Here is a 219,113-nt window from a genome sequence, read left to right as displayed (position 1 = left end):
CTCCATAGTTAAAGTTGAGACTTGATTCCCATTTATGTCTGATTTTTATCCTCAAAATAAGTCACTTGTACTTCAAATGTATGTGTTGTCTGTGACAAGAGGACAGACGTTTGCCCAAATTTGAGGTGTTTCAACCAAACAGTTTCTGAGAGGGCTTTAGATGTTTAGGTGTTGATTATGTTCTGAAAATTCTCCTAATTCTTTGTTCACTACAACTGCCACAAAAAAGGAATGTTATAGCAACATCATGTGAGGCTTATTTGAAAGGTCTTGGTGATGTCTGCAAGACCAATTCTGAGAATGGGAAAAGCAAATTTGAGAACTTATTCACTGATGAAGTAAGAACATCAGAAAGGCTCCTTAGGCTCAGTGAAATTCAGAAAGGCTCCAGTCCTACTGATGACTCTTGTAAAGGTAGAGTTTCATTTTTTGTAAAGTAAGCCTTTTCTTTGCAGCGATAGTAGGTGTTTTATATTTCAAAGGGAGATCTATCAAAAGAATTTTTAAAAAAGGATGGGGAGGGTTGAGGGGAGATCACAGCCTAATGTATAACAAGATTCAGGCTCATCAAGGGATTCTGTACAAAGCTGACAGTGCTACTTGTTTTCTATCTCCATGCTTGTTTGAGTTGCTGCATGACCCTAGTAGCAAAGTGCTCACATCATGGCCTTCGTGAAGGGAGATATTTGTGTTAAAATGTTAAACCTATTGAACGGTAATCTACATTCTGAGGAATTTGATGATCTAAGTGAAACAACTGGACAAGACCCTACTCCAGGTCACATGATGACCAGACCTTAACAAGTGGTGAACCCAGTGACCCATCTGGATATGTAATTTGCTGTTTAATTTGTTTAAAACATCTTGTAAAGAAAAATAAGAGGTCAAAAATGTGAGATTATGTATTTTCTTTAACCTACAGCAGGAAGCTAGACATGAAGGGAGGGCTGGGGAAGTCCCAGAATAGCTTTAGCAGTATTACTGTTTTCTTTTTTTCTCCCTAGTTCCTTGTTCAGAGTTGGAAGACAGCAATTCTCTCAGTGATTGATTTTGGGGGTGGGGGGCATTATCACATGATGCGCTCAGCCTAGTTTCACCTTTTTTTCTGGTTCTCAGAGCTCAGGTAGAACTGAGCTCTATAGAGAATCATAGAATCATAGAATATCAGGGTTGGAAGGGACCCCAGGAGGTCATCTAGTCCAACCCCCTGCTCAAAAGCAGGACCAATCCCCAATTAAATCATCCCAGCCAGGGCTTTGTCAAGCCTGACCTTAAAAACTTCTAAGGAAGGAGATTCCACCACCTTCCTAGGCAACGCATTCCAGTGTTTCACCACCCTCCTAGTGAAAAAGTTTTTCCTAATATCCAACCTAAACCTCCCCCACTGCAACTTGAGACCATTACTCCTTGTCCTGTCCTCTTCTACCACTGAGAATAGTCTAGAACCATCTTCTCTGGAACCACCTCTCAGGTAGTTGAAAGCAGCTATCAAATCCCCCCTCATTCTTCTCTTCTGCAGACTAAACAATCCCAGTTCCCTCAGCCTCTCCTCATAAGTCATGTGTTCCAGACCCCTAATCATTTTTGTTGCCCTTCGCTGGACTCTTTCCAATTTATCCACATCCTTCTTGTAGTGTGGGGCCCAAAACTGGACACAGTACTCCAGATGAGGCCTCACCAATGTCGAATAGAGGGGGACGATCATGTCTCTCGATCTGCTTGCTATGCCCCTACTTATACATCCCAAAATGCCATTGGCCTTCTTGGCAACAAGGGCACACTGCTGCCTCATATCCAGCTTCTCATCCACTGTCACCCCTAGGTCCTTTTCCGCAGAACTGCTGCCTAGCCATTCGGTCCCTAGTCTGTAGCTGTGCATTGGGTTCTTCCGTCCTAAGTGCAGGACCCTGCACTTATCCTTATTGAACCTCATCAGATTTCTTTTGGCCCAATCCTCCAATTTGTCTAGGTCCCTCTGTATCCTATCCCTGCCCTCCAGCGTATCTACCACTCCTCCCAGTTTAGTATCATCCGCAAATTTGCTGAGAGTGCAATCCACACCATCCTCCAGATCATTTATGAAGATATTGAACAAAACCGGCCCCAGGACCGACCCCTGGGGCACTCCACTTGACACCGGCTGCCAACTAGACATGGAGCCATTGATCACTACCCGTTGAGCCAGACAATCTAGCCAACTTTCTACCCACCTTATAGTGCATTCATCCAGCCTGTACTTCTTTAACTTGCTGACAAGAATACTGTGGGAGACCGTGTCAAAAGCTTTGCTAAAGTCAAGAAACAATACATCCACTGCTTTCCCTTTATCCACAGAACCAGTAATCTCATCATAGAAGGCGATTAGATTAGTCAGGCATGACCTTCCCTTGGTGAATCCATGCTGACTGTTCCTGATCACTTTCCTCTCATGTAAGTGCTTCAGGATTGATTCTTTGAGGACCTGCTCCATGATTTTTCCAGGGACTGAAGTGAGGCTGACTGGCCTGTAGTTCCCAGGATCCTCCTTCTTCCCTTTTTTAAAGATTGGCACTACATTAGCCTTTTTCCAGTCATCCGGGACTTCCCCCGTTCGCCACGAGTTTTCAAAGATAATGGCCAATGGCTCTGCAATCACAGCCGCCAGTTCCTTTAGCACTCTCGGATGCAACTCGTCCGGTCCCATGGACTTGTGCACGTCCAGCTTTTCTAAATAGTCCCTAACCACCTCTTTCTCCACAGAGGGCTGGCCATCTATTCCCTATGTTGCGATGCCCAGCGCAGCAGCCTGGGAGCTGACCTTGTTAGTGAAGACAGAGGCAAAAAAAGCATTGAGTACATTAGCTTTTTCCACATCCTCTGTCACTAGGTTGCCTCCCTCATTCATTAAGGGGCTCACACTTTCCTTGGCTTTCTTCTTGTTGCCAACATACCTGAAGAAACCCTTCTTGTTACTCTTAACATCTCTCGCTAGCTGCAGCTCCAGGTGCGATTTGGCCCTCCTGATTTCATTCCTACATGCCCGAGCAATATTTTTATACTCTTCCCTGTTCATATGTCCAACCTTCCACTTCTTGTAAGCTTCTTTTTTATGTTTAAGATCCGCTAGGATTTCACCGTTAAGCCAATATGATCGCCTGCCATATTTACTATTAGAATGAGTATCCCCCTCCACATACAGCCCTGGCCATGCCCAGTGAAAAGCAGTTCTGTTAGCCAGGACCCTTTTGTGGCCTTGCGGGGGAGAAGGCTACCTTGAGTTAAATGAGATTTTTTTCAAAGATGCATAAGGGATTTAGATATTCAATTCCTATTAATTTTAATAGGACCAGTGAGTCCAAATCCCCTGTCTTTGAAGATCTCAACCAAATGCATAAATTATGCAACTTTTAAAATACATGAATTACTTAACCCACCCTATCATGTGGCTAAAATATGGAACACTTAAATCCATATACAGCCACCTGTGGGTTGAAACTAGGCAGCTGTTTCTCACCCTACAGTGACTATGCATGATATTTGAGAAGAAGAGGTGCAGAATATCCTATTCAGTTGCTGGAATGTAGATAGTTAAAATGCACTTATCAGAATAAGGATTTGGCCTGGATCCCATAGTTAACATCCTGTCTCTTGTTAAAAGTGCCATTGGGTATTCAGTGATCTCCAAATAGACTGACATCTTCCATAACAGAGGTTGTCCTTCATCAACTGTAGCTTCTGCTCACGGGAAGCAAGCTAAAGCTTTAAAACAGAAATCCATAAAGTACTTTAATCTCGCAGTGCCTGGCACAATGATGCCCATTTTGATTAGCCCCTCTAGGGACTACTGGAATACAAATAGTGGTCATACTTCAGAGTAAGGTTCCATTTATAAATTGTTAGTAAATGATTAATATTTTAGTAAAGGGTTAATCATTATTAGTCTGACAGCCCCCACTGTTCTTAGCTCCTGGAGGAGCTATGATCCCGCTATAATGGTAAGTCCTAGCTACTTCCCCAGTGTAATATAGAGGATGGATAGATAAGTCCATCAATGGCTATTAGCCAAGATGGACAGGGATACAACCCCATGCTCTGGGCTTCCCTAGCCTCTAACTGCCAGAAGCTTGGAGAGAATGACAGGATGGATTACTCTCTAATTTCCCTTTTCTTTTAATTCCCTATGAAGCAGCTTGTTGAAAGACAAGATACTAGGCTAGATGGACCATTGGTCTGACCAGTATGGCTGCTTTTAATAGAGAATTCCCAATAAAAATTGAACCAAAAAAAGAAAATATTCCATTCATTTATGCTTTTGGTATTTTCATCACCTTAGGAAATTTCTGTGTATAAAAATCAAGCAGACAAGAATGGAATAAAGCTTTTTTGAAACATGGGGCCTGTATCCTAAAGAAGTGAAAATGATCATATGAGTCTACAATCCATTTCAGTTGCAAAGACAAGTCCAACAAATATAGGGATAGTGCTGGGGTGAAAAAAACTCATCTAAGCTATAAATGTTGCAAACTGGGCTCATTCCACAATTTACAGGCCAGGAGAAAGCTATGGTACTTGGAAATCTTCCAAATGTCACTGCTTAGTAGCTATAATTCAAAACACAATGTTCATTGAGCCATCCAGCTTCCATATTTTGCTATAGCACACTTCAGCTCTGAAGTTGTCACCTGTTTAATTAACATTAGATATTTATGTGATGTCACAATGCAGATATCTAAAGTGGTTTTGTTTTGCAACAAATATTAAGCAATAAGTGTTTTCAAAATTAAAAGATGCACACAGATAACTGGGACAAAATTGGAATTGATTTTCCACTGATAATTGAGCTCTTCAGTCGTAATACAGGAGCTGTAAAGAAAAGAGACAGCATCTTAAAGAAGATATCTACAAGTTAATAAAAGTAACAAGTTTATAACAAAACTGTAATGAATACGACTTAATACAGAAAGAAGTACACAATTTGCTCCAAAATTTAAAAATGAAATCAATAGCAAACCTCCCATTTACTTAAATAGGGCTAGGATTTCACCCAAAGTGGGGCTGATTCAGGCCCACTTTGGAGGGCTAATCCTGAGATGTGCTGAGCACCTTGAATTTCAATTTTCAACCGAACAGGAGGCATTTAGCAACTCTCAGAGGGTGCAGAGCACCTGAAATAATTGGGTTCTAAATTATACCCTGATAATGGCATATAAAAGTGCCTAAATCAGTAGATTGCTTTGTGAACAAAGTGTTTTATTAGTATAGTACATGATCAAAGTTTAAATCTTTTTAAACAAGAAACAGACATGTCCTGGGTAGATTGTTTGCTCTGGTGGGTTGTGGGGTTTTTTTGTTTTTTTTTTTTTAAAAGCCGTATCAGAAACTTGGTGAAAGTCTCTGTTGATCTTAGCAATCTGGGAGTTTTCCCCATTGATTTCAATAGGACCAGGATTTCACCCTAAGAGTTTTCAGCTGTGTTATTAGGCCCAAACTTTGTTGTTCATCAACAACCTAGATAACAGCACAGTTCTCCTTGTGTGCTCAAAAACAATGAGAGAGTCTGTCCATCCATCCCCCCCTCACATCACCCCCTAAGATAGGACATAGAAGGCAGTTCTATTATGGTCTTGACCCAGCAGCAACATTTCTCTGCCTCCTCTTGTCCCCAGCTTTCTCTTCCTGACATCCAGCAGCATGAGTTTCCCTGACACCCCGCACCCGCTGCTCCAGGACCCTCTCACTGCACTAGGGCCATAGATGAAGTCAGGGCTCAGTGGCAGGGCAAGTCTATGTGCTCAGTCCCACCCTCTAGGCTCTCACAAACAGCTTCCCCAAGTGCCTAGCCCTGGGGGGAAAAACACACACACACATACTTCGGTATTTAGCGTATTGGTGCTGATGGACCACCACTAACATTTAATTATTAGAAACAAGAACTATTCCCAAAGGGTAAACTAGAGGGGGGAGCACCAGGACAGCATGTGTCTATGGGTAGGACACTAGACTGGGGCTCAAACCTAAGTTCTCTTCCTGGTTCTGCTTCTGACCTTTTGTATGATTATGGGCAAATCACTTCACCTCTGAGTGCCTCTGTTTTCCCCTCCCACCTTCGTCTGTCTCATCTAGTTAGACTGTAAGCTCTCAGAGCAGGGAATGGCTCTTCCTATGTATTTGTATAGCACTTAGCAGAAACATTATTTGTAGGACTCTCATGCAATTAATCGCACTGTTAAACAACGACAGAATACCATTTATTTAAATATTTTTGGATGTTTTCTACATTTTCAAATATATTGATTTCAATTATAACAATACAAAGAGTACAGTGCTCACTATTTTTATTACAAATATGTGAACTGTAAAAAACAATTGTATTTTTCAATTCACTTAGTACAAGCACTGTAGTGCAATCTCTATCATATGAAAGTTGAACTTACAAATGTAGAATTTACGTACAAAAAAATAACTGCAATCAAAAATAAAACAATGTAAAACTTACAAGTCCACTCAGTCCTATTTCTTGTTCAGCCAATCACTCAGACAAATAAGTTGTTTACATTTGCGGGAGATAATGCTGCCTGCTTCTTGTTCACAATGTCACCTGAAAGTGAGAACAGGTGTTCTCATGGCACTGTTGTAGCTGGCATTGCAAGATATTTACATGCCAGATGCACGAAAGATTCATATATTCCTTCATGCTTCTATCACCATTCCAGAGGACATGCATCCATGCTGATGACGGGTTCTGCTCTATAGCAATCCAAAGCTGTGCGGACCAACGCATGTTCATTTTCATCATCGGAGTCAGATGCCACCAGCAGAAGGTTGATTTTTCTTTTTTAGTGGCTCAGGTTCTGTAGTTTCCGCATCGGAGTGTTGCTCTTTTAAGATTTCTGGAAGCAAGCTCCACACCTCATCCCTGTCAGATTTTGGAAGGCACTTCAGGTTCTTAAACCTTGGGTCAAGTGCTGTAGCTATCTTTAGAAATCTCAAATTGGTACCTTCTTTGCGTTTTGTCAAATCTGCAGCGAAAGTGTTCTTAAAATGAACATGTGCTGAGTAATAGCCGAGACTGCTAGAACATGAAATACATGGCAGAATGCACGTAAAATAGAGCTGGAGACCTGCAATTCTCCCCCAAAGAGTTCAATCACAAATTAACGGATTTTTTTTTAACGAGCATCATCAGCATGGAAACATGTCCTCTAGAATGGTGGTGGATGCATGAAGGGGCATATGAATGTTTAGCATATCTGGCACATAAATACCTTGCAATGCCGGCTACAAAAGTCCCACACAAACACCTATTCTCACTTTCTGGTGACATAAATAAAAAGTGGGCAGCATTATCTCCCGTAAATGTAAATAAACTTGTCTTAGCGAATGGCTGAACAAGAAGTAGGACTGAGTGGACTTCTAGGCTCTGAAGTTTTGCATTGTTTTGTTTTTGAGTGCAGTTATGTAACCCCCTCCCAAAAAAAAAATCTATATTTGGAAGTTGCACTTTCTCGATAAAGAGACTGAACTACAGTACATGTATGAGGTGAATTGAAAAATACTATTTCTTTTGTTACAAATATTTGCACTGTAAAAATGAAAAATACTATAAAGTGAGCAGTGTACACAGTATTCTGTGTTGTAATTGAAATCAATATATTTGAAAATGTAGAAAAGCTATAAAAATATTTAATAAATTTCAATTGGTATTCTATTGTTTAATAATGTGATTAAAACTGATTAATTGCAATTCTTTTAATCACAATTAATTTTGAGTTAATCATGTGAGTTAACTGATTAATTGACAGCCCTAATTATTTGTATTAAAGTAGCACTTATAGGACTCAATTGAAATTGGGCCTGTTTTGCTAACAGCAGCAGCAGTGCTGCTCCTCTCCCTGGCATGGATGAGCAGTGCTCTCCATCGCTTTTTGGCAGTTGGAGGAACACCACCTCATCTTATTCCACTCTTTCTATCCACTGGATATTGTAGCAATTTTTAGATTGGTTACAATCTAACCTTAGTGACCTTGTAACATTAGTATCTATATAATAAGATTTCAGGATTGCCACTCAGAAGCCTAGAATATCTGTTGTCAGTGTGCAGCAAGGGAAACCTCGGCAAGCCTGGCTGACAGCTCTTTTTGTTTAGACTATCACCAGGGTCAATCATCAGCCATTTTTAAACCTGTAAATTTTCCCATAAACAAAATGGCCACCATTTCCTATTACTGTCAGTGGGCCTGAAGTCTGCAAGATGGCCACCATTTCCCTACAGTTAGTGTGCAGGTGAAAGCTAGGCTGCCCTTAGTAAAATTGGCTACCACCTCCCACTGTTTAATTGAATGGAAGGAAGCCATGTCCACAGGCAAACTAGCCATGACTCTATGGTTCAAGGGGCTAGATGGGACACAGGGACCGAGAGGACTAGCACAGCCACTGTGAATGGGGTGAGTGAGGTGGAACAGGGCCGTGGGTGGAGCAAGAGGCAGATTTACAGTTGCAAGGGGATGTGAGAGCCAGAGGAAGCCTGAGGGGGTGCAAAACACAGTGATGGGGGGGACTGGATGGCAGCTCCCCCTGCTAAACTCTCATGAATTGATTGCAAGTCCTCCTGCAGGATTTTGGCACGTGCAGGAGAAGCTGTCATGATAATAAGAGCAACTCCTCCAATACTCTGATTTTCAGGGCTGTGCACGTAGGGAAGCTGTGCGTGAGAGCCTGGGGGCTGACTTCACAGACGGTCCCAGAGCAGTGGAAAGAAGGAGTCAGAGAAATGGTGTTGCTAGGTCCCAGACCAAGAAAGCTCAAGGGAGCAGAAGGCAGAGAAGTGTTGCTGCTAGGTTGAGACAATACATGGGGAACTGCCTTCCATTTCCTCTCTTAGGGGTAATTGGAATCTCCCTCTGAGCAGCTAAGGAGATGTGTGCATTTCTGTGTGTATTAAAGGTTGACTTTTCAACCTGAAATTCTCTCTCTCACATTCACAGATGAATAAAGGGAGTTTAAAAGTCCAAAAAAGAAAAGGAGTACTTGTGGCACCTTAGAGACTAACAAATTTATTAGAGCATAAGCTTTTGTGAGCTACAGCTCACTCCATCGGATTCATACAGTGGAAAATATAGTGGGGAGATTTTATATACACAGAGAACATGAAACAATGGATGTTACCATACAGACTGTAACAAGAGTGATCAGGAAAGGTGAGCTATTACCAGCGGGAGAGTAGGGGTTTGGTGGGGGGGAACCTTTTGTAGTGATAATCAAGGTAAGCCATTTCCAGCACCTGACAAGAACAGTAGGGAGGGAAATAAACAAGGGGAAATAGTTTTACTTTGTGTAATGACACATCCAGTCCCAGTCTTTATTCAAGCCTAAGTTAATTGTATCCAGTTTGCAAATTAATTCCAATTCTGCAGTCTCTCCTTGGAGTCTGTTTCTGAAGATTTTTTGTTGAAGAATTGCCACTCTTAGGTCTGTAATCAAGTGACCAAAGAGATTGAAGTGTTCTCCGACTGGTTTTTGAATATTATAATTCTTGACGTCAGATTTGTGCGCATTTATTCTTTTACGTAGAGACTGTCCAGTTTGGCCAATGTACATGGCAGAGGGGCATTGCTGGCATATATCACATTGGTAGATGTGCTGATGAACGAGCCTCTGATAGTGTGGCTGATGTGATTAGGCCCTATGATGGTGTCCCCTGAATAGATATGTGAACACAGTTGGCAACGGGCTTTGTTGCAAGGATAGGTTCCTGGGTTAGTGGTTTTGTTGTGTGGTGTGTGGTTGCTGGTATTTGCTTCAGGTTGGGGGGCTGTCCGTAAGCAAGGACTGGCCTAACTCCTAAGATTTGTGTGAGTGATGGGTCGTCCTTCAGGATAGGTTGTAGATCCTTGATGATGCGTTGGAGAGGTTTTAGTTGGGGGCTGAAGGTGATGGCTAGTGGCGTTCTGTTATTTTCTTTGTTGGGCCTGTCCTATAGTAGGTAACTATGATTTCAACAATTTCCATCCCACCATCAACCTCAGCCTGGACCAGTCCACACGAGATCCACTTCCTGGACACTACAGTGCTAATAAGCGATGGTCACATAAACCCTATACCAGAAACCTACTGACCGCTATGCCTGCCTCCAGCTTTCATCCAGACCACACCACATGATCCATTGTCTACAGCCACGCTCTACGATACAACTGCCTTTGCTCCAACCCCTCAGACAGAGACAAACATCTACAAGATCTCTATCAAGCATTCTTACAACTACAATACCCACCTGCTGAAGTGAAGAAACAGATTGACAGAGCCAGAAGAGTACCCAGAAGTTACCTACTACAGGACAGGTCCAACATTTCAGTTTGACAATGTGCATGTTTTGGATTTGTATTCCTTCTCTGTTTAATATTTTCTTGCAGCAGTCAGTCACATATAACTTCACAAATTACATACGTGCAAATAGCATGGCCTTTCTGCTTGTTAAGCAAACATTGTACTGTTCAATGCATTGCCATGAAATTGAATTTCACATTAGACACACCTATTGATATATATCAAGTTTTCACTGTTTTAAAAGAGCTAAACAGGAGCCTATTTAGAACAGAGATAAGTTCCCGCCATGGGCAAACCACAACTGGGTCATAAGCCTCAAAGCTGCAAAAAACAGGATGAACTGTCTGAATTTGCTGGGTCTTTTCTATGCTTTTTCTGAAAGGTGTGAAAATATATGAGCCAAGCTACAGAAGATGGTAAAGTGAAATGTTCAGCTGATAAATTGTGCTTTGCAACTAAACAAAGGAGTTAATTGCAGACTTCAGGCAGTTACATTTTACCCACAAAAGACATGACATTAGATATAGAAGCCATCCTGAAGTACTCTAGTTATGAATAACATACATTTATCCTCTCAGTAGACTAAAATATGCAAAATATAATGCAGTGAAGCCATTGCATGCTTTGTGATTAAACTGACAGGATAGTCTATTTGGGGGGAAGGGTACACTGAGGCAGGGAGCTCCATTAACATGAAATTAATGCTCTGAAGTTTCCACTCAAAATATTCAAAACAACCTTTGCCTGGCTTCCATTTAATTTTGGGCCCAATTCCAAGTGCAATGAGTGTTTCCCATTCCCCCTACCCAGCTCTTGGATGAAGGGAGCATGGAGTGAGGCTGTCACAAGCATTCATACTCCATCTCCTGTGGAGCCTGCTTTGTCCACGTGCAGCAACTCTGTCCACTCTCCGTGTACTCTTCCCCACCTGCCCATACTCTGCTCCCATGTCTTCCTATTTTCCCCAGTTCCAACTCCTGTGTATTGTACCTATGTCTCACTCCCCCAGACCTAGAATACCATATTTCATTTCTTCCATCTCTGTTCTGTTCCCAGGCCTCCTGTACCCAACTCTTCTCTTCTTCAGCCAACTCCCATATATAGCTCTTGTGACCCATACCCCTTATGTGCTCTGTGCTTAGACTTACCCATTGTAATACTGATGCACCCTCACATGTTGCCTGTTTGTTATACCAATAAAATAAAAACCAGCAGGATCTTATTAAAGAGGAAAAGGCAAAATACCACATTTATTGTGAATACAGAAAGAATCATAGTAAGCAGTTAGTTACAGCTATAACATTCCATTCAATCTCATATTTATTCACACATTCATTCATACACACACACAGGTTCTGCAAGGTTGTTATCATAGTAAGCAGTTAGTTATAGCTATAATATTCCATTCAATCTCATATTTATTCACACATTCATTCTCTCACACACACACACACACACAGGTTCTGCAAGGTTGTTATCATAGTTACCAGCCTTAGAGTTGCTCATGCCAAGCCACTGGCCAGGTGGCCTGGACATCAGGAGGGAGCCGGGCCTTGTCACATGCTCATCTGATGCTCCTGGAAGTTGGTTTGCAGAATCAGACCCCAAAGTTCTCACTTTTTAGAGTCTTATTTTTATAGGAATTTCTTCCTATGCCAGTCTATGGGAATTGCTTCATCATGCTGTTGCTGAATCAATCAGCAGATAGCACATTCCTGACGGCTCCCTGCTGCTAGATGTTATCTTGTTCTTTGGTTCTCCCATTCTTGAGGCTGTTGGGTGGATTCCAGTCTGCCCTCCGGGGGTCCTCTGGTTATTTCCACTTGACGCCTTCTTCAGCCGATGGACACTGGATTCTTAGGCTGGCACCTCCCTGATCATTCAGTTATTATCCACACCAAGCATCCATCCACATACATCCTCTATCTCTATTTTAATCACAATTGTTAATACAACAAAAGGGCGGGGAGTCTCTGGGTGCTGTTTCTGTTGTTAGAGTATTGCTTTGAGTCTCTCTCTCTGTGAATTGCTTTGAGAACAGACTCTGTCTTAGAATGTACTAACACAATTAGCAGCTTGCAAGTTTCACACATAGAGGGAGAGAAACAGTACCAAAAACCAAGAGACCTCTTAATTAGTAATACCCTGGAATTTAAACTATGGGGAATCAAACTCATTTGTGATTTTAATACAGAACTTCTTTAATATGTTCAGAACTTCAGGGCCGCTTGTATTGCCTGGCAGGCTGCTCTCTTAACCTCTAGAGCCCGCTGAGGCCAGCCTGACTGGTAGACAGCCACCTGAACCTGCATCTCTTGCTCTGTCCCCTCATGGCCTGGCAACAACTCACAACAGAAGACTCCATCCAGCAGGGACTTCAGCCACCGCAGTGCCTTCACCTCCTGCTCTAGATCCAGCTCTGGGTCTGCTTGCACAATCACCCCAACCAGGGCCACTGGGATTAGATACATCTCTTCAGCTGCTGTAGCATCTCCAGCAATCGGTCTAGCCCAACCCAGCGTGTCAAGGAGGAGACTCTGCACAGGAAGAAGATAAGCTGTGAGTAGATTCTGTCCTGGTGCCTGGAGCAGCCGAATTCATGGAGTGAGAGGCCTCTCTCAGCCCTGCGGCTGGTCACTTGATTACAGGCCACTGTGCTAGTCGCACGGAATGCTGGTATGGGGAACTTAGCAAACACTTCCTGTTGAAACTCTTCCACTGTGTGTTGGCTCTGCAATTCCCTGACCAGGTGTACATTATCCCCCATCATAAACTGTAGGGTCACAAACTCCAATTCTGTCTTCTCATCTTGGGGAAGAGCAGAAGTGGCAACCACTGCCAACAGGTCCTTCACCAGCTTCATGCCAACTTCCTGGCCTTCCCAAGCCCGCTCCGTGACCTCTGCCTGGGCTCCTCCATCCAGCTCTGTGACTTCCACCTGGGCTCCTCCAGCCAGCTCCATCCTCTTCCCTTTGTCTCCTCCAGCCTGCTCCATGACCTCTACCCAGGCTCTTCCATCCAACTCCATGATCTTCCCTTGGGCTCCCACAGTCTGCTCTGTGACCACTTCTTGGGCTCTTCCATCCAGCTCCATGATCTTCTCTTGGGCTCCCCCAGCCTGCTCTGTGACCTCTGCCTGGGCTCTTCCACTCAACTCCATGATCTTCCCTCGGGCTGCCGCAGCTTGCTCTGTGCCTTCCTTCCAGGCTCTTCCATCCAGCTCCATGATCTTCCCTTGGGCTCCCATAGCCTGTCTGTGATTTCCTCCTGGAGTCTTCCATCCAGCTCCATGATCTGCCCTCGGGTTCCCCCAGCCTGCTGCATGACCTCCTCCCAAGCTCCCCCTTCTCGTTCCATACGCCTCTCCTGAGTTCCTCCATTCATCTCCATAATGTCCACTCAGGCTTTTCCCTCCTGTTCGGCTTTTTTCTGGCTCCCTCTTTCCTCTCTCCATTTCCTCCCACCTCTGACTGTTGATAACTTGTTGCTAGCGATGTGGACCCTTTGGTGTCACAATACATACCCACCTGACTCACTCCTTCCTACAGTAGAGGCTGAAGGTACACATCCTCATTCTCCTTCATAGCCTTACACTGACTTTTTCCCAAAAGCCTTTTTCAGGTCAATAAACAGGCAAAGGTAGATAATGTGAAACCTTTCCCTGACCAAAAAATCAGTTATATCAGTGGTTCTCAAACTTTTGTACTGGTGACCCCTTTCAAATAGCAAGCCTCTGAGTGTGACCCCCCCTTATAAATTAAAAACACTTTTTTATATATTTAACACCATTATAAATGCTGGATGCAAAGTGGCGTTTGGGGTGGAGGGTGACAGCTCGTCCCCATGTAATAACCTCATGACCCCAGGGGGTCCTAACCCCCAGTTTGAGAACCTCTGAGTTTTACCCTTTGGATTAAAAAAAAGAAATAGGCCCACTCTACAAAAAGGAACTGAAGGATCCACCTTGATACACAGTCCTGCCCATCTGATATCTGAGAGAACAGGAAAAAGAAAACAAGGAAAATACCTTTGGAGAAAGGAAAGAGACTCCAGTACAGCCTCACAATATCTGGCCTCCATCTTGCTACCAAATCAGAAATGGACAGCATTAAAAAATGGGCACGTGTAGTCAAAGATCCATCTTGATTAATTTTGGCTACACTTCGATACCATTACATCAAACAATGCCATTGATGTTAATTAGCATTTCATGATAGGCAGCTGCTGTCTGTGTTCAAAGGGATATGCTGGGAATGTGAGTGATATGGGGATACGCTGGGTGTGTGAACAGGAACCTGTATCTCATCACCAGGAGAGAATGTAGAAATAACACAATGTGAATATCCAACAGATTGTCATGGAACAAACCCTCAGCTAATCCAATGGTTTGACTGGGACAAACATTTTCTCCTCAATTTCCTGCCACTGAGAAATATTTCTTGGCTAGTCCCAACTGTTGTTTCTCTATCTCCTGGTCTCATTTCATGTGCTCTTGAATGACTGATTTTCTCTACAGTCAGTAGCCAACATGGATACTATGAAGAAAGGAGCATCAGAAATATCCCAAATAGATCAATTAGATTATGAATGTATAAACACACATTCTGGTTTCAGAGTAACAGCCGTGTTAGTCTGTATTTGCAAAAAGAAAAGGAGTACTTGTGGCACCTTAGAGACTAACCAATTTATTTGAGCATAAGCTTTCGTGAGCTACAGCTCACTTCATCGGATGCATACTGTGGAAAGTGTAGAAGATCTTTCTATACACACAATTGCTACTATTACCAACAGGAGAGTGGCTTTGTGTGTGTGTGTGGGGGGAGAGAACCTGGATTTGTGCTGGAAATGGCCCAACTTGATTATCATACACATTGTAAGGAGAGTGATCACTTTAGATAAGCTATTACCAGCAGGAGAGTGGGGTGGGAGGAGGTATTTTTTCATGCTTTGTGTGTATAAAAAGATCTTCTGCACTTTCCACAGTATGCATCCAATGAAGTGAGCTGTAGCTCACGAAAGCTTATGCTCAAATAAATTGGTTAGTCTCTAAGGTGCCACAAGTACTCCTGTTCTTTTTACATTCTGGTTTATTTATCAAAAGTGAATGTGAGAATCCCATCCAGATCTCTGAATGAACATAGTATACACTTAAATTAGTACTTAAAAACAAACAGCAAACACACACAATATACACTCTACTTGCACTATTGAAGTAAATGAGATTTTTGACACTTACTGCACTGGACACAGGAATAGGCCTAAAGAATAGACAACACTTGCAGATTTACAGAAGGAAAGAGAAGACATGACATAGGTATAAAATCAATGCGAAATGAGAATTAGGACAAGACATAAATATTCTCTCATAGCACTGTTAACATCTTTAATATCTACATGTTGGCTTCTTGACAGTGACTCTCTCAAGATCATTATTACATAGCCATTTTTTTCAAGGCATCCCTCAGACTGCACAAACCTTGCTAGCATGGAATCCCACCCCAACAAACCCTGGTTTGGTCCTAGGTAAGCTCCCATAGCAACGTTCTAGGGGTAGTAACATTCCAGTGGGGACACTGCTACTTAAAGTGACAATTCTTCCCTTAACCCTGGCATATAAAAATATCAGACACATCCATACAAATGAACACACACAAATACGCTATTCTGTGAAGTGAAAGGTGGCACCTCTAGCAGTTTAGTGCCCCCCATGGCGTGCTGGGGCCTTGGCTCGGCATTGACCCAGAGGGAAGAGTAGCACCAACTGTGTTACAACAGCACCTTTAAGAAGCAGCAATCAGTTCCATAGAATCCTAGAATATCAGGGTTGGAAGGGACCTCAGGAGGTCATCTAGTCCAACCCCCTGCTCAAAGCAGGACCGATCCCCAACTAAATCATCCCAGCCAGGGCTTTGTCAAGCCTGACCTTTAAAACCTCTAAGGAAGGTAACCCATTCCAGTGTTTCACCACCCTCCTAGTGAAAAAGTTTTTCCTAATATCCAACCTAAACCTCCCCCACTGCAACTTGAGACCATTACTCCTCGTTCTGTCATCTGCTACCATTGAGAACAGTCTAGAGCCATCCTCTGGACACAGTACTACAGATGAGGCCTCACCAATGCCGAAGAGGGGAATGATCATGTCCCTCCATCTGCTGGCAATGCTCCTACTTATACAGCCTAAATTGCCGTTAGCCTTCTTGGTAACAAAGGCACACTGTTGACTCATGTCCTGAGGTTCCTTCCAACCCTGATTCTATGGGGTCCTAAGGGACATATAGCGTCCACTGTAACCCCTAGGTCCTTTTCTGCAGAACTGCTGCCTAGCCACTTGGTCCCGAGTCTGTAACAGTGCATGGGATTCTTCCATCTTAAGTGCAGGACTCTGCACTTGTCCTTGTTGAACCTCATCAGATTTCTTCAGGCCCAATCCTCTAATTTGTCTAGGTCCCTCTGTATCCTATCCCTACCCTCCAGTGTATCTACCACTCCTCCCAGTTTAGGGTCATCTGCAAACTTGCTGAGGGTGCAGTCCATGCCATCCTCCAGATCATTAATGAAGATATTGAACAAAACCAGCCCCAGGACCGACCCATGGGGCACTCCACTTGATACTGGCTGCCAACTAGACATGGAGCCATTGATTGCTACCCTTTGACCCCAATGATCTAGCCAGCTTTCTATCCACCTTATAGTCCATTCATCCAGCCCATACTTCTTTAACTTGCTGGAAAGAATACTGTGGGAGACCGTATCAAAAGTGCTCCTTGGGGGGAAGGTTTTTTTTTTTTTTTTTAAGATAAAAAATTAATAGGATGATCATTTAAAAAGAAGAGAAAATAAAATACAGCGTCAGTGGGAAAAGTAACTCCATGGGCTATCAGGCTGGGGATGGGAGTTTGCTTGGGTTTCTCAACCACAGGGTCCATCTATAAGGGCTATGTGGGGGAACAGCTCCCTTGGGTGGTGTCCAGATGAGGGTGGGATCCCTTAGTTCTCCTGAGGATTCCATATGTAAGAGTGCTATGGGGAAAGGGCTCCCTTAATTTCCTTCTGGGGTTGTTCCCCCCCAAGGAGATTTCTATGCATATGGGGTTGGGTTCCTTTGTTCCCCTGGGGGAATGATGGCATGGCTATGGGCATGGGTTCCTTCAGTTTACTTGGAGAAGGTGGTTCTCGGGGCTGGGGGGGGTAGTTACCTGTGGTTAGCGGCATGGCTTTTGGGGTGGTTCTCCTGAGGGGTGGGTCCTCTGTGAGGGGTGGCATGGCTATGTGTCTGCACTGGGTCCCCAGTGAGGGTATACTATGGAACTGCTCCTCTGGGGGTATAGATATAGGGCACCATGGTAATTGGGCTGGGCCCCCAGGGGGTATGGCAATGGGGCAGTATGGCTATAGGGCTGGGACCCCAGGAGGTATGGCAATGGGACTAGGGCCCCGAGGGGGGAGGGAAATGGCTGGGGGGAGTATGGCCATAGGACTGGGCCCCTGGGATATATTGCTATGTGGTTAGGGCTCTGGGGCGAGGGGAATGGCTGGGGAGCTATGGCTATAGGGCTGGGGACCCTGGAGGCATATGGCAATAGGGTTAGGGGCCCGGGGGGGAGGGGAGCAGCTGGGGTCCCAGGGGACATATGGCTATAGGGCAGCATGGCTTTAGGCCTGGGGCCCCAGGAGGCATATGGCAATAGGGTTAGGGCCCCAGGGCGAGGGGAGCGGCTGGGGGGGGGTATGGCTATAGGGCTGGGGTCCCAGGGGACATATGGCTATGGGGCAGCATGGCTTTAGGGCTGGGGCCCCAGGAGGCATATGGCAATAGGGTTAGGGCCCCAGGGCGAGGGGAGCGGCTGGGGGGGGGTATGGCTATAGGGCTGGGGTCCCAGGGGACATATGGCTATGGGGCGGCATGGCTATAGGGCTGGGACCCCAGGAGGCATATGGCAATAGGGTTAGGGCCCCGGGGGGAGGGGAGTGGCTGGGGGGGGGTATGGCTATAGGGCTGAGGTCCTAGGAGACATATGGCTATAGGGCTGTGCCCCAGGGCGGGTATAGCTATAGGGCTGTAGCCCCAGCCGGGATGGCGAAGGGCCTGGCGGTTACCTGGGAGGGGGAGGGCGGGTTTCACTCCACAGCAGCCTGCGCGGCTTTCCTCCCGCTGGCTGCGATAAGGCGGCGGTGCCGGCAGGGGGCGCAAGGGGCTCGCCTACAGAGTGGCTGCGCCTGGGCCCAGCCCCGTCCCGCCCCTTCCCCTGCGGCCACGGTCGGTTCCGGCGGCGGCTGGGGCCTGCAGTAGGGCGCGGAGCGGAAGGTGAGCGCGGGGTGCGGGCTGGGCTGGGGTGCCGGCCCGCCCGCCCGGAGTAACCGCGGACTCCTCCGTCCCCATGGCCCCGCCTGGGCTCCCCCCCCTTCCAGCCCCTCTTCTCAGCTTCTGGCCCCAACGCCGCCCCCCGCTGCCCCATCGCCCTCCCCACGGGCCCCCGTTCCCGGCCCGCCAGGCCGCGTTTGCTCTAAAAGTCCCGCTGAACCGCGCAGGGCAGCGCGCCTTCCCTCCCCGGCGGCCCCGGCTTCCCTGGGGACTTTCAGGTCCCGCTGGCAGCCTCCCGGCCCCGCGGGTTGCCGTGTGGCAGCCCCCGGCAAGCTTGTCCCCCCCCCCCCCCCTTTCATTGTCCCCCACACCCTGGGGGGCTGTGTCTCATGGGGTGGCGGGGGGCAGCTTCTGGCTTAGGTCTGCGGCAAGGCTCCTAGCAAAGCTCTCTGCGTGTCGGTACAATCATGTCTAAGAAAACCCCGCATTAGGTAACCGCTTCATGAGGCCAATTAAGGCGTAGACTCCAAACACCCCCCCCCCCAAAAAAAAGCCTTGACTTCCCCTTCTCCAGCCACCTTCCCCCCAAAACCTGCGGAAATAGGCCCCGGGAGGCCCACAAACGCTGGTTGTTTCAGACCAGCAGAATAGAGTTCGAGACAAAGTGGGTTTTCATTAAAAATGTCCTACCTGTCCCCTCCCATTTACATCTGGAGCTGTTAGCTCTAGTGATCCCAACTTTTTGAGGTAGAATATGGAGCTGTTTGTTTCTTTCCTCCTTAATCTGTTCTCAGAATCCACTTCTGTGTGAGCTCCTCTTCCTCCTGACTAGTCAGGCCACAGTTGGTGTCACTGCCTAGAAGGGAAAACATTGTGTTTTGGGTCAGGCCCTGTATATGTATGTTGACGCTGAGGAAGACCCAGAATATGATGTGTTCTGAGATTTCACCTCAAAGGAGGCTGTGTTCTATTGATGGCCAATATGTCACAGCTATTTCAAGAATCATCTCCATCTGTTTGTCTGTTGTAGGCTAATAAGGGGCAGCAAAAGGCAACAAGTTTCTGCAGAAGTTGAAATAAGCCCCTTTGATATATATATCTTGTATGACTCCCAACTTTTTATATTACTTTCTGATTGATCTCTGATTTCCCTGTATTTGTCGGTATTTGGGATACTTCTTACTCTGATATTTTGCACTCCATGCTTTCAGGATTTTAAAATATTACTGCTGCATAACTTACGTTTTTCTCTTGCAGATACTTTCTCCACATTTGGATGTTGTATAGCAATTTCTTAGATATTAGTCCTCTTGCTGATATTGAAGATTACCTCTAGTAAGTTGGGTGGGCCAGGGCTCTTTTTAGTCTTTTCAACATGTAAACATTTTATGCATTTTGGGGAGAAGTCCTCCAGAGTCTCCCCCAAAAAGCCCACTTCAGGGGTAATCTCCAACAAAAGATGGCAGGAGTTGGCTCTAAAAATGCCACTTCCTGTGTCATGTCGACCACTTGACAGTGACTCAAAGTGCTGATCGTCCCTCCTTATGGGGTGAACTCCATTACTCTTCTATCCCAAGGAATGAGGTATGAAACCAGAGTGTAGTGTGTGTGTGCTTAGCACTTGTTTCTGTCACAGTATTACAAAACTATTCGGGATGGTGGGAGGCAAAAAATGGTAACTTGAGAGACATTGGGGCTTTCAAAAAAGCCTATGTCGTTAAGAAGCACAAGTCAATGGGACTAGTGCTTCGGGCTTGTCTACACTACTACTCTTGTCGGTATAACTTATGTTGCTCAGGGGCATGAAAAAAAAACCTCTGAGTGACATAAATTACACCAACAGAAGTGCCAGTGTGGACAGCACTATGTCAGCAGGAGAGCTTCTTCCACCAACATACCTATCGCTGTTCGTGGAGGTGGTTTTATTATGTTGACCAGAGAACTCTCTCCCATTGGCGTAGAGCGGCTACATGAGCGATTTTGCAGTGGCGCAGCTGCATTGGTACAGCTGCGACACTGTAAGCTCACTAGTGTAGATGTGGCCTTAGGCACTTTTGAAACCCATTAAGTATAATGTAGTCACCCAGCACCAGTGAATATATCTAAAAAGAAAACTATGGCCCTGACTCTTTTGGTAGCTCCATATGAGCAGATGTCAGTACCCATATGGCAGCCTCACTGAAGCCAAGCCCTCTGGTCATACCTGGGTGTCTGAGGCCACAAAGTGGTAAACCCTGCTCTGACCTCAAAACCAGGTATAGCTTGGGAAGCTGCAGTACAGCGTTCTTCATTCTGCTGTAGTGGTGTGTCTGTGCCTTGATTGGATGCATCCACCTCTACAGATGAGAGGGTAGTTCAGTCTCCATGCTCATTCAACTTAAACCAAAAAAAAAAAAAAAAATAGGGACAGAACATGAATTTTTATCTTGCAGATTAGTGTCATTTCACACAGAATTGAACATTAGTTTAATTTTTGTGATAAGGAATTTAGCTTTTGGGGAGTCTGTTTCTGTGCTTTGCTGGTGTACTGAGATTAATAATTAATCTTTAAGCACTGATTCATGATTGCAAACCAGCAAAAATTGGTGTAACCAGTTCTTGGATATTGTCATTTTTAATTGATTTAGGCTGAAGCAAAATGAATGAACATCCTAAAAAGAGGAAAAGGAAGACTTTACATCCTTCACGTTACTCAGGTGAGTCTATAGCTTGAACTGTTGACACTTCAGTGTGTAAGTTACTGTAACTTTCCTCAAAATAAACCTCTCTTGTTTCCTGGAAAACTAAAATGCAAGAATTTGTGAAGGACTCATAAACTAAGAGGCGAATTCAAATACATTCATGTGAACATACACTGTTCCTTTGAAAAAAGAACAGGAGTACTTGTGGCACCTTAGAGACTAACCGATTTATTTGAGCATAAGCTTTCGTGAGCTACAGCTCACTTCATCGGATGTAGCTCACGAAAGCTTATTCTCAAATAAATTTGTTAGTCTCTAAGGTGCCACAAGTACTCCTTTTCTTTTTACGGATACAGACTAACATGGCTGCTACTCTGTTCCCTATGAGTACACCACTGTTAAACAATTTTAAAACTGTTCCATTTAAGCCAGCCATTGTTAATGTTTCTCTAGTCATTTGCTGTTCCCCATTTCCTCAGTGGCTTTGGGAAAGCTACTTAACTTCTGCGTCCCTATCTGTAAAATGGGGGCAAAGCTACTAACACAGATGTTTAGGGGAGATTATCAAAAGTGTTGGTCTAACTCTGCTCCCATTGAAGTCAGGGAGTATTACTGTTGATTTCAGTTGGATCAGAGTTAGACTAATGTTGAGTGCTCTTAAAAAACATTAATGTCTGTACAGTGCATTGAAGATGTAAATCATTATATAAATGCTAAATATTTTTAGTATTAGGCCATCCGTGGTCTTTTAAATTTGGATGCTGTCTAAGAAACATCGATGTTACCACTGAGGTAAATGTGTGTGTATTTTAAAGGTATGTGTTGCTATATCAACTTGTGGTTTAAACACTTTTTTCTTTTTCTGCCTAGATTCTTCAGGTGTAAGCAAATATATAGACAACAATGGAATCTTTTCTGATCACTGCTATAGTGTCTGTTCTATGAAACAGCCAGACATTAAACTTTCGGAAAACAGAGGTAAGATTACCTTCCTAGTATATTATTAATCTCCTCTGACAAACACTTATCTAGGTGTATCAAAGTTCTGTCCAGAAAAGCAGCAACATAATGCAAAAAAATGCAACAACTTTCCTATGTAAGTACATTTAATTTTCCACTCTCCAAGACTGGCAGAAGGCTATTAAATAATTTTATTTGAAATTCTATTTCTCAATAAGGTATAACATTTTAATAAAAATATAGAAATATTGGAGGCCTGGCAGTTCCCGGTATTTATGACGACAATTGGACTTCACAAGTTAAAACATTTGTTGAATGGTGTCAAAATAATGTAAAGAAAGATTGGAGTCAGATGGAACAGGGTGCTTTATCAGAAATTTCTTTTAACTATTTGATTTGGGCATCTAAAGACCAACTTCATTATACAAGTGCCCACTACTTAGTGTTACCCTTGAAGTATAGGATGGAGTGAATGTAAGGATACACTTCCTTTCTCTCTCCAATAAAATTAACACTGAATCTCCAGCATTATAATTGAAGTATTGGAATAGGAAGGACTGTGCAGTTGGAAGCATTGGAATAACTTTTGCTCTGCCTCTTTAGAAATTTAAAATTAAAAAGGATTGTAAAAGATTTTTCCGCATAATCAGCTATAGCTATTTACTGCTAAAACTTGTTTGCGGAGAGAGAAATTTATTAGCTTTTGAATCTGTTGGTCAATGTTAATCTGGGCATAAATAATTTCTAGAGCTCTCACATAGGTCTTTGTACATATTTCATATATAAAGAGAAAACAATGGAACTCTGGAATAAATAATTAGAAACTCCATTATCAGACATTTAGTGAAAAGCTGCGTAGTGTAGAGCAAACAATTCAGTTTATACCACAATACAGGAAAACCTCAGTAAAATTATGTATTAATGGTATTTAACTCAATCAGATTATACATAATACAGTATATGGCAGTGGTTCTCAAAGCCAGTCCGCCACTTGGTCAGGGAAGGCTCCTGGTGGGCCGGACCGGTTTGTTTACCTGCCGTGCTCGCATGTTCGGCCGATCGCGGCTCTCACTGACCACGATTCGCCGCTCCAGGCCAATGGGGGCTGCGGGAAGCAGTTGGCCTGGAACGGCGAACCATGGCCAGTGGGAGCCGCGATTGGCCAAACCTGCGAGCATGGCAGGTAAACAAACTGGTCCGTCCCGCCAGGGGCTTTCCCTGAACAAGCGGCGGACCGGCTTTGAGAACCACTGGTATATGGCACAGTCTCGAATGTTAAGATAACTATTTTTAATGTGGCATAGACTCGCTTTTTAAAATATATAAAAAGTTCAACTTCCTTGGTACCCAGCTGTGTTAGAATGTTTTTTATCAGCTGACAAAAGTTACCCTATTACATGGAGGACAATTAATTTTGCACTTTTATTGGAAGTCAGGTGTGCTGTTTTTACCTACTGGGGAGAAAAGTGAGCATCCCCTCTATTAAGTTTAATAAACATGAAAGGTTAAACATTAGGAATCTTAAAAATGTCTGGTTTTCTTTTTTGAATTATGCTGGCCAATCAAGATTCAATTTTCAAACCTAGAGGACTCTATGCTATTTTCATTATTAGATAGTATTAACCCTGGGTGCACTTGTATTATTTTTGGACACTAAGGACTGATCTTCTGCATGACATAAAACAAAAATAATGTGAGTATAGTTTGATCAGGATTGACATAGAGTTGATTGTAGCTGCCCTTCTCCTAAATGTGAGGAAGCAGCCTACAGAGACTACCAGGTCCCAATACAACGTGCTTTATCTTGATTTCAGCAGCCTTACATCAGAATCAGGATAAAGCATTGCATGTCTGGCTACCAGTGCACAGAGAAGATGAAGGCCATAATGTTGTAGGGGTGGGTATTTTGATCGTAGAATTTAGTGGGTTACATTGTGTCCACAGTGTCATCATATTACAAAGAAATTTTTAGAGAACATTGGGATATAGAGAAGAAAACCAGACTTCCCTTATCCTCATAGGTAGATTCCATGCTCCTGCACAGACCCTAGATACTGATGATGATGGCAGCCCAGTGCATGCCGGGACATCTCATTGGAGTGGGGCACAGTCGAATGTCATGGGGTTGCACTTTACAGACCCAAAAAAGAAAGGTAATTGTAAAGGTATATTTGCAGAAATTCATGGGTATTGAAAAACTTTCTTTGAATTTGGGGGAAGTGTGTGTGTGTTGTCTTTCAATGTAACTGTAATAGAAAATGTTGATCATGAAGAAAATTTATAGATAGATCTAAATGTGTAAGGGTGTTTCATTTAGCTGGTCTCCTTATTGAAAAGAAATTTGATTTCGGTGGCTTGAGGAAAATATTAGCGTTTTTCTTTTGTAAACTGCTACAGGCGATGAAAAGCAATATTTCGACCCTTCTGCAACTTTTAGTTTGTTATTTTTAAACTATGGCTCGTATCTTCTATTTTCTCTTGTAGAGAAAAGTGCTAATAATGGAATTTATAAAGACATGTGTGAGTCTCCTATATTTGGTGACAGTCCAACTGAAGAGGAGAAACCCATAGATATTCAAACCATAGAAATTTCGACTACAGAAGTTAATGCTGTAGAAGTTCATGATATAGAGACGCAAACTGTTTCACCTGAAAAGCTAGAAGTTGAAGACATTGAAGAAATACCTGTTGAAAGCTGTAAACTTTTTGAGAAGAACCAGGCCTTGAATATCACTGCTCAGCAGAAGTGGCCTTTGCTGAGAGCAAACAGTAGTGGCCTATACAAGTGTGAGCTGTGTGAGTTTAATAGCAAGTACTTCTCTGATTTAAAGCAGCATATGATCCTGAAGCATAAGACATGTACAGATACCAATGTCTGCAGAGTATGTAAAGAGAGTTTCTCCAGCAAAGTTCTGCTGATTGAACATGTAAAAATACATGAGGAGGATCCCTACATCTGTAAATACTGTGACTACAAAACAGTGATATTTGAGAACCTCAGTCAGCACATAGCAGATACTCATTTCAATGACCATCTTTATTGGTGTGAGCAGTGTGATGTGCAGTTCTCCTCAAGCAGTGAGTTGTACCTGCACTTCCAGGAACACAGCTGTGATGAACAGTATCTGTGTCAGTTTTGTGAGCATGAAACCAATGATCCAGAAGACTTGCATAGCCATGTGGTGAATGAGCATGCATGTAGATTAATAGAGTTAAGTGATAGCTATAGCAACAAGGAGCGTGGACAATACAGCCTCATAAACAAAATTAGCTTTGACAAATGCAAAAACTTCTTTGTATGCCAAGTGTGTGGCTTTAGGAGTAGGCTACATACGAATGTCAACAGACATGTAGCGATTGAACACACCAAAATATTCCCCCATGTTTGTGATGACTGTGGGAAAGGCTTTTCAGGTATGTTGGAATATTGCAAGCATTTAAATTCTCATTTATCTGAAGGGATTTATTTGTGTCAATATTGTGAATATTCAACAGGACAGATTGAAGACCTTAAAACTCATTTGGATTTCAGGCATTCAGCAGACTTGCCTCATAAGTGTACCAATTGCTTAATGAGGTTTGGAAATGAAAAAGATCTTATAAGTCACCTTCAGATACATGAGACAGCTTGATGTTTTTTTCTTCTGTAGTCAATTTATTAGAATTAAAATGTATTTTCCATTGTGTTGTATGGTAATATTAAATACAGTTGTAATAGAGATTCTACAGTGGATAATTGTAATGCCGGTTGACTTTTTTTTTTTTCCCCCAACAAAACATGTTTAATGACTGGTATGTTTGTTTTTGGGAATTTCCTGGTGTTAGAGCTTGGGCGGGCAGGGAACAACTATATTTAAAAGATGATTGTCCAGTCACGTGGAGGGAGTTGCATGTTATAGTAGCCATTTTAAAGGTCATTCCATCTGCTAACATGTAGTGGTATGTGTGTTTGACATGAAGAACAGGAAGGCAGCTCTTTCTGGATAAGAAAAATGGAAAAGAAAACACATTTCTATTTTCACTCTTTTAAATCTGTACTTAATTTACTGGTTTCAGAGTAACAGCCGTGTTAGTCTGTATTCGCAAAAAGAAAAGGAGTACTTGTGGCACCTTAGAGACTAACCAATTTATTTGAGCATGAGCTTTCGTGAGCTACAGCTCACTTCATCAGATGCATACCGTGGAAACTGCAGCAGACTTTATATATACACAGAGGATATGAAACAATACCTCCTCCCACCCCACTGTCCTGCTGGTAATAGCTTATCTAAAGTAATCGTCAGGTTAGGCCATTTCCAGCACAAATCCAGGTTTTCTCACCCTCCACCCCCCGACACAAATTCACTCTCCTGCTGGTGATAGCCCATCCAAAGTGACAACTCTTTACACAATGTGCATGATAATGAAGTTAGGCCATTTCCTGCACAAATCCAGGTTCTCTCACTCCCTCACCCCCCTCCAAAAACCACCCCCATACACACACAGACTCACTCTCCTGCTGGTAATAGCTCGTCCAAACTGACCACTCTCCAAGTTTAAATCCAAGTTAAACCAGAACATCTGGGGGGGGGGGGTAGGAAAAAACAAGAGGAAATAGGCTACCTTGCATAATGACTTAGCCACTCCCAGTCTCTATTAATTTAAGAGACTGGGAGTGGCTAAGTCATTATGCAAGGTAGCCTATTTCCTCTTGTTTTTTCCTACCCCCCCCCCCCAGATGTTCTGGTTTAACTTGGATTTAAACTTGGAGAGTGGTCAGTTTGGACGAGCTATTACCAGCAGGAGAGTGAGTCTGTGTGTGTATGGGGGTGGTTTTTGGAGGGGGGTGAGGGAGTGAGAGAACCTGGATTTGTGCAGGAAATGGCCTAACTTCATTATCATGCACATTGTGTAAAGAGTTGTCACTTTGGATGGGCTATCACCAGCAGGAGAGTGAATTTGTGTCGGGGGGGTGGAGGGTGAGAAAACCTGGATTTGTGCTGGAAATGGCCTAACCTGACGATTACTTTAGATAAGCTATTACCAGCAGGACAGTGGGGTGGGAGGAGGTATTGTTTCATATTCTCTGTGTATATATAAAGTCTGCTGCAGTTTCCACGGTATGCATCTGATGAAGTGAGCTGTAGCTCACGAAAGCTCATGCTCAAATAAATTGGTTAGTCTCTAAGGTGCCACAAGTACTCCTTTTCTTTTTACTTAATTTACTGTTACACTTTAGCAAACAGGGGTGTTTGTTCTCAATGGGATTCCCCAACACACATTAACCTCCTCAGCAGCTAAGTGAGTATACTCATCCTCAGTAAAGTTCACTGGGCTACTGAAGACATGTATGCTCTAAAAAGTGGCCTCTCTGCAAGCATCCATCTAGCACTTCCCTTAACAAGCCTCCAACCCTATATTCCTCCTGCTACACTGACAAGCCCTCCTACTTCCTCCACCATAACAAATTCCTAAATTTGACCTCTCTTAGCCAGTGTTCTTGCCCTAGCCCCACATTCACACTGTGCTGTCCTTTCTCGGTCAACTGTTTGATCCCAGCTTTGCTTTTAGCTGTGGAACTGTCCCACCGCTATCCCTTCCCCTGACAAGTGTCGCATTTTTCCCCATAACTGCCGCAGATCTCCCCCTTTTTTTCTATCTCTTTTCCATCTATCTGCCACTCCGCCGTCCCATGTTTCTATTCCTTATGATGCACCCAGCTGACAAATGTTGCCTATAGAGATTATATTACATTCTAAGGGATAGTGAGAAAGGAAGCTGCTTAGGGATCCACCTAAGAACGTACCCAAAGGAGTGATTTGTTTGGCAGTACTGTGGCGCTAATTAAACTCTTATTAAAATGGGGTATGCCATTGATTTCAGTTATAGCAAGACTGAACCATAGATTTATAGTTAGCTTTACATTGTTGAAAGGGTTGAGGGAATGTGCTCTAATTCCAGAAATTCTAAAATTCCTCTCTTCTGTATCTAAATCTTTATTATGGTACATTATAAATAGTCATTTTGAAAACTTCTCACAAACCGTTTCAGATTGCACACTGCCATCCTCATGTTATCTTCCTTATAAATTCATTCCGATTCCATATTTCTGACCTGAACAATATTTAGACGTAGCATGAGAGGAGAGAGAGAGCTTAGACTGTGAAAGCTATAAGGGTAAAATAGCCAGCAACTAAGTGGTTGACTTTACGTTTCTGTCTGTATTGATTGTAAATTTGTAATGTAAGAAATTGTCCATGTAAGTTTGTATAAATACAGTCCATGTGTAAAATATTTCTCTGCAGTGGTAAGAATGAGATCCTTGTTACTAGTTCTGCACAAAGTTGTGCCAGATTTACATGCTGAATTTATACAGTTAAAAGATAAAAATTGGCCCTCTTCAACCTACAGAACTTACTTGTCTCAAATACATGTCATTCTAGAAATATTTCTAGAAGTTTTTCTTTAAGTACCATTCCTAAAAAACAAACACCAACTAGCTATTCAGAAGGTATATTTGCATGTATTTAGACACTGAATTCCTTAAATTCACCTTCAAAGTTTGTTAAAATGATATTGATTTCTATTACACATTTATGATTGGATGCCCTGTAAAAAAAACAAGTACTCCATAATAAATTTCCCCTTATATACTATTGTTTCAACTATAAATTACAAAATATGCTTGAGAATGCAACTTCTTTTCAAATATCTTGGTAGTGGCAGGGAGTTGGCATACCTAGAAGGAACGTGCTTGGTAACTTGAGTAAAGATAGACATTAATAAATAGTCAGGGTGTCTATGTAGTTTATAACACTGGCTTTGTCTGTGATCACAGATCTTTATTTTTCTTAAAGAATATGATACAGGTTTTAAATCAGGATGCACTGAGATTTTGGGGTGACTCTTTTAATTTACTTTAAAGTCAGATGCCTAACTTGCTTCTGCAGTCTCTGTTAAGAATAAATTGGACCTGTCCTGACTTTATTGTATTAACATGGTTTTATTAGAGTGTATGACAGAAATCCCATTTCGTGTTTTAATGGGCTTGCTTAAATCAGTTTCAATACTACAGTGATATTTTTATGGGCTATTGAGGTATTTTGGATACCACTCACCTTGCTGGTAGCGTAAAATGGAGATAAGAATTTGTGCCCGGTTCAGATTTGGGAAATCAGTTTCATCCTTGGAGGTGGTGCTTGGAGGAGAGAATGCCTGTCACTCTCTTTGATTTCATCTTAGTGACTCAAAGAATGGCATTGATAAACTCTTGAGGAGAAGCCACTGTGATGTGGGACCTTTCAGGGAATGGGGGAAGGGGTATGTGCGTGTGGTATGTGAAGAGGTGCATAGGATTGCTGGGATGGGGAAGAAATGGGTGCATTTGTACAGAGCAACATTGTATCACCCAGGAAAGATAGTCTAGTGGATGGAGCACTGTAGTGGGACATGGGAGACCTGGGTTCGATAATTCCTGACTCCTGGATGTCCTTTGGCAAGTTACACAGGGCATATCAGGTATCAATTTCTCATTTGTAAAATAGAGATAAAATTTACCTGCCTCACGGAAGTGTTAATGGCCATGAAGCTCTTGGATACTACTGATGAGGATCATATGCATACTAGATAGGCAGATCCAAGCTCCTGTTAGGTGGAAATTTTATAAGCAAGGGAATAAAATAGAGGTAAAAGATTTGACTCTGATCTCAATATTTTTCAGAAGATGAAAGGAAGTTAACACGAACCGGTGATGTGCTATTATAGGTCAACAGGAGCAGAAACTAGGAGAGTTAGTGAGTGGATTTACAGGCTGCAGGAAGAATACGGTGATTGAAGATAGTAAGATAAATAGACTAGTATCTGCAGGGAAGTCAAAAGGCTAAGTAGTATGTTTGCAGCTGTTGGGGAAAGTATTCAAGTTTCCAACTGAAGGGGAATAATATATCTGTAGCTGTTTTATTATGACAAGATAGTTACAGATTGAAAAGGAGCTGTTTGATATATCAAATGCGAAGTGCATTATAAAATGGAAGTCCAGAGTTTTGAAGAAGAGAATAAATTTAGTGTTTGAAGTGACTTTAGTGCTCATGAAAGCTAGCTTAGAGGTCCTGGAGACTGATAGTCCTCGCTACCCCCATGGTCCCACAGTTTACCTCAACCCTGGTCGAGAGAAACCATCTCTAAGAGTGAGACGAGAATTAAGTTCCCATTAGTCTTTGGTGTTTTTGAGGCTGCAAACAAAAGTGCCAAATCCTGTTGTGATTTTTTTTTTTTTATGTGGTCACCTGTCTACTAGAGTGACACCTCTGGGACGTGTTTGTGTCTGTGAGTAATGGTATTGCCAAATCAAAACATTCAAAAACCCTCAGTTGAGCTCCCCAAAATTGAGATTGACTTAAAAATAATACATATCTGGTTCTTATCCCCTTCCTTCTGGTTACACACAAGTCGTGTATTCCAACGCCTCAACCAGGAGGGCTAAAAATATTTTTTAAATGAAAGCTCATAACTCCAAGATTGGGGCTTTAAGAAAAGCACTAATTATTACAAGACTTTCAATAAAATACATCCCTATTGGCAATATTGCAGTAAACAGTGTATGTTCTCCATGAACACCCTCAGTGCTGGTTGTTTGCATTACAGTCTGTGAGTTGATGTATAGAATGTAAAGACCTGTCAGTGCTCTTTAGTCTTTGAGAAGATTGTTTTTGGGATTTGTCATTCATATGTATGGCTGACTTTGATTAAGTTATGGCTGGTGCTGATAGTATGTAGAATTCCAAAGGGGTGGCTTGTTTTACATGTTTTATTATAGTTCCATTTTAGCTTTCTCTCTAAGATTGCAAGGACTGGGAGTTTGGAAGAGTAAGAGTAGGTGAAATGAAATCTAAACAGCACAAAATTCAGTGATATCTGGATGAAGACTTCTAGTTAGGATATTCAGTTTGTCATTGATACAAGTCCGTTTGAAAGGTGGAAAATAGCAACTTTAAAGGGATTATCGTATTGTCAGCAGGACAGATACGGAACAAATGAAACCAGTATGCTAAGAAAGATGCACAGTGATGTAATTTTTTGAAAATTTGTTTACATTAGTTGTATGGTAATACTAGAGTATAAAACCTGAGGCCTAGTGTACATTAGAAAAGGATTGCTGATATAACTATAACATTCTAGCTATACTGGCAAACCTTCATAGTGTAGATGCAGCGTATACCGGTAAGAGTACTTTTGCTGGTATTGCTTATACTATTTTTCCTGAGGAAAAATAAGGTATACTGGGAAAAGCATTTTTATCCCAGTATAACTGTGACTGCACTAGAGCTTTTGCTGATATAGAAATGTCACAGGATTTCCCCTACACACACACACACGTACATTCCTAACCAACATCACTGTAGTGAATACAGGTTTCAATCATCTCAGAATTGTAGGAAATAACAAAGCTAAATGTTAGTTATTGAAAATACATGAAGTAAACAATCTTGTGCCACATGAAGTAAATAATTAATGAAGTCATTTTGCTTTTTACTTATTATGATGAAAAAAATTATTTGTATTACCATGGCACCTAGGAGCTCCAGTTATGGACCAGTAACCCATTGTGCTAGGCACTATACCAACAGAACAAAAAGATTGTCCTTGCCCCAAAGAGTTTACAATCCTTAAGTATTACTCAAGAGACAAGAAGTGGATACAGACAGGCAGACTGGGGAGTACAAGGAATCGATGAGACAATATTGGTCGATAGGATAGGCAATGGTCTCAATGCACCAGTAGGCTTTTGAGTACTGTCTTGCATTTTGCATTATAAATAACACCCCACCATCCCAGACAACATTGTTACAAACACAGTTGCTTGGATTGCGTAGTAATTTGGGCTCATTCAAACAAAATGCATTTTAATGCAGCTAAATACAAATGTATACAAGGAACAAGGAATGCAGACTATACCTACAGAATGGGGGACTGTATTTTGGTAGGCAGTGACTGAAAAGGGTTTAGGGATCATAGTGGACAAGCACCTCATCATGAGCTAGTGTGATGCTGTGGCAAAAAGGGCTAATGTGATCACTGGATGTAAAATCAGGGGAGTAATGAGCAGGAAGGAGATTTTACCTCTGCATATGGCATTGGTATGGTCGATAATGGACTACTGCATCCAGTTTTGGTGTCCATATTTTAAAAAGGATGTTGAAAAATTGGAGAGGCTCAAAATAGAAAAGAGCCACAAAAATTATTTGACGGCTGGAAAAAATAACAGTGGGAGATTTAAAGAGCTCAATCAGTTTAATTGATCAAAAAGAAGATTGAGGTGACTTGATTAGTGTATAAGTATCATCCGGGGGAGAAAATACCACGTATGAACAGGACCTTGAATCTAGCAGAGAGAGGCTGCACAAGAACCAATGGCTGGAAGCTGAAGCCAGACATTTATATTAGAAATTAGACATTTTCTTAATAGTGAGGAGGTGATGAATGATTGAAACAAATTACAGAGAGAAATGGTGGATTTGTCGTCTTGATATCTTCAGATGCATTTGTGGAAGATGTGCTTTATTCAGACAAGTTATTGGTCTCAGTACAGGGTTAACTGGGTGAAATGTAATGGCCTGTGATATATAGGTGATCATATTAGATCATCTAATTAATGATCTCTTTTTGCCTTAAACTCTATGAATAGCGTTACCAGCTCCCATAATTTCTTCAAGTAAAACGATTTCTTCTGGGGCTGGAGCCAATCTCCTGACAACACCAGAAGGTCCAGCCCTCTCCTAGAGTTCAGTTCTTCCCCAGTCCCCACTTGTCAGGCTCCTGGGGCAGTCAAGAAGATATTTGCGAAGGGCAGCAGGGAGAGGGTGCAACTGACAACATTCTTAAAGGAATGGAGGTGGAAGGGAGCAGAAGAAATCCAATATCTCCAGGACAGGGCAGCTATGTTCTCTCTTTCCACTGCCTCCCCCCTCCCACCCCCCCTTGGCTCCATGTGCAATGGGTCACTCTGCTCTCTCCTTTACTGCCCTCTCCATCTCTGCAGTGTCTGTCCTGGGAAGTGGGGAGGGGATGAAGAACTCCCTGGAGTTATGCACGCACTCCAAAGGCCTACGAATGGAGAGAGGAGGATGCTTCTGCAGGCCTTGGGGGGGAGAGGGCAAGGAGAAAGAACCCAAGGTGCTGCATGAGGTGAGGATGAGGTAGAATTTACGTGGGGGATTGCATAATTAGTTGCTTGGCAGAGGGACTTAGAGGTGGGGAAGAGAGGCAGATTAATTAATCGGAATGTTTCAGAAGAAGCTGGAAGCTTTGCACTGTCAAGCAGGCAGCGAGCGCCAGAATTGCCTGGCTTGATACGTTTGCAAAGGTTGGCAATGCTGTCACATAAACTCAGGGTGGGCTGAGAGGGTTCAAAAAATCAAGACAAACCTAAAACGACAATTTTTTAAAAACCACATCATTTTTTTTTTTTTTGGAGTCTGACTGATGAGTGTTGAACTTCTGGGGCTGGCACTACTGCAGTGATGCAGACAACTTATGATCTACAACAGAGGTTCTGAACTGTGGTCCGCAGACCACCATTCAGGTGGTCCGCAGATAGTTCCCTCTAAGGTGTGCGCCTGGGCAGCTGCACATGAGAGAATGAAGGGCCACCTGCCTAATTAGTGGAGCCGCACAGGCGTGGCTCCACTAATTAGGGGCCTGGACCCTGGAGAAGATGCACATGTATGGTGAAGTGGTGGCCTTGGGGGGAATAAGGGTTGGGGGGAGGGGGCAGTGAGGTGAGAAGAGGGGGTGCGGGGAATTTGGGATGTGCAGGGCCAGAGAAAGAGCCGACTTTCCCCAGCCCTAGGGCTGTGGCTGCTGGGGAAAGACAGCCCTCCTTCCCAGCCCCAGGTCCGGGGCTGTCGCAGCAGGGGAGAGAGGGCACATCCATTGTATTAGAAAGGTAAGACTACTGATATTAAAATATGAGATGTGTGCTTTTATTTGTAGAGCAAAAAAAGTTATTAGGTTTTTTTTATATAGTGCTCTTATCCAAACCCCTTTATAAGAGTTAGCTAACGGTACAAACAACATTTGGAAAGATCATTAAGTGGTGCGCCGAGACCCTCAGCGATTTGCAAGTGGTCCGCGGGGCAAAAAAAAAAAAAAAAGTTTGAGAACCCCGGGTCTAGAATCAAACACCGAGTCTTATGGCAGCATGCAGTGATCACCCTGGATGTGGTGGTCAGCGGGGAGCTTGGTGTGCAGAGCCACGGCGGGGGGAGGGATCGAGGTCACTGGAGCTGAGGTAGGGCTGCGGGCTGGGCAACAGTCTGTTACAGCCCCAGGGGCCAGCTCGGGTGGCCTGGGCCAGACTCTGCTGTGAGAAGGAGGGAGTGATGCAGCCCAGGGGGTGGGAGGGTGAAAGGAGTGTTATGGTGCTAAAACCTCCTCCCCTGGCGGGAGCTAGGTGGAGGGTGGGTAACTAGCCTCCATTTTAAATGAAGAAAGGAGCCTCCATCTCCTGTGACCCTCAGTACAGACGGTGCTGAGGCTTTCTCGTAGGGAGTTTGCCTTCAACAAAGACAGCGACTCCCTTAGGCGTCACTTCCGGTCGTCCTCAGGCCCCTGCCCTCGTTAAAGATGGCGACCCCGGCCTACCGCGGGGGGCACGCTCAGGGCAGAGGAAGCGGAAGTGATGTCCGCCACCGCCCCCGCGCACGGGGTGAGGAGCAAGGAGGTGCGGCGGGCCGCCGCAGCGCGCAGCGGTTGCTGGGTAACGGGGGAGCGAGCGAACCCGGGGCGCTGTAAGTGGGCTGGAGGGAGCAGGTGGTGGTAGGGACACGGGGCACCGCGACCTCCCCTCGTGGCCCCCCCCCCCCCCCCCGCGCGGCAGTGAGCGGCTCTGGCCAGGCGCCGGGCCCCGTGCGCCTCAGGACACCCGCTCCCGCCAGTCGGTCACTTTCCTGTCCGGGGCGGTGGGAACCCCGCCTTTTTCCGCTCTCCCGGTCCTGGGGTCGGCTGCGTCCGTGGCTCCCTGCCCCGGGCTCGTAGCCTGGTGTAACTCGCTCCTAGCCGAGCGACCCTCTTTCGGGGCTAGCAGCGAGCGGATTATTCGTGTCCCGGCTTGTCCCGCTGTGCATTCCCCCTCCACGGGCAGAGGGGAGAAGCTAGTCACTTACCCTGCTGTTTCTAGTCGTTTTCATCAAGTGGCTGTCCTGCCCTTTGCACAGAGCAGCAAACCCTGCAGGGGGAAGTTTAAGTCTACATAGCTGATGACAAAGCAGGAGAAACGTGAGTTTTAAGATCTGCAAAACCTTTCTTTTTTGTTTTTAAGGTCCTAAAACGTCACTGTTGGTTTTTAAACTTTCTGACAGTGGCCCATAAAGAGACAAGGTGAGCGAGGTATTATCAGTTATTGGCCCATGAATTTATTTATATTTTTGAGCATAAGGAAAGAAAGGAGCTGGGGAAACGTCTTGAAGATGTGGCCTGATTTTTTTCAGCTCTTTGCTCGTGCAGCCACGTTGCGGGGGGGCAAAGGGGTACAAGATGTTCTGGCATATATGCATCTAGGAGGCTAGGATTGGTGATGAACTAGTGAATCTTTCACTTGTAGGGTTCTAGCTACAAGGCGTCAGAACAAAGTTAAGGTACCGTATTTAAATGCAGTTCCAGCTAAACCTGTTTCTCGATAATCTGGTCGCTGTGGATGGAACCAAACCAGGTGTTTAAAAAAGTGTGTTCTAGCCAGCAACCTGAAATAATTATTTGTTGAGCTGACTAACTATGCTGTACCAAACCAAATCTAATAACTTCTTTCTGGTATGTATGTAAATAAGCTTTTATGTAAACAAAGTAGATTAATGTATGTATTTCTAGGACAGGAGAGAAGATATTTTAGAAATCACAATTTTCTCTTTCTCTTCGTAATCTGCTATTTCTATTGCTGCTAGATTAGAAAGCCTAAAGAACAGTAAAACCGATTTCAACTAACTTTGAAGTTGGTGTATTTGTTTTTAAAACTTACGTTTCAATTACTTTAATTGAGAGGGAACTAGATGTGTTGTTTCCTACTTGTAATTTCTAGAGAGTGTTTCAGTCATTTGTACATAATTTCTCTTACAGTTGCATAATGGCAGAAACTACTGCCTCTCCCCTGAAGCACTTTGTGCTGGCTAAAAAGACAATTACTGCTATCTTTAACCAACTGCTGGAGTATGTCACTGAAGGAGCAAGTTTTGTTGAAGGTTAGTTTTCATCTTCGGGGCAGGGACCTTGTGTCTTTGTACGTGTATAGAAATAGCACAATGGGTCCCTGATCCTTATTGGTCTTTGGGTACTATGGTAACACATACATTAATTGTAGTTATACATTCTTCAGTGTCAGAGTCTTAGGATATATACAAGTATTGCAAGGGAAGATGGTGTGGTGCATCAAGTTGGGAAACCTAGAGTTTATTCTCTGCTCAGCTTCATTTGTTGTATAATCTTGGAAATGTCACTTAAACCTACACTTTCAAACTTGGATGCCTAAAGACAGGCACCTAAATAAAAGCTGATTTTCAGAACTGTTAAGCACCTGTGGCTTCCATTGACTTTAATTAAACTACTTGTGCTAGCCAACACTGAGGGTATGTCATCACTGTAGAGTTAATCTGGGTTTTTACTCAAGTATTTCCCCTAACCTTCTGCCTGTTCCCACATACAAACTTCTGAGCAGAGTTTGGTGATGTTTGCAGTCTGGGATAGCTGGTTCTTCTAGGGCTGTAGGCAAAAGCCAGAGTAAGGCTTTCACTCGGGCTGGTATCCAGTCAGTTGGCAGTGAGGATGCATGCTAAACCACTTAAAGTGCTGATAATACAGCACTGGAAGACTGGTTTCCCCCCTTATGCCCAGAAAGAGAAGCAAGTTCTTCCACAATTCACTGGGAAAGAATCCTTGCACAGATCAACCTGCTGCAGCACAAAGAACTATGGGATATGCCCCCCGAAAGTCCTAGCAACACATAGGAGTGCGTGTAGCACCAGTATGGACCCAGTAACTCAAGGGTGGCTACTGATAACTGGGCTAGGCTATCCTCGGTGCCAAACACCCAAGTTAACTCTGCAGTGAAGACCTGCTCCAAAATAAATAGTGTTTATGGGATGGGGTTGATTCCTCCTCTTTTTCTGCCCTGCCCACCCCCCGAAGGAGAGGGGATCACAAGGAATGGTCAAAAAAGCAGGAGACAAGTGATACCAATGACTTAGCAAATTTAGTCCAGTGTGTTGCTGTGACTTATTCCAGTTCCTAAATTCTTATGTTTTAGAAAAGAGAGATGCTGCAGGTGTATGACATGCAATTAGCAACTTTGTGTTTCACTAGTGTGACTCAATGTTAAATAAAAAGGAGTACTTGTGGCACCTTAGAGACTAACCAATTTATTTGAGCATGTTAAATGTTAGTGTTAAATGACAATGACTAATATCAGAGATTGTAGATAGCTCTTTGGTGGCATATATTAAATAACATAGTGTTGATCCATAGCTAATGCCTTAGAACATAAATTGGTCTCATGATTCCTTTTGTAATAATCTTTTCTTATGTATAGCAACATACAGGAACCCAGAACTTGAATATGTAGCAACTAAAGAAGAACTGGTGAAAATACAGGCATATAAAAACAAATTGGCAGACATCGGTGAGGTGCTTTCACGGAGACACATGAAAGTTGCATTTTTTGGCAGGTAATGAACTTAATTACCAAAATAAATTGGATTTTCTATTTCAAGATTTAGTGTTTATGTCTTCAAGTTATATGCGCTTGGATTTTGCATAACACCTTGTAATGATTTGTTCCCAATATAATCACAGAAATGTAAGACTGGAAGGAACCTTGATAGGTCGTCTAGTGAGTCCCTGCACTGAGGCAGGACAAAGTAATATCTAGATCATCCCTGACAGCTGTTTGTCGAACTTACTCTTAAAAACCTCAAGTGACACAGATTCCACAACCTCCCTAGGTAATTTTGTTCCACTGCTTAACTACCTTTACAGTTAGGAATTTTTTCTCCTGATGTCTAACCTAAATCTCTTTATTGCAAGTTAAGTCCATTACTTCTTGTCCTGTCCTTATTGGTTAAGGAGAACAATTTATCACTCTCTCTTTTTATAACCATCTTTTACATACTGGAAGACTGTTGTCATGTCCCCTGCTCCTCCTTCTCTTCTCCAGGTTAAACTGGTTTTGTTTTTTCTATCCTTCCTTGTAGATCATGTTTTCTAGACTTTAATAATTTTTATTGCTGTTCTCTGGACTTCCTCCTGTTTGTTCATGTCTTTCCTGAAGTGTGGAGCCCAGAACTGGATACAGTGTTCCAGTTGAGGCCTTCTAAGTGCTAAGTAGAATGAAAGAATTACTTCTCATGCCTTGCTCATAACAATCCTGCTGACACATTCCAAAATGATGTTTGCTTTTTTGGTCATATTGTAATATTATTGACTCATTTAGTTTGTGATCCAGTATAACCCTAGATCCTTTTCTTCAGTACTACTTCCTAGGCATTCATTTTTCATTTTGTATTTGTGCAATTGATTGTTCCTTCCTAAGTGTAGCACTTTGCATTTGTCCTTATTTAATTACATCCCATTTCTCCAGTTTGTTACGAATTCTGATCCTGTCCTCCACAGCACTTGTAACCTCTCTAAGCTTGATATTGTCTGCAGATTTTATAAATGTACTCCTATGCTGTTATCCAAATAATTTTATGACGATGTTGAATAGAACCGGACTCAGGACAGATCCTTTTGAGATCTCACTTGATATGCCTTTCCAGCTTGACTGTGAACCATTGATAACTACTCTGAGTATAGTTTTCCAGCCAGTTGTGCACCCACCTTAGAGTAGTTCCTCTAGGCCAGGGAGGTCTCTCAACAAATTTTTTGGTGGCCTCATAGTGCGGCCACCAACTCTTGCTGGTGGCCGCGCTGACAATTTTTCCTAAAATACTTAATAAACTTTAGGAAAAACAAATAAATATGCACATATATATATACATGTCCAAATCCTTGTAATTTATTTATGTAGGGTTTTTTTCAGACTCAGTAATTTATAGTTGTCTTTATTCTTTACAGGAGCTAAACAGACTAGAAACACAAAAAGGCACTTTGCATGTTCTTGTATTTTTTTGTTTCTTTTTCTTTTTTTCAGTTGCGCTTCCCCACCCCACCCCCGCAAGACTTGCCAGCTAGTAAGTCTTCTGCTGTGAAAAGTGATATTTGTATGTTTGTTAATATCACTTCTCACAGCAGACTTACTCAGCCTCAGCAAGCCCTGGGACAAATTAAGCCCTGGATGGGGAGGTGGGCAGGGAGGCAGTGGGGCCCAGGTACGATGGCAGGGGTAGCAAGTCTGGGTCCGGATCCTGGAACCAGAGCCTGCCAGCCCAAAGCCCTGTGGCCGAAGCCTGCCTCCCCTACCCCTGGGAAAGTGGGGAATTCACTAGTTGCCTGCACCTCAAGTGTGTGTGTGTGTCTGGAGGGAGGCAGGGCCCAGCCACTGCTGGCAGCCCAGCGAGAGGGGCCGCCGCTTTGCGTCCTGGCTCCCCTCCCCCGCAATCACAGCCCTGTGGCTGCGGCTACAAGAAAAGGCCATGGTGGCCACATTTGAGAAACACTGTTCTGGGCTATATTGTTTGATACTGTTTCACTTGACCATTCCATAAACAAAGGACTTACTAAGGTTGAGATACATCACATCTACTGCTTTCCCCCAACCACAAGGCTTGTTACCCTGTTAAGGCAGGATATTCAGTTGGTTTGATATTTGTTCTTGACAAATCCTTGTTGACTGTTACTTAACATCTTCTAGGTGCTTACAAATTAATTATTTAATTAGTTGCTCCATTATCTTTCTGGGTTCCAAAGTTAAGTTGACTGTCTATAATTCTCTGGGCAGTCCTTAGTCCCCTTTTTATAGATAGGTACTATGTTTGCCCTGCCCTGTCCTGTCCTCCAGGTTCTCTCCTGTCCTCCATGAGTTCTCAAAGATAATTGCTAATGGCTCAGAGATCTTAGCCAGTTCCTTAAGTGTTCTACAATGTATTTCGTCAGGTCCTGCCAATTTGAAGATCTCTAACTTGTCTAAGGCCATGTCTACACTAGACACCTTACAGAGGCATAGCTCCTGTTGACATAATTAAACCACCCCCATCGAGCGGCGTAGCAATATTGTCGGGAATGAGTCTGCTGCCGCATAGAGCTATCTATACCGACACTTCTGGTAGTGTCACGTATGTTGCTTGGGGGGGGGTTTCACACCCCTGAGTGACATAAGTTATACCAACAAAAGTGCTAGTGTATACATAGCCTAAGTAATTCTTAACTTGTTGTTTCGCTATTATAGCCTCAGATCCTATTCCATTTCCATTGATAGTCACTATGTGAATAGTCCGATCAGTTCTAACCTTCTTGGTGAAGACTAAAACAAAAAAGGCATTTAACATAGGCATTAATGTAATATAATTACACACTTGTCTATTCACTGTTGCATCTTCCTTTGATTCCATCCTACTCTATAACTGCAGCTTAATTATGTACATAATGTCACATGCTTTCCACTGGCAAAATTCAATGGAATGATTAATTATTTCCATGAAACTTTTCATAGTGTGATTCTTCTGTGTAGCGCCATTGTTTAACTGAAGAGTATCTTTGAGATTGCCACCATCCTCTTCCCACAGTTCTGCTTTAACTTCGTGGTGTTCTTGTTTGTTTAATTTCCTCACACTTTTAAGGATTCTAGTTTGTGTTGAAAGTTGATGACCCTGAAAAACAAAGAAAAGTTTGATTGCCTGTGTTTCCATACATAAGCAACTGAGAGAAATCAGCAGAAAATGGGGGGATATCTTGAAAATAAAGTTTCAAGATAGTGGAAAGACTAACTAGTGTGAAGTTAGTCATGATTATTTGTTATAACACTATATGCTATGTGATTTACAAACAAGTATGAATATTTGGGATCATGTGAAATTCATAGTTAACTCTCACTTAATTTGGAAGAATGCTGGTTACAAATCTTGGTTGCAGAACGTCTTCCCCATTTAGGTAACATTCCCAAAATATTGGAAGAAAATGCTCTTTTAGTACTCTTCTTCTGTTCTAAAAATAACATTTTCAAGTGTTGGGAAATAATAATAATGAGCAGTTAGTGATCATCTGAGTTTTACTTTTTTAATACATACTGCAGTAGGCAGGTAACTGCAACAACAGGCTCTGTACGTATTGATTTGAAATAGTTCAACTCCTCAACTTAACATACTGAGGAAAATATTAAACATTTTAAGGGATACTTTCAGGTATTTAAGTACAAATGTTGGTTAGATGTTGGTAGGGATTGGGGGTGGGTTTGAAAAACTTAATATTATTAGAAAACTTGTAATGACTTTAAAAAAAAAAAACTTTCACTGAAAATTTTATTTGGATTGAAGCATTCCCATTCAATGTTAGTAAGCCAAATTTTGCAGCTTCATGTCAGTGCATGACTACTAGAAACTGGATTTGAGCAGATATGAAGATGAAGTTCATAAGACTTATTTTCACTGTATGCTGTGAGTGAAATGTAGAACAGTAAGTCACTATAAATGGTGAAGAGCAAGCTTAAGGTCCTGATCCCTGCAGATGCTTAGCTTTCTTTATATGAGTAGTTCTTATGAAGCACATGGGATTTACTCGTGGGTAAAGTGAAGTATATGTGTAAGACTTTCTGAAATTCAGTCTTATCTGCATTTGGAATACTTAATTGACTAGGTAGAAAAAAATAGCTTTTTCAAGGTATTGAAATTTCACAGAATTACAACTTGAAGAAACATATAGGTATGGTGCCTGACAGAAAGTTGCCATTGCAAAGGGCTGAAGGGGTTACGGCATGGGGAGCGACAAGCTGGTGAAAATTCGACTTTAGTGCTGTATTTTGAATGAATTATGTTGGCAAATAGGCGTGTTCTAATAAATTTTCAGACTACTGTCTATTGAGTGTTAAACCACTCTTTAAGGTATGATAGCTAAAAGAAACTGATTATCATGAGTGTCTACACAGGATTCCTTCTGTTGCTTAATAGTTAAGCCCCAATTCCTTATGAGTGATGAGTGGAAGGCTAGCGTAAAGTAGGACATAGCTGAGAATGCGTTTTGAATCCCTTTAGTATACTGAGTTAATAAACAGACCTGTTAGCCAAGTTTACTAAGGGCTTGGCTACACTCTACGTTTTATAGTGCTCTAATTTGGTGGCTCAGGGGGGTGAAAAATCACCCCAAGCGCAGCAAATCAGAGCGCTTTAAAGCGCTAGTGTAAACAGGCTCCGAGCGCTCGAAGCTAATCCCCTCGTGGAGGTGGATTACCAGGAGCGCTGGGAGCGAGCTCTCCCAGCGCTCGCGCGCAACCATACTCACACTTCAAAGCGCTGCCATGGGAGCCTCCTGCGACAGCGCTTTGAAGTTTCTAGTGTAACCATGCCCTAAATGTCTGTGTTACGTCTTTCATCCAAAATAGGATTAGAGCTAAATTCCGTCATCTAACAAAGAGGAATTTTGTCTTAAAATAAACTGAGATTACTGTTAGAGAAATGCATTTTACAATTTAAAAAAGAAAAGACAAGTTAGATCTTCCACATTTTATTGTGGAAGCCATCCTCCAGTTGAGAAGGTTATCTGAATGCATCCAATGAAGTGAGCTGTAGCTCATGAAAGCTTATGCTCAAATAAACTTGTTAATCTCTAAGGTGCCACAAGTCCTCCTTTTCTTTTTGCGAATACAGACTAACACGGCTGTTACTCTGAAACCTTACCTTAAAGAGATCTGAGTGGTCATATTTGACTGTGAGACTTTACCTTGGAATGAAAATTTTTGAAAAGTAGCTGAATTTATTATTATGGTCATGTTATTTTTATTAGGGTAGTGCCTAGACGTCTCAGTCAGGATTAGGGTGCCATTGTGATAGGCACACAACAAACACAGAGTAAAAGGCGGTCTCTGTCTTGAAGTCTAGGGCCAGGATTACACTAAAACTTTTGCTGGTATAGTAATGTTGGTTAAGGTTGTGACTTTTTGTGTGTGAGAGGGGTGGGTGTCTTTTTTTTCCTGACAAAAATCCTATTGTAGATTCAGTTATACCAAAATATAAGTACTTTTGCCAATGTAGTTTATTTTGCGGGCCACACCAGTATATGCAGTATACTGTCACACACCAGTATACTGTCAAAAGGGCTTTTTTGTTGGTATAAGCTATATCTACACTAGGATGGTTTGCCAGTTGTTACGAACTATTCCAGTTAGGACACGTACGGTTCGTTTCTAGGCTGAGGCAACCAAATGAAGACAGACTGCAGAGTGTCTCAAAGTTTGTAGGTTTATTACGCTCGAGCATGGTACTGCTCCGTTAAACAGAACGGGACCCCGATTACAGGTTACACAAAGATTATATACTGTTGGCAAAACATCCTGCCTGTGTGCCTTGGGGGGCCTGAACCAATAAACGGGGCTTCTCCTTACCTATCACCAATCCCCTGCAGCCACGTTCCCCCTGCAAAAATGCTGAAGCGGCAACTATTTCATGCATGTCGGCTGGTTCCTGTCTCCTTTGTTTCCCTTATCTTGAAACTGTCCGGCTGTCCACCTTGGTACGTGATGTGCTCGCTTCTAGTTAGTGGCCAACAGGAAACCCAAAATGGAGTCACATGTGCTAACTAAGTTGATTTCCCCTAACAGTCCCTTCTTTTCTTATGTACGTCAGTAAACTATACCGGGGCAGAATAACCTCGATGCAAGATTAAAGTTTGCCGGCAGCACATACTACAGCATTGTAGGCATACAAAGAATAATACAAAAACAGAAACAGCCGTAAGAATGAGGTACAAAATACGCCTTCCCCAAGTCTGGAAGCCAGGAGGTGAGCCGGCTCCAGGCTCATGGAATCCGGTTCTGGTGTCGGCAAGGGTGACACAATGAAGCGAGGTGACCTGCTGCATAAGGGTGTGGATATCGGTTTCCACCCTGCGGTGTTGATTCACAAAGACACAAAAGCTTGAGTTAACAAGAGCACAAACTGTCCTCCCCCCCTCCCCATTTGCAAGGAGATAATCCAAGGCTAAGCGGTTCTGCCGTGTGGTCTGAGATAACTGAGTCACCTCTATTTGAAGGGTAGATGAAGCGTTTGCTGTGGCATTTGCCATTAATTCTAAGGCTACAGAAATATTAACTATAGCCTTTTCTAATTCACTCACCCCCACCCAGGGCAAAAACCAACGAACAAAGGAGTGAAAGCCTGTAGGCCGTTCAGAGAGAGGGTTTAATGGGACATTTCGTCGGTTCCTCCATACCAGGTTCCGAATTTCCCCGTAGGCCAGGGTCTGGTGTACTGCAACAGCGGGTACTATGGCTCCTAAGGTGCATGTACCACACCAACCTGCTGGGAGGACCTTATAAGCCGTGTGGTTGCACAACTAGAACCAGCCTGATCGCTCAGGGACTGGCCACGGCGCCCTGGAATACTTGGGTGAACTTGCCACGCTAGAGCTAATGTGGGTGGTATCATTGCACCCTACACAGTTACCCACAAAAACGGTATTTTCGAAATTTTTACGTCGTGACACACACAAAGCATAACTACCCTGGGCCACCATATCAATAGACCAAGTTTGGATTGTAACATTCCAGTTAAATGGAGCGTTTGTCCATAATCCGGCCTGGAGGGTTCGGTTGAGCGGGATAGGCACCCCTACCAACGGGATTCCCTGACCTATGTAGGTGGGGGTATGACTACAGACCCAACACTGCGTTCGGTTAACCCCCGGTGCTATAGCATGGGTTAAATCCAGGAAGCTGTTGCCTTTCCATCCGTGTACCAAACTCGGGAATAGAGAGGGGATTCCACAGGCCACCCATACCAGTATTTGCATCTTCCCGTATACCACGCAAAAAACAGGACAACAAATATAAGTCCAGGTAACAAGAAAACAAGGAGTCCTGATGGAGTCTCGAGATCCCAATAGTTGGGGAGTTCAGCCCAGGGACTGCCAGTGGTGTTCATTCCCAGGGCAGCTCGTCGGGCCCAGGCGGGGGTCCCTGCTCCAACTTAGCGTAGCTCTGATGGATCCAGGAACTTCTACCTGCAACTTTTAAAGCAGAATAAGTACATAACAGAACCTGGTACGGCCCCCTCCCATCGGGGTTCCAAGGGGTCTGTACGGGGGAATTTTTTTACCACCACCTAATCCCCTGGTTTGAAGGGATGAACCTGTAACCCCAATGGCGCGGTTTGAAACAATTGAGCCGCAGACTGGTTGTTACTGAGCTCTGTTTGTAATCTGGCTACATACCTGGACAAGGTCTCATCTCCATCCAAGAGGCTAGTGTGAGCGGGAACATAGGTTCCCGGAATCAAAGCCGGCCTCCCAAACAATACCTCGAATGGGGACAAGCCCAGGGGCATGCGTGGGGCCCGCCTTATGTGCCACAGGACTATGGGCAAAACCTCTGGCCACTTCAGTCCAGTCTCTTTGCAAAACTTTACTACCATCGTCTTCATGCTCTCCACCAGCCCTGCCAACTGGGGGTGGTAAGGGGTGTGGAGTTGTTGCGCAATCCCCAGGCACCGGTACAGCTCCTCTAAAATCTTTGCAGTGAAGTGTGATCCTTGGTCCGAGTCGATGACTTCAGGGACTCCAAATCTGGGCACAATGTCTTTCAGCAGAAATTTTAGCACAGATCTGGCATCTGCTTTTCTGGTTGGTATTGCTTCGGGCTATCCGGAAAGTTGATCTCCTATTACAAGGAGGTGGCGAAACCCCGAGCTTTTAGGCATTTCTGCATAGTCTATCTGTAATCGCTGAAATGGGAAGTTAGCCCAAGGTCTCCCCTGCCCTAGTGTTGGCATTGAGCTGAGACCGAGCAGAGAAGGCCAGGCAAGTAGAGCAGGAGCCAAGATCTTGCTTCACCACCGGATAGACATGAGGAGCTGCCCAACCTTTAAGAATAGCAGCTGCAGTGGCCTGAATGCCGGCATGACCCAAAGAATGAAAATAGTGGGTGGCCGAGAGCAGATAGCAACGGGGGAGAATATGTTTGTTCCCGATTCGCCAAACCTTATCGACGCTTTCAGAGCCTTCCCAACGTTTCCAGTCCTGGAGCTCGTCAGGCGGCACATCAGCATACAAGTGTGTCCAGACCGTCGGCGGGAAGGACGTATCCAGAAGAAGAGTTGCTGACACCGGGAGGGGCTGAAGGGCAGCAGTCTTTGCGGCCGCATCAGCCAAGGCATTACCTTGAGAGACAGGATTCTCAGACTGCTGGTGAGCATAACAGTGGACAACAGCCAGTTCGAGAGGACCTTGAATGGCTCCCAAAAGTGCAGAGATTAAAGGGCCATTTGCAATCTTAGTGCCTGAGGAGGTTAGAAACCCTCGCTGTTTCCAGAGCTGGCCCGTAGCATGGCAAATCCCGAAGACATATCTAGAGTCTGTATAAACAGTAACAGATTTCCCAACAGACAACAAGCAAGCCCTAGTAAGAGCGTGCAGTTCCGCACCCTGAGCACTAAAGGAAGGTGGAAGGGGGGCTGCTTCTACAACAGTTGTCTGAGTAGTGACGGAATAGCCGGATACCCGCTTGGCCTCCAAATAGGAGGAGCCATCGGTAAAAAGGGACAGGTCCAGGTTTTTCAGAGGGAGGTCGCGTAAATCCGGGCGAGGCTTACCACTGTCAGCAATGACGTCCATACATACATGGTGAGGCGTGCCATCCTCCAGGAGGGGTGTCAGTGTAGCAGGGTTGAGGACATTGCAGCGGCAAAGGGTGATGATGTCAGCGGCCAGCAGAATCAGCTTATATTTGTGTGCCCACTGCAGAGTCATCGCCTGCGTTGTATGCTGTTTTAAGAGAACCTCAACCTTGTGGGAGACCCAGTCAAAGGATGCCGGAGAACAATAGGGCGTGACCGTTCCACCATAAGGGTGCAGCGGCAATGGACCACACACAGGAGACTGATCCCTGAATGACAGGGTCTAACTGTACCGAATAGTAAGCTATGGGGCGTGGGCGATCCCCTAGGTACTGCAATAGGACACCGCTGGCCACTCCCCGCTGCTCGTGACTGAAGAGAAAAAATGGTTTACTGTAATCCTGGAGTCCCAAGGCGGGTGCAGAGATCAGGGCTTTCTTTGTGGACGCGAAAGCGGCTTCCATCTCCAGGGTCCAGAGAACAGGATCAGGGTTAGAAGTTGTGGTGGCCTGGACTAACTGTTTCACCAATTCCCCGAAGGCCACTATCCAGGGTTGGCAGAACCCCGCAGCCCCCAGGAAAGCCCGCAACTGCTTTTTTGTAGTCGGGCACGGGTAATCCTGGATTGCCTGCACCCTATCAGGGGAGAGTAAACGCTCTCCAGGCCGAATCACAAAACCTAAATAGATCACCTGGGTTCGGCACAGCTGCAGCTTGGATGGACATGCACGGTGGCCCTTATTAACTAATGCAGTAAGCAGAGTAACAGAATCAGCTAAACATGCATTATAGTTAGAGCTAGGAATCAACAAATCATCCACATATATTGGACTAGAACAGAGGAGCTGGGCAAAACAGTGGGGGAGCCTGAGAACCCTTGGGGAAGGTGCGTCCAGGTTAGCTGCTGACCCCCCCCAAGTGAACGCAAACAGATATTGTGAGTTGGGGTGCAAAGGAATACTGAAAAATGCAACACACAAGTCTACAACCGTGAAACAAGTAGCCGACTGGGGAATCAGTGTCAGGATAGTACTCAGATCAGGGACCACTGGGTAGGGGGTTATGACATAACTATTTATCGCACGCAGATCTTGAATGAAGCGATAAACTGGGCGCCCATCCGGGCCCGGTTTTGGCTTTTTCACGGGAAGGATAGGAGTATTACAAGGAGAACTGCACGGAACCAAGACCTCCTGGGTTAAGTAGCTAGAGATAAGAAAGGAAATACCTTCCTCCGCCTCCTTCGGCAAGGGAGGATATTGTTTTACAGAGGGAGGCGGCCCATCCCTCACCTGCAGACTGACTGGAGTGGCTGATTTAAGGAGGCCCACATCGGTGGAACTCATGCTCCACAAATTGGATGAAACGCTGGACAATTCTGTGGGGAGATGGGGAATTGGGGTAACCGACGCCATAAGAGAAGCAACCGCCGAGTCCGGGACGGACATGCGAACCCCCTCGGGGGCACAATATATGTGGGCTCCCAGCTTGCTAAGCACGTTCTGCCCAAGAAAATTTAGCGGGGCCTTCTGGCATAACAACAAATCTATATGACAACTTTAAAGAACCCAGCTCCACAGGGACGGGGCAGAATCGGGGAGCCGGGCATGGCTTGCCCTCAATACCCTGCACCCAGACCTTGATATTAGAAAGAGAGCCCGGAACAAAAGTTAAAGTGGAAAGGGTGGCTCCGGTATCCACCAAAAAGGGCACAAACCGTTCCCCGATTTTCAAGCAAATTTGCGACTGCAATCCAAGATCCCATTCCAACTCTCCCACGGCTCCCAAAATCTCCGCCTCTAGTCACTGGGGATTGGCAAAGTCCTGGGGAGCATTAGGGGGAAAGGAGGAACCGGTCTCCAGCTGATCCTGCCAAGGAGCCCCTCGTGGAAGCAGGGGGCATTCCCTCTTCCAGTGGCCCGGTAGCTTACAATAATTACAGTTCCCGTTCCTTGTTCCACCCCAGCCTCCTCCCCATCCTGTCCCGCATCCCCATCCCCTCCCCCTTGTATTCCCGTGTCCCTGCCAGTGCTGATTCCCCAAGGGAACCTGCAATGCGGCTGCCAACATACTTCCTCCTTCTTTTGCTTACGTTTTTCCTTCGCTTTCTCCTCGTCCCTACCATAAAACACAAAAGTGGCCAGGCGAACTACTTCGCTTAGGGGTTTCCCTGGCCAGTCGGGAACATGTTTAGTTAAATACTTCTTTATGTCCGGTGCCGCTTGATCGACAAAGTAAGAGACCATCATCGTGCGGCTAACCTGAGCTTCTGGCTCCACTCCTCCCCCATACATTCTAACCCGCTTAAACAAGTGGGCCAAAAATGCAGACGGATGCTTGTTTAGGTCTTGCTGGCACTCTCTAATTTTTGACCAATTTGCCGTCTTACTACCTGCCCTACGGATGCTATCCAGGAGCCCTTCCCGGGCAGCTGAGAGGCTGGCCTGACCACTGAGGTCATTAGGATTCCAACCTGGATCGGCTTCGGGCCAAGAGGTGCAATTCTCAGCGTCCCCCGCCCAACGCCGATTAGCGTCTAGAATAGAATACCTCTCGTCGGGGTAAATAGGGTTTGAAAAATAGCCTGGACGTCTGCCCAGTTAGGGTTAAATGCCATAAAGACTGAACGGATAGTCTGTAGGACTCTTTCCGGATCGTCACGCAACCTCAGCATCTGTGACTGCCAGGTTACCAGGTCCCCAGGGCCAAAAGGGTGATGGACCGTGACCATAGTGACACGGTCATTGCTTGTCGCAACGGCCTGTTGTATCAGGGGCGCTTGAAGCGCTACAGGGGGTAGGGTTAGAGACGGGTATAGAGGGGCAACAGGAGGAGGAGTAGGGGGAAGAGACTGAGGAGGGAAAGCAGCATAGGGCGGAGCGGAACCCGCAAGCGGCATGCAAACCTTAGATCTGGTACCAGAGCCCAAAGTCGAGGGGCGCCCCTTATCTCGGGCGTATGCCCAATTATCCCATACATACCAATAATCCATTTGAGCTGAATGCTTGTCTTCCAGCTGTTGTCTAAGGCAGGTTAATTCATCCTGTCCAAAAGTTTCGTCGGGTGGCCATCCAAAGGGCGTCTGAATAGTCAGCGCTGGCCACTCGACTTTACACAAAATTATAGCTCTCCTTTTACCTACCCATGGGTGCCAGAAATATTTTTCCAATTCTCGAGACTCTCAGCCAAAGGGGTTCCCCTGCTCACACGCTGCCCAGAGCCCATTCTAGGGCTACCAAAAGAATTCCTAATGTGCCACCTTATCGCCTAAACGACGGCCCACGCTGCCGTTCCTCGGAGTTCTCGAAGGTGAACTCACCCAGTGCCAGCTGGAGTTGTCCGACGGAAGGAGTGCGGTTTCGCTTACAAGGGTGAGCCTAGAGTCCCTTCGTGGTCGCCAAAACTGTTACGAATTATTCCAGTTAGGACACGTACGGTTCGTTTCTAGGCTGAGGCAACCAAATGGAGACAGACTGTAGAGCGTCTCAAAGTTTGTAGGTTTATTACGCTCGAGCGTGGTACCGCTCTGTTAAGCAGAACGGGACCCCGATTACCGGTTACACAAAGATTATATACTGTTGGCAAAACATCCTGCCTGTGTGCCTCGGGGAGCCTAAACCAATAAACAGGCCTTCTCCGTACCTATCACCAATCCCCTGCAGCCACGTTCCCCCTGCAAAAACGCTGAAGCGGCAACTATTTCATGCATGTCGTCTGGTTCCTGTCTCCTTTGTTTCCCTTATCTTGAAACTGTCCAGCTGTCCACCTTGAAGGATCCTTCCTTGGTATGTGATGTGCTCGCTTCTAGTTAATGGCCGACAGGAAACTCAAAATGGAGTCACATGCGCTAAGTTGATTTCCCCTAACAGTATAGCTATTCTGAGAACCTTATTTTTTTTTTTTTTTAAGTGTAGATCTGGCCTTAGGCCCTGTTCCTGCAAGCTGCTCTGTATGGACACAAGGGTATGCCATGAGGAACAACTTGAAGAATCTGGGCCTAATTAAGTAGGGAGAATACAATCTAAAGCAAAGGTGTGTTTGTTTTTCTTTATGCCTTGCTTTAAATACTTTTATATTCTCTCTTCCTCTAGAACAAGCAGTGGAAAGAGTTCTGTCATTAATGCAATGTTGTGGGATAAGGTCCTTCCTAGTGGGATTGGCCACACAACGAATTGCTTTCTCAGTGTAGAAGGAACAGATGGTGATAAGGCTTATCTCATGACTGAAGGATCAGATGAAAAGAAGAGTGTCAAGGTATAGTTTTTCAATGGTTAAGAAGCAGGTGCTTGGAAACCTAGTATTAAAAGGACCATTTTGTTAGGTGCAATATTTAACACTTACCATTTTTAAGTATGGGGAACATAAACCGAAATGTATTTATTATTTCAAAGTCATTCTTCCAGCACTGAAATAACTAAATAAAACTAAAACAAAGTCTATAGCTCGCTCTTAGGCCTTGCATGTAAATGGCTCATTTGTACGTTACTCTATCGAATGGTTTGTGTATGTAGGACCACCAGTAAGTTCTATAACTTTTCAAAGTTCTGGAAGGCTCACATTTGAAAAATACACATGGACCATTTTCTTCCAAAAACTTACAATGTAAATTCAGAAAAATATGCCTCTTGTTTACTTTTTAAACGTTTTGCATTCTTAAACATTTATTTTGATTTGTTAAACCCCTGTTAAAGGAGAGCTAATTATAATCTTGCATTGGGTTCCCATGCTTCAGTTATTACCAACTGTTTGTTTTTTGTTTTGTTTCTTAAACCAGTCTGGCTTGTTCGGCATGAGTTCAGAAATGACCATTTTAATCCATAAAGTGTATTTAAAAAATTATCCTTTAAATACTGTGAGAGGTAGTGTGCCGGCCTCCTAGCATTTGAAGAAGTACATTAACACTCAGTGGTAACCCTCCAGCCATATAAGGAATACCACCACTCCAAAGAGAGTCCTGTCTTTTTTTCAAAGTGTAGAAAAATGACTATTTAGACACTAAGGGATGTGAAGGGCCCTGGATGGAAAGAAGGCATTTGAAAAAATGATTCACAATATTTAAGATGTAAGTTGAAACCTTGTATCAGTGATCTATTCAAAAAGTCTTGGTTCTAGTTTTATTTTTTTTAAGGCTGTTATTGCAGGCCTAAGTATCTTTTTTTCTGATGCTTTACATTCTTCACAGACTGTTAATCAACTTGCCCATGCGCTTCATATGGATAAAGACCTGGAAGCTGGCTGTCTTGTCCATGTCTTTTGGCCGAAGGCAAAGTGTGCTCTCTTGAGAGATGACTTGGTTTTGGTGGACAGGTATAAGTATTATTTTATTAAACCAGTTATCTAAAGAGTTATCTTCTGCATTATCTGATCCACACTAATTGTGTTACTAAAACCTAAGTGAAATGTATAGTTGATTTAATCTTGTGGTTTTTAGATATGTCGTAAATAAGTTAACGTGAAAAATTTTAAGTGCTTGAAGTTTGTTCCTTTGTGTAGACGCTCTGGTCTTCCTCATCAAACCACTGTACATATTTTGGCTGAGTCACAGTTGGAACGAGAGTGTGTCCCATCATTGAGCTCAGAAGGTCTCTAGCTTTTGGCTGAGTTAAGCTTATACTTTAAAAAACAAACTAATACGTTAAGGTCCTCCTACCAACTGTAACTCTTTCCCTGTCCCCCTGGAGCCTAGTCATCCTGTGAACCTCTCATACTTATCTAAAATATAGACAATCTGGGCTTTTGATGGAAAAGATTTTTTGATAAGGACTTTAGTGCTGAGATAATACAGTGATGGCATTCTAGAAATGCCTAAAAGAGAGACTTTTTGAAGGTCCCAGCCTATGGCTGTGGATCTGTTAAATTCACATTATGTGGTTTATTTGTGGAATAAAAGAATTCTAGACTGTATTGTCTGATTTTCTACAAACACATCAAATACATAAGGATTCCTCTGCCATCCTGGATATAAGCTACCTATTTTTTTTTTCACCTCTTAAGTGGTATATAGAAACTACAATGTGGTTTTGCTCTTATGAGTGATTTTGTAACAAAGGCACTTTATTACTGAGCAGCTGACAAATTGTCTCCACTTGAAATGCTACAGCAACATAGCTGCAGTGGGAATAGGTTCTTCCATTGGCGTAAGTAATCCACCTCCCTGAGAGGTGGTATGTAGGTAGGTCAGTGCAAAAATTCTTCTGTCAACCTAGCACTGTCTACACTGGGGATTAGGTCAGTTTAACTACATTGCTTAGGGGTGTGGATTTTTCACACCCTCCCCTTCCCACCGAGTGACGTAGCGGGGCTGACCTACCTTTTTAGTGCAGGCCAGGCTTGAGTATATTCAGAGTACACATTGCTCACTACCCATGGGGAAAAAGGTACTACTACTAATTATTGTGCCTCTGAACTTATGTCTTTGAAATCAGTGGGAGCATTGTTGTTTTCTTCCTCGAATGCCGGATCTGTCCACGTGTAAGCAATACAGAGCCAACCCAGTTGGCAGAGTGAGCTGGCTTCTGTTTTTCTTGCACATCATCAACGGAATTGTAATTAAGTGGCAGCTCTGTATTATAGCTTCAGCGATGCCTGTGCAACCCCACTGAACACAGTGGGAATACACAGTTGTCTTTGAGGACACAATTTGAGGACAATAGGGTTGCACAAGGTTAATTTAGGCTATGATTGCCTATCAGAATCCTTGTTGCTAGTGAGGAAGTGTGAGAAGGAGAAGTTAGTTTGTTTCTCAGATTCCAGATTGAATTTGTAAAGCTTCTTGGAGGAGGGGAGGGAATCTTTTTATGAATAAATTGAGCAAATTTGAATGGGAAATGATTGAGAGATAACAAACAAGGGATTTCACAATGCTATTTCCAGTTACTTTGTACAGCTGAATTGCGCTTTAAATATTCTTCCTTTTTAAGAAACTGCTAGAAATTGACTATCTTAACTTGTGTTTAATGAAGGTTTTTGCCTGGGAACTTCTCAGGGTTTTTTTTTTTCTCGAGAGTAGAAGGAATGCTTACAGATAAGTCGTTATGGCATTTGCAAGCTACAAAGAGATTCCAGAACTTGGAAGTGTAGCTGGTTGAAAAAGCGGAAAAATATTTAGCAAAAAAGGCCCTATTTTTTGGTTGAAATCTGAAATATCAACATTTTTTGTTGTTGAAACTTTGGAATTTTCCACCAGTTCTATAACTGTTTGAAAAGTGGGAGAAATTTTATGTGGGGGAGAAATTTTGGAGGGAAAAAAATATCTTTTTTTTTTTTTTCAATTTTAAAGAAATTTTTCAAAAAAATTTAATGAAATATGGGAAATTTCGACCAGCTTCACTTGCAAGCCATGCTGGTGGAGTTTACAGATTGCTCAGCCCTGAATCTTACACGTACATACAATTCTTCATCCTTCCCTGGACCACTTGCATCAGATCAAGTTAAGACCTCTTCAGAGCCCTTTTTGTGAGCAAAAGCTACTTCTAATTAAGGCCCTAGTTTAATCGCAGGATGATTGTCTAAAAATTGCAGCTGAGTTGCGGACAAGCCATGGAAAATCATGTAAAAGTAATAATGGATCTTATTATTTGTGGTAACATGGTCCCTCATTACTTTCTTGCAATTTTCCACAGGTCTGGGAGCAGGGGCTCCCACTGTGAAAATAGAGGTAGAAGCCTAATATTGCAGGATCTGCAATACTGTGAATTGAGTAGGGCTTTATAAATATTTAATTACTTGACAGGATTCAGAAACTTTCCCTTTCTCTTGGCCAATACGTATAATAGTTCTGATAAATCAAAAAATAATGTTCAAAAAATGTTTAAGAAATAAGATTGACCTACTCTTTGAACTTTCATCCATCAAATACAAAGTCTTGTTTAATTTCACACTTACCAGATAAATTCCACCCTACCCTTGAGATTATACCTGTGAAATTTCAGGCAGATGGGTTTAATTTTGGCTGGAATGTGGGAGTAAAAATCAGATTTACAATGGCTACTTTCAATTTTAACTATGGAGAGAGACTATCTCCCAAATCCTACACATGCATCTGAAGAATTGGTTTTTTACCCATGAAAGCTTATGCCCAAATAAATCTGTTAGTCTTTAAGGTGTCACTGGACTCCTTGTTGTTTTTGTGGATACAGACTAATACGCCTACCTCCTGATACTTATCTCCCAAATGTCTCTCCAGAATCATGGGAAAGTACATTTTGTTAGAAACTTGGAACACTCGTGACAGGATGTTTTTTGTTCTGCAATTTATAGAGATGACTTTTTAAAATTTGTAAGTGAGGTTAATGCTAATTTATTTTTTTAAGCTATTTTGGCAACTCTGAAGATGTGTTCACAAAACTTTCTCAATATTCTCTTAGCAGCGCACTTCAGCGTGACCTTGGAGGGACTGTTCATGGGGATGAAAGAATAATTGATGCTTTTAGCCAATTCGGCACTTGGCTTCTCTGCTGAGATTGGCAACCGTCTTTCATTTGTATTGGTGGCTTTTATGATGCGGCTATCTGTCCATTAGAAACTGAATGGAGACAACCAAATGGTTTTACATAACTGACAGAACAGCTGCCAGATGATAGTTACTTTCTGTCATGACCAACTTGTGCTGCATTTCATCAGGGTTTCACATCCCAATACGAAGCCCCAGAGACATCCAGTCCTCTTGTTCAGTTTCTAAAAATGAAGAACTTTATTTTTCTTGATACTGATAAATATGTCTTTCTCCAACAGCCCTGGTACAGATGTCACTACAGAGCTAGACACCTGGATTGACAAATTTTGTTTAGATGCTGATGTCTTTGTCTTGGTTGCTAATTCAGAATCAACTCTCATGAATACGGTAGGACATTCTCTTGTTAATTAAAATTGTTCGGTCTTCGCTTAAATGCACAAGGATCCAGTAAGATGACTTCCCAAGGTCCATTGATATGTGGGAGCTTCTGCTTTCCTCCTAGAATTTATACAGTGAATTTTCCATGATTATTGGGGGCTAACAGCACAGTGTGATATAATGGTTAAAGCATCAGCATCCTGTTCTCCCTTTTATTGCTGATTTGCTCTGACTCTAGGCAAAGTCATTTATGCTTTCTGCCTCCATTTCCCCCATCTATAAAATGGCAGTAATACTTGCCCAACTTTATAGGAGGCTCAAGATTTTCTGATGAAAAAGATTAACAGTAAGTGTGTTATCATCAAGGAAACAGACTGCACTAAAATACTTTATACACAGAATTGAAAGAAGATATAAAAGATCATGGCATTTAAGGACAGAAGGGACAACCAGATCATGTAGTCTGACCTTCTGTATGTCACAAGCCACCAACAATGCAGCACCCATACACTAAACCTGACCGAAAGAGGTGTGGAGTAAACCTGCATCTGTGTGAAATTCTGTATGTTCCCAGCACCGAAGAGGGGGTAAATTTCCCTCATAAGAATACATGTCATCAATTTATCTAACCTGTCTTTCTGAAGGACAGAGCTAGGAAAGCAAGATTTCTCTTCTCCTTACTACTACCCTGGTGGCTATTAATGAAATAAAGAAATGAATTCAAAAAGAAAATCTTCCCCAGCATTCCAGTAGGTTGGAATAACTGAATGGGAATCTGAAGAGAGCAAAAGCTGATCTTAAAAACACTGCATACTATTTTCTGAGTTCAAGCCATGGAGACTCCTTTGCAAATGAGGTTTTCTGACAAAAGAGGTATCTTCTGACATCATCTAACGGAGAGAGAGGATTTGGTAGAATTGTGGCTTCACTATCTCATCCTCTTGCAGGACATGTTGGCTTTTCGTATGGAGGGAGACTAGAAATCATTAATCTCAATGTTCTCTGGGTTTAAAAAATTTGTTGGATTTTTGTCAAGAATCCATTACCACTTAGAAATATGGAAACAGTGAGGACCTGTGTGCTTGGTAATGAAGTAACAAAGGCCAAAGTTGATTTGGTTCTCTCATTAATTCAGGAAAATAGCTTATTTTTTAATGGTCAGACTGGGATTGTAAACATGTAGGAACTGTGTATGGGCTGTAAATCTGCAGGAAAATTCTTGTTAATTTTGTGTTTGATTTTTAGCATCCTGGGCTAATAGGCAATTTTGTGCTTATTTAATATGATTTTACTGAATAATGTTTTTCAACCAGGCACAGAAGAAAAATATTAAACTTAAAATTGGGTCATTGTCCTACAGCTTGTCTGTGTGTAAAACTCACGTGATCTTTGAGTTACCATACACATAATTCCTCATTATTAATGAGCGTAGCACATATGTAATGGGATCTGAAGATAATTTGCAGTGGAAGCTTATTTCAGTTGGAAGAGGCGATTTTTTTTTTTTTTTTAAACAAAATATTTTTAGTAGTGATCTAGATATTTTTATCCCAATACAGAGTTTTCATAAAATCTTGTTTTATATCCCATTTTCTTTAGGAATAAAACTTCCTATCCTGTTTACATTTTTGTTAGCGTGGCAGGTGCAATGAGATGAAAGACTTTGTTAAATGAATTTTAATTGTTCTAATGCGTGCAAATATCTTGCCTCACCAAGTGTGGCAATTGCTGACTTTTTTTGCCCCCCACTTGCACACCCCTCCTGTTCAAATGGAGAATGCAGTTACATAATATTCCTGTCCTTGTGTGTGCATTATCTTCACTTGATACAATTATAGTACGTGGAGGAATAGTTTTGTTTAGTGGCCTGCTGAAAAACCAATGGAGGGACCACAAAACCTTTTTTGGTATAGCTCCCTCCTAAGGGAGGAGCCTTACTGAATGGGGGAGGCAACCTAGTGACATCATGTGGAAAAAGCTGAAGTACTAAATGCTTTTTTTGCCTTGGTCTTCACAGACAAAGTCAGCTCCCAGACTGCTGCGCTGGGCAGCACAGCACCTGGGGAGCAGGTGAGCAGCCCTCAGTGGTGAGTGAACAGGTTAAGGACTATTTAGAAAAGCTAGACATGCATAAGTCCATGGGGCTGGAGCTAATGCATCCAAGAGTGCTGAGGGAGTTAGCTGATGTGATTGCAGAGCCATTGGCCTTTATCTTTGAAAACTCATGAGGATCGGGGGAGGTTCCGGACAATTGGAAAAAGGCAAACGTAGTGTTCATCTTTAAAAAAGTGAAGGAGGAGGATCTGGGGAACTACAGACCGGTCAGCCTCATCTCAGTCCCTGGGAAAATCATGGAGCCAGGTCTTCAAGGAATCCATTTTGAAGCACTTGGAGAAGAAGGTGATCAGGAACAATCAACATGGATTCACCAAGGGCCAGTCATGCCTGACCAACCTGATTGCTTTCTGTGTTGAGATAACTGGCTCTGTGGATGTGGGGAAAGTGGTGGACATGATATATCTTGACTTTAGCAAAGCTTTTTATACGGTCTCCCACAGTATTCTTGACAGCAAGTTAAAGAAGTATGGATTGGATGAATGGACTATAAGGTGGATAGAAAGCTGGCTAGATCATCGGGCTCAATGGGTAGTGATCAACAGCTCAATGTCTAGTTGGCAACCGGTATCAAGCGGAGTGCTCCCGGCGTCGGTCCTGGGGCCAGTTTTGTTCAGCATCTTCATTAATGATCTGGATGATGGGATGGCATGCACCCTCAACAAGTTCACGGATGACACTAAACTGTGGGGAGAGGTAGATACACTGGAGGGTAGGGTGATTTAAATAAATTGGAGGATTGGGCCAAAAGAAATCTGATGAGGTTCAACAAGGACAAGTGCAGAGTCCTGCAGTTCGGATGGAAGAATCCCATGCACTGCTACTGGCTGGGGACTGACAGGCTAAGCGGCAGTTCTGCAGAAAATGACCTGGGGATTACAGTGGACGAGAAGCTCGATATAAGTTAACAGTGTGCCCTTGTTGCCAAGAAGGCTAACAAGCATAATGGGCTGCGTTAGTAGGAGCATTGCCAGCAGATCGAGGGAAGTGATTATTCGCCTCTATTTGGCACTGTTGAGGAGGCCACATCTGGATTATTGCATCCAGTTTTGGGCCCCCCACTACAGAAAGGATGTGGACAAATTGGAGAGAGTCTAGCGGTGGATAGTGAAAATGATTAGGGGGCTGGGGCACATGACTTATGAGGAGAGGCTGAGGGACCTGGGGTTATTTAGTCTGCAGAAGAGAACAGTGGGGGGATTTGATAGCAGCCTTCAACTACCTGAAGTGGGGTTCCAAAGAAGTTGGGAGCTAGGCTGTTCAGTGGTGGCAGATGACAGTACAAGAAGCAATGGTCTCAAGTTGCAATGAGGGAGGTCAAGGTTGGATATTAGGAAACACTATTTCACTAAGAGGGTGGTGAAGCACTGGAATGGGTTACCTAGGGAGGTTGTGGAATCTCCAACCTTATAGGTTTTTAAGGCCTGGCTTGACAAAGCCCTGGCTGGGATGATTTAGTTGGGGTTAGTCCTGCTTTGAGCAGGGGGTTGGACTAGATGACCTCCTGAGGTCTCTTCCAACCCATATCTTCTTCGATTCTATGAAATCGAAGGCCACTGGGTTCTGTTGGAAGGAGTTCTTATTGTTGGAATAGTGCCTTATTTGCAGATTTACAATTTCTTATTGGATCATAGCAATTTAAGTATTTCAAATGTTTTATCTAAGGCCTGGTCTACACTGGGGCTAGGTTGGCATAGCTACGGTGCTTAGAAGCACTGTAGCTACGTCAGCCTAACACCCAGTGTAGATGCAGCGAGGACAACAGAGGAATGCTTCTGTCAAACAAGCTACCATCGCTCAAGAGGGTGGAGTTCATATAGAGATGGAGAATTCTTTCTATCACTGTAGGAAGCATTTACACTATGGCACTACATACTCACATAACTACGGGGCCATAGATGTGCTGCTGTAGCACCCATAGTGTAGACATGGCTTAATAGTGTAGTCGGTGTTCTGTTTAAGACACTGAAGAGACACTGAAGATGGCCAGGTGATCTTTCACTCTTCAGCTGTGCTAACTGATGGTCACTCTGTTCTGATTATTTCATTATGACTATTGAAAAGTAGCAGGGGCTTGCAAGATAACTTGAAGATGTTTGCAAGCATGTGCACATATTATTCAGTTTCCCATAGAAAATTCAGCAGTTATTCAGGAGGTTCAAGTCAAGTTTTCAGTGGTTCATCATGCCCCCTGAACAGAATGTTGCTTACTTGTATTCCACTGGATAATATAGTTTGATATGAACAGTGGTTCTGGATGTAGCATCGGAATTCTGCTGGATGTGCAAGAGTAAAAGGACATTCAAATAAGGAAGACATTACCTTTTTAAATTATGAAGTAGTTTTACCTTATGTCTGTTTTTCAGAGAAGAATTAGTGCCCCTCTTTATAGCTTGTGAAACTCTTGGATTAGATTTTATTGTTGGTATAATATGAATATAATTCATAATTTTTGGACAAATATAAAATGCTAAATTTTAAGGAAGCAGAAAGCTTCAAAGTATTTTTTTAACAGCTGTAATTTAAATCAAGAAAGTAACAAATTGATAATCCAGAATCTATCATCTTCAAAAGATGGCATTATTCTTTGTTTTTGTTTTTTCTTTCCTCAATTCTTAGGAAAAGCACTTTTTTCACAAAGTAAATGAACGACTTTCCAAGCCAAACATCTTCATCCTGAATAATCGCTGGGATGCATCTGCATCAGAGCCTGAATATATGGAAGATGTGAGTTACTTTTTCATCCTTTGGTAATAACAAATGTCAGATAACTATAGCAGAAACAATGACTTGTTTAAACTATAGGCGAAAATATTGCCAAACATGTAAATGTGTGCTTATGTGTCTAGATACTATGGGAATAGGCACATTATAATGCATAAAACAAATCAGGGGATGGAGCGTGTTCAGTGTTGTAAAGAAAAATTGAGGGAGGATATGTGATCAGAATGCAAAAGCATTTTACCACCTGCTTCAAACGTAATTACCAAACTAAAACCTTCATTCTGTGGTGGCTTTTTAAAATAACTTTCGAGATTTTTATTTTATTTTATTTTATTTTAAATCCTCATTTTCACACGTAACTGACATGCAATATATCATACTCTGTGTTTGGGTAATAAAGCAATTGTTATTTCAGTACCTCTGAGAGCATCAGCTTTTGGTTGAGTACTCAAAAAATTCTTCTTGGCAGGTGCGGAAATTCAAAATGGCTAATTAGGAGCAGTTGCTGCCTTTTTAGAACTAGAGGGAATCTTATTACATGAGGGTTTTTCAGGGCTTCTGGGATCAGTGGGATTATTTATTGCTCTAAGGTTTTGATTTCTCTTTCTCAGAAATGTTTGTTTGCAATTTGACTGGCTTTTTTAATCCCCTTTTCTGCCTCGTCTTACAGGTACGCAGGCAGCACATGGAGCGCTGTCTGACCTTCCTAGTCGATGAGCTCAAAGTCGTTGATCTCTCAGAAGCACAGAACCGCATCTTTTTTGTTTCAGCCAAGGAAGTTCTTAGTGCTAGAAAGCAGAAGGCCCAAGGGATGCCAGAGAGTGGTACGTATTGAACCCTACATCCCCTTCATGTGTATATAAAATGTCTGAGTTTAGTTTAGGAGTTAAAATACAGTAACTTACTATGAGATTTTATGATCTACCTTAAATCTATATTATGCTTTGCAGGTGGTGCACTTGCTGAAGGATTTCAGACAAGATTTCAGGAATTCCAGAATTTTGAGCAAATATTTGAGGTAGATGTCGTGGGCTTTTTAAGACCGTACGTTTTCAGAACGTTGTGATGCCAAGGTGACTTTGTTCCCTTCTTGGCTTCATTTCATTGCATATCATAAATACGTGCACACAGTGCCAGTCTTGACCTAACTTGGGGTCCCAGTCATCCTTGCTCACATTGAGTAGTATGTACTTGCTTGAATAGGTATTACTCTGTGAGGAAGGGTGGCAGAATCGGGCTCTTCATTTTTATAGAAGAACTTAACACCAGTACAACTTATAATCTATGAAGATACCAATAGGTATTACTCATCAGTTACTGTACCAAAATCTTACATGATGTGAAAACATGCAAACAGTATAGTTAAGCTTTCAATATTTTAGATATTTTCAATATGCCCTGCTTTCTATATTTTGTACTCTCAACCTTGACATTCCAGACTTACTCTCTTGTGACTGCAGACCTTTTTTCATTTACAGTGCGGGGGGAGGGAAGGAAGTTGTTCTGACTTCTAAGCAGTTTTGAGCCCTTGATTGCACATAGCTATTTTAGAACCTTTTGCTGTTTGTATCAGAAACTATTTCATGGCTGCAGCATTGAACACTTAATCACATCCTAAAAGCTGGGGCATTGGAATTGCAGCACCTACTTACAACCCAGCACTGAAACATTTAGCAGTAGCAGTATTTTTGTGTACTCGCTGCTCCCACAGAAATAAACATTATCCGTTCAGCTCTATCCATTCTTGAGGTTGATGCTCTCTTCAGAAACAGGATTCTAAACTAGATGGACCATTGGCTGGTTCCAGTATGATATCATCTATCTAGTCTACTGAACTTGGACGATTCTTATGTTAAAATGCCATTCCTAGAGATTTCAATCTGTTGAATCACCAGGATCACTCCTTATTTTAAATGGCACATGTTAGCGCCTCATTGTGTTCAGTTAATGTCATAAGCCTAGAATGATATGGATGTAGTCAGATTCAGCAAATACTATGAATCTACCTATGCACTCCACAACATAGCTTGTGTTCTCAATATATAAGAGAAATCAAAATGCATTTAGAAAGTCTCTCACTCTCATATTACAAACAAACGCTTGATCTGAGCTGAATCAAACCGTCTAATAATATGAATACAACAAAACTGTGCCTAAAAGAAGAGCTTGATTTAATCCCACCAATCAAGGAAATGCCAGGCAAAGTCTTAAACATGATCATTAACTTCCTTGCTGTGTTAGATGACTGAGTTCTTGGAACAGTGACGGATTGTACTGTGTATGCCAGAGTGCCTAGGGTCATTGGGGCAGTTTAAGAATAAAGTATGAAGTGTGAAATTTCTTATCATTTTACTACAGGTTCTAACAAAATGTGGATTATGTTTTGTTTGTAATTATTTTCATTGTTTTAATACAATAGCAGTTAAGATTGAGTAAAGTTTTCAGAAGTGACTAAGTCCTATTGGCTCATAACGGGACTTAGGCCCCTAAACCATTTAAGGGCTTTTGAAAATTTTAATATATAACACACACTATGTTAAAAGAACATTAAGGTTGCAAAGGCAGGCAGAATTTAGGGAACTCAGAAGTTAGGAAATGCTAGAATTAAAGGTTGCACATCATCAAGCATACATGTCTTCTGAGGACTGTTGAGCCAGCCAGAGTGACCAGGGATGGTAGCATTGCACCGGGCAGCATATAGTGAAGTTCCCAGGTCTGACTCAATCTTGCAAATCTCTGGGACAATTGCACTGATGGCGTCAGGTCAGGGTGTGAACTCCTTTGCCCATCAGTGGAGAGTTTGATAGCATGGTATGCTGGGGTGTTTTTGTCCATCCTGATGACATGGACAAAGAGTGTGCAACACTGCTTTTTAATATGAGTGATTGAAGGAAGGCTATATCATTCTGCGATTGACAGCCCAAATTCAAACCACTTTATGCTCAGGATTTGGTGCTGAGAGCACAGATGGAGTCCCCCAACCACTCCTAGTCTGCCCTTAAGAGCGTCCAGATTTCTGACCCATAGAGTAATACAGATATTACATCGGTTTGATAGAGTCTGAGCTTTGTCTCAGCACAGACATTTTTGCATCCATAAGCAAAACATGGACTTCATGGTAGAGGTGGCAAGACTTATTTGTCAACGAATGCCCAGTTTGAACTTTGCAGCCTATGTAGATGAGTTTGTCAATGCTCTTCATGATACTAGACTCCATCTGCACCATGGATTTTGGTGATTCAGCTCCAAGTTTCTTCTGCCATGAGACATTTAACCCCCATATTGCAGGTGGTGTCTTGGAGACCCTGAAGGGCAGGGCTGAAAATTCTCTGACATGTATACAAGTAAGGCAGTGTCTTCAACATATTCTTGGTCAATGAACACTTTTTGACCAACCTTGATTCTGAATTGTGGAGCAGCAAATCCTAATATCCAGTGGATAGCTCAACAGAATAGTGCTGGGGAGAGAGTATATCTGTGCTGTACACCTAAGGTTGTGTAGAAACGTGATAAAAGCAGTGAATCAATGCACACACTATCAATGTGAGGATCGCTTCCAAATTTAGCAGAACAGAATCATAGGTACGGCCCTACCAATTTCACAGCAATGAAAAATGTGTCACAGATCATGAAATAAGCCCTCCTCTTGAAATCTGATCTTCCCCATGCTGCTGGAAGCACCTCAGCCAGGGACTCCTAACTGCTAGTACTGGCTGGGCTGGGGAGGGACAGGACTTATTCTTGCCTGCACGTCCACTCTTGGGAGGAGATCAGACCCACCTCCAGGAACCTGCTGTGTCTGCAGGAAGCTCAGTGGCTGCCACCTTCAGAGCCAAGCTCTGAAGGCAGCACAGAAGTGAAGGTGGTAATCCCACAACCCCCCCCACGCAACAGGTTTGTGACCCACCCACAGTTAGAATACCCTGAAATTTCAGCTGTAAACATCTGAAAATGTGAAATTAACTAATTTTCAAATTTTATAGCCATGAAATTGACCAGAATGGACTGTGAATTTTGTGGGACTCTAATCATAGGACTGGAAGGGACCTCAAGAGGTCATCTAGTCCAGTCCCCTATGCTCATGACAGGACTAAATATCTAGACCATTCCTGACAGATGTTTGTCTAACCTGTTCTTAAAAATTTCCGATGATGGAGATTCCACAACCTCCCTAGGCAATTTATTCCAGTGCTTACCCTCTCTGACAGTTAGGAAGTTTTTCCTAATGTCCAACCTAAACCGCCTTTTTTTCAGTTTAAGCCCATTGCTTATTATACTATCCTCAGAAGTTAAGGAGAACAATTTTTCTGCCTCTTCCTTGTAAAAACCTTTTATGTACTTAAAAACTGTTATCATGTCCCCTCTCAGTCTTCTCTTCTCCAAACTAAAAATCCCAGTTTTTTCAATCTTCCCTAAAAGGTCATGTTTTTCTAGTCCTTTAATCATTTCTGTTGCTGTTCTCTGGACTTTCTCCAGTTTTTCCATATCTTTCCTGAAATATGGTGCCCAGAACTGGACACAGTACTCCAATTGAGGCCTAATCAGTGTAAAGTAGAGCAGAAGAATTACTTCGTGTCTTGCTTACAACAAACCTGCTAATATATCCCAGAATGTTTGCTTTTTTTGCAGCAGTGTTACACTATTAACTCATATTTAGCTTTTGAGCCACTCTGACCCGCAGATCCCTTTCTGCAGTACTCCTTCACAGGCAACTGTTTCCCATTTTGTATGTGTGCAACTGATTGTTCCTTCCTAAGTGGAGTACTTTGCATTTGTTCTTATTGAATGTCATCCTATTTACTTCAGACCGTTTCTCCAGTTTGTCCAGATCATTTTGAATTTTAATCCTGTCCCCCAAAGCACTTGCAATCCCTCCCATCTTGATATCATCCGCAAACATCTGAAATGCCAATTCTTTTCAATGTGAGCCAAAGTGCTGACCTATTGACCAAATCAGAAGTTGCTTTGATATCGATTATATGCCACATGAAACAGACAGTTAAATTTTCAGTGCAGCTCAGCCAGAGGGTAAGGACCATATCTATTGTTGACTGCCCAACAGTGAAACCTGATTGCTGTGGATGACGATGTCTGTTAAGGAGCAGCTGCATCCTACTAAACGGAACAAGTGAAAACCTTTCCCGGGACCGATAACCATGAGATCGGCCTGTAGTTGCTGCGCTCTGCCTGATCTTTTTCCCTTGCACAGGGACAATATGATGCTCTCTTTCCGTTCTGTTGGTACTTTGCCTGATGCACATGCTTTTAATAACAATTTATGCAGGTTGATGCTCACTGGTTCCAAGGCACCTTTGAGCAGCCCAGATGGAATACCATCAGGTCCAGCAGCATATCCATTCTGTAATTTTGGGATGGCCTTTCTTTCTTCCTGATTAACAGAAGATCAGTGTTTGTCTCCAGGTCTGCAGCTATGTGGTTTGCCAGGTTGTGTAGCTCTTGGCAGTCATCAGCAGATCAAGGGTTCAAAGGATGGCTCAGAAGGAGAGCCATCTGACTTTGTGATGGGGATTTTAGAAGGCTGTTTATGGCCGCCAGCCAAGTGTGTGATGGCTATGTAGGCAGGATGCAGGTTGTTGTACTTTAGGCCATCATCTGATTCCTCAGCCAGGGAATTGTAGATGTCATGGTCATGTTTTTCAGTAGCCCAGAAAATGCCTTTCAGTCATTTTACATTCTTGGACATTTCCCTGCTTGCCTCTTCTTCTGCCTTTTTTGATAATATATCAAAGGCCTCTTCAGAAATCCAAGGTTTTTTGTGAACCGTCTGAAGCTGATTGTGTCTGTGGACGGATGCGATACTCCAGGCGATCTCCACATCTTCTGAGAGGGTATCGAGGTTACATATGTGATCAGTGACAGCCTGTGTGGATTTCACAGCTTCAACAGGATCTTCAGATAGACACTAGACATTGTACTGTTGGACATCTGGCTTGCAAGGAGTTGGAAATTGCAGTGAGAGCACAGCAACAACTAGTCTATGATTTGAGGTTTATGGTGTTCTAGCACCACTGGACTCAGTGAAATTTCATTATGGAGCAATTTCTGATGAGGGTGTGGTCAGTTTCTCTCATGGTATGCCTAGTGATGGTTTTTAAGATGCCTGCACTAGGAGTCCATAACTGCAAAGCTCTCAGTGGCATAAAACGCCAAAAAGCTGGGTGATGATACCATTTGGGAAATCCAAACTGAAGGATCCTCTCACAGTTTCATACCCAGTTAGATTGCCCCCAGTCCCAGCATCAAAATTTCTGAGTGCTAGTCATGTGACACAGCTGACTGGATTTTTGCTGCTAGCTGTTGGTAGAATGCGTCATTTTTCATAGGTGATGCATCTTCTGTTGGTGTGTAGGGCACAACAACAGATAAGTGTCCATAATGATGTCAGAGCCAAGCATTGAGATATGATGTGCCATGTGGTTAAAGTCTGTGCTAGAATTTGTTTAATAACAAGTGCCACACCTTGAGTTCAATGTGGACCACCGGAGGGGAGGCAGGTTGCTCCTTCCACAGTAGCTTGATGATTTTGTGACAGGTGATGCTTTTGATGCTGGTGATTACAATCTTGTAGCAGATGAGTTCTTTGACAAGAGCTGTCCTGTATCCAGTGCCATTCACTGTTAACGCATTCCATGTGCTTCTAAGGTCTGATTTGGACTTCCAGGAAGTTGGGGAACCTTTAAATCTGGCATTTCTTAACTTAGTAACCTTTATGTTCTTTTAACATAGTTTTGTGTGTTTGTGTGCGTGTGCATGCAATTTCTTTGCTTTTGGAGAACGCATACTGGAAAAAATAAATTCCATCATGTGGAATCATACTGATGCCCCCATATTGAAGCTTTACACCCACTGCAAAACCTCTGCTACATGACCTAAGGGAGTGAGTAACTCATAGTAGTAGTAGGTTGTCATCCTCTCTGTGGACCAGCATCTAGATGGGAATGTGACAGTTTGCCAGTGTGTTTCATAGATATGTGCTGATGAGGAATAACAAAAACTTGAGAATCTTGTATTCCGTTACAGGCTTTGAAGGGTTGTGTACTCTAGTGTGCACAGACTCTTCTGTATGTTCCCCTCAAACTTGATCCCTTCTACCCTGTCCCGTCTCTTCCCTATCCCTGATTCCTTGTTTCAGTCCTATTCTCCTCACCTAGTCACTCCCAGTCTCCACGCCTCAGTCTTTTCATCCAATCTCCTTGCCCAGTCAGTCCTAGTCTCCTGTTCTGGTATCTCAATTCCAGTCTCCCCCATTAGCTCCCAGGCATTTCTTCTTTTCCCCCCGATTCCCATGGCTTGTCATTTGATTTGAATCTCTTCCCCTGGCCTCCAGTCACTCACCCACATACCCTGTCCCCTGGACTACCAGGTTCTTTGTCCCAGTTTCTTTACCCAGCCAGTTCAGTTCTCCCATCTCCCAGGCTCCTTGTCTCACTCTACTCCCTTCCCCCTAGATCCAGTTCTTATCTGTTCTGCATTCAGATCAGGTAGCTTTCTTCTCCACACTGCCTTTCTTCTCCACACTCCACACTTGGTTCAGCAGGGGAGGCATTGAGAGCACATGCAAGACAGTTACCCTGCTTTCAGGGCTGATGCCTAGCCCCAGCACACAAGAACACAGAGCTCCAATTGCAGGGAAAGCAGTTCCATGCAGACAAAATCCATGCAGCTGTCTTTGGGAAATTCAGAAATGAAGCTCTAGCTAGTGTCTAATGAGCATGTGCGAACTGCAGATTTTTTTCAAAGGGTTATCACTTGCCTGATTTGGGGAGATTTTCACAAGGATGGTGAAAGGCACGTCTCAGATGCAAAGTGCACCCCACTGACAAATATCTAGTACCTACTCCAAAGCATGGGGACACTAGAAGTCTCAAAAAAGGTTGGCACAATTTTTTAGCATGGGCAGAACAATATATTTTCCTCAGACCTTATTCCTGGAAACAAGTGAACTGTTTTGGTTGAATTTTTCCCAGAAAATTCAGCCTGAGGCAGACACCCAGCATGAGAAAATTCAACCTGAACAATTAGTTTTGTATAGTTTTAAGTAGTTGAAAATATAGCCCAACGTTCCCATTATAAGACCATTTTAGTAATAGGCGGCATTTGTTGCCTGATCTGTTCACTTTGTATTTTTATTTAAGAATTCCCAGTTTAGCAAATTAACATTCTGAGGTTTGACCAGGTTCCAGTTCCAAGAGGAGGCCAACAATTGTTAGAATTATGGTTAAATTGGAAGCACCCATGTGCATGTTTGCAACAGTCGCACTGAAGAAAAAAGTTCTGAGCTTTCAATAGTTTTATTAACAAGGTTATTAAACACAAATGTTGTGATCCAAACAAGAATGCAACAGTAATGCAATATTAACTTTACATCCCATGTCATTTCATATGCATACTCACACAATCCTTGCAAAGACCTAAGGGAAGGGAGACAGGTGGTCATCGAAGAGGATCCCATTCTATCTCGGCCATGCTAGACGATTGGTCAGGGTCTCAATGGTTTAGGCTATGGTTAGCTTTACTATGGCTGCCATGAATATTCATAAATGTTTGGCCTCCTTTGCCTGTAACTAACTTCCTCACCCTAATAATGTTGGTGTCTCCTTATTCTATATTCTTATACTAATTATCTATCTGAAGTGTAATGGGATGTGCGTAAATCCCTACGTTTTCAATTTAAACCGATTTCTACTGAAAAAATCCTGGATTTTACAAAAAGTATTTTTTCTGATTTTCACCCTATTTTTTATCATTCAAATATATAAAAAATAACTTGTTTTATTAAGAAAATTTAATACATTGCATGACATACATGTATTACAATAATACATTAGTATGTGTATATATGCAAACTGCCTGTTGAAGTAAGGCTATATATTAGTCTAGAAGATACAATAAACAGGCACACATGCAAGCTCTGAAGTGTGTACACATTTGAACGTACTGATGAATTTCACGCCTACCATGTACACATTTCAAGTTGTTAGCAGATAACGGTTTAAAGATCTGATACACTAAAATGGGAAGAAAACAAAAATATGTATCAGAATACATTTCAGAACGCAAGGAAGTATTCAAAAGTTTAAAAAAACAAAAACAGGAGAAAAGGATGAAGTTGAGGGTATGCGCTGCAAATGGTGTGGCCTAATTATTAAATGTAAATATTTATAGGCTAATAGTTCTAAGTCTACAACAGTAAACTGTTGATTCAAATGAAAAAAATTTGGGGGGGATTAGAGAGGTATTGTTTTCTTAAACTCAGAAATGTCATGTTTTGAGTTCTGTTTTAGTTCTGCAGCAAACCATATTGAATTTCATTCATCAAAGCATTAATCTACTGATTACTTCTTCCCCCATCCTTCTGTCCACCAAAATAAACCTCGATATTTACCCAGAAAAATTGTGGTTTTTTTCACTGACTTTCACCTGTTTTGGTGGTTGTAGTAATAAACACCAATATAAATTCCTGGGAAAAATTAAATAAAATAAAAAACAAAAATGAAGGTAGATAGATAGATAGAGAGATATATACACACACACGTCAGTCAGTTACCAGAGCAATCCTGTGGTTAAGCGTCAGTGTTCCTATCCTAAAATACCCAAATGAGCATCCACTGATGTTTTGAAGTTATCTGTCAGCAATTTGTGCAGAATTTCAGCAGAATTGTTTATTGCAAAAATTATATCTTATACCATCTTATGATTTAGGGACACTGTTGATCAACTTACCAATGCTAGCACTTAATAAGCCTATCTTATGCTAAATGTTTAAGCTCATTTCTTACAGGTTTGGGCCTGTAGGCTTCTTGCACTGCTGTCTTATACCTACATTTTATCCTTATACTTAAAAACTGCCTTTATACCTCTAGTTTAACCTAGAGGTTACACACTACCCGCCTCACTTATAATATGTGCACACCCAAAATATATACACATACCGTGACAAGAGAAAAGCTAGTTGATGTGATCTTTAATCCATGGAGCCTTCAGTGGGCTAACTATGGGGGTTAGGGGTGTGTGCGTGTGTTTTCAGTCTCATGGAATGTGGAAGAGAGTTTAATTGTTTCCTCTGAGATTTTTATAATAGATTCTATTGAAATTATATTTTTGACACAGAGCATCAGCACTTAATGTGCTATGTCAAAAAGACACCCCTCATTCTTGGGTCACTGTTTGCCACACTGCTTCATGAAGTGGGTGGGGACGGGGGAGTTTATAACTCAAACATCCTTAATTAATACTCCATTGCAGAGTGCCCCTCTGATGCGATGCACAGTAAATGTATTGAGCTGTGCACTTAGAGGCAAATTAACTGGCTATACCTGAAGTGCAGTTTGAGGTAACTGAGTTATATTAGGGAAGCACCGCAGCTTTTACCTTCCTTTTGATAAATGCATTTGTTTATAAACTTTAAAAGCAGACTTATTCCTCTCTCTCTCTCTCTCTCGTCTTTCCAGACATATAACTAATGCTTGTGTTTTTCCTAGTGCTTTAACTGGATTTTCTGATTGTGTAGTGAACGACTATAATCCCTTTATCTACTACCTACTAATATTTGAAAGATTCTCATCTTTCCTACATGTCTAGTCTAGCTCTAACAGTGTGCTGATAACTATGAACCTCTGGCTTTTCGTTGCTGATTTCTAGATCTGCTTCATCGAGGAACAAAGAGAACCTTTTACCCATTCTGTTTTTTTCCGTTTAGTGTTTTGTTTACATCTAGTCACAAACTATTATTCAGGGGTAGGTGAGAGCAAAATTTTCAAAGGCACACATGGCAATTTGGCACCCAACTCAATGGGAAAGTCAGTGGGAGTTAGGCACTTCCTGCCAGTTGTACCTTTTAAAAATCTCCTTTATCATTAGCTATATCCAATAAAAGGAAACTAAATGCTTTAACTCTTACTCGTATTTCTAAAACACATGTACGATACTGATAGTGTTTGCTCAGTCTGTAAATTAAACATTAGCACAGCGTGACACCAGTTAGTTAAGTGGATAGTCTGCACTGTATGAAATGGCTTAATTTCAAAGTCTTTCTTATGGCCATAAATTCAGTTTGCCAAAACTGGTCATCTGTGTCTTTTTAGTTTGAGTTTCAGTAACGTCTGTTTTAATACAGCCAAATGTAAAGTCAGACCTCTAGAAACAAGCTCGTAGGCCTTGCGTACAGAATGGGAGACTATATCCTGGGAAGCAGTGACTCTGAAAAGGACTGGGAGGTCATAATGGATAGTCAGCTGAACATGAGCTCCCTGATGTGAGGCCACATCTGGAGTATTGCATCCAGTTTTGGGCCCCCCACTACAGAAAGGATGTGGACAAATTGGAGAGAGTCTAGCGGAGGGCAATGAAAATGATTAGGGGGCTGGGGCACATGACTTATGAGGAGAGGCTGAGGGAACTGGGCTTATTTATTCTGCAGAAGAGAAGAGTGAGGGGGGATTTGATAGCAGCCTTCAACTACCTGAAGGGGGGTTCCAAAAAAGGTGGGAGCTCAGCTGTTCTCAATGGTGGCCGATGACAGAACAAGGAGCAATGGTCTCAAGTTGCAGTAGGGGAGGTTTAGGTTAAATATTAGGAAAAACTATTTCACTAGGAGGGTGGTGAAGCACTAGAATGGGTTACCTAGGGAGGTGGTGGAATCTCCAGCCTTATTGGTTTTTAAGGCCCAGCTTGACAAAGCCCTGGCTGGGATGATTTAGTTGGGGTTAGTTTAGTTGCTTTGAGCAGGGGGTTGGACTAAATGACCTCCTGAGGTCTCTTCCAACCCTAATCTTCTATGATTCTAATGTGATGCTGTGGCCAAAAAAGTTAGTGTGGTCCTTGGATATATAAACAGGGTAATAACGAGTAAGAGCAGGGAAATTATGTTAAGTCTGTGTTTGACACTGGTGTGACCACCACTGGAATACTGTTTCCAGTTCTGGTGTCCACAATTCAAGGAGAATGTTGCTAAATTGGAGAGGGTTCAGAGAGGAGACACAAAAATGCTAAAGGATTGGAAAAGAGGCCTTCTTGTGAGGACCTTCAGTCTGTCAACCTGATAAGTTTAACAAAGAGATGGCTATGGAATGACTTGTTCACAGTTTATAAGAAACTACATAGAGAACAAATATTTGATAATGAATTTGTCAGTGTAACTGACAAAGGTATAACAAGATGAAGTGGCTGGAAGTCGAAGCTAGATGAATTCAGACTGGAAACCAAGACATAATTTTTTTAACAATGAGGGCAGTTATCCACTGGAACACTTACCCAGGGTTGTGATGGATTCTCCATCACTGCCAATTTTTAAAACAAGATTCAGTGTTTTTCTAAAAGATGTGCACTAGTTCGAACAGGAATTTAATTCCAGGAAGATCAGTGGCCTGTGCAGAGCAGGAGGTTAGATTACATAATAACAGTGGTCCTTTCTGGCCTTATACTCTATTATTTCTAACCATTCAGTGCCATTAGATTTAACACATGAATATTCAGCAAGAGGGGAAAATATTTTAAAGAATGCTTGCCAGCTGTTGCACCTTTCAAGTTAATACTTGTTTTGGAGTGCCCCATGTGGTTGGCCAAATTGCATATTTGGCTGGTAGGCATGTCAATATCAACGTAAGTTTGCAATTGTGCAAAATCTTTTTGGGGTAAAAACTGTTAAACCCTGAAACTTTCAGAAAAGTTAATGTGACAGTTAAAGCCACCACCAATTAGTTAGTGCTGTAAGAATCAGTGCTAAATATTCAGCACTACCAAAATGTGGAAAATTTTTGAGATGCTTAATACCATTGAGAAAGGAACAGATTTATCTTCATGCTTGTACATCAGATTTTCCTTTTATGATGTTTTTTTATTTACAAAAACAATTCACATTACTGTGGACACTGTGGACTGAAGATACAGTCTTGCTGCTATAGAGCCATTTGAATTTTCAGTTCTGTGTCTTTGATTTCTGTACACTTCCTCCTTTCTTTTTTATTTTCCTTTGGGTTTAAGTTTGATGATAGCAGCAAGTGCTTTCTGACATTGAAATTCCTGAGAGCGTTGGTATGGAATTACAGTAATGTGTTGTGGCTTGGGCCCCTCGCAGGAGTGTATCTCGCAGTCAGCCGTGAAAACCAAGTTTGAACAGCACACTATCAGAGCTAAACAGATAATAGATACTGTGAAAAACATTATGGACGCCATAAATGTGGCAGCAGCAGAAAAAAGGTAGGAGTCTTTTGTTTTTGGTATATCCAGATCATAGAGAGAGAACCATTTCCATTGCATTAATTTTCCTGCACTAGTCTAGACTTTAAAGTTCACTTATCCCTACTGACAAGAGGTGGATAGGGAATTTCTCTCACTGTTCAGTTTTGATACTGCTCACTGGCACCATTTCCTCATGTTTACTTGTTCTGTGTGAGAAGAAGCAAAACAGCTTTGAGGTGTCCAAGGATCACTGCGTTCATGTTGTTGCTTTCTTCATTGTTAACGGATTACAAAGGTGGCTAGTTGATCGTATGAGCTTGGTTTTTGAGTCTTTATTTTAGAACTGTAAGGAATCTTCCTTGTTGTAACCACCATTTTAGAAGCGATACTGAGGCCTATCTCCTCTATAACGTACTGTAAAGGGAAGAGGGTGAATGAGCAGGAGAATGTGAGGAAAAGTGACAGTCAGGCAGCTTGCAGGTGGTAAAAATATCGCTTTGGATGGACAGAGCTCATGTGAGCAATCTAGTCTATGTCACCTTTGCCCCTAGTAATATTTCTTTCCTCCTTTTGCTTATCTAATACTTTCACAATTGTTTTGATTTTTTTTTTTTTTTTTTTTTGCTTCTGAAACTGTCACATACTCTTCCCACTTTGAGTAAAGAAATTTCTCCTAACTGCCCTTGATGCCTGGTCTTTTCTCACCTATAGTTAATGTGCTGTTGTATATTAACCTCTCCAGTTTACTTCCTTTCCATCTGTGCTCCTCAATAATGTACCCTCCAGTGGACTACACAATCCCCCACTAAATCTCATACCCTTCCTGAATGCACCAGCTTCTGTTAGTTGTGCATTTACATTCTTAATCTGATGCATTTTTGTCAGATCTTAGATTAATTCTAAGAATGCCACTCTTGAAGTCCTTCTCTTGAATCTGTTGCTTTGTTTTCTAAATCTGTCCATCAAAACCTATGCTCTGCCACTCCCTAGACCATTTGAATCAACATGTGGCATGGCCACTGGCTGTTCAGCTTATATAACTTCAGCCTTTAAACCATCCTCATTTGAGCTATGTGCCCAGCACTGCTTGGGAGAGTAATATGTGGCATGGTTTTAGTGTTTTTTATTTTTCCTGGTCTTCAAGATGAGAAATACAGTTTCATTGTAAAGTAGCAATCAAATGGTGCTAGTGAGCAGTAATAGCACAGTCTGGTCAGAGGAATTGTCTCCACTAATTTGTAGAGATAAGTTAAGACTTAGAGGGCCAGTTTCCCAAACAAGATTCTTTCCTTACCCTCCTTTCTTTTTCTTTACTAAATTATAGATACCACAATTGGTACCCGAATTCCAAACGCACTCTTTGCAACAGAGATAGTGTATGAAAAGCTAACTGTAAGCAGTTACGTTAAGAAATAGCTGTAAACTTAATGTGTATTCTACTTGCATTCGACAAGTAGGACATTTGCTTATGTCACTTGATAGCTTTTGTCAGCCCCGTATGACTTCTGATTCATTTGACTGCTTAATAAACCTTCTTGTATTAATTGTTCATCCATGCTGGATTTATTAAGTTTCTTTGTACTATTATGTTTCTGGGAGAACTACTAGTGATGGTGATTTCTTTTCTGCTACCTTAGAGTTCATTCAATGGAAGAGCGAGAAGACCAGAAAGATAGGTTGGAATTTGTTCGAAACCAACTGAACATTTTAACAGAGGATATTAAGAAAAAAATCAAACAGGTTACTGAGGAAGTAGAGAACAAGGTGGGTTGCATACAAAGAGCAAATGTCTTAGATCCAAACAAGGAAGAGAATATTTTCTATCTTCAGATTCACAGTTTGGTGGCTCACCTGGTTTTCTTTGAGTAGTGTCAGATGTGCACGCATCCCACGCGCCTTCAGTTGGAGACTTTTTCTAGCGGTGTGCGTGTGGCCCATGCACACATCCTTCAGTTCCTTCTCCATTGCCTTGGCCGGAGAGAGCAGCTTAGCAGGTCCACCTTGAGTGTGCCTCATCCAACTAGAATTGTTTTCTTAGTTCTTAGTACTAGTTTGGCTTAGTATAGTTGTTAGTGTAGTTTTACTAGTGAGAGGAGTGCCTTTTTTTCCTTTCTCCTCTCTTTGGGGAGACTTGCCTTCTTTGGGAGGCTATGCCCAGCTCTCTGGGTTTCAACTTGCTGGGATGCCATCCCAGTTAGCAATGGCCATTCCAAGTGTTTTTGTTGCTTTGAGAGTCACACATCCCACAGAAATGTAACTTCTGTTCAGCCCTTAGATCCAGGGCAAGGAAGAATTAGGAAGGCAAGGAAGAATTAGGAGAGCAAGCTCTCTTTGCCCTGCTTCAGAGCCAGATTGGGAGAATCCCTTGTACCTCAGTCTCTGGGCAGATCTAGTGCACCTTCTTCGATCTCTGCTCAATACCCCACAGAAAGGGGATGGTTCCAGAGACCTCCAGAGGTCCCAGAAAGTTTTCTCCAAAAAGACCTTGGTTTCCCACTAGGTCAATGGTCTCAGAATCATGGACCTCTCTGCCTGGTACCATAAAGGCTACAGTTTCCTTTGGTGTTGACGAGGTTGGAAAGACCCGAAGCTCTTCTGTGAGCACATGCTGCCCTGAGCGAGCTTCTTTACCATCCAGGTGTAACAGAGATGGCAAAGGGAAGGTGTTTCTCCAGACCAGTTCCATCGGAAACAACTTTACCACTAGAACCACCCCTTGACAGGTCCCTCAGTACTGTATAAATTGAAGTATCCACCTCCGTCACCCTTGTCATCAGAGCAATTGAAATCCTTGGTACCATCTACTTCTAGAGACCATCAGGTTGGTTCTGACACTCCATTCGCTACCTCAAGAATTTAGATACTTATCTGTGGCTGAAAAACCAAAATCTCTGCTGATCATGGGTATCGAGTGCCTCTTGGTACCAAAACTCACTCAGTCACTGGATTCTCATCTATCACTGGTACAGACTAACTCACCAGCATTTTTAGCTGTTCAGCATAGGGCTCTCCTAACCCATCCTTATAGGAACCTTTTCTGTGTTAGTCACAGAGACAAGGAGGAACCCTGGGGAAGACATCACAAGTGGTGGGAACAACCTTAAATGCCACTGCCCCTCCCATATGGATACCTCCAGTTGTCATACTGAGATCCCTGGGCTGTTGACTGACAGCAGTTTTCTAAGGCTTGGAGCCTAGCCTGCTGGTACAATAGGGAGAGACAATTTCTACCACCTCAGATCACTCCCCAGCAGGAGGAGACATTTTGAGGAACAGGAAACTAGGGCAGATGAGGAGGCTACTCCTCAAACTACCATCTCCTCATCATCATTAGACGAAGTGGTAATGTCTCTTCCATGGTCTATGGTCGATGATTTTAAGCAGATGCAAGACCTTATTAAACATGTGGCGATCCAGTCAGACTCCATTCAGATGCCACTTGAAGAAGTCAGGGAATTGCAACACGAGTTGTTGGCCATCCTCCAGTCAGCAGGACCAACTAGGATCGCCCTCCTGATCAATGAGATGCTTCTGTGTCTGGAATGGTGGTTGAAGCATGGAGGGATATACGAATGATTAGCATATCTGGCACATAAATACCTTGCAACACCAGTTACAACAGTGCCATGTGAATGCCTGTTCTCACTTTCAGGTGACATTGTAAATAAGACGCAAGCAGCATTATCTCCCATAAATATAAACAAACTTGTTTGTTTTAGCGATTGGCTGAACAAGAAGTAGGACTGAGTAGACTTGTAATCTGTAAAGTTTTACATTGTTTTGTTTTTCAGTTTAGTTCTGTGGGAAAAAAAATTCTACATTTGTAAGTTGCGCTTTCATTATTGAGATTGCACTGCAGTACTTCTCTGAGGTGAATTGAAAAATACTGTTTCTTTTGTTTTTTCTTTTTTACAGTGCCAATATTTGTAATCAAGATAATATAAAATGAGCACTGTGCACATTGTATTCTGTGTTGTAATTAAAATTGATCTATTTGAAAATGTAGAAAACATCCAAAAATATTTAAATAAAGGGTATTCTGTTGTTAACAGCGCAATTAAAATTGTGATTAATCGCAATTTCATTTTTTTAATAGTTTGACAGCCCTAGTCTAAAGTTGGTTTCAGAGAACATGGACGAGTCCATCTGAACTCTCCAAGACTCCAGAGCCACTCTGGGATCTCTGGAGATTTACCCTGAGAGAAAAAGAAAATTTAGTAGATTGAACACTGCTCAGAGATCCTGTTCGATACAATTTTCTGAGGTTCCAGAGACCCCTAGAAAGAACCACAGATTCCCAAGGAAGAGAACCATAAATTCATCTGATTCAAATACGCATCTTCATTATCAAAACACCAGTTTTGATTAGGTGGTTGAGGGTTCAAATCCTGCCCACCTTGGGTCTACCAGCTGCAAAAGTTTGCTCACCTCCCTGCATTTGGAAACTCTCTCCCATTTTTGACATTCATTGTAGCAAATTACTACAGACAGATGGGTTTTGTAGATTTACATCAGGCTATGCCATCTACTTTACATACCTCCCCCTTCCCACCTCCCTCTTTTGGGTCTCTTCTTATAAGCTGCTACTGAGACAAGAAATAGACATCCTTCTTTGTCTAGGGCTGATACAGCCTGTCCCTGCTCAGCACAAAGGGGGAAGGATTTCTACTTGAGGTATTTCCTTGTACCGAAGAAAAGTGGAGATATGAGACTGATTTTTAGATCCAAGACTCCTAAATTTATAAAGTTTCAAATTCAGAATGGTGACTCTGGCAATGATGATTCCTTCATTAGACTCGGGATTGGTTTTCAGCTCTCAGCCTATAAGATGGACATTTCCATATTGCCACTCATGCATCTCACAGAATATACTTGCCTTTCTGATAGGCCAATATCACTTCCAATATTGGATGCTTCCTTTTGGACTATCCTCAATTTCAAGTGTATTCTCAAAAGTTCCAGTGGTGGTGGTGGCTGCTTACCTTCATCAGGAGGCCATTGTAGTATTCCCAGACCTCTATTCAGAAACACCATCCTCCTGGGGATACTGCTCCAAAGTCACCTGAAGTGGAGCACCAATAGGCACCCTACTTGAAGAAGAAGGAAATGTTACTCATCCTGTGAAGTAACTGCAGTTCTTCAAAGTGTATCTCTTTCTCCTCTGCTTTGGTGTTTCCTCTGTGGAACTTTGCGGTAGAGAAGGAACTGAGGGTGGTTCACCTGTGCGCAGCCCTTTTTAGCCTCAGCACGTCTAAGCCCTGCCTCTGCTGCTGTGCTCTGACTGCTACCTGTGCGCACGCTAGCTGGAAGAGCGCCAGCATGAGTACATGGCTGTGATTCCCCCTGCACACAGACATAGCTTTTAGCGTAGACATAACTGTAGTTCTCTGAGATGTGTTGCCTACATGTATTCCACAACTCGCCATCCTTCTCTGCTACTGTGGAATCCTACATCAACCGGATTCTGCTTCAGTGAAGGAATTGAAGGTAGGTTTCACTCGATTCACCCTTTGTCTTCAGCCGTTGGGTGCCAGAACCCAATGTCCCAGTTGGCCACTATTATTTAAATAGATTCTGATCTCCCATGAATGGGGCGAGTGTGCACCAGAAGTGGAATACTTGTGGATAATGCATCTCAAAGGACCATGGTTACTGTAGGAGGATAAGTAGCCATTCTTAAATTACTTCTGGAATCTTCTTCAATGGAGATAACTGGGGGGAAGGTCAGAGGCTGCAGATGGTGGCCCCCATTATCTGTCAGAACTAGCTACTTCATGAGGTGCTCTTTACATTGGAAAGGGATTTTACCAACAGACTGCTAACTGTTCACATTTTTTGATTAATCATGAGAATGGGCAGAATGTTTTTAACCTAAATAATCTAGTGATGCAGTTAGCATTTTAATAATTTCCTCCTTTGCACTCTGTGTTTCAATTAAAAAAAATCTTCTATTGCCATGTCTATATTTTAACATTTTCAGGTTTCTTCTGCGATGACTGATGAGATTTGTCGACTCTCTGTTTTGGTTGATGAATTTTATTCTGATTTTCACCCTTCTTCACAAGTATTGAAGCTGTATAAAAGTGTAAGTAACACCTGAATGATTTGATGAAGATAATTTGTCATTCGCATTGGCTCTTAGTTCTACCTTTTAGTATGTTAGTTTTAATAATTCATGCACTGTAAACTCCTGAGGGAATTCTGCGCCACTGCACGATGTAGAATTTGAGCAAAATTAATGTTCTGTGGAGAATTTCATTTTTCCCCCCCTGGTGGTGCAGAGCTGCTGGCTGCCATTAGGGCCTGTTGGGCCCAGCAGAGCCCAGCTCTCCAGCTCACAAATACAAGACACTGCCAGGGCCAGGAGGAGGGGAAGCTGGAGATTTGTGGGCAGCTGCGGTTCCCAGCTCATCCTGAAGGAAGGAGGCGGTGTGCAGGAAACTCCATAAAGCCCAGGACCCAGCATCAGGCTGTTTCTCTTTCTCCCTCCCTCCCTGGGCTCTGAGGAGTAGGCAGTGCTGCAGAGCTGATGGCCGCCATTAGGGGCTGCTGGACCCAGCAGAGCCTAGCTCTTCAGCTTGCAAATTTTACATTGTGCAGTGGTGCAGAATTCCCCCAGGAGTATATAGTACGTGAATTATTAAAACTAACATAGTAAAAGCTAGAACTAGGAGCAGGTGTCTGGGCTGGGGGGCACACCCCCAGAGCCCAGCCATGGGGAGGTAACGAGTGCAGGTGTCTGGGCTGGGGTGGTGCCCTGCAACTGGCCCCTGGAGGGGTAGGGGGTGTTGCTGTCTGGGCTGAGGTCTGGGAGGTTATGGGCATGGGTGTCTGTGATAGGGGTAGGGTGCAGCCTGGTTGGACTCTGGGGACAAAGGGGTGCAGGTGTCTGGGCCAGGGTGCCCCGTGGCTGGGCTCTGGGAGGGAGGGTGTCTGAGATGGGAGCGGCAGAGCTTTCCCCAGATAGTTGCTCAGTTGGCACATGTGACACACCCAGATTGAGGTGCCCAACAAAAGCATAACAGAGAAATGGGAAGTGGGTTGTCATATGGTTTTCTTTAACTCTCTGCTTCTGGGAAGGGGGCTTTTTTCTTGTCTGTATTATTACAGACATTCTTGCTGATAGGCATTTTGAAATAAATTACCAAAATAGTTGAAACTGGTGGGATTATATTGTTGTTTTTGACAAAGAAAACATATAGAGTTTTACAGAATTTTTAATTTTTTGGTGCAGAATTCCCCCAAGAATAACTGTATATTGCTTTGTGTACGTGGTGGTCTTTCTTAGGAGATTTACTATCCATTGTATCTGTGTATTTCTGTTATTAAATTAGATTACAATAACTAAAGATGATGGGGAGAAAGTTGCAAAAGATTCTGGAATTGTTTCCATTTTAAGGTGGGGGGGAGGGAATTCAAGTTTTTTAATTAATTAAAAATTTTATCAGAATGGTCACTAAAATGTTTAGTTTGGTTCATATTTATTGGTTTTTTGTAGATGAAACATTTTGCTAGCCACCTTGAGAATACTTTTGATACAAATTTCAATTACAAAAAGTCACAAATTCACTTGACAAAATATTTTGGAGTCCACAATTCATGGACGTTTTCACTTTTAAAAAGGCCATTTTTTGTTGTTTGAATTTTACCAACTTTAACAGTAACTTTTAAAAGGAGCATACATTCCAAGATAGTCTCATGAGCCTGGTACTCAAAAACCCTGATCATGCTCCCATTAAAGTGCATGTCAAAACTTCCATTGACTGTATTTGCTCAATAGGAGACTGATTCTGCACCATTAATCTACATTTATAGGATTGAATGAGTATTCTACCTGCCATCACTGCTCCCAAAACATTTATATTTTGACTTCCACCAGTATTGTTGAAATTGGTTTCTCTTAGTTCAGGCCAGTGAAGTGGTTGCTATCAGACCAAGACAATTCTGACTTTCCAGAGTAATATAGTGGCATTATTCCAGGGGTTGGCAAACTTTTTGGGCTGAGGGCCACATCTGGGTATGGAAATTGTATGGCGGGCCATGAATGTTCTTGGAATTTAACAATTCAGAGATATTCATATAAACTTACATTTTAGTGGAAATAAGCATAAAACCATACTTACTATTATAAGTATACTGTCATAACAAGGTATTACAATAATTAAACCAAACTTACCCCCTTTCCACACCCTCTTTGATTAATGTGAACAATGCAGCTGGTCACCCTCAACATTGGAAAATTAACACTACTAAAACATCAGTCACCTAAGCCAACGAGTAGCAGGCATGTGGGCTTGCAGGTTCTAGGCTCTGATGGCGCATGAAGTGCATTTGGGTTGTGCAGCCAAAGTAACGTGTGCCCTCATGCCCATCATGCAGGTCCTGAACATGTGGGAGCACCGGGCGGAGCGGGGCAGTGGAGCTCGAGGGCCGGATTAAAAGGTCTGTTGGGCCAGATGAGGCCCATGGGCCGTAGTTTGCCCACCCCTGCATTATGCTCTCTGAAACAGTTATATTGAAAACTGAGGCATATTTTTCAGCTACCTTTTTAATGACCACAATGTTACAGATACCAGCCCTTTTTTAAATTCTAGTTAGTTTACCACGAGAATTTATAATTTCAGTGCATGATCATTCTCCATGCTCTTCTCCTCCCCACCATGGATAACAATATGTTCAAAGATTAGAGGGATTTCTTGCGTTCAGCATATTTCAAAATTGTTCGAACATAGCTGGCTTGTTGATATCAACTTATGTACATGCTTTCTTCATGAAACATTAGGAGCTCAACAAGCACATAGAAGATGGTTTGGGAAGGAACTTGGCTGACCGTTGCTCCACTGAAGTCAATCAGTCAATGCATCAGTCACAGCAGGAAATGATTGGTAATATTTATACAGAGTAATGTTACTTTCACACAAATGAGTCTGAACCTGGGCAGTCTCCAGGTCAACCCCAAAAGGACTTTGTCTTCTTTGAGTTGTTATTTGTTTTGGGGCAGCATCAAGAAGTCCCAATCATAGATCACAGGATCTGTACACATGAATAATGGAAAAACAGTTCCTCTCCTAACAATGTTTAATCCAAGTAAATTCCTACTTTTACTTGTTCCTCTCTAGACAAATACATACTATGACTGGGATTTACTGAGTTATAAGCTTATAACGCTTTACAACTCCAAAGTGCTATGCAACTGTTACTTCCCACAGGGCTTGTGGGGATTGGGTAGGAGTAATTATTATCCCGATTTGGAGAAGCTGTGAAACCGAGATTAAGTGATTTATTTGCCTGAGGTCACACACTGTTGTAGACCTGAGTTTAGAAAACAGGACTTCCCAACTCACTCTAGACCTGCTACCTTTCTTCCCTCCCTGTGTCTTTTTAACCTCTGTATAGCTATCTTAGGGAAGGGAACCGAGTAAAATAACTTGAATTAACAATGGTAATGTTAAAATATAGGCAATACCTGATTGTCAGATATTTCTTCAGTGTAAGCCTTACCCTAGCTCACTCAGTAAAAACTAGGATTCTATCTTGAAGCTCACGTTTTGGTATGGTCTCCTGTTTCTGTACTCCCTTTTGTTAAATGCCTGTCCAGCCACCCAGTCTGAATTGATTCCTGGTAATGAAACAGTCAGGTCTTGAGGAAATATATGAAGCCTTTAGTGACCTATTCCTGAGATCTTGAGAAGTCACCTCTTCCTTATTTCTACCCAAGGCTATTGAGATTGGCCAAGTTGTCCTTTGTCCATCCTGGACTTCAGGACTCTAGCTAGAGATCTTTCTGATTGGTTCAGTTAATCTCTGACCATTTTTTCCCTTTTTGACACCACTGCCTTTCTGGATGGCTTTTTCTTTTTCCATTTTGTTTTGCTGGAATGATCAATAGTTGATCCTAATGGGACAGACTGTGTTTAAACTGTGCAGTGCAAGGGCTGAGCACTCTCTTAATTGTAATGGAAATTGCTAAGTAGATAAACTGGTAGGTTAGGCCTCAGTTAATACTGTTGCTTAGGTGTTTGAAATTAAAAAAGCCAGATACAGAATGAGTGCATCATATGACCATCCCAAGATGGAGTAAAGTTTTGCATAGTAACTAAATTTTGCTAATCCACTTTGTTTTTAGAAAATCTGACACCATTATTACCTTCTGGTGTTCAGAATCAGCTCCAGTTGCTAATCCCATGCAGGAAGTTTGACCTCAGTTACGATTTGAACTGTCACAGTCTGTGTTCGGATTTTCAAGAGGATATCACATTCCGCTTTTCCCTGGGGTGGACCACCCTTGTAAACCGCTTCCTAGGCCCAAAGAATGCTCATAGAGTGCTACTCGGGCTGGCAGATCCAACCTCACAGGTGAGTGCTTCCCAGGTCTTTCAGAATGGATTGGGTTGATATCTGATGTTTTCTATACATTATTTTACATGTGTGTTAATAGCTTGGTGTGTTGTCTGCTCACCATGTTCCCTTTGTCTGAAACTTGTTTTGGTGAGGGTTGTTATTACTGGGTTATATGCATGGATGAAATGGAGCCAGAACACCTTTCTAGTACTTCCTGCAGCTACTGCATGCTCTTGGGGACTCTGATTTTTGTTTTACCTCTGTATCTATCCTTCTGGTCACCTCTTCATTTACAGTTTTTGTATAATTAAAGTGGAGCAAAGCCAGTCCTACTTCCCTCAACCTTATGGACTGTCTGGCTATTTGGGGCAATGGAGTTTTTAAATGTCAACACTAACAAGTGGAAAGAAACTATGGTTTCCTGCTGTTGTGATAAATGTAGCGATAGCCCCAAACTGCAAAATAGGTCTCCAGATGTTATCCCTCCCTGCTCCCTTGTAAAGCTTGAGAGGCTGTTCAGACCTGGGATTTTGGTTCAGCCCATCATGAGGTCACCATGAAATTTGGATCCACTTAAGACTTTGCCCTAGCCTCAAAGTAAAAAAAAAATTCATGGGTGGATGGGTGCATTTGTAGGGGAGTGAAGGGTTGAAAAAACTGCCAGGTGGGCACGGGGCAGCTAGAATAGTGGGGAATGGATAGGAGTTGATGAGGCATAGTGGGAATCGAACAGAATTAACTACAGTCCATGCTAAAAGCTTTAATTATATTTCAGGAATTTGGGGCAGCTCTTCACTTCTTGCCCCACCCCTGTCTGGGTTGATGAGATCTTCAGGAAAGGCCCATCTCTTGTTACTCATCAGTTTTCTGAACAACTCTCTAAGCCTCCGTTACTGCTGTTCAGGGTTAAACAAATGAAGAGCCTTTTTGAATCTCCCAGACAGTCTTAAGTTCAATTTTTAACCCTGCTTATGAGAAAGCAAAATAAATAATAAAACCAAGCAGTTTGCTGTATAGTTCCATAATGCTTATCACTCAGTTGCCTTATTCTGCTCTTCTAGATCCCTCGTCCTTTAGCTTCCACCCCCTCTGCCACCTGTCTTCCTGCCGTAACTCCAGAGAACGTATCACAGGAGGAACTCATGGTTTCTTTGGTAACGAGTTTAGCTTCACTAACATCACGGACCTCTATGAGCATCATCATCGTTGGAGGAGTGGCAAGTAGCATTTGCAACTACCTCTATAAACGGAAAGCATGGCAGAGACTATTCCAGATGTACTCTTTTTACTGTTTAGGATGCCATCACTGCTGCATAGAATTGATGTTTGCTTGTTAGAATCAGTCTAATTAGCAATGGGCCTAGTCCACAGATGGCAAGAATCAGCATAGCTCCATTCAACTCATGACTTAAATAGAACTATGTCTAATGAAGTTAGTCTTACTAAACAATAGGTGCACTTTCCTTTCATGTGCTTGGTAAGCCCCTTGCAATCACAGGTGAAATCTAAAAATTAATATTTAGCATAGTAAAGAATTGTTTGCTAATCAGTTTAGCCAGGGTTTCTTTGTAAATGGCTACAGAATAGTTAATTTAAAATACTTAAACTGAGTGATTGGTTTATTAGATTTCTTTGATATCCATTGTTTTTTTTAAATTTACTCTTCATAGGCAAAGGCTCCAGGAATCAGTCATGCTGTACTCTAACCTATATGACTCTACATCATGGTTCCAATCCTGCAACCCTTACTTATGTGAGTTAGGGTTACAAGATCTGTGGCATCAGAACCACTTTGCAAATGGGGTATCTAGGATAAATACTTCTTGTCTAATGCAGCAAAATATTTACATCTTCAAGGCTAAATAGCACTGCAGTAAGGGGTATAAAGTGCATTAAATGCTCATAGTAAGTATGTAATAAGAAAACTGGCTGAGTAGGGTCATGATGGAGCCTATATTTATTCCATATAAATGTGCTCCGTTTCTAAATTATAAAATTTATTTGATTTTTTTTGTCAGGCTCAATTTGGAATTGCTGAGAGCTTTGCTTTCTGCCTCTTACTTTATCTCTAGCAATCAAGATTCTGTAATATGAATCTAGCTAAACAGTTCTGCAGCTGATGCACAAGGTGAAGAGGCTCTAGCTCCTTATGTAGCTGTGTTGCTCTGCAGTGCTACCTGGATGATAATTTTGTTAATCCAGTCGGACAGAAAGGTACAAAGAGAGCAAATACCTTGAACAGGAAGTTGACACTTTTCTATCCTCTTCTAATTATGACCACACTCTGACAAAATACATTCCATAGAGCTACTGTCACATAATCCGCTCAGGTCATGAAAAGATGCTTCTTTTTCAGGTGTGGAGAACTGTAGGCTGGAAACTCATATGTCTTTCCCTAAGTATGTATGGATTATTGTATCTCTATGAGAAACTAACCTGGACAACTAAAGCAAAAGAGAGAGCCTTTAAACAGCAGTTTGTAAACTATGCTACTGAAAAATTGCAGATGATTGTCAGTTTTACTAGTGCAAATTGCAGCCATCAAGTGCAACAGTAAGTATTATGCTTATCATTGTAGTCACTAATACAGGAAATACATTTCAGTGGATAATCTATGTGCATGTATTTATCAATGAAAGTTACAATAGAGAATTGAAAAGATGCTTAAGTATGAAGGTTTAAAGGTCAACTTGAAATCTATTCAATTTCAAAAAATGAGCCAAAGTTGGGTCGATTACTATTGTGGCAAAGAATCCCCCTTTCATATTTTTATGGTTGTACAGTCCTGTTTTGCACGTCACTGTTAGTGTAAAGACCTCACACAGCCACGATTACCTTTCTGACTACGGGGGAGAGAGAAAATGACTATAAAGTGGAGAAAAGAAATATTCTTTCAGTTATAGTAGCCTTAGGTGGTGGTTGAAAAAGGGGGGAGGGGAACTTCTGAGAAGTGTGGCTTTTAAGTTGATTGAGCCCCTTTAGCAAAATGCTTATTTTTAATGAAGGAATTTTATGGATATTGTTTCACAGAAAAAGCATCACTTTTCTGGAGCTGTAGTTTTGTTAACCTTGGTTTGCGCGTTCTTATTCTCTTTACTCAACTTAAACGTGAATTGGACTAGTTTAAAGAGCAGTCATCAGCAAGCTTCCTTAGTACCTAAGCACTTACATTATGCAATTTTCATTAGCACTTAGCAGTAAAAAATATTCGTGCTGTTGCCGAGAGATGAAAATAATGCCCTTCTTTTCCTATTGTTCAGAGACGTTTTGACTTGTGCTATAAAAAGCCCTTATGGAAAAAGGATGATGGGACAGATTCATGCCTAGCGTAATTCTATCTAAATCGGGCTGAAGTCAATTAAGTTATGCCAGGGATGAATTTGGCCTGTAACATTTAAGCCTTTTGTCTTGCCTTTAAGATGCCCTTTTAAATGGTCTGTTTTCTTTTGGATAAATGGGGGATTTACACAATAACAAGAGACAACTCATATGGGTATTACAGCATAATTATTTGAAATCATACAGTTAATTTGTGCCTGATAACTTCACTTACCCTGGCAAAACAGCAGAATGTGTAATGCTTACCCCTAACTTGTATCTGTCTGAAGATCTAGAATGATTCTCAATCTCTATAGGCAGTTTCTTTGTCAAGCAGCTTACTATATAAATATGAAAGTTTGGCTCTGTTCTTATGGGCAGTCATAGTCACATCCTTTTCACTAACAGTGAATCACTTAAGACTCAGGATGGCTTGGCTTTTAGAATCTTAACTAGTTTCACTATGTTCAGTGTTCTGAAAGGACTGCTTCCCTCATTCCTCAAGTGACCATATGTCTCTGTGCTATCGGGACAGTCCTGGAGGTTTTGTAAGATGTCCTGATATCCCGGGAACATCTTTTGAGCCTGTTTGAATTGTCCTGGTTTTTCATTTAATCTATCAAAATGTTTGTTCAATATTGCTGTTCCAAGCAGAATTGGCTCTGTATTTACCAGGGACAGTCAGTTAGTGGAAGGAGTGTTCAACGTGGTGAACAGGGTTTGAAGCGATGAGAAAAGTCAAATGAATGTAGACCCTATCAAAGCTGTTGGTTTGCTCAATTTGAATGTTGGTGACACTTTGTTAGGTGTTTTACGATAAACTCATTCAGATGCTAAGGGCTAGACTGAGAAAGCTACTTAGGCGTAAGTGCTTAAGTCCAACAGCTTTGCACATGCCTAGTGGTGGGAACAGTGCCTAAAGGCTCGATCCTTCCCCACAGCTAACTACTTGCTCACAGCCTTCACTCATGGCAAAGTCCCTGTGGTTTTCTCAAATGAGGTATTCTCTCACCTGTCGTCCTGATCCAGGAAGTGTGCTCAGAGTACCCCTATCGGATCATGCCTCACACATAACACAGGTGGTGGGTGTCCCCAGAATACCCCGTAGTCTGGCAGCTAAGGCACTCACTTGTGATGTGGGAGATCCAAGTTTGAATCCCTCCTCTGCCTGATTTGGAGGTGGGAGAATCCAGTTCAAGTGAGAATCCTAACCACCAAGATGTCAAGTCACTCCCTTTATCTCTTGTCCAATGGCTATTTAATTATTATACAAAATGGAGAGCTCGAGAGACACCCATTCCAGAATAATCAATAACCTGAGAACAGAGTAGAACAGAGACATATGGTCACCTGAGGAGTGAGGGAAGCAGTCCTTTCAGAACACTGCCTGTATAGTCAAACTGGTTAAGGTTCTAAAAGCCAAAGTGGTCAGGGCACTCACCTGGCAGGTAAGAGACCTAAGTACAATTCCCTGCCCCAAATCAGGTAGAGCAGGGATTTTAATCTGGGTTTCCACATCCCAGGTGAGTGCTCTAACCATTGGGATATTGGCTATAGAGCTTCCCTCTTTCTCTCTCTCTTTCTGCCGTCCTGCCCCCACCCCACTTCCCCTGGGCTGATTTGACTTAGGTGCCCAACTCCAGGAGAGGCTTCACAGCTGAGAATCCCAAGCATAGATAGGCACCTCCCTTCAGCCTGTCAGGCACCCCAATTCCCTTGTGAATCTAGGCCTAAGCCTGAATCCAGGCCACTGCATTTCGTTCTTAGCTAATTTAGGTGGCTCCCTGCTCAGCAACTTGATTCTGAGAATCCCTTTGTTAGGCATCTAACTCTTCTCCTGCATTGTTTGGGAAGCCTGGGCACCTAACTCGGAGCTGAGAATTCCACTAAGCAGCAGGACACTTAGGAGTCAGGCATTGCAACACCTACATCCCTTTGTGAGTCTACCCCCAAGTTAATAGCAAAAATCCACTACTCTGAGAACAGTCTCCAGCTTTGGAGTCGGAAGCTGGCAGTAGCAACATCAGCATGTATTTAAAATGAGGTCTATTTTGTATTATTTTTTTAATGACCCTAAAAATGCCACCACCACAGTGTCCCTGTTCTACTGATTTTAGAAGAGTCCCTTTGCTCATTCTTCCTCCTGCTGTCTTTCTTTATGCACTTGTGTATAGCAGTTGGTGGCTGTTCTGATTGCATTATTCTACCCATGGACTCTGAAGTGTCGTGTAACACGAGGTATGGTAAACTATAATTACAAACTTGTTTTCCTTTAGAGAAATGGCCACTACCTTTGCTCGACTGTGTCAGCAAGTCGACGTTACTCAGAAAAATCTGGAAGAGGAAATTGCAAGGCTGTCCAAAGAAATAGATCAGTTAGAGAAAATACAGAGTAACTCAAAGCACCTAAGGTAATGATCCTTTTATATTGACTCAGCCAGTTGCTTAAGGGAGAAATCTTGAACTAGCCAGCTAGAGAGAGGCTGAAATCCTGGCTCCACTGAAGTCAATGGGAGTTTTGCCATGGACTTCAGTCGGGCCAAGATTATATATAATCTTCTTGCCTCGTACACAGTGGCACTGAAATGCTTTGAATGGGGGGGTGCTGAAAGCCAGCCCCACCGACCCCCGAACTGGAGCCAGGAGCAGGGCCGTGTCTCTGGGGGGGCACCTAGACAGGGGTAAGGGGGCCAAGACTGAGGCCACAGCTGGGGCTGGGGCGTCGTCATCCCCCCCCGCATCCCTAGTTCCTGCAGCTATGCTAGTACACCAATAGCAGCAGTTGTGTTCTTTGAAAGTTACCTTAGCCAGTTGTGTTTTGTCTGGGGGATGTGGGTAAAGTCTAAAAAAATATCACCCCATCCTCATGTTGATCTTCTCCTTCTCTGCCCAGTAAAAATAGATTTCTCAAGAGTACTTTATCAAGCTCCAACAATGCAGGTCACTTCCCTACCTGAGAAGCTTTTGTTCCTTTGGAGATGGGGCATGAGTTCCTAAGCAGGTCTTCGGTACAAAGCTCTCTCCATAGGAATACTCTTAGCTGGGGGCTGGGAGCAGGATAAATTCAGCTCCTGTATTTCATCCCCTCTTCTCGCTCATCCAAGCAGGGCCCCTTTCTCTTTTGGAGATGCCTTCCCAGGTCCAGCGGACCCCAACCCCGTCCAGCAGGGTGACAATGCACCCTGTTGTCTCCTCACCTAGCAGCCAAGGAGGCAACATTTGGCTTTGGGTCTGTTTCTCTCTGCCCATGGCTTGCCATTGTGTGCTGCACACCGTCCTCAGGCTGAGTCCCTGGCTCCGCTAGGGCCATTTTCTAAAAATGTCAGTTAAAAGGGGTTTATCTCAACCAGCATTAGCTACAGGAGCCCTAGTGTAAACAATTCAGGTGGGTTTTTAACCCGTTGTTGTGTAACCCTACATGGGCTTCTCTAATGGAATGGCATTGAAAGCATTGCCAGTCCATCTATGGTGCCAGCAGAGATGCTGAAGGGTGGTAGCAAGGGTGAGACTTTTTAGAAAGTTTTGCTAATGTAGACAGGAACTGGGAGAGGCAGAGCTACAAGGGATGGTGGGGTTTTTCTTGTTCCCAGCAAGGAGAAATCCATCATCCCTTCTAGCAGTGATTCCTCATGCCTTTGTGAACATGTAGGAACTACCCTTTCTCTAAGGTGTTATATACTCAGATTAGCAGCATCCTGAGGTTTAAAAGTATGTCTACACTGCAAAAAAACCACAACACTGCAGCAAGTCTCAGAGCCTGAATCAACTGATGCAGGGTCATGGGGCTCAAAATAATAATGGAGATGTTCCTGCTCAGGCTGGAGTCTGAGTTCTGAGACCCCACCCCCCTCACTGGGCTCCAGCCTAAGCGGAAACTACACTGCTACCCCCATAGTGCAAGCCCAAGTCAGTTGATCTGGGCTTTGAGATTTGCTGCTGCTGTGGGGGGGAGCGGTGTTTTAGTTTTGTTTGCAGTGTAGATGGACCCTGACTGGGCAGAGCACATAAGCACTCGTTACAGTGCTCTTCTGAGTCAGGTGGTCTAAGTAAGATTGCTTGTGTCCTGCATTTCATTCCTAAAAAGTAAAGAGGCTGAAGACTCTTGTGGAGTTTGGATGCATGCAGGTGAATCAATCACTTTTCTTTTGTTTGTTTTACAGAAACAAAGCCATTCACCTTGAAAATGAGCTGGATGTTTTTACAAAGCATTTTCTTCAGCAGAATAAATAGACCAATCTCTTTTCACTGCTGGCTTCCTTGGGTAACTGCCTGTAGGACAAAATTATAGAATGACACATTGCTCCCCTGTGGAGTCACATGAAATGACATTTTTAAAATTACTTTGATTATACTTGTCAGATACTGTAACACCCAGTTCACATTTTTGCAATGAACTGTATCTAAAAGCTGTGGTAAAGAGAAATTTTGCAAGAGCAAAATGATCATTTATATTTACTCTGGTGACTTAAAATAAAAAAACAACAACCCAGTATTATTTTGTTTTAGTATTTACCAGTGGCAAATCCCACCTTCCTGGCATCTGGGAGTTAATCTGTTATTCCTTCTCTTCCTCAAATCAGTATCAATGTCTCCCAGTTCTCTAGATGCTGATTTTTCAGATTTGTTTTATGAATGAAAATATTAGGCGAACAGCTCTAGCAGCCCAAAAGTGCTTCTTTAGATTTTGAATTCAGATAAAATCAATGGGGCTGGGCTGCTGTTACTCTACTTCTGTTAGTTTATAGATAGACCTGCCATTTTTATTTGTATAAACTTGATTCCCTCTAGGTATTTTGGAAAGCTTTAAAAATTCAAGCAAGCTGCAGTGATGGAATGGCAGTGTTCCTCACGCTGTAGTAACAGGAATATTGAAAACCAAAGTAAGTTAATGTGTAAAGTTCAGATGACTGTCGTGCAGCATGCAAGCCTCTACCTACACCAAACAGGGGGACTTCTGCTATACAGTTGGTCTACACTCAGCTGAATTTTTGCATAGTTTGGGATAAGGGATTAAAGTTTTTATCTAAGCACCTGGGGGAAGGCTTGCTATTTTCTAGTCACCTGGGCAAGGGATGTAGCCTAGCCTTCAAAGATTTCTCTCACTACATCATGAATACCTGCCGTGTTCTGCTGTGAGCATTATAAATTGACAGGTTTCAGAGTAACAGCTGTGTTAGTCTGTATTCGCAAAAAGAAAAGGAGTACTTGTGGCACCTTAGAGACTAACCAATTTATTTGAGCATGAGCTTTCGTGAGCTACAGCTCACTTCATCAGATGCATACCGTGGAAACTGCAGCAGTTTCCACGGTATGCATCTGATGAGTCTGCTGCAGTTTCCACGGTATGCATCTGATGTATATTCTCTGTGTATATATAAAGTCTGCTGCAGTTTCCACGGTATGCATCTGATGAAGTGAGCTGTAGCTCACGAAAGCTCATGCTCAAATAAATTGGTTAGTCTCTAAGGTGCCACAAGTACTCCTTTTCTTATTATAAATTGAATTGCTCTTCAGACTGCATACATTTGGGAAACAAACAATATTTACCTGTGGATACTTTTTCCATATTGCTTGCTTCCTTCTCAGACCAATTGTTTAGGCACTATCTTGGCTATTGTATTTCAAGTTCCTGAATTGTTCTTTACCTGCCACCTGCAGGTATGTGTTTTGTTTTTTAAATCTTGGCCACTAGTTCCCTCTGTTCTAGCTGTGTGTGTGGATGTTTCCATCTTAATCAGCTTTTAAAGGGTGGTTGTAAGCCAGGGACCTTCAAGAGACGCTAGCAAGGATGCCCAAGAGCTTCCTGATGCAGATCATGTGCAATTTCACCTGTATTTTATAAACAGACTTTTAAAAAATATTTTAGATAATGAAAGCCTTTCAGAATATTTATATATCCTTGATAAATGCTGCACAATCAGGTTTAAAACCAAACTCGTGTGCCTGTTACCGTGGTAGCTTAAGGCCCCAGATTTTTATGGTTGCATGAGTACTTGCTGGGATTTTTCACTAATTTACAAGAAAGGGCTAATGAAATGCACTTAGTTTTTTAAGACCTACTCATGATACTTTATTTTAAAAAGCAGGAAGTGATTGCTTAGAAGCTGGGTATGCTGCATGCTATTGGAAGTGTTTCAGGGTATTGATTTTCCTCATTGTTGTGGGAGTATGCTAATGATATGGGCTGCAGCCCAGCTGGTTAAATGTACAGAAATTATGTGAGGGGAAGAGTTGCAGATGTATTTATAAGTAGTTTATTTTTTGAGAGCATTTCTAGACTGGTTTAATTTGTGGGGGAGGAAGAAATACTGCCCCTTTAACTTATTGAATTTAGTTTGGCAGATGAGTTGACTAATGTAGTTGGTAAGAGATGATGCACTATTCCTCATTTTAAACTTGACCCCATTCACAAGCAGTGTGTAGCAGAAGATGCTGTTTTATCTGCATCTTGTATTGGTTATTACAGAAACTGTTCTAAAGCATGAGACCTGTGTAATTCAAGGTTGCTTGTTTCTACTTTTGTGGAAATTGATTTACTTCATGACAGCCACTTACTGGTGTTCCCTATAGTTTTGTTGAAAGACATCAAGTGAATGACCAAGATGGTAACTGTGGAAATAAAATTCAGAATTCTTTCTATTGGAGGTAAAGTGTTAGTGTGGTTCTTCAGAAGGAGTATGTCCGATAAAAGGAAGGAGACTGCTCCTTCGTTGCTTGATGTAACAGCTGCTCCCTACAGATTACCTAGTTCCCCCTCATTTAAGGTGGGGTATATATGGCTGAGGATTTCCTGCTACCACCTCCATCCTGCTTCTGAACAGTAAGTTGACTTTTCTGCCACTATTTGCATTATTTTTAAATAAACTCAAATGTTAGGATGGGCAGCTGCTGTTCCCAGAAAGGAGGAGTTAACAGGGACGATTATCAATGTACATGCTATTTTGTCTCAATTTGTAGAGAGCAACTGCATTCCTTTATATATAAAAGGAAGTCAGGCTAAGGGTTTACACACTATATTTAAAAACTTGTCCTTTTCATTAAAGATTCTGCTCATTTTCTAATGCTTGGATTGCAAAGCCCCTTCGTTTCCCCTTTGATATTGCAGCAGAAAGTAGTATTGTTTAAGAGGGAAATGGACTATGCTTGCCTAAAGAATTATAAAATAGAAATGCTAAATCCAGAATGCCATTCTCAAACAAAGGCTAAGTGCTCCAGTCATTGCTGAAGTGCATCTTTTTGAAACAAAGATCCCATGGACTACAGTAGTGTTGGGATTTGCTGTGTAGCATTTTCAAGATGCCTTTAGTAGTACATTCAATTTATAGATGAGGCAGTGCTGTGTGTGTCAGAATTTGAATGATGACTAAGCCATAAAAATTACATTTAAGACAAAAGTTCATTAAGGTATATAGCACATATTTTAAATGTATGCTGGAAATTTTAGTAGGAAAATTCCCACAGCCACCTAAATACCTCTGCACCAGGGTATTTGCTGTATTTGTCTTTATAAGATTGTCATGGTAGAAGGAAGGTTGTTAAATAAATATACACACCACAGCAAGTCTGGTTAAAAGCACTTGTTTATTGGTTACAATATCAACTCATGGCAACATCTTTCACTGAGCCACTGTACAAATACAAAGAAAAGATCCATTGGGGGGGGGAAGGGGGAAGCTATAAACAGAGTTCATAGCAAGTGATTTTTTTTTTAAACAGGGAAGTCTATATAACAGCCCTGTTATAGAACAAGTGGCACAAGTCCCTGTTTTGAATTAGCTTAAATAAAAAGGTTTAAGACTGTTTCTGAATACATACACAATCCAAAGGCAGTGCAGAATCACTTCATAATTGGTAATATTACTGAAGTTTTCCATCAAAGTAGTCAGCAACAAGTGAAATTAAAACCATTAGATGAGAAATGCTGGGCAATCAGAGCTAAGTGCCAAACTAAGTCAAGCATGTTGAAAAGAAATTCGTTTTGGACTCCTTTGGATGTAAAATGTAGTACAAGTGTTCAGATGCTTTTTTTTTTTAAAAAGGAGAAACAAATAAGAGCACCATTGTGTAAGTAAAACAAAGGCTTGAAATATATCTAAAACTATTCCACTGAAGTCCATATTAGTCAAAACCTAAACATACTGTGTGGTATAAGAATGTCAGGCACATTTAATCGGTTATCAGTTATTAACACTGTTCACACATTTACCATAACAACACTGCATTAACATTCTGCATGTATTTTACACAACCAGCAATTGGATAAAAAGGCTTGTGGTGCCTCCGAAGTGTAGGAAGTAGTTTCACCAGCATGCATGCCAGATTACTGTATACAAAGTGCACCATCAACCCATGCTTAATTACTTTTACAGGAAATGCTATCTCAAAATCTGTCATTCTGCTACACAATCATTTCATACCAACTATCTGAATTAGCCAATACCTATTCTCACCAACATTTTAAAGCACAGCACTAAATCTAGTGGAGGTGACAGTGTCCTCAAAGAGGAAAGACTAAGCACTCTTGGAATGTTTTTCCCAATACTTTCATTACACCCTAAAGTAATGTGAACTTCATGATGGGACAGGTGGGTTACATTAACTGCATTAAAGAGTTATCTATTTCCAATTCATGCATTACAGTATGCACATGAGGACTAGCTGGTATGTCAGTTCAGCACTGCCAAATCAGAGTCAAACTCTCTCCTCAGAAGAAAGCAGTTCTAATGAGTTTTTCTACTCCAAATGGATTATTGAACCAGCAGTTCTGTCAGATACTTAACAGTATGTGACATTCAGCAAGGCAGATGGTAATGACATTTAGGAGAAAAGTCTAGAGATGGTTGAAACAAGGTACACACATTACCCATACTAAGTAAATGTACATTAGCAATGTTGAAGCTTTTTGTGGTTTCTAGAATCTCACCCAGCATTTTTACTAATAAAGTGATAAAGGCTGAGTATACATGGGAACAAGTTGAAACTGGAAGTTTGCTTGGTCAGTATCCTTCACCAATCAGCCTTTAAAAAAAACAGTTGACAGCAGTTGTACCTGAATTAAAGAAATCTGTAATTTCATATGAGGCACATATTTCCAAGTTACAGCTTCAACCAATTACATTCTTGCTACACTACTTCTTTTAAAGTACATTTAAACACTGATTTACTATTAGAATGAAGACTGGAAAAAGGTTACTTTCCTAGCCATTACAAATTTTTGGCACAATGGTCATAACTTAAGTATTACTAATTCCAAAATCTAGTACATATTTTTGTAACCACATAACTTATTTGAAATTAAGTAGCTCTACAGTTTGGCAGTGGTAAACTTTTCACAACAGTTTAACGTGTACCCCACTGTGCTGTAAAATCCACTACATGTATTAAACTTGTTCACCATCACGTGAACAGTTAAACTACACTGACCTGCACATCTGAGCTTATATTAAGCTACAGGTACACATCTTTTAGTCTAAAAATCCCCATGGAGACATTTTCTTTGAGATGCAGGAGTCTGGATGAAAGCTTTCAAGTAAAACCTGCAAATGGTGGTATGTAGCAGAAGATGGGATTTGGTGCTTAGTTTAAAATTAAGCTCTATCTTAATGAGTGTACCATCTTGAAAATTCACCCATAAGCAATGCTTAAGAAAACTGAAATAGCTCACATAGGCCCATTATATTGCCTCAGTTCAAGATGTAATAAATGTCCCACTACTATAAATGCTTTTTTAAAAAAGCAAAACAATCCAAAAGAGACTTATACCAGGACTCCAACAGTAGCCACCATTTTGGTGCACATTCGCCCCAGGTGTACACTCCTGTTACCCTTTTAGAAATCTGACTTACTTAAGAGTTAGACAGCAGACATCTATGCTGCAATATAAAGGGAAATAGTGAGATATGTAATTGCAAGTATGGGAAGTCTCTTTACAACACTGGCAACTAGGAAGCTTAAAGATGCACCTTTAATGAGAAACTATTTAGTAATTAAAATTTTTCCTCTAAGAGTTTACTAGCAAATTTTCAGAATGATTCACTCAAACCAGAAGCAGCTGCAAGTTTAAAAATCAAAGGCACCATTAAAAAGTATCAAGTGTTCTGCCTGACCTCAAAGAGCTGCCGTCTTGGAAAAAGATACAAATATTCCATAAATAATTCTGCAAACAGATTAGAAAACAAAATAATCTTGCTGAAAAGAAAATGCAAAGGAGTTTCTGTGATCTACAGCATAACATGATTTTGGTCCAACACCATGATCTGCCTTTAGTAAGTGTATACTGCTCCAGCACGGGATGTGCTTTTTTAACGGATACTGAATTTACTACGATTGGCACCTCCACCATTGTAAACATGGCATATTTACAGGCACAGTCCGGAAGTACTGAAATTAGAATGACAAGTGGTAGAAACTTCACAAACAGTGGTCTCAGCAACAATCTCTTTTCATATTACAAAATGCTGGGCACTTATGTTCACAAACTGACCCAGGGACATTTGGACACATCACACCTTCAGGTGGAGGCAACAGATTAACATTAACTTTCAGCTTTAAGGTAATTTATTTAAATACACACATTTAAAATAAAGCACTTACAAGAAGCCAACAGAGAATGGCCCTTTCCTGAAAGTATCAGGTACTTTCATGCCCAACTCAGATTCCCCCCAGGGACATCCACCACAAACATGGACACGCTGCCAGCACCAGAGTTAAGTGATCTTCATGGGTAGTTTCAAATGGATTTGAGTCATATGATTTGTCATACCTACACACTAAGAAAATGCTTACTAGTTCAAGTGCTCTTGGTGCCTTTCATTTTATAAGTGAATCCTATCAAGATCAGGCATATAAAAGGAAATGACTATTTACTGTCAGTTTGCAGATTGGCATCTAATAAGATGCCAAAGCACAGACCACTGCAGTTGTAAATGAACTAGCAGGATTTAAAATTTAGAGTGCAAAGTTTCTAGAGGGATCATAGAGATTATCAAAAATGTTATTGTTCACTGTAGATAACATGGTCACTTCAATGATTACACAAGACAAGCATGGTCTGTTGTGGAATAGTAGGGCAAACCTCTAACTTTGCAGTTCTAGTAAGGGATTCACTGTATTTCCTAAAACATTTGTAGGAAGCCTTCATAGAGAAACCCTCTTAAATCTCTTCATTTGCTGTAGTAGTTGAACAGCAAGTTTGTGTACACTTTTAAAATTTCTTCAATCTATTCAGTTAACTCCATGCTACAATATCACCTTGCTAGTGCATGGCAGCTGGAATTTGCAGTGGATCAGAATCCTCTTATTTACAACTACACTGTCAAAAGGAAAGCACTCACCCGCTTAGTGACAGTAATAGGTTACTTGACTTATGTACTCTGTTCAACTTAAAGTAACTTACATGAGAGGCTGAAGCCAGCGTGTTAAAACCTTATTTTAATGGATACCTAATGGCATTAACATTCTCTTGGTGCTTGGAGGCCATGGCTGCTGACAGATGAACCAGGAACCACTGACTGGAAGGAGTAATTCCCCATGCTTAAATAGACAAATAGGTCTAGAAGTGAGTAAGTAAGGCGCTAGGTATTACCACGGTCATCAGGGCCTTTTTAAAAAAAAAAAGTAGTAATTCAAATGCCTTCCATTATAAAAACACATACATACCATTGGCTTCACTTTATCTACAGTAAATTCACAAAAGCGTTTAAAACAGCAATCTAGTTCATCCACTACAAAACTCAGAAGTGACATCTCAGGTTAAATGCAAAGCTATAAATGTAGTTCCTTAAAAAATGCAAACATATTTCTTTACATACAGACAAATGTTACATGATTGGCTGCTATAATGTGTATATTCTGTTATGTACAAAAAAAAGTACAGAATTAGCAGACTTTGAACACAAGCAGAAATCCCTCGAGGACAATCTAACCAAACCACCAAAAACAAAACAGACTGGCTCTTAGTTTCTCAGTCACCATGATTATGTGTGCTGGCCTGGCCCCTTATTAAAAGTCAGTGATTTCTCCACCCCCACCCCTATTTCTTCACTTGATTTTTTTCTAGTTTACAGAAAGCCTTTTTGTGTAATAATCAGTGAATAGAAAAACTTCACCTGCAAATACAAGGTAGAAATGTTATTTCACAGCTATAGGCTGCAGCATTGATCTCTCCAGATCTCAATGGAGAATGTACATGTTTGTCTCCCAGTTAATTCCAGATTCTGAGAAAACTGTCCCAAGACCCTGTAGCTACAGCCATGCCATCATCAGTAACACCTAAACAGCTGACACGGTTGTCATGGCCAGCAAGGACACCTGGAAGAGAAGATGGAGGACGTTAACAGCTGAAGCTTTTCAAGTTTTGTACATTGCTTTTCAAGTTAAATTCACCTCAAGATATCCTGCAAGAGGTTTTTTGTTTGTTAAGAGTGATTAACTGACAGAAGAAGTAGTCTCCTATGTTTTGTCTTAAAAGAAATATTAGCTCCCCAACATTATAAGTTAGCTCCTATCTTAGGAAGCCCTGAACCCTTGAACCAAACAGTTAAAATATTGTACATCTGGATTTTCCCCGTATATTTATTTATTTATTTAATAAAATAAATAAAAAGGTGCTGACAGTGCCTATAACCAAAACCAGACACAAAACCACTTACTGTACACAACATAAAACCTCACATACCTTTTGTAAACATCACTATTACCAGATCTGAAATATGAAAAAATAAAATGCAAGAAAATAGGGATACGAATCCAAAAGCAAACCTTTATGTTGAGTAACTGACCTTTAAAAGGAAGCAGGGAAGATTTCACAATTCAGCAGCACTCGCAGGTATCATCACTGACTACCAGTGAACTAGTTTTACGTTTAAAAGTTACAGAAAGTGGAATGTGTTCCATGTTGAGATTCTGCTAAAGAAAAAACTGCAACTCACTGCAGATACCATTTACCAACCTGCTCTCTCCCCCTTCAGAGTATCCCACACATTGCAGTTGAAGTCATCATAGCCAGCTAGCAAGAGACGACCACTTTTTGAGAAGGCTACAGAAGTGATTCCACAGATGATATTGTCATGGGAGTACATCATTAACTCTTGATCTGCACGCAGGTCAAAGAGTCGACAAGTGGCATCATCAGAACCAGTCGCAAATGCATGTCCGTTGGGGAAGAACTGGAAGTGAAAATGAGACAGGAGCTTGACACCAGAGAAAAGTGTTGCTCGTGCACGGTTTCAAAAACGGCATGTAGAGATGATCTTTACTGAGATACTCAGATACAACACAAATTCACGAGCAAAAAGAAAAAAAATCAGAATGGATTTTCAAAATGCAACTATTGTGCACACACAACTGTGTTTAACACTTGTAGCATAGTACTGACCAAAGGCAGGTGCAATGGCTTCACTGGCAAATTTCAAGAGACAAGAGGAACTAATTTCCATAAAACGGAGTGGAGCATGGCCATTTTTTTCTTTGGAATAACCCATGGAGACTGTCCCTGTACACAATGTTCCACCTTGAGCTGGTCAGTCCGGCTGCTTGGATCAAAACAGAGGACTGCAAGCTAGCATTTCAGCCTCCAGAATTCACACCTACTAAATAATCCATGTTAAGCACCTCATTGATTTAAATGGCAGTGAAAGGTACCAAGCACATCTCAGGATTAGACCCAAGCGTATGGGCTGCATTTCTCCACAGATCGTGCTGCTGGTATTCCAGAGACTTAAGAATTTGCAGTGTTTATAAAAAAAGATGCAATGTAGGTTTAGATTTCATTACCCATTAAACAGAACATGTCCCCTGTGGATCAGAACATAAAATGGGGCTGTGGCAAACAGAGGAAATACACTCCGGTTCAGAAACATTACAAAACTATTCCAAGGGTAAATATATTCAGCATTTTTAAGCACCAGTTTCACCTTTAGTTTCCAGAGTTTAAAGATGCCATTTTCTACAGGAAATCCAAATACATACTGATGAACATAAAAGTTTGAGAACTGACTCCATCTTGAAGGTTTATTATTTACTACTTTAAAAAAAACAAACCAGTTACTTACCTTCTTGTAACTGTTGTTTTGAGATATGTTGCATATGTCCATTATGCTAGATGTGTACACATCTCATGCATCAGTGCCAGAGTTTTCACTAGAGATACCCACTGGGGTGGCCACTCCTACACCCTCACATCCTGTGTGCCTGAGCAGAGGGTTTACCAGGCTGTGGTGACTCCACTCTATCTTCTTCCATCTGGTGTACACCGAAGAGTGAGGTCAACCTAGGTACGTCGCTAAGTGATGTGAAAAATCCAACCCCCTGAGCAACGTAGTTAAGCCAACCTAACCCTCAGTGTAGACAGTACTAGGTTGAGGGAAGCCTAGCTACTGCCTCTCAGGGAGGTGGATTACCTCTATGCTGATGGGAGAATCCCTCCCACTGGCATAAGTACTATCTATACTTGAAGTGCCTCTGCAGCTGTGCCACTGTAGCATTTCAAGTGCAGACAACCCCTCAGATAATAAACTTCAATGCACAGGGGAAGGAGAGTGGGTCACGTAAAGAACATACACAATGTCTCAAAAGAGCAGCTGAAAGGAGTAACCATTTTTTCAAATGATTGCACATGCCCATTACACTAGGAGACTCCCATAAAGTTTCCAACAGAGTTGGGACTAGGATTCTCATCAGACGAGGAATTGCCGAACTACTTTCCCCACATTTGTGTCTTCTCTTGACATGATAGTAATCACTTAATATCTATCAAAGATGTGGACTGAAGACCACGTTCCTCTCTGCACTTGTTCGCAATATCCATGCTTCCCAGAAATACTGCAGAAGCTTAGTGCGCTCTGGCTGAAGGCAGAGAGCACTTTTCAGAAGCCGTTATGCTGTTGATCTTGTAGCACATGAAAACACAGCTGGTGATCCACTTGGATAGTCACTACACTGTTACAGGACACTCTCTCATTCGTTCTGCATAAGAGATGAATAGCTGAGAACAGACCCAAAAGTGCTTTGCTCTATCTAGACAAAAAACCAGTGATCAGCAAACATCCCAAGCGTGGAACTGTTGTTCATCGTGAGCATGTGGCTTTGGAAAGAAGACCAATATATAGATTAGTCAAGGTGGAAATCAGATACCGCCATGATGAAAAATTTAAGGTGTAGCCTAACCTGTACTTTGTCCTTTTTCTTTTTTAAGGTTTTGTGACACTCTACACCCCAGGGGAGTACCCTATAACCCTCATATTCATCATTTGTATATAGTTGTGATATTGCATACAAAGCATGCCTTGTAAGGTATCATGAGAAAGGTTATGATCTGCTGAAACCCACTGTTCCATCTAAATATATAGATCATTAATGCATATGAAGTTATGAGAATTGTGTTATATAGTTGTCACTAAAATATGCTGTGGGAAGCGCCGAGATACTAGCTCCCCAAAGACGTTTATCCCCCTGGTTATTAATGCCTGGGCAAGTGTCGAACCACCAACAATAGCGATTGTCCAACAAGAGAGCTACAATGCAATGACTCACTTGTACAATGCCACACCAGGGGAATTGCTCAACCTTGCCTGGTGAGTCAGCAATGTCCACCAGACATGCCTGGACTTGTGTTCTCCAAGCACAGGGACTAAGGGTATAAAACAGAACACAGTGGCCCCATGCTTGGCCTTTTCTCCTGCCCCCACCTATGCTGCAAGCAACAAGGATGCTCAGAAGACCAAAGACTCTAACAGAGGAGGCTGGCCCAGGTTTCAAGGATGAAACCTGTGTACTATGAACTGAAATATCCAGTAAGGTGAGGAAAAACTGCTTAATCTAGATCGGGGTCGGCAACTTTTCAGAAGTGGTGTGCCGAGTCTTCATTTATTCACTCTAATTTAAGGTTTTGCGTGCCTGTAATACATTTTAACATTTTTAGACGGTCTCTTTCTATAAGTCTTTAATATACAACTGAAGTATTGTTGTATGTAAAATAAATAAGGTTTTAAAAATGTTTAAGAAGCTTCATTTAAAAATTAAATTAAAATGCAGAGCCCCCCGGACCTGTGGCCAGGACCTGGGCAGTGTGAGTGCCACTGAAAATCAGCTTGCCATAGGTTGCCTACCCCTGGTCTAGATGTTGCCCAGTCTAATAGGTTTGAGAGTTAAGACTGCATGCTTATGTTTTATTTTCTTTTGGTAACTAACTGACTTTTTGCTATCACTTAAAATCTCTCGTTTGTAGTCAAACTTCTTTTACTGTTTATCTTTACCAGTGAGTTTGCCTGAAGCGTTTGATAAATCTGCTCAGGTTTACAAAGGCTGGTGTATATCCACTTTCCATTGATGCAGTGGTGAACCAATTAATAAACTTGCACTGCTTGTCTTGAGCAGTGCAAGACTATATATTCCTGAGGTACAAGGCTGGAAGCTGGGGGGAATTCGGCTGGTACCTTTCTTAGTGTGATACATAAGTGGCTCTGGGAGCATCCATACAATTTAGTTGGGTGTGCTGTTGTGCTGAGTGATAACAGCACCTGGAGGGTTTTGCTGCTTGTCACTAGCAAAGCATTGTTAGAGAGCCCAGGATGGAGATTTAAGGGGGCACAGCGGTCCCACCATCCCAGGCTGCACCCCAGGGATCCCATCACAGGTCTGCGGAAAAATCCAACCAGGGCATGCAAATCCCCAACTCTCCTTGCCGAGGTGATGGCCATTAGAAAAGCCATGTAACAATAAACAGGAGGCTAATGGTTCAAGAGGGAACCTGTAAGGGCTGTTAAAGTTCAAATCCCACTGTAGAGTAGCGTCTCTGAAAGGTGAAAAAAATCTTTTAAGAACCTTGTAATCCTAGGGTTAGAGGATACAATTCTGCCTGTAATAAGGAGGTCAAATAATGAAACTGGGGCCAGGTATACTTGAATGGAGCTAACCACCAAATCTGACTTCAGTGTAACATAGTCCAAAATCATTTTAATCATAAATTACAAAGGAGGCACACTATCTGGGCAGCTAGCCAAAGCATAAGTGGAAGCATTTATAAAGGTAGAGAGCCCTTGTGGATGGTTTCCTACTATTAAGTAGGACACTATGGACTGCTTCCAAACAGTGCGATGCCGCTGAGGAACCAGGCTGTGACGTGTAGCAACTGAGGGTTCAGTGTGCAAAAACTGCCTGTGATTCTGCAATATCAGGTCCTTGACTAAAGGCAGGGGTAAAGGTTCACTGACAGACAACTTGCGCAGGTCCAAGAATCATGGCGGCCTCGCCCAGACTGGTGCAGTATCATTTTCCCTCATCCTTGCTTCATCTTTAACAACCACCTTGGGAATCAGAAGCGCAGAATAGAGCGGACCCTTGACCCGGGGAAGAGAAGCATATCTGAGATGGACCTGGGGCTTTAGTCCACCTTCAAAAACAGAAAAAAAAGAGTATTTCTTGTTCTGACAGCTTGAGTATAAATCCACTAATGGGACTCTCCCTACTTGAAATACTGATCTTAGAACAGCCAGGTTGAGAGGCCATTTATGATCCAAACTGAATGACCTGCTTGATCAGTTCGCTAAGGCATTCTGAATCCCTGGTAGATGTGATGCTCAGAGTCAGGGAATTCCATATGCAGATGTTCCACAGCCTGATTGACACATGCTGTTTGATTTGGCAACTCCTGTTTATTGATGTGGAACACTGTCTTCTGAACGCCTCGTTATCTTGTCCGAAAGAGGCCCTGAGAAGAGAAGAGGCAGGTTAGGACTTCCTGCTGCTGGTCTTAATCTTCCAACGCAGGACTGTCCAAAGCAGCTGAAGACCAGCATCAAGCAGCCTGTCAGTATCATGTGGACATACTTCTCCCCTCAGGGATGTGTTTCTATAGAGTAGTGGTTTATTGACTTCTGATGGTTTGTCAGTACTGGGCAGGGACACTTACCTTCTCTGGGATTAATTTTTGTTGGAGACAAAGATCTAGATGCCATAGGCATCCCGCACTGTAACCAGTAGGGCTAATGATGGAGCTGGTATGGTACTGGGGGCCAATTATACCTAGATCAGGCCCTCCCATTCCTTTGATCTACTCTTGGCAGGATGACTCCTACGAGAGTGGGAACAATCCCTGGTTTCCCTGAAGTGGGAGACATCAGAACCCACTTCAGACTGAGGAGAAGCAGGAGTACTCCAAAGGCCAGGGTGAAGCGGTACCAGCCAGAGATGGGGAAAGTGATCTACAACAAGCCTTCAGTACCAGCAGCCATCCTGGGGCTTCCTGGCCATCAGGACTATGCGCTGAGGAAGAGCGCTTACCATTGGTCTTGGAGCTGGCACTGGGATTAATGGAAGCAGCACTGAACCTGAAGTTACTGGTACCGTAACAGACCCCCAGTGTGGAAGCCAACACGTGCAACAGCCCCTGCAAAGTGATGTCGGTCTGAATGATCGGGGAGGGCAGAACAGAAAGGCTCAGCAGATCCTATGAAGTTGTGCCGGCCTCCCGGGTGGCTGGTGCTGCGACGAGCGTTTGCCCTGCTGTAAGCAAGGGTAGTAGCACCACTCTTTGTGCCGAGGAAGCAGCCGCCCTCGCCAGCCCTGGCACACGAACTGAAGTCAACAGATCTGCTCTGAGAGAGCCACTAACATGAGACAGCGGGAAGCCAGGGGCCAAAGGATGTACTCTACCTTCGATACCGAAGTGGTCAGCCTCCGAGGCTGAGGAATCCCATACTGAGCACTTTGACATGAAGTTGTCCTCCTCTTCAGCTTCAGAGGCTGAGGGCACTCCAAGCACCGTTACCTCTTTGAGGACTGCCCTGGTGAGGGGGATCTCCTCCTGTCTGTCCACAGGTAAGACGAGGGACAGTCATGGATGGAGTGACTGAGGAACTCCCTCTATCCACAGAGGTGGTTCTGATGCTGGGCAAAGGGCAGCCTCCATGAGGATGTACCTGAGATGCTCTTCTCTTTGCTTCTTAGTTCTTATCTTGAAGCCCAGGCAAATCAGACAAGTTCCAGATGTGACCTCATCCAAACGCTTCAAACAGTGAGTGAGGATTGCTCTCGGGCACTGGCTTTGACACCTGGAGCAGGGTTGAAGCTGGGGGACACTGACCTTCCCCCCAGTATCAGGCGGAGCTCAAAGTCCACTGACAGTCTGAACAATAGATAAATAATGGAAAAGTAAAAGCTGTCCAAGAGAGGCAAAAATGAGAACCACTAACAGCTCATTCGCAGAAAGAACAAAACTGACAGCATGCTCTGAACAACTGCAATAAGGAACTGAATGAAGGGTGGGGCAGCTCTGCCACTTTATACTCCGCTTGGAACATGAGGGACATCATAACGCAGGAGTGGCTGCCTGTACTGGTGCTGCGAGGGAAAATTCTCCAGCACTGGTGCACAAGACGTACACATACCTACTGTAAATGGACATATCCAATCACACAAAGATAAAGTATTATGAAGCAAAAGGAGGTCAAGCAGGTAAAGATGGATGGAGCAGCAAACAGTTATGGCAACTTAGACTAAATGAGGACAGTCTGAATTGTTCCAAGATCACTTAACCATATCTAGAGGATATGTATGATTAATAGTTATGAACTAGATTGTAGGTGGTTGGTCTCATCAAGATCTCATATTCTAAGAAGCTACATTCATTGTAAGTGGCCAACTCAGAGTTGACGACTCTCCACCCTGTTTTGAAAACTAGATTATAAATTGAAATCTTACAGCTACACTTATTGTCTCCTCGCTCTCCATTTGTAAATAGAAATGCTCACTTACACAAACTGCGTTAATATCAGACACATGCCCTGTGAAAGACTGCCTGCACATTCCATCGCGAATATCCCAAAGCTTGGAGGAGGCATCACAGGCACCAGAAACAAAAGTCCTCATGTCTGGACTTAGGGATAAACTCATCACATCTCCGGTATGCCCAGTGAACGTGGTGGTCTGTTGACCAGTTTCAATGTCCCAAAGAGCACTGCAAATAAAACAGATGTATTTCAGCAATATAATGGAGTCTCTGCAAGTTTAGCTTAAAAACAATCAAAGCACTGAAAAAAAAAAACACCCCATCAAATACCCCCCACCTCCAAAACTCACCAGGTGGTGTCCCCTGAACTTGTAACAATTTGGTTGTCATCTAGAAAACGACAGCAGGACAAGTATCCTAGGAACAGAATAATGACAGACGTTAATGTCATACCCCACTGTTGCAGTAAAAGTTATTAAAAAAACCTTCTCAGTATGTCACACAATAACCACCACTTGATGCTACTTGTGTTTTAAAAATAGCAATACAGAAGCCAAATTCACTTGAGTATGTACTGCTCCATTTGCTCAGATAGCTACTGGTAATATCTCATTGGCAGAGTTAAATGAACACAGAACTTAGCATTAAGACTGATAAAGTCAAAATGAGTGACATACAAAAAGTGATTTCTAAATGTGATCAAAACGAAGATTAGACTATATTCTATTTTGCAAATTTCTAACACTTGTTTTCACTTTACAGCATGCAGTGAACAGTGCAAGCTTGGGACTGTGTCACTTTGACTAACAGTAGAAAAATAAATGTAGTAAAATGCAGCTGACCTGTATGCCCTGGTAACTCTCTGCTCACTCTCACATTGCCCTCTCTGGTTTTCAAATTATATATGGAACAGATGTTGTCCAATCCACCACAAGCAACATAGTTGCCAGAAGGAGCATATGCACAGGTCATCACCCAGGAAGATCTCAAAGGAATGGCATGCATCTACAGAGAGACAAGGCACATTAGAACTACACCACATTTTACGCAGTGACACTCAACCATAGAGATTCTTGTCCTACCTAGTTAGCTGCAATACTGCTTTAGCATTGCAGCAGATGCTACTAAGTAAGAGAGTGGGATATCCCACTAATAAAGAATCTGATTTTAAACATGCTTCTATTTGTGCTGAATATTTTACTTGAGATGGAAAAAATGGTCGCCTGGTTAGATGTGTGCAAGTTCAGTACAATCATTTTTATAGTATCATAGCTATTCTGAAATTAAGGATTACTAGTTTAACATGCAACTGGTTTTGGTCAGTTCAAATTCCTCCCTCCAGTTTGTCTTCCTGAGCCAGAACCTCACCTGGTGTAGACTGGCATAGCTCCACCAATGAAGCTATGACAACTGCCATCAGCAGAGGATCTGCACCCCAGGTCCTTCCTCATTTGATCAAGATTTCTCACTACCAAGGAGCCAAACATCTATTATAATGGATTTATATTAATTCTCTATAAACCCTGTGGTTGTGTGCTTCTGCAACACAATAGCAGAAAGCATGTGCCACAGAAACAGCAGCACAAGTAGGGTGTACAGTTGCAAAAACAACGAGTTAGTTATTAAAACTCCTCAGAAAGATTTCACCCACCCACCCCGACACACACTCAAATGCTTGGCCAATGAACACCAGGAGCACTGCTAAGCTTCCAAGGGATCCCATGCTAACCACATTACTTCTGCAGCATGCCCTACCAGTGATCTCAGAGTTATCAGAGGGTTATAAAAAACAAATATTCTTTTCTCCCAGCAAACGAGCTACAGTGAATAGAAGCAAAGGCTCAACATATAGAAATAGGTATTACCCAAGCTAAAATGCACTTTGAATAAAAAGCTGGACATAAAAAAAAGGAAAGCAAGCTAGTTAAAACTTCAAACAGGAAAAAGTGATAGAGCCAATCCAATTAAAAGAAAGAAGTGTTACAGAAAGAAGGAACTAAAACAAAAAAGTGTCACTTGTGTACAGATTACCAATATGGATTATAAACAACTCTACCTTATTTGTTGTATAACTATCCCAAATAATTAATTTTCCATCTTGGGAAGCGCTGACTAGTAGCCTAAAGATAACCACAAAACAGAAATATTAACATGTTAACTTCTTGTCTCGTACTTAATTTCAAAATAGACAAGATGAATGAATGTCAAATAATTCAGAAAAGCCTTTTCATTTTCTCCTTTTGACTATTTTTAATCTTTCTAGGGTCAAATGTTGCTGGACAGCTGCAAAGAACAACATGTTGCCTGCTAGAAAATCTTACCTGAATCCATGAATAAAACTTCCACTATTAAAACAAGCTAGAATAACTGTCATTTAAAACTGCTCAAGCTATTTACAAATTTTATAACCTCTCCCAACTGGCTGTTTGTATCCTTCAAACTAAATGTTTCAGTATCATAAATGTAGTATAGGTACTCCTGGTCTAGACAAGCCAGAACACAGTATCACCAGGTACAATTAGCCTCTGGAATGGCTACCATATGTTAGAGATGGCTATTGGTTGTTCAAAAAACTTTCTGGAAGGAGTTATTTTATATTTAAGAAGCCTTCCAGCATCACCCTTTTGTTCCATCAGAACTAATGAACAAGTCGCATGTTTTCTTCATTTAAATATTCCTTTTGGCAGTGCTGATGGTATTGTAGACATTTCGAAAAGTTTTTGATAAAAACTTCTAATGAATCAATCTATTATGCATGTATTTAAATCTTATTTGGATTATTTGTCAATGCTTTTGATGAATTTCTTACACTAATAATCAACACTATACTGAATTAGCTGCAGCACAACATGGCAGACTAAATTTATTGTTGTGATTTACAAAACACACATTTTAATTCACTGAAAAATATTGTTATTCCATGTCCTTACTTACAGTGCTCTATTAACATGAAATACATTTGCACTAAAATCAACCATTTCAAGCTATATGCCCTTTCACAGCTTAAGGGAAAATGTAATACAAAGAATTCTGAAGTTATGTGCCACCATACACCAGGCTCTCAGATTTGAAGAGTCTGTAATAGACCATCTGAAAGATTAGACAAAATGCTTGTGGAAAATAAAAGTGAAGCATATATTCTTATAATGGAATGATTTCTTTTCATTATTTCTGTATAATTATAACTGGCTTTAAAAAGGCAGGCTGAAGTACAAAACATTTCTCAATTTTCTATGATCTATGGCCCTCGAAAGTGTCTGAAGACTGACAGTATGTCTACACTGCAATTAGGCACCCACAGCTGGCCTGTGCCAACTGACTCAGGCTAAGGGGCTACATAATTGTGGTGTAGACTTTTGGGCTTGGGCACATCTACAGCGCAATTAAACAGCCCTTTAGCCTGAGCCAGCTGGCATGGACCAGCTGTGGGTTTTTAATGGGAGTGTAGACATATCTTGGGGGACCACTCTGGGTGTCTGGATTTTCTTGTAATAGACAAACTCAATAAAGACAATGGATTTATGGTTCATTACAACAATCTTTGACCGAATAACCCTTCTTTGTCCTACAACTGCAGACATGTTAACTGCTAACTTCACTGTGGTCTCTTACAATGTGATAAATCCTTATGCTTAACGATCTGTTCCACCTTGTATTTAGCTGTGACAATCTGGCCACATCTACACTGTGATTTATATCGGTAAAACTACATGGACCTAATCACTGGCATAGACAGCGCTGTCGACGGGAGAGCTTCTCCTGTCGACATAGCTGCCACCTCTCACAGAGGTGGATTAACTACGCCAAGAGGAAAAGCTCTCCCATTGGCAAAGCAGCACCTTCACGGAAGTACTACAGCAGTGCAGCTGCGCCACTGTAGCTTTGTACATGAAGACAAGCCTTTTAAGTACCCTTCCCAGACCTGAAGAGCTCTGAGAAAGCACGAAAGCTTGTCTTCACCAATGGAAGTAGGTCCAACAAAAGATATTACCTCACCCACCTTGTCTCTCTAGTAAGTCTACAATTCTTTCAATAGCTAGAAAAGGGATCCCTCTGCCTCTAAGTTCAAGAATCATACGTACAAACCTTGAATCAGATCCCCAGTGCATAGCATAAATTTTAGCTAAGTGACCTCTCAGCGTACGTCTTGTTCGCATTTGGATTCGACCCACTGAGTCCAGACTTGTGGTGATCTGAGCAGGAAAAAAAACACAAACCAAACAATTACTCTGTATCTCCGAGATGGTCATAAATGTGTACAACACTCAAACTGCCAGGAACATAAATTTTTGCACCCCTAGAATTTGGGCATACAACAGGGACTGTTTCCACAGAAACAGGGCACAATGATGTGATAGTGTAGCCAGTCAAAAGGTTTTGCAAGAAAATCAGGGTACCAGTGACAGGGAACTTAATGATGGTCACTATTCTAAATGTTTCAGACTGTTACAGGCACTCTGTAGATGGAGCTTCTATATGTATTAGGTGTGAACTTTATTTTTACAGTAAAGCTTTATGTATGTTGACAATTCTCACCCTCAAAATAATAGCCCCAGAAGAAAATGATCATTTAGTATTTATTCCAGTGTCGTTTTTCAGTAGTCTGACAACTGCCACCTAAAAGCTTAGACCTGGATTTTAAATGAAAAACTTCAGTTTCCAAATAAAATGGACAGCTTATACATAGCTAACTGGGAGCAACTCTCAAAGCCAAACCATCATGCCATATAGTTTCATGAAATGTTTAAAAAGGTGAATTAAGGAAAATATGAATAATATTTAATAAAATATATAATAAAGAAATCTATCCAATGTATTTCTCATGTATCTAAGTGTCTCATGACTTTAGAGCTTTTTGACTGGCTGCAAATAATACCTGTAAAGGCCTTAGCTTTTTTTTTTCCCCTCTGTAATTATTGCTTCAATTTCATAATTGTAAATAGTGCACTAAGCAATGTGCTTCTAGGGTTGTTGCACTTCATCTTTTTCAGACACCATACCAGGCATGCTATAATCTCTCAAGAAACCTATTGCTTCATAGGGGCTACTTCCCAAATATAAAAATAACGATATACCTGAGCGAGAGTTGTATCACTACATGCTTTTCTGGCATCCTGAAACAGAGAAAGGAACAATATGAATCTTGAACACAGTAACAGTGTACATCAACTGAAAATCTTACCTACAGAAAAGTTATTTTACACCAAGACTTTTCCAACATCTGTTGGAAAACAAAGCTTCATTGTTTAAAAAAACGTATGCACGAATCCTTATGTTCAGTATTCCCACCCCATTCAGGTGAATAAGTTGTCCAAGAGATCTGAAGTATTGCAACAGAAAACAGCTGCCATACTTGCTTACATGGCATTTATACCTAGACAAGTTCCAAGTCAACCTCTTTGCAATCTTGCAGGACAGCCTCTTGTTTTGATGCTGTACTACTCTGCCTACATGTCAAGGGCTAAGTGGTGAATCCAAAAAACACTTTAGAGTAGTCCCTTCATTATGCAGTATTCGGGTAAGAATCCAAAATGTGGGCTGAGTAAGATAAGAGAAGGGAGAAGACAAAATGCTGGCAAAGGTGAAAACGAAGTGATTAGGGCCAGCACAACTGTGTCGGTCAAGGATCACACTTCATTGCACACCTGACTGACATAGCTGTGCTGGTAGAAGGCTCTGGTACAGACAGTTATACTAGTAATACTGTGCTTTTGCTGGTAGAGACTTACTTCATCTGGGGCGGGTAGCTAAGGGAATTGGGAGCCTGGGATAAGATACACTGGAAAAGCATAGCTAAACTGTTTAAGTTGCATCCAAACTACAAGTATTTTGCCAGTACAATTCACTAGAATAGCCATACTGGCAAAGCACTCCTAGTGTGGATGCAGCTTGTCGCAGTAAAGGTAATGCTTTGTACCAGTACTGTAACACGCCCCCCGCTGCCCCCCGCCACACACCTACCTACCTCAATGAGCAAAATCGCCGTGTGTATGCACTCTATCTTCAATTACATGAGCACAAACTACTTCTTCCACAGCACCCCTGCTTCATTCAGTGCACACCAAATGAGCAAGCTATTCAATATTTTGTTTTCTCCTCATTGTTCTATGTGTGGCCCCATGTCTTATTTACTGCACACTATTCAACTCTTGATCTGAAGACATAATGATCAATTTCCTTGTGGGTTTTTCCTATGGTGCTCATCATTATAATGAATTTATTTTTACAAAATCCACATGAATTTATTTTTACAAAATTTTACCCATGGGGAACTGAGGCAGAGAGATTAAGGTCAAAATGTCCACTGTTTTTGGGTGCCCAATTTGAAAGGCATAGGATCAGGTTTTTCTGAGAACTTAGTATTATATAGCACTTCATATTCATATGTTCAAAGCACAGCTCCCACTGACTTCAGTTGTAGCTGTGAGAGCTCAGTACTTCTGCAAATCAGATCCCAGGGTCTCACTGTAGGAGCCCAGAAAATGATGAACACACACAATTAGTGACCATGTGTGAGAAGTCTAGTTTAAATGACTAGTCTAGTATCAGATAGGAACTTAGTGGCAAAGGCAGGGATAGAATCCAATTCTCCAGAGCAGCATGCAACTGCATTAAGGACCCTCTCTTTTCCTGCACCTCCCTACCTTATTCACTAGACACCTTCCACAATAAATAAAGCATGCATAATAGAGAGACAGTCGCTTTCACTACACAACCCTGATTCATCTCCAGGACAGAGTGAACTGAACGAGGGGAAAGAAAGTACGTGGTCATGTAATCAGAGACTGTATCAATGCCTACCTTAGTTCTGGCATTTTCTAGCTTCTCAATTGTTTACTCTGCAACCTTAATAATGTTCTTTTAAATGTAGTTGGTATATTTTGACTTCCTACTTAAAAACAAAACAAAGTAAGGTAACTGCCACTAGCTGCTCTTAATAGTTTTCTTTCCAAAAACAAGCTCAAGAGCGGATTAGGTCACCTCAATCCATTTCTTACACGGTCTGAACTGCAGAAATATTTATAAAATGTTGACATCTTGAATCAGAAACAGTTTAAAATACCACACAACAAATCCCTTGGTGTTCAGGAATCCTTTCACTCACAAGAAGAAATACACTGGATATTAAAGCTAAGCAATTAAATTCATTGTTTAGTTGCAACAGCTGAAGAGGCCCAATTTATTTTGGATGCAATCTTTTAACTTGGCCAGAACTGATTATTATATAAAATATAATTTTTATTATTAATATAATAGCAAGAGTTGGCAGCACCACCTACAGCTATAATGGGAAGTGTCAGACAACTTTAAGACTTTGTTTTTCTGTTGCTTATAACTTTGCTGAATTTTAACAGTTCAGGCTGAAGATTTCCTGACTGCCTCAGGCTGATTTTTATTAAATTTATCTATTTTTCAGCAAAAAGGTCCAGCTGTTTGAGAACAAGGTTAAAGAAAAATTTAAGTTTTGCCCATGTTAAATAAATTCTTACAACCATTTCATTGAGAACTTCTAAAGCCTCCATGCTTTGGAGCAAGAGTTTGAAATCTGATGGTGGGTTTTTTCCCCACACCCCTGACCGACAAAAGTTTTAATCGACAAAGGTACTAGGATAGACAAAGCCAAGGACTACGATCTTGGGGGCAGTGGGGGTGTGATGGTGGGAGGGGACTGACAAACAGATTGCAGATGGTTGGGCAAGGCCACCTGGGGAGATTGGGGTGAGCCACATGAGAAATCCAGGGAGGGAGAGTGAGAATCAGATAGGAAGCACTGAAATAGAGACTGGGTAGGTTATGTGAAGAAACTGGGTCAGAAATGGGGGCAGGTCAAGACAGGGACAGAAGGGGTCAGGCTTGTGGAGAACACTGTAGAAAGGTCTGTGACCATTAGAGAACACTCCCTCCAGAACCTGCAATGGAACCCATGATTCCCAAGTCAACAGTCTCTGCTGTCAGCAAGTTACACTGCTATGGGTTTACTCAAGAAGCAAAGACCTGTGCTATGCATCTAAAGGTTCATATCCTGCTGGTGACCCATGGAGATGTCAATCTGATTCCATGTACTAAACATAAAAAACAAATCCATGCACAAGTCCATGGGGCCGGACGAGTTGCATCCGAGAGTGCTGAAGGAATTGGCGGCTGTGATTGCAGAGCCATTGGCCATTATCTTTGAAAACTCGTGGCGAACCGGGGAAGTCCCGGATGACTGGAAAAAGGCTAATGTAGTGCCAATCTTTAACAAAGGGAAGGAGGAGGATCCTGGGAACTACAGGCCAGTCAGCCTCACCTCAGTCCCTGGAAAAATCATGGAGCAGGTCCTCAAAGAATCAATCCTGATGCACTTGCATGAGAGGAAAGTGATCAGGAACAGCCAGCATGGATTCACCAAGGGAAGGTCATGCCTGACTAATCTAATCGCCTTTTATGATGAGATTACTGGTTCTGTGGATGAAGGGAAAGCAGTGGATGTATTGTTTCTTGACTTTAGCAAAGCTTTTGACACGGTCTCCCACAGTATTCTTGTCAGCAAGTTAAGGAAGTATGGGCTGGATGAATGCACTATAAGGTGGGTAGAAAGCTGGCTAGATTGTCGGGCTCAACAGGTAGTGATCAATGGCTCCATGTCTAGTTGGCAGCCGGTATCAAGTGGAGTGCCCCAAGGGTCGGTCCTGGGGCCGGTTTTGTTCAATATCTTCATAAATGATCTGGAGGATGGTGTGGATTGCACTCTCAGCAAATTTGCGGATGATACTAAACTGGGAGGAGTGGTAGATATGCTGGAGGGGAGGGATAGGATACAGAAGGACCTAGACAAATTGGAGGATTAGGCCAAAAGAAATCTGATGAGGTTCAGTAAGGATAAGTGCAGGGTCCTGCACTTAGGATGGAAGAATCCAATGCACCGCTACAGACTAGGGACCGAATGGCTAGGCAGCAGTTCTGCGGAAAAGGACCTAGGGGTGACAGTGGACGAGAAGCTGGATATGAGTCAGCAGTGTGCCCTTGTTGCCAAGAAGGCCAATGGCATTTTGGGTTGTATAAGTAGGGGCATAGCAAGCAGATCGAGGGACGTGATCGTTCCCCTCTATTCGACATTGGTGAGGCCTCATCTGGAGTACTGTGTCCAGTTTTGGGCCCCACACTACAAGAAGGATGTGGATAAATTGGAGAGAGTCCAGCGAAGGGCAACAAAAATGATTAGGGGTCTAGAACACATGACTTATGAGGAGAGGCTGAGGGAGCTGGGATTGTTTAGCCTGCAGAAGAGAAGAATGAGGGGGGATTTGATAGCTGCTTTCAACTACCTGAAAGGGGGTTCCAAAGAGGATGGCTCTAGACTGTTCTCAATGGTAGCAGGTGACAGAACGAGGAGTAATGGTCTCAAGTTGCAGTGGGGGAGGTTTAGATTGGATATTAGGAAAAACTTTTTCACTAAGAGGGTGGTGAAACACTGGAATGTGTTACCTAGGGAGGTGGTAGAATCTCCTTCCTTAGAGGTTTTTAAGGTCAGGCTTGACAAAGCCCTGGCTGGGATGATTTAACTGGGAATTGGTCCTGCTTCGAGCAGGGGGTTGGACTAGATGACCTTCAGGGGTCCCTTCCAACCCTGATATTCTATGATTCTATGAAATCCACTTTTAAAAACTTAAACAATTATATATAAAAGTTCAAGTTGCAAAGTCAGGCACTCAAAAGTTAGGAAGTGTCAGAATTAAGGCTGTCTGTCCTTGTGTGTACATATTATAGGACACTGTCTTTAATGACACGATCACATACTATTTTTTTCCCCACAAGACCCCTGCCTCGTTCAGTGCACAGTGATCACTGAATGAGAAGCTATTCCATATGTTGTTCTCTTCAGTGTTCAATGTGTTGTCCCGTGCCTTATTTACTGCACACTATTCAGAAAAGGGTTTAAATAAAGAATTATTAATAGTCTCATGGACTTTTCTACAGTGCTCATCACTATAGTATCTGAATGTTTTATATATATCAATTTATTTTCACAACACCCATGCAGTTAGGTGAAGGTATTATGTCCATTTTACACATGGGGAACTGAGGCATAGAGAGATTAAACTCAAAAGGTCCATTAATTTTAGGTGCCCAATTTGCGATGCCTGGGGCCTGTTTTTTCAGAATAATTAGCATTATATAGCACAGTGGTTTTCAAACCTTTGCACTGGTGACCCCTTTCACCACTATAAATGTTGGATGCAAAGCAGGATTTGGGTTGGAGGCTGACAGCTCGCAACCCCCCCATGTAATAACCTCGCGACCTCCTGGTGGGTCCCGACCCCCAGTTTGAGAACACCTGATATAGCACCTTATATGTTCAAAGCACAGCTCCTATTGAATTCAGTTGTAGCTGTGACTGCTCAGCATGGCTGCAAATCAGACCCCAGGGTCTCATTTTGAGTTCTCAGAAAATAAGTAACACGATTAATGACCACCAGTGAAAAATTTGGTTTAAGTGACAAGGCCAGTATCAGATAGTAACTCTGTGGTGCAGTGTGCAACTATAGAATCCAATTCTCCAGGGCAGTATTCAACTGCCATAACCATAAGACAACTCCCTTCTGTTTCTTCAATCCCGTCTCATTCACTACACACATTCCAAATTTCTACAACAAATGAGGAAGGCATCCTGCCAACAGCTGCTTTCACTACCACAAGCCTATTTTATCCCCGAAACACACAGTCCTATGCACTGAATAAAGCAAGGATCTTGTGAAAAAGTTAATCTAATTATACGATCCAACATTATGATGCATACATACAGGGACAGGCAACCTTAATTCAGATATTTCTCAGGGTTTGATTGCTAGACTTTGAAACCCTAACACTGTTTTGTGTGTGCAACTATTTACATTTTGGAAGTACGCAAATGCCCCAATTAGCACCAAGACCCCATTATAGATTTAACGTCAAGGTTGAACCCTATGTACTGCAACTGATTCTAGTTTAGGATGCTGCTAGTTAAAATATCTTTAATCCACTGATTTAGAATACAAGACTTGCATAACATTTTAAAAGAATCTCAGATATCCCAAAACATAAAAAGATTTGCAAGTAACTAAGACAGCCAGCAGCTACCAAGAAAAAGAGAAAGATTTGGAATAGTTAGAATACACTAGAAATTTTCCAAGACAGCTTTCATTATATCTATTTACTCTCTAGAGAGGATTAAACAAGTCTCATCACAACCCTGTTCTACGACTCAGTTTTGCCAGAAGTACATTAACCTACCTACAATTTCACAGACAAAGTTATGCTAAGTTAAAATGAATTGCCTCAGACTTTCAAATAAACAAGACATTTGGCGGATATGAGCATTCAAACACAAAGCATGCTTGCTTCTTGTATATTTTTATTATTTGATTCATCCTATCATCTCCACCTCTGTTAATCCACTGGTGAGGACTGACATTTTGGCTAGATTTTGTTTTTTTTTTTTAAAGTAAGATTTAGAGAAAACAACTAAAATATGCTGCCTAGCCCTCTCCTTCTAGCTCTAGCAACTGGCATCCATTAAACCAATGAGAACTGTAAAAGATTTAGAGAAAAAAACACCACCAATATATAAATATCTAGGATGTTTATATGTAAAATAAATGTGATGCTGAGAAGCCCAAATTGCAGCTATACACAGTAAATCCATTTATTTCAACAATCCCATACATCCTAGGGACCATTTTTTTTGAGGGAGGAGGTTTAGTGTTTATAACAAAAAAGAACCAGCGAAGATGTAAGTCTCATGTTTGAAACACTTCGCAATGACCCTCTCAACTAAATCTATACCTACATTTTGGTTTGTTTGGAGAAGGTCTAAAAATAACCAGAGAAAATGTGTATTTGCTATTCTCTTAACAGAAACACAAACTATTTAGAATTAGGACATCATATCATGTTTACCGTCAGTAGTACATCAAAATAAGAACTACTGTGTCCTACTCGCCCGAGCCAAAATTCAGAGCAAAAAATAAGAAAGAAAAATTTGAATTGATTTAATAAGTAAGCAAGATTGACCCCCCACCTAACTGAAATATTAGTCTGTCTAATCATTTTCTTAAAAACTGACCAGATTGTGCAAAACGTGACCTGAACTGGACACACTATAAGCTACTAACTACACCAGAAGAAATGTTTCAACGACTCTCTCAAGTTATCCTTGACGCGTTTCAACAATGACCCAGAGTTTTAGGAAGATCTCGCTCATGATCGTTCTACCGGTGAAGCCTCATTCCATACTAGAGCTACAGTCTATGAGCAGAGGATAATTGCCGAGACAGAGCAGAAGTGCCAGCAGCGTAAATATTAATCAAGTAACCCATAGCAGCATTTTGTGTTCAGTGTGCCACAGACAGTTCACAGCTCAAACTGGCCTAGCCAGCCACTCACGTGTTCACAGAGCCCAAACCGACCATTGATGTCATGCTCATCTTCAAACTCAAAGGACGAACAACAATGTATAGTAATACTAATTTAGGTCTTTTTATTTCTTCTTTAATATATTGTGACTAATTTTATAAGGCCCCCAATCCTGCAATTTGAGCCATGCAAGCAAACACCAATGCCAATATAGAGCTCTACTGACTTCAGTGGTGCTTGTCCTGGATGCAGAGATACATCTGCCAGACTTCAATTGCAGATGTGAGGCTCAACAGAGACATAGGTTTCAGAGTAACAGCCGTGTTAGTCTGTATTCGCAAAAAGAAAAGGAGTACTTGTTGCACCTTAGAGACTAACCAATTTATTTGAGCATAAGCTTTCGTGAGCTACAGCTCACTTCATCGGATGCATAGATGTTAGTAAATCCATTTTATCCAATTTAGTAACTTTAAGTCTCCATATAAAAAATCCTGCTAGCTTCCTGGCTCCACAGGACATTCTTGCGAGAACATTCCTGAGAGGTCTATCTGTTTCACTGGCCAAGTAGCTGCTCAGCAGGCATTCTGCACCACACCAGTCTCACTCCTCACCCAATGCCATTTCCTATAAGACGAGACTGACTACATCAGGCCCAACTGCAATGTGGCAGATAATTTCAAGGTATGTCTTTTGGGGAAAAAACTGAAACGTTACATTTACATCAACATTTGTGCAGCACTTAGTACACTGGAGTGCTAATGTAAGATTAAATTAAAATAATGGCTAAATTTAACCAAATTGCTGAGGTCAGCTAGGAACAGTCCTTAGTGCTGTAACTCTCCTGACATCAACTGTCCTTGACCTTACTTTTGGGAAAGTTAAAGGACATGTGACACAGAACTCTCCCCCAGATAACCTTGAACAATCAGTCTCAAAAGAGCCATAAATGTGCTACTACAAGCCTTTTTCCCCAAAAAACAATTAATGCATGGCAAATGCACAGCACATGATCAATATCTTCATCAGCAGTTCAATGCCCAAAACAGTAAGTAGGCAGCAGATTATCACAAGACAACTGATGTCAGGCTGAAAGTAATTACATTTAGAATCACCACATAAAGGAAGTTTTAGTCCTAGCCAATTTCACTGTGCATCTGCAAGCAAAGCATTCCTACATAGATCTAGTCCAGGGGTCTCAAACTTCACTGCACCGCAACTCCCTTCTGTCAACAAAAATTACTATACGACCCCAGGAGCGGGGACCAAAGCCTGAGCCCACTCAACCCCCACTGCCCGGGGAGAAGCGGCGTGAGAGGCAAAGCCAAAAGGCTTCAGCCCTGGGCAGAGGGGCCTATAACCTGAGCCCACCGCCCAGGGCTGAAGCCCTCAGGCTTTGCCTTCAGCCCAAGGCAGTGGGGCTCTGGCTTCAGCCCCAGGCAATGGGCCTCAATAAGTATAACACCTGGCGACCCCATTAAAATGAGGTCCCGACCCACTTTGGGTCTTTTCACTGAAAACTCACTGAATTTTTGATGTATTCTGCAATAGCTTCTTGATAGATCACTAGATGCCATGCAATAAATCAGTTTATTGGTGGTGAATAATTTGAATTAAACAGAGTAGGAGAAAGGGAAGATGCACATTTGAAAAATAATTTCAATGGGAAGAGAAGGAAAAGGAGCACAGGCATGATTCCTGACCCTGGATATTTTCTCTCAGTCAGTGCTCAGGCATTTTACCTAACAATCGGGAACAATAGTAGTGGAAAGGCCAGTAGTAGTCCAAAAAAGTTAAATTTTCATTATCAGTGTCCTTAACTAGTTCTCATTGTTCCTGGGTATTGGAAGCTATATAAATCCTTACTACAGGACTCCAAAATATTGGGTGATACTCCACATCATACTAAATTGCAATACTAGACAGAACTGTATGAAAATTAGGGATGGAGTTTCAAGCTTTTGGAACCTTTTATTGACTTAATCCGCTGTGAAAAAATGTTAAGTGTTGTATGATTTAAACATCAGTGACATATATACTTCATTTTTTCCACTAGATTTTTCTTCCAAGATAACCAAGGGCTGGGGAAATAGTAATTCTTACTCTGATTTGATTCCGCAGTTGATCCGCTTCTTGCCGTAACTGTTCCAGTTCACTCATCCTCTTGAAGCTGTTTCTCTCTCACTGTTACAGTGCAGGCAAAGAAAATCTGCCAATTTAAAAAAAAAAAAAAGATGGGGGGAATTAATTTTCATTGTCTAGACCACATTTCCTCCATTTCCAAGCACTGTACCTAAGTTAACTCTATTCTCCATAAATGGCTTGTCTGAGGGAGATTCCCAGTACTAGATATTATAATAAGACGTTTTGTAGGACTCTGCTTGGTTGCCATAAGCAGCATCGTTAAATGTGCTATATCAGGGTGGCCAAACTGTGACTCGCAAGCCATATGCAGCTCTTTTACCATTAAAGTGCAGCTCACAGAGCTCCTTCTGCCCCTCCCCATTCTCCATCTACCCGACTGGAGGGGGAGGCTCAGGATCTCTGCCTTGAAGCAGGGTGATAGGATAGGAGCTTCTGCCCAGCAGGGATGGGGGTCTCTGGGCTTCTGCCCAGTGGGGAGGGGGGTTTCAGAGCTTCAGCAGGAGCAGGACTGAAGCCCTGAGCCCCATCAGGTGCCTCCTGCGGGGCTGAAGCCCCAAGCCCTGGACCCCGTCAAGCATGCCCCGGCTCTCAAATTTCTGAAGATTGTCAGATGCGATTAAGAGGGCCAGTAAGTTTGGCCACCCCGTGCTATATCATGGACAGTTTACAAAGTAATTGTCAACAGAAACACCAGCTGCAATTTAGAAAGACCTATTAATGAATACATGTAGATTTTTAGCTTTGTTTTTCCACTTGCAGACCTCTCTAAGAGTAGAAGTTTCAACCTCTTCAACCCAATTTGGCAACAATAAGCAGTGACACTGCTCTAGACCCTATTTTTAAACTAAACATTTCTATAATGCAGAAGTCTGTGCAAGACAAATTCATAGGAAGACATTTTTGATTAGAGATGAGAGTTGTCTAACAGTAAATGCACAGAATTTGGAGTCAATAACTCAAGTTCAGACATCACATTTTCCACTGAAGCAGGATGTTCTTGGTGAAGTCACTTAATCTGTGCCTCTTTCCACCATCAAGGTTATTTGTATTGTGATGATAGCACCTAAAGGCCTTAATCAGGATCAGGGTCCCACTGTGCTAAGCACTGTGCAACCACAGCATATAAAGTGGTCCTGCCTTGGAGAGATTGCAATCTAAACAGCCAATGCATATAAACAGTAGTAGACATGAATAAGTAACTATCAAGTTTTGCAACTTTAAACATTTTGCTTGTATTATTTTTGTTTCCTAGTTTCCCCAAATAATTTCTCTATCCTAGCCCCAGTCAGTGACACCACGATTGCTGACTCAGTGCTCTCAATCCAACCTGCCCACAGAAAAACAAACCCCCCTCTGTAAACACAATGAGCACAGATCTGCTGACATCCGAATGCTTTTTAGAATGAGACTGGGTTTGTGAAGTACTAGGTAAGAGTACTGTTACTACAGAAGGGCACATTCATATGGTTACAAATATTAAAGATAAAGATGTGGCCAGTTAAGAAAACTTATCAAGTATCTTCTCTAAAACATCTAGATGTGGAACCTCTAATGCTTACTGGGAAGAAATGCCCAACATCTTTTCCAGACTATAATTAGCTACACATGATTACTATAAGCACTTCATTTAAAAATGGAAGATTGAGCAATATTCACCCAGTTTATTACACTGAAACCTAAAATAATCAGCCATGAATATGAGAAAGTTCTGTTGCACAAAAGTCTGATAAAGTAGAAAATCTAGCTATCACTCCGCATCCCTCACCCCAAATTCCCAAGACACTGCATCCAGTGCTGATTCTAGTTACCATGTCCTTCAATCTCACCTGATGACACACGTGTGCTACTAGTCAGACTCTAGGCATTTCATATGATCTTGAAGGGCTTGTTTTCACTGCAACAGTTGAGTTACTACACTCGAGCTAGCCAGCTGGAATGAGAGCAACCACAACTCAAAAACACTGGGGTTACAGAGTGATTTCGTTAGCAGCACAAAGGGATTAGATTATTTGATGATGAGTCGTATCTTGACTTGAGCTACTGCATCCCCACTGCATTACCTGAGCTTCAAGCCACCTATTCTCCCCCCCACACACACACACACACCCCTCACCTCACCACACAGAGCAACTAGCAGAAGGTTAAAGCACTACTTAACTTGAGCTAGAAATTGTGTGTGTGTGGAAGGGAATTAGGGATAACAATAGAGTTATAACCTAAGGCTGTGTCTACACTGCACACCTTACAACGGCATGGCTATGCTACTGCAGCAGCACTGTTGTAAGGTGTGTTGTGTAGCCACGCTTCATCCCCAGGATAGAGCTCTCCTGGTGAGAGAAGAAAACCACCTCCAATGAGGGGCAGTAGCTTTGTTGACAGGAGCACGGCTCCTGCCAACAAAGCGCTGTTCACACCGGTGCTTTTCATCATTCAGGGGGGTGCTTTTTCACACCCGAGACACAAAAAATGTTTTAAAGATTAAATTGCCTGTGTAGACAAAGCCGAAGAGTGAGCACAGTGCTGTACAAGCTAAGAATGGGGGATCATGGCTCTAAGTAGTTTACAAACAAATTAATGCATCACCTTATGGTGTTCTTAGGAAAGAACATTAAAGTGCCTTTTAATAAGTTTAAAACAGCTACTGTAGTTATGAGATTCCCCTCTCACTTCTCCAGCCCAGATATAAACGTGAACTAGAAGCTCTATCAATACCTATTTTATCTTTCAAACACTTTGATTTTCTCACACTTCTAATAGGTATCAAAATCAACTTGATACTTCAGTTACAATCTTTATTTCAAGAATAAGTAACTATACCTGTATTCTCTCCTAAGAATCAAAGTAATCAAAATTAATGTTTACGAGGAAGATTGTAAATAATCTAAATCAGTGGTTCCCAAACTGGGGTTCGCAAAGTGTTACAGGGGGGTCTCAGAAAAAAATTCCCTAATGGCAGACAGAGCTGTCCCTAGGAACCCTGGGCAGCACGGGGCCAGCAGCCCGGAGCCCCTGGACTTTCAAGAGCTAAGCAGATCAAAGCAAGCATATTTATCGCACTGGGGAGATTTCAACTTCAAGACTCCTTATAAGAAATGGAAAGGAAGGTGGATTTTTTTGTTGTTTTTAAAATTAAATAGGCAGCTAGTATTATTTTTAAAATTATTATGAAGAACAAGTTTAAGCTTTTGCTGGACTGCTCAAGACCTGAATGCTTGTGTAGGAGGAACTCTTTGAGTTGGCTTCTTAAATACCTTCATGCTGTTTCACATCTGATACTCCTTGATGAAACATAAAAGACAAGGTTCCTAACTGGCTTATTCAAGGTGATACAAGCTAGGAAAGTGAGATCTTGGAAGAGTGTTGCTGTTTTCATAATGTAATAAAAATACTGTAATGATAATTAATAATTAATAATAAATAGTGTGTAATAAGCATGTCAAAACAAATTTTATATTTCCAAGATTACTGCTTTTATAATTTATACTCAGGTAAAGGAGAAAAATCCCTGGAAAAATTCATTTTTAGGAGGGAGCTTGCGAGACTTGACATTTTCGTGAAAGGAGTTCACAGGTTGTTAAAGTTTAGGAACCACTGATCTATATAAATATTTTCAACTGGACATCATACCAATGTCTCTACCACTCATTACATTCACAGGTTTGACTTTCCTACTTATAATTATGACACAGAATTTATACATTTAAAGACATTACAAGCACTATGAAACTTTTCTAGGCGATTATTAATTTACCATCAGTTTCCTACTTTATTCCCCCAATGTACCGAATGCAATAATAGAAGGCATTATTAGTGAGAGATGAAAAATAGTGAACACGAGTATGATGTGCATATTTTCTGAAAAATCAATAAAATTAAATATTAAAAATTGCAATCACTAGTATGTGTGCTTATATGGCTGCCCTGGTTCCTGTGATTATTTCCTCCTAGAAACAGTCAATTTAAAGCCCAAGCAACTTAAAAAAAAAAAGTTAACTGCAAGTATTATGAGGTACTATACTTGTGTCAGAGTCTCACTGTCAACTGATGGTTTTACTAACAAATTTTCCTATTTTAAAAATGTTTTCCCTCCCCGTCCCAGAATCCTGAACACACAGAAAAGGGAAAATAGCTTCATAGATACAAAATACTGTCAAATGCACAAACTAAAAAAGATATTTGACTAATGTTTCAGTTATAGTAATCTTATGTGCTTACTTTTAAGAGGAGGTTAAAACATTTCAGAGAAGCTCTATTTAAGTTGATGGTGTCCCTGTAACTGGATGCAAGTTCTTCTGGGCAGGGAATCAGTTTTTGTTCTATGATGTATCATGCACATCAATAGTTCACTGTAAATAGTATCAATATAATAAATTATACTCTATGACGGGCTGAACGATTTATTGAACTTTAGGCACATTTTTGTCAGACAAATAGCTAGCAGCAGGCACCTTTTCTGTGTAGGTAAAAGTCAGGATGCTATTCTGAGAAAGACTGCTATAATAATGTCTGAACTCCACAAGTATACTATTGTTACACAGAAGTATGAGGAGGTTGAGAGCATGCTCTATACTTCATATCTGAAGTCAGGTCGACCATTAAGCTAGATATCAGTAATTAAAGGTCTGGTCTACACTACAGACCTATACTGGTCTAACTATATTGCTCAGGGATGTGAAAAATCCCCACGCCAAGCCATGCAGTTATACCTACCTAACCACATGTTTAGACAGTGCTATGCTGGCAAGAGTTTCTCCTGCTGACATAGCTACCACCTCCCAGGAAGGTAGATTAACTACACCAACAGGAGAGCTCTCTCCCATCAGCTTAGAGCATCTTCATTAAAGCTCTATAGTGGGATGCCTATAAGAGAAAGTTATACTGGTTTAACTTAAATCTGTTTTAAAACTTGGTTAAACCAATGTAAACTTTTGCTATTGAGGGAATTCTGTGCCACTGCACAATGCAGAATTTGCACAGAAATTAAATGTTCTGTGCAGAATTTCCTTTGCCCCCACCACAGAAGCGGGCTGCAGAGCTGTTGCCCACCACTAGGGGGCACTGGACCTGGCAGAAGACACTGCCCAGGGAAGGGAGCTGGAGGGTTCCGGGCAGCTGCAGTTCCCAGCACACCCTGAAGAAAGGAGACGGCATGCAGGAAACTCAACAAGCCCGGGAACCAGCATCAGGCTGTTTCTCTTTGGATCCTTGAGGGTTGGTTTTTTTTGGGAGGCGGGTGGGGGGGAGGGGGTTCGAGTATCTGGGACGGGGGCACCCTGCAACTAGGCTTTAAGGGGTAGGGAATGTGAGTATCTGGCCCCCCAGCTGGGTTCGGGGAGGCGGGGGAGGTGAGAGAGAAGGAGCAGAGAAATAGGAACTGGATTGCAGCAGTTTTAAAATAATCTCAAGAAGTTTTCCCTTAGTAAAAATACTAGAGAAATATAAATAAGACTAATGATTTAAACATTACTCATTCCCTCCCCTCCAGAAAAAAGTGAAACATTTTGATATTCTCTGTTTTGTTAGTCTTGCACTAAGTATGCAGAGGCTAATGAGGTACAAAAGAAGCAGCATTCTAATAGAGGTACTTGAACCTATTTGCCAAAAAAAAACAAACAAACAAAACAAAAACAAAACCCACACACTACTCATGCAGTAAAATCTGATTCTAAATCAGGGCCAGCTCCTGGAATTCAAAAACAGTGTTTGTCCAGAAGGACTCCACATGTTCAAAGAGACAAAGCTTAGAATGACTGATTTTGGGGGGGGGGTTTGTTTTGTTTTGTTTCGTTTTTTTAACTACAAAGATGCCTCCATATCCTCAGAAAAGAAAGAACTGAGGTTTTCTATATCCCTACCAGGACCAACCCCACACAATCTAGGAAAATAGGTATCAATGTCACTTTTATACCTGTTAGCAAGTTAATAGACAGTAGGGCTGTCAATTAATCACAGTTAACTCAAGTGATTAACTCAAAACAAATTAACTCGATTTTAAAAGTTAAATCGCAATTAACCACAGTTTTGATCACACTGTACAACAGTAATAGTATACCAATTGAAATGTATTATAAATATTTTTGGATTTTTTTTTACATTTTCAAATATATGATTTTAATTACAACAGATTATAAAGTGTACAGTAATCACTTTCTATTATTTTTATTACAAATATTTGCATGGTAAAAAAGAAAAAATAGTATTTTTCAATTAATCTCATACAAGTACTATAGTGCAATCTCTTTATCATGAAAATGCAACTTACAAATGTAGATTTTTGTTATATAACAGCAGTCAAAAACAAAACAATGCAAAACTGTAGAGCTTACAAGTCCACTCAGTCCCACTTCTTGTTCAGCCAATCGCTAAGACAAGTCTGTTTACATTTACAGGAGATGCTGCTGCCCGCTTCTTATTTACAAGATCACCTGAAAGTGAGAACAGGAGTTTGCATGGCATTTTTGTAGCCAGAGTTGCAAGATATTTACATGCCAGATATGCTAAACATTCGTATGCCCCTTCATGCTTCGGCCACCATTCCAGAGGACGTTTCCATGCTGATGACACTCGTTGAAAAAATAATGCGTTAATAAAATTTATGACTGAACTCCTTGGGAGAGAATTGTATATCTCTTGCTCTGTATATAGCCACATTCTGCCATATACTTTGTGATATGGCAGTCTCAAATGACGATCCAGCAAATGTTGTTCGGTTTAAGAACCAATGTGAGATTTCTAAAGATAGCTATAGCACTCGACCTAAGGTTTAAGAATCTGAAGTGCCTTCCAAGGTGTGAAACATGTTGTCAGAAGTCTTAAAAGAGCAATACTCCGATTTGGAAACTACATAACCAGAACCATCAAAAAAGAAAATCAACCTTCTGTTGGTGGCATCTGAACCAGATGATGAAAATGAAAGTGTGTCAGTCCACACTGCTTTGGATCATGACAGGTTCTGCTCGATAATCAGCACAGAAGCATGTCCTCTGGAATGATGGCTGAAGCATAAAGGAGCACATAAATGTTTAGCATATCTGGCATGTAAATATCTTGCGACATCAACTACAACAGTGCCATGCAAATGCCTGTTCTCATTTTCAGGTGACATTGTAAATAAGAAGCGGTATCTCCTGTAAATGTAAACAAACTTGTTAGTCTTTGTGATTGGAGAAGTAGGACAGAGTGAACTTGCAGGCTTTAAAGATTTACATTGCTTTGTTTTTGACCACAGTTAGGTAAAAAAAATTCTACATTTGTTAGTTGCATTTCACAATAAAGAGATTGCACTACAGTACTTGTATGAGGTGAATTGAAAATACTATTTCTTTTGTTTATCTTTTTTACACTGCAAATATTTGTAATAAAAACAGAAAGTGAGCACTGTACACTTTGAATTCTGTGCTGTAATTCAAATCAATATATTTGAAAATGTAGAGAACATCCAAAAATATTTAAATAAATGGTATTCTATTATTGTTGTACAGTGCAATTAAAACTGCAATTAATTATTTTTAAGCTCTCACTTTTTTTAAATTGTTTAACAGCCCTAATAGATACTATGATTAATACTTTTCAAAATTAACAGGATTGATGATTCACTTATACAAATTCAGGCTCTAATCCTGCAGACACATGTGCATGTGTAATTTTACTCACTTAAGTTGTTCCAGTTAAGCTACTGAGGCTTCTCACATAAGTAATATTGTGTTTAAACATATGGAGGACTGAGCCACGCCTTGTTTGTGCAAACACGTTCATTGTACATTAAAATATCATTCTGAAACACTCCCACATTATACATTTCATTACAGTTTAATTTTGATAAGACTAATGTTATAGTGAAGTGATAGTTTACATGCTCATCTTTAATAAACTTTTATTTAAATTGGACAAGGCAAATACGTTTCTGTTCTCTGAGAAGGGATTAGAAGGAAAGGAAAGTTACTACTGCAAAGCAGCAACTCAGAATGAATAGTGGTGTTGTTTACATATTCAGGATGTGCTGCAGCACAATGGTGAAATACTTCCTAGCTTAGTGAAACTATGCATGACCTAAGCACCGTTAGCACAGTCAGTTTTGACTCCTTAAAATCACAAATACTGAAAGATCATTTACTTGCAACTCAGGAATCCATATTTATATTTGGTTTATATTTTGATCCTCTTTCAGTCTCAGTGGATTTAACATTCAAAAAAAATAGATCAAAAAGGGTATCAAGTTCAACAAATCCTTAAAAAAATTAAGTCTTATTGAGCTTTCCTGATTTTACTTGGGAAGCAAGTTATGTATGACAACTGAATTACCAAAGCCTACAGAAACCAAAATCTCTGGCTTGGTTAGGACTTGTTTAAAGTAAATATCCCGATGATCTAGAGTAGCTATACAAATTCGTACTACAAAGTAATCATTATTTTGAGTTTTTTAAAAGAGTTTTCTCCAGTCCTGCAACAGCTCTCTGCTAAAATAAAGTTATGCCAACTCTGAGTTACACTGCATTGATATACTTCCACTGCCAAGAGATTTCTGGAAAAGAAGACTGCCACTCCCAAGGTACTGAAAAGGGTTAGTGTCGGGGTACTTTTTGCATTTCTAATTTTACTTGTATTGCAAGTTTGAGTCTCTTTTCTCTCTCTCTCTTTATTTTTAATAAAAGATCTGCAAATAAAGCTTACACTGCACAACCAAGTAGTTTTGAGAGGTGTAGTTCTACATTATTGGACATTCCTGCCATATTTATCCACAAATAAAGAAAACCCAGAGCCTATTCAAGCACTGTACATACTCTGAAAAGAATTAACAGATATAAAAACAAAGTTTAGAAGGAAAACTTCAAATCCTAAATTGTGTGATTTGTTAACACTGTAGATCTAAACTATCAAATAGTATTTACTTTACATAACTTCTTCCATCCCCCACCCCACCCACCCCCGCCAACATTTGCAGAATAGATGGTTCCTTAGTTTTATCCAGTATTTAGTGTAACCTTTAGTTTCCCCAAGAACAAAACAGGAAATGGGCCTGGGTGTGACCTTGCTCTCTCAGGTCACAGCTATTGTTGCACTTCTGTACATTTTGGAAGTGTTTTAAAATAATGTGCCTCCATTATAGCTCTGGTACAAAAACAGGAAACAATTAACCAACGCCTCTTAAGAGGAAGGATATTAGCAGAACATATTTAAAATTAATATCTATTTCTTATGCAGATGTATGTAGAAAATATTTTAAGGAAGAGCAGGAAGAAGGTATTCTGCACAAAATGTTTACTACATTTAATATGTACTCAGAGGAGGAACACACAAGACAAGACTAACTTTACTTATTTTTCAGGTCCCACAACATCCAGCCTTTCATTGCGTTGCTTCCCGCTAACACAACTCCAGCATGTACCATATTGGTATATTTTTACCACCACACTACCGCACTAGAGTTTGGAACAGATTTGCAGAGACTCCGGTAAGTCACTAAATAATGATTTTTTCCCCCAAAAAAACCTGCTTCATTCTATTTAAGGGTACAAAATCTTGAATTATATTTTAAAAAATTCTAATCATGCTGAAAAGGCTTTGGTTATGTAATTTGTTTCCACATACTAAGATAGTAATTTGAACCAGATCCCCACCAAGCGATTAAAAGTACCTGCTTCTCCTTAGGACTTAGGTATTAAATGTGTGTCTGAATCTTCAATATGCTTTTCATCAGCACACCAGACAGATACTCCAGTGACTAAGGAACTGTCGCTAACAGAGGCCTTTCAGCTAGACAGTTAGAACTCAATGCAGATATAAGCAGAATATGATTTTGCAGGATTCCTGATTTTTTTATTTATTTATATATATATATGCGCAACTATTTATGCAACTTGCAAAATACAAGATAAGTCTATGCACAGATAACCTTCTGGTTTGATCCAGTTTTAGAGGAATACTGCAATAGTTTCCTGGTCTGGACTTTGGTCTGGGAAAGGATCTTCCATGGAAGACAGATTAAACATGGCATAAAAAGTGACTAACAGCAGTCTGAAACATTAGGCAGACAGAATTATACTATTTTTATATATACAAATTATAGAAAAGTGATAAAACAAAATCAGAGCTAATCTTTGTCACATGCATAGTGAAAATATATTTAATAGAAGAAAAATTAGTATCAACAAATATTTTATGCACAAGAGGAGGAATATTGAGGTTACTTTTAAAATGAAATTTGTTATCTAAACCAAGTACATACATAAGAGAAGTCCTAGAAATTAATGTCTAAAGAAGGCTCTATTTCTAATCTATTTGCCTATTTATATTTGATTCGGGAAAGAATACTAGAAAATGGTAAACAATTTCAATATTAGAGTCTTACATAAAGTCCTGTATAAAAGGTATTAACTTTTTGTACTCTGAGAGGTGCCTTTAAAAACTGACATTTTAGCATCATGTGTCTATCACCTTCATTTCGAGATCAAAACAGTTCAGTTTTTAAGTAAAAAGTTTTTTTCCCCCTCCTGCCATCCCTGAAAAGTCAACTTGTGATCTAAAATTCAAGCAGTCTTCTTTCTTGTTTGCTCATCACCATATGCAATAATGTTTCTCCAGTGGAATTTAACAGTAGTGTTGGTTACAGCAAGACAACCCAGCTCACTCACAGAGCAAGTGATTCTGCAGTTTAGTAGAAAGGTAGCAAAGAATGTTAACAAACAGATACCACTCTGAAAACAGAGCAGATGTTGATAAAGGTGGTGCTATTCAGTCACTTTTCTGAGCAAAACCACAATTACAAGCCACATAATATTTAACTACTTGCATACTAGAACATTCAGATAGATATGGAAGTGACTCCAATAGAGCGCTGCATCTGAAGTGACACTTAAATTATTATGACAAAAGCCATTTTGGTTTGAACTGATTTTCAACAGTAACAAATTAGGTTTGGGGTGGTTGTTGTTTAACACACAAAAATGTAACCAATCCTGTGATATTTACTAAACTGGTTTACTGACCTTTTGTTTTATAGTACTGAGAAAATAATTTTGAATGGAGAACTATTCTCAAGCAAGTCTGGGGCTGGCATGCACACACGGCTAGCCAAGCAGCTATTTAACCATGTATGCATGAGCATGCACTATAGTATGAGTGCAAAGTAAACGTGCAAACAGATATGCTATTTAAAACTGGAAGTCAGTTTCTACATTTTTAGTGTATTGTACACAATCTTAGAACAAACAGAAGTGTTTCATGTCAATGAACTGACTGTTCACTTGAATGTATGCAATTTCTGATATGACAATTTAATTTTGAAGAATAGTGACATTCTTGTTTAGTCAAAGGGCAACTATAACATAGCCCAGCAGTACCAGCTACATGCATTTCACTGAAAGCAATGTACTACTATATAACAGTCATTTATAAAAAAAGAATTGGATGTGTAATACAAGTAGTCTTCTACATCATCATCCCCCATCCCCCCGCACCCCCACTTCTATGGTACTGCTGTTAAAGTGAGGCATTATGCCGTTTGCATAATTATGCAGCTGGGAATTTTAGTATACAGCTGTACCATCTCATACTGAAACAAGGGGATATAAACATTTGTCTTTTTACGTTATTGATTACCCAAATATATTGCCCTAAGTACCAACACTGATTTTGTTATGGGTTACAACATAAAACCAACACCTTTTTGGTCAATTATTTTCAAGTTTAAATCCATCAAAAGATTTTCCTAAATCAGACATTAGGGTTTTTGTTTTGACAAGTAATTTTTTCCTACTTATTTTTAATCCCCCTTTTGTTTATGCAAATATATTACTAAGAATACATAGATGCTGTAACTATTTCAGCTATCATTTATTATTAAGCCTTCTGATTGCTTCTCATCTGTCTTCTAGAATGATAAATGTTTACTCAAGCAGCATCACATCCTTTTCAAAAGGTCACTTAACATTAGAAAAATTAACAAACTTAAGGATAAAGAATCTTCAGTGGTTTGCACAAAATACTTCAGTATCATCTCTACAAAAATAAAGCAGCAAAATCCCTTAAAGCAAGATGAAAAGGAGTACTTGTGGCACCTTAGAGACTAACAAAAATTTATTTGAGCATAAGCTTTCGTGAAAGCTTACGTTCAAATAAATTTTTGTTAGTCTCTAAGGTGCCACGAGTACACCTTTTCTTTTTGCGAATACAGACTAACACGGATGATGCTTTAATGACAGGTTTCAGAGTAAGATGTTACACTATGTTCCAGAACTAGCATAGCACTGGCAGAGTGTTCTGGAAAATAAAGGTTATGTTTATATAAGAAGAATCTGTACAATACTGTCAATTGTTAGCCTGAAGTGCAGGCAACCTTCTTGCTGAAAAATAAGGGATCTGTTTCCTAATAGAAATTCCCTGGATAAAGCTGGCATTATGCTAAAAGGAAGTTTTAACTGAAGCTTCCTTACGGTACTAATTTATTTTACATGTATTGATGAAACTCTAGAAAGAAAAATTGTGATTTTAAATGTATTCCTGTTTCATTCACTTCTGAAACAGTTATTCAAATTCTATTTTAGCATTACTTGCCCGGTTATGGGAAAAGAGAATCCATTTACAATTTCAAGGGGGGAGGAAGTGAAGAGGTTCCCAAAAAATATTCTATGCATCTTTCATTCCTTCAATATCTCAACTAAAATTAAATAATGCATTCACTTTCATCTAAGGCCTTGATTATATGAGAAAGTTACACCACTTTAATCTTTACCTAATGTATGCCAACTCCTGTATGGATGACGCTTTTATTTAGGTTTTAAAATGGCTTTTCCTTTTTCTCTTTTTTTAAAAAAAAAGCTTAAAACCTATTCCTGATCAACTTTGGCTTTTTTTCCTCGTATGACTTAATTTGATTGGAAACAGGTTTAAGCAAAAAACGAGAAAAAGCCATTTTTAAACCCAAGTAAGAGTGCCATCCACACAAGTAGGCACTGATTTAGTTAAACCAATTTAAATTCATGTTAGGTTATACAGGTGAAACTTTCCTATGTAGACAAGGTCTAAGAGTTAAATCCTGTGACCAGACAGTAAGGGTGTTCCAGCCTACTTCAAATGCCACAATGAAATGCAAAAGGAGAGGATCTAGATTCTTGTTCCAAACATCTTAAGTTATACCAAACAGAATCATTTATACATAAAAAGGTTGGAAAAAACTATTATAAAAACAGAACATGACTCAGTTCTTCAGTTGCAGCATGAGACAAGTAACTTAACCATAAGTTTGAAACTTGCATTTTGAAAGAGTCATGTATGCCGGATCTCTTCTCTTTACTAAACTGTGAATCATACCCTATCATATGAGAGGGAAAGATGAAGCAGTTACCACATCTGTGGCCATCTTCTGTAGTTTCTATCCCAAGTGAAGGATCCACTGTGGCACAATAGAATATTTAAAAAAAAAAAAAAAAAATCACTTGTGCACTGGTTTTGGTTCTGACAAGTGTAGATAAATGAAAAAAAAGGAAGGGAGATAGAAGTTAAACTACTGCATGTACCTGGGTTGCTTTTAAAAGGTGTCACATCCTAATATCTTTAAAATAAATGACTAGTCCAGTGGCACCTTAAAGACTAACAGATTTGGACATAAACCCAAAGTGGGTTTTTTACCCACGAAAGCTTATGCCCAAATAAATCTGTTAGTCTTTAAGGTGCCACTGGACTCCTCATTGTTTTTGTGGACACAGACTAACATGCCTACCCCTCTGATACTTAATATCTTTAAGAGGCAGGCACAGCTCACCCTGGGCTCATCTTAGCCCCTTCAAAGGAGACAGGGTGAGCTATCCAGTTGTTTGGGAGTCTGGAGGGTTCCGACAGCCAGACATTCAGGATGGTTAAGGAGCTCTAGACTCTGACAAGCAAAAGTACCCGTTTGAGAGGGATAACCTGATGCCGTTTTAAAAGCTAATTTCAGAGTTGAAGACCTAAACAGTGGCTCAAAGCTATTTAGTCTCTCCTTATGGAAGCAGGCATTTCCTTGTAGCTATGTAGCCCACTAAAACCACCTCTCCCCTACAGCTATACATCTGAACTTCCCAACCCCATTATTCCTCAAATCAAGTACTAATCACAAAACAAGGAAAACAAAATATGAACATAGCATACTTCTTACAAAGAATAGTTTCCCCCCTTAACCACATTTCATACATCTACAATAGAACAATTCACTGTGTACTTGAACACAGTGATCAATTTTAGCTAAATTCAAACTCTGAAAGAAAAAATATATTTACACACTACAAATACATTAATACCAATATGACAGGTTTCAGAGTAGCAGCCGTGTTAGTCTGTATTCTCAAAAAGAAAAGGAGTACTTGTGGCACCTTAGAGACTAACAAATTTATCTGAGCATAAGCTTTCGTGAACTACAGCTCACTTCATCGGATGCATACAATACCAATATGTAACACAGACAGTTATACATCAACATCAAGAGCTACAAAATATGTCCAAGTCCCTTATGGCCCATAACTTTATGATGTAAATAAGTGTATTTCTGTGCTATTTCAGCTTTTACCAGCTGGCTTTTTTTCTATTAGTGAGCATAAGAGGTATTTCTTCATGCATCAAGCTTCAAAATACATCATGGGTACTGTTTCTGGGGAATGTTTTGTGCAAAATTCATTTCTAAATTAAAATCAAAATAGATTGAGATAAACTATAAAGATTGAATCATGAATGGAAGCTAATGCAGTACTGCCAACCTCAAGTGTTAAAAATCATGAAATTGGCTTAAAATGAATAAAATTTATTATTTGTCTTCTGGTTTGAGCTTTCAGGGTACTTTTGCTTTGCATTTTTCAGCTCTTCTCTGCAACTATTAGGGTGAGACTCACGTAATCTCACAATTCCAGCAGATGGGGCTTTAATGCACACCAAAATATTGAAGAACTCATGACAAAATGGTGAGAGTTGGCAACACTGAAAATTCCTTGATTAATTTAGCTATTTGCTTGGAACTCTGGACTTTCCACTTCAATCTTTTTAAAAAAGTTTTATTACCTTAGCTTACAAACTGGCATGAAGTTTTTCCCTACAGTTTTGGGAACGGAAATTTGTTCAAACTCTTAAATGAACAGTATTATCGAAGAAGTCGCAATTTATGGGGGGGTTAACTTTTATAGATATTTTATGTACAGTTTTGGTCTGCTGCTGCCAACCAACTATATCCATATAGCTGACTATACACAGTCAGGAATCATAGAATTGTAGAACTGGAAGGGACCTCGAGATGTCATCTAGTCCAGTCCCCTGCACTCATGGCAGGACTAAGTATTATCTAGACCATCCCTTTGAAGACTTCCCTTCCTTGTCTTCAACCACCTTAACTTTTACTGAAGTCTGGGGAATAGCACATTTAGAGACTGTAACAGTGTCCTCATCTACATAGGTCTCATTTTGACCTTTGCTGCTCGCCACAAAGCTGGAGAAGACACAATGCAATATTCCTTCACCCCACTTTGAACTTACCCGCTGTAGCATAGGAAGAAGTTTCTCCTCCTACAGTCCTGCCCATGTCTTGCTAGTAATATCTCTGTGACCTATATTTTTGGGGGTTCAGAGCAGTAGGGTTTTTTTCTGGTCATTTTATTCAGCACTCTGTAGACTGAGATTTGTTTTCTGTTTTAAAAACCAAGGAGTTCAGAAGAGGCAGACAATTTCTTGCCACAGATTTCTACATCAGCTGGGATGGAGGTATGAAAGAGATACTCAGCATCAACAGCTTTACACATCAACACCCAAACTCTGATACTCAAAAGTAGGGCTGACAAATAAGTTCTGCTGTATCTTCTGCCAGGGTTATGAGGAAAAATGAAATTTATTTGGAATCCATCCTATAGGCTCCTCATACACTGGAAATTAAAAATTTACCTATACAAAACTAGAGGCAAAAACTGAGACAATGAAGGTTGAACTTAAAGCCTCTGAAGGAAAAAAAACCTGCAAAATCTTTATCTGAACTAAATAGTTCAAAAACACGATTTGAGGTTTTGGTACAAGAATTTTCTAGTGTGTAGGAAACAAAACAAAATAAAAAACTTTCAAAAATAAATAAGTAAGAACTAAACACACAGTCATTTGGCCTCTAAGGTAGTGTAAAGAGGGAGATTTTATAAACTATGTAAGACCATTGTGACACAGAAATATGAGCCTACCCTTAAAATTAGTCAATTTTTCTGTGTTCCTGTTAAACAATTTTATTTGGTACCTCTAGAAGTTTTGCTTGTGAGGAAAGTTCTCACACCTTGAGCAAAGGTCCTGAGCTCCTGGCTGGGGAGGTTAACTACCGGTACCTCCTCTGCTGTCCCCGCTCCCCAGCAACCACGCCACCAGCGCTCTGGGCGGCAGGGCTCGCACTCATGCACGGTGGCATGGCAGCGTGTCTGGCTCTGGTCATGCGGCGTGGCTCCCAGACATGGTAAGGGGGCAGGGTGGTAGGATAAGGGGTTCCTGGGGGCAGTCAGGGAACAGGGAGTGGTTGGATGGGGCAGAGATTTGGGGGGAGGACATGGAGCGGGGGGAGGGTTTGATGGGGGTGGGGTCCCGGGGGGCTGTTAAGGGCAGGAGTCCCAGGAGGGGGCGGTCAGGGGACAAGGAGTGGGTGGGGGATAGGATGGGTGGGAGGTTCTGAGGGGGCAGTCAGGGAGCGGAAAGTAGGAGGGGTCAGATAGGGGGCGAGGCTGTCTGGGGACATGTGCACAGCCTTCCCTACCCGGCCCTCCATACAGTTTCATACCCCGATGTGGTCCTCGGGCCAAAAAGTTTGCCCACCCCTGGTGTAGACAAAGGCTTACTCTACAAGATTATTATTACTGTTTCTCCTCTCTCACATATGTTTTGTATATACCTCTACCCCGATATAACGTGACCTGATATAACATGAATTCAAATAACGGGGTAAAGCAGCACTCTGGGGGACTGGGCTGCGTGCTCTTGTGGATCAGCGTATCTGGCTCCAACACGTTGCTCTGAGCAGCATGTTAAGGGTGCTGAGCTGGCACTGAGGGGTTGGATAAGGGGCAGAGGGTCTCGGGGGGCGGTCAGTGGACCGGGGGGTGGGTTGGATGGTTCAGAGGTTTGGGGGCGGAGCGGTCAGGGGACGGGGGTGTGGATAGGGGTCGGGGCAGTCAGGGGACAGGGAGCGGGGGGGAGGTGGATGGTTCGGAGGTTCTGAGGGGTCAGTCAGGGGGTGGGAAGTGACTATTAATAACGGAAATGTTTGAGGCCAAAGCAAGTTCGATATAACCGGGTTATAGGTGAAACCGCGAAAGATTTTTTGGCTTCCGAGCACCCACGTTATATAGAGGTAGAGGTGTACTTTTTTACTGGTCAAGATTTTTAGGCTAGGGAATTCTAAAGAGGTTTCACTGAAATTTTTAGATTTAAATAGGTTATTCACACTTTTTGTTCTAGTTATGTCAACATACAGGGATCCAAAAATCCATTCACCCACACTCAAGCAGGAAACTCTCTAGTGAGCATAGGAACCAATGACATCAATTTCTGCAGATGTTCAACTGCATATACCTACGAGCAACAGCAAACTTATTCACATTGGAGAACGAGCATGAACTTATTCACAGAGGAGAATGACCCAAAAAATAGAGGCTGGGAATGGGTGGAATAGCAGACATATCTTTCTTCCCTATATCTTTGCAGCAGCCAGGAGGTTCTGAGGGAAGGAGTAGAGTAACAGAGCTCTTGCTCCTCCCAGCAATACTCAGGAAGCTGTGTAACAGGAGGAAAGGAGATGAAGTTTCTTTTACTTTCCACCAGCTAGAGGAAACTGGAGCTTCAGATCTGTCAGAAACTTGCTACACAGATACTGTTATGGAAGACAAAGACCCCAAGCAGGTTCTAGGAATCCCCAGTGCCTGCCAAGCCTTCTCTCTCCTGGAATGCCCCTTAGAATTTGATAGTACCACCCACCCCATCTTGAACTCTACCTTTGGACAGTAGGTATCTGGTAAAAAGATAAATTATATAAATTTAGTATATTCTAACCTTGTATCTAAACACTTTCAACTGCAGAAAAGTAGCTATTAGCCTAACTTTTTCTAAGACGAGTGCACTACTGTTTCACTAAGATTGTGGGCAACATTCAGTTTCCCCTCAACTCAACTATTATGTACAGCTAACTCACTTGATAGGTCAAAAATTAGCGTAATTGCTTGCATGAAGATGACAGGAAGGATGGCCTTGTGGTTAAGATACACCAATCTGAGACTCAGGTGATCTGGGTTCTATTTTAGATGTGCCAAAGATTTCTGGTACGATCTTGGGTAAATCATTTAATCTCTGTGCCTCAATTCCCTATCACAAAGGGTTGCTTTAGAAGGATACATTTGTTAATGTTGAAGATATTCTCAGGTCCTATGGTGATGAGCTTCACAGAAAAGCTTATTAATCATAAATATTTTGAAAAAAGGCTGCAGAAAAAAACAAAGTCCTTTCACAACATTCCTCACATAATCTAAACAAAGTATGAATGGACATAGTAAAATATTACATGCAATTTTTAAAGTTTGAATGGGTAACAGTCATCTGGGAATAAAAAAAAGAATAAACCATTTAGTAGACCAACAACTTTTTAAAAGGAAGTCTTATGGTTTCTTGTTTCAGAAAAAAGAGTCACATTGCAAGTCTGATTACTATTTTACATTCTAAAGGAGACCTTTTGGGTCTGAGGCTGCAAACCTTTAATCACACAAGGAAAGAACTCATAAGGGGTCACCAGACTAGACACTTAAAAACTGCAAACTAAGGATTCTGTCTTTGACATGACAGAGCTAACCATCAGTGTTTAAATAATTTAATAAAGTATTGTTCTGTAAAGATAAGTAAAACTCCAATCAATTTCAAAGAAGATGACATTTCAACTTAGCTTCTTCAAGGTGAAGTAATGTTCCTAACTTATAAAGCAAGAAAAATCATGAAGTTGTAGTAAACTGGTTTTTGAACTTCTGCATTTAGGACATGTCACACTTTTAGGGAAAACATGCACTGTAACCATATAATCTTTGCTCACACCAGTTTTGATTTACATAAGCTTCTCTTACATTTTGTGGGCCTTGATTATAGGAAGTCTCGAGCACCCAAAACTCCAACTGAAATCAATGGGGGCTGTTGGTGCTCAGCACCTCAGAAAAATCAGGCTCAGCACATAACACTTCTTTTAATAAATAATCATTGTTCATACAGGAACTGTATTAGAATAAAACATCCTTGCATCCTGCCTCCAGCAGTGGTTGTACATAATGCTTCAGAAGGGGTAGGACTCTCATAAACCACTTACTGTACAATATTATAAAGTCAACCATAACACCCATCTAGTTCATTCTCTCACACACACGCACACCACAGTAAATGAATTCTGGGCTCTCCTAAATTCATTACATCTGGTATTTTACTCACATCACCATTAATGAATTTGAGACCACTCCCCCGCCTTCAGATAAAATAAATCTACCCATTAAATGAATATTGGTACCTGCTGCCTCTTTGAAAGGCTCTGGGAGGTGCAGGATGCCCTCAGCCTCCCAGCAACACTTCTCCCACATACACCATTGCTCTCCCTCTCCTTCAAAAAAGGCATTAAGGACTCCACTTCCCTGGTCTTCCCTCATCTCCTCTCCAAAGGAGATGCTGCATCAGCACCACTCCTTCTCTCTTGCTCTGCAAAAGGACAGTAGCTCTTGACGCTCCACTCTCTCCCACCTCTCCTGAAAAAAGTAGTAAGCAGCTCAGAGACTGCTCAGCTTCCTACCCTCATATTAAAGGAGCAGCAATACTTGGACTGCTCCACCACTTGTTCCCCACCCCTAACACACAGAGCAAAGGAGTCAAGAGCCCCTATTCCAGTATAGCATGAGACAAAATATGTACTCCCTCTGGGCAAATGAGTTTTTCCATGCCATGACTCTGACCCTTCTTGAATCCTGACAGTTACCTAGACATTCATATCACTGTCACAGTGGTATCTGTTTTTAAATTAGGGCTCAGCTACTGCTGTTGTTCAATTGTTTCAAAATTCTTGGATTAACGCCACCAGTCTTAGTGACTTACTGCTGTCGAAGATTTCCACAAATTTTTTACCTCGGACAGCAATCCACTGTCACTATCCTAATGATATATATTTTCCCACAAATTTCTGTGATAAGAGAAAAAATCATTTAGACTCTGCAAATTTCCTCAATCTCTTTGCTATATTATGATGTAAAGAGTAACCAGAGTCACTGACTTCCTGATGTACTTAAAGTTACAAATAATCCTTAAATTCTATTTGCAATAAAAACGCCCTTTTATAAATAAAGCAACCATCACCACAGAAGAAGCAGCTCCACGGATACACCATCTTCAATGAGTGTGGAGGCAGCGCAGCCGCAGAGCTTCCTGCAGCTAGGGGAGGTTCCCAGAGCAGTGCCGCGTTTATAATGGTGCCAGTGGCGCCATGCGTATGCTCAGAAGGGGCCCTGGCCTGCTTGTACCCCAAAGGCATGCTTGCCCACTGGCTCCTCTCCGCCCCTCACCCCGCCCACCGCTCGCTCCTCTTGGCCTGCTCACCAGCCACCCAAGGGCTCCTCTCTACTCCCTGGCCTCTCCCACCACTTGCTCCTCTCAGCCCACCAACTAAGGGCTCCTCTCCACCCCAGGCCAGACCCCAGTGCAGTTCCAGAAAGGATCCCAGCACTCTATGTTGCCCACCACCTGTGGTGCCCCGCCTGCCTCCCTGGAGCCAAGCCGTCTGAGACTGGTGTAGAAGCTGACCCAGTCTTGGCCAGGAGGGAGGGGGTACAGTGTGGGGGGGCATGGCTGGGCCCCTCCAGACAAGTAGGACCTGAGGGAACCCGGCTCAGGCAGGCCCTGCTCCTCCTCTGCCTGGCTGATTGTGCTGCTCTCGAGGAGCTGAACCGGAGTGATTTCCTGCCCCAGGACCAGCCCAGGCAGTACTGCCAGCTCAGCCTAGCAGACGCAGTCACCTCCCAGCAGGGCCGATGAGTGCGGCTGGGGCAGGGCATGGGGGACTAGGTCTCTGAGGGATGTTTGCGTTTTGGGGGGTCTGTGTGGGGCACTGTGTAGTTGTGGTGGTGAGGCTGTGGGGAAGGACACTGTGGGAGATCTGTGTGTGTTGGGGTGCTAGTGAGTGGGGGTTCTATGTGGAGTGCTGAGCAGTTGCAGTGGAGTGGTGCTGGGCATATGTGGTGGTGGGGTTTTGGGGGTGCTGGGCAGAGGGGTCTGTATGAGGTCTCTGAGCAGGGGGAGCTGGGCAAAGGGAGTCAGGGAGTGTTGGGCAGCACAGCATGGGCCCGCCCCCAAGGGGTAAGAGCACACTGGCAGCACAGGGCCGGGCGAGCTGGTGTGCATCTGGCAGCTGACAGTTTGTAAACAGTGCCCTTGCACAAGGCTGCATGGATTCCCATTGCCCCTGGCCAGCCCCTCGCTCCAGGTACCCATCTCCGCATGCCATGTTCCACTGCCCCTATGGGAGCCCGCATATATGTTTGGCACCAGGCCCACAAAAGGTTAATCCCGCTCCGTCTCAGAGGGGCGTCTGACCCGGTCCCAGCCCATGCAAGGGAAGAGAAAGTCCCATCCCTCCCTAGCTCTACTAGGACTAGCAGCTGTAGCCCTGCAAAAAGTGATGACCCCCCCACACACCCTGCTACCCTCACTTCTGCACTACTGCTGGCGGTGGCACTGGCTTTAGAGCGGGGCATTGCCCAGCTCTGAAGGCAACATCCCTGCCAGCAGCAGTTCAGAAGTGAGGGTGGCAAACCCATGACCGGCCTAAAATAGCTTTGTGATCCCCCACGACTCCCTTTTGGGGCAGGACCCCCACATTTAAACATCTGAAACTGTGAAAATAACTTTTTAAAATACTGACTGTGAAATTAACCAAAATGGTCCATGAATTTGTTAGGGCCTTACTCATATCATATGTCTGTCTACACTGCAATTAAAAACCTGCAGCCAGCTCATACCAGCTGACTTGGACTTGGGCTAAGGGGCTGTTTAATTTCAGTGTAGATGTTTAGGCTCAGCCTGGAGCCCAGGATCTAGGGCCCTGCAAGGTGGGAGAGTCTTAGACCTCAGGCTGCGGTCTCAATGCCTGCAACACAGTTAAACAGCCCCTTAGCCCAAGCCCAGTGAGCCTGAGTCATGGCTCTTAATGTCTGGAAGTTAGAACAGGATTTTAATTGCTTTGGGTCAGAATGCTATAAGGTACTGGTAAACAGAAAGCAGCTGTAAACATTTAAAAAGATATATGCAATTCTGAACTATTTAAGGTTCTCCAATGCACTCTCTTCAGTAGTAGCTTAAGACTTGGGGAAACATATCTAGCTGTACAGATATGAATCTTTCATAACATGATTGAGAGTTTTTAGTGCAGGAGGTTTTTAAACAGCATAGCTGCCAATTTTTGGTTTTCTAATATGGAGTATCTTGTATATAGATTGCACTTTTTAGTCCCAAAAACTTCTATATACACAAGTTACATCACTTAAAATTCATGTCTTGGTTGGTATTTTTAAGGGGCAAACTGTCGAAGTAAATGTTACTCTTTGTCTGCAAATTAGGTTTCCTATAATTTTATACCCTACTATGGACAGCTGGGCAAGAGGAAAAAGATATGCATGCTACCAGCTACTCGATAAAAACTATTTGTTCTATCCTCTGAGGATCCTGAATCTTCCTCCTCTTTGTGGGATGAGAAAGAAGAAAGTGTCCCGTGGCTCCTGCATTTTACCATAATGGGCCTACTTGCCCACTGAAAATATAGAAGCAGAATGTGACCATCAGGAGTTGCTCCTGTTTCCTCAACCTCATTTAAGAAGCATGTGAAAACTAACCTCAATTTTTATTTGTAAAGGATCGTATTAAATAGAAATTTAAACTTAAAATTATAGTTTTTGATACTATAGAATGGCAGTGCTGAGCTTTGTGCATAATTAGCCTAAAGTAGTTGCCTTGTGCTAAAATTTATGATTAACACTTGTCTGAGATCCAACATCTGAAGGAGGGGGAAAAGCAATGGCTTCTTCAAACTGGTGAACAAAGTTTGTCTAAATTCATGCGCTAGATAGGGGGAAAGAATCTCAATCTTTTAATTGGGGCATTTAATTGAGCCGTAAATAATATTTGTCCTGCCATGAGTGCAGAGGACTGGACAAGATAACTTCTTGAGGTCCCTTCCATCTTACGATTCTTCCCTCTCCTTTCTAACTCTTTGCATACATTTCACCCAGTGACATACTGTAGGTATTTTAGTAATTGAATTAGGGCTTGTCTATACTGGCACTTTACAGCACTGCAACTTTCTGACTCAGGGGTGTGAAAAAAACAAGTTTCAGCGCTGTAATATGCTAGTGTAGACAGTGCACTCGTGCTGGTAGCCGCGCCCCTCATGGAGGTGGTTTTTTTAGAGCACTGGGAGAGCTCTCTCTCTCTCAGCGCTATGCCGCGACTACACAAGCCACATTAAAGCACTTTAACGTTGCCAGTGAAGACGTGCCTTAAGATATGTTAACATTTCTCAAACTTTTGAAAGTCAAGTCCCTCCTCAGAGAAATGAAACCAATCCCTTCCCCTGTCCCAAAAATCCTATCGTCTGTGATTAAGGGTCTGCCCCTATTAATTTTTAGTTCTGCTCTTCCACCTCCATCCCCAGTCCTTCCAGTCTCAAACTTTGGGTTTGGCTACACTTTCAAGTTAGAGCGCATTAAAGCAGCCCCGGGTGCCCTAGCTCACTACCCGTCCACACTGGCAAGGCAGGTAAAGCACTCTGACTCCACGGCTAGAGCGCTCCTGGTACTCCACCTCAGCGAGAAGATTAACGCTTGCTGTGTCTTGGCTGAAACACCCGTGCGTCAGTGTGAATGAGGTGTTGCATTACTGCGCTCTGATCAGCCTCCAGAAACAACCCATAATCCCCTTAAGTCAAGTGGCCACTCTCTTCATTGTTTTTGAATTGCTACAGGAATGCGGATATGCCCTTTGCTGCTTATCGGCTCCGAGACAAAGCAACCATTAGTGTGGAATGCTGTGAGAGAGAGAGAGAGGGGTCTGTTGCTGTCTGAATGTACAAGATAGCATGCTGACATGCTCTCAGCCCCCCAAAAACCCACTCCCTCCCCCCCTACATACACACAACACACTCCCTGTAACACTCCACCCCACCCATTTGAAAAGCATTCTGCAGTCACTTGCATACTGGCATAGCTGCCCATAATGCACCGCTCCCAATGTCGCTGCAAGTGCCGCAAATGTGGCCACACCAGTGTGCCTGAAGCTGTCAGTGTGGACAGACTTCAGTGCTTTCCCTATTGCGCTCTCTGAAGGCTGGTTTAACTCAAAGTGCTCTACATCTGCAAGTGTAGCCATGCTCTTTGGCAAATATTAGTGTAGATCTTCATAATGTGATACTTCCTCTCTTTGCTTACTATCTCTGACTAGCTTTAAAACAACACTGACATCTAAAGTATCACTGACATCTGACTTAGCACTCAATGAAATGAACAGGGCAGTTCAAATTTCAGAGCATTTGTTTCAGGCTCTCTGCAAACTCAGACACTGCAGCATGCTCTACATTCAGGCCACCTTTTGAAAGATCTACATAACAGGAGAGATTTTTTTTTTAAATGAAAACAGACTTTATAGAAGAGCACTGCTGTATGCAATCTGGAAAGTTTTATTATACTCTACCATACTCAGTATCAGATACCGCAAAATTTCATTTTGCCTTAAACAATTAGTTCTCTGACATCTTTCACACAAATCCTATTACAAAACACTAGGTTGCAAAACACAGAAGTTTCACACACACGAAGACACACACAGACAGATAAGTATACCAAACTATATATTTAAGAAAGATTAAATAAGGGATTCAAACCTAATCTGTCATATGAAAGGGGGGGGGGGAGAAGAGGTGTTCATTTTTTGGTGGGCTCTAGAGAGAATTTTTAAATTGTCCAAGATTACTGTAGTGTTATCCATGCTTTATAAAAATTAATTAAATTCAATCAGGGTCTGCATTAACCTATCCATTGATATTAACAAGATTAATTGTTCTGAAGAAAAAAAATGCTCTGCAAAAGCACTGAACCTCTCTAGGTAAATGTTTATGCTGCACAATAATGAAAGCATCAAATGTCACTTCACCACAGACACTAGATTTCTTACCAATTTGACAAGGCTTTTTGAACTGACTTCTAAAATTAGAAGCAGCAAATCAACTGACCCTGCCTTAGGACTTATTCAAGGGCCTGATTTACAGTTTTGGCAGAGAAGACCGTAACAACTGAGTAAGATTTACAATATGCTGTACAAGTTTTATATTTATTTCCAAAAAGAAAAGGAGTACTTGTGGCACCTTAGAGACTAACCAATTTCCAATATCACCTTTAACATTTTTACAGTCATACAGCTTTATAGCATTCCTTAAAGATGTAACACTCCTTCTTACAAAAAGAAAAGGAGTACTTGTGGCACCTTAGAAACTAACAAATTTATTTGAGCTCATCTTATGCTCAAATAAATTTGTTAGTCTTTAAGGTGCCACAAGTACTCCTTTTCTTTTTGCGAATACAGACTAACAGGGCTGCTACTCTGAATCCTTCTTACAAGAGTGCCACCCAATGTACGTACACAGTTCTACAGACCAAAAATATTTTTTAAGTTTTTCCAGGGAGACTTCTAAGAATCACAACAACAATCCCAGTTTTTCAGAATTCAGGAGAATAGATAATCAGACAAATTAAACAGCAGATAAAGCTATCTAGGGAACAAGAAGTAAATTTAGATAATGAAAAGGCTAAAACTAAGTATACAGAATTAAATTTATATAAACACTGTGGCCAACAATGTAGTATTTAATGACCTGATCATTACTCAATAAAACATCCCAAGTCCTGAAAACCGGGCTAAACAGGAAATCTGGTAGCGTGCTTTGGACCTCTGACATAAGGATAGGATTTTCAATATACAGCTAATTTTGAATCTCAAATCAAGGCTTTCATAATTTGCATGTGTAATCATACAAAGTATGTACTTCAGATATGTATTTATGAGAACTGGGGCAATACTCTTTCACTGGTTTAAAAACAACATATTATACACCTCAGGGCTTTTTTCAATTTAAATTTAATTTTGTCATACTACTAGTCTCATATTACAGAAATACTAAAACATTTCTACATAGATTTTCTCCATTTGTTTTTAGTCTGTTCACATACTTTTCCCCTAAATAAAAAAATGGTAACCCTGTAGAAATGTAAACTGATTGGCAAATAGCACTGTAGGGTTAGGTTGTGCATAAACCTCCCACATGAACTTGTTGCAACAAACACTAAAAATGTACATCGCGTTAAAAGGATTTAACCAACTGAAAGTGCATGCTTTATCAAGATTTTTTGTTACTGCAGACCAGAACTGCATATGCAATTCATAGTAAGCCAACTGGGTACACCAACATTAACTAATAGCTCTCTCCACCAACATATTACTATACATCTTTTTTGCATCACTCTCAACATATCTAATGGAATTCTGTGAGCAGACTTTCCTTTTTCTACTCTCCCACTGTGAACCTAAGTAACTCTGCAGGAGCTCACCCTAGCACAGCAGGGCAGGCAAGAAACCTCTTTTGGATTAACACAAGTAGCACTAAAGCCGCATAACTTTCAATTTGCTGATGCTCAACCACATGAAAGGTTTTTTGCAATTTTTTTCCAATTTAAACCAAACCAAAATTTCCTATAACTTTTTTACAAGATTCAAAATCTTGGGTGTTAATATTTACTTTTATCCCTAGGATAACACCAAGTTTCTGTGGAAGAAAGGAATTTGGTTCTCAAAGTTAGCAACATAGCTCGACAGAGTTGATAATTAAATGGCTTATGTGTATTGTACTTAACAGAAAGGAGCTGCAAGCACTTTTCCTGGAGACATGGAGTGATACTTTCAGTTTAGCCTTATGTTATAATCCCCCCACAGAAAAGAAAGTATGGGGTTCCATTGATAGATTATACTTTTGCTAAATGCCAAAAAAGACAAATATAAGTCACTGTCTTACATTTCAGGAAGAAGGGAGATTTCCCTGTCTATTCCATATATCTAAAAATAGAAAATGGGTAATAGGAAATTGATCTGTTACTGACAATGAAGCGGGTAGGCTTAACTGCTAGTGTTGGTGTGACAGCCATTTTCAGGACCATAACTCAAACGGCGAAATACCCTATCTGCATCAACAGTAATATTATTTTCAATACTGAACTGAATACTGAATACATCATTTTCAATACTGAATATTGATAACCATTACCAGCAACATGGCAACGACTTCCTAGTACAGAGTGGGTTCCCTAGCCAGAGGGTATCTTGTTCCTCTGTGTTTCTCTGATTAACGTTAGCATTTGTTGAATATAACACACTATAACACTTCAGTCTGCAGTTCTGAAACATTTCCCACCTAGGAATGTCAACAACAAACCAGTTATTGTTAGGAACACGAACCACTCTGCTTATGCTTCAGGGAGAGATGCTGTTACTGGAGCTTCAGGCTGCCTGTTCTAGAGAGAAGGAGCGACCTTGTTCAGTTCAGCCCCACTTCCTACCCCACAGAAATGCAGGGCTAAGGTCTGGAACACTTAGGGCCTCTCACGTTGATAAGGTCTGAAACAAGTCAATTGCTTTAGTGGCATTTGGCTTGAAAGACCCAGGGACCACACGATCCTTCTTTTAAAAAAAAAAACAAAAAAACACTCTCACGGGGGCTGGGCTTCCCCCAGCGCCACAGATCCCCTTCGCCCCTCCAGGAAAATGAGTAATTCAATACAACCACAACCGCAGCCTCCGTGAACACCGCAGGCCGTCAGCGCTTCAGCCCCCAGCTCCCCGGGGCGGGGGGAGCCTGCTGCCCCTCTGGCTCACAAGACAGGAGGGCGCCGCGCCCGCCTCTCTGGAGGGGAGGAGACTCCCCGCTCACCCCTGGAGGGAGGCTGCTCTCCAGTCACCCCCCCGCCCACCAGCCTCCTCCCCAGATTATTCAACCCCAAAGGACCGCATCACTCCCCGCAACAAGGGGGATCCTCCCCACCTACCTCCAAACGGCCCCCCTCCCCCGCCTAGGGGCCACACCCAAGAACACCCCCCCACACACACTCTCCTTAGGGGCCGCCACCTCAGCCCCCCGCAACCTCCAGCGCGGGGCGCCGCTGCCCCTCCGCAGGCCTCTGCGCGCGCGCACCGCACCAGGCCCGGCCACCCCGGGGGACGGAGTGGGGCGGGGGGCGCGGCCGCCACCGCCGCCCCGCCCCAGTTGGCGGCCCCCTTGGGTCCCTGCGTGGGGAGAGTCGCTGCCCAGGCCCGCCGGCGAGCAGGGGAGGCCGCGGGGCGCGCTTACCTGAGGGAGCTCCCTGCCAGCCAACCGCGCTCCGGGCCGCTCCTAACGCCGGGCGGGACCGCGCATGGCCCGGCGGGCGGGCGGGGGGGAGGGAAGAGGACAGAAGGAAGAAGAGAGACGGGGGAGCCGCGCCTTCCGAGCTGGCCGCTGACAAACCAGCCGTGCCTGCTACGCCTGCCTCCGCTAATTCCGGCGGGGCTGCAGCAGCCCCGCCCCGCTGCCACAGAATGGTACGGCCCACGGTGGAATAGTACAGTCCAAGGGGCGGGGCAGCTCCGGGGCACGGATAGCGGGCTTGCTACTGGTAGCGGGGAGCCGCCGCGTGGCCCGCCCGTGCACGCGCGAAGCTGCGCCATGTGGCTGGGGGCACTGCTGCGGGCGCGTGGCAGCGGGCCCCGTCCCCGCGCTACATCTTTAATCCGGAGCGCCGCTCCCCTTCCCCCACCCCGTTTACAGCGGGGTGTGGCCCGACCTGCACGTGACCTCTCGGGGGCTTCATTGTTGCAGAGCGTCTACATGCGTGTTTAACGCGTCTCATGGCACAAACGGTTCAGCGTGCAGCCCCACTGGGAGTAATGTGCCTAGCAGCTCCGGGACCATTACATTGGGTACAAGGAAGCTCTGGCCATGTTTATTCCATGTAGATAATATTCCAGGTAGATAATATCTTTTAGTGGACCAATTTGGGGGAATGAGAGACATATTTTTAAGCCACACAGTGCTTGCCTTCAGGTTAGGGAAAAGGTGTCATATGCCTGCATACACAGTCAGTATATAATATGGAATAGGGTGACCAGACAGGAAAATCAGGACGGGGTGGGGGGTAATAGGAGCCGATATAAGAAAAAGATCCAAAAATCAGGACTGTCCCTATAAGATCAGGACATCTGGTCACCCCAGTATGAACCTCTCTAAAGGCTTCCTTTAGTATACCGTATCTGTCTTCTTTCGTAGACCTAGTGTAGGCTAGCAACTACAATTTCACTTGTGCATCTCATGCATAACATCTACATGCAAGTTTTTAACTGGCTAACACTGAGCTGTAAACATGTGTAAACCTACATGCACATGAGCCAATAAATTATTTTCTTGCTCAGCACCCCATATAAATTTAATTTGCTACCTGGCATGTCTACTGAAGTATACCACACCTGTATGCATTTGTAATTTTGGACAACATTCTAATATCACATGAAAAACCCAAACAGCCAGCTTATTGGGGGGGGAGGGGGGAACTGTTGGAAAACAGGGTGGAGGTGGTAGGAGTAGAATCCTCACTTCAACCAGAAAGGCAGGCCTGGGGCATCCTCAGAGCCCAGCCATATCTATCTACTGCGGGGTAATGCAAGGCGCAGCAAAGTATGCCACTATCACTCCCCCATTCCTCCTCTCTGCACTGATCTGCAGAGACCAACCACTGAGACTTCAATGGCACCCAGGAGACTGTGGAGTATCCCTATGCAGATTTTACACCACTTTTGCCTATAGCAACTCTGTTTAAAGCTGTTTAAAGCTGTTTTGGCCCTTGCATTGGCACACAAGGCATCTCCAGCTTTACCCCTTAGCGTGAGATAGGCACCTAGGTACATGTTAAGTGTGATGCATGCTTTTATTTCAGTGGGTATGACAATTTTTAAGGGCCATCATCAAACTGGTGACAGCCCCTCTAAATCTCTACATAAACAGTTAAAGAAATTCTATACAAAAGAAGTATTTACATATTGGCTGGGTTTGCAGATAGTTTGTTAATACCGACTCCACCATTTAACATTATCAAGAAAACTGGCAGGCACTGAGACTTTGTCTCCAGGCTGGATTTCTGATGCATCATGGCAGTATAGAATCTGAGCTTCCCTCTTGCCTTTAAAATATTCCCCCTGAACAGCAGCTGCAGCAACCACTGACCTAGCTTATTAAATGCATCCACCAAATAAAATAGTATGCACATTACAGGAGATTCAATACTTGCAGTTTCCTTTTGTTGCTGCCAATATTGCTTTTAAAATCCATCCAGAAAGTCACAAAATAAATGCATCCCTTGTATTTACTCACACTGAAGCCTTGATTGCACAGGAGCAATTTCTTTCCCACTTTCCATGGACTGATCCAACATGACAGACAGTTGCTATGGATTCGCATCTCTGACGTCAGAAGATTTAAAGAGAAAGAGCTCTTGGGATAACTCCAGAAAAGAGTATGATTAAGGATGGGATTTGAGAAAAGGATGTGACTAGAATAGGGTTTATCATCCTTTTTCATACCATGTCATTACCCCATTTATACACTTATAGCTGAGATTTAGCAATCCTGTTCTAAGGCCTGGTCTCTTCTTGGTATTGTTTTGCATCAGAACTGGCTGCTATGGGTTTGCAGGCCCTGAAGTTTGTAAAGCTTCAGATTCAATTGTAATGCACTTTGGCATGGTTGAATTTTGCATGAACTCATAAGCAAGTATGGATTTGGTAGGTTCATGTTTGCATGACGTTCACACGAGTTCTGAGCAACCAGATGTGGCCATATGAGAGAGTACTATGTGACTTGTCCCAGTGAACCTGAGAATTTGAAGTACAACACAAAGAACAGTTTCAGAAATTTAATAGCTGTCCAGAGAGAGCAAAAATGCCTTTAAAAAAACACTGCTGAACAGTTTTTGTGCCTGTCAACTGTTCACATGAACCAGTGTTGGTTCACAGACAAGCCCAAGTCAAACCAAGTGTTACAGCCAACTCACTCTAATTTAGATTCTCCCCTTAAAAGTTACTTAAGTTGAGAGGCAGCCCCATCTCCTTTACAAAAAGGAGAGCAGTATTTTGTTGCCAGTAGTACTGTATTAGTGGGAAAATAATGCTCAGTCTATTGAATCCGTTTCTAAAATAAATTATGTTTGCATAAAGCCTACATGAGGTGGATATAAACAGTAAAACTGAATGAACTACAGCTCAGGTACCAAAAGGAGAAGCTTAATTATCACCAGAACTATTCTGTTTCAAAGAAGAAATTAGCTATGCATCACAGCTGATGTTTATGCTACATCTGATGCCCTCCCATTAACAATGAATACCTGTTAAGTAATAATCCCGCAATGGGAAACTAAAAATGGAATTTATTTACAGAATTTTGAGACAGAAATAGATTTGCTAAACACATGACACTGGATTTAAATTATTTTCTTGTATATTGATGATTATTTTGTTTCCCTAGAACAGACCTTGACATAGACGCTGGATATTAGGTGAGCCACAGAGTAAGAGGGAAACAAAAACAGGAGAAAAAGGAAAAGGAAAGATTCTGTGATATGACATGTATGATCTCAGTACAACTTATGATCTCAGGACAATTGCCATAACAAATGCTCCTAATTGGCACCCTCTTTGAAACTCAGGAGAGAAGCCAACATTTCTCACTCACTCCCAGCCAAGTGGAACCAATATAGACTACAAAGCCTTTGCGTTCCTGAATGCCTGCAGTCAAATTATGGCCCGCTCCCGAGTTCCCTCTCTTTCTTGTTCCTGAGTGATATGTTACTTACAACTGCTTTACGGGAGTGGAGAGCTTGCAAGAAAGCCCCCTCATCAGTGTCCCAGGGCCCAGCCTTCATTTTTCTGCTGGTGCTCAGCAGTGTAGTGCATGGGGTGGCCCACAGCCAGGGAAGCAGCATGTATGTGTAGGATGAGGGATCTGCGGTCAGCCCCATGTTCTGAATGCCAGGATATTACATTGGCAGGAACACTGGCTGCTACCATTGCACATGTGTAGCTACGGACACCTGCTCACCATGCTCCCCATTACCACTGGGGCTTATTTGCCTCTCACATTGGTAAGAAACAGGAGTAATTTCACTGAAGTTAGTGGATTTGCACCAGTGTAAACCCGGTATATGAGAGAGGAGAATCAAGCCTATTATACACCTCTCAAAGCTTTAGTGACCCCAGTACTGAGGGGTGAATTCATCCCTGGTGTAGGGACAAAGGGGCAAATAGGTTGCACCTCCCCTATTCAAGGGCTGCCAGGTAACATGTCAGTTTCAACACAGGCTAGGGCACCTATGAGAGCTGCTCTTACTCATACCTTCCATTACCATAGCCTGTACTAGGCTTGTGGCAGTGGTGAACAGTAGGATGAAAGGCTGCTTATTAGGTCATAACTCCTCCCACTGTATGCTGTCCCAACATGCTAACTGAGCCAGAAGTTCTTCAGTGGAGTACACAGAAGCTACATAGCTACTACAAAGTGATTATAGTGCAATCCTGAGTAGGACCATAATACTTGGGTGGTGCACCTGCCTCTTTCCCCTTTCCAGCACAGTTCTGCCTCATAATAGGCGTAACTGAGTCTTAGGTATTTAGTAAGAGGATTTCACAGTCATAGTATGTGGGCCAGGCTTTGGGGTTAGGCAACCCTCATATTTTTCTGACATGATACTACTGTAGTACTGATAAATGACTTGATAAAACACAATATACACTGTAAAAAAGCAGTTCATTGCTTACATTGCATTGAGTCATGACAACGGAAATGTTTATGCACATCCCTTACTTCACCAACTGACTCAGCTAACAAGCCTGATATTTTAATAACTGTGTCCTGGTTGTAAAGAACACACGTGTACTTCTCAGTTGAAGACATCTGACCTTCATTTATTCAATGGACAGGTGTCATTCAGGAACATATTTACCTTGCATTTAATGAGTGATCCCATTGCAAACTTCAAAGGTAACAGATCAAGACTGGATTCAACTCTGTTTTTCTTTACCAGAAAAGAAAAAACCTTGTTCAGAGAGTCACTAGACGACTGCAGAAGAAGTTGCTTAACCACCTTTCATAAAAGGGGGAAATTGTCACGAGGATGTAAAAATTGCTGCAGATAAGGCAACTCTGCCCATCCAAGCTGGTTCCCTTAAAAAGTTTCTCTCAACTCCACCTCCTGATGGTAAACTTCAGTTGTGGGTGGGGATCACTAACAGGATACGGGCCTCAAAGGAACACAGCCCTTTTTATCCTCTTTCAAAATGGAGGTTTGCGGAACACTAGACTAGCATATTAGTAAATAAAAAGGAAAAAAAGTGTATGAACATTTAACATGGATAGAGCCCTGGAAAATTCCATTTTCATTTTAACTGATTATATAATATGCCTCAGATCCTGAAAGGTATTTAAGTGCCTCATTATTCTTTGTCCTTCCACCTAAGAATCTCAAAACATCTTACCAAAAAATGTATCCTCCACTCCTCTGCGAGTCAGGAAAGTATCTTCATTTGCAGACGGGGAAAGTGAAACACGCAGAACTTGATTCTCTGTTACCTTGTAGTTTGTTTAGTCATTGGGATCCATGCAAAAAGGATATGAAACGCTACTAAATCAGAATTCTCTACCCTCACCAGTGATAATATTTTACAAACATTTTCATCCAACTCCATGTAACATCAGTGGCTTCAGATACTGGGGCCTTGTCGACAAGAAAATTACAGATTTAATTCAATAGGTTTAGAAACTTGATTTAGTTCAGTTGGTGCCACCACTCTTATTTCAGAGTAAGAATGCCTTAGATTGGTTTAGTGTGTCAGTAAGAAAAAACGATTACTTACCTTTCCTAATTGTTGTTCTTCAAGATGTGTTGCCCGTGTCCATTCTATTCTAGGTGTGTGCATGCCCACTGTCAGAATTTTTTGCCTTACCAGTATCCATAGGGCCGGCTCTGGCGCCCTCTGGAGTCTCGTGTTCATGCACCGGTATATGAGGCACAGCTGGCCCTACACCCTCTCAATTCCTTCTTGCCGGTAACTCTGACAGAAGGGTAGGAGGGCAGGTAATGGAATGGACATGAGCAACATATCTTGAAGAACAGTTATGAATGCTAGATAACCGCTTTTTCCTTCAAGTGCTTGCTCACGTTGATTCCATTATAAGTGACTCAAAAGCTGTATCGCTGGATGTGGGTCAGAGTTAACGGTTGTGTGGCTTCCAATACTGCTCTACCAAAGCCGCCATCATCCTGGGCCTGCTGCATGATCGTGTAATGGGATGTGAACGTATGGATGGACGAGCAGGTAGCGGCCCTGCCAACATCTCCAATCAGCACCTGGGCCAGGAAGGCTGCCGATGAGGCTTGGGCTCCAGTTGAATGGGCAGTGACAATCACTGGCGGTGGCACTTTTGCCTGTTCATAGCAAAACCTGATGCAGATGGTGATCCACAATGAAATTCTCTGAGCAGATGCAGGAAGATGCAGAGCAGATACATTCTGTCTGCCACCGCGACAAAGAGCTGTGTCGACTTATGAAACGACTTAGTCTTTGGGTCCTTGGCCTAAAATTTTTGCAGATCCTGCACTTTTCTTTCACGTGTGACTCCTGCAAACACTTTAGGCAACTGCTGTAGGGGTCACTAACAGGCATAGGCTTACTAAACTTCAAAAACAGACTCCAACGAGAGACTGCTGAATTGGAATTAATTTGCAAACTAGATACAATTAACTTAGGCTTGAATAGAGACTGGGAGTGGATGGGTCATTACACAAAGTAAAACTATTTCCCCATGTTTACTCCCGCCCTCCACCCCCATTGTTCCTCAGACGTTCTTGTCAACTGCTGGAAATGGCCCACCTTGATTATCACTACAAAAGGTCCCCGTCCCGTCCCACCCCGCTGTCCTGCTGGTAATAGCTCACCTTAAGTGATCACTCTGGTTACAGTGTGTATGGTAACACCCATTGTTTCATGTTCTCTATGTATATAAATCTCCCCACTGTATTTTCCACTGAATGCATCCGATGAAGTGAGCTGTAGCTCACGAAAGCTTATGCTCAAATAAATTGGTTAGTCTCTAAGGTGCCACAAGTACTCCTTTTCTTTTTACATGCTGAGCCCGGTTTGAAGCACAGAGACCGGGACATGCCCCACCACAGGGCAAAGTAATTGCTAAGATTCTAACTAACTAACTAACTTAACACTTAATTACTAACTAACTATTGTCAACTATATACAAAGAGAACAGCCAGTAGCTAATAAACCACTATCACACCTGCAAAGCAAGAGAAAGGCGCTCCCAGCAACCATTGGGGCAGTAAGAAGGAACTGAGAGGGCGCCAGAGCCGGTTCTACAGATACTCCTAAGGCAAAAATTCCGACAACGGTGCATGTGGTCGTGCACACACCTAGAATGGAATTGACATGAGCAAGCACTCGAAGAAGAAATCAATTTTAATATAAATTTATATGAGGTACTCCTAAACTGAAATAATGTCCACACAAGGAGGTGGCACTGATTTTACAAAATCATTTCAAAATCAATTTATTTAAATTGCTACCATTTCCCGCAGCTCCCACTGGCCGGGAACAGCGAACTGCAGCCACTAGGAGCTGTGGGTGGCCATGCCTGTGGACGGTCAATGTAAATAAACTGTCTCATGGCCTGCCAGTTGATTACCCTGACGGGCTGCAGGTTGTCCACCACTGCTCTAAGTCCCCACATCCAGGCTTTATCTAAACCCTGCTGATTCTTTGTGCATAACATCTCTAAGATGCAGCCTTTCCTATCCATTTACCACAACTAAAACCATCATCCAGGCTTTCATCATCTCATGCCTCGATTACTGCAACATCCTTCTCTCTGGCCTTGACAAACAATCTTGCTTTGCTCACATCCATTCACAATGCTGCCACAAAGGTCATTTTCTTAGCCTGTCACTATTCCCATGTCACCCATCACTTTGCATCCCTCCACTGGCTCCCCCTTCTCTATCACAAACACAAGCTGTTTGTATTCATTTTCAAGGCCCTTCACAGTCAGTCCTCACCTTACCAATCACCTCTCAGTCACTACCTAGCTGTCTATGCTTGTCTCCAACCTCCACTCAGAGGCAGATTAGGGGTTTGTGGGGCTCTGGGCCAGAGCAAGAGGGGGCCCCTCCCCACCCCTTCTGCCTGCAGTCTACCCCCCACCTTCCTTCGGTGCTCCTGCAGTGGAAGTGGAGTTGGGGCGTGGTGGTTTGCCCCATGCCCCACTCCTGTCGGGGAGCAGGGTAGGGGTGCCTGGGGGGCTTCCTCCACTCTCCAGTAGGAGCAGCGGGCAGGCGGGGGGAGCAGGGCAAGCCCCCATGCCCCAACCTGCTTCCCAGCAGGAGTGCCAGGTAGGCAGGCAGAGTGGGTCAGAGCACAGTGGTGCCCATTTTTCCGGGGGGCCCCCAATTGGCCAGGGCGCCTGAGCACAGGCACCATTGGCCTAGTGGCTAATCCGCCACTGCCCGCTTGTTAAATTTTCAAACACCTTCATGCTTTCTCCCATGCTGTCCCAATACTTGGAAGGCAATACCTGTATGATCTGCAATGTTACCTCATTATTCACCTTCAAATCCCTCCTATAAGCTTTTCTTAGGTATCTCGCCTATAAAAAGCTTGACTACACTAAGGCTCCTAGTGGTCTAAAGAAGCAGATTTAGAAACAATTGTGCAAAAATCAGTGCTACCTGCTTGTGGGGAGGTTATTTCTGTTTAGGAGTGCCTTATGCTGACCAATATTCTCATTGTTTCCTTATACTCACCCATCTGTCTGGTCTTTTACTGAGATTGTAAACCCCTAGGGGCAGGGATCATCTTTTGGTTCCGTGTTTGTGCAGAGCCTAGCACAATGTGATCCTGGTCTAATACAAATAAATAATATTAGTAAAGGTTGAGAAGCTGCTGATTCAACAGGTTGCTCTGAGAACTCCTTCCAGCACAATTCTGCCAGTTTTTAAAGCTGCCTTCATCCCCCCTGGATGGAAACTCTGTGCAAGGCCATGTCAGTTAGATCTACTCTGAGTTGAACTGGTGTTAGCGGTGGTAGGAGATTTTTTGGAAATTTCCCTAGTCTGGACAGTGCATGTGACAGCTCATCTAACCAGCCTCAGAAAATCTAAAAATATCAGTTAAGTCTCTGCAAATTCTTACCTCACTTCCTAAGAAACGCATAGTTCATCGTTAGCATGGTACTTTCCACGCTTCCAAACTGCCCACTATTTCACCAGCTCCATTGTTATCAGCCCATTATTTAACTTCTTTCCAAACCATCTCACGATATAGATGGTTAGCTGTGTTTCTCCAGGAGACAAAGATTTGAAAGCAAAGAAACGCGCACACACACACACACCCCTGCTATAAATCTATAAAGGATCCCATCTATTGATCTTACCAAAGAAAAACCAGGGCAGAGAATCACAACCTCTTCAGAAAACCTTAGGAAATCAGAAGAAAGAATAGGCTGCTGTTTAGACTTCAGAATTAGTTTGTCCATTTAGCAATCCATTTTGTTTACTCTGTAAAAAAACACAACCTGTCAGATAGTGACAGTGGTTTCTCAACAGTACTAATTCACAAAGGAACTGTCCTGTTGATTAGTTAGCTTAATCAGGTTTTCTTTGCAGTACATACAGTCCTTCCCTTTTATAGAATCATAGGACTGGAAGGGACCTCGAGAGGTCATCTAATCTAGTCCCCTGCACTCACGGAAGGACTATATTATCTAGACTAGACTATTCCTGACAGCTGTTTGTCTAACCTGCTCTTAAAAATCTCCAATGATGGCAATTCCACAACCTCCCTAGGCAATTTATTCCAGTGCTTAACCACTCTGACAGTTAGGAAGTTTTTCCTAGTGTCCAGCTTAAATCTCCCTTGCTGCAATTTAAGCCAATTGCTTCTTGTCCTATCCCTCAGAAGTTAAGAACAATAATTTTTCTATCTCCTCCTTGTAACAACTTTTTATGAACTTGAAAACTTATGTCCCCTCTCAGTCTACTCTTTTCCAGACTAAACAAATGCAATTTTTTCAGTCTTCCCTCATAGGTCATGTTTTCTAGACCTTTAATCATTTTTGATTCTCTTCTCTGGACTTTCTCCAATTTGTCCACATCTTTCCTGCAGTGTGGCGTCCAGAACTGGACACAATGCTCCAGTTGAGGTCTAATCAGCATGGAGTAGAAGGGAAGAATTACTTTTCATGTCTTACTTACAACACTCCTGCTAAAACAACCCAGAACGATGATGTTTTTTTATTCAACAGTGTTACACTGTTGACTCATATTTAGCTTACGGTCCACTATGACCCCCAGATCTCTTTCCGCAGTACTCCTTCCTTGGCAGTCATTTTGTTTTGTCCTCACCCTTTGTTTTGACTCTGATTGACAGAGCCTCTTACTACTGCAATCTAGACAGTTATTCAGATGAGAAACTTTAATCCACACCTATGCCGACCTTTATATTTACATTTTTCCCCATTAAATTCAGATTAACTGCTTCCTGGTAAGTGAGACACACCTTGCTCTGTTTTCCCAGAGACCAATGAAGAAACTGGGATTGTTAAAAGCTTGCTTGCTTTACTGTTAAATGTACTCAATCTACTAAATGGGATTACATATACCACCTTTGCTACCATACAGCAAAGCACATGTTATGCCTTCAGGCTTTGCTTCCATGTTTGCTTGTTTCCTCCTAAACATGCTCTTTCTTTATCCTCGAGCTCTGGTTTTCATTCTTGCTTCTGTCTCACATGGATTTATTTCCAGAACACTTCAGTGGTTCAGCAGTGCAACTGAAGCAAGACGGAGCTTTTACTATTCTATCAGCTGCTCTGCTTATATATAGGTGACCTTTCACAGTACCCAGTAATGGTGATCTTCCACTATACAAGGTGGTGTCTTACATGAAACGTCTTTGTGGTCTCAGTCTAATTCTTAACAGACAAGGGTCCAACCAGCATCACAAGAGACACTACCAATGACTGGTTTCAGAGTAGCAGCCATGTTAGTCTCTATCCGCAAAAAGAAAAGGAGTACTGTGGCATCTTAGAGGCTAACAAATTTATTTGAGCATAAGCTTTCATGAGCTACAGCTCACTTCATCGGATGCATGCAGTGGAAAATACAGTGGGGAGATTTTATATATGCAGAGAACATGAAACAATGGGTGTTACCATACACACTGTAAGGAGAGTGATCAGGTAAGGTGAGCTATTACCAGCAGGAGTGGAAAAAAAACCTCCTTTTATAGTGATAATCAAGGTGGGCCATTTCCAGCAGTTGACAAGAACATGTGAGGAACGGGGAGGCGGGGGGGGGAGGAGAGGAATAAACATGGGGAAATAATTTTACTTTGTGTAATGACACATCCACTCCCAGTCTCTATTCAAGCCTAATTTAATGGCGTCCAGTTTGCAAATTAATTCCAATTCAGCAGTCTCTCGTTGGAGTCTGTTTTTGAAGTTTTTTGTTCAAGAATTGCGACTTTTAGGTCTGTAATCGAGTGACCAGAGAGATTGAAGTGTTCTCCGACTGGTTTTTGAATGTTATAATTCTTGACGTCTGATTTGTGTCCATTTCCTTGTTGTCAGCCTCAGCAGAAGTTAAAGATGGAATGGCCATAGGGACCACATTTCCCCCTGCCCCCTAAAGGAAGGCGCTAGGTCAGGGTTTAGTCAGGCTGGTGGGGGAAGAGTGCACTTTCTGTGCTTTATCAGCTGAACCTGTTCTGTTAAGAAACACCAGGCTTTGGTTTCCAGGGCTTTCAATACAGCGTCTTTCAGGCACCTTTAAATACAAATGATTTAAAATAGAAAAATCAAGGCAGAGAAAAATGTAATAAAAGTACAAGAATAAAACAAGGAAACTATCACTTAGAATCTGAAGAATCAGTGGCTGGAATGGAAGGTGACAGACAAACTGATTGGTTTTTGAGGTCCAGTGTAACCACTGATTATGCAATGAAGTCAGTTCAGTCTGCAGTTAGGTCTTGGAGTCTCACTCCTGTCATAAATATAAAGGGAAGGGTAAACCCCTTTGAAATCCCTCCTGGCCAGGGGAAAGCTCCTCTCACCTGTAAAGGGTTAAGAAGCTAAAGGTAACCTCGCTGGCACCTGACCAAAATGACCAATGAGGAGACAAGATACTTTCAAAAGCTAGGAGGAGGGAGAGAAACAAAGGGTCTGTGTGTCTGTCGATATGCTGTTTTTCTGCCGGGGATAGACCAGGAATGGAGTCTTAGAACTTTTAGTAAGTAATCTAGCTAGGTATGTGTTAAATTATGATTTCTTTAAATGGCTGAGAAAAGAATTGTGCTGAATAGAATAACTATTTCTGTCTGTGTATCTTTTTTGTAACTTAAGGTTTTGCCTAGAGGGGTTCTCTATGTTTTTGAATCTAATTACCCTGTAAGATATCTACCATCCTGATTTTACAGGGGGGATTTCTTTATTTCTATTTACTTCTATTTTTTTATTAAAAGTCTTCTTGTAAGAAAACTGAATGTTTTTTCATTATTCTCAGATCCAAGGGTTTGGGTCTGTGGTCACCTATGCAAATTGGTGAGGCTTTTTATCCAACATTTCCCAGGAAAGGGGGGGTGCAAGTGTTGGGAGGATTGTTCATTGTTCTTAAGATCCAAGGGTCTGGGTCTATAGTCACCTAGGCAAATTGGTGAGGCTTTTTACCAAACCTTGTCCAGGAAGTGGGGTGCAAGGTTTTGGGAAGTATTTTGTGAGGAAAGACGCATCCAGACAGCTCTTCCCCAGTAACCAGTATTAGTTTGGTGGTGGTAGCGGCAAGGACAAAGGGTGGAATATTTTGTACCCTGGGGAAGTTTTGACCTAAGCTGGTAAAGATAAGCTTAGGAGGTTTTTCATGCAGGTCCCCACATCTGTACCCTAGAGTTCAGAGTGGGGGAGGAACCTTGACAACTCCAGACTCTCTGGAGGGAGCCAGGTGACTCATGGTGTGAGGAGAACAACTGAGCACCATTGCAGTGCCACTTGAGTGGAAGAAAGCAGTGAGAATATTATAAAATCTTTCTTCTGCAGATCGTTCTGTGTGACAAAAGTACAGTACTGATGCAAATATGTAAAATACTTAAAGAGCAGCTACCAAAAAAAAAAAGCCAAAAAAGTCTTTTGACTAACTTTGCTCTCTTCAGAGAATGGAGATGAGCAGCAGCACAGAGTGATTATTACTGGGCCTCCCATTTTGAATATAACTTGCTAGTTCACAAAACTGATTCTGAAGTTCTCTTTGTGGATTTTCCTTTGGATTCTTGTCTTGGGATAGGAATTTTGGATTAATACACATATGGAAGATTATGAGAGTCTGGCCTATGAATCCTGAAGATGCCCTCAGGGATCTTGGGGTACCACACATGGGCCCCACTTTTTCAGGCTTGCAAATCTACTCCCAATTATTAATAGCAATTTCTGTGTATTACTTGTCTTTGAGGCATACATGGCATGTTACCATACGCCCAACAGGATCCCTATTCCAAGGATTTTGCAGACAGTAGGAATGACTGAGTACAATATTGTGCAAACAAGAACCATGTCCATCAACACAGAGCAGTAGGTGATCATTTCAGATGAGTTCTTGGGTGCTTCTTAAGGAAGAGGGGGCATAATATATGTTAATGGAAAGACAGTTCTAGGCATATGGGGTGAAATGAATGAAAGCAAAGACGACAATGCAGACAATCATGAAAGAGACTTAACAAAGCAGAGGTAATAAACAAACAATAATAATACCACCACCTAGTTCTTATATAGCACTTTTTATCAATACATCTCAAAGCACTTTACAGAAGGATCCCCATTATACACATAGGGAAATGGAAGCATAGGGAGGTGAAATGACTTATCCAAAGTCACCAAGCAGACTACTGGCAGAGCTGGGAATAAAATCAAGGCCTCCTGAATCCCAGTCCAGTGCTTTATCCACTACGCAACACTCCCATAGAAAGGGTAGTGCAGGAATTGACATGGACAGAGTTATCAGAGGGTGTAGAATTATGGAGTACCATGAAGGTGAAGAGGAGAAATTTATTAGTTAAATGTTGACACCATGTATATATATCACATTTAGTTTGTGCGAGCAATAAGTTTGGTTGTGTACATTTCAATTGGCTTCCCATCTTCTTCCACTTGAAATGACAGAAGCATGTAGAGCAGCATGCTTGTAATGTTGGTAGTACTGTAATTTCTAAACAACTGTTGTCCAAGCACAGTAAAAATGTATGAAGCTACATTCTACGTTTTTTAATGGAAGATTGTTGAATTCAGCTATTGGCCAATACTTTAGAAAATGTCAATTCTTTATGAGCATATAAATTTGTACACGATCATCAGAGCACACAAATGAACAAATTTACACAACCAAAACCCTATTTCTCGCACAACCTGAATGTGATTTATATTTAGCCTGTGGAACTCCAAGCTACAAGATGTAACAGAGACAAAAATGATTTAGTGAGATTCAAAAAGAAGTTGGACATTTAAATGAATGAGAATAGCAGATGCAGTTGCACTAACTAGGATAACAATGACAAAAGCTATGAATTCTCATGCTTTGGGATATAAACTAATCTCCAGCTGGGCTTGGGAAGACATTTTCCCGTTGGCACACTACTGCATAATAGATGCCATTACAGAAGTGTTTTGATTCCTCTGAGGTATCCAGTTATTAGTAAGTGTAAAAGACAGGATACTGAACTACAGGGTTCATTATTCAGTCTAATATAGCAATTCTCAGGTTTTGCCACTTAAGAGATTTTATTTCTCTTAACTGAAAGGATTTTTGGTACAAGGGTTGACTGAAAGGATTCATGAATGAGAAAGTCCAATATCAGAGGCTAATTCCTCCAGGGACAGAGAGAAACGAAGGCTGCTCTTAGCAAACTTTTCAACGTGCCTCTGCCACTGACACTCAACCTTGACCTCTATCAACCTTGTTCCTATGGCCTTGATCCTTCCTGAGGGTAAGGCTGCCAGTCCCAATGAATTAGGGATGCTGGAAATGACATTGTGGCCTAGATTGTGCTAATACATCATTTCAAATGTGATCCGAGACAGATTTAAAAGCAGGCTGTGAGCAATGAAAATGAATTCACTACTGTGCCCTCAATTAGGTGATCAAGTCCTTTACAAGGAGTCATCTGGGAAAAGCGGGGGGAGGGGGAGACAACCCATTTTTAAGAGGGGGATCTCACATTCTAGTCAAATTAGATATGATTTAAAGGACAAATGAAATAGTTTGTAGAACATAATTGTAAAACAGGGTTGAACTTAAATAATACGTGCACATACACAGTGCTGTTTATTCAAAGATTTCAAACTGCTTTACAGTGGTGAATACCTTTCATTATCTACATTTTACAAACGGGAAAGTGAGGAACAAAGTTCTGTAAGTGACTTGCCAAGGGTGACCCAGTGAATCCATGGCAGAGCTGCCTGAAATCAAATCCAGGTCACCTGCCTCCCCTGCTCTTGAGACTAAATACACTATATAACAGACAAGCATTGTACTAGTCATGATAGGGTGCATGAGAAACAAAAAATTTCAAACTGAGTATAAAAAACATGAAAATGATCAATCTTGTTCAGTCTGAATGAACAAAATGCAAGAAGTAAAACAGCAAAAATATTACACAAAGATTAAAAAAAAAATCTTTTCATTTTAATGAGCTACACAACCAATACCGAAAAGGACTTTTATCAGTATTTGATTTTCTTCTGATCAGCACTTCCTAGCTTTTAGTCTAGAGGTCCCCAAAGTGTGGGGCACGCCCCCCTAGGGGCGCATGGAAGACTGTCCAGGGGTGTGTGGCAGGGGCCCAGGCCAGCCCCCCTAGGGACAGAGAGGGAGCGTCACCCAGGCCCTCTCTGCTCCAGTCCCACCCTCAGTTGCATCCCCAGCTCCTGGCCCCATGCCTGGCTCCGTCCCCAGCCTCAGCGCGGCTCCGCTCCTGACCCCACATCAGGCCCCCCAGCCTCGGTCACTGGCTGCGGCTCCATTCCTGGGACGGGGCTGAGGCTGGGGGCAAGATCGGGAGTTGAGTAGCACCAGGCTGCAGGCCTGGCTTCCGGCCCCCACCGCAGCCTGGCTGTGGCTCCACTCCTGCCCCCGCACTCAGCTGCAACCCCACCCCCAGCTGCATTCGCAGCCTCAGCCCCTTTACCCCCCCGTCTGCATCCACCCCCAAGCTCCACCCGCAGCCCTGCTGCTGGCCACAGGGAGACAGGGGGTCACGGACAGGGGTAACGGAGGGCGTGACCCTTAAAAGTTTGGGGACTGCTGTTTTAGTCAATTCATTGCATGAGTGCAGGGTGTGAAATGCAAGCAAAAATACTGCACCATTTCTAATCCTTCACGTATTCAGTATGTGTCATAAATCGGGAATCATTAGACTTAAGGTGTATATTTTTATCCTCACAGACAGGCAACCTCAAGGATACAAACCTGATTGCCACTCCACAAATGCTCTATTCCAGGGAAGACATTTGAAATATAGTACTACCAACTGTGCCTTGACAGGCCCTATGTCTATGAGGAAAAAAACTATGGATGGAATAATTCATGATCTCCTCCAGATCTTTCACCAAAAGAATGTGTTTCATGACAAAGTAGGTTTGGGTTTTTTTACATTATGTATCAGTTCAGCGCTGGTGAAAGGTACCACTTGGACAGCCCTAGAATACCAAAGGCCTCCATCTACAGAACAGACAGAGCATGCGCAGCAGCAGAAGCAGCTTAAGCTTCCCACAAACACCTTCAACATTGTATCTCAACTTTGACCTGAAGGAACCTCTTTGAATCAGTTAGTCACCTTGGCTCTAGACCAAGACTGCAAAAAAGAAAGTCAGTTAGAGCCAACTGTAGTGGGGTTTTTGCATTGTGGATATGCATGCCCTAGGAAATGGAGTGGGGCCATCAAGCATACTTCACATAATCCACCAAACAGCCTTAACACGGTAACAGTTTACAGTCACTATATGACCTGGGCTGGATGGGCATCATGCCAGAGAGGAGGAGGGTTCTATAAACTATTACCAATGCCTCTGAGCAATTTAAATCCCCATAATGTTGGCAAAGTAGAGGAATTTTTCACCCAGGCTTCTCTCAGTTGCCATGGGAGCACCTGCCCACCCTTCACCCTACTTGTGCTGAATCTGGATTTCCTTGGTCACGGAGAGGGATTCAGGTTCCGATTCAAGGGCATTTAAAACCACAAGCACAAAGAAGTTTGATTTTTGTGACTTTTTGGCTTGTTGCTTCCTGCATTGGCCCACCTCAACCTGACCACATCCAACTTGCTAAACACAGCCGTGGTGCCTTTGCATAGCAGTCCAAATAATCTTGGCAGATGTAATAAGAAAAATCAAGATTTTCAAGCAGGATAAAAGCCCAATTGAAAATGAAAGCTTCTTGATGATGGAGAGTGAGTAACAGACAAAGATGAGTGATCAGAAACCAATGACATTATACAATGTTGTCTAAAGTGTGGTACATACTGTGTATATATTTTATGGCAAAGCTTAATGGTTCTGCCAGCACATCCATAATCTATTTCCAGAAGCATTCACTGATGCCCATTGAAAAAATTCTAATTGATAAATTGCCAGAATCAGTTGCTCTCTTCACTTCGTGGATACTATAAACATAAGAATGTTTTAAGCGGAAGTGTTTTTAATATACCCAAACATTCACAGAAGCAGCAATTCCCTCTTTGTTGCAGACAGCCACCTAGTAATTGGCATCCATTCGATGTTCAGCGCCATCTTGGGGCAGGTAACTGCCCTGTAAATTAACTCTTAGAAAGCATAGCCAGCAGTGACTGGGACTATATGGCCATGGGTGAAGAAAGTCAGAGGAGAGGTAAACTGAAAATCTGGAGTCTTCATCCATGGTGTCCTGTTGAAACTGGAGCTTCTTAATCTCTTTTAAATTCCGAGCAGCTGAAAATCTTCTCCTTTTAAATCCCATCAGCTTGACAGCTATGTTAAAAAAAATGCTTTTTTCCTGACAACTTGATTACCATATGAAGCACTAAAGGACAGCACTTCTAATCTTTCCATTTAGCAGGGAAACTTAATATTTAAAACATTTCATGACATTTCCAAGGTCAATACACCACCATTATTTTCTCCTTAGAATTGTTAAAATGATTAATGTAGTGTTTTCAGTCTGAAACAAAATTTCAATTTTAAGATGCCAGATCAAATTCGACTCAGTTACACTGGTTTAAATCCAGAACAACTCCACTGAGCACAGGATTTGGTTAGCTGTTTTCCTCACTGAAGTGAAGAACATTAGGTTTGATCCTATCTCATCAATTACCTTTGCCATTGAATTCAGTGGGAGCAGGGACGATGTCAGAGAAAAAAATGTATATTTAAACTTCTAAGGCTAAAACGTGCTCACCTTACCCAGTTACAACTGCAATGTGGGCCTTTGACAGTGAAAGGAGCATTTGGCTACTGCCCAGAATTGTTGCTTGTTCTCATCCAAGCAGGAAGCTGGGAACTTGAGCAATAGCCCAGGCACAATACCCTCATCAATCTCTCCATCATTCCAGCTACAAGAATTAACAATAAAGAGTGTAACCACCGTCAGAGACAGCAAAGAGCCTTGGCTTATGTGCACATCTCCCCACTCTTAGTCATTCCCTTGACACCTGAGAGAGAGGGGTAAGCTAATAGCCCTACCTTATATTCTTCCTAGTCCATTCTGGTTAGTGACATATAGTAGAAGATCAGAAACCTATACAAATGTCATTAGACAAAGGGTGGTAATGGAATTGTAACACAGTTAGGGCACTGTTGTACTAAAACAGTCACCCACCACGATCATTTTGCCTGTACAGGTAGGCCCTATGGACTTGATTCTCCTCTCATACCAATGTTAAATCTGGAGTAACTTCATTTAAATCAGTGGCATTTACCTCCCCAGGCAAGACTAGTGTGAGCAGAATCAGGCCCCAAGACAAGATATAGAATCAAGCTGCCAGCTCTCAACTCTGGGGCCCGGTCCCAGCAAGCCTCTCCACCCCACTATGGAGATTCCAATTTCCCAGAAGACCCTTCCTTAATTTTTTTCTACTCCTTCCTTCCCTGCTTTCTCCCATTAGTTCCAGTCCCTTCTTCTCTACTCCTGTGCCTCATTTTTGCTTTCCATCCATTTTCTTAGCAGATCTAGAGGTCTCGGGTTAACTGAGGATTTTCAGTTTTCTTTGCCAAGACCTGGTTCTGCTGTGTGGTCTCCCAGTGTCCTCAGATAGCACCTCCTGCTGGTTGCTCTCTGCACATTTCCATTACATTTGGTCACCAAGCATAGTCCCACCCCCTTGAGCCCAGACCAGGACAACTGTACTGATGGTCTCTTCCACCTACTTAATGAGCAGCTCTGATTCTACAAAGAGTAGGACTCTTTTCACCCTTTCCTCAGTGAAGCGACAGGAAGCAAAATCTTCCTTTTTTTCCTCTTTCTTTAGAAGGGAGAATGTGTTTCTTAACTCTGCATCTCCTGGATTTTTGTGGGTTTTAATCATATGCTGATTGTTTTAATTTATGTGAGCTGTATGCCATAGTAGCTTCCCATCTGCCTCTTGATGTCATTCAGAGTAGCTCAATAAAGAGTTACATGGAGTGGGACCAGTCTGTGCAGGAGACTGCCTCTCTCCCTGTGCACTCTGCAGACAAGTGATATCAGCTGGGCCTCTCACCCTGGATTTTAACCCTGGAGGATGGGTCATTTTCTGTCATGGAGCATCCTAAACACATCCACAAATACATGGATTTTTGATACTGTTTTTTAGTAACTATACCTTAACATAATTAATTATTCACAATACAACCCATCATTGCCACAAAGATAAATCACTAGTAGGCATCTGAGACAGAATCAAGTTAACTATCTGCAATACTGATTGTTGAATTGATATTGGGTATTAACTTTTTTATAGGATGATTTCACTTAACATTCTGCTACATGTCTGACACCGCCAAGTTATAACAAACATCAGTTAAGTTTTCTGTAGAGTTCCACTGTTTTACAGTCCTGATTAAATTCCACTTGCAAGGCCTATGAAACAATCTAACAGTGCCATAACTGGTCGCTGAGGCCCTGCAGCACCGTGCAAGGAAAATATCCCTACTAGTTTGTGTCTGTCTCTTGCAGGATACAGTGCAGTTATTGTTTGTCTTCTTTCATGGTCAAATACTTTCAATCAATGGGAGGATGTTCCCTCATTGCACGTGACTGGCAAAATATCAATGTGCATTGAAAACAGCTATTCTGCAACACACTTCTGAAGAAGCCAGTCCTACACACAATCTCAGTGTAGCATAGATGGTCAGATGAACTGAATGAAGTATTCTCAGTATAAGGGGAAGAGATTTTTTCCATAGTGCTTGAGAATTTCTATTAAGTCCTTTATGATATAAGAAGTAAATTATGTGACTGATGACCTTGACTTCAAAACAAAAAACCAAGGCCCTCAGCCAACAGTTCTGAGCTGTCATTTAACATGGCACTCTTACTATTATCTTTTTCCTCTGCCCAATATTGTAAATTCATAAGGTATAGAGAGATTCTCTGCACAGAGGTTCCCTGTACTCTTGTGCTTTTAGTTTATTCTGAGCACAAACTCATATCTGAATCTTCCTCTAGGTTGGCAACCAGGAACTGACAACTGTCTGTGACCTATGATAAATTTTTTAATGTCTGTTTCTCAGTTTTCCCTCTGAAATCAGGGGAAAATTCATTCACAGGGATTTTAAGGAAGTTAGTTAATGTTTATAAACAGATTGAAAGATGAAGGACTCGATTCACCTGTGCCCCAGGAAATATTATCCTCTCCTAGGCAGGCAAGAGAATTGGCAGTTTCCAGGAAGCCTTCACTTGGATCAAGCCTCCTCTTTGTCAGACTCAGGGCTTGAGCCAGAGTCATTACTTCTATAGTCCGTCAGACTCACGCACATGTCCCCGTGTTCTTAAATAGTGCAGCTTGGAAAGCAAAAGATGCTTTATTTTAATAGTCCAAATCCCACTTGCTTCTTGTCTTTATGTGCATCACAATATGTTCTCTCAGAGCCTGATCCTCTGGTCCTTACACACGAAGCAAAACTCCCACTGAAGCCATGAAGCTGCAGGATCAGCATCTTACAAGTTTATTTGTTTAACAGGGTTCTCCAGGCTTACAGGAAAGAGGACGACTACAGACAAACACTCCATTGCTAGGTTTCATCTTTACAAAAAGGAAGTTTAGAGAGGAAGGAAGTTAAGTTAACTAAAAGAAAAGCAACACCCTTTCCTGCCAGGCGGCTAGTTGTGGCTGTAGACACTTTTTCAGAGGACACTGAATGAAAGTGTCTCTTGAAAATATATGAGAATTGTTAATTTCTTTGCTGGTGTTGGCATTCTGTTGAAATAATTGCTAACTCTGGAAAACTAACACCAGAATTATATATATCTGTATGGATACATTTGGGCCAACATTTCAAATGCAAGTCTCTAGAGTTAGGCACTTAGGTGTATGTTTAGGGCACCTAACATACCTAAAAAGAAAAGGAGTACTTGTGGCACCTTAGAGACTAACCAATTTATTTGAGCATAAACTTTCGTGAGCTACAGCTGTAGCTCACGAAAGCTTATGCTCAAATAAATTGGTTAGTCTCTAAGGTGCCACAAGTACTCCTTTTCTTTTTGCGAATACAGACTAACACGGCTGTTACTCTGAAACCTAACATACCTAGTGGCCCAATATCAAGAGTTGCTGCGTGCCAGCTGCTCCCACTCACTTCAGCTTTGGTACCATAGTCTGAAAATGTTAGCCTTGCATTCTAGGGAATTTAATGTACTCAATTTACATCTTATATAAAAGCCAGATGCAACACAGGGCAGTAGATCCAATCCTGGGGTCTTTACTCACATGCATAGACTCACTGACTACAACAGAACTACTTCAGTAACTAAGGTTTTCAGGATCCTGATCCACAAATCCTGGCTATGATTTTTTTAAGTGACATTTTTCATCCTGTTAAATCTTTGTTTCAGCCGGTATCAGTGAAGGAGCCAAGACTTGACTAATTTCTAAAGCACATTGAAAAATCATATGAAAAAAATAGCAGTGACAAGATTTTCACTAAGGGGTTTCAGAATCAAGCCAAATAACTTGTTGCTGAACCAGACCATATCTTTTAGAAAGACATACAATCTTGATTTAGCGATTGCGTGCAATTGAGAATCTACCACATTCCTTAGCAAGATGTTCAAATGATTAATTACCCTTATTGTTAGATATTTGTGCCTTATTCCCAGTTTGAGTTGGTCTAGCTTCAACTTCCAGCCATTAGATCTTGTTATACTATTGGAAAGATGGTCAGTTGACTTGTTAACTTCACTGTGGTCTCACTAGTGCTGTGTAAAACCAGTGAATGTTCTTCCACAAACATTTAACTCAAGGGTTTTTTTTGTCATTTGGTTTTAGGTGACTTGTGCTGCTGAGGTTTGGCTTTTCTACAAAATTCAGAAAGATTACTATGTTCACACCCAATCACTATATTCAGATTTCAAACTTTAAAATTTCTATATAATTTCTGCTTAGAATTAAGTTCACTGTCACTGATAAATGGGCCAGTTTTCCACACACAAAACTGGAAAAGTGTCAAGTGTTCAGAAAAACTAAAGCCCGAGTTCCAGATAGTTCCATCTCCTGTTGAGAGCATTTTCCACAGCTCTTTCATTCACATTCACCAGGGCACCAGGGACAGAATCTGGCTCCAGTGATGCCATAAATTTACACTATATTACCATCGCTATGCCAGAGTTCCAATGGAATAGGAATGCTTCCAATGGTGTTCTACTACCATTATTACCAGTATCAGCCATCAGTGAGAGTGTTAAGCAGCCACAGAGAAATCAGCCAAAAAACCCTCACCTGTTTGCATAACTGCACGTTCTAATCCCTGATAATGTCCCCTAAATTGTGAGAAAGTATTTTTTATTGAAAGTAGGATAAAGATATGAGATGCTGTGAAATTGCTGCAGCTTGCAAATGATGTAGTTAGTCAATGTAATGAAAAAAATCTTTGCCTAGTAGAGAATAAGGGTGTTGCTGCATTGTCTGCAGTGCTGTGTGCTAGAAGACAGCAGTGTGAAGCCTTCAGGGAGATGCAGCAGGAAAAATCCATCATAAGATGGACTCTTTCTAAAAAAATAAACCAGCTACATGCTCCAAGTGTATTTTATTTTGTAAAACGTTTCTCCCCTACCTCCCTTTCATACTATCATAGTTCCCTCTAGCCAGTGGGTTGGAAAAAGCTATTTTCCAGAGCTCCTCACCTGAACTAAATACCCACCCCCAAACATGAAAGGGAGGGAGAGGAAATCCCACATTAACATGTGCTTTGCACCCTAACCGTCCCCAATGGGTACAAATTTGATCCATCATTTTTCTTGGTCTGTTTTCAGACTTAGTAAGAGAGCCTTGCATTGATTCACATTTGGAAGGTTATATCTGCAACTATAAGGGCTAGAACATTAAATTTAAAAAAAACTGAAGGTACGAGAGCCTCTGGCTCCCTCCTGACAAGTAGGATCAGCAGTCCTGAGGTAGCAGCCTGGGAGCTGGCTGCAGAATGAAGTCTAGCTGGGACTGAAAAGCTGAGAGCCAGGCTGAGATGAAGCCTGTTGCTAGCCATGGAGCCAGCAGTAGCTGTGTGACAGGTGGATACTTGGGAACGGTCGGCAAACAGGGGGCTGCCTGGATGGATTTGAACAAGACAGACAAAAGGACTGAGGAGCCAGGATCTACCCATCAGTGTGTGACTGTCTCTGGAAGAGGCAGGGCCTAGAGTATCCTTGGCACTAGCTCCAACTTCTGCCTTGCCCTTATGGACTGGGTTAGGAGTTGCTGGTTTGCCTTTTGTTTGTAACATTAAGTTATTGTGACCAGAGCAATTGAACTGTTCTATGTTGGGCAACCCCAGTAAAGCAATCCTTTGTTATTGTGACTGAGTGTTTGTGGGAACTGCCCTCCTCCTTCCCCCCCCCCCCCCCACAAGGGCTAGAGCCTTGAAGGGCCTAGTCCTCAAAGCATCTGCAACATCTGCCTCAGCATGTGTGGTACACCCAGCATGCTACCAAACATCTAGAGACTGGTGTCCCACAGCACTCACTCACAGCCACAATTTGGAAGGGGTTAGTTACAATGTTACATCATTTTTTTGATGGAGACTAAGGACATGTCTCCACTGCAAAAAAAAGAAAAAGACAACCCATGGTAGTAGGTCTCAGAGCTCAGGTCAGCTGACTTGGGCTTGCACTACGGGGCTAAAAATAACACTGTAGATGTTCCTGCTTGGGCTGGAGAAACCCAGCAACCCCAGGGGAGGCGTCTCGAAGCCCAGGCTCTAGCCTGAGTCCGAACTTCTACACTGCTATTTTTAGCCCAAAAGCCTGAGTCAGTTGACTCGGGCTCAGAGACTCGCTGCCATAATTTTTGTTTTTTGCTGTAGAGATGTACCCTAAGGGTCAGAGAAGGACAGTGCCATACAGCAAAGCAGTGTCAGCAAAGTTTGTAGAGCATTAGTTCACAAAGGGATAGGCTGGAATGTTCAAATCTTATGTCGCTCAGGGGTGTGAATATTCCACCCCCTGAGCAACACAAGTTACGCCAACATAAGTGCTAGTGTGCACAGTGCTGCTGGTGGGAGAGCTTCTCCCTCCAACATAGAGTCTTCACCACAAACGTTGTAAGCGTAGACATGCCCCGAGTATGCAAGTTGAAACACTGTTTTATCAGATCAATTGAAGTTGGAGCAGTTTAGAGCATTATGCCATCTGAAATTTTCGACCACCAAAGACCATATCAAACCTGATGTTGCTTTAGTTTGGGCCATTATAAAATTGGGATAGTCTTAAAACTTGAGAACCTAATACTTGGGACTGTCTCAAATCCTCAGATATTTAAAATTAAGATTACTCATTTAATTTTCTTCAAACTTGTCTCTCTCCCTTTCAGACTTAAAAATCGTAACATATCTAGGGCCCTGATTCAGCAAAGCACATAGGAATGGGTTTAAGCATTTTCCTGAATCATGGCCTGAGACCGTAGGTACTGTACCGTCTCCTATTTAAAGCTGTATAAAAAGCACCAGTTTGTACTGTATTTGATAATTAAAATTCCAATTTCCTAACATCTGAATACATGATTTCACAACATTGATCTTGCATTATTTTTAGTTCTGTTTGCAGGGAATCCCTATTATATTGGCATTAACACTGAAATTGTTATAATCCTATAAATCTCCTAGTTATAACCTCATAAATAAACTGCATAAAGCAGACTATTCCAATCACGCAGCCTAAGCAATTGGCAACACAAAAACACACACAAAAAACATTCAAATACCATTAAAATTCTGGACTTGGCCCTAAATTTTTTTTTTTTTTTAATTCTTGCATCCTAAAACTCTGTTTATCATGATTGCATCCTGATGTTGTTGGGTTTGGATTTAAACCAAAAGCCCGTCTGCTCACCTCTGTCTCTTTACCTTCCCATTCTATCAGTGATTTAAACAGACATTAGATTTTTCTATTCTGTTTGCTGCTATTTTTAGCAGCCAATAATTAACACCATAGGGAGCATGATGTCACTGCACTTCGTGCTTATGTAGCTCTAGAAAGTCAGAACCAGACAGAAGCAGCTGTCACCATAGTGGGGTTGCTCATTATCCCAGTGTTAGGGAACGACAGTGCTACAGCAAAGTTCAGAAGATTGAATTAGAGGATAATCTATAAAATACTAAATAAATCACAATAATTTCTCTTTTTTTTAAATTTATCTGCAGCCAAGTACTGAAAAATTATAACTGGCCGTTCGGGCTACTGAATGCTGCTTATAGGATTAGTAACAACGCTAACAATCCTTTTGGCTGTTGAGTGTCTTATGTGATACGGGTGTGGTCACCTGTTGAATTCCCCTTGGACAAATAACCACATCACAAAATAAACCCACCACCACAACTAGCCCCAACCAATATCTTTGTTGGTGTTCTCAGCAGAGAGTCCAAGGACTGAATTTGACCTGTCCTTGCACTCACAGAAGCAGAGTTTCTGCAGGGCTTGGTCCAGGCATTTGGGTGGAGGCCAAGAGGCAGTGCGTGTGTGTGTTGTAAGCTTGCTCTGCTGTAGCCTATGTAGGCTTGCAGCACCTGTTGTGTGAATAGAAGACTGCAATCTCCATGGCTGACAGTCTGGAACACTAAAGCTAAAGTGAAACTAAATCAATTAGCGTTACTGAGTTGTTGATTCCTCAAAAATTTGGACACATTCATTTGGAAAGATAGGTAGGGTTTGTTTTTAAAAAAACAAACCAAAAAACTGGAGTATGATACAGATTCCTCCTAACAGGACAACCTGATTAATTTATGGGTCATCCCTCCTTAAGGTCATGTTTGAGAAAGTAGTTTGTCTCCATGTAGCATCACTTACTGCTTGCACTGCAATTTTTCAATTCCATTGACCATTGCAATTTTGTCTAAACCATTAAAGCTTGGCACAGCTGCAACCTTTAATATTCTTCACGCCCAGGCATTCCGAGCCTTGAAAACCTCTTCTCACTTTTAACTTAAAAAAAAAAAAATTAAGCTTCCAAACACACAGTTCTGTAGTGACCCTGATGATTGGGCTTGTGTATCATTTCCCTCTAATACATAGAATCAGAACTGTTCAAATGTGAATCATCATCCCTGAATTGCTAACAGCTAATGGATATTTGCTTTTAGCTCAAGTTTCAGGCCTTTGTACTGTTGGAGCAGCAAGACCGAGTTTTATCTCCACCACTTCTGTGAAGTTCCCAATCATCACAGTGACAACTGTGGAGTCCTAATTGGCCACATATTTCCTAGCATCATCTCTCACAAAGCACATGTAGGTTTTGGTGACTTGCCCCCACTTTCAGAAAATCTTTGAGGAAACTCTGTGGCCCACACTTTAAATGGGTCCAGTCACCATTTCCTTGGCCTATCATTCCTTGTCTGCCCTGCTTCTTTTTGGCGTAGTCTTCTCTAGAATGGCCTCCCCCTCTCATTGATAGTCCATTTCCCTCAGTTTGTTGCCTTTCTCCAACAGCAGTTACTTCTGTTGCACTGCTCATGTAATTACATCTCTGTCCATCATATTCTCCGTATGTGGCGGTCAATTCCACATTTTAAAATATTTTATTCATTTCTCCTCTGCCACCGTGAGGGTTCAGCTTTTACAGCTATAACAGAGTCCACTCACCACAAGGGGCCCCCTCATAGCCAGGGGCAGCATCTCATCTCTTTTGCGGGGCTAGCATTCCCTGCCCACTATCAGTCCAGCGTTGTGCTGGTTTCTCTGCTAGTAACTCAAACTGCCAGCTAGGTCACTTTCTGAAATCCACCCCCTTCAAGGTCACAACTGTCCAAACTGAAAAGTCCCAAAGCATCTTGATACAGAAAAGATATTTTTGCCCTCTCTGGGGCTGTTCCTCAGCCTGTAACCCCTCACACTGGAGCCAGTAGAGGAACCCAGTCCCACCCACGACTCTAGGTTCCAGCCCAGGGCCCAGACAGAACAGCTGGATCTCCACCTTTTACCTGTGCTGCAGTTTTTCCTAGGCCACTTCCTACCTCAAGGCTTCATGCTTCCTCTCTGGGGCCTCCAATCTCTTCCCCCTGTTTAGTCAAGTCTCCCCCAGACCTCCCTGCCTGGAGATCTTTCATCTTCTGACTCTCCTTTCAACTTTTTCCCCAGCTGAACTCTGTCAGTGCTTAAACCTGCCTCCTTTCATTCAGGAATCACCTGATTCTTCTCAGGTGGCACCCAGCCTGTAATCAGGGTTAGCTTTGGCCCAGGCTTTCCAGACCAGTGGTTCTCAACCAGAGGTACGCAGAAGTCTTCCTGAGGGTACATCAACTCATATAAATATTTGCCTAGTTTTACAACAGGCTACATAAAATGCACTAGTGAAGTTGGAAAACTTTCATGCAATGACTTGTTTATGCTGCTCTATATACTATACACTGAAATATAAGTACAATATTAATATTCCAATTGATTTATTTTATAATTATATGGTAAAAATGAGAAGCAATTTTTTAGTAATTGTTTACTGTGACACTTTTGTATTTTTATGTCTGATTTTGTAAGCAACTAGTTTTTAAGTGTGATGAAACTTGGGAGTATGCAAGACAAATAAGACTCTTGAAAGGGGTACAGTAGCCTGGAAAGGTTGAGAGCCACTGACCTAAGCCACAGGGCAAGCTACTCTGTTATAATGGTCATAAGCTTCAGCAGCGCTTACACCAATCTGCCCTTTTTGCCTGCCAAAGAAGCCTTTTTCATCTGTGTTCTCCATTATGGGAACTGCTGAATGTTTAATAATAAACCTCTTCCAGTTGGCACTGGAACAGCCTCTCTGTTATATTATTCAATATGACATTCAGGTGAGGTACCAGAACTTTTCAATTAATTGACTACTCCATAAAGTCAATGGAAAGACTTCACTGGGAACTGTATCGGATCTATAACCTCCAAGCACAATTGCTATTAGTACTTCTGCAGGGATGGATTTAAGCTGCAAAGTTTGGGTCCAGATCTGAACTCTTCCAATGTTTGGAGGTTTGCAGATTGGGGATTTTGATTTGGACTCATCTCTAGTCCAAAGGCTGGACAGATTCAGTGAAACACAATACAACCCCAAATGTCTTCTATGATGTTCAAACCAAGTTTGTAGTGATCTTTTGCCTCAGCTACTCTTGATAAATGGTAAGGCTGACCAAATGTAAAGGAAATGTCAGTTCATGAGGAAAATATGGAGAATATTGCACTTACAGAGTTGTGAATTTGAGGGAAGACATGATTCAGAATAGTCTTAGATCATTATTTTAACTTAAGAGGAAAAATGGTCTCCCATGATGATCCTATTTGGTACAGGAAGAGAGAAAAATAGGAGAAGAAGGAGGGAAGAAGAAGATAATTGAATACAGAGGCTTTCAAATTCTAGGTCATTGGTCGAAATCTAGTTCAGCTGGTAAGTGACTGAAAGTCACTGCCACATGATAACATCTGAAATAAGTTAGCGGATCTTGAATCCAGTTCTTTGGTGTATACATCACATACAGAAACAAAAGCTATCACAACTGGCACTATCATCCCTGCTAGCAAACTCGGGGAAGCTAAAGATTGAATAGGAAAGGAAACTGAGCTACTTGCTCGCCCACAAGGGGTGAAATTCTGGCCCCACTGAAGTCAATGGGAGTTTTGCCATTCTCTTTAGTGAGGTCAGAATTTCACCTATGGTCCTTGGAATTCATAGCTGAGGCAGTGTGGGGAAGGGTACTACTGTAGTGTTCCTGAACTGTGGTAGATAAACAGAGGACTTCAATCTCCAAGGTGCCAATCTGGCACTTTTCATGTGCACTGGAGTCTTTTTTTAAATAATAAAGAAAGCATATATGCTTTCTTTACGTTCAGGTTTGTGCCAGTATAGAGTATATATGATTCAGATATACTTAAGTGTACACACACATGCTTACAATATAATACATACAACGTTACTGACAAAGCTGTATGAAAATTGTGATAGATTCTACAGTAAATGATTTTCTGTACATAATTAACAGAAATGAACCAAAGGCACAAAATATCCATATATTGACAATCTATTCTATCTTTTTTTTAAATAAAGTTATTGCCTTGAGGACCAGGAAATATACACAAATGGCTGAGCTGACCTGTACATGGGGAAAGAGTTTAGTTCACATGAAACCTTGCAATTTGTTCATTCTAAATTTTCAGAAAGTAAACTCCACAGGCAACAACCTACAGAGGGATGTTACGTATCCCCTTAGTATCTCAGGGCTTAAAATGGTACACAATCCCTCGAAGGCCAATTTCAAGATGAAAAGGTTTCTTTCAACTATCAAAGGTGATGTCCCCTAGAGAGTCATGCTGTGCTTCTCTGGCCCACTCCTTTGAGAAGCTATATCAGGAAACCTCCTGTTATCAGTCACATGAAAAATAACAAATACTCCCCAAAGCTGTATTGATGTCAAAGAGCAAATTTTAAAGGGTCTGTCTAGCATAGCTGAAAGGCTTGCTACAAGCCCCGATGTGTGAGCACCCACATCAGACAAGTACAGAGGAATAGCTGGCACCAAAAATAAAGGGAAGAACACAGTAGTAGGCCTAGGGGTGTGGAATCATGCTGCTTACCAAGGCTTCTGCTTAGGGAACGTGTTTGGAATTATTATAGTTATGCTTTCTTCACAGTCAACAAGGGCATCAAAACAGAGCTGAAAGGGAATGAAAGTACAAATTAAATGCTCAACAATGGAGTATTTATTAGAATTTGTATTAATTTTTGGCATAAAAGGAGAATTTAGCTGTTTTAAAGAATATAGATTTTTTTTAAGAGGATTAATCCAGTGTTCAAGGAAGACTGAAGTCCTTGATCCACAGAACAGGCACATGTGGGCCAGCTCAGGCCATCCATCCTTCCTTCAACTGACCTGCCAGTGTGCCTCAAGAGTACAGCTGAGTGCACAGCATGTATATTTATGGAGAAATTTGCGAATATTTATCTAAATTTAAAAATGCATTTTAATTCATCTACCATTTCATGATCACTCTCTGCAAATGTTTGAGTGGTCCAGTGGATCCAATAATTCCTTTCTTTATGTATTTAAAGACTTTTTTGTTATTTGCTTCTATCTCCTTAGAGAATTGCTCTTCAAATTCTATCTTAGCCCTCCCGATTCTCATAATATATTTTTCCTGTTTAATATCATTTCAGTTCCTTTCTTTTGGTTTCACTAGGATTGAATTTCATCCTGAAAGGATGCCCATTTAGCTTGAATGACCTCTTGAGTCTTTCTATTTAACCAGACTGATTTTTGTCTTGCCTTCCTGCTTCTTCTCCTGTTCAAGGGAATACATACATAACATGATTCAGTTATGCCATCCTTAAGGATTTTAAATTCCTCATTTTTTATTTTAGGGTCGTTTTTTAGTAGCTCCTTCATTTAAAAAAATAATTTGAAATTATTTGCTCTGCTCTATTCAACACATGGGAGTGAGAAGATAGTCCTGCTTACAAGCCCATATACTTCTTGGTCTACTGTACCCCTTTCAAGAGTCTTATTTGTCTTGCATACTCCCAAATTTCATCTCACTTAAAAACTAGTTGCTTACAAAATCAGACATAAAACTACAAAAGTGTCACAGCAAACTATTACTGAAAAATTGCTTCTCATTTTTACCATATTATAAAATAAATCAATTGGGATATAAATATTGTACTTATATTTCAGTGTACAGTATATAGAGATTACCTTCAAATTTTCCACAGCAACAAAATCTCATCTGGAAGGATACCTGAGACAGATCAACATTAATGTGTCAATAATTCATATTTGCCAGAGGCAAGAATTAATATTGAGAGAAATATAAGAATATATAAACCACTCTTTAAGCTCAGAAGCAAGGCACACAAGGAGCTTGGTTCACGTTGACACTTCCCTCCAGAACAATTACCATGCAAAAGCATAGCACTGTCTGGAAAGAGAGCAGCTAGCCCTGAGTAAGTGGTAGGGAGATACTCATTTGGACATAAGATATAAAAGGGGTAAAGACAAAACAAGAATCTATTTTTTTATCCAAAGCCCCAGTTGGAACAGTGAATGACTTTGGAAAACATACCATGGATATGAGAGTCAAACTAACATGTCTCTCTCTTCAGAGATACTGGGATGTGCTCTATGTTGGGTGAGGGTGCAGTGCCTGGTTCCAGCAGCTCCCATTGGCCTGGAGCAGCGAACCGCAGTCACTGGGAGCCGCGATCGGCCGAACCTGCAGACATGGCAGGTAAACAAACCGGCGCAGCCCGCCTGGGACTTTCCCTGCACAAGCGGCAGAACAAGTTTGGGAACCACTGCTCTAGAGGATAGATCTTCACTTGAGGCAGGAATTGCTGATGGAATTCTCTAGTAATGATGGTGACCTGAGATCCACTGTCCAGCAGAGCCCTACAAGGAATCCCTTCTACCATCACATTAACTACCGCTGCTGGGCCTATCAATCCCTCTGGGAATGGGCTCCAGGAAGGCTGTTCATAACACAACTTAGTGGAGCTCTGATTGTAATGGCTCCCAGTATGCTCCATTACTGGGATCCTTGGAAGTTTCCCTGTAGCTCCCTTTTTCATTGTGCTACCTTCTCTTTGTTCCTCGGGTTGTCACACTGGGTGGAAATGTGCCCATCCTCACCACATCAGTAGCAGAATCTCCTGTTCTTTGGGACGGTCACCAAGGTTTTCTTTACAGGGTCTCTGTTGGGGTCCTCTCTCCCTGGGTGAAAAGGAGGGTACTTCCTTTCTGTCAAAGTTGGTGGAAGAATTTCACTAGGTGACCCCTGAGACATCTTACTCGTCATAAATTCAATGAGCTGTGCTGTCACGGTTTTAAGCTGTTGATGGAGGTCCTCAGTGGTGGACAGACAAGGGTCATCCTTCAGTTTGTTAGGAGCAACAGTCCTGCTTACTGAGATCTTATTCCTCGCTCTAACAGTTCTCTTTTCCTCCTCCTCCCAGACTTCTCGCAGCAATTGATGGAATTCTGGAGGACTGTCCAATCAGTCTACAAGTTTCAATTTCATAATTAGAAAGTCGTCATAAATGGCACCTTGTATGACCTGTTCTAGTCGTACTCAGTGTTCCTTGCTCCTCTCAGTGCCTTTACGGTGGATGCACAGTTGAAGGGATGGTTCCAATTTGTGAAGATAGGAAGATAGTTTTTCACCTGGCTATTGGTAACAGGACCAAAATTGAAAGTAGAGGTCTTCCCCTGTCTCTAGGCTCCCAAAGACATCCTCCATCGCCGAGAGAGAGTCATCAACAGTGGCAACACGCTTGCTGGCTTTTAATGCACACATTACATTCCCTGCAGGTCCTCGCACGCTTTCTGCCACCTGTTTCCTCTTTTCAGCCTCACTACATTGCCATTCCTGCATCATCTGATTTAGTTGATGCCTCCAAGTGTCATAGTCATCTTCCCCTACAGGCACTGGTTTAATGCCTGAAAAGAACTTCAGCTTTCTGTAAGGGCCTGATTCATAAGCTGTCTTTATGGACACCCCTATTACTTGTCCCATAGCAAAAATTATTTGGTCCATAGAACTGGGAGGAGGCACAGGACTACTTCCCAAAAGGGTCCTTAATTCAGTCATGGTCTTCCCTTCGTGCCTAAGGAAGTCCCACAATTTGGACTGAAAATTGATAGTTTCAGATGGTGGGGCAGGTGGGGAGGGAAAACGTGATTGTGCTTGTATGGTCACCTTCCATCCTTCCTTCTCTCCATCTGGCAGAATTACATGGGAAGTCACTACAGTAGACCGTATAATCTTTCTCTCTACAAGAAGGGATAAAGTAGCTTCCTCTTTTGCTTGCATCTGACTCCGAACCACACAGGTTCTAACACTGGCAATCTCATCTTCAATTTGTCTAACTTCCCATTCAGTGGGTACATTAGTGAGCAGGAAGTGGCGTTCAGGGTCAGCTTCCTCCAGCTCACACCAAGTTATAAGCCTCTTCTGGTAATCCATACTGGGAATTTACTTAATTTCCCAGGAAGACAGCAGGGGTGTATATAAGGTCTGAGTTTAAAAGATGGGATCCCAGTGATGCCTCCAATGTAGCACCCCCTCTCCACCCGGTTACCCTCTTTAATGCCAATCTGCTAACAGGTTTTGATGGACAGGTCTGGGTTCTTCTGAATCCTGCCACCCACTCAGCAGGGTGTATCTTCTTTATTTTTTCCTATGAATTTATTTGGCAGTGCCTCCACCCCCCTCGCTCCTTCCTGGCAGGGTCACCAGGGCAGCTTGGGAGGAAAACTCTAACCACAGGGTAATCCCCACTTACTTGCCAGATAGTTGGAGACTTCCAAGAAATAACACAAACACATACAATATATTCAACACAGTAAGTATATTAAACAGGAGACAAATATACATAACAGGGTAAAACACTATTTTTAGGGTCACCGGTGCCCATGCTGATAATACCTGTGACTTTCCCCAGTCACGGGACCTGAAGTAGCAAATGTAAGATTAGTGTCCCATTGGGTACTTTGCGTACTTTGTTGGGGCCCTTGATGACCTATGCCCACAAAATTCTTCTCTGCAGTGGTTTAGCAGTGTGGCTGACTGGGTTCAGTACAGCCCAAAGGACTCACAAGTGGGAGAAGGTGATAAATCCCTCCACAGGTTTAATATGCAGCAGGTTATAAGATCCCCAAACCCTTACTCCCTGACTTGATGACACAGTTCAGGAATAGGGGATCCCCAAAACAAATTCTCTGACTAACTAAAAGACGGTGCACTCACAAACTCCATGAATGATCCTCAGGTTCAGAGATGACTCTGGACTCCTCAGTCACTGCAGAGGAGCGGATCTCTGCTGGCAGGGATCCTCTTCAAGCAGGAATCAGGCTGCTTCGGTCCCAGGATTTCCCCTCACCACAAAGGGGTGCAGGGCTCAAGGTGCAGGTTACACAACTGTACTAAAATCCAAACTGTAGTCTCCTAGCCCAGCATCCAGACACACAGACACAGCAGGCAGCAGCTCTGAACTAGCAGACGGAGCAGAGCTGACCATGTGGTGACTGGTCTCACCTAGGTAGCTGGAGGGCGAACTCAGCCTGGCTGGGGAAGTTTCCCATCAAAACTCTACAAACTCGGAGTCATCAGTGGAGAAGGAAAAGCCCAGCTGAGGGATCTTGCCTTCAGGTCCCTAGAGGCCAGTTTTCAGGGGGAACCCTGCATGCAGTCCTCGGACTCACCAGCTCCCCACACAGCCAGGCTCCAGACTGACTCAAAAATGGCTTCTCCCCTTTCCTGAACTCCCTGGGAGGGGCATCTCACTCTGGTTGCCAGGCAGACTCTGAATTTGCCTTGGCTCCCCCTCCCTGAGCAGCCAGCAGACAGAGCCCCAGGAATCTAGGTAATCTCCTTGGGCGTTACATTTACTAAAAATGTTTGTTTTTGTTGAAAAAAACAAAATTTCATCCATTTTGATGAAAAGCCATTTTTTCATTGAAATTGCTTTTCAACTAGAACATCTGACAAGCTTTCACAGATACATGCACATATTATTTCGTTCTATTTTGACCTCTTCTGATTTCTTAATACATTTTGTTGAACTACAACAAAGGTGATTTTATACTGTTGTCTGGGTTTCTCATACAGACCAATCCAAAACAGAGAAATAACCTTCCAGCTCTAAGAAGAGGTAATAAAGGAAGAGATTCTGGAACCTATGCCACTTGGGATAGTTTGTCACAAATACAAGGTGTGTTGCAGTCAGAGAGCTTCCTAACACACAGAAGTCCACTGTGTGGACTTCCTAACACATAGAAAATGCCTAATCCCTATGGGAAAGAAATAAACTGAAGGGACATAAAATGGCCAAAACATATGGGAAATTTGAGGAAGAATGAATATCTTTTAGGAATCATGGGGTAGGAGGAGAGAGCTGTTTCAAAATTAGGCTTATAACACTAATCATAAAGTTGCCTTTGCAGTGACATGGCATGTATATACCGTATATGCAATGACTCTTTCCTTGTGTTTCTGCACCCTATTACTATGGTTTACCACAGTTTTGCTTAAGCCAGAAATATCACACTTTTATCACCACACATTCTACACATTGCTTCCCTCTCTCTCCTTTTTCCCTCCCAAGGTGTTTTATTTTGTTTTTCTGTGGTTTTTCTTTCTTTTCAAACAGTATCTCAGTCTGTTTAGCGTTTCATCCCTTCCACAGAATAAGTTATCTCAAATCCCACAGCTCTTTTAGTACTTCATCTGTGAAGGTCCCATCAGAACCTAAAGTTTTCCAAGTGCCTCTAGCACTTCCACAGATGAAAGCCTACTGGTAAGAATGATGCAAAGATTAGAGAGGAAAATGAGAGGATAAGGGGCTGGTAGATGTTATATATCCATTCCTATTGCAATAGTTGATACCCATAGAACCATTAACTCGGGGTGGCCAACCTGAGCCTGAGAAGGAGCCAGAATTCATCAATGTACATTGCCAAAGAGCCACAGTAATACGTTAGCAGACCCCCATCTGCTCCCCAGTGCCTCCTGCCTGCCGGCAGCCCCCACCAATCAGTGCCTACTCCCCTCTTCCCCCACCCACCACAATCAGCTGTTTCAGGTGCACAGGAGGCTATAGGTGGGAGGGAGCGGGGAGGAGCCAGAGCATGGCAGGCTCAGGGGAAGGGGCAGGGGCCTTGGGGAAGGGGGTGAAGTGGGGGCAGGGCTTGGGGCAGAGCAGAGGGTTGAGCAGTGAGCACCCCCCGCACATTGGAAAGTTAGCATCTATAGCTCCAGCCCCGGAATCAGTGCCTAGGTAAGGAGCCGCATATTAACCGCTGTAGAGCCGCATGCGGCTCAGGGCCACAGGTTGGCCACCCCTGCATTAACTGAAGACAGTAGTAGACTCAAATGTCCTATGTTGTTCAACCACTACAGGGGAACACAGAACCACACTGTGTTAATAGGGGTACATGAACTTGAGGCAGCAGCATGTCTCAGTGCATAGGACCCAGGACTATTTGGGGACTTTCATCAACTCACTGCATGACCTTGAGCATGTCAATGAACCTACCTGTACCCCAATTTCTCCATCTGTAATTTGGGAATAAAGATTCCTACGCACTTTTGTAAAATGCTTGAAGTCTGTGGGTGAAAATCCCTAAATAAATGTTGAGTATTATTCCTTTGTTATTCGTCACAGCCACAATACAGATATTAGTCCCCGATACACAAACTATCTATCAGTTCAATCCCCTCCTGCAATTTGTTGCTCTTTGTTAAATGTGTCTTCCAAAGTTTGAACATATTCATATCATATTTCTAAGAACAATCTGCCTGCCGTCATTGTGAGTCCTCCTCCCACTCCTCGATGGGGAAGGGATTGATGGAGTTCCCTTTCTGAGATACAGGTTCTGAAATAACACCTAGAAATCTTTCTAAAAAGGATTTTGAATAGGAATTCTTTTAAAGGATTTTCAGGTTTATCTGTTATGCACCCTGAAGGAAATACAGGCTTGATCATCTTGAAACCTTTACACACAAAAATGGTGCTAAAATGGTGCATGTGGAAGGCTGAGTGCACCATGTATGTGAACCCTCCCCTCTTGAAATGGTAACACTAGCGAGGGGCACAGGCAGCAGAGGGTGGAGGTGAGAAGAGAGCACCATGGGTATAATGTCCCCCGTTTGGAATCAGACAAACGCACACAACCCAGGAGGTCCCAACAAATAGACCTTTACTGCAGTTTACTCAGAGATCACACTGGATGAACCTTCTCCAAATCACCCTGAACTTCCTAGTGTGGACTGCTACCAAGTCTCTTAAAGTCACAGTCCACTACAATAACCATATATGGGTAGAAAAAAGGGAGAGAGAGGTCACAAGAGTGACCCTATACATGACAGCTGGTAGCAACCCAGTGGGGAAAAGACACAAACACTGGGTAACCAGGCTTCCACCGCTATGGAGCAGATGGCGGTATCTGACAGGGAGGTCAAAAAGATGCAAACAGCTGTAGAAACAATTCCCAGCTCCACAGCAGACAGCCTACAGAGGAGAGACAGGGAGTCTGCCAAGCTGAGCATATACAAATGTATCAGCCTGAAGACACAAACATCTAAGGCAAAAATACACAGGGCAGGTCACCCACAACATCCAACATAGTAGATACACACATATTCAGACATAACCAAACCCCAGGCCCATTCAAGGCAGGAAGAGGAGTAGAGAAGTCTTGTGTGTCCAAAACAGGTCCTGACTGGCTACTCTTGAAATCCCTGGAATATCTATCTATCTATCCATCTTCTTATTTAGGCATTATACCATGCTTATCAATGTGGTACCTGAGCGCCTACTCTGATTACTCATGCTTCTGGGACAAGTATTCTGTGTGGGTGGCTGTGCAGGGGTTTTGCAGAAATCCTCAGACAGAATAAGGACAGATTAACACTGTGAAGCGGTGAAATGAGACAGATTTGGGCCCAATGTGTTTTTTAAAATGTCTTCATTTGTATTACAAACAGCACTATGTGAGCCAAAACCAGAAATTCAAATCTTTATCACTTTTGAATTTTAGGGAGATTTGGTTTCAATTCCCCAGACTAAACTCACCCTTATAGTTCTGGTTCTAGATTGGATCCAAAACCAGAAGGAGCCTATTATTGAGTTCAGGTTCAGACTTGGTTGTAATCCCAACCTTATGGGAAGAGTCTGGCCTCAAATGGCAAAAGAATAATTCAAAATATTTTGGTGCTGTTGCATCAGAACCTTTGCCCTAGTTCAACCTCAAACCTAAATCTCAAAGTCTAGCCTTAACTTAATCTCTATCTGAATGTCACCATCACCTCCTCACCCTCTTTCTGTTATTAAGACTGAAATAAAGTTCCAAATGGATCAATTACCATTTTAAACTGAAAAGCTCTACAGTTATTCAGCCAATTGTTTCAAATATCTCCTGTGTTTCTCTAAGAACAGAAATGTCATCGTCAATTCCATAAGATTTCACTTCTCTCTTGACACTTCCACAGCACCTCTGGGATGACTTTTAATCTTTTTTTTTTTAAACCTGTCTTTTAAAAAGACAAATAAATAGAATCCTGCCTCCCAACAGCATACCATTGTGCCTAAAATGAGAAGACATAAGCACTGAAGATTTCTCCTACTATCAGCTTCATATAAAGCCTTTGATGAGAGAAATGTTACCTCTGAAACCGATAAGGAAAATCCCTTTTTAGAAAAGGACCAGATCCAAATCTCGGGCCACAATCTGAACTTCCTGGGTTGGATTCTCTGTTCCAGTAAGGGACAAAAAGCAGCCTGATTTCCCTGAACATTCTTCATTGACCAGTAAATCACCAATGAAGAATTTTCCACACCTAAGGAAATCCTTTGGCAGTGTAAAACTACTATAATAGCTCCTATGCTAACTCTGTCCTCTCAGCATAGGGTGAGTGGCCAAAGAAAGGAACATAGCCAGAGTGCCAAATGCTTCTGAGAATGATGCAAAAATCTCCACCCATCCACAGTGGACAATTTTTGCATAACTTGGCTGCAGGGGAAGTTTCTTTCTAACCTCTATCAGGTAGTGGTTGACTTACGCTCTGGAAGAAAAAAAAAAAGGTTTATATCACTTTTTTTAACCTATCTACAGAGATACCAAGAGTTGGCTGTCCTTAAGAGTGAGATTTAGAGCCCCAAAGAGTGACTTTCCAGAGATTCTCATCTTTGGTCCTTGGTGACATCCAATAGTCCAGGTTCTTAATCCAATGAGCACTTAATAGCTTATTTTAAAATGTGCACTGTTTAATATTGCATATGAAACGCTTACATATCCTAATTCATACTAAAGGCTAGGGCTCCTGAGAATTCTATATGCAATGCAAACCAGTTGATTTAAATAAAAACAATTATTTGCTGGTTGGAACAAAAACCTGGATGGTTGGAGATCCCTGCGGACATGAATTTGTGGTTTAAATTTTGAACTGTATTTTGCAGAACCCACAAACTTTTGATCAAGTTCTGCTCATTTTTTGGGTGAACTCATATTTTTTTTGACCATGTAGCCTCCTTTCTCCTCTTGCGCGCGCATAGAATGCAGGCCTTTAGTTTCCATGATCACCACAGTACACTAGCTTGACAATCGGCTTTCCAAGCTCTAAGTCTCATGCTTCAGGACCCGGATGTATTGTTGTCTCTTGCAGTCTCTGATTAAAAATATTTTAAATCTTTATATATTTACTCAAAATGAGTGAGAGAGCATGGTAATGAGTGAGTCTCACACTCAATGAGTGAGAGAGCATGGTAATGAGTGAGTCTCACACTCAATGAGTGAGACTTGACATGTCTGTATCTAATACCATTATTATGATGTTCTCATCTAGTCCATCCCCCCCTGGACCAACTATACCTAGACCATCCCTGACAGATGTTCGTCTAACCTGTCCTTTAAAACCTCCAGTGGCGGGGACTCTACAGCCTCCCTCAGTAACCTTCTTCAGTGCTTAACTATCCTTATAGTTAGAAACTTTTCCCTAATATCTAACCTAAATCTCCCTTGCTGCAGATTAAGCTGATTGCTTTTTGTCCCACCATTAGTGAACATGGAGAACAATTGATCACCATCTTCCTCATAAAAACCTTTAACATATTTGAAAGTCTTATTAGGTTTGCCTTCTATCTTTTCTCAAGACTAAACATGCCCAGTTTTTTTTTTTAAACTTTCCTCATCCCAAGTTTAAAAGCAGCAGAGTGGAAGCCTTTACTTTCAGCTGTCATAATAGTGAAATAGCAAAGTGAAGCAGAAGCCTCCACTTGCAACTGTAAGATTTTTCATAGACAGCTTCAGCAAAATTACCTTTCCTGCTTTCCAACAAATACTCAAGCAATCTCAAAAAGTACATGTGTGAAAGTCAGCACTCTGCTGAATGGATCAAAAGATTCAAGAATCATTAGTTAAAACTTCAGAGACTTTAAAAAGAGATTTTGTTTGCGTGCTGCAGGTCATGTGAAGAATTAATGTTGAAATTTTTCCACACTACACTCAGAACTAGAGCTGGGCAATATTTTTCATCCAAAACTTTTTATGACCAAAAAAACCCCAGATAAAAATAAAAACAAAGCAGATTCGGACACCAAAACATTTTAAAAATGTGTGTGTCAATTTTACTAAATTGGTCATGTTGGGGGAAAAAAAATTAAGTCCAAACATTACATTTTGACATTTCAAAATGAAACATTTCAATTTGAAATAAGTTTTTGTTTTGAAATAACCTTCAATTTTATTTAAAAAAACATTTAAAATGCTTGAAACAAAACATTTTATTTGACCCAAAACATTTTTTTTTTTTACTTTTCAGTTCACAAAAAGTAAAAAAAAAATTAGTTAAGGATTCACCCAAAAGATGGGTTTTTTTGGTGTTTTTAATGTTTTTTAAACAGCCAGCAAACTGAAAAATCAGTTGTTCACACAGCTTTACTCTTCCATATTACTTTGAAGTTATGAATAATATAATTATTTCTGTTGCAACCATTCATGCTCCTCTGTGTTACTTGCTATTGCACCACAACACAGCACTTTGCAGGGCCACTTTTTGCTAAATTTGAACAAGTGGAGGCTAAAATTTAGCTAGATCCAAGTTTTATGACAGAATAATATTGAATTTCTATAGATGAGCTCTGAGTGATACAGAGCATGCAATTTTAAGATGACTGCTTTTTATGCAAGCCTTCTTGGAATTACTTGTAATTATGAGCAGACTTTTTATATTAAGAATTTGAATGCATTCAAACATTGCAATCACCTAACAGATTCAAATCTGCATTTCTCGGTGTTGAACTTCATCTCTGAAGAACTGAGCTTCTGAACGCCTGTGGCCACCTCATAAACAAAGCCAAATATCAAGAAGCTGATCCAGAAAATCAGTGCACAGAATAGGTAAACTTCTCATAAATACTCCTCCTCCTCCTCCTGGAAGCCCTTAGAGCATATTTTTTCTTTCTTTGTGTGTTGTACAGGGTTGTATACAATTACAGCACTCTGTACATAAAAAAATAATTGATCTGTATAAGATATTGCATAAATGTATAAAAAATTAGGTGCAGTCTGCAAGCTCCTGGCAAATTAGCCCTTGATGCTCAAAAGATTGTACATCAATGTAATTTAATTTCTGTGTGCATGTATGTATATATAGTATTTCTATAAATCTGCTTCATTTAGCTGTACATTCATGACCTTGAAGCTCAGGATACACCACTTTTATTCTATTCAGTAGCCTCACACATGGATATCCAAAGTCATAATAAAAGAAAAATCCAGTCTGTGGGGGAAAGAAAGGACCTCAACTGCTCAGTTTCTAAATTAAGCTACAAGTGAAGATAAAAATAGCTTTTCAGCCTGGAGATGCTACACTGCCTGAATTTAAATGGCCTGCTTCTTTCCCTGGCAGAGAACATATACTGTGCACTCTACAGCAAAAAAAAAAAAAAAAATTGCTTTATGAAAGCAGGCTAAAATTTTCTCAGTTCAATTTCTTTGTAGTAAAAGAAGACAGAATTAAATAAATATAAGTGTTCTAGCCACTACATACATCAATTGTCCAATGCAGGAACACATTTCTTGCATTTTTGATAGATAGATCTAGAGAGAAAGAGAGAAAGATTTTTCCTCATTCTGTCTGTAGATATTGCTGGTAGCAAATAATCCATATTGTCTAAAAATATATTAACTGAAATGCAACTGGCTTTTCTGTAGTAAATTTCCTAGGTGCAAGTGCCTTCCATCCTCTTTTGTTCTATGATTTTTCAAAGATTCTTTCCTTATATTTCAGAGCATATATGGTTGGTTGGTTGATTTTTAAAATTCAAATTAGAAATTCCACCTATCCACAAACAAACATTCTGGGATGATTTTATTCAGTACTTTTGGAAAAGACAATGGAAACTACAGACAATGACCCAGATTTTCCTCTGTGCTATTGTAGGGGGATTCTCTAGTGATGCAGAGCCCGCATCCCACCCTCATCCCTGCTGCTTGTGTAGGGGCGGGACTGGGGGAAACAAAAGACGGGCTGGTTGTATGCAGAGGTTTACTTAGAATTGCTCATGTTATTCTTGCTTGAGCTGGTGCTCTCAGTAATAAATATTATACAAGTTACAGACAAAAACTCTGTTAGGTCACCTAGCCCATCCTCCTGCCAATGCAGGATAATTCTCCATAGTAAGTTCTGCAGTGCTTTATCCAGTCTAGCTTTAAATGTCTGAAGCAATAGGGCTTCCACGCCTACCCTTGGGAAGGGAAACTACTTTTTCCCCCCCGATATTAATTCTAAATTTACCTTTTCTTAATTTCATCCTAATCAGACTTGTGAGCCCTTAAATTAATCAAATTCACTTCCTCATTTAGACTAGAAAAGCAGGAAGAAATTATTTTAATTTGCAGAAATTCAACCTGAAGTTTCTCTCTGCTGAGACCAAGCATCTTTTCCTCTTTTGTATTGTATTATGTATTTTATATAAATACCCTCAGAGGAGTACGATAGCAATGTTAATAAAAAAAATAAATGATTAGTATAAATTCTTTTCTTTTTTTCTTCCAAAGCAAGCCTTTCCTAAGGCAGTCATTTTGTGGACTAAAGCATGAAAGTTCACTGAAAGCTTTATAACCATCAAAACATTTGCAGCCATGTAAGCCAAAGACAATGAGCTAAATTCTGCAGCCCCTAATTCAACAAAACTCCAATTGAAGTGAGAGTTTTGTTCAATTAAGCACTGCAGAATTTGGCTCAATATTATTGTTGTGTCCAAAACATCCAAGACGGGATTTATGTGTATGTGGAAATGCTTGTAACTTAAATATCAAGTGTCTGTGGAACTTGACAGAACTGGAATTCTCCATCTTCAGCTTGATTGTGCAGTTTCAGGTAAACTCAATTGAGTTTATCTCCTATTCTTAATAAACATGCTGGCATCCCCCTAATAACTGTTACTCCAAAAACAACAATTGTAAGGTAGATTTCTATCCTCAATAAAGAACAACAGAAGCCAGTTGGAATCTACAGGTGAAGCAGTAAGACCAAGATGATTTCCAGGCTTGACACACGAAAGTGAAGGATATTACACCAATATTTAATGTGGCCCAAAGTGTCTGTATGTAATAAAAAACAGTAAAACAAAATTAATCTCTGGTGAAAGTCTGCAGACATGGTGCATGAATATGGCCCACAAACTATCAAGCTAATTAATACTAAATAATATTCCTCCGGAGAGGTCTGCCTGAACTGCAGTTCTAGGTATTAGAGGTTAGTGAACAACTGAGTTCAACATGTGTGGGGCACATTGCATGCTCTAGGAGTATTTAATTAAAGTGCATCTGTGACAGGTCCTCTGGGACCATTACAGCTGCGACACCCATCTCTGCCTCAGTTTCACCACCAAGCAGAAAAGCTTTTGATATATATCATAGTACAGGTTGACTTTGGGGAATAGGAAGGGAAATGAGAGCCAATCTTCTCCATTACCTGGCTGCTTGAAACTGTACATCCCTTCACAACACCACAAAATAATGTATGTTGTGAGTCTCCAGCACTATTTGTGACACCTACAGAATATTGTTTCTATTTCCAAATGAGCTTGCTTGGTCATGTGGTTCATTCCATGAGATTGGCTGTGGTTTCTTTCCAGGAAGCCACCCCTTTGTTTGAATCACTATTATCACCACATAACAGATGTTGCTCTCCAGGAAACTTCTTTATATGATCCTTCATAATCATATGGAAGATTTCAACATGACTTTGTTACCATCACGGAAAACAAGATGAACTAGGGCATCTCTGTGGGTTGTTCGAAACAACATTTACATCTGTAGCAGTCAGAATCAGCTGACGTACATTCTCAAACACACGCACAAAAAGGACTAAACAAAGCCTACCAACACATTTGTGAGGTAAGCATTACTAATTCCCACTTCACACATGGAGACAACTGTGACACAAAGAGGTTAACTGACTTCTCCAAAACGACAGTGCAAATCTTTAGCAAATCTTGGAACAGCGTATAATGTTTTCAAAGCACGTAAGTGTCTCAGGACCCTAAGTCCCATTGACTTACTTAGGTTTATAAGTCACTTTTGAAAATGGGACTAAGGCTACTGTGTCACTTGTCTACACTACAAAATTAACCAGACTTTATCTAATTTGACCTCAAGCCTCCAAATTAAGTTGATTGTGCGTGGCCACACCATGCTCATTGTCTCAATGGAGTGTGTCCTCACTAGCAGTGCCTGCATAGATGCACAAAGCTGTGCATCGTGGGTAGCTATCCTAAAGTGAAACTTGCTGCAGTGTGTTTTGGGAAGTTTGTGCAATGCCTCATGGGACCAAAGCATTGTCGCAGGGGAGAATGGGAACACTGTGTCAGCATCCCATGATGCACTGTGCTCAATGGCAAACAACCCAGTGGTTTTCATGCCTTAAAATCGCCATGCGTACACCATAACCCCAGAAGCATGGAGCATGCTTAGTTGTGCACTCTTGCTGTGAGCATCTCAAACACTTTGCACCTTCTCCTGCAGTATTTCCAGAGACGAAGTAGGGTCCACTGCGCAGAACATAGCGATGTCCTGCAAGCAGCCCTGCTGCAAACCATTGAAAAAAAAAATTCACAGTTGCTGCTGGCAGTCACAGAGAAGCTTCACTCTGCTGAGCACCGTTTCTGGTCCCACGAAACAAGCACTGACTGGCAGGACTAAATCATTTTGCAGGTATGGGATGACGAACAGTGGCTGCAGAACTTTTGAATGCGGAAGGCCACCTTCTAAGAACTTTGTGCAGAGCTTTCTCCTGCTCTGCAGTTCAGCAACACAAAAATGAGAGCTGCTCTGACGGTGGAGAAGCAAGTGGCGATCGCTATTTGGAAGCTTGCAATGCCAGACTGTTACCGGTCAGTGGGGAATCAATTTGGAGTAAGTAAATCAACCATGGGACCTGCTTTCTCCAAGTGTGCAGGGCCATTAATCAACTTCTGCTACGAAGGGTAGTGAGTCTGGGAAATGTGCAGGACATAGTGGATGGTTTTGCCACGATGGGGTTCCCTAATTGCAGTGGGGCAATAGATGGCATGCATATCCCCGTCTTGGCACCAGACCACCTTGCCAAAGAGTACATAAACTGAAAGGGATACTTTTCAATGGTGTTGCAAGTTCTCGTGGATCACAGGAGGCGTTTCACCAACATCAATGTAGGATGGTTGGGAAAGGTTCATGACGCGTGCATCTTTAGGAACTTGGGTCTGTTCAAAAAGCTGCAATCCAGGACTTTCCAGACCACAAAATGATCATTGATGACATTGAGATGCCTGCAGTTATCCTGGGGGACCCAGTCTATCCCTTGCTCCCATGGCTCATGAAGCCATACATCGGCGCTCTGGACAGCAGTAAGGAACGGTTCAACTATAGGCTCAGCAAGTGCACAATGGTGGGTGAATGTGCCTTTGATCATTTGAAAGGGCGCTGGAGAAGTTTACTAACAAGGTTGGACCTCAGTGAAAAGAACATCCCCATGGTTATAGCTGCCTGCTGTGTGCTCCATAATATCTTTGAAAAAGAGGGGGGAAAATTTTCCCCAGGGGTGAGCAGTTGAGGCAGATTGCATGGCAGCCATTTTTGAGCAGCCACACATCAGGGCAATAAGAACAGCACAGCAAGGGGTGCTGCGTATCTGCAAGGCTTTGAAAAGCCATTTCAGTAATGAGTCACAGTAATATGAGATGCTTCTCTGCACTGTGCTTTCCCAAACCTTCACCTGTCTTGTATCACTGTCCCTGTAAAGACAACCTTCCACCCAAGCCCACTGCTTCTACTCAATAAAGAACATTTATTTCTCAAATCCATTTACTTTGTTTAACAAACATAAGTAAAGAGGGAAAACAGGGAAAAAAAAAAAAAAAGGTAACCTTGGGGAAAAGGGGTTGTAAAGTTGGAACGGGAGAAACATTTTCAGTTGTGTAACATAATACTGCATTCCAGACCATCAAAGGTGTGTGAATGGGCACCTTCTGTTCCTTGTACCCTCCGAGTTAAGTGAAAGGGATAATGGACTTTTCACCCATGCCTCAGGGAACGCTTGGGGGAGGGGGATTCTGCACCAGGCAATGGTGGCTGGCTGTCCACCACGGTCTGCAGAGGGACTCTACCCTCCTGCTTCTGTTCCTGCAGTTCAACCAGATGCCTCAATATGTCTGTTTGGTCTCTGATAATCCGAAGCATCTCATCCTGTGCCACACACTCTGCTTATTGGAAGCTTTCCTGCTCTCCATGTCCACGTCTAACTTCTCAGACAATGAAATCCACCATGCTCTCAGCTGTCCCGGAGGTGTTCATTATCTCAGTGAACATGTCTTCCTGCATTCTGTTTCTCCTCCTTCTAATCGGTGAAAGTCTGCTTTCAGGTGTTGATGACACACCAAAGGACACATTTCCACCTGTCAGTCATGGGAAAAAATAAAGGAGCCATTGTACATGAATAAAATATTTCCATACCAAGGCCATTTTCATTTAAAAAAAAAACCACACACTCTTTATTACACTAGGTGCAAGCCATAACAATCAGAATCCATAACTGTTCACTGTGCTGATTTGCTGCTCCAGCGATGGTGAGTAGGCCCCCCCGGGTCATGGGTGACTGCACTTTTAATGAAGTTCATGGCAGGCTCATGTCAGGAGCAAAGGTAGCTAGTTGAACAATCGCCCTTCCCCATAGCACCACAGGAAGCTGTTTACGAACGGGGCGGGGAAGAACGTTTTCACTCCCAAATTGCAGAATCTTTCATGTGGGGCCCCGTCCCCTATCAGCCACTCAAAACTACTTGCCAACCCATGCCGAGCACAGTAAAGGCACATTAGCAGCTGCTTGGTTTGGCAATCCAGAATGTGTGGCGGTGGGGTGGGTTTACATGCCCCCCTTTTTTTTTTCTTGTAAGAGCACTTTTAATAAGAACTTTCTCTGTTTCCCCTAAGCAACCCTATGTGATATCAGTCTCCTGAGGGTAACAGAGACTGAATGGAAGGAGATGCTGTAAGTATCTGGGTATAGACCCAGTCCTTATGCTGCTATGCTATGTACCACAATGATGCCAGCAGAATTAATTCAGAAGTTGCGTGTGAAAGCGTCCTACTATGGTGGAAGAAATAAGACTGCCCTGCTCAGAAACCTTCTGCAAAGTATTGCAGAGTACCTCCATAGAAGTTTCCTAGAGATATCCATGGAGGATTCCCGGGCTATCCCAGTCTACATAAACAGTCTATTCTGGAGGCCATCCTCTGCATAGCTGGAGAGGCCTCTTGTAAGCAGAGAACCACAGCACCTCGCTTTTTCTTCACAGTAAACATGCAATACCACCGAATGTGTATGCCCGCTAAAGTTTAACTGAACTTTGATTGTAACTCTATGCTCACCAGAGGTGCCTTCCCCGGCACCACAGTCAACTACTGTTATGTCCTGCAACCCACAGGGCTCCAGGGTTAAAAAATTTTCCTGGTTCTTGGGGAGAATGGGAGACAGGCAAGTGGTGGATCCGTTCTTCTCCTCCTCCTCCTCCACCATATCGTCCTCCTTGTTGTCCCTAGAATCACACACCTGTGAGGTGTTCACATTGCTTGTGGGGGTGGTGTAAGGGTCACCCCTGAGAATTGCTCGCAGCTTGTTGTAGAACCAGCACGTGAGGGGTTCAGCACCAGAATGACTGTTCGCCTCCCTTGCCTTCTGGTACACTTGGCGAAGTTCTTTGATTTTCACATGGCACTGCTGTGTTTCCCTCATGTAGCCCTTCTCCCCCATTCCAAAAGCAATCTTTGCATAGATGTCAGCATTTCTTCTGCTGGATCGGAGCTCTGCCTGCACAGACTTTTCTCCCCAAACAGCGATAAGATCCACCACCACCTCCTGTGCAGACCAGGCTGGAACGCGTTTGGGGCATGTAGTCTCCATGATCAGCTGTGCTCAAGCTGGCATGTTCCCAATGCTGATCAAACAGGAAATGGGAAATCAAAAATTCCTGGGGCTTTAGCAGGGGAGGGGCTGTTTCCTGTGTACCTGGCTGCAGTGCAGCGGAGTTGAGAATGATCTCCAGAGCAGTCACAGATGAGCATTGTAGGACATCACCTGGAGGCCAATTAAGTCAAATTACAACGCTGTGTGTGCACTACCTTGCAGTTGACCCATGAAAATCGAATGAAGCGCTAACCCTCTCGCAGAGGTGGATCACAGAAGTCGACATTAGAGGTGACTTAGGTTGGCGTAAAGGACCTGGTAGTGTAGACACATACATTAACAGGTCGACTTAAGGCGGCTTCCTTCGACCTAACTTTTTAGTGTAGACCAGACCTTAGAGATTTTGGGTAGTATTTTCCAAAGTGCCTATCTCCTGACTCCAAGTCATGCGTTTTAAACCACAGGACCATCTTCTTTCTAAATTATCCCCTCAGAACATACATTAGAACATAGGAGCTGCCATACTGGGTCAGAATATGGTCCATCTTACCCAGTATCTTGTGTATGACAGTGCCTTGTACCAGAACTTCAGGGAATCTATAGAAGAGGAAAATTATGGAGTGATCAATTCTTTCTTCCACTCCCACCACCTGGTCTGAGGTTTAGGGTCACCCAAGCATTGGGTTGCATCCCTGACCATCATGGCTAATAGCTATTGATGAACCTCTCCAGTTCTTTCTTAAAACCAGTCATACTTTTGGCCATCACAACATCCCATAGCAGTGAGTTCCACAGGTTAATTGTCCATTATGTGAAAAGGTATTTACTCTTCTTTATATTAAACCTGCTGCCTATTAATTTTATTAGGTGACCTCTGATTTTTTGTATTGTGTGAAAGTGTAAATAGCACTTCTCCATTCACTTTTTCTGCACCATTCATAATTTTATAGACCTCTATCATATCATATTGTAGTCCCTTTTCTAAGATGAATAAACCTAATCTTTTTTGTCTCTTCTCATATGGAAACCATTCCATACCTCTTCGTCATCTTTGCAGCCCTTTTCTGAACTTTTTTCAGTTCCACTATATCCTTCAAGGTCTGGACATACCATGGATTTATATTGTGGCATTATGACATTTTCTCCTATTTTTATCCATTTACTAATAGTTCCTAGCATACTGTTAGCCTTTTCGACTGCTGCTGTGATTTGAGCAGAAGTTTTCAGTAGCCTCAAATGCGATACAACCTGTAACCAAACTACTACATTATGCAGTTTCATGAAAGTATATGCACAAAATATCAAAGATGGATTGTTCAGAAAGATTCACCATCCATTTCCAAGGATAATTTTTCATACCTAAATTGATATACAAAATGCATGAAACTCTTGCTCACTAACCCATCATAAGCAAAATAGAATACTTAAATTATATGTATACAAAAGATTATCTGAGGAGGTAGTATTCTAATCAGAATTCATTTAGGCTGGTAAATCAGGACTAGAATTGAGGTTTGCAGATTTCAGAAATTTTTTACCAACTTCAGTAATAAATAAATGTATAAACCTTAGCATGTATACAACACACATGATCAAAGGATTTCAAAGCACGTTACAAACAGTCATGAATGTAGCCTCACAACATTTTAGTAAGTTTCTGTTATTCCCATTTCGTAGACGAGGAAACTGCAGCACAGACAGGTGAAGTGACTTGCTTAAATTCACAAAGCAAGCCAGTGGCAGAGTTGGGAACAGAATCCAGATCTCTTAGCTTCCAGTCCTGTGCCTTAACAAAAAAAACTGTCCTTTTTCGTGATCATGAATGATGGAATTATATCATATAATCTGTTCCTCTCATGAGATCTCCTGTAATCAAACCTGCAATAAAAAGTAGGTCCCTTCTAGGCTGGGTTCTGATACAGAACCAAAAACATAGGAGGTTTGAATTTGGGAATTCAAATCTGGTCCCACCATTTCCTTGCCAATTTGGATGGGTTTTAAGATGTGGTTCTAGTTTTGGACTATTTCAAAATTATATTTGCTCAGGAGAGTGTATTTTTTGTAGCAGGCATCTTAGATTCATAGCTATTAAGGCCAGATCATCTAATATGGCCTCCAATATATCACAGACCACTAAATTTCACAGTTACCTCTGTACTGAGCTTAATAACTTGTGTTTGACTAAAGCATGCCTTGTAGAAAGCCATCCAAGTCTTAGTTTGGAGACATCAAGAGATAGAAATCTACCACTTTCCTTGGCAGTTTGTTCCAGTAGTTAATCATCCTCACTGTTAAAAATGTATGCCTTACTTCTAATTTGAATTTGTCTGGCTTCAGATTCCAGCCATTTTTGGTTCTTGTTCTGCCTTTCCTCACTACATTAAAGAGCCCTTTAGTGCCTGGCATTTCCTCCTTGTGAATATACACTGTAATTAAGTCACCTCTAATTCTTCTGTTTGATAATCTAAATAGTCAGAGTTCTTTAAGACTCTCACTGTAAGGCATTTTCTACAACCTTTGAATCACTTTTGTGGCTCTTTTGTGCACCCTCCTCAAATTTTCAACATCCTTTTTTAAAAATGTTGACACCAGAACTGGATGCAGTATTCTAATACTAGGGCTTGGCTACACTTGCAAGTTAGAGCACATTAAAGCAACCCCAGGTGCCCTAACTCACGACCCGTCCACACTGGCAAGGCACTTAGAGCGCCTGGACTCTGCAGCCGGAGCGCTCCTGGTAATCCACCTCCACGAGAAGCATAACGCTTGCTGTGCCTCGGCTGAAAAGCCCCAGCATCAGCGTGAATGAGGTGTTGCATTACTGCGCTCTGTTTGGCCTCCGGAAACGTCCCATAATCCCCTTAAGTCAAGTGGCCACTCTTGTCATTGTTTTCGAATTGGCTGTAGGAATGCGGATATGCCCTTTCAAAGCTCCGTTTCTGACAACGGACATGCTTATCTGCTCCAGGACAAAGCAAGCCATTACTGTGGAATGTTGCTTGCTGTGAGTGTGTGTGTGTGAGAGAGAGAGAGGCCGTGGGGAGAGGGGTCTGCTGCTGTCTGAACTTACAAGAAAGCATGCTGACATGCTCTCAGCCCCCCAAAAACCCACTCTCTCTCCACCCACATACACACAACACACTCCCTGTCACACTCCACCCCATCCCCCACATTTGAAAAGCATTTTGCAGCCACTTGCATGCTGGGATAGCTACCACAATGCACTGCTCTCTGTGGTGTTGCAGGAGCTGTTAATATGGCTACACCAGTGCGCTTGAATCTGACAGTGTGGACACACTGCAGCGCTTTCCCTACTGAGCTCTCAGAGGGCTGGTTTAACTCACAGCGCTCTACATCTGCAAGTGTAGCCATGCCCTTAGTCTCACTAATACCCTACAAAGGTAAAATCACCTCCCAACTGCTCATTACTTACTAAAATTACTTACTTTGTACACCGCCCTCTCTCACTAGAGTGTGGCCAAATGCTCCAAAAAAACCACAGAGCCTTCTGCTTCACACCAGTCATGTAGTCCAGGCTCACCTCCAGTATTTTCTGCTGCCTTCTCTCACTTGAGGGACTGGAATAATCCAAGGTTATTTGGACTTTTGGATGTTTTCAAGTGTCCCTGTTCTAGCTGACATACCTTATCAAGTTATCACCAGATTATTTTTTTTCTGTCTTAAGGATCCCACCTAAAGTAATACAAAATGACCCACTCTCTGTTTCCTGAAGCACCAAGGGTAAATCAAAGACTATAAAGAAACTGAGCACAGCCTAACTGTTATTTGTAATCACTGCTTTTCTTTCCCAAATGCAAAGACTGAGCCATTAAGCATACACAAAACCATTCATGTGACATCAAGAAAAGAGAAGTAAAATGGCACTATCAACTGTTAAAAGCAGAGAAATGCATCTGCTTATTGTAAAACACATTTTCCTTGAAGCATGATAAAAAGAGCAAAACCTCAGACTAAAGTGGTGATTCATTCTCTCACACTACACACACATACATACACAGTCCAGACTCGCCAGTGTGCTCCAATTGCTTTGTATGACTCTGGTAATGCAAAGCAACAATAAACATACCTTAATATACAGAAGCATCCAAAAGTTGTGTGAAGTGAAACCTGTTATGCTAAATAAAATGTCCTGACTGCAGACACCTGTTTGGGAAGAAAGTGAATAAAACCCATTTATATTTCTGACTTGTTCTCGGTATATTTATGATCAGCTGAAACTAGAAGTGCAACAGATCTCTTTATGTGCTTGAAAACCTTTACCATGGAAGCCTGTATGTTGTGCAAGGTGGTTGTGATCCAATGCACTTGAAAGCTCTGTGTGGGCTTAAAAACATTAAGCAATAAATAACCAAACATTGATGAGTCAGTTACTAATTTGACTATGAAACCGTAGTAATTTTACTGAGCAACTGCACTATATCAGCCTTCCATTCTGTATATAGGTACGAGTCCATATACCCCTTCCCACTAAACACACACAAATCTTTCTATCAACACACACACACTCATCCCAAAAACATTTTCAAAGGAGTTAATTAAAAAAACCCAATTAAACGTGTCATAATGCTGCTTATGCAGAGACAACTTGATGGCTGCCTCTGAGATAACTGGGAACTTCTGAATAGTCTTCATTATATTTTTGTATACATTGGCCAGATAATGCCTTCCCATGTGAAAAGCCATTGGAAGTCTAAAGCTAGGTCCCATCCTCTGAGGCTCTGAGTACCCGCAACTTCCATTGACTTTCAAGAGAGCTGAGGGCACTCAGTACCTCACAGGATACAGCACAGAAAACTCCAATGTCCTTGGAGCCATGGGTTTCCATCCTGCAAAAGTCTATCGTACAGGCCAAATTCTGCCCTGGTGAAGTGGAGTTGAGTGTGCTCAACGTCTCACAGAATAGGGCTCAACTTTGGATACCCTATGGTTTTCCACCTGATGTGGCCCATTGTGTACTTATAGTACAGTACAGTGAAGACTATTCAAAAATTCCCAGTTACCTCAGAGGCAACCACAATGCAGTGCTGCATAATCTGCATTTCAATACATTGGGGGTTTTTGTTTTTAATCTATTGCTCTGAAAATATGTTTGGGATGAGTGGCCATACTTGGTGCATGTGTGTTGGTGGGAAAGGGTATATAGATTCATACCTATAAACAGAATAGCATCCTGACATGTTGATGTTTATACAGAATTACTAGTATTTCTTTGTTCAGGGTAGTTTCAACCTCCTTACTGTTGGTTATTTAGTTCATGATCAGTTATGCATGTATGATAAAAAGTAATTATCAAGTTGTAAATATCAAAGAAAGGGGAAGCTCACTGGGATTGGATCCACTTACTGCAGGGATGAATTTGGCCCCATGTGTTTGAATAAAACCAAACAAATACAGACTTACCCTCAGTGCTTGTAAGCTGCTATTTCATACTCTGTAAACTTTCACCCTCTGCTAACTAAACAGAAATCTACAATCCTGATCCTATAATGACTCTTAAATATGTACTGCAGAATACCGAAAAGAAGAAAGCCTACATTGTCCTCACTAGCAGGCACTTCTCCCAAGATGATTGGTCATTACCCTGGCAACCTTCACAAATGGCAAGTGACGTAAAGAAAGTCGGAAAAATGCCATTGAATGCAGAAAGCGCCATGCATTATAGATAATTCTCAGAATCCACACTCCTATATGCACTAACTGGTTTCAAAAAACCACAAGGGAGCTTCCATTTTACGAACATACCTGCAGAGGTGAATAAGAAACTTTTTTTTTAAATGGATGGTGGGGAGGATCCTTGAGGGTTTAATTGCAGCAATTTGGGCTCTCTGGATTTCAATTAATAATGCAGGCAACTATGTCTTTTGTGCTCTCTTCTCTCAGTTCTGTCAAAGAATCCCAATATAATAGTTCAAACTGGAATTTTTTCCCCCACAGTTTCTTGTTATTTAATATAATTTATTGTTATATGCCTATTCATATCAACTCTCACTCCAAATTCTTTTTTCATTACTAATACATCTGGGGTAAGGTGGACAAAGGATGGTGTATTTATGTCCTTGCAAACAAAAACACCAGCAGTCATATGTGGTGTGAATGATATTATCTGCCTAGAAAAGGTCCAGTTCTGACCCAGCCGAGAGAACTGTGCAAACAAGAGACAAAAGGAAGCTCCATTAACTTAGTGGTTTTATTTATTTACACACAGGGAGACACAGAGAGAATAATCACAGTAAGCTTACTTCTGACTACGTTTCACATCATTCCAAGTTAGTGAAATTCAGGCACAAATAGCTCACATAGGACTAGGTGGAGGGTAAATAAATAGGGGAAACAAACTGGAACAGAATAATTGTTTCTGATATTTTTGAGCACCAGTACCAGTGTTTCTCTGAAACATCCTCTCTTTGTGTTAGTCCAGACCTATAAAGCAGAAAGTATCTCAATTTGCTAGTTCATTACCTTATTCATTGTTTTTAAAAAAATCTAACTTGAAAGTGTTGCATTTCTTCATAAGGTCAGATAACTTGGCCCACCAGATTTAATATGCCAAGTCCTCAAGATCCATAGCTCCACTGGACACACAATACTTTGAACAGTGTGCAATCCTGTGCAAAGCAAGTGCAACGTGAGCATTAAATATTACCCCTGGTGTACAGAGCAAAGAATCCCAATTTTATACCCAGTTTGTAAAGGAGAAAATAATTACGCAAGGTAGAAGGCAGAAGAGTGTCAAGCCCTGTGTGTCCAGCTTTGGTTCATAAGGAATCAGCAAGTTAAACCTATTGAGCTAAGTCCCGCCCTCATGTTCACCTGTCCAATTCCATTATTAAATCATTATCAAATGAGGTATCTGAAGGCTGAATTTGACCTGCTACCTTTACCTAGATCATCACACATTACTTCTCCAAATTGTTAAGCAGATATCAAGAAAGTGGCAAGCTTGCTTAACCAGCCAATAGAGAATGACTGCCCCGAACACAGGGGCTTCCCTGGGTGACATAGAACCCTTCTTGTAGGCACCACTGTCAGGATGTGGCAGGGGCATGGCAGGAGCACTGCTGCACCTTTAACTATTCTTGGTAGCCAAAACAGTCCATTGCTGCTGAACATAAATTAGGGCAACCCTTTGGCTGCTCCACGTTAAGCTGCAGACTAGATGGTCTCTGGCCACTCCATAACTGGGGGGGACATGGACGCATAGATGGAATACAAACACCTTTACTCCTCCTCTATTCAATCATTCTCATCCAAAACCAGTGTTAGCAGCATACAAAGCCTATAGCGTGCATCCTAAAGACAGACAGCATGACTAAAGCAGAGGTAATGAAGCAGTGTGGCCTCGTGGGTAGGGCACTGGGCTTCTATTCAGGAGACTTCATTCAACTCCTAGTTCTGCCACTAGTTTCCTGGGTGACCTTGAGAAAGTCACTTCTCCTCTCAATGCCTCCATTTCCCAATCTGTAAAATGGATATAGTGATACTTATCTCCTTTGGAAAGTGCTTGAGATCTATCGATGAAAAGGGCTACATGTTATTATAACTATATCCATTGCCTTTAGGATCTACTATTAACCCCCAGTCAACAACACAATAAAATAATACACTTGAATGAGGCTAGTTTTCACATAAGTCTTGCTGAGTCTTTTCAAATAACTGAATTTTGCAATTTAGGAAGTAATGAACAAACATAATATACACGAAAGCATAATGCACCATTAGATTTACTTTGTTTATTGGCAACATAGCTCACTTTTAATTATTTATAACACTATACTCTGACAACACCATACTAGCAAATGTCCTGGTGTAATGTATTTTGTAGCAGTAATTTGGTCTTAGCAAAATGAAGCATTCTTACAGCATTATATTTGCTACTAAATCTTTTTTTTACAAGTAGGAGGAGATTATTATTTTGCATGTGTAAATCCTAGAGGACAAAATTCACTCCCATTCAGGCAGCCAGCACAAGGCTTATGCACTCCTTAGGTCCTATTTTGAGGTCCCAAACCAAGCCTCCAGAATCAAACACCACTCCACTTTACAGAAGTCTAGATCTACACGCAAACTTTGGTGCTGACCTCCATTCGAGATTACAGGCCAAACATAAAACCTGGCTCTAAACTTCCCTAAATTCTGAATCAGTCTTTGCTGCAGAAGATGTGAGGGAGATTCCCACACCTGAGTCATTCCTTTTAGGAGACAACCCAGATTGAGGTGTCAATAGAAGAGGTTTGGGAACAAAATGATAAATTAAACAGTAGTAAGTCACCAGGACCAGATTGTATTCACCCAAGAGTTCTGAAATAACTCAAATATGAAATTGCAGAACTACTAACTGCGGTATGTAACTTATCACTTAAACCAGCTTCTGTACCAGATGACTGTTGGATAGCTAACGTGACACTGATTTTTTAAAAAGCTCCAGAGGCAATCCTGGCAATTACAGGCCGGTAAGCCTAACTGCCTAACAGGCAAATTGGTTGAAAGTATAGAATCACAAGACTCGAGAGGGTCACCTAGTCCAGTCCCCTGCACTCAAGGCAAGTCTAAGTATTATTTAGATCATGGGTCGGCAACCTTTCAGAAGTGGTGTGCCGAGTCTTCATTTATTCACTTTAATTTAAGGTTTCGCGTGCCAATAATACATTTTAACGTTTTTTAGAAGGTCTCTTTCTAGAAGTCTATACATTATATAACTAAACTATTGTTGAATGTAAACAAGGTTTTCAAAATGTTTAAGAAGCTTCATTTAAAATTAAATTAAAATGCTGATCTTACGCCACTGGCCCGCTCAGCCCGTTGCCGGCCTGGGGTTCCGTTCACCTAGGCCGGCAGCGGGCTGAGCGGGGCCTGCGGCTGGGACCCCGGCTGGCAAGGGGCAGGCAGCCAGAACCCCAGACTGGCAGTGGGGTGAGTGGGGCCAGCAGCCGGGACCCCAGACTGGCAGTGGGGTGAGTGGCTCAGCCCGCTGTCGGTCTGGGGTTCCATCCGCCGGCTCCTGCCAGCCAGGGTCCTGGCTGCCGGCCCCGCTAAGCCCGCTGCCAGTATGGAGTCCCAGCCCTGTCCACAAAGAGTAGGTACCTACCTTCTCCCTGGTTCTAGACATTTTCTTCCTCTCTCTGCACTGAGAGGAGGGTGGGAGTGTGCTGAGAACAGGGCTGGGGGTGAAGGAGCAGGCTGGGGGTTGGGGTGCAGGGTCTGGCCAGGAGCTAGAATGAGGGAGGGGGCTCAAGGTTGGGGCAGGAGGTTTGGGTGTGGAGCGCTTACCTGGGCAGCTCCCATTTGGTGCAAGGGGTGCAGGTGGGAATGGGGTGTGTGTGTGCAGGAGCTCCCATTTGGTGCTCAGGGTGGGGAGTGCAAGAGTCAGGGCATGAGGTGTGGGGGGGCTGGGTATGTTTGGGGGGTACAGGAGTCAGGGCAGGGAGTATGTGAGGAGGATGCAGGAGTCAGGGCAGGGAGCTGCTGGGGCTGGGTATGTGTGGGGGGTGCCAGAATCAGGACTGGGGTTGTGGGGGGGGGTGCAGGGGTCAGGGCACGGGGCTGGGGTGTGTGAGGAGGGTTCAGGGGTCAGGTCAGAGGGCTGGGAGTGTGGGCTGGGGTTGTGGGGGTGCTCCCAGTCCTGAGCGGCTCAGAGCAGGGGGCTGGAGGGGATTTGCCCTGATTCCACCCCCTTCCCCAAGGTCCCCAGAGCAGAGAGCACGCTGCGGCTCCGCTTTTACCTCTTCCCCCGCTTTTACCTCTCCCCCTCCGTAGTAAGGGCCATCAGCTGGTCGGCCCCAGGGAGGGAGAGAAGGAGGGGCAGGAACCCAGCATGCTGGGGGAAGAGGCCAGGGGAGGGGGAAGCTTGCCTGCCCTGCAAGGAGAGAGCAGTGGGGGGAATGGGGGGCGGAAAAGAGCGGGCCGGGCAGGGCAGGATTTTTAGTGGCATGCTGCTGTCTTGCCCAGGTCCGGCAGACAGCAGCGTGCCATTAAAAATTGGCACACGTGCCATAGGTTGCCGACCCCTGATTTAGACCATCCCTTCCAGGCGTCTAACCTGCTCTTAAAAACCTCCAATGACGGAGATTCAACAACCTCCCTAGGCAATATAGGGAGGGTGCCCTTAGTATAGAACAGAATTATCAGATACATAGATGAACATGATGTGTTGGGAAAGAGTCAACACAGCTTTTGTAAAGTGAAATCATGCCTCTCCAATCTATCAGAATTCTATAATGGTGTCAACAAACATGGACAAAGGTGGATATAGTATACTTGGTCTTTCAGAAAGCTTTTGACAAGGTCCCTCACCAAAGGCTCTTAAGCAGAGTAAGCAATTATGAGATAAGAGGATAACTGGCTAAAAGATCGGGAAAAACGATAGGAATAAACAATCAGTTTTCAGTGGAGAGAGGTAAATTGCACGGTCCCCCAAGGATCTGTACTAGGACCACTGATGTTCAACATATTCATAAATGATCTGGAAAAAAGTGCAAACAGTGAAGTGGCAAAGTTTGCAGAGGATACTAAAGTACTCAAAATAGTTAAGTCCAAAGCTGACTGCAAAGAGTTACAAAGGGATCTCACAAAACTGGGTGACTGGGCAACAAAATGGCAGATGAAATTCAATGTTGACAAATGCAAAATAGTGCACACTGGAAAACAAAATTCCAACTACACATACAAAATGATGGGGTCTAAATCAGCTGTTACCACTCAAGAAAGAGATCTTGGAGTCATCACGGATAGTTCTCTGAAAACATCTGCTCAGTGTGCAGCTGCAATCAACAAAGTTAACAATGCTAGGAACCATTAGGAAAGGGCTGTATAATAAAACAGAAAATATCATAATGCCATTAAATGAGTCCATGGTATGTCCACACCTTGAATACTGCATGCAGTTCTGGTCATCCCATCTCAAAAAAGATATATTAGAATTGGAAACAGTATAGAGAAGGGCAACAAAATGATGGAACAGCTTCCATATAAGGAGAGGTTAAAAAGACTGGGACTGTTCAGCTTGTGAAAGAGACAATTAAGGGGGGGGATAAGACAGAGATCTATAAAATCATGAATGGTGTGGAGAAAGTGAATAAGGAAGTCTTATTTCTCTTTCACATAACACACAAACCAATGTCATTCAATGAAATTAATAGGAAGTAGGTCTAAAACAAACAAAAGGAAGTACTTCTTCACACAACACACAGTAAACCTCTGGAACTCATTGTCAGGGATGTCGTAAAGGCCAAAAGTATAACCAGGTTCAAAAAAGAATTAGGTAAGTTCCTGGAGGATAGGTCCACGAATGGCTATTTGCCAAGATAGTAAGGGACACAACCCCATGCTCTAGACGTCCCTAAACCTCTGAGCACTAGAAGTTGGGACTGGATGACAGGGGATGAAGCACCTGATAAATTGCCCTGTTCTGTTCACTATCTCTGAAGCATGTGGCTTTGGCCACCAACAGAAGACGGGATACTGGGCTAGATGGACCATTGGTCAGACTTAGTATGGCCATCCTTATGTTCTTATTCACCTGTCCTTTTAAGAATAAACGTGTATATGTAAAATGAAAGTATTATTCAATATACAGAAAGTCTCCTGTTTGGAATGGCATCATTCTGCAAAGGCTGATCTCTGTTATATGAACTGCATCTTCATGGATGACTCATCATTTCTTCTGTATGCCAGTGATTCTCAACTTTTCCAGACTACTGCACCCCTGTACTGTACTGACAAGGACTGATTTGTCTTGCATATCCCATGTTTCACCTCAATTAAAAATTATTTGCTTACAAAATCAGACAGAAAAATACAAAAGTGTCACAGCCCACTATTACTGAAAAATTGCTTACTTTCTCATCTTGCCTGTATGAAACTTTAGTTTGTACTGACTTCACTTGTGCTTTTTATGTAGCTTGTAAAACTAGGCAAATATCTAGATAAGTTGATGTATCCTCTTGAAGACCTCTGCATACCCCTCGTTGAGAATCGCTGCTCTATGCCACTTCATTGTCATTTTCGAAGAATACCCTTCATGTAGGTAGACCTGACAACTTAGACAACTCCAGCTGAAAAGGAATATGTTTTTTCCTGCAGGTGAGTGATGTTTCATGGGTCATTGGGGATGAAAAACAAATTCAAAATTAGCCACTCTGGAGAAATGAACCAAGGGCCTAATACCAAGAGATGATGAGCTTGATCAGTTCCCATTGAAGTCACTGGCAGTTAAAGGTATTCAGCATCTTCCAGGATCAGGCTCTTAAAAATCTGAAAGTATTACATGTTGCAAAATCCAAACAGGCTTAATGTCTTTCTGGTGCTGACTGGTGTAAAGGATAGTCATGTAGGGTTGCCATGCTTTTGAAGTTCAGTCTTTCATCTTCTGCCTTTCTATCCTGACCTGATTTCTATTTGGAGAAGACAGTGCTAGTATCAAGGGGCTTCACAGCGCTGGTGCACTTTGTGCCAGAGGGTGGCAGGAAGTAAACTTCAGAAACCTATCAGAACATATTACTCTTTCTATATAGGTTGTTAGACTGTCGACTCATTTAAACACAGAAAGGGGCAAATACCAATTTTCCTTTCATCAGCTATAAACATGATTCGGGGCGATATGTTGTTGACTAAGTGAAAAAAACCCTCTTTCTCCTTCTCTGTCCTTCTAGGGGACAGATATTCAGCTGGTCAAATGAATCCAAACCCATCATTAGTGTCCTTTCACTTCTCCATTAGCAATATTACAGCTGGACTGGCTGATGCCAAGGACACTGGTGATGAGGAACAATAACATTCCTCAGTATCAGAAACTATTGGCTTTTTAGCATTCTCCTGCTTTCCCATGTTTTAGCTTCCAAGTGGGAAAGATGCTGTAGTGAAAGTCAATGAGACAGATCTAGCAAGGAAAGAACACAGGGTTCTATCATTTGTACAATTCCAGCATTTCTATTCAGTAGTCTTAACTTTTAATTCTTAATTGAATTTTTAGGGGCAGATTCTGCTTTCAGACACATAAGAACCCAAAAAAGACAAAGCCTTTTCTGCACTGGTAATTTTCCCCTCAGCTTTGGTCTCACACCAGCACAGCTCCCACTTGTGCTAGCAACTATGGGAACCCCTATGTAACCACGAGCAGATGTTTTTACCACCCTGCCCAAAGCAGATCTAGATGACATGATGGCCCAAAGCCCTGATCCTCTGCCTACACTAGTGCTTCCGCCAGTGCTAGACACAGCTGCTAATTCTAATTAGCTTCTTGGCTGTTTGAGGAAAATAAAGATTAGTGGTGGCAATGAACTGTTTCTCTTTGCTTGTTTACAGTAAAAAATAAATAGCTAGTTCCTAAAAATAAACAAACATGAAATAACAGGATTATTGTGGCCTGCTGCCTTTTTTATATATATTTTTATATTCTGATAAAAATAACATCCCACACCACCCTCTTGTTTTTAGCCAGCAGGCCTGTGCCACATAGCTAATTTTCATCGTAACTTATATCTCAGTGCAAGTAGTACATATTGAAGTTTCCCCACAGGCAAAAGTTGACATGCCAATGGCTCAAAAGGAGCTCACCATCTGCCAATCTTGTCAGCTTCTCCATTATACCACATAGTCCCCTGACAGAATTTGGGAGAACCAACTTCTGTCAATTTCACTTTCAGGGGAAATTGTCAGAACTCAGTGGGCCTGATGCTCTTCTCATTTACTCTGGTGAAAATCAGGAATAGCTCTGTTGAAGTCAAAACTGTATAACTGATTTGAGAGAAGAAACAGACCCCCTCTGCACACAACTATGCAATGGAAAAACTAAGAATTTACATAATCAAGATTCTGACCACAGACTCAGACTGACCACCTGACTAAGAATTTACATAATCAAGTACATCAAGATTCTCACCATAGCCACTAAAAAACTATTTGTACCAACTATCTTAATAAGCAGTATCAAATATTGTACAGATCTTATCTAACACCCCAAAGACTTTTAATATGGTGCATACTGATACAGATCTATGCTGCCACTGTAATTTAGCAGCTGGCACTTCTGAATGCTAGTAGTGGAACTGCTATAGAATATAGATTTTCTGAGTACAAATATTCACAGAGAGAAGCTTGATTCTATTCTTCCCTATATACATTAATGTCTCCTGCTTTACTTAGTGTGGATAATTTCTATCCAGCAAGAAAAGTTTGTCCTGTTCTTGTTGCAGCCCAATGAGGTAGTCCTGCATACAGTCATCACAATGGAAAACTGGTACTGTAAAGGGGAGGATATGGTGGCCATTGGAAAGTGCCCTTAAGTGAAGCACAATAAGACCAACCAAGATTTTACAATTTGGCTCACTTTTCTCAACCATGCTGATGCAGAGATACAGGTGGCCAAATTTACTCTTCTTGGTACCTTACTAACCCAGTTTTATTATGAAGTTTGTAACAATCTTTCCATTGTTATGGGATTATAAACACCTTATTTATGTTCAGTGATTTGTATAATGTGCACTACACATCCTCAGATGTGGCTGCAATATGCTTGGTGCAGCTAAGGTGAGGGGGGGGAAGATGGCTTTAAGCCACTTCTGTAACTCCCATATCATGGGGTCAACCCATTCTCTGGCATAATTTAAAACAGCCAATAGTATGATGGCTGTCCATAGCATCAACGGGCTTTTCCAACAATGGGAGATTGCTGGGACACTCCAGCTACACTCCTTCCTCCCCAGAAACATTTTACACTGGGGGCCAGGATGTGGGGTGCAACAGAGAGATAGCTACATCAACTCTTTGCCACCCAAGGATTTCTTCCACACCAGGGGAATTCTCATCTGGGCAGATTTATAGCTACCTTTTTGTCATTATTATTCTGGCATAAAACAGGTGGGAATGGAGGTGAAGATCTGGTTCTCTGTTTCTTTTTCTTTTTTTAAATAGAGATCATAGAAAAATGATAAGAGGTTTGAACAGATTCTTTTCTGGTGGAGAGAGGCAGAGCTTTTCCCACATGGACACAAGAAGACTTAGGTTACTGTATACTGAAGCCAATGTTCACGACTTTTTATTTTGAAATATAGTAGAAAAAGTGCTGCTCTAATTTGCATTCCACAGAATTCTTACATTGATGTTGATCACCAGAGTGGTCCATTCTTATTCAGTCACCTGATGTCTTTGCCAGGTTAGCGTAGAACAAGCATAGCTGGCTGAAAACGTTAGGAGACCAGTTAAGGTAGCTTTCCACAGTAGAAAAAGGGGAGCAAAGATCTGGCCTTAATTGTGTCCACACACACACACAAAAGTGTTGAACTTCTAGATCGGGGTTCCCAAACTTTTTTCCCTGAGGCCCACCTGTGCAACTGCAATAGGAACTGCAGTCCACTATTAACACTTCCAGCTGCTTTCTGGAAGGGGAAGGCACGGGGTGGGGTGGGGGGGAAGAGCAAGGCTGCCCAGGGTGGGTAGTGACTCATGCTGTTTTGGGAGGCGGCTGAACCTTTAAACTGTGACCTGCCCCGCACTATCATGTATACAGTTTGATAGTACACCCTCCCACCTTGCCCACCCAGCAGGTGAGCCATCGTCCCATCAAGCTGATCAAGTGGAAAATCAAGCAAGTGGCTGCTGAGCATGTAGCCTGGCCTTCCCAGGCAGCCACGCATTCGTCAGGGAGGGGACACCGCGGGGCGTGTGCAACCCCTGACCTCAGCAGGGATCAGGACCAGCAAAAGGACAAAGGGGCCAGGCAGGTGCCACAGCCAGTCCCCACTGACACCCTCTGCTTCAGCAGCCTGAGTGCCTTGAGCTTGTCACCTGACAGTCCTACCCCACCTGACAGTCACCCAGTCAACACCTAGCATGCCTCATAGACAACCCCTGCCCGGGAACGAAGGATGGGCTTGGGGACTGCCAGTGCCAAGCAGAGGCAGGTGCTCAGGCCGGGCCTGGCTGCTACCTTTGACAGTCCTGATCAGGGTATTGTCCAGGTGGAAACAGAGCAGCATCACCAAGCCCCAGTCCATGCAGGTGCTGTGAGGCCGATACTCAAGGGGGCCTGACAGCCACGAATCGCAGCGTGTGGCAGTTCGGAGCAGGAATGGCTGTGAACCCTCCAGCCACTCTGGGATCCACATCCTCTTGGGGCCAGCCCCTTTTCCTTGCCTACTGCCTCCGTTTTGCCCTCTGCCACCGACCACAGGGGTGCTGGGCTCCTCCGGCCCTGGGAGGGAGCCATGGCCAGCTGTCACTCTGTCCCTGTCCACTTCACAATGCTCCCCCCCCCATACCCTCCCCAAACTCCACCCATGGTTGCACCAGTGGCCCACCTGGGCCTGTGTATCGTGGCCCACAGTTTGGGAACCCCTACTCTTGATGAGGCATAAAGCAGTCTATAGAAGAGAGCACAAAACCAAGAACAAGGAACTCCTGAGCTGTAATCCCTGTTTTGTCAATATCTTGAAGTGATTTACCCAAGGTCACACAGCATTTCAGTATCTGTGTTTCCCGCTCTGTAAAATGGGCATAACAAACCTTCCTAGTGCATTTGTGAAGGTTAATGTTTGTATGGTGCAGCGAAGACATACAGCTGAATGGCAGGATGGTCCAGTGGTTGGGGCAATAGCCTACAAGTTGAGATACCTGTGTCCAATTTCCTCCTCTGCCACAGACTTCCTATATGATCTTGTGCAAGTCACTTAGCCACTTTGCCTCAGTTCCCCATTTGCAAAATGTAGATAATAGTATTTCCTTACCACACAGGGCTGTTGTGAGGATATATACTTTAAAGAGTGATGGGGTCTGTACAAATGCCTTACATAAACAGATAGCATTATATACATACTAAGGATTTAGATTGGTTAGTGTAACCACAGACACTATTTTGATTCATGTAAACATCTAAGTCCTTTTCTGAATGCCACAAAGTGGTGAAACAGGCTAGGATGGAGGAAGAGGAGAGACACTGTCAATGACCCATTGTCACTGTTGGTCTGCTGCCATAATTTTAAAGCTGGCAGTGCTAGCTGGGGGAGGAAGTGGAGTGACGTTACCAGCACTAGCGTAGTGTTGTAAGGAGAACAGAAGACCACTGACCCAGTGAGGCAAAGCAGTTTGCTGAACAGCAAAAACAAAAAAACTAATCATGCTGTTCAGATATAAAGTGTAGTATTTGCTATACGGTTTTGTTTTAGTAGAAACAAAAAAAGCATCTTATTGGCGGTTCTAAGAAATTGGTAAATAAAAACCTCAAGAAAATGATCAAGATCTCTGAGACTTACAGACCTTAGTGGGAAAGAGTCATTCTTAATTATCCTGGTGTAAACCCAGAGTAACTCCAGTGAATTTACTGGAGTTACTCCAGATTTACTCCAGCAAATGTAAGATCAGAAGTCGTCCAAATAAGATGCTCGTGGCTTGATTCTCAGCTGACTTGTACTTTGTGTAGCCATTTACAATTATGTAAAGTGAGTGCAAATCTGGGTAAAATGTTACCAAATCAGAAAGGCTCTACACCCTTTTTCCAGTGTAAATGACTACACAAAATGCAAGGCAATGTAGAACCAGACTCTATGACTCTGACCTAAAGAATTTACAATCTAAATACACACATACAGGGGTGGATATTCCAAGCAGGCTGCAGAGCATTCAATTCAGGTCCAAAATTGCAGGCTTTTTATCTGTGTTCCCCCAATCCTGGGGCTGCCAAGGACTAGCCTCATCTCCAGGACAAACAGAAGCAGTGTTAAATCTGTTCTATCATGCCCGTACTGCTAGCAGTTCTCAGTGGCCATTTCGACACCCAGGGATCAGCTGGACACAGCCACACCCCAGCCACATGCCTTTCTCTTCTGCCACACCTCTTCAGCTTGCAGGGCAGGGGGTGGGTGAGTGACATAGGAGCCATTTTGGTGGCTCTTCACCATCTAAGGATTCCCCTATGATGGAGCAATAATCTGGGTATCACTAAACTGACGTTATAGTCGCTTGGCACTGCCAGAGCAGCACAAGCAGCTCCTGTGCAGAAGAGGATCTGGCCCAAAATATTGTATGCTTTCCACGAAGCATTATTTCAGTCATAACCTGGAAAGATCTAATATCTAAGGATAAATCCTTTGCCATTACAATTCCACATTTTCTGAATTCTCTTTATTGCAATAATCTCTTCCTCCAACAGCCCTCTCTTGTGTACTAGTGCCCCATGCTGGAAATCATGATAATACACCATCAACAAAAGGTTTCATAAGACACATAAGGGGTGCTCGGTAAACTGACTTTTCATCCTACATTTAATACAAAATAGGATTTACATTTATCTCCCTCATCCCAGTATGTTGTACAGTTTGCACTTTTGTTAAACTTTACAGTGATACATATAAACTATGCATTTCTTCTCAATGACAACAACAGGATAAGCTGAAATTCTGAAATAATTTTCCCTATTAAAGAAACAGAGAAAGAGAACCAGAGTACGTTAGATGAAATTAAAGGAATCACTTACCCTTAAAAGCTAATACATCCAACCATCTCCTGGTTCTCTTGCAACTGTGGCTTGTTGTTTTTCGTCCTAGTTGTCTCCTACTGCTCGGTTTTAATATTTCCTCTGCATTTCAGTGTCATTGGTGTAGGAGGAGACTTAAATTGAGGCCATCAATCATCAGCCCACCTTAGTGTGCAGAAGGCTGGGAATTGTAGTCCAAAATGCAAACATCTAGTGTACTTCTTTTCTGACTTACACTAGTATAAATTGGGAGTAACTCTACTGAAGTCAATAGAAATACAATTTTGAAAGCTGTAAGTGAAAGGAGAATCTGGCCCATTACAATTAGATTTTTTTTGTTATTTTTCTTACTTCATTGATTAAAAACAACATTTTGTTGAATTAGAACATCTGTAATACAATAAAAATTCCTGATAAAGCGGTTTAAGGGAAAGTTTGGACAGGGAGCCACTTGAAAAAAAAACAAACTTTGTATGTATTTTGATAGATAGCTTTAATACTAAGTAGGCTGTGCCGTGGGTCTTCTATCTCTGGGTACATGTACCCTCTAATGTTTTCCTCAGGGCAAAAAGGCAAGAAATGCATTTTAAAACATTAAACAGTTATATTTCTGTCTAAGTAAACTATGACTTATTTATACAGTGCAAGTAACATACACAGCTCTTTACAGGTAAATATAAAGATGATAGGCTAAGTCCTGTTCTCGGTTACACCGGTGTAATTTCTAAGCAACCCTACTGACTAGAGTGAAGTTACTCTGAATTTACACTAATGTAAATGAGATTTGAATCAGGTCCAAGATATTTGCTCCAAGGCACTTACAATCCAAAATTAGACAGAAAACATAACCAAGTGACAGTGCGTGTACATTAAGAGGGTGGGGTAAACAAAAGAAGAGCCAACAGCATTCTTTGAGGCTCACTTTCCTGAAGAAAGTAAGAGTAAAAGCTTACTGTTTTCTTGGCTCTCTCACTTTCTTACTATTATTTTTTAAATGTATAAATTAATTAAGTATCATTCTGTGATGGAATATCCTTGATAGGCTTTGCAAAGGAAGTGACTTTTAAGGAGGGATTTAAACACGATGAGACAAATTTCACCCTCAGATATTTTTACAGAGCTTCCACCAAAGTCAATGAGTTTAAGGGGAATTTAGGTGGCGGGGAAGTGCAAGCTGACAGAGTGTTATGCAGATTTTATTCTCAGTTGGAAAAGGAGGCTTATGGGAAAAATAACTACAGCAGGGAAAGTGGTACAGGGAAAGAAACATGGGAACAGGAGAAGAGGCCAGGGGGAGCACAGACAGTCCCAGGAGCAGAAGTGGTGGAGAAAGGGAACAGCGAGCAGTAGAAGAAAATAAATTCAGTAAGGGAGGTAAACTGGATTGGGAGGGGTACTTGAGAAACTAGAGATACTAATGGTGGGGTGGAGGGCAGTGACCTGTTTAAAATGTCATGCACTTTTTATTAGAAAGACAAGGTGGGTGAAGTAATATCTTCTATTAAACCAGCTTCAGTTGGTGAAAACGACATTCTTTCAGGCTTACACAGAGCTAATCTCCAGACCTGGTAAAGGTACTCGGAGGAGCTGGAGATGATAGCTTGATGTAAGTGAGAAAGCTGCTTAGGCAAAGATTGTAACTTGCTAAAGTTAGGTTTTACTAGAAAGCATGTTATTTTGTTTTGCTTGTAACTATACTATACCAGTCTCTCTTTCTCTTGGTTACTATCACTTACATCTCTTCTTAATAAACTTATTTTATCAATTCATCTCAGTACTGTTATACTAAGGTAAGGCATGCATCCTCAGCTGCACCGACAGGCTGGCTTGAGTGCATTCTGTCACTTTGAAGAAAGCAAACTTGGCAATTTTTGTGAATGGAGAATGCACGCTGTACAAAAACATCAATGGGGAGCTTAAGAACTGGGTTTCAGTGAATGTTACCTGCAAGATAAAAGAAAGGTAAGCAGAGTCTCAAGGAGTTTGCTGGTGATGCAGACAGACTCCTGTGGCAAGGAGCTGACTCATGCTGTTTAAGCTCCAGCAAAGCTCTCTTTGGCAGAGGGGTAACGCAGCA

At 42.1% G+C, this 219,113-nt stretch overlaps 3 protein-coding genes across 3 annotated transcripts; 1 reads left to right on the top strand and 2 right to left on the bottom strand.

Moving 5' to 3' along the window:
• The first annotated feature begins 18,481 nt into the window (after positions 1 to 18,481).
• On the top strand, positions 18,482 to 92,714 carry LOC144270636 (mitofusin-1-like). The gene is given in 25 exon segments (XM_077827242.1): positions 18,482 to 18,607; positions 19,862 to 20,188; positions 21,232 to 21,300; positions 22,156 to 22,263; positions 24,267 to 24,398; positions 24,730 to 25,659; positions 33,263 to 33,366; positions 33,368 to 33,408; positions 36,334 to 36,455; positions 37,799 to 37,934; positions 51,053 to 51,215; positions 52,144 to 52,268; positions 55,695 to 55,803; positions 60,529 to 60,636; positions 61,304 to 61,457; positions 61,584 to 61,651; positions 73,730 to 73,851; positions 75,471 to 75,597; positions 79,814 to 79,918; positions 82,616 to 82,718; positions 83,960 to 84,189; positions 85,236 to 85,391; positions 86,531 to 86,727; positions 89,769 to 89,903; positions 91,653 to 92,714. Coding segments are annotated over 23 exon segments (3,603 nt in total). The 5' UTR covers positions 18,482 to 18,607; positions 19,862 to 20,188; positions 21,232 to 21,242; the 3' UTR covers positions 91,723 to 92,714.
• A 2,340-nt stretch (positions 92,715 to 95,054) lies between these two features.
• GNB4 (G protein subunit beta 4) lies at positions 95,055 to 150,260 on the bottom strand. Its single transcript, XM_077827288.1, has 10 exons — positions 150,162 to 150,260; positions 121,694 to 121,799; positions 112,294 to 112,332; positions 111,305 to 111,411; positions 109,275 to 109,338; positions 108,061 to 108,223; positions 107,569 to 107,635; positions 107,245 to 107,446; positions 100,442 to 100,658; positions 95,055 to 99,801 (listed from the first exon to the last, which is right to left on the bottom strand). Exons 2-10 carry the CDS (start codon positions 121,748 to 121,750, stop codon positions 99,695 to 99,697), a joined length of 1,023 nt encoding a protein of 340 aa, XP_077683414.1. The 5' UTR covers positions 121,751 to 121,799; positions 150,162 to 150,260; the 3' UTR covers positions 95,055 to 99,694.
• Positions 150,261 to 182,775: 32,515 nt separating this feature from the next.
• LOC144270399 (paraneoplastic antigen Ma1 homolog) lies at positions 182,776 to 183,573 on the bottom strand. The gene has a single exon (XM_077826861.1). It carries the CDS (start codon positions 183,571 to 183,573, stop codon positions 182,776 to 182,778), a length of 798 nt encoding a protein of 265 aa, XP_077682987.1.
• Between the last annotated feature and the right edge of the window lie 35,540 nt (positions 183,574 to 219,113).

The sequence above is a fragment of the Eretmochelys imbricata genome, chromosome 9 (genome assembly GCF_965152235.1).
Source record: "Eretmochelys imbricata isolate rEreImb1 chromosome 9, rEreImb1.hap1, whole genome shotgun sequence".
Classification (NCBI taxonomy): Eukaryota; Metazoa; Chordata; order Testudines; family Cheloniidae; genus Eretmochelys; species Eretmochelys imbricata.
The sequence above is the reverse complement of the archived record's forward strand: the minus strand, read 5'-3'. Positions and strand labels throughout refer to the sequence as shown.

Bases quoted from the DNA above. Each gene is read 5' to 3' on its own strand.
- GNB4 (XM_077827288.1), bottom strand. From the start codon at position 121,750: ATGAGTGAACTGGAACAGTTACGGCAAGAAGCGGATCAACTGCGGAAT. The intron at 108,224-109,274 runs GTAGAGTTGTTT...GTCTCTCTGTAG, and splicing joins ATAGTTATACAACAAATAAG to ATGCATGCCATTCCTTTGAG. The intron at 99,802-100,441 runs GTTGGTAAATGG...CTTCTCTTCCAG, and splicing joins TCTGAAGGGGGAGAGAGCAG to GTGTCCTTGCTGGCCATGAC.
- LOC144270399 (XM_077826861.1), bottom strand. From the start codon at position 183,573: ATGGATTACCAGAAGAGGCTTATAACTTGGTGTGAGCTGGAGGAAGCT.